Below are 286,926 nucleotides of genomic sequence, written 5' to 3'. Positions count from 1 at the left end.
TGAGTGAATCCATTTGCATGCAGGATGAAAAAATTCACAGTTAACGAGCAGCTGGTTTCATTTTGCATGAACATGTTTATCCTCTAAACCTGCAGTGAGACTTTGCATAACAGATTTCATAAAAATAAACAGCTGTGTCAATGTTTTCGTTATTGGGTGTTTGTGTAACGACAGCAAAGAAACTCATTCTCATGTACTCTGTTATATCTCAGCTCGTCAGATTCAGAGTCAGACGGCCCGGTAACTGCAGGCAAACACACCCACAAACAAAGAGGGCTATTTTTTACTTGTAATGAGTCGCTGCTGATTGTCCCTGCAGCCTCTCTGAGGCCTCTGTCCGTCCATTCAGAGTCACTGAGCTGGAGCAGGAATGTCCAAAAGTGACGAATCATCATACCATCAGGCTGTGGGCTCTCAAAGGCTGATACCAAAGCTGATATTTATGGTTTTCACCTGCCAAGAGCAAGTACTTTGAACCAAATCTCCAAATCAAGCCTGCATTCATTTTAAAATTATTGTTTTGAGATAATGCAGACTTTCAAAATCAGTCAGCTTCATTACCATGCTATATTAACCCTTTGAAACCTGGAGAGACATCATTCTTGTGCTGATTTCAGACGCCTGAATCAAGTATTTAAACCTTTGAAACCTGAGCAATTTGGCTTGATTTATTTCAAAAGCACGTGGAAAATAAAGGCAACAAACAACTTGGTGACGATTGTTCCACATATTGCAAGAAATTAGAAGATTTAGAAAATTATTTTAAAACAGCTAGGGCAAAAAGTCTAGGGAAAATGAGAATAGCTAGGGAAAATATTTTTTTACAATAATCAGAATTAAATATTTAAGATTATGTTATTATTATATTTTCAAGCAATGTTTCCAGGTCATTTCATGGTTGTTGTTTTTCAAACTTTTTAAAAACTATTTTTCACATAATTTTGTACTTTTTACTAACTTGCTAATATTTGAGTGATTCTGTCTTTTGTTGCTCATTGCCTTCTTCCCATGTTTTAGGAGAAAACAAGCCAATTTGCTCAGGTTTCAAAAGGGTTAATGTAACACTAACAAAAACGAATGCACTCCTGGCGTTCACTGTGATCGATAATACAACATAACTTTCAAGACCAGCTCATAAAGGTTGTGACAAGTCCAAGCCTGCTCTCAGTCCCGGGGTGTCACGCGCCCCTTTTACGTGTGACACTGACGCTAAAGGCGTCCTTTAGTGTCTTTATGAGACGCATCAGGCTTTCAGCTAATTGCAACTTAAACTTATCCGCAGCAATACTTGATGCATAACATCTGAGGTAGTTTAAAGAGCCAGAAGGGCGTGGGTGGGACATAATTTTAGGACAGGGGAAGAGACTTTCACACAACACTGACACGACAGTGCAACTGGGAATTCAGACAACGCAGCTTCTGATACTGGTAAAGCCAGTTTTTATGAATATTTGAAAGTCTTTAATAAACAATCATTACAGGATAAAAGCAAAAAGATCCCACATTTTTATACAAACTGTGCCTCCCGGGTCTGAAAAAAACCCCATCAACTTCAGCCACGTCATCAATGAATCTGAAACATCAAGTAAAAGCATCTGACCAATCTTTGGAAATATCTGATTACAAGATTTTGTTGGGTTTTTTTTAAGAAGAAAATTCATTTTTTTGAGACTGTGAACTTTTAAAGTCTAAGTTGTGAAATATGAATATTAACTAGTTTGACTGAACCGACAGGAGATTTTTTAAAACTGTTTGTTTCTGCAACAGTTAATGATGATATGACATGTTAAATGTAGCATTAGGGACACAGCAGGACAAATGACATACTTTTATAAATTACTGTATGTTTGATGCATTTTTTTTGCATCAAAATATAAGTCCTTACACCTTTTTTTGTAGTTCTTGAGATTTGCCATTTCAGAGCTGATGTCTGACCAATGCATTGTTGTCTGTGAAACTGTCAGCCACACTGCCGATGTCCCCAAGTACGGCCCTTAAATAGTCCTCCTCCATGCAGACTCCTGCAGGGCAGACCTCCTCTTGGTCTGGGTGAACTGGTCATGGCCTCTCTCTATCTGGTCTCCTCTGGGAACAAAGGCTTTTACTGTGCGCTGATGGACAATGTTGAGCGCGACGAGGCGTCTGGCTCTGACACAGTCAAGCCGACAGCGACGCGGGCCACACAGGCTTTCGTCCTTTCATCGCAATTATGTTTGGTCCTTCTCCTAATTGCGGAGAGCTGGCTGGAGTGAGGCGAGGAGAGGTCCGGTCTGAGGGGGTGTATTGAACTGAGGGATGCAGGGAGGAAGAGAGGGACAAGGCAGGGTCAGGGAGATGGTCGCTCATTAGGGATTGAACAGCTGCCAAACTCCCAGCTGCCTCTGCTCCACACAGAGCTCACTGAGGAGGCAGGATGTGCAACGCTGTGGTTCACTTTCTCCACCAGCTTCTCCTCATCCTCCCATCTATTCCTCATCCTTCTTGTTTTCTTTATTCTCTCTTTTCTCCCTCGTTGTCTCTCTTGATCTTCCAGCCTTTGATGCCCCCTGTTGTGCTTTTTATCCCTTTTATCAATTAGCATCACCCTCCCTCCTGCGTGTGGGCAAAGAGCAGCCGAGTGCACGTGACTGAGATCAACACCATCTCCTATAACAGTCATCACTGATATCAACACGAGGCCCATCTGCGGCATCACGCCAATTAACCAGGCGGCATCGTTAAAGGGGCATTCAGTGAATTTTCATCTCCCAGTGGCCATCGTTGATTCCCAGCAGGTTTGACAGGGCGTCAGTTCAGGGAAGTACCGGACTTTATCATAGTGTAGGATTAATTTCATGACAAATGAGAGGTTTATTAGCATTTATGTGGCGACTTAATAAAAGCCACAGATCCCCAGAGGACAGGCGATGACAGACAGACAGAAACAGTTGGTCAAGGGTTTTCTTAAGGAGGTTTTGAGACTCTTTGCTACAGTCAAAACAGCTTGGGCCACTTTTCCTGATTTTAGGTTATCAGAATGGAAACTCAGCTCTTTTGTTTTTAACATTTACCCCTCTCCCTGTAACCTGGACCCAATCGCAAAAGACATGGACATGTTAGAAATGTAAATTATTTTGTAGCAGATATGCTGAAACCTGACGTTTCTGAATAACGCTATAGTGAAGGCGTGGCTAGATTAAGGCACAGATACCACCATTATAGTTAGAAAAATAAAATATTTTGGCTTAAAACAGCCAAACTTGGTGGCACAAAAGCTGCTGGAAAAGTTGTGACGGTTCAGTGATATACACCCAACTTCAATGGCTCAAACGCTATCAGGAAACGCCATAAAGTGTGAAAAACACCCAGGTTTGGTGTCACGCACAGCCTTGGGCAACATTACAAAGAGTTGGTTATAAAAAGAAAAACACCCAGGTTGTATGTGTGGCTAAAATGAACCAAGGTTTGGTAAAAAACAGTGATTTAGTGGCCCAAACGGCAAATGGATGCAAATGTGAAACGTGCGTGACTTGGAATTCTTTATTTCTATTTTATTTGGCAATTTATTTGTAACTCCAGTTACTTTGTCTCACTCAATTAAATAAAAATCAAATGTAAACCACCAATCTGAAACACTGTCAGAGTTGGAAAAGTCCCCTTGTTACACAGATAACTGTTACATTTATTAAAATATGTAAATACAGACACAATCGCCCTCATTGTCCACCAGAAGTCACAGCCAGCATATCAAATCTATCTCATAAAAAATATTATTTTAATATTGTACTAACTTGCAACAGATTTTTATATAGTGAAGAAATGTACTGAATTGGGTTTTTTTGCCAAGTTGTAAAGTGTTGATAGAGAACATCTTCAAAATGTGAAATAATAATATATTTCACTTGTTTTTACATGTTATATCCACTTTCACAAAATAATAGCTGCTTGTAAGCAATCTGTTCACAGTATCAGGGACCTACCTAAAGTAAGGTCCCCACAAGGTTAAGTTACTATTAAGTGTCGGGGTGCATCAGTGATGCTTAAGGTCAGGTCTCCGAGTCAGAACAATGACCTCAGAAGTGTGTGTGTGTGTGTGTGTTTTCTGTTGTTACTGGACCAGTTTCTTGTATGTCTGGGACCTGAATGAGGACATTGTTCCTGTGGTGATAAGGTGTAATTCGGGCTTGATTGTGTAGGAGAGTAAGAATCTCCGGAAAGTATATAGTTTGTTCCCTTCATTCAGTTCCCGCCTGTCAGGAGGAAGCTGAAGTTGATTTCACTGCATAACAGCTACAGCTGCAAGTTTTCTGCATGAGGCTGCTTCTGTGTGTAGTTATAGAGAGTGCAGGGGAGTAACCGCTTGTTTTCCACCAGGATTCAGTGTAGGAGTATGAGAATGAGTTGATTACATAATATTTATGAGAGCCGTAGCCAGGAATGACAAACCCCCCCAGGCCCCATAAATAGAATCTAAAAAATGAACCTATTTGTATTTAAAGTTGCATTTTGCATCAAATTTTATTTAGAGTAGATTAAATTGCAAAAACAAGCCTTTTTAACCCCTCAAGATCACGTCAGCCTCCATATTGTGCACCTATTTAACAATATGTGCCATAAAATATGCAAAAAATAAATGTCTTCTTCTTACTATCATTATTATATCAAAATCTTATCACGTTTTCTTCCTATGAAATCAAATACGATGTGTACTTGTGTGAGCTAGTACCAACCAGTTTTAACCAATAATATGCAACTTTTAGCCACACAGAGTTGAGTCTAAGTAAGCAAAGCAGCGACATGTATGCTACGTCAGTGTGTCTTCATTTACCCAAAATACTGTTGTTTCAGGCCATAGGCTAAAATTTGTTCATTTTGAGGAAAAAGGTTTCCGTGACAACTTTAGTTTGCACACAAGGCATTTTACAATGCTGCTTTAGCAACTGTTACATGGAGCATTAGATGGACTTCAGCCCTTTCTTTGCCTGACGAATACCACTATCCCATCTGTGTACAATACTCTGGCCTCACTTAAGTCAAACACAATTCAAGGATCAAATCAAATTCCTTCTAAAGTTATATCTCGCCTGCCTGTCTTGTTTTACTCGTTAAAAACGTCACGATACAGAAGCTAGATAATTTTAAAGTGCCATTTCATCTGGATTTTAAATGGAGCAGTTTTTTCAAGAAGATTAAAATCCACAAAAAGCTAATAAATTCAACAAAACTCAAACTAGTGTGCCTCTGACTCTGTTTTGCCCAAAATTAGTACCAAAACATGAAATGCTGATGAGAGATGAAATAAAACTTGAAAGCAGTTTTCAAAACCTTCAAACTGCCAGGAATAACATTTTGGCGAGAAAATAACTTTATATTTAATTTTGATTCAATTATTTTGTTGGCCAAAAAGTGATCAAATTTCAGTTCATTATGTCTAAAACTTTAAGAATCAGCCTAAAAAGACATTGTTTTTTAACATAAAGAAACATAAAGAGTATCATTATCAAAACTTTGCTCAAAGTGACAAGCTGGGAAAAGTCAACCCTCGTTTATTGTGCCAAAAAAGTGTCAATTTTGAACTGTATGTGAACTTTGAGTGCGTGAGGTTCTTAAATCCCCAAATTCTCAGAAAAAAAAATAAAATAAAATCAGCTAACGTGACCTCAGTGTCAGTAGCTCCAGCTCTGGACCTCCAGTATTTACTACGGCAGTGTGGTTTGTCAAACACCAACCCTGATAACTGATGTCAGGTCAGATGTGTCAGATGTGTCTGGAGCGCTAAGACTCGGCTTAATATCCCTCTCAACACATCATCTGTCTGTCTGTCTCAGGCTGGATGCCACGAATGGCTGCAGTGACAGACATAAAAGGGACCAGAGACCACATGTCAGTCCACAGACACACTGACACTGATCCCCTGTGTTTAACTCACCATACTCCGAATGACTGGTGTCACTGAGCTATACATAAAGGTTTAAATTTGAACTTATATGTGACAACTTCAACATGTCAAGTCGGAGACAGCGAGAACATACTTTTGGCAGTAAAGTCTGTATATTTTTTTTAATTAGGCAAGTTTCTACTCTACTTATTGGTTTTGATATTGTACAAAGGGAAGACTGTAGAAACCATCTGATGCAGGAGAAAACAAAAAAATCACTATATTTTAACATATCTGACTTAAATCTTTCAGGTGAGTTAAGAAGACTACACTACTTTGGCGATACTTGTGTAAAAGGTCCACACTTGATGTTTTGCATGTATTTTAAATTATTGTCAACAAAATGTACTCACTCCAGTGAAGATTCATCTCACAATACGACAAGAAATCCTCAGAAAAGCTACTAAATAAATCTTCATGTGGAACTGAATTGCCAGATTCTTTTTTTCTAATTGAAAGTTAAACTTAAAAAATCAAGTTTTAATCAAATAATGTCTGTGAAGTGCTTAGAAAAATGTAAATTCTACTATTTCCATCTGCTCAGGAAGATCATGTAATATGATTGATAAGAGTCAAAGTATAGTATGTCCAAAAAAGTCAAAGTATAACATGTTGAAAAAGAAATCATAGAATATATAAATATAGTATGTCAAAAAAAAGAAAAAAGGTCATAATAAAGCACGTCAAAAAAGCTACAAAACTGACCTTAAAGTGAAATTACCCATTTTTACACCGCCTGTTCAAAGTGGGAATAACGTGCCGTTATGCCGCCCTGGTATAAAAGAAGATTGCGTAATAATAATGTTAACGCCAGCATAGGAGGTAGTAAAAGTGCTGAAAAAAAGTCTGTACAGAAGAGACAGCTGGCGAGATGTGACCATGGAAAGGACAAGTGTGCTGATTCTACAGTGGGTTATGCATGTGACCCACTGCAGGAGATTTAAAAGCAGTTAACTTAAAAGACAAAAAACAGCAACCAAAAACATCCACAGAGTTGGAGATAGTTGGAGTTGGTCAACAGTTAGTTGAGGGAGCTCCTCACCCTCTGAGCAGAGAACGAGATCAGCTGTCGTATCACAGGGACTGCAATGCCATTATGCCATTGTTATTGTTAACAAAACAATGTTAGGTTATGTCCGATGCTATCGTAGTAAACGTCTGGCCCATCACGCCACTTTTGATTCTGCAATGCCGGCATGCTGTTTAAAATCACACATTGGAGTGGCATGATGCCGTCTTTCTAAAAAGGTCATTTAAGTGTCATCATGAGTTCATTTTTTGTACATTTCTGCTACACTTAAAGGAATAATTCACTTTGGTGTCAAAGTTTCTATCCTAAATTTTGACTTATTTAATGCTCTCAAATGATAATGGGCCCTGTAACCCCCCAAAATAGTCCTATAAAGGACATAAACTGTAAAAATAACTTTTTTGGGTTTTTTTTACCTGGCAGTTATTCAAACATCTCAGTGAAACCTGCTTTGTGAAATGGGTTATTTGTTTACTTTATGCTACTTATCTGCCAGACGGGTGGGACGGGTTGACATGAGCCAATATTTTCAGACTAAACAGAAAGTTATTTGTCCGTTGCCCACTTGCGCTGTGATTACATGCATGTTGTCTTCACGAATCTGAGACTACATGCAGGTCAAAACAAACACAAAGCTTAACTTGCAACAAGTCACAGCAGACTGAACCACGCTGTGTTGACTGACTGGGACAAACCACGCTTTGGCATGTGAGGCGCTGCATGTTTATCCCTTCGACTGTGACACAGGACTGCTTTGTGAAACCTGAGCAGAGACAAGTATGTGCCATCTGTTTGATGTTAATTTGTTTTAGGCCCAAAAAGTAACATTATACTTTTATGAAATATCAGCTGTTGCTGCCAAGTTAGCCTTGCAGAGGAGGAGGGTGTGACACCTCAGACGAGTTGACCTTAGCTCGTTCACACGACCCTCTGTTATAAAAAAAAAAAAAAGGTGAGTGACTGCTCCAGTGGGCTTTTTCAAGAGCATTATTATATTATTTATGTATTTTAACAACCAAGATTTTTTTTATTGATTTCTATGGACATTGTTTCCTATTTTAGCGATGCACGTCACGCTGTTCTAAGTAAGAAAATGTCGGTCAGTTGGTCATCACCACCTCAGTGATCCAGATTAAAATATCACAAAAACTATTGGACAGATTGGCATGAACTTTGTGTGGACATTATTGGTTCTCGGACGATGAATCCTGATGACTTTAGGAAGGGGATGGAAAGTTTAATGCTGAGGGTGCCACAGACAAGAGGAGGAACAACACAATCTGTAAGCAGCCGGCTATTTTAGCATAATTAAAGGGCTATCTGAAAATTTGTTTTACATTTTAAACAGTATATGATAATTTATCTGACGTCATCTTGCAGACAGGCTGAACAGGCTCTTAGAAACAGAATATTTCCGGGACAATTGTTTAAAGCTGATTTTTAGATCCATAAAATTCGGTGGACATGAGGGACTTCCAGTTTTATGGCAGCTAATGATGGAGCAAAGCATGAGCGGATGTGTGTTTTGTCTAAAGGCATATGAGTGGCTTTAGTGAAGAGACAACTGGATGTCCGACATCATCCAAAATGAAATCTAATAAATTTTGGCACATGCAATCCAGGAAGAAATAGTGTCTAAGGCAAGGGAGTGCACATTCTTTGAACAAATGGCTAATAAAACCGCCAATGTAAGTACCTCTGAGCAGAGGTTTTTTTTTGTTGTTTTTTTTTGTAGCTTCTGTAAGCACAAGTACATGCAATCGTACATACACATTTATATTACAGCACCCACCCTTATGGACTTTGGTGATCCCCTGACTTTTTTTCTTTCTTATGCCATCTTCAGGTCAAGTTTCTATTTGTCAAATACAAGCTTAAAATTTCCAGCATATCTAGTGATATCCCCTTTAACTTCAACTGTAATTTGTGTTTAGATGATGAACACGGTAAACAATGTTCCCTCTTAACAGCAGCAAGTTAGCATTGTCAATGTTATTAGTATTTTGTTCATAGCCTAAAAAAATGACTTTCACATCTTATTTTCATTGAATTCCTCACAGGTTGTCGATACTGTATTTGATTAATAGACTATACATAAAGCTGATCATGTCTGCCTACTATTTCTCATACCTTTAATATGCCCTCATTGTTTTCTTTATGACATTGAACCCACCCTGAAAGATCAAAGTCATTTTAGAAATGTTGCATGTGTTTTAGAAAATGTCCAATAACTCCAGCCAAAATTTTATTCAGACATTTTTTTGGGCAATTAAGTGTAAAGTCTGGAACTTGTATTGTTGTAATAATACTGGCACGGTTTACCAGAGCGGCAGCACTTAGCTGTAAACGCGTGAAGGTGGCCGTGCTGCTGTGAGCTTTGGGAGCAGCCGGCTGCTGTGTTTTGGCCACTGGCTACAAGACGTACATGCTGCCGACAGCTGCTGCACATGCATGTGCGAACACACACACACACATACTCACAGAGGTCTTTTACACACACAGCATGCCATTGTTAACAGCTGGCAGGGGTTTAACTGCTGTATTACTGCAGACACGCAAAGGCAGGGAGATAATGTGGCATGGTAACCTTGACTGTCAAAACTGGGATGTGAACGCAACAATGTGACACAAATAGCCGTTTTGTTTGCAACTGATATAAATCTTGTGTAACCATGTAATCTGTGTGTAGCTGTGACGGAGTGGTAGAGTAAGCTCATACCAGGCATGACTGCAGCAGTGTGTAAAGCCCAGAGCATTTATACATTACGTTTGGTTCATTTGGACAAAAGCCAAGAAACCAAGAAATGAAAATGTGGGTCTCTAAAAACAACAACTTTGTCATGTGTCTAAAGACAACAGCACAGCGCAAGGTCAAATAGCTACAGGAACAGTTATGCATAGGTTAAAAAAGCACTGCATAAAAAATGAAGCAAGGCCAAACATAAAGTCAAGATAAGTGGAACAATGTGAGGCGGCAGTAAGGTTAAGTATAACTGTTTCTACATGCCTTTTACCTGGTATGAACACCAAATCGTGAACAGTAAATAACAAGAAAGATCAAACACAATAAATAATGCAACGCAAATGTTACAGGAACTATTATTCTCTTCTAACTGCCAAAAAACGTCTACCCTCCAGAGTGGAAGCTTACCAAAACTCTGTCTAGTAAACAAGAGCCTTAAAAAGCTATTTTTGTCTCAAAAGTGCAAGAACAAACTTTTCCACTGCAGTTTGGAACAAGAAAACTGAACGGTCCCAAAAGGGGGAGAGAGAGGGGGAGACATGTAGCAAAGGGCTGCAGGCTGGAGTCGAACCCACAGGTGCTGCGATGAGGACACAAAGCCTCTGTACATGGGGCGCCCGCTCTACCAGGTGAGATACCTAAAGAGTTTTTTAACCAAATTCCACTTATCAGGCACTTTTGCAGAGCTGTCAATTGCATCTCACAGTCGTCCTCAGTGGATGGAGCAACATGTGGATGTAAATTAAATCAAGCATAAATTAAAGCTGAAAGTCAGCACGTTATCTCAGTCCACTGGGGAAGATTTCAATTTGCGACTGCTAAAGCAAGTTGACCTTGAGTTTAGAATTGAAACTAGTTATTATGCACGTTATTGTTTCACTGGCTGATAACTATTTTCTCGATTAATCATTTAAGTTGTTTATTCTGTCTGATCAACACCATAAAAACCTTAAGTGATTCGATTTACTGTCACAGAGGGCAAAGAAAACCAGCAAATGTTCACATTTTTAGAAACTGGAAGCTGTGAATTCATGGTATTTCAGCTTTAAAAATGGCCAATGACCAAAAGAGTTTCTGCTAAATTTTCTGTCTATAAATTACTGGAGTAGCTCTACATGAGTTAAGAGTTTTTGGCAAACTACAGTGGGACTTGGAGCCTTTTTAACACTTGCGGAGTAAAAGTTATGATTCCTAAACAGTTCATGAGATGAATGGAAACACCTTCAAATTAAAGCTGAAAGTCAGCACTCTTGCTTCTTTCTTCTTTACAGTGGAGTACAGAGCCTGATCAAAACTGATTTAATATTTACTGAACTTCACTTTAATAGGTTTGCATATATATGTGTGTAAGAACATGCATAAAAACATATGAATGTGCACAGATGCGTACATGAAAACACACCTTAGATGCAGACGTCTGTACTGACAACAGCGAGTGGGGATCATCATCATCATCATGAGGTACACACTGCAGACACAGAAAAGAAAAGGAAAGAAAAGACAATGATTAAAAGACAAGACTAAAAAAAGCAACAACAGCAGTGTGACAGTCAGGGAAACGAGTGGGAGAGCTGGAGTCCCAGTCAGGCAGAGAAGGTCCCAGGCCTGTGGAGGAACTGGTAGGAACATGGAGGAGGAGGGGGGTCTGGGTGGAGATGAGAGAAGTTCCCATGCCCTGGAGGCCCCTGGGGAGTTGTGGTGGCAGATGTGACGTCTGGGGCCCCGGCCTCCCTCCCTCCCCTCATCTCTGCTACTTCCCTTCCTCCCTGGTCTGGTGTCGTCCTCTCCGTGTCCTGGCTCGTCTGCTGCCTGTCTACGGACTTCAATCCATCACTCTGCCTTCCTTACTCTAAAAATACAAACACAACAGACCCGACACTGACGCTCATTGGACAAGAGAGACTGCTATTTTCATGACCAATCAGAGCAGATTTTGTCCGCTTGTCTCCGAGGAATTGATCCTTCGAAAGTGTGAAACAGTCCTTTTTCTATTGTTTCACTACAGCATTGAATTTCTTTAATTTACTGATTAACAATACCAAAAGGGATCCCTGTTTTAGCGTGGGTTGAGTTCTCCAGCTTCCTCCCCCAGTCCCAATACGCAGGGCAGGTTAACTGGTGACTCAGAATTGGTCATAGGTATGAATGTGAGTCTGTCTGTGTCAGCCCTGCGATAGTTATATCCCCCTCTCGCCCAGTGTCAGCTGGGGTGGGCTTCAGCCCCCCACAACCCTGAATCAGGATAAGTGGTTACGGATAATAAATGAATTAGTGGATAAATAAATTAATGTTTAAAGAGATAGTCGTGTAACCTTTAAAACCCGAGTTCATTTGTCAGTTAGGGGCTTTTTTTTTTTTTTTTAAATTAAGCTGCTTTAATGGCGTTGGCCTTTTGAGGACCGGATGTACACTTTAATAACAGCTTTAATTCATAATCAAGGAATTTGTCACATATTTAAAGTGAATATGTGGATGACGGGAAATGTCGTGTACCGCTTAAAATCTACTTCATGTTTTAATTAGAGCTTTGGAGACTACGGTTTATCAAGTTTTTTTGTTTCTGAGACTTCTTGTATCCCTAAACAGTATCTTAAATTCATCATTTAGGGATATGCCAAATATAGCAAATTAAAGGATAGGTTAAAAACATGTACAAGTCAGCCATTCCTGCTCACCCTAACACCACAAGAGGAATAAACACCCTGAGAAACTGCTATATCGCGTACATAGGCGGCTGCAGAGCGACGCTGCCCACTTTCAGAGGGAGCGACCACGTAGCCATTCTGCTGAGGTCAAGATATGCAAACAAACTACACTACACGCCCCCAGTGACGCCAGAAACGGAGCTGAGCAGAGTCTGCGGCAGGTTCCTGGACTCTGCCGTCATACATCACAGAAGTCACAGAAATCCCTGCGTTGAGCTACTGTATGTAATAGATAATTTTTGAGTTTCAGTTAATTGTTGTGTGTTGTATTAGTGTTGCAATGTGTTTATGGATGTTACAGATGTGTATTTATGTAATCTAGTAAATGAAATATTGTTAATGAAAATGATGGAGACCCCAGGAAGAGTAGCTACTGTTTAACACAACGGATCTGAATGAACAAACAAGCAAACATCACTGAACTCACTGAGTCTGTGGTGGATTAAAACTGTAAAACGCTGCAACTGCACCCAAAACTACAGTAAAATGATTTCACAATCAGAAACCAAGGATTACCTGAACCATCCGGAAACATGAACAAATATAAAGAAGCAGCCAACAATGTATGCAGATGCAAAAAAGTACTAAATTGTGATGCACAAGTTGAGGGAGCTAATGAGATGGTATTTCACTGGAGTTGTACCTTGTGACTTTCTGTGACTTTATGAAATGACTGACTGATAAACCAATTATAAGAAATAATCATACTGAGGAGAAAAAGGCGAAAAACACTAACTCTGCATGATATCCATCTCAGACTGCTACAGCTTCATATCAACTTCAAATGTATTTTTGCATGAAACAAGGTCAACACATGCAGGATTTTCAGCTGCCATATGAAACACCATAATTTAGGTGAGCGTTTTTGGCATGTTTTAAAGACGTGAGGTTTTTGGTAATTCACGTGCCTGAGAAAAATTGGGAAAAATGACAAGAAGCTTTGCAGTTAAGTGCACGGTGTTTTGAGCCGGCACTGTGAGGAGACCTTATCATAACAATGATAAGAGAGATTTATGTGTAAAAAGAAGGCCGGGCTCAAGGGTTTGAAGGGAAGTGTGAGTCTGCGAAGAAAGAAACCTGTGGAGGAGATACGGCGGCAGAGAAGGGAAGGATCCTCCCAGATCCACCCCGAGCCAGTTTTTCCAAGAGTCTGTCAGCATGAGACAGCTGCGAGGAGAGGCCTTTATCTTACTAATGCACTGTATTACAGCAGGCCTCTTGGAAAAAGCCCTGTCTCTGTGCAGCTGGATGAAAAAGATCCGGATTGTATCCCCCCTCCTCTGAACAGATTAGGACCCTGTGAGCAGTCACACATCTGCAGCCGCCGCGTTGCTCTTTGAAGCCCTGCGAGTGGCTGTCGACACCATCAAACATGGCAACAGGAGCACGGCCCCTGACGCCGCACCGAGGGACCGAATCTCCGGGTTTGAGGACCAGCAGGCGGCTCTCTTTGAGGCCTGTTGCCCGAGCTCCCTGATGATCTGTAAATAAACATGCTCTAAGTGCCTGACTGATAAGTGCTCGCTGTCTTTGTGCCTTGTTTTCTTTGGGAATTAGGAAAAAAAAGGAGAGGAGGTGATGAAGGCATAACAAATTAAGAAAGGACTTCCTGGATTGTTTGAAAACAGCTGCCGGGACATTTGGGATGATAGCAATCGGGAATAACAAACAGGAAGTGACCTCAGATCCTCTGTGAAAAATGCCAAAGGAATTACTGTAAAACGGATGCCTTCAGGTCCTGAGAGGTTTCCTCCTTCTAGGATATGGGTGTATTTTAGGGCATTTTCCCTGCCAACAATGGGACAAATAAAACATCTCAGAGTTTTGGCTGTTTGTTAGTTTATCTGAAAACAAGACTCAGAAACATACAGATGGATTTCCATGATAGAGTTGTCTGGATCCAGACCTTTGAATCTGCCCACTCCACTGAGTCGACTGATTAGTCTGGCATCCAGACGTGAAACTGCATTTTTTTCCTTTAAAAAAAGGAAAAACAAACAACTAAGTGCATATACAGCAAGTTATATCAAAATCTTGAAGTTTGTATGATAGAAAACCTCTTAATTACAAGTTATCTGTAACAAAACAGAGAACAAATATGAAGACATCTGTCTAAAAAAAACTGAGATTTAAAAAAAACAGTAACAGTGTTTTAGTTATCAATCAATCAGTTCATTATTTAATGATTCAGTCCAGATAATAATTGTGAAAAATCTAAATTTCAATAATGCTAACGTGATGCCTTAAAAGTCCTTGCTCTATCCAGCCAATCATTTAAAAAAACCAAAGGTAGTCAATTTGAGATGGTACAAAAAAGAAAAACGCAAACCAACACTTTTGGAGCCGCTAATTTTTGTGATTTTAGTTGATGAACGAACAACCTGAAGAATCTCAAACACTGTCAGTCACGTTATTGCTTCTTTGTTTTGGTCCTCAAACGTTAATCATGTAAAACCTTTAGAGTGGGAACACCGAACAAATATTCTAAAACCTAAACAATAGAAGAGGTTGTTTGCAAAAGGCTCCCAAAACGACATGTATGATCCACTGTGCAACGCTGTCAAACAGCTGCAGTTTGAATAGGTTTAGGCACCAAAACTGGTTGGTTAAGTTTAGGAAAAGATCATGCTTTGGGTTAAAATAAGGATGTTCCACATGTAACTTAAGTTACATAAAGTAAAATAACTCTTTGTCAACACTTTGTGTCACACAGGACACAAACAGCAGTCTCCTGTGTTTGTTTGACCCATCCATCCACCCACCCCTCCTTTCCAAAACTGATTCTGTTACTTTTTATACCATGTCACCTCACCTGCTGTCCTCCTTTTTTCCCGTAATAATTCTACTACTATAATACGTCTACTAGATGTCGCCGCCAAACAATAAACGCATTTATGGGTCGTAATAAACAGCCGATATACAGCCGATTTTCGGGGGGGGTGGTCTGTGTCGACAATGAGTGGATTCCCTTTTTTTTCTTCATAATCAAGAGTTTAATTTACTTTGACATTTTTTGGGCAATTAATTTCCTACTAAATGATGGATCGATCAGTCCATTAATCGTTTCTGCACTATTTTGTAACAACAAATATAGAAAGAAAGTTTGCACAGCGCAGCTGTACCTACTGAGCATCTCTGTTTGCAGCACATCAGGGAGACAATAGGCCTTCAGACAATAAACTATTTTCTGCTGCTGCACCACCTTACTGCACACACTGCATTGTCACGAAGCATCCTCCCTCAGATTTTCTATTCACAGACACGTTAACTGTGAATCACATAGAGAGAGCTCTTCCCTATTGGTCCTTGGGGACACTACGTCCCTGCAGCACCTGTTACACTCTACAGAAAAGGATGTCCTCTCACCCACCAGCCCCCGACCTGCACACAACAATACAGAAAACCTATACTCCTCTGACACAAAGCACAGGGATATACAGTGTTAAATATAGATCTCGGGACACTCGTCCCTGTGGAGCGCCCATCTGATACCTTTGTCCCCGCGTACATTTACACCCACACTCACACAAAGCTGAATCTTGAGTACAAGGTAAGAGACAAGACAAAGGGTAGTATCTGCATCGCTGAGCCTACAGGGCCGGGCTTCCCACTCACTGAAACTATGATACCGAAGCAGAGAGAAAGATCCCAGCGGTGTCTCAGATCTGCCGCAGACAAAGGGTCAGAGTTTGGTCTTCTTTGTCAGGTTTGTTTCAGTTCTTTGGCTTCTGGAAAGAGACTTGGTGAGTTTGCTCTGCAGAACTGGAGAATCCCATTTTTTAGATTAACTGGGATACAGTACGTGAGAGTAACAGCACCACTGCCCCCTTCTGGTGCTTACAGGTATTTAAATGACCAGGCACAAACCTGCTGCCTTCTTTCAGAATCAGCTTTAACCCTTTGAAACCTGAGCAAACCGGCCTAATTCCTGTCAACAACATAAGAAGGCAATGAGTAACTTAACACGAAAATACCCAAAATGTTGGCAAGAAATGAGTCAAAGTGTCAAGAAACCTGAAATTTGTCAGTTAAAATAAAAACAAACAAAGAAATGATCTGAAAGTGCTTTAAATATACTGAAATAGATATTTTTTGTAACATAATATTAAATATATCATCATTATAATTATGCATTTGATCCAGCGTTGGACACAAGAAGTTCAAGTTTTACCTTGAAACTGTCACAAATATAACAGCAAAGGTGCAGATGATAATAAAAATGTGTAAAAAGACTTAGATGTGTGTTGAAAAAAAGCGAGATTACAGCAGTTCATCATCGTACCATATTTAAGTGTGGGTGAATAACACACCACTAGAACAGAAAACAATGAAACCAGATCAAAACATCTCCTTTTCTAGGGAGGATTTCAACGTTTGGGTGCTGGGTAATGAGTGATTTTAGTAACTACAGCTGCCAGATAAATGTCATGGAGTAAAATGTCCAAGGTTTTACTCTGAGATGTAATGAAGTAAAAATAAAGAGTAGCAAAAAAAAGGAAATGAAAGTACAAGAATCTAAAAATTGTACCTATCACTTTTCACCATTGTGGTGTTTAAAAAACTATGATATTCATATCTACAATAAACACTGTAGAAACATCTTATGCCACAAAGAAAGTGTGATAAAACATAATTTATCAACAAAGTTAGAAGTTGTTTTTCAGATCATTTGAACACTGCTCCAGCTCAAACAAAATTTAATGTTTTCCTCATCATAAAGACACTTTCCTTCTCGGGTCAAAGAACATTTCACACACTGGGGTGGAGAAAATCTTTCCAGTCTTTGTGTTTTCATGAAGCTGCTCGGCTGGCAGGCAGCAGTAAGGTGCATCCTGGACACGTTAGTCTACACCCAGTCTGCAGCTGTGTCAACAGCGCGGCCTACGCCACAGCCTCTACAGACACTGATAATCTGACAGTGTATTACTGAGGGCAGAGATAAAGTGGATAACAAGTTTTTAATGGCACAAAAGACACAATTTAAACCTTCCTTCCCACATGATTACTGGGCTACCACTATGAAAGTGACTCTGAAACTTTAGCCAAGCTTCAAAGGATGAACAGACCATATTACACATAAAGTGTGTAATTTGAAATTAAGTTAATAACCCCTTTGATCATCATCATCATCGTCATAAAGTTTGGTATGTTGCAATGATCCAGACGTAGTATAATTAAATTACTCCAAAGTGGCCGCCGTCAGGCTCTCCTTTCTGGATTGCCATATGGAGCTGATCTGTCGGGGTTACATTAAATGGCCTGGGCTAAGAACAGAGGTCAGAGGTCACTGCAGGTCATCACGGCCTCCTCAAGGCCTCCTCACACCACAACCACCCGAGGTCGCATCAGCAGCCTCTGACACAGAGCCTGGCTGTAGATTTATTAGTGAAGGCGGATCTTTTCACATATAAATCAAAAGCCTGAGCACAGTCAAAGGCCTGATGTGTTACTAAAGTGCAACTTAAGTAGTTACTGATACACTTAAAGGGATTATTAAGACACTAAAACACACTTAACTCTTAATTTGGGCTCTCTATAGTGTAAAAGATGCAGTACAAATGGAAAATGAAAAACAATAAACGCCTCTGATAATGGATACAGGTCTTTAACGCAGAGACACTTTATCAATAAGTGAACTCAGCTACCGGTGTCCGGCGTGTTTACCTTCTCAACTTGCTAAGTGGATAATGTGTCAGAGGCGAGAGGTTAATCCAATGAAACACACTCACAGGTCATAAATAGTTCCCTCCACTGCTTCAGAGCCTCATCTGAGCATTGCAGAGTAAACATTAAAGCAAAGGTGATACAGTTCAGTAACAGAGAGACAAAAGACCGAGTGATAATAATTGCAAAAGTTAGTGTCAGAAAATAGTTCATCACAGATGTCATGTTAAGTCTTTGCTACCTTTTTAAATGTTGTGCTATCCAGTTGCTTCGATCAGTATTTTCATATTTAAGGGACAGTTCACCCTAATATCAAACATCCATATTTTTGTCTTACCTACAGTGCTATTTATCAGTCTAGTTGGTTTAGGTGTGAGTTGCAGACTGTTGGAGATATCGACCAAAGAGATATCTGCCTTCTCTCAAAAATAATGGAACTTGCAAAAAACAGCAGTGTCTCTTTCAAGAAATCATGACCCGGTTATTCAGTTAATGCCAACACAGAATAGCCTGCTAACCCTTTGAAAACTGAGCAAATTGGTTTGATTTCTTTTAAAATTGTGGACAAAAATAAATAAATTTGGCATCACATAAAAGGAAGTCTGTAAAAATGAGTTTTAAGAAGTGATTTAAAAATTTCTCCTCATGTTGCAATGAGCAACATGAGGAGAAATGTGCTGCAAATTGCATGGAATTAGTAGATTTAAAAAAAATTATTTTGTGAAAAAGGTTAGGTAGAAATGTCCAGAGAACTATAATCATAATTATCATGATTAAGTATTTAAAATTATTTTATTTTCCAGAATTGTTAGAATTTTAAAGCAGTTTTAAGGACTTTCCTTGTTTTTTCCTTTTTTTGTGCTATTTTGTTATTGTTATTGTTTTACTTTTTATACTTTCCTGTTTTATTTGTTTGTTTTGATTTTTGTTGTTTTGTTTTGTTTTTTTTCCTTTTCTCCTTTTCTTATTTGTTTTTTGTTTTGTTTTGGGGTTTTTTTGTATACTAATTTTTGGATAATTTGTTGCTCTCTGTCGTCTTTCAGTGTTTTTGATAGAAATCAAGCGACTTTGCCCAGGTTTAACAAGAACACAAATTCACCTCAACATCCAAAATCGACAACTCTCCTGAGAAATAACGCACTGCGACATGGACCTACAGAGAGTGATGCAGGAGCCATCCTGCGGCTCAGTATTGATTTTAAAATGATTGTATTGCTTTAACTGAGCGCCTCTGATCAGAACTGCGTCCGAAATAACAGACCGTAAATACATTTAAAACCGGATTTACAGCGGACATTACTCCATTACAGTTAATTGAAGCCACCTGTGTGATGGGAGCACACCTGGCGCTGCAGCTAACTGGCTAATAATGGCCTTAAACGGTCACAACATGCGCTAGCTTTGCACGAGCAGTATCACCTGTTCAGAGGTTGTCATCTCGCTCACCTCAGCAGCGACCTCCTCCTCCTGCTCCTGGCCTTTAATGTTCAGCTGGTATCAGTCAGCTGCTGCCATGTTTCTGTCCGTGTTACTGTCCTCCTCTTCATTTGGTGCAGACTGTTGTTGTCACTGCAGCTAAAACACCTGGCAGCGTTAGTCTCGAGCGCTTTTCTGCTCCGCTTTTTTGTTGTGTTGCTCCTTTATGCATCTAATTTCTGTTTTTATTCCACTTATCCACTCTCTCTGTCTTTACTTATATCCTGCTTGACCTCGAGGACACTAAAAAAGTTTTTAGTTGTATTCTAACTTGACCTTTGACATTACCTGGTGGACCGATCCACTTGCAGGGGCGAGCGGGGGGTGATGACGGCCAGTACCAATGCACCCGTTTCCCCTAGCCACGCACTTATAGGTAATATTAACTGATTTAATTTATGCCCAGTGATTTCTTTTTTTTTTGTTTCAATGAATATAGTGGCAGTAAAGTCAAAGAATATATTATATTGTATTGTAATAATAATAATAATAATAATAATAATAATAATAATAATAACAATAATAATAACTTAATTTGTATAGCACCTTTATACACAGTTGTTTACAAAGCAAAGGCAGGGACTCAGGGAAAAAAAAAAAAACATTAACAAACATGCCAAACAGAGAAAGGTCAATAAAAGTCAAAAGTCATACCAAAAGGCAAGACCTCAATGTGTACACAAAAGGTCAATAAGAGTAAAGCAAATTAATGAAAAAAAGTAATAAAAGCACTAAAGCAAGCATTGCTTGAAAAGCAGTAAAAGTAGCAAACATAAGAATAAATGCAATGAAATATGATAAAAATCAAAAAAGAAATAATATAAGACGACATCACATCCATGGGGATAAAACAAAGATAAGAAGATGAAAACAGATAAATAAGAGATAGATGAACAAATTTGCATAAATTTAAAACATGAAAATATGGTAAAAAAAAAAACAGGACAACATAGGGATAAGGAATAGATAAATAGAGTGAGAGCAGCAAAATTACTGAATAGATGAAGAGAAATAGAATAAATAAATAAATAAATGTGAGATCACAAAAAAGGAAGTCTATGAGTTTTAAAAAGTGACTTAAAAGATGCACTGATTCTGCAACCCTTTTCTCCTCAAGCAGGTCGAACCCATTTTGTCCATGAGAAATCCACCTTTCAAAAAAAAACTGGAATCCTCATTTTGATTGCCAGCAGCTCAGCAGCCTTAAGAGACATTTTCATTATGTTGTAATGGCTGTGTTAGTGCTGATAACCTCACTGGACCTGCCGCTCCATCACAGGGTCAAGGGTCAGAGGTCAGTGTCTGATCCCAACACTGCTGACCACTGAGTGCATGGATGTGTGTGTGTGTTGGGGGACAATGGGACACAAAAGGCCTGTCGCTCTCCCGTCACTGCCACATCCACTCTCCACTTCCTGGGTATCTGGTGTTATGAGCCGACTGAATTCCAGTGTTTGTTTCTCTTTCACAAGGCTTCCAACTGCAACAAACACGGGGAAGAAGCTGGCAAACACACAGAGGGAAAACACACGCAGCGCCAGAAACCACATTCCTCCTACACAGAGCTGAGTTATTATCAGTGATGACTGAGGACGAGTACAGGAAGCAGCAGGAGGGAGAAGACACTTGGTGTTGCAGAGATGAGTTTAAATTAGTGTGATCAGAGTTATCATCTAGTTAGTGCCATCTAGTCTCATTATAGTCGAGAGAAGCAGACATATCTGCTGCTGCATGGATGGATTATTGAACCAGCCACAAAGAAAAACGACTACAGGTAGACACACAATGACTACAAAGTGACACAAAATGATCAAAAAAGATACCAATATACCTCATGGAGACACAATTTTTTCTTTATAAGACATAAATTACTTCAAGGAGACCCAAATGACTATGAAAAGACAGAAGACAACAACTAGGAGACAAAAAGACACAGAAAAAACAAAAATGATGCATAACTACTACAAAGAGTACAAAACAACTGAGGAGACACATAATGACCAATAAAGATACACATTTACGTTTTTTTAGAACACAAAATTACCATAAGAAGACAAAATTGCCTCAATGAGACCCATACAACTACAAGACAACAAAAAGCAACTACAAAGAGACACAAAATGACTACAAAGAGACACAAAACGACCAAACAAGATACAAAATTGCTTCACAGAGACATAAATTTACCTTAATTAGACAAAAAATGACCTCAAAGACACAAATTTACCTTAACGGAACACATAATTACCTCATATAGACCCAAACAACTACAAAAGAAACAAAACAACCACAAGGAGACAAAAAAAAACACAAAATATGCTTCACATCTACAAAAAGACACAAAACAACCACAAAATGATCACATTGCGACACAAAACAAGCAAGAAATTACCTCACAGACACAAACTTACCTTAATAAGACACAAATCTACCTCAGACACCCAAATAATGACAAAAAGACATAAAACAACCACAAAATGACATAAAACACAGTGGAAAAAAGATATAAAATTACTTAACATACGAAATCACCCCAAGAGACCCAAAATGACTGCAATATGCAAAACTAACACAAAGTGCAATGTACATAATTGACCAAAAAGCAAAAATACAATATAAAATCAGGATAGACTGTAAACCTATATGACGAATACGGATCTAAGAAGACGTCAAACAAGTTCGAGGTGCAGACAGACAGATAAAATTTGAACCACACGACCTCCTCTGCAACATTTCACAGACTTAAATAATCTGAGTATGTGATCTCAGATCTGTGTTTGTTTTCATGTGCCTGATGTGGTCACGGCCGGCTGCAGTCACCCATTCTGCTCGACTGCCGGAGGCCTGTAACGTGTGCTCGCTGTCTGTTGGCTGCAGATGCTATCGTGTGATTAGCACCGCTTGTTTGTTGGCACACGCTCTGTCTGATAGCAGTTACTCTCGTCACGGCTGGGAGCTGCCCCGAGGAGAAAACCCCTGCACCTGCCTGTTTCTGCCTAATGTAAACACGTAAAACAAAAAATCTGTGTGTGTGTGTGTGTGTGTGTGTGTGTGTGTGTGTGTGTGTGTGTGTGTGTGTGAGCAGGAGGGAATTGTGGGATGTAAATGGAGTAATTTGCACAGATGAGATCAAGTTGTCAGGGCGTGTTAAGGCCGTCATACCTGAGGAGAGAAATTACACAACCCTTATTAGACGTGTAAGTTCCTCGGGGTCGTGGGGGACGTGACCCAGAGGATCACTGATGCAAATGTGTGTGAAATGAGGCAGGAGATTGTTGTGGATTACAGCCAGCATGCCGGAGCAAAACATCACCTCTGGGGAGGATTCAGCCTGTGTTTTTCACCGTTAACTGTTGGTACGCTACATGTTTGTCCAGTTCAGTGGTTTAAATGAGAATCAGGTCCACAGTATTTCAATTAGACAATGTTTAGAAGAGAACAGTCCTACTAAACACGAAAAAAGTCTTTCTTTTGCTTAAAAAAAAAAGCAATATGATAACACTGTGAAAACGATCCTCGTGTACAGGGAGCCACAAAATCAACTGAAAACGTTGTAGTGCATGCCAGGCAAGTACTTAGCGATGTGACATTGTTATGACACACCATAAAGAAACACCACACACCTGTGCACAAAAGTGTTTTTCTAGAGAGCAGTGAGCATAAACAAACAAGAAGACGATGGCGAACACGCACGAGAAACAACAGCATCAGCAGCACAAACACAGTTCGGTGGTCCGCCATTGTTGTTATTGTCGTCCTCCTACTCTTGTACGGCTATCTGTCTGAAACGCAGTGCTCATGCACATGGATCCGTTTTCACAGGACAACAGAAGGTGTGGCGTTCTCAAAACATTACATTCTGGAGCACGGTTTCAAAAGTTTACATTTGCAGGCCCCCAAAACGCTGCTGTCCCGTGAAACCCTGTAAACAAACCCTACGAGTCCTCAGCTATGTTTGCTTCTCTTTGAGGCCGCACCTCAGCTAAACGCTCACATCAGCATGCTTCATGCTCACAATTATGATTTTAGCATGCTAATGTTTTGCAGTTACGTTAACTGTGTCATTTTGCCATTAAAATTAAACCGTGTTTTGGAACAAAGTATTGCACTGCAGAAAAGTGTGACCGGATGATGGTGCTGGGGGAAAAGCCAGGGGATCACCACAGTCCTTAGGATTCATCCTCTTTGAACAAAGTGTCCAGATTTAGCAGCAATTCATCGAATAGTTGTTGAGACATTTCAGTGCGGACCTAAGTGATTGGGTGATGGACAGACAAAATGTCACTGCAATCCCTGGAGCCATATATTTCTAGTGTGCCAAAGAAACATGGGAAAATAAGGCCTCCTGATACTGAAGTTATCATTGTACATGAAAACAACTTTCCTTCAGGATTTACCAAACTTCTTTTACAAAACTACAAAAGAAGCCCTCTTCTATTTTGCAGCATCAAATATTAACACTCACCCTTCACAACAAGACAATGCCACGGGTGCATCATCGGAGAAATCATTTAAGCTTTTTCATCTCAAGATTTGCTCGTGCTATGTAGAGTGATTTTCTCGGTCTCCACTGGCCGAGATCAGGGAGGGAAAAAAATGGAAACCTGCCAAAAAGGGAGCTCTGATTTTGAGAATCCTGCCTCAGGTTAAAAGACGATGAACCATAGCGGGCTTTGATCTGCGTTCATATCCAGGCAGAATAACGATGGCTCCTTTGACCGCAGCTAATGATGTCTGTGGTGTGTTATCGTGCTGCAGAGGGGGATTTGTAGCCACGCGGGTACCTTTAATGAGTTTTATTTGTTTTGTTTTATCCCCCTCCACCTCCTACTCACCTCAGTACACAGAGTAATGAAGAGGGAGGGGTAGCACGGGTTAAAGAATCAGACTTCTCCGTACCTTCATGGGGCTAATTATCCAACCCTCACGAGGATCATCTCACAGCTAGAGGAAAAGAGATTTCTCCTCTTTTCTCTCTACACATAATTCTATATTAACCTCCTTCGTTAGTATAAATTGGTGTCTGGATGGAGCTAATTTCACTTGGCAACCATTCCCATCCACAGGACCCAATTCTGTATACTGATTTATGAAAGAACACAAGGTATAAGCTCAAAAAATAAAAAAAAAACTTAATGGAAACACCCATTGGCGTCATTAGGCCTCGGTGTGAAAGGCTTTAAATGGTGTATTTTTTTATTTTGGTGATTTTAAAAATCACCCCAAAAAAAGTAAAATAAGAAAAAGCATTTCAAGAGAAAAAGGAAATCACCAAAAGGTTTGAAAGAAATAAAAATCAGCAAAAACTTTTCAAGAAAAAAAAAGACAAGACAAAAAATATTGCCAAAACAGTTTTAAAGCGAAAACAAAAATCTAAAAAGAGTTTTAAAGGAGGAAAAAATCAATAGTTTTTTCAAAATCACTACAAAATATTAAAGGGAAAAAATGCCATAAATCTTTAAAAAAAATGGAGAAAAAACAACTCAGCAGTATGTTGCCACAAAATACAGCCATTTAAAGTTGGATGTCCATTCCATAAGCCAAAATAAAAAACGTAAGTTATTCCCCAGTGCTATACGAAACATTTTTGCACCACCCCCTCCCCTCTTATAAATAATGAACAGTCCCTAATACTGATTAAAAGCCTTGGATCTACTGTAATAACCTGTCATTCCGTCCATACTTGTACTTGACTAAATGCTTTAGTTAGATTATAACATTTTAATGATGGCATTTGTTAAGTTCTCTGTTTCTACTCAGTGTTAATTACAAATAGTTAAAAATAGGTTTCTCGGCTATGTCCTTGCTGTAGCAGACACAGTTTTGATTCTGCCCTCGGCCATTTGCTGCACGTCATCTCTTCTCTCCCCCTTTCAGGCTATATCTGTCCTATCAAATGAAGACAAAAAGCCCCCCGAAAAAGGTCTCTCGGGGTAAATGAGGTGCAGAGTGCAAAGTGCATGTAAAAGCATCAAAATAGAGCTTGTTCATCAAAAAGGAGGGTCCCCAATCTCCTCAAATCCTAAAAAACGCCCCTGCGAACACCAAGGAAATAGGTGCATGACAAGAATTTGGGAGGATATACTGTGTTTACTGTTAGAAAATATACTTAAGTTCACTTTCTTTTGACTTGGGTAAAACTTCCTGAACTTTTGTGTTAATGCTGCACAAAAGCTACAACACGGACTCTTTCCAGGGCTCAGCATTAAACTTTAATCCATCTGTCCCACTTTTATTTTTTAGCAATTTTCACACTCTCAAAAGTCTCTAATCACTGACAGAGACGTCGCTTGGAAAGCGTGCCCTTTCACAGTATCGGTCACAGCACTTCCTCTACACAATACGCTTCCTATCTCTCTCTGTCGGACGGCAGGTCCCAGTCCATCTCCTCCTCATTAAGCATATGTCTCATTTTCCATTTCAGACAGCAGATAGCATAGAAGTGCACACAAAAGCACTATTTTCAGGCCCTTCTGCTCATCTCGTCTAAAAGTCTAATGAGAGTGGATCAAATATAACTGACACTGAGGGGAGACAAAGGGAGACGTAGCCCTGGGTGAAAGATGAGGCGAGGTAGAACAATGGGCCTAAATGTGCCGTCACTGCGGCGGTATGCAGCAGGGCCAGTGAATGCAGATGATTCTGTAATGAGGGATTAAGTGGTGGATTATGGGTCTTTATTAAGATGTTTCTGATCCTCATTAGGCTGAATCTCGTATCAGGGCATCGATTCCCCACTCGCTCGCTGGATTGGACGTTCTCTGGAGGAAGAAGAGAGAGGAAAGAGAAAGAAAGAGAAAGATAGAGAGACATGTGCCTCTATAATCCTCCTTTGAGGAGTGTAACAAAAAACTATATGTACCTATCTTGGTGGAGATAGGAAGTCAATTATAAAGACTATGTACATCTTGTTTTATGCATTTTCTAAGTTTAATAAAGTGCATCTTGAGCTGGAAAACACAACGTACAGTTGAGGTTTGCAGCTACTAAATCATAAACCAAAGCATTGAACATATTCAAATTTTGACAAAATGATGATTCAAGATGAAAAGTTCATGATATAACAAAAGTTATTACAATTATGGGGACATGTGTATAGGTCTACTATATTTCTAAACAATTCATCCAACAGTTGTTAAAATATTTCACAAAGATTTATGGCAAATCATCAGATAAATGTTGTGAGAATGATAACATAATATTTCACTGATCAAGTCACATAAATATTCAGGGGATCAACAACCCAACATCCAGAAAAAAAGTTGGTATTGTAGCTTAATCCGACATATATTGTATTATATATTTCACTCAGAACCATAAAGTCAACATGTCTCAACAGTGCTTTGCTATGTTATGTGTAATATGTTATTTCAGTGACCATACTCTGGTTGTGTAAACACTTTGAAACCAGAGAAAATTGTTTTGATTTATTTAACCCAAAAATTAGCAAAAATAAATAAATAAATAATTAGTACCAAAAAAAACAACCTAAAAATCAGAAAAAAGCCAAAGAATAAGGGAATGGCCTAAAATGGTCCTTAAAAGTAATAATTATTATGTGAGATATTTTTTTAAATATAACTATGATAATTATAAATGCAGTATTTGGGACATTTACCCTGTCTTTTTTAAAAATAATTTTCCTAAGCTACTAATGTCTTGCAAGTTGTGGAACAGTTCTCATCAAGTTGCTCATTAGCTTTTCCCACGTTTTCAAAAGAAAACCCCCAAAACAATTTACTAATATACAGATGGTTTAAATATTTCTGAAGGCATCTCAAAACAGCAAAAGAAAAGTGATGCCAATCCAGGTTTCAAAGGGTTAACCTGTGTCAAAGGGTTAACCTGTGTGATTGCTCGTTTTATTTGTCTTCCTTATTGGACTGAAGGAAACATACAGTTGAGCAGAAACAAACCCAGACGCTCTAAAGACAATATTTACATCTCATAACAACTCTGAGGGGCCGAAGCCAGATTTGAGCGACGTTAATATAATCAGAGAATCTCAGCTTTTCCAGTATTTACGTGACACTGTCCAAGTTTACGATCCAAGACTGTAGACACAACGGTTTGAATTCCACTCAGAATGAGACTAAACTTCCTCCTGCTCAGTGCAGCGACTTCAGCTGACAGAAAACCTGATTTTATAAGAAGACAGCAGCAGGTCAAACAGTACGCATCACTGCTTCTCAGCTGCACGTCAAAAGGCCGAACAGATGGTGAACAGCTGCATCGCACAGAACACACGGAGACACAGATAGAAAACCACCACCTGTCAGCAGGTGAGTGGGCAGCAAGACACGCAGATAACAGGCAGACAAAGAGTTTGGAGCACTTACTGAAGAACACATCAGCACATGGCAACTTTAACAAACCGAGTGAGGAAACGGGCCAATTATTAAGTGCAGGGCGGATGATAAGAGTGAGAGCAGGTGTGTAGGTGGGAGGGCATGCAGGTGACCAACAAGAAAGTCTGAGAGCGTCTAGTGGACGGTTTGAGGACAGCAGGGACAGACAGCCAGGCAGTGATTTAGATTTAGTCTTTAGACAAAAATGCCTCTTAGTTTTGGTCACATTTTCGTCATTTTTATTCTTCATTGTTAGTTTCAGTTGATAGGTAAAAAGGAAAAAAACCTGCACATTGCAGGGCACCAGTTATCACTTTTTGGGGGGCTTTTATTGCCTTTAATGGACAGGACAGTTTGAGCATGAAAAGGGGAGAGAGAGACATGCAGCAAAGGGCCAAGGCCAGAATCGAACCAGTGGCTGCTGCAGCAAGGATACAACCTCTGAATATGGGGCGCCACTCTTTCCACTGAGCCACTAGGCACCGCAGTTATCATGTATTTAATGCACCAAAGTGAGAATCAGACTAGATTTACACTGCGAGACACAATCTTCTATACGTATGTGAACAGTCATGTGACATGACCAAAGTATATGTCAATAAATATCAGTGAATAAATACATAATCACAGTGTGTTTAACCAAATTTAAGAATTAGAAATATAGTTTTCTAGACATTTTTTTCTTTTTTGGATAATATCTAATAATCTCCCTACAGCTAATTTTCAGGTAATTTTCTTGTCACCTTTTACTTTTTTTTCTTTTTTTCCCCAGACATTTCTTGTGAAGGCTCATTGCCTTTTCCTCATGTTTTAAAAAGAAATCACACCAATATTCTCAGGTTCCTTATGGTTTAAATGCTTGTGAAAGGCATCCGATTGCAGCCCAACAAAACTGATGTCAATCCAGGTTCTAAAGGGTTAACACAGGGTACTCTGCCTGCATTTAGAGCCAGCCTCAAGTGGCCATTAGAGGAACTGCAGTTTTTTTTACACCCTCGTTAGCTTCATTTTTCAGCCCCGGAGGTTGCCGCTTGGTTGGAAGCGTGAGCAGCTCTGATGTAAACTGTGAATGTGATGTACGGGGTAGTCAATATAAAAAATAATGTTTTAAACACACGAGCAGTTTAGGTTTTGACAGTTTTATTTAGTGCAAAGAGAGTCTAATAGCAGGAGTCGGTGATGCGCCTCATGCTCATGAACCTCATGCCGCTGCTGCCCATGTTCATGTTCATGAAGTTCCTGTACTCGCCGGGCCTCATGTACATCATCCTGCCTCTGTAGTTGGGCTGCTCGTACATCAGCCAGTGGCCCTCCATCACGTTGCAGGACATGCAGTTGGACATACGGTAACGCTCCATGATGTTCTCACAATCGTCCATCAGCTCAGACATCTGACCGGCGAAGTTCTCCCTCTCGTAGATCTTCATCCTGTAGGATCCCCTGTGCTGTGGTGCAGAGGAGGAGTGGGTTTAACTCAGAGCATTTCATATTTTAAGCATTATTTTCTAAATCTCACTAAAAGATATAACTGTGTGTAAAGCAAAATGTCTTTGACAGGAAATCAAGCCAGGTGTGAGCTCTTACTATGGGGATCATGCGGCAGGATCTGATGCAGTCGCTCATGCCCATCATGCTTGTGTAGTCGGCGTACTCGCCCCTCCTCATGAAGAACTGGTTGCCCATGTAGTTGGTGCGGTCGTACACCATGAAACAGCCTCTCTCCACCCTGCAGGAGTGGCACCTGCTCAGGTAGGAGGACATGTCGGGGCAGTCGCTCATGCACTCATAGGAACGACCCTGGAAGTTCCTGTCCTCGTAGAAGATGATCTGGTGGAGAGGAGGGAAAAGGATTTAATCATGTGAGGTATATGAGAGGTGTGTGTTCAAATTAAAGGGAAAAAATTTCAGTGTGAATTTAGGTTTTATGGATGTTGCGCTGTTAAGGATAAAGCTTACACTTTACTACCAAGTTTACTTTACAGTGCAGCTTTTTACCTGCATACACTGACTTTTCTGTCCACTTGGGGGCAGCACACACAAGCCTTGAACAACAAACAAACATCGAACCTGATGCCTATTTACACATGCAGAAGATACATGGAGCAACATTAGCATCTATTTAAGTTGTGTCTGTCAGCCTGATGAATGTATGTGTCATTTTTTTTCATGCAGCTTTGTTTTTTGGGGGAAATTTTATATATTTGTATCTTTGAAGTCTGTCTGCCCTTAAGTGCTGGGCAGACATTGATGTAAATTTCCTAAATGAAAAAACAAACAAATATGAAAGTAACAGGGGGCTTCAATTTTGACAAAATTAAAGACATAGCCTGTCCCTACACGTTCTCATCCCAACTCATGTAATATTTTAGCTTTGTCAGTAGATCTACACATCTTAATATGACACGCCAGGCACCCCTCTGCATCCGTTCTGGACGCTCGGAGATGGGCTATAAATAAACACTTGTAACGTGTATTTTGTCTTTACAAAGTACACTTCTGTTTTCACAGGAAATGCACAGTTTCTGCTCATTATGCATACAATCTTTTTAAAAATAAACTCAAAGTCTGAGTAACGAGTCTGGTTGTTGCGCATTGCCTCTAAAACTGATACACACAACGCGTATCCTGCGAAAGTTGCTGCTGTGCATCGGTGTCTGACAAGGACATCACTGACAAAGCGGCTGTTTTTGGTGCATAAGATTTACAAGAATGTAGGAAATTAGGTATTTAATGCTGAAAAATTTTCTGACGGGACAACCTCCAAACCCCCTGTTACATATGTGTGGCCCCCAAATGTTAAAACGAAACCTAGACTCTTGTGGATAGTGTTTTTTTAGAGCCTTTCCACTGAAAACAGCTGCCTGCTGCTGCCAAAAATGACACTTTAGGAGTTCTGAGTGAATCAAAACAGTGAAGTTTGCAGTTTATCCTGTTTAGTTTTGGTGACATTATGAAAATGAGGACTATGAGAGAGAGCTTACCCTGCTCTTCATGTTCATCCCAGAGGAAGTCATTCTGCTGCTGATGGACCTGCTGCTGCTCCTGCACCAAACTGTACCCCACCTGGTTTAACCCTTTGCTTTTATACCTGATCAACAGACTGGCGCTTTTGTCTCACCCCACTGAGCCAGCAACAGCGCCATAGAAAAACACAGAATATTGGAGGGATTGTCCACATTTCCAGGGGCTCAGAAATCCTTTCAGCGGCCGTTTCTCGTACACAGGGTCACAGAAAGGGTGAAAGGGTTAACAATCGGAGGTCACACCTTGGCATTGTTTATTCACTGTGACAGACGCTGTTTTGTCAGCAACCACATGCTTCTGTTGTTTTGTTTTTCCTCTTTGTTCCTGACATGAATCACGTGTTATTAGTAAAGTTACTGACTGTAGTTTGTTTTGTTAGTGTATGTGGAAAGTTTCTGTATTTCTGATTTTTTTAAGTTTCATGGTAACGCCCAGTGACAGACCTGCATGTGTAAAAGCATCGAAATAATGGTTTCCTTAAATATCTTTTTCAACCTGGCAAAAAAGATATGACATAATAAACAGCAAAAACTGCACATTAAAAAAAAAAAGTTTTTAAACGCAAAGAATTATTATGTAAGTCTTTTTGAGGTTGATTGCTAAGTCAGTGATGTGTGGGTAACTATAAAATAAGTTAGGTCTGAGGTGATGTGTAAATATATAAAAATACAATAAAAAAATATATCAGTTATATCAAATGGTGTATAAGATGGAAATAAAAGAAAATGTCTTAAAAACATTAGGTTTTTGAAGACACATAACCTTACATTTACATTAGTTAGCAATGACTATTCTTAAATATCATAAATGTTCTTTTTTTCCTCAAATTTCAAAACTTACTTACTTACTTTTTGATTATACTTGCACAAAAATGAATTTTTGCAACATAAAAATGTATGAATTACTAAATATAATATTTAATATGATTTAAGCGTGAGGATGATACATAATTCTAAGTGGCTTTTGTCACATCCTGTTAAATTTGGGGAGAAATAAGTTTGTTGTAAAAAACACGTAAAGTAACCTATATTCTTCCAATATTAGACATTTAAAGAGATAAAAAAAATATTAGGAATAAGTGAGATGAAATATGTTTGCGACTTTTTATTTTGTGGAAATGAACCTTAGATCTAACTTTAGGTCTAAATAGGAAGTTGTATTACAGTTTATATACTACCTTAGTTTCTCAGTTTTTAATATACAATATGTGTGTGAGACCTTTTTCATATGCTTTTTTTTTATACATTATAGACATCTTTTGCTTATTTTAGAATCCACTCAGCATGCTTATCTCTCTTTGTAAAAGGATCTTATCTTCATCTTATATCTAATCTTACTTTAAACTGACATATATTTACCAGCTAAACATGACTATTTCAGTCACATCTATATCAATATTTTCAATGTGAGGTGCTGAAACAGTCTGAAAATATTGTTTCTGTTTACATATTATTATGTGTATTTTTTTTGTATGTATAGTCTATTCCTAGTAAATACATTTAGCTTTACTGTTTATTATTTCCTTTAGTGCTACTTTTATATAGTTTCTTCTGTCTTATTGCTTATTTTCTTATGATTACTATGAATATCCATTTTCTGTAGCGTGAACAACTTCATGTCATTGTGCAACCTGTATTGTGTAATGACAGTAACACATGCTTACGTTTTTACCTGCTGTCCTGTACTTTAAATGCTGCTACTTAAAATTGTTTAGTGCCTTTACACTTGTGTCATTTGTTCTACTGTAAATTTCTAAATTTCTATTTTATATTTCTTTTATATTTGCTACACGTTAGGCATTCTGTGGACAGCAAAGTAAGAATTTCATTGTACAGGGAAACATGTTTCCATACTGTTAGACTGGGCTGTAACTTCAGAATCATGTGACCCTGTAGGCATTTTTGAGGAAAAGTGGGCAACCAGCATTTTTTGAAAGTTCAAGGTGTCCCAAACAAGAATCCACCGGTTGCCCTTCAAATAAGGCCCCTGATTTTCTATATTTCCTCCTCCAAGTTATCCCCCTTCCATGGTAATTTGGATGTTAGACACTGTTGCCTATCCTGGTTTAGGCTCATAGTTAGGGCACTTCCCAATGTTCAATAATGTGATAATGTGCACATGACAATAAACACTTTGAATCTTGAATCTTAAAACCTTACATTGATGCCAAAAAATCTTATGAGATCACATTGTATTTAAAATAAGAGGCAAAAAACTTACATCTAGTAATCCAGATAATAATACTTCATTAGGATGCATGTGCTATTATGTGATGGGTGGGCTCGTGCTGAAACATGCACTAATTTGGGCATCATGTACTTCCCCTCGTCAGCAGAGGAGGGCGCTGTGACCCGCGCGCTGCTCTCTGTCGCGCCTCTCTTGTCTTGGTAACAACATCTGTTGTCAAACGTTGCTAAGGAAGTGATCGAGCTACCCCTAAATTAGCCACTCAGAAACCAAACATCAGTAAACCAGAGGTAACTGCACTTCAACGTTATAACAGTGAAATAAATACACAAGGCTGAACGTACTAACACCACCTATTTATTAATACGATGTTATATAAGTTTGCTGCGGACGTTAGCTCAGCTAGCTTGTAGCTAGCGTTGCTAACTACTGTAGGCTACATGGTTAGCTAAATTAGCAGTGTAGTTTGGATGTAACCGTGACTTGTTAGCTGGATGGTCGATTAGTTAGCTGAAATCACGGCGCTATATAGAGAGATTACATCGAAAAATAACGGCACTTTAGGATCAGTCCTTGATTTTTGCTGAATCAAACCGCTAAGACTAACATTAGCATAATTAGCTCACACAGCTTCATTTAGCTAACTAGCTTTAGTCAGAGCTAGTTGTTAAAGGTCACAAAGCTAACTATTATTTAGCGATTTATAACAACGTCTTCAGTTTCTAAACACCTTATATAACAAAAGTTTCTTATATGGCTAATGTGGTTAAACTAACTCGTTTTAAGACTAATCTTTATTTTCTTCCCTTGGACTTATTTAAAAAATATTAATTTAAAACAAAAAAACAAGGCATAGAGTTTATAACATTATAGACTACTTCTCCATATACAAGGCACATCAGGTAAGAAAGAGATCTTAAATTATATAACAATTAATATTAATAACAGAGCATAGAAAAAGTTAAATAAAACAAAGATAAAATAAATAAAAAAAAAAAAAAAAAAAAATAAAAACATGTTATTTTAAATGAAATATTATTATTTAGTAATAAGTTTTAGTTGCACCAACTACAATTGTAGTTGGTACTTTCCCATAGTTTCTGTAGGAGTCCTCAAATATTTTCAGTTCATCATAATAACTGAGGACAGACTTGCTTTGTCTTAAAGCACTGAGGTGATTGTCCAAGAGGTCCCTTTTAAAGACAAAAAAACGGGTCTTTGATTTCTGCCATTCAGATGTGTGGATGACAAATTTTGCCAGGAGTATTAAGATGTTCAATATCAGGTCACTCTTACTGTCCTTCATATTAATACCAAACACAATATTTTATCTTGTGAAAAGAGCAAATAGTTGAATTTTGGTTGACAACCAGTCCTTCAGATGCTCCCAGCATGCCGCAGAGTATTTACAGTGGAAAACAGATCATCAGTAGTTTCAGTTTCAGTGTCACAAAAGTTATTGCGGTCAACATTACCTCCCAGTCTTAGCAGTTTATTGGATGGATAGATATTATAGAAAATTTTTAAGTTAACTTCTTTGGTTTTGGGCTTCCTGGATTAGTAATATTTAGATTGCCATTTCTTCATGTCTTTCTGTCTTAGGTGTATGTTAGTTAGCAATGAGAAAGCGGCATCCACCTGACCACAGCTGGTCTCAGACATGACGAGACGATGACTAAGAATGGAGAGGAAAGCCCCCTCCATCAGTCCTGTGAAGCTCCTGGTAAAGGAGACTCAGTTTTCAATGACAGCAGGGTGCTCAGGACCTCCTCAGTAGAAGCCAAATCCTGCACGGACCACAATGAAGCCTTCAAACACGCTACTAAAAGCTCACAGGGAGAGACCATACCATACCAGCCTCGGCCTCCCTCACAACCCAGGCTGTCAAAATCCAGCAAAAGTGTCTCACTGGAGGAGACAGCAAGAACCAGGAGGCTAAGAAACAGCCAGGAGAGTCTGAGTGACCCGGTTGGCTCCTCCACGGACTCACTTAAAGAGGACCGAACAGCTCCAGGTGGCTTTGCGCTCAGCGATGCTGCCAACATCAGAACTGACCAGGACTCCAACGTGAGACCCCGCTCTGCTGTTACAAGAGGATCCCCAGTCTTCCGGGACAGAGGGAGCAGTCTCTCTGAGTACGAACGGAGGCCCCCCAGCCAGCAGAGCGACCCCACAGACCACTGGACGAGGTCCACCAAGGTGCGCCTTTCTCCGGTGCAGCCCACAGGGACGCTACCTGCTCTGGAGAAGAGCTTTGCGTCGGCTTCTTTAAGGGCAGCTAATAGGATTGACAGGGATTGTTTGGATTATGCGGTGCTGGCCAGAGAGAAACTCGGGGAGAGACTCCACAGGAACCTGAGCGACAGCCGGCTTCTGGAGAACATGGGGTCCGACAGTGCCTCTGTCAACTCCATGAGGTCCACCTACAGCGTGCTCAGCCCCATCAGACCCCAGGATGTGAGGAACAGGTACAGCAGATGCAGTAGACCATGTAGATGATGTAGTCGTCTTCAGGCGGGGTGTGAAGGCTTACTCTTACTGGTGTCAGAAGGCTATTAGAAGCCGGTCTGTTTCAAGGATACCTAATTTAGATATTGGCCAGAGAGACCATAAAACTAGACCAGTTTAAAACTGTATACGTTTATTTTTATCCATTGCAGCAATAATGCAGCTTATATTGTTTACTTCAGGGGTGTCCAAACTTTTTCGAATGGGGGACAGATTAGACGATGTGAATATACCTGGCGGCCAGCTGCTTCTCGCATCATGTGGGTTATTTAAAAAACAAAAAAAATCCATACAAATGAGAAAAGTGGTGTCACCTTTCAGTGAAAAACACTTTGCTGTTGACTGAACACTTCTTTGATGCAGGGCTCTGTATTGGCAAGAATCTTGCAATACAATACATACCACGACACAGGTCATGATTTAATGTCTGGATAACATACTGCAGTACTGTAAGCAAGGCGATAAATTTTGTTATTTTTTAAAAGCTTATGTGCCTTAAACAGTAGGAGCCCTGATTTATCACAGCCCCTTAAACACGCTAGAAATATGTTGTTAGCTTGAAATGGCATAGTCATATGGCTGACAGTCGAGGGTTTAAACTCTTGATTATTTTAGAGACACTGTATCACAAACCTAAAATCATGATACTCAAGTGTATCGATATTTTCTTACGCCCCAGCTTCGCTGTGGTCATGTCTGTTACCTAGCAGGAAATGTCTGCTATTGGGTTACCGTTTGTGTGCTCGTTTGTTGCCTGCGTAGTTCCTACTTGGTGCATGTCTACAAACGGCATGATAGTCCTGCCATCATGAGGTAACCTGACGAAATGTAAAGTGATCTGGCTTTATCAAACAATCATTTGTGACGCCACATATTGTACATTTTTGACAGGCTGAGGGCCGTTTAAAATTGGTCTGAGTGCCCCAGGGCCGTACTTTGGACATGCGTGATGTAGATCATGTACCTGGAGTCTTCCTCAGGCTGGATGAGAAGGCTTACTCTGACCAGTGTTGGATGGCTATTAGAAGCTGGTCTGTTTTAAGAGTACCTTATATAGATATTGGCCGGAGAGAACATAAACTAGGCAAATTTAGAACCGGATGTGCATAATCTTGTCCATTAATGCACCTCATGTCTTACTTTGTGAATTCTGTATCAGTCTGAGCAGGCTTCAGCTAGCTCATCCTTCCTTATAACAAAAGATAATTGCTGAAACTAAAGTCGCGATGCACAGGCACTGCATGAGAATTAGGTACAATATCTTATATCCACTTCAAGCTTTTTAGTATTGATTTTGCCCTCTGATTGGAGCTGATTAGCAAAGCACATCGAGAAGTGAGCGAGGAAGAAATACCGACAGAATGCTGATTTTCCTGAAAGCAGGGCATCAGACGTTTATACGTTGTGTGTGTGCATTGCTCACATCTTTAAGAGAGAAAGGGGAAGGTGGCAGAGTGGAGGGGGATTAACACGAGATCAGAGGAGATGCTTGTTCAGTACAGTTTCTGACAGCAGGAGCGGCAAAAATGGGTTTTAGCCAGTAGTCCCAATGCCTAGTAGGGAATAGTATTTGTACTTTTTAAAATAATTGATGTAACAGCTGAAACAACAGTGTTGCTCTTTTTTCCTACACTGCATCCTAGAAGGCAAGTTGGCTGCTCTTAGAAGTGCTCATTTTGCTTTCTAACATATTTTCCAGGAGCTTTCTGGAGGGCAGCGTGCTGGGGAGCGGTGCCCTGTTAGGGGCCGAGGAGTTGGACCGCTACTTCCCTGACAGGAGGGTGGGCATCTACATAGCCACGTGGAACATGCAGGGAGAGAAGGTGTGAGCAGCGTCTCACTGACCATTTACACCCTTATTACTGTGGTCACACGTTCAGGCACCGGCTGAGTTGTAACCATGTTTCTATTGTTTCCAGGGACTTCCAGCCAACTTAGATGACCTCCTCCTTCCAACGGACTCTGAATTTGCACAGGACTTTTATATTATTGGAGTCCAGGAGGGCTGTCCTGACAGGTATGTTATGTTTTGTTTTATTTTAATCATTGTCACTAATTAAAAGCGAGTTTTTATGACTCCCGGGGCTGTAAAGTAGGTTTAACTTGTGTATATGACTTTGTGTCGGCATTTGTATGCAGGAGGGAGTGGGAGACCCGTCTTCAGGAGACTCTGGGACCGTATTACGTCATGCTGTACGCAGCATCACATGGTGTTTTGTATCTAACTGTCTTTGTTAGAAGAGACCTCATCTGGTTCTGCTCAGGTAATAAACTCCTATATCACATTCTGCTTAAATATCTCTGCAGTTTCGCAGGTCCTGACTTCCTGCTGCTGTCAGACCCTAAAACTGCACTGCTCCCAATAGACCACACACACCAAATAAAGTATTTGTGCAGTTATTTTCCATGTGCAATTGGTGTATATATATATTTTTTAACTCTTGAGTTTTGCATCTTGTTTTCAGTTTTTCTATTGTTCTTTTTTGCTTTATTTATCTTGTACAGTTTTCTAATATAGTAATACAAATTAGAAAGTAAAGTATTTTTTTTCGCCGGAACTACACCCGGCAACTACATCACTACACAAATGAAAGAGTACATCTACTGCTAGCTCATCTTGCATTAACATTACAGCTCAGCTGAGGAGTATGCCGATACTGTTTACGTCTCATGCTGTCATGAGCACGAACCTCTTGTCCATAAATAGATCCACGCCTCCTTCTGCACTGTGATATAATTGGCGGGAGCAGTTTGGCACATCGAAAATAGTTCTTGCATGAAACTGCTCAAATCAATTTCTGTGGATTATCTTTAGTGACCAGGTCAGGATTCCTGTTGAGTTTTTCAAATGTATTTTTTGACACCTTAAGCACCACAGGCCGAGCGCTATCTAGTTTTATTACATTCAAGAGAAGGCAGATATCTTTAGGGGCAATATCTCCAGCACTCTGCGACTCACACCAAAACAATCTAGACTGATGAACAGCACTACAGCGAAGAAGAAAAATACGTATTTTTGTTTTTGAGGTGAACTGTCCCTTTAAGGCTCTGACACAGTATTTGATTTGTTGACTCACACAGAGGTGGAGCACGCCACAGTCACAACCCGGATCATCTCTCAGATCAAGACCAAAGGAGCTGTGGGAATCGCCTTTACCTTTTTTGGCACTTCCTTCCTCTTCATCACGTCTCATTTCACCTGTGAGTAGGTTTCCTCAGCGTCAGGGAGGCTGCAGGCTGATTTGTTGTAGGAAGAGGTTATGATCAGGATGGCTGTAGGGATGTGGCAACACACCAAAAGAGGAAACAGTGATGTTAATGTTTTTTTCTCCTTCAGCATATTGGCATGTCTGTGCTAAATATTAAACACTGTCCACACGTTCTGTGAGGCGTTTTTTTTAGATATTATACCCACTGTAACTTTTTATAACACCTTTGTGTATAAACTTTGCAGCACTGACAGCTAGGCGGTCTTGTGTGTCTCCAATTTCTGTGTCTGTCCTTCCAGCTGGAGATGCCAAAGTTTACGAGAGAGTACTGGATTACAACAAGATCGTCGAGGCTCTCGCTCTACCAAAAGGCCTCCCAGACACCAACCCATACCGCTCCACACCATGTAAGACCCTTTTAGGTTTTACCAGTGGATGTAAAAATATTCAACATATTTGAGTAATTCTCAAAAGACTTGCAAATGTTCCCACTGTTTTTAAAATAATAAATAAATAGGATTGATTGTAACAGTGAGAACTAGATTACATAATGTTCAGACAAAGCATAGTTTGCAGTTTAAGGTTTTAAAGAAATGTTTGTAGCTGTTCAGATGTTTTTAAATGTTTTAAGGATCCATCTCTGCTTGTCTTTGTCCCAACTTTGATCCTGCTATTGAGCATGGATTAAAATAGATTGTTTTTCATATGTTTAATTCAGATTAAAGCCTTAATGTTGGTAAGAATAATCAAAGATAATCGAAGGATGTCATTTTTACCTGCAGCTGACGTCACTACAAGGTTCGATCAGGTCTTCTGGTTTGGTGATTTTAACTTTCGGCTGAGTAAAGACCGGGTCGATGTGGAGGCCATCATGAGCCGCACAGTAGATGGCGATATGGGCCGTCTGTTGGAGCACGACCAGCTCTCCAAGGAAATGAAGGATGGTTAGTATACTTTCTAAATCTCTGTGAAAACTTTTATTAAGTAGGTTGTTGTGTTTGACGTATTCTCACCATGCGAAGGTGCTTCTTGCTCCCCTTCAGGTTCAATCTTTAAAGGTTTCCAAGAGGCACCGATACACTTCCTCCCCACGTACAAGTTCGACATCGGCTGTGATATCTACGACACCACCTCTAAACAGAGAACACCTTCATACACAGTAAGAAGAAAATAACCAAGCTCCACATGACTGAAGATAAAGAGCTCTGTTAATAAAGACACCAAAATAAACCAAACTTTCCAGCTGCTCTAATTGAAGTCTAAACTGGCCCTGGCAATTTAAATCGGCATCTTGTTTCTCTCCGCGGGGTTAATCCTCTCTGCCTATGTGTTCACAGGACAGGATCTTGTTCAGGAGCAGGCAGGCTGAGGACATAAAAGTGGTAAAGTACACCAGCTGCTCCAGCATCAAGACCTCTGACCATCGGCCCGTCATCAGTGTCTTCCAGGTCAAACTCCGGCCGGGAAGAGACAAGTGAGTCCCACTGCCACTCAGAAACACACCTTAAAATAGTGTTGGTGTCATCATGACAAGGATGCATTCAACAGTGTATGTGGTATTCATATTGTGACTGTATCACTGAATACTGTACATTATATTGTTCTAAACACTTTTGTTGAAAAAGTAATAATCACCAGTAAAGCATTTGTTTAGTTAAACATCTCAACTGCGAATATGTTGTGATTTTCAAATGCTAGTGAAGCAAAAATCTCATGTTCTGCCCCTCCACACTGGACTTTAAGATAAGATAGTAAAAAAAAAAAAAAAACTGGAAAAGGCAAAAAAATCAAACAGCATGAATTTGCTGTCTCCTGCAGCCCTTCACCATGCCCCCTCTGTCCTAAGCCCAGGATTTTCCACACATTTGTGTATTTATGGCAGGCTGCCACATAGAGATTTTTGGAGCTGGTTATTGGGAGTGCTATTGGAATATAAAGCTTTATTTTTTGATAACTTTAATAATCTATATATTTAAATTCAGAATTTGACATTTGTCGTTCATTATCTGTTTTTAAGTATTCCCCTGGGTGCGGGACAGTTTGACCGAGGTCTGTACTTGGAGGGCATCAGGAGGAGGATCACCAGGGAGCTGAAGAGGAGGGAGGCCATGAAGAACCAAAGCAGCAGCACCATCTGCACCATCTCCTAAACCCTCAAAACAAACTCTCAGAGCAAACCGGACTGGATCGAACTGTGCCAGAAACTGTATTTTAAAACCAGACGGGCAGAGAAGGACCAAAAGGAAACCAGAGTTGTCTTAACTTCTCAGAGCCCAGTGCTGGTCATGGTGGTACCTGAGCAGAGTGCGCCCTCTGTTGGCCATCGTTGGGAACTGTCTGCGCGTAGGAACTAGCCGGCTGTACTTGAGGTCAGGGACCTCGGGGTCAAACAGGCAGAGAGAAGTTTGCAGACACAGCAGCAGTCTGGCCTTTATTTATTCAGCCCCCTCTACTCAAACATGACTGAGACAGCGTGGGCGGGCGGGGGGGCTGCCGGCGTGGCTTATTCATCAGTCACATGCTACAGTGTGAACTGACCTTAAAGGCTCTGTGTTACTGCATTTGTTTGTTTTTTGTTTTTTTTTGTAGGTGTTTAAAAAGCATCATGAACCACAATGTTACGTAATTCTGAATGCTCACATCAGTGTTCACATGCCTTGTGATTTTTGTCATCAAATAGGTTAACAAATATTATTGTGTTTTAGTGGCACGTTGAGGTTTTACATGCCATAAAGGAGGCTGCCATTGGTTGGGTTCAACTTGAATTTTGATCTAAGCTGAATGTTTTGTGGGAGAGGTACGACAGACCTGAAGAAGGGAGGTTACGTGTATAATTTAAAGAGCATGACTGATGAAAGCTACGTCAGGAGGTTGTTACTACTGGTTACTGTTGAATTTCAGGGAGATCAAATGTGTTTGACAGCTTATATTTAACTTTTTTTTATTGCAGATCTCACTTCCTATCAGATAGATTTAAACTATTAACGCCTGTCACTACATTGTAGGCCAAGTGATCCTTTGCTACAGGCTGTAACTCAATGCCTTACCTCATCTCACTGCTGTGTAGCCTCATATAAACTGTCCATGTACTGTATCTACCACATTAATGAACTCACATTCCCAGCATGAAGAGCCGTCTGCTCCAAAAAAGTGCCTGTAGGTCTGTCATTTCCTCAAGACCTCTTAACTTTATCTGTGTATTTTTATATGTCACTTATTATGTAACATCCTGTTAATAAACGTGTTCAAACACTGAATTTGTTGAATGAATTTTTAACTTTTCAATGTAACTCAAGACCTTTAATATATATAATTTTATTCACTGAAGTAATTAAAGTAATTACATGTATTTACCAGTTGGTATACAGGTGTTGACAGAGTGTCACACTTTTACTGGGGTAAGAAGCTGCTGAAAGCTTGTAAAACACACGTGGTTGATTTGGTTGTTCAATTTAAGTTTTTTTTAAAGATCACTTTAAAAAAACTTTAATATTTGTCAGTTAGCTAATTATTAGGCTACAGCAGCTGTAAACAGCTTGCGTAACTGTATCCAGCGTTAACAAAATACGAGTAGCAGCACCGCTACAGCTCACTAATGAACACATTATAGCTAATTTGTTAAATCTGTTCCAAAACTTAAGTGTAAAAAAACAACTATTCACCGTTTTATTAGGGGGTTATGAGCCAAACTATATCTTGGTCAGGTCCATTAACTTCATGAGTCCCACCTAGTTTCCTTTCAAATGCTGAAGGCCAGTAAATAGTCTGGCACATAATTAGCTCCAGTTAAAAGGACAATTGTCACGTTTATACTTGAATTTTTGTACAGATCAAACATAAGACACAGCTATTAGTGAGCAGTTTACCCGTTAACTGTTTATGTTAAGCTAAGATGATGTTAACCGGTGACCTGCTGTAGCTTCATTTTAGGAAAAAGTGGTATTGATCTACAGAGACTTAATGCAATTGCTTAAAAAACTCTGACTTTTATTCCTTTTTGGATCTTTTTGGTATTTTATGTTGACCCCACTGTATACTGCTTACATAAAAACATTGTAATTTATCAGATTACCTTCGGTGAGGTATTTCTATAAACCCATTTGGGTCTTCAGCCTCTTCGGCACTTGTTTTTCTGTATTGTTTTTGACCTGTTCTCTGTCACTGTTTTTAATGGTAAAAATAAAAATGAATAATATGAATTTGTACTTTTTTGGCGTGCACTAGGCAAGCAACTCCATGGGAAAGAATAGGCGCCATCTTGGCATCCAGTATCTAGGTCTTATTATAAATCTAGGAGAACCTACCCTCTGGTTTCTCCCCAGGTTAACACTGTTAGCTCCTTCAACACTGTTGCCAGCTCAACCACCTCAATTCTGAGAGCCGAGCGCAGACAATCCTGGCTCGGACTCTGAATCATATATAGAGATCTTTTAAGTCGAATATTCCTTTAATTTATCCCGTTTATATATATATATTTTTTTTTAATTTGCAAGGGCATCGACACAACCACATAAATACAAAAAACAGGTTTCACTTTGGATTTGTCTTCTAACAGCGCACATGAAACATGATGACAGAAACCATGATTTCAGTTGTGAGGACAAATTGGCCTCAGTTGTTGTTATTTATCCAAAATTATACAAGAATTCCTTTAATAATCTGTTTACCATAGCTGTGTGTGGAGTTCACTGAGCCTGTTAAGAGCCAATGAAGTGCTGTTGAATAAAAAGTATGATTTTTTGACTGTTTTCTGATCAATCAACTGTGGAAAAGGCTCGAAGTGGAGCTCGGTGACTTTTGGAGATGGTACGTGTACAAGCTGAGAGAAAAATAACAGTTCAATAGAAAGGAAGTTTAGACACTGTAAGGGTTGTGAGACACAGTGAAGATACGTCAACAGTGTGCCATTCATTCATAAACTTAAAATAACAGGTTAATATTGGGTTTTGAATCAGGAAGTTAACACTAAAATTTTGGCTTTGGGATGAACTGCCCTTAAGACCAAACTTCTGCAAACCCCCCTGTAAATAATGAAATATGGCTTCCAGCCCACAAACAATAAACACAGATATGTAGACTGTATGTAGACTACCGTTACTGTCGAGTAAAATGTAACTTTTCTTTAAAATCCACTCTCAGAGGTTCAGCCGAGAGCCCGGGTATTAGTCCCCTCCCAGAGTGAGCTGTGTCGAGTTCTGTGGTGGGAGGGAACACTAATTGAAGTGAAATCTTCCAGTTTATTTACAGTGATGTTGTGATGCCAGTGAGGTCTACCGGAAGAGGCGATACATGCGGGGCAGACGTCCGTCTTTGCTGGACAGGGCGGCCTGGATGTGTTCGTACGTGGGCATCTCCGTCAGGTCTCCCAGAGCTGCTACTGCCGGCTTACTGCGCAGCATCTTCGTGGTTACTCTCTTGATGTCACTGGCTGTCACGTTGCCTGGAAATTATTAATTGTGAAGACACAAGGACATATATAAGCAAGGAAAATAAAACTATTTCTTCTTTTTAATTTTCTTTTCTTCGTAAAGTTTTTTAAGCTTGCACGCAATGAATCAACCGATTGCGTCGTGCTTGAGGCTCCGTAGTCTGACGCCCACACATTTTCATAGACAAAATTTCAAAACTATTCCATGACATTTTAAGGACCCGGAATATTTTTATACCAGATTCAACATATTCAAACATAATTTCAGCTAGCTGGCATACATGGGGGAGGGGTTCAGGTAGGAAAAGTCAGCTCCACAAAAAAAAAAAAAATGTTACAATTGCATGACACAACAAAATTCCATGACTTTTCCAAAACGTTCAATGAGTTTTACTGATTCCATGACTTTTCCAGACCTGTAAAAAAAATGCGATTGTCCATTATTTTTCCAGGTTTTCCATGACTATGGGAACCCTGTATTACTCCTTTCGACCTTGACAGAGGCCGCTCGAACCAGATCCACTCCTTCCTTTCTTACATTTCACAATTAAAGCCCGAGACATATACACTGCTTAACTTTTTACCAGAAACTCAAATTCTCTTAGGCTTCAAGGACATGCAATAAAGTAGCTTACAGTAACTCCTACGATAACTTACCTATGACAGAGTACTTGCTCTTGGTCAATATGATCCCGGCAGTGTTGTAAATGCACATTGCCGCCAATATGAATAAATCTGAGATTCCAAGGCAAGTATTTCGCATTTATGTCAGGTTACGCTCCTGTGCATATAAGCATTTACACAGGTATTTATGACAACTTCAAGGCCCTTCTCCCGTGAGTTTGGATGAATCACTGAGAAACACAACTGAATTTTGTTCAATACTCACTTATTAGATCACACAGCTCATGCGGCAGCTTTCTCTTTCCTGTGGAAAGAACCTGACGACCAACATCTTCAAAAATAACCGGCCGGGATTCGAGGTTCATCATCAACATGGACTTGAGCTGAGTCTTTGCCCTCTCCAGCTCCATCTGGATAAACAGGAAAAATATGAGGAAAAGCTCTCAGGATGGTTCAACACCTTTGTTTCTTTTATCAATAATGCTAAAGTTGTGGTGGATTGCCTGATAGTGAGATGTAGGCATTACCTCTCCTGCGCTGCCAGCCATCTGAATGAACTCTCTGGTTATGATCTCCACCATTTCCCGCACCTGGAGATCAAAGTATGTAATGATAAGAACTCTGCATGAACATCATTTGGATGTAAAAATACAGAATAAGACATTTGAACCCTGCTGTCCTGAGTCTGTACAAACCTGTCTGGGGTCTGCACTGGCGTGGATACACAGCAGACCGCTGTCCTCATAGCTGTGATGGTAAGAGGTGGCATTGTACATCCAATGATGTCTACATACAACAGACAAGAGTAACCATTAGCGAAACTGAGTGGCGATATATAAGTGAATTCTGATTATCAGAAACAAAGCTGAATGGGAGTTTACGAGACGTTCACCTATTGAGCACGTTCAGGTACAGGCGAGTGAACATGCCTTTCCCAGGTCCTCCCGCAGAAAAGGAGCCCCCTCCGCCCATCATCATGTTGAGCACTGCGAATGGGATGAAGTCTTCCTCCTGTGAAAACAAACAATGTTTTTTTTAGGGGCTTGCAGCTGATGTGTCAGACACCAGATTGGAGACTCTTCGGTAAGGCTGCTTCACAACAGTGAGCTCAAACTCGGTTCACACAGATTAAAATGAACTAGTGCGCATTCATGGCTCTCTATTTGAATTTTGAACTAAGATTTGAATTAAGATCCAGCAAGCACAAATTACATAACAATGTTTTTCCGCCATTGGAATCTGTGCTGATTCATATGAACATCTAATATGCCAGTTGCAAAGTGTGATCCTCCGTCAAATAGTGCCTCCGTCTGTGGTTATGAAAAGGGAGACGCTTGTTTCAGATTTAGGTAGGGGGAAGCATATTGATGGGGAAACAGTCTAAGCCACAACACTGGCACGCCAAGTGTCATAAAACATAGAGCGTGAACTTCATTAACTTTTGCGAGAGTTAACGATGGTCACACCAACTTTCATCAGTTGCAAACTGATATGCTCACTTCTCACTTTACAAAAAATTAAAAAATAAATCCACACCTTCACTGAGTACGCTTCTTATGCCAAACACTGTGTGCTGAAGAATTGTTTAAAGCTTAATTTATAAAGTTGATATTTAAATTCTGAATTAACATTCAAATGCTTTGCACCTTGGCACGTGTAATTATTCAGTTCAAACCCAGTGTTTCTGCAAAACTGCAGATGAAGATTGGGCTTCACTATTATTATAAGTATTTTACCATTCATAGAATTAGATTCAAGTGTTGGCTACATGGGATTGTTATCGACTTGCGTGATCCAAACATTTCCAATACATCCAATAAAAAGATTGATGAAATGATTTCCAATATTCACAACACTTTTTATGTAATGAAATGTTCTGCTTCAATCCATATTGTTGGTGTTTAGTCTTAAAATAAATATTTTCAATGCGCTCAAAAATCAGTTTGCTCTAGCAGCAGTTTAGCAGCACTATAAGTTACATTTAATTATTAAAGTGGATTTCATAAAAAACGACTTAAATCAAAGGACTGTTTTTTCTTTTGGATGATCACGTCATGAAATATGACAGCAGACATTCAAATATTCAATAGAGGCTTTGAATGTAAAAAAAATGAAATTCGGTACAGCCCTAACAGACAGGTAACTGCCAAAACGTACCAAGAAGGAGCAGCTCTCCAGGCCGATCATGATGTGGGTGAGCTCTGGGATCGGGGTGGGGCCAAGGCTGACATCTGACATATCCTTCTCCATCTAAAAGATTAAAAAAAAGGTATTATTATTCTACAACTTGAAGACAACATTTAAGACAAGATCTGGCACAAAACAAAACCAATAACTCACCTTGACGATGCCTCCAGTGTACTGGGCTACAGAGAGGTCCACGTTGGCCACTGTGCTCGTTCCCCACACCGGCTTTGTATCTAGCAGGTATTTCCTGGCACATTCGACCAGCTGCTCGTGCTCGATTCCCACTCCAGCCAGCACCATCCGCTCAGGACAGTAGTAGTTACGCAGGTAGCTGTGAAGAACTTTCTTGTCAATCTTGTCCACGTTGTCTGCAGGACAGAAGCGAGGCAGTCCGACTGTGTTGCCTCGATATGCAGCCTGGAAACAAACAATTAGCAGTCACAGTTATATTGAAGGAAAAAATAGAGCTACAGTAATCAGTAATAATCAGTAATAATGGCTTAGCTTCTTCAAACTGTCACTAAATCATAATTTTAGATCATTTTGATAAAACAATTCATATTTTGAGATACCAAATCATTTATGTGATGATATTTTATTCTTTTTTTTAAAGATACTAAGTAAATATTCTGAGAAAGTCAACTGTTTTAAGATACTAATTCCTTATTTTGAAAGTTTCTAAGTACTTGAGATACTAAGTCTTTGAGTCATAAGTCATTATTTGAAAAAACTTGCTATTATGACTTAACAGGACCTTTTTAATCACACTGGTGATGTTGGGCTTCCATAGTATTAAAAACAGCTGAAATAGGATGCTGTTATGATCATAGGTTTTGATTCGGTAACTGATTAATAATTTTAGTTAATTATTTGGTAAAAAAAAATTACTAAATTTTGCTGAACTTTAAAAATGTCGCATTAAGTTGCCTTTCATGGTTTCATATTATTATGAAATCTGTTCCAGAGAAAAAGGTACCGCAAAAAGCCAGAGATTCTGGGAACTTAAAATTTCCAAAATTAATGATTAAACAACTGAAAAAAACCCCCAAAACAAACGTAGTTATAAATTAACTGAACGACTACGGCTGATTCACTTTCAAAGAGAGCTAATGTTGGAGGGTCTTAACAAATGACGTGACTCACGGCATGAATCATCTCAGTGAGTAAAGGTTCAGGATCGGGCCTCATGTTTAGATCTTCTAACTCAAAGCGTACCGCCATTCTGGTCATCTCGATCTCGTCATCTGCATGTAAACAAACACAGATGATCTCAGACAGGCCGTGGCACAGTTTCCTCTGAGATGTCAGTTAATATAAGAGTGGACTTACCCAGCAGGCGAGGCTGCAGAACAGCATCAGAGAGAAGATTGACCACCGTGTCCAGACCCTTCACCTCAGCAGACACTGCATACATGGTGGTATCTCTGCACGGAAAAGTGAACGATACTTCACATATATATCAAATATTTATATTTTTAACTTGCATACTAGTTTTATACATTGCATTGTGGCAAAAGGCACAGTTTTATATTTTACACACTTCACACACTATCAATATTATAATTTAAATATTCACATATTAGTGCTAATTGTCTTTTTATTTATATTTGAACACACTTACATACTTAACACAATATACATACACTATTTTAAATATTTAAATATGAACATACTGTGCCAATGGTTTACTCTAACTGTATTTCTATTTTATGTTTTATATACTTGTGTTGTTACTTGTTTCTACTTGCGATAATTCTCTATGCTGGCGTCAGGGCGACTGTAGCGAACCAATATTTCCCCCCAGGGATCAATAAAGCATTTCTGATTTTGATAAAAATGTATTCATTCAGTCTCAAACAGGAGAAAGAATTAGATCATGCAGGAATAGTAAGAAATACAGAACATTAGATTTTATAACACAGAGAAGTGCTGAAACACTACATACCTTGATGTTTGGCAGTCACATATCCCTCCGTGTTTTTCCAGCGTGAGGAGAATTTCATCTTTACTCCCGTACTGAGCTGTGGACTGAAGATAAAAACGACAACATCACCTCACAAACCACAACCTCCTCCACCTTTCTTTATGTGTACTTTATTTTACTTACAGAAAAGGCGAGTTTCTCTATAAAGTGTGCTATTCCACTTGGGTACTTTGCTTCATGTCTGGATCCAGAGTTTACTAAAACTAAAAAGAAGAAAGACAAAAGACTCATTTTATTCATGTCAGCCACATCCTGAAGACAGCTGATTGTTATTTGCATAAAACAGCAGCAACTTACTTCCAACTGTGCAGAATTGGCCAAACTTGTTTTGGGAGGCAACTTTGAGGCCATTTTCTAGAGTAGTGATCCTGGTCTCATATTTTTCCTGACCATCCACAGATGCAAACACTGGCTTAGGGATCCCAGGCAGAGGTGCCGAGAGGGAGATATTTGGGTATCCGCCTCCACTGCTGTACTTTCTGTAAGCTGCGATCCCAAACCTTTGAAATAAAGAAAGCTATGATGAACTTCCTCTCAGCACGTAGGCCAGTTGTGAAAACAGTATTTACATCTTTAACATGAGCAAAAGAAGCATGAAATTGTAAGGTTGAAATGGTAGCATTCTTATTATATTGAACCCTTTAAAAACCTGAGGAAACCCCAGAAGATGGCAATAAGAAACATAAGAAATGACCAAAAATTAGCAAAAATGTTAATAGTAAAAGAAAAGTACTTAGTAAATAAAATCAATTAGTAAATATATAATTAAAAAAGCAAATAAAAAGAAGAAGAAAGCTAAAAACAAGAAAATGACCTAGAAAAAGTGCTTTAAAAAATTGAATAATTTTGTAACATTTTAAAGATGTCATTTCAATCATTATAAATATAGTTTTTCTTTAGCTTTTAGCTTTTTTCCCCTAGACATATTCCCGATAGCTTTTTAAAAATGATTTTGTAAATTTAATAATTTCTCGTAATTTGTGAAGCATTACAACCAAGTTGCTCACTGCCTTTTGTCCCATTAAACTGCACTAATTTGCTCATGGGGTTAAAGGGTTAAATTCTTGTGAAAGGTGTCTGAAAGCAGTGCAAGAAAAGTGATGCTGCTCCAGGTTTCAAAGAGTTAAGAAAAAAGTAAAAGTAGCTGCTCTGACATTGGGATGGTATTGATATTGATATCAAGCGGATTCTGACGCACATAGCTGATTTGGTGACATTGGGGCTGATCAAATAAAGTCTGTTTACATCTGATAATGCGTACATATACTATGTCATACTTCAGCACCACGCCAGTGGACCACATGGGTGAAAACTGACAAAAAATATGTCAGGGGTATGGAGGTATTTGTAAAACAAAATATAATACATACATACCAAGGCATAAATTTGCCTTGGTATGTATGTATTATATTTTGTTTTACAAAATTAGGAAAGCAATAAAGAAATGTTTAACCTTGATGATGTTGCACATAAAACAAAATCCCAGTTACTTCCACATAGTGAGGCATACAGCCTGTTAATTAATCAATCAATCAATAAAATTTTATTTATATAATGGAAAATGTGTTTACTATAGAATAAGTAAAAAACATTTTTTATTGTAAGACACCACATAAAAGCCAGACTAAAAAGTCAGGTTTTAAGTTTATGTTTAAAAATATCAGTATTTCCAGCTCCTCTCAGATCCTCCGTCAGGTTGTTTCCAGTATTTTGGAGAGTAACGACTAAAAACAGAATAACTTGCTCTTCAAAATACCCAGCCCTGACCCTCGGCAGCTATAATATCTCTTTCCATTGTTCATCTGATTTACTTCATACAATGAACTTATGCACATCCCGTAACCAACAACAATTTGGACATTTTTGTACAAAACTAATACACCTAACAATGTTCAGCTCCTTCATTTTAAAACAGATATCCTGTACATATTTTTCATAGTATTTTTTTTATTTCTATTGTATTTTTTTTGTTCTACATTTATGTTTCTGGTCTTTTTTTCAAACTATATTTACTGTTATACACCAATACAAAAAAGCAAATTTATTGGCTGTGAAAACGTAGTTGGCAATAAACCTGATTCTGATTTATGATACTAAAATCACAACATACTACTGTATAAATAATAATAACTTTCAAACTATTGGATATAAGATATAGTATGATTTGAAAGATAGTAACGTTATATAACATAACTGATGGTAGGGTGCTTTCTGTATTGAAGCAACATTTCAGCCTCGTAACTTTTATTCTTTATTTTATTATAATACGAGCTTTTGGAAATATTTAACACACTGACCAATCTCAGTCCCTGAAATAATGCACGTGAACACAAATGTCGCTGCATAATAAGAGTGACGCAATACAGCATGATAACATCTCAAACTTCAGTCCAAACATGCAGCGTTTACTAAACATTTAAGCTACCAACAAACGCTCTGCTCAACGTGCCAAAATCTTACAAATTAGTACGCAAATCACCATAAACACACGTCCTTTATTTCTAAAGTTACTGGCTTTGTTCCCTCCTGATGTAACAGTTTCCATCCTGACAGTTAGCATCATGCTAACGGAGAAGCTAATTTTGTGAGATGAGGACGTTCAAAAGTTGTGACGCTGCACGCGTCAGGAAGAGACGTGACACAGGAGATATCGGTTATGTTGTCTGTCGGTGTTTAAAACGAGTCTAGCGTTAATTTAACGACATTTATTTGAAACGTGTACTACCTTTGAACACGACTCCAGCCTCTACACCTCGACATGTGAGTCGCCATCTTGGATCTTCGGTGACCAGAGAGTGACCCGGATGATGATGAAAGTTTCCCTGAAGCACTTCCGCCACCAGCCCCGCCCACTGCACCCTGTAAACAAACAAATAAATAAATAACGGCTTTATTTCTTTACAAACGTTATATTTATTACTCAGCAAAGACTTTTAACTGTATTTTTTCCAAATGTTGCCATTCAGTAAAATTTTATCGTAAAGCACACGGTAGAAGTTTGCAATTTTAACCCAAACTAATATGTTTTTTTAATCTATTCTTAACCAAGAAATCCTTTTCTGTCAAAAAAATCATCTCCTAAAAGCCACGTTAAATATCAGCCATTCATGTTATGCAGCAACATTTCTGTTCCCATTTAGTGCGCTTCATATTTTCTTTAAAATGTGTCAAATATTTATACAAATTACTGTAATGGTTTCCTTAATGACATCGACACATATTGCACATTTAAAATACGTTACATTTTTGAGTTGTGTTCAATTTTACCTTGTACCCAGTGCAAAGTAATCAATTTATATAAGCCATAAAATGATTTAAAAAATACATACAATACAATATTCATCAGTTAAGCTATTTTATAGCCATGTTGACTCTCTCTGATTATATACTTATATTATGTGCAGCTATAGTTGTTATTATTATTATCATTACTATTATTATAAGTCATATTATTTTTTTATTATTAATTTTTGTCATTGTTGTTATGGGATATAACTTTTGAAGTGCTGGCTGTGTGAAGTTTTGTCATTTTTTACCTGATGATGATATTCAGGTATAGTGCTATTGGATGATTTTGGGTTAACAGACTAATAATGTTTATTTTTGGTAAATGTGTCTGAATAATACCATAAGGGATGGGTAATGTTAATGAGCAGATATGAAAATAAAGTACTCATTCATTCATTTGTTCGTATTAATAGGCTACTGTCATTTTTCTAAGTTACCGTGTGTCCCTGAGGTCATTTTTCACTATGTCACTTATTTTCTTGCCTTCAAAAAAAGATTGGTCCAAGTTGGTCCAAAACAGTTGTAAAAGTCTTGCTTATGTGTAGAGCGATGGCTAAGTAATTGGTAGATAAGAATTAAAATTTCTTAATAATATAGCCTTTTTTTTCCCAAGTGGTCACAGAAATGTCACATGAATTTTGCACCTTTTATAGGATTATAACTAGACATAAATAAATACCATCTTTCCATGGTGTCAGGTGGTGGTTGGCATAGTAACAAAACTATATGATAATAAAATAAAAGCTGTATGTTTTAATGATAATCTGCATTAGTGGGCTTTGTGCTTTTCATCCTTTGTGCGATTGTTTGTCATTTATGATTGTCTCATGAGTCCGCAGCGAATACAGTGTTCACTGAAAGCTGCTTACAGGGATGAAGATTTTTCTTAACCTTAAAACAACTCTGCCTGTGCCTCTCAATTTGAGCTCCAAAACAGAACAATTGATCCTTTAGAGTGGTCAATGGGCCAATGGCATTTAGCTCCCCATCACTGAATCAATTCTGACACAGAAACAGTCAAGCTTTTGAATAATGTTTCCACTTTCACCTGAGTTTGAATCATTCTGGAGCTGCACAGCGATTGTGACCAGCAGTGGATTTTACTAACTGAGCAAATGAATTATACTGCAATGTTTTCCATCTTGCAACTCACCACAGGTCTGTGGTTAATTTCTCAGCTTTCACGCTGCAGCTTGGCCTATGAGCTCCACGACACCATCCACACTCTGAAAGAAGAGAACTTCCACCTGCAGCACCGACTGGAGAACCTCACCCGCGCTCTCAGGGATCTGGAGCATCTGCTGACCGAGCACGCCAAAGGTAAGAGCAGAGTCTCCTCATACCTGGAGTATAACATACTTTTCAGAATGACAGTCCTGAATGGCCATTTGTTTCACATTTAACACAGTTTCTGGAGGAGAACATGACGCCGAGTTTCTGCAAGTCTGGAAGGAGTGGTCCCAGCATGGTGAGGTTATTTAGAGACATTCAACTTTATGAAAGTGATCTTGTTTTTGTCCATATCTTCCAACATCGTGTGTTGTGTTTTCCAGGTATTAGTGCGGAGACTCACCAAACGCTGGAGCAGGCTCTCTGCTCGAACGAGCTCCACGGAGCTGCACAGGACATCTTCATCACTCCAGGCTTCCTCCTCCTCTCACCTTTTGTCTCTATGATTCTCCTTAAGCTGTCGTGACTCAGCTCCAAAACATCCTCTTATAAAAACTTCCCCGGGATATCATGGTCTCTGTATTTACAGGATTAAGAAAGTGTTTGTTAATGTCATGACAAAAATGTAAATGCAGGGTTCCCACACACGCACTGTCATGGACAACATTTCCACAACTTTTAAAAGATACATAGCAAAATATAATTGTCCCTCTTTTTCATATAGATTCAAACTCTATTCAAACATGATTTCAGTTAGCTGGCATACATGGAGGAAAAGACGTTAGGCGGGGAAAAAAAAGAAGAAACATATATAATGGTAAACAAGACCTTGTCACACATTGGCACATATTAACGTCGTCAACAGCTGCAGAAAATAAATTTGCTGTTATGTGTTATTTCGTGGGAGGTTATTTACAGAAGATAACATTTTAATTACACACAACAAAATTCCATGACTTTTCAAAAAAGTTCAGAATTTTTCACTAATTCCATGACTTTTCCAGGCCTGGAAATGTTATTGTGAAATTCTATTAATGTGGGAACACTGTAATTATAATGTTTTTAATAATAAGCAGGGGTTCAATTTTATGACTACCAACAAAAAAAAATCTAATTTATTCATTTAATTTTTTAGATGATGTCTTCTGTAAATTTTCTCTCTCACATATGTGCAGTGAAATGCAACGTTACTTAGCACTGAGAAAAGTCAATGGGTCTTTTAATAATTCTCTTTTAATATCTACATTAAACTGTGCTCTCACACAGATTATTTGGGGGAACTGGGATGCTACAGCTCCTTTGGTGGATTTGTGTGTTTGATGTTGTCCTGAATCCAACAATGTTACATTTCGCCTGCTAAATCAGTCTTTGTCTGCTTAATTAAAATGACCCTTCCTGCATAGATTATAAATCGGTGCATTTGTACTTTAATTTCCATTTGATTATGATGAATAGATTGTCAATTTACATTTGCAAGGACTTCATCTGGCCCCAGCAGACATGTGGCAAGACTACGGTGTGTTTGCTGCAGACGTGCATGTCAATAAGTGAGACAGAAGCCGCTGCATGCATCTGGTTTTATGTAGCTTTTCTCCACTTTTATCTAAAAACGAGGACATTTTATGGTTGAATCAAGACTAAAGACACTAAGTGTTGTGCAGCGCTGTACATCTGTACTTTGGTAAAGAAGTGCTTTAAGCTAAATACGAACACCAGCATGCTAACATAGGCTATTTACAATGAGTAAACCTGGAAATTAATATGCGTTTTACCACTCCCTGTTCCCTCGTCCAAACGTCGATGGGTTTTTGAATATGTTTTGGTTAGATGCATTAAATAAGGTCTGAGGTTAACACAAGTATAAGAGACTTTCACGTTTTGTTCTACAACATAAAATACAACAATAAATACCACACTCATGAACTTTGAGGCTTGTGTGTGTCTTTAAAACAGCGATTGCTAACAAGTGGCTGAATAAAACTACAGAACGTCTTCACACCAAATACAGCTTTACAGCCTCGTTACAGTGATGCTGAAGTCATGCAACTGTGGTGTAGTTTGTTTATAGTCTAACATTAGTGTTTTACTTGTGCTGATTGCATTTAGGCTCCAAAATGAGTGTTAATGAAGTATCATACACTTTGATACACAAAATCATATGGAAAAATCCCATAGGGTTTTTGTCAAGGGCAATGATAACTTCTAAGTAGGTCTACAAAAATCATGTTGATGTTTTACAGGTGGTTCAGTGTCTTAGGTTAGTGTGTGAACATTTGCTAATTAGAACAAAAAACATACAGCTAAAGGCTAATGAAAATGTGATTAATTTTCTGGGTATTTCATAAAACAGTGAATAATGTGAATTAAAATTTTGACATAATGATGGCGCTAAATGAAAACTCAGATGATCACTAAAGTTATTAGGCAGGGGGACACAAATGTTTTTTTTATCAGTTTTCATGCAATTATTAAGTTGTTAAGACATTTCAAAAATAACCAAAGTCATGAGAATTTGTCATATAAAACCATTCATGTCTTCTTAGTTTTTTTTTATTTTGTGGTGAACTGTCCCTTTAAAGAAAAACCTTTCTAAATGCTTGTCCTCAAATGCTTTAAATAGATTGATTGCTGAGTTTCAGGACAACAGTCATTATTATCCCCCATTAACCTACATTTAAGAGGAAACAGATCGACTAGCACTTACTCATTAAATAGATAAATCTACTAAGGTGTAGAAGTGATGCTGGAATATTGATCTGTTGCAGCATCAGACTCAAAATTATGCTATTTTAAAACATTTTTTATTTTTTATTTTATTGTTTGTCCTGTTCAGCTTAAGGTCATTCTTACTGTTTCACCACAGAATGATGCTTTATATGTTTTTGACAATTGGCAAATGTCTCCTGATGCTTGAAACCATGTTCATAAAGATACGGTTACGGTTTCCACAGTTAAATTCAGATGAACCTGACTGGCCTGCACAGACCTCAACACCATCCAACATGTTTAGGATAAACTGGAACTTTCACTCGATATTATCGCAAATCCCTTCATCCCTTCAACTAGTTCCCAAGAGGTGGAATTAGTTGTCAACTAATCGGAAGATCTGTGTTTCTTGGGCAACCCCAAATTGCTCCTGATGGCTGTGCATTTGATGTGTGTGTGCGTGTGAATGTTTAGGTGAGCATGCAGCACCTTGTATCAGCCACCATTGTATGAATGTGTGTGTAAATGGATGAATGTAATTTGTAGTCTTAAAGTGTTTTGAGTGGTCCGCTACATTAATGCAAATCCATTTACAATGTGGGTGCAATTTTCATGTGTATACATACTTTTGGCCTTATAGTGTACAGAGATACCTATATTGTGCAAAAAGAGAAAATTGTATCATGAAACAAACGGTATTATGTTATGTATATAAACACTTACATGGACATGTGACATTTTCATTTCTTGTACTGTGAATAATATTGGGTTTTATCATATTTGTTTCTGTTTACTGTCTAAATAATGAGAATAATGTGCTTCATTACAGCTGTTGGCTTTGAATGAGAATGCACAGTGTGTGTGTGTGTGTGTGTGTGTGTGTGTGTGTGTGTGTGTGTGTGTGAGAGAGAGAGAGAGAGAGAAGGGGGGTTGGAGGTTGTCTAGCACATGCGTGCGGCTGTTGCTTGTTGTTCTCTCCCAGCTGGAAGCTCTGCAAATGCATCAGGAGGACAGAGGTTGTGCACAGACAACAGACAGACTTAAACTGACTGAAGACGAATGGGCTGATTGCAAACCAGCACAGAAACCATCCTCGGACACGTGTAGAGTGAGTATCATTACAGTCTATGATCATTCAGTGGAGTAGATAAAAAAAATGTGCTGCAACATGAACATGCTGTAAAAATGTTGTTTTTTTTGTGTTTAGTTTTGCAAATCTGAAGTGCATTTTTTAAAGCTGATCATGCAGTGGAGTATGCTGTGTTTATTTAGCTGTTTAATAATTTTCAATCATATGTAAATGCAGCTCCCATCTTGAATCTGAGGTCACCGCGCAGTATTGTTCTTATACAACACGCTCTAAACCTGCATAGAAACCAGCATTGGGTTCTCTTGTTTATCTGTAGGATGCATGAAAGAAGTTTATAGTGCCTATGTATGAAATTCAGTATTTTAATAACACAGTAGGCCTACAGCTCCTGTGCTAATTAAATATTTTAATAACTATAGGCCTACATGTGAAAAGCCCAACTAGGGTCAAGAGTTGAAAATTAGTAATAAATATAAACTCTCTGTGCAACACATCAGTGTACAAGAGGAACTATGTCATACTGCATCATTGCCACCAAGAGACATAAAGTTGCAGTAGCAGTAGTAGTAGTAATAGTAGTAAAGCATTTAAGGGAGTGACTGCAAACCATCAGAAGCATGTATTGTTTCCAAATAATGTTTCCCAGTAACTTTTGGCAATAAACCTAAACAAAGAAAAATAATTACAGGTAATAAAAGGAAGAGTAATTTCAATTCTATCTAATTCATCTACTATCAAAAAATACAAATAAGAGTATAAATGACCAAAGAACTATAATTTGGAGAACGGTGCCACATTTAAATGCTGATTATTACAATGAAATTCACATTCAATACATTGTTTTTATGTCACTTGACCTCTATACTGAAAGAAAAAATGAATGGAGATCTGCTTTTAAAGCGTTGAAAAAAATCAAGTTATTTCAGCTTTTAAATGCTAATGTGACCTAAATAGAATTTATTCACTGTCCAACAATCATCTCAGTCACTGGGGATGTTGTTCATACTTTAGACACTCAGACATAAATTATATAACTCCAGATTACCGACCACTCTACCTAAAGTGATACAGTCGGCTCATTCACTGGAGCTCCTAAACACTTCCTTATAAGTACCTGCAGGAGATTGTGCCTGAACCAAAGGTGACATTTCATTTCATTGTATAATTTCTGCATCATTTGAGAATACAAGATTCGGAGAGGTGTAACAGTATACTAGGCTTTACATTTTATCACCTGTATCCCACTGGACTGCGTTTAGTGGTGATTCAAACTCAGTTTCTCCACTCATTGTTTTATTAAAATTATGGATTAAGTAAATATAGAGTAATGAATATTATGCCTTTTTTGACAATCCACATTTAAAGAACGAGCATGAGAGTCAGTGTGTGGGCTAAAAACATTGTAATGACATGCTAAACAGTGTAAATGATCTGTTGTGAGTCAAACAAACACACACCCACAGGCTCTCAGCATTATGTGAGTAACTAGCCACTAGCTCTGCTGAGCCAATCAAGCAATTCATTCAAGGGTTTAGTTCAACTGTGATGACTAATGCACTCATAATGAACTAATGAACTAATGTATAAAATCAAGGGTTTTTAGTTTCACTGCTTCCACTGTGTTTTTGTTTTTTCAAGGTTTTGATTTATTTTGTCCTCAGTAAAGAATACCATGCAATGACTGATGTCGGGTGACAATTACAAAATGAAATGTCATGATATTTTCTCAATATGCTGTTTTAGGAAAGATTTCTGGTGATAAACAGTTCTGATCTAATTTAGGGGTTGGTGACATTGTCCGAGAACACATTATAGCCTGTTGTTCCAAAAATTCATAAAACTCGAACATCTACCTGTATTTAAGCATTTAAGCTTTATTATTATTACAGAGTGACAACGCCATTTCCACACAATATGTGTGTTACCATCCACTTGTTTTAATGCCGGAGTTTAAACACCAAAACTCCAAAAAGAAAAGACAACAAGACACAACGTCAGATCTGTGTGGACTGATATGGCCACAGCAACCTCTCTCAAATGAAATCACAAAACAAAAATGGATGCTATAATCATGTTTTCCATAGTCTGGAGCTTGGTTGGCCATGTTGCTGAAACCTCTTCTCCCACACTACACCCTGGTCTCACACCCATGGCATCAAAAACTAACGCTTGGTCCGTGGCCCTTGGTGTTATATTCAAACGTGCAATACACCTTTTTGTGTCTGTATGCTCTCAACCAACTCCAACGTAAACCTGTCCGCGTCAATGTAGTATAAAGAGCTCAAAAGTCCACCTAAAGGCCAATACATGGTACCCGTGTGTCTGTGAGGGTCCGCTTTGGTCCATGTGACATAAATGTTGCCTTCCAACCATGTCCACGAGGGTCCTAAATGGATGTCCGCGTGCAGCCACTTTTTTGCAAACTATAAGCCTAGACAACACTGCATCAAGCCACAGCTGCCTCACACAGTGAAGTTAGTTTTAAGATTTAAGATATTTGACAGACACTCACTCCAGAATCAGCAGTTTTGTTTAGTTTCTCTTTCAAACATTTAACTGCTGCTTTTCCTGCATCAAGAAACACATTACTTCCACATAACTTTACTACAAATGGTACTTTTACCCAAATATTAAAATATATCGATGGGCGTGCAGGGATGAAACCACAATGTGAAATAATTTCATAACAGAAAAAAATGGAGATTTAGCGTCTCCAGCTGTTTGCCTGAATGTGCTCAACTCCCAGTATGGTCATAGGGATAGAGAATAGAAACACACATTAATTTGTATTTTCTCCTTCTGATTTTTTGTAAATATGGTAGAAAAATTTCCACTGCATTTGTCTTAAACCTTACTAGGTCTCCTTTTGATAATAAAGGTTTTGCTAAACATGCAAAACATTTGATACAAACATTATTTATGTTTCTTTCTGGTCTATCAGTAGAGCACTTGCATTCTTGCAAAGCACACCGAACCCTTTAACCTCCATCATTACTCATTCAGTTTTAACCCCTTTAATCATAAATGATCCTCTTGAGATCAAAATACGTCTTTGGTATGTCTCCCTTCGACATCCCCTAATATCTACTTCAAATTCAGCGTCGAATACGCAAAAATTGTGGCACGTTCAAACAATAAAGGTTCAGCCCTTGTATGGTCATATTGAGGATCATGAAAGCCGATGTGATCAGACGCGTAGCTTTCCTTGCAGAGGACCAATAACTGATCTTCACAGTACAAAGCTCCGCAGCCTCTTTTCATGTCACTTTCAATGAGTGGAGGGCCACAGTGCGAGCTCTATAAAGTGGCTGAGCCCATTCAAGGGACTAAAGAGGACAAAGCTGAGCTCGCTGCGGTGCCACAGACTCACAACCAAAATAGGAATGAAGCAAAGAGAGCAGGGAGGGGAAGGCATTAAGAGCGCGCGCGAGAGAGAGTAATGTTAAATTCATCTGCTGAATACATTTGTTAGAAACGGATCAAAAGTGAATCTATGCACACGGCAGCTTCAGTGGTGTTGATACAACGGCCATTGTAAACGATGTGGAAATGCTGCACTAAGTGTTTAGTCGTATCATATCGGTGAGAAATATCTCTGGAATATTTTCACATCTTTTTCCGTCATAATGCACAAAGAAAATCACCGGCTTACTGAGCTAAAAACGAAACATTGTACCAAAGCATTTTACTGCTGCCCTAATTAAAGTAGCAAATGGTTTTAATGAAATCTTCATAGTAGCTGGTGATTTGAAACAACTCATCCTTCAACTCTGATGAGTAGCAGGGTCCAGGATAAATTTTAATTTCATTTTTTAAACTATGTGTAAAAATGTAAATGATAATTGCAAATAATCAATTGCCTGATTATGAGCAGACAGTGCAGAGCTGTCAGACAGAAAAGTCTGCATCAAAGTCGATGACAGCAAACGCCGACATTGGCCTTCTGCCTGTGCACAACTTTCCCAGCTGACACCATGGATGAAGCCGTGTGGTGGTGCACGCCTCATTCCTCCCAGGAAGCTCTGCCATAGGATACGTGTCTGTGTCTCCATCTGGACGCTCCTACAGATGACTTCCCACCTCTGCTTACTCTTCCTGTCCAGCTTGGCAGTTTCACCCAAACTGGGTGAGCCCATGTCACATTTTAGTATAACTAAGTCTAACCATTGAATATTTGCTGGCCCTAAACATCGTGTATGGTGTCAACAGAAGGATTCATCCGACTGCCTCGAATGTTCATTTCCTGTTTATACGTTTGTGTTTAAGGTTTGGAGGATGTTTTCTTCAGTCCCCAGGACCAGACAGTCAGAGAAGGAGAGGGGGTTTTCTTCCAGTGTGTGTCCGGGGAAAGTTCACCTCCTGCAACCATCACCTGGCTTAAGGACGGGACGCTGGTCACAAGAGGTAGACGCATTCAGGTGAGCACCGAATGAATGTCAGCTCCTGCTGCTGTCCGTCTCTTATGAACAATTGGAGGCATCGGACAGTGCAAATGGCATTTGTAGAGCCACCTAAAACATGGCAGATCTACCTCTAAGAGTAGTTCAACACTGAGTGACAGAGAAAACAATATAAACGGCAAATAGATTTCTCCTGCCTGAGGGGAGTCCAAAATTGACTTAGGTATATCCTTAAACAATCTAAATATCCCTGTCATTTATGAGTGAAATAAAATGCAGGACTAGTGACACCACCATCATTTGTTGGGACAATTAGTTTACATGATTACCTTCTTTATGGCCTTTCTTTAATGACAACCTCAATATTCATGGTCCCGCAGATACTGCTTTCCTGCTTATATCTCATCCTCTGTCTCCAGGATAAGGGCATCTTTACTTGATTAATAAGGTGTTTGATTATCCTGAAGTGTTTCACTGAAATGCCCCAATATCTCGCTGTAAAACACCCAGTTTGGGTGCAACAATCATGGGTAGAAAAGTGCTGATGTCTTGCTAAAAATACATTACACAATACTCATTTTGGTACAACAACTGGGCTTGAAATGCCCAGATGTCTCACTAAAAAACACATAGGTTGGTGCCAAAATTGGACTGCAAATGACCCTGTTTTGCTAAAAACAACACCCATTTTTGGTGTCACAATTATGGTTGGAAATGCTCTGCTGTCTCGCTAAAAAACATCTATTTTTGGTGGCAAAATTGGGCTAGAAAAAAAACACCCAGTTTCAGTGTAACAAGTGTGGCTGGAAAAGTGCTGATGTCTTGCTACAAACATACAGTTTCAGTGCCAAGTTCTGTATGTAAATGCCCCAAATTTTCTCCAAAATCACACAGTTTTGATGCCACAATTATAGCTGTAAAGTCCCTGACATCTCGCTAAAAAACATACAAAAAAAAACATGGCTAGAAATGATATTTTTCAAAAAACATCCAGTTTTGGTTCTAAAATTTGGCCTGGAGGACCCCTATGTTTCGCTGAAAACCACCCAGTTTTGGTGTTACAATCATGGCTGGAGATGCTCCTGCCATCGTGTCCAGGTTATTCGCCATCTACCATCACCTCCACCTCCTGACGACAAAATCAGCTCATATGTGAAATCTGTACAACATTGCTGTAGAAATGTTGATATACTACATATAAAACGTACATATTACAGAAACATACAATAGCAACATTTTCTTCTGTCAGCATGATCTTTTTTTTTCAAATCAGGGCAAGATGAAAATTAAAATATTTTGTACCTTTTGATCCAGGTGTATTTTTACTGTATATTTCAAACTGTGTTTTCATGTTCAGGGTGACTATGGAGGTGGTAACAAGAGGAAGACCTCAGGCACTCTGCATCTTTCCAACGTAACATTAGAGGACGAGGGGATTTACGTTTGTGTCACACGCAGTCCTTTACTGAACATCAGCAAGGAGAGCAAACCAGCTAAACTCACTGTGCAGGGTGAGTACATGTGAATGTTTTTGCACCTACCTACCTTTTATGTAGTTTAAACTGTTAGATTATTTTTTTTCAATTTACAAGCATTATACACATCACAATACACAATGTTGTCACTCTACCTTGCAGGGGTCCCTCGAAGGCTGCAGATCATCCAGGGCCCTGACAACATCACCGTTGCTATGGGAACAGAGGTCTCCATGCACTGTGCTGTCCGCGGCTTCCCTGTTCCCATGGTGCACTGGTTCAAAGACGGCTGCCTCCTGTCGAGGTGCTCGGCGTCGTTCAACCTCCAGAACAATGGACAGCTGCTCACATTCAGGTCCAACGCTGCACGGGACGAGAGGAATATTAATTCTTTATTGTGAAATTGTAACAATGATCCAAGAAATATGCACTGTCAAAATTATTACTGTGTTCGAGCACTGAGTTCGTTCACAAATATGTTGTGATCAGTGCTGCTGGAGCTTTGACACACAGACAGAATGTAAAGTCTAATTTCTGTTTGTGTTGCTCAGGAGCGTGAGCAGGGAGGATGAAGGCTCGTATCACTGTGAAGCATCCAACAATGAGGAGTCCATCAAGTCACAGCCGGCCTTCCTGCTTCCAGCTGGTACTGTGTGCTTATGTCCGCAGTAAACTAAATCCTTTAATGTTGCATTTTTAAATCAAAGGAATAATTTTTTTACGTGAAATTCCCTTTTTACACAAAAAGGAAGAATTTAGACCACATTTTACATATTCGTTTTTCTCAGGATAAACATGTTTAGACATTTCCTCTATTAGCTTATGCTTATGACTGAGTAATTAGCAAATTCGTAAGTAGACGAAATGTGAGGCATGACTGTGACAAATTTAAAAATTAAACATTTACCCTAAATTTGCCCTTAAAATATATTTTTTTTAATTTTACCTATGTCTATAGATTTACACATTATATTATTTATTTTCTCATTATTAAGTCCATGTTTTATCAAATTTGACATTTATTTTTTTTATATTAGCTATGAATTTGTGCCTCTTATCAATTCCTCTTGAAGTTTTAGTTTTGTTTTTTCAATTTTGTTAAATATCGAATGACATTTTGTAACATGCCCAAATAGAAAAGAACACAAACAGAATCACATATACTAACTTAATATTATACATACAGATTTGAAGACTTCTGTAATGTTGTGTAATTCAAGAGATGTAGTCCTCTCTAGCGAGTTTTTACTTTTATTCACACAACATGACTCTCAGTGGTTCTGTGGTGAAACCATGAAAAGTACACGTGCAATAAGGAGACTTGTACATTTTAGTGATGCACATGCTGTGTTTTTAGAGATGGACTGGAGTTTCATCCAACAGCCTGTAAACCGGACGGTGAAAAGTGGAGAAAATGTCACAGTGACCTGCAGGCCTCCGTACAGCAGACCAGCAGCTCAGGTGACCTGGTTCAAAAACAACAGACCACTCGCTCCCTCAGCTCGTGAGACCGTGCTGCCCAGTGGAGACCTCTTCTTCCACAGGTATGTTTGTTGTTTACATTCGTGTACTGTAGTTGAGAAAATAACAATATGCAACAATACTGCTAATATTCCTGTGAATTCCTTTGATCGTCACCACATTTCAGACATGTATACATGTCTTTTGACTTCATTGTCTGCAGAGTCCAGGAGAACGACAGTGGGAGTTACTTCTGCAGGGCGTCCAACATCCACCTTCAAAGGTTTCTCACCTCCAGAAGAGCAACGCTGACTGTGCTGGGTACGACATTACTTCAGACCGACCACACTGTGTCACCAGACGCTCAAACTGTTGCTTCTTTTGCTACATATATAATAACAGTCATTCTTCTGTCTTCCTGTCAGCGCCTCCATCAGTGAAAATCAGACCCCAGGTGTCGACGGTGCCTTTGGGTGCTCGGGTGGTGCTGGACTGTCAGGTGTCCGGTCACCCTCCACCCTCCATCAGCTGGGTGAAGCAAGGCCACACCAAACAGACTGGAGGCAAGATTGCTTTAGGGTGCGTTCAGACACTTTTCACAAGCCATTTGACCCTTTGCAAACCAAGTTTATGGTTGTTTGTTTTTTTACGAAAACATGAGGTCCAGTGTGCGGTGGAGGGGGTCCAAGGTTTAGTCACAAGCTTTTTTAAAAATACATTTCATTGGTTGAGAAGCGGTAAAACCCACTGATAGACGTAGAGGGGGACCTTTAAAATGTATTTATGGAAAAATTATGAGAATAGTGAAATGTAGAGATACGAGGTTTGAGCTCGACGACGACGATATTTAATAAGTTCATCATGTGATTGGTATGTAAAATCTAACTACAGCTGTAAAATAAATGCAGTGGAGTAAAAAGTGCAATTATTTCCTTCTGAGACATAGTGAAGTTGGAGTATAAATAAAAGCACTAAATTGGTAAGTACAAGTACCACCAAACTGTACTTAAGTGCAACACTTGGGTAAATGCATTTATGGACTTTCCACCACTGTTGCTTACCAGCAAAACTGCATGAAACCACTGGAAACTTACAGTATATGAACATTTACATCTTTCTCATACAGCCTGAGAAATGCCACTCTCTACATCCGATCAGCTCAGAGCTACGATGAGGGCGTGTATGTGTGCGAGGCCTCCAACGCTCTGGGCCACAGCCGCAACACAGCAATGCTGAGAGTTGCTGGTAAGTTTTACACCGACTTCACTGCGAAGTACTGTGCTTCCTCTCACATTAATTAGTTGAGCTTCAGGTGAAGTCAGGATCATGTTTGACTTTTGTGGCATAAAGGTCGCAAAATGTTCCACCAGAGGTAAGATTCAAATAGATCGTACACTATCACAATTTAAATGCTGACATGAAAACTGAATATTTAATAGTGAAAGCGCAGTTCACTGTAAGGAGCTAATTCTTATTTCATACAGTCTGCTCTAAAAAACTTGGTGCACATGTAGCTATATGCTTCAGTGGGACTGCAGTCCACAGGTGGAGAAGGTGGAAGGTTTTTTGGGGTTGCTTCGCCATACTGATAACAAAAAAATGCTAGAAATCCTAAATACAGGAGTACATTTATTGCCTAAGATTTTCTAAAATGATTAATATCAAAACCTTTGTCGGGCTGTATGTGACCTGTGTGCTTAAATCACTGCATAGACACCAATCCAGGATTTTACTTTCAATAGCCAATATTCTATATATTTCCGGTATTTACGACTATTACTACTTTATTTAAGACTGAGTGAGAACTGGAATTGTGGACATTGTTGTATTTCTTTTGTAATACAATTGTAAAGCAGTATTGTTGGCTTATTTTGATAGTGGAACACTTGTTTTATCGTCTCTGTGGTAGCTAAATAAGTCAGATACATAGTATTTCTCCACATAATACAATATTGGATCACATAAACCTCTCAAAAAGACATTATAATTAAATATATTTTTATGCACAAAACAAGTGGCACAAAATTATATTTCTTTTTTTGCTAAAAATGCTTACCACACATCACAAATGTGTGTTCAATTACAATTCTTTTTCCTCATATGGCAGATAAAAGTGCCATGCAACAGCTCCTTTTTTTTTGCCTAAAATACAGAATATGACACAATTTTCCTCTTACCTCGTCCCAGTGAGTCCCATCATAGTGACCTTTGTAGGTCAGGTGAGCTGCAGGATCGGGGCATCAGTGGTCCTGCCCTGCAGAGCTGTAGGGATCTCCCCCATCACGTATACCTGGACCAGAGGAGACAGAGCAAAGAGACAGACACCCATCAGTCCCACTGAGGACAGACACACTGATGGTGAGTCCAAAGTTTCATTGGAGTCGTTTTGATTCTCAAGATGTTTTCAGCAGCAGCTGTGAACTTAAATCTCCCGATACCTAAACTCGATGATATTTATGGTTTTCTATATGTTAATGGTGTAGAAGACGGAGCTCTGCACATTTCCCGTGTGCAGTTTTCTGATGGAGGAGAATATTACTGCACTGCTGAGAACCGAGCAGGACGCCATCAGAGACGCAGCATCCTCACTGCCACAGGTATGTCAATTTTGACATGTACTTTGAGGTGTTTACGTGTACAGACATACGATAAGATGCTTCCTTGACTCAATATGCACGAGTATGTTTTTATGCTGATTGTGTTTCATGCTGTCCTCTGTCCTAAGCTGAACACCATCCAGCTGACAGAGGCAAGCAGACAAGACGGTTTCTGTCTGCTGTGAGTAATGATGTGAAAATCTCTGCTGTTACTTGTGTGGTGACAAAGTTTGGCTCCCAAATCAGTGTGCAGACTCTATATGAGGTCTTCATGTGAGACCTCCGTACAGAAAACGTCAATTATTCTTGATTGTGTGTTTTTTCTTTGCAACTTAAGATGCTGTAACTTTCTATTGTCAGTGGGGTAACATCTGGTCTGGTTCTGGTCATTGTAGCCTATTATGTGCTTATTATTTGTCTCGTGGCTTAGTTCATTTCTGATTGTGTCAAATGTTGTGCGTCTAAGAGTCTTTTATATTTTTTAGAGTGCTGACACGAACAGCGACCTGCCAGTGTCTCAGTCCAGTGACTCTGTGGCTGAGCAGCATCATCCTCATGTAGAGACACAGCAGAAAGAGGCCACATGTATGTACTGAATGAAAAACTTCTATACGTTCTTTTTAACTTTGTACTCATTAAAGTTATTGCTGAAATCTTGTATGAAAGTCCTGCAGGCTGAAAACTGACAACAAAATATAATTTTTGATAATAAAAATGAAAATTAAATATTACTTTTTTTTTAATTAATACATTTTGACATACTGTTTCCAGTTTAACTCAACTAAAAGAAAATAATAATTATATATATATATATATATATATATATACAGTATAGATGATTGTGTGTGTGAGTGTGTGTAGGGCTGAGGTCATTCATTTTGGATGAGTGAAGACCTTGATCTTCCTAAAAAATCTGTGTACAGGACCTCCTGATTTAGCTTTTAATGACTGTATTTACTATAGTTATGTTGGGGGCGACATTTTATTTGCACTCACAGGAAAACTAATCCAGCAACAGTCAGCTTCTTTACAATCACATTACTAAAATCTAGATATACAGAAATAAACCCCAAGTCCTACTAAAACATTTTTCCTGAAAATTAAATATTTTTCTTGACTATTTCCAGGCTCCTTCTCTAACTGTGGTGCTACAACAATTAGAGCCTCGACATTTCCTACATTTTCAAGGAGAGCTGTGGCTGAGCTAAAGATGCCACCGAGATCACTTTTACATCACCACCTGAATCCGCCAACAACCAGCCCGACCCAGCCGTTAGTCACACAGATGCAGCCGCCGATGTTACCACCTCCTCCACATCCAAACTTCCAGGCATTGGATCTCTACAACCCAGCTGCCACTGACAAGTGATCCTATTTTGATTTCAAACACTGAACCACCAGTAACACACAGACAGACATCGGTAGACACTGGTGATGTTTTGGGTTCAACCCTCCAGTATCTTCTCACTGGAAGTCAGTCACATTTATCATCATCACGCGGACAATTTCAGCATCAAGTCAGTGAGGACTTGTTGACAGAGTCTGATTCTCAGGGCTCTAACATCCAGGCTGTGACTATAGTTGCTCAAATCTCCGAGCCGTTCACCGAGACGTCACCTCTTCCAGACAGTGGATCCTTTCGCTCTCTCAACTTGGATTTGTATTCACCAACTCCAACACAGAGTCCTGTATCTCAAACTAAGATGAGCTACTCTGGTTCAGTTACCCAGTCCTCTGCTTTACGAGCTGATCTGTACCAAACTCAAACTCACAAACTGATTACAAAAAGTCTGTTTCACCAGTCGCACCAAGAGCCAACCTCAACCCAGATTACTCAAACCAAACTTGAGCACTCAGGCCAGCAACTTCAGCATCCTTCACAACGACCTTTCAAATATCTCAATCTGATCCTCAACAATCATTCACTCAAAGTCTTTTTCCAGAGTTTCATCTTGAGCTATCGACATTTCCACATCTTCTGCTAACCACACAACCTCCAACTTCTCCAGTCACAACTCCTCAACTATCCCAAAGTCACAGTCAACCGTCACTCACAAAACAACTTCAACCACGTCTTCTCAATCATCTCTGACAAAACATCCACCGTTCCACACACAAGCTCTCTCAAACACCGACAGAAACGTTTCCACTCCAGCACAGAAACGCTCTGAAAATCAAGCCTTCAGCCTCAACCGTCCATCAGACCTCCGATCCTTCGACGCTGGACCCTGAGGTTCCTGTTGTCCATCCGGTCAACATGTCCGATCAGGTGCAGTTAAACACCAGCCAGCAAGGTGACTCAGTTCAGCCGGTTAAATCGGCCAATGACACGGAGCTCACAGAGTGGCTGAAGAGGAACACCTCACAGTCACCTATGACCAGCAATGATCCCAGGTAAGTCAAAAAAAAAAAGAAAAAAGATGGTGGAGTTTGTGCAGACTGTTGATCTTAAAAAATCAACAAGATTTGATTTTGGATTTGTGTTGTACGCTCCAGAGAAACGCAGCAGGCTCCATCATGGCTGCCTGTGCTGGAGAAACACGACATCCCCATCGTGGTTGGAGTGGGTGTATCTCTGGCCTTCATCTTCATCACTGTTACTTTCTATTCTGTGGTCCAGAAGAACGAAGCTGCACCAACCAGCCGAGCAGGTCAGGGATCGTCAGCTGAATTACATGTTAGCATGCGTAGTTCACATTCTGAGCAAACTTTGGGGACAAAAATCTTATTCTTTAAGGAATAGTTTGACATTTTGGAAAACATGGTAATTCACTTTAAAGCAGAGAGTTGGCTTAGAAAATTGATGCCACTCGTGTTTCTTTTGGAAAGGGGAACCTCAACAAATTTAGACATCAGAAGCTTTTAGGAGGCATTTTTTTCCTATGACAGAGAAGGATAGTTAGGGTTAAAGTAAGAATATCACAGTAAGCCAGGCATCCAGGAAGTGCATTTGACTTTGAAGCCAATTTTCGTAGTGGCTGAACAATAGAACTCCAACTCCCAAGTCCTTCACGTGATGCCATTGGCCCAAACAGACTTTCTCCCGTGCTTAGATTGGGAAAGAGACGTCTCTAAATCAGTGGATAGCATTGAGTAGCCAGCTGAGCTTGCAGAAGTCTTAGGTGTGTTTGATCTATGGGCCCAATGATGCAGAAGCATCAACAAACATTTCTTTAAATGACTCATTCAACTATCAGACTTTGACCCATTTGGACCAATAATGTTTTTTAAGTCTGGAAAACCTGTACGATTAAATAATTTACCGTCATTTAAGTTAGCTGATCACTACACCGTGGCTGGTGAAGTCTCTAGTTATATTGGCCCAATGATAAGAAGATAAGATCAAGGTCATTTTAAACCCAAAAAGTCAAACTGTTTTACTTTTTGCACCCTTGAGCAACTTTTATAGAAATGAACAGGGCTCCGCCTCCCAATGCCGTATCCAGTTCTCTGCATACATCTATGAGGTAGGCTAAACAGGCGCAAGTTAGGCAGAGCAGGTCGCGTCATGCCTCACAATCCTAAAAAAAACAAACTTGCTTTGAGGAATACTCTGTGAAAAAAAGTTGTATAAAGTGTCTTGTTGCTCCAGATAAATCAAAAAGACTACAGACACAGTAGCTTCATAATCAAAAGACAGATATGACAGCGGAGTCAATCTTCACTTCACCAGAAAGTGAATAAAGCATATTTACCAAAATGTTAATCCTGTCCAATAACATGTAAATGTCCTTGACAGCTCAGAGGAATCTAGGTGTCCCTGTACGACACAATGAACGTCGGACCGCAGGACGTACGTACGAAAACAGGTAAAACACTATTTACAGGACGAATTAGGACTTGCAATGATCTTTTTTTGCCTTTTTAGAAATGATACATAGTCCAGATTGTTCTTTTTCTTTCACAGAGCTTTTGAGGATGACGACTGTGTGGCCGTGATCGAGCAGAGTCCCAACACGTCAGACACCAGAGCCCGACCTCCAGCACCGAGCCTGGTCACGGTGCAGATGGAGCCCACGTTTGAGGAACTTCAGGAGGACACACCACCCACAGTGGACAACCACTCCGTCACCGTGGAGACGTATCCTGAACCCATTCTGGACACAAAGGTTTGAAAACACAGAAACACATGAATGTGACACAGGGCCAGGGACCAGGTCTTAACCCTTAACCCTTAATGCTTTTCTTCATTCAAATTGTGAAGAAACTCATCTAATGTCCGTACAAAATGTAACAAGACCTTAAGTCTGCAGCGATGTTGGCAGCTGTTTGAGGCTGCACAGATGATAACATCATCTTAGTGTAGTTTATGCAAAGATTTGATTGTTAGATATTAGATATTACAGATGTAACTGGAAATGGACAAAAAGTCTCTACAGTCGTGCAGTTTTTGTTTGTTTTGTTTTGTAAAGTAATGCACCACAATACACGTATAACCCATGTAAACATGAGAGCTGCGATCACGTGACCAAAGCTGACATAAGCGTTACATAATTTTAAATATGTAATTATGATAATCATACATATTTTCCTCTAGATTTTTTCTTTGCTCCCTAGACATTTAACCTTTTTTTAATCTTCTATCTACTATTTTTTTGTAATTTGTGGAAAATTTCAGACCAAGTTTCTATTTGATTTTTTCCCCATGTGTTTAAAAGAAATTGCACTAATGCGCTCGGGGGTTCAAATGTTTAAATACTTGTGAAAGGCGTCTGAAAGAAGAAACATAATGTCGTTCAAGGTTTCAAAGAGTTCAAGTTATAAAGGAGCACGGTGTTATCATTGAAGTTATCATAATTATCATTGCATTATTTCAGATTGATCCCTCTCTGGAGGAGGAGCGGGGCTGCAGTTTGTCGCAGCCCAGCATCCAGCTGCAGTGTGCTGAGGACTGGACCAGTAACACGGGAGACAACCGCAGCCCCTGCCAGGACGCTTTGCCTCCCCCATCATCTTTACCCTCCCACTCCCCGTCTCCCTCTCTGCCATCCAAACGCGAGGAGGGCCTGCACTCCTCATTAACGCTGCAAAGTGCAGAGGCCTGTGCAGCACCCATCCACCACAGCCTCAGCATCTCCCACGGCAACCCTCCCCTGCTGCTCTCTCACCACGTCTCACTGGGCCTCACTACGGTCGCAGTGGACGTCCATTTTTACCCAGCAGCCACTGCTTCAGTGGCAGTAGACACTACCACTCATATCAATTCAGTCTCTAACTCTACTTCACCGTTAATTAACAGTCAGGAGAACGATCAATCAGCCAGATTTCATCAGTCTAAGTAGCTACAGAATAATAAGGACTCAAGTCCAGAGCAGCCAAATGTTCGACATCAAAGTATCAAAAATATTTAGGAATTTCTCAGCAGGAGAAAAGAAAGAAATCTTCATATAAAAAAAAACATTTTTAAACAAGGAGGATTTTTGAGATATGACATTATTAGTTAAATTATCAATTAATTTGATAAAAATGTATTTTTAATCAGTATAACGACGTCTGTTACCTTATGCGTAGTTTTCCTCTGTTTCGCAGCGGGGCGGCCTCCGACCTCCTGCTCCCCGGCTTCAGCTCTCTACTTGAAAATAGGAAACAAGTGACAGATATTCAGGTGCCATATGTAGCTTTTAAATGCACAGATATGAGGGTGACATAAATTTTGTCATCTTTCTTGAATGTCCGTGTTTCCCAAAATGATGAACTAGTCCTTTAAAAAAAGTAAAACTATGGGGCTAACATTCTGTATATGACATTTTCCAGTAAATGTGTGTTTCATAGCTTTAGCACAGCACTTTCTGTACTACTCTCTGTTGTTACATTAATTACTATTTTTCAGTTTGACTGTAGGAAAACTACTTCTTGATACTGTCTTGCTTTTTCATTTTCATCATTTTACTTTTGAGATATGAAAGAGAAAATGTATGTGTTGTATGAATTTAACTATTTGTTTAATTAATGTTGTGTTATTGTTTATTGGTTCAAGTACAGTAAGACTTGTGCGTTGTACATTATTGACCTCTTTAGTGAAACAGCCAAGGATACACTGTCAATAATACTGCATTTTTTGTGACTGCACACTCTGTGTTTCAGTGACCTCCTCACTCTCTTACATAAAGCTGCTTGACTGTTAACATCTTTTTCGAAACCAAAGGAGGGTAAGAGGGGATGCATCAATAAACATTTAGACAATGTGACTAAAGTCTAAAGTGTTTTTTATTTTATTAACAAACTGATCTGATTCCTTTTAAGAACATAAGAAGAAAGAGTAATTTAACAAGAAATTACCCAAAATATTGGCAAGAAGTTAGTAAAAGTTTCAAGAAAATGACCTGAAAACTATCATCTAGGAAAAAAAGTATATTTTTTGATAATATAATTTTAAATAAATCATTACAATAATTACATGTACCTTTTTCTGGTGTTTTCAAAATAAATCAAAACAATTTGCTCTGGTTTTGGGGTTTAAATGCTTATGCAAGGCATCTGAATGCAACATAAAATAACTGTAAATCTAAGTTTTGAAGGGTTAAGTTACTGCACCTTATTAAGAGCTCTAACTACAAAAACTTAAATGGGAACAAACCGTTATCGAGGAGCACAGAGGGAATCCAACCAGGAGCACAATGCAGGGACCAACGCAGACAGTCTGACAAAAGAAAAGAGGAGCACGGGGGCTAAACACAGGACAGGTGATGACGAGGGGCAGGCGACGGCAGGGTCGATCAGGTGAAGCTAATTAGGGCAAAAAATCACTGAGGTGAGGAAACACATGAAGGCAGGAAGTAAAACTAGATAAGATATGAGGAGCCAAATTACAAAAGAAAACTCAGAAAACAAGATCATGATATGAAATACTAACTCCATCTTTTATGTAAATAAAGCTTATTTTTAAGAAATATTATTCAAATGTATTTTTTAAATGAATATATTATTTAATGTTTTTTACATTTTGTATGTTTTTGCATACTCTCTTGCTTAGTCTTATTATATTTTATCAGTTAATTAATTCATTTATTTGAAAATTATTTATGGAAGAAATTATGCCTCAGAGTTGTTTATTTGAAAGGGAAAAAGCATATTAATAAAAAAATCAATGTAAAATATAAATATATATGGTTGTGATAGCAAGAGTGCTAATTTACATCGATTGTTCCTTGGCAGAGAGCATGCACTATACCGGGACTCTGAAACCAAAGCAGCTAAATGGAATTCAGCCATCATTACTTCCATTATTTACATGTGTATTTCTTATGTCGAAATGTTTTCCTTGGAAAGGCCTAAAACCACAGGCTGAAGATCCTGTTTTTGTTGCCATCTAGTGGCTGAAATGTTCAAATCTGCACAGTGCTGCTACAGTGAGCAAGTGCAGCGATCTCACACACACACACACACACACACAATGCAACAACCTTAAAAATGTGACCCACCGAGGTCAGTGCAGTCATACTGTTCTGCCACCAAAGACACCAGTGTTTCAGTGCATCATACACTAAAAATTGAGAAGTGTCTTTACAAAAATAAAGGGACAGTAGTAAAAGCTTAACTCCTTGTTTAGCTACACTGTAAAAATCTGACAAGGTGATTTCACCTCAGAACCGATTGCCTTAATAAATGTAATCTGAATTTATGTTAACCTTCTAAGTCTAATTCTTCAGTGTACTTTTAATGAATTTATATTTACTCACTTTTGTGAAATTATTACAACCTGCAAATGACAACGTAAATTAAATCAATCTTTATAATGTTTAGCTTCAGTAAACCCAGTATACTGTGCTATAAAGGATCTGTATTCTGTCTGATGCATACCAGTCAGTCATATTTGTATTTTCTTAAACATGTTAAGAAAACCAAACTCGCAGATCAACTAACTTCATTACTGGAAAAATCCTCTTTGACATGATCACTTATCACTTGCAACAACTTCACAAAATTAAGTAAGTACATCTAAATTTCAAGCAAACTTAATAGATATGAAGTAAACACAAACTGTACAGTACATTATGTTCAGCATGAGGAGGGGGGCACCATTACACTGCAGTTTTTGTGTTTCGCTCTACCCAGTGCACATTACTGATAAGTAACAACTAAATTTAGTCACGATGAAACAGAGAAGTAACCCTGTCTGCCCTCTTGACACATCAGTAAAACCGCAGGAGCCTGATGTGAGATCACTTTTCGCACTTATAAAGGGTGATACGCCTCCTTCTGCATCCTGTCAGCCCGTCAGTGTGACAAATCAATCCTTTTAACCCTTTAGTGCTGTGTGTGCGCGCTTTTCTTAATTCAAATTATGAAGAAACTTACGCAACATCTGCACAAAATGTATGAAGATCAGTTTATAGTTGGTAGCCGTGTTGGCAGCTGTGTGAGGCTGTGCAGCTGTTATGTTCATCATTTAGTTTATGCTAAAATTTGATGGTTAGATTTCAAATATAATGCGAATCCATCCAATAGTTTTTGAGATATTTCACAAAAATACATAAATGTCAACCTCATGGACAAAAAGTCTCCACAGTTAGTCTGTTCTTATGCAGTGTTTGCATGCACGCCTACAGAAAATAATTCACCACAATACACATGTAACCCATGTACTTACGATCACGTGACCAATGCACTGATATGAGCAGGAGGGACGTAGAATGACAGACGTTTAACCCTTTGACACCTGAGCAAATTGACTTGATATCTTTCAAAAATATGGCAAGAGAGCAATCAGACAATGAAAAAAGAAAGACCCAAAATAAATAAATAAATAGTGAAAAGCACAAGAAATTAACTGACAATTAGCTCAAGAAAGAAAGGAAGAAAGTTAAAAAGAAACATGGAAATTACCTGGAAAAGGTCCTTAAATGACATTAATTTTGCAACATATGTGTATATATTTATGATCATCATGAGTTTTTCCCCAGCTTCTTCTTTTTTTCCCTGCACATATATCCCCAGCTTTTATAAAATCATTTTCAAAATCTACTGATGTTTTGCAGTTTGTGGAATATTTCTTATGAAGTTGCTCATTGCCTATTTTGCCGGTGTTTTTGACAGAAATCGCACCAATTCCCTCTGGTTTCATGGTTTAAACGCTTGTGAAAGACGTCTGAATGCAGCACAAAAAAAGTGATATCACTAAAGGTGTCGGACGGTTCAAACAGTAATTATTGTGTATTTTGTAATACTATTTTGTGCTGTTATTACATAAACATTAATATATGGTGTGACACAAAGTCAAATCAAATGCTCAAGTGCATTTAAAGGCTTCCATTGTTATATTTTAATAAGAATTTTTATTATGAAAAAAGCAACACACAGGTTTCAGCCATTTCAACCAACACAACCAAGAGTTAGCAGGTGGGAAGCCAGTGCGGGATGCAGTCCACTCTCTGATTCACTATCTTCTTTCAACAAGTAATTTCTATAGAAATGTAAGGTATTTCATATATGTTTGTGTGTGTGTGTGTGTGTTGGTAGTTATGTGAGTCTGTGTGTGTAAATATTTAAGTGTATGTTTATATGTTATTATTATGTTATATGAAGCTATTCATTGAGAATAGATTATCATCCATGTTTGTTATTGCCATTGTGTTTTATTTTTTAGCTTTTTTTGTTTGTTTTACATGTTTGGAAAATCTATCCATCTCTCTATCTCTCTATCTGTCTATCTATCCATCCATCCATCCATCCATAACACAACAAAAAGCAGATCAAGCTATTCATACTAACTGATATCATTAGCAAACTAAAATATACTTGTGAGCTCCAGATGAATTTTCTTGCTCTGTAAATTATGGAATTTGTAAAGTGTATTTGAGGGAGGTAGTCCTGCTTTAATTTCAAGTACGTCCTTCACTGTGAGCTTGATTAAATATTCAGAATTATGAGAAAAGAGAAGATCATTAAAATGACTCTGCTCCTAAAATCTGGTCTTAATGGGATTACGGCAAATCTTTACCACACACTGACATGGGAGTCAGTATTAAAACCGATTAATGAAATCACAGATCACCTGGTGAATATTCATTAAAGTTCGGTAGATGGTTTCCTTGGTTTCGCCTCCTCCTCATTTCGGGGAACATGGAAGTCCACGTATGGACACCACTTGGTGTTGAGGCACACCAGTTTCTTCAAAGTGGACGTTTTGATGATATTGAAACCCGACTCTCCTCCGAAGGTGCTGGGCTTCCAGTACTCGGGGGAGCAGATGGGGTTCCCCATTAGGCCTTTCAGGGAGAACGGAGCGCCCATCTCCACCATGCTCTCACCAAACAGGCGGTTAGGCCGCGTTTTCTCCAGCATGACGCCGGGGTAGAACTCCAGAGCATCAATGTCACCATAGAGCTCCTCTAAACCTCTGGCCATTTCTACGTCATCTGTTTGAAAAAGAGAAACTAGCTGCTATTTACCACAGTATGCTTTTAAACAACTATTTCTTTTATACTGCATGTACTACAGCAAAAAAAAGAAAGTAAGGTACAAGACAGAACATTCATTGCAAGGTTTCATCTTAATAAAACAGCTAAGAAGGGCATCACATTGAGTGTTTTTTAAGGTCTAAAATCAATAATCAGGGAATGAAAATGCTACCTGTACAATTATTGATGATCCAAAAGATTAAAAAAAAGAGAAAGAGCAAATGGAAATTACCATAATAATGTTTTCATTCAGGCATTAAGACAAGAAGACTTCTTTAGCCTTCTCCCCTTATATAAATTTCATTAAATATGGAATATTTACCCTTAATTATAAATGTAAGTTTTTCATGGCAAACGGAGTGTGACAGACCAGGTTTATAAGTTCAGTCTGGTGGGAGATTTACAGGATTTGGCTGTGGTGTGTTTTGCTTAAATAGTCCTTTTCTTATCTGCTTGCTTTATTTACGAAGTAACAAAAAATACAAAGTTTGGGGCATACAATTAACTCTACACCTGTGGCGTGTGACAGGATACCCAAAACCTCTTTGCAAAAGCTTTAATATTTGGGCACTCATTAAAGTAATAAAACAGTGTTCCCTTTTTACCATACTATTACTTTCATTATGTCAGACCACAGACTGAGTATTTGAAATATGTAACAGTTACAACATTAAACTACAAACCGCTCTATCACCAGTTTCCCCCTGAAGTTTGAATGAAGTGGCTGAGTAAAAGTACATCTATGCCACCTTGTCTTGCAGACACTGTGACCTGACAAAAAATGGAAGGAGGGATTACGAAATATGAGAAAAATTAGAAGCAACTTTCCTTTTTGAACTTCTGCAGAAGTTCTCAAGAAATCAGAAGAAAGCTGCGCAGTGACGCTGTGGTAGTTTAAAAGTTTAATTTTGGCTCCACCGGGCAAAGAATCCCAAAATACCACTTGAGCTTTTTGTAATTCAAGTAGATAAAGAAATAGACTTATGCACCTCTGCACAGCTCTGTTTTCAGGCTCCCAATGTTCTGCAATCATACTTTTATTTTTCTTTTGAAGACAGAAAGAAAAATGTGTGCATGTTGTCAAACAAATTGCTAATGCAGGAGCCTTAAAATACCAGATGTGATGTTAATCCATCTTAAATAAACTTGAAATCACAATTGCAAATGCTATAATATCCTTTTAAAATGTGAAAGTAAAAACATGTGAGCCTGCAAGAAAGTTTTAGTTACAACATTATTTCTGCTTACCTGTAAACTCATAAAAAGAGTTGTATGGCTTCAGGTTAAACTTCTTCCTGTATTCATTAAAGGGCTGCACACGAGTTGCTCGAGACTCTCTGATGACCATTTCTGCCACTCTGAGCACAATTTCATGAGAGTTTTGACCTCCACCGATCTGAAACATTGACAGAAGAGTTATTCACATGTTACTTTAATGAACCATTAACATTAATATCGACAAACACTCGGTGATCAACAGTGTGCATCTTAATTCTCAGCAAACAGAGATAATGCTTTGCAGGCACAAGATGCCGTGGATAAGCTCATAAACAAGGTTATCTTGATTTTAGGAAGTGGTTGTGAGGGGAAGTCTGAAGACATGAAGTCTGCTTTCATGTGTATTAATTAGGAAAGTGGTTTAGTGGTTATAAATGCATGTTGTTCTATCATCGCTCCGGTCTGCATGACACAGTTGCTACTGTTGTTTGATTTTTTATATTTTCCTAAGCAGAGGAGTCATGCAAGTGTTTCTCACGAGTGAAGCGCTTTCGCTCAATCTCTCTGTTTATGTCTATAATCTTTGGGACAAGTTAAGCAACTCTGAAATGTCATCATTTTGCATGCAAGTGGAACTTGTTCTGATGTACTTTTAATATTTATTTTCACTTAAAATAAGATAAACCACATTTAAAAACAATGTTTTAACTATTAGAGATAAAATCTTTATGATGCAACCACTTCAGACAAGAGTAAAACAACTTCCTTAACAGCACTTCCTGTCATATATCTATCGATATATCTTCATATATCTATGTGTCTACTATGGCAAATGGCTGATGAGTGTGAAAAAGTAACACTATCATCACTGATTTATCCACCTTTAAGTGTTAAATGTTAATTTTGCAATTTTCTTAATCACACACAAGTCATAAACTTGTAGTGGTGGAAGAAGCATTCAGATGCTTTACTTAAGTCAACAGTTTATATACTGTATACTCCAGTATAATTTAAAATACTACATTAAAAATTATAAAGCATCATCTGCAAAGACTACTTTAACTATTGAAAGTGTTTGATCTGCAGACAAATGGCCCATGACTGACATGTTATTATGAATTACTGTGTTAAATTAAATTGTTAATACTGATGCATCATTGTTGTAACTAGTTTTAAAGACTTTACTTTACAGTTGGAGAATTTAGTCAAGTGGTTTTAAACATAGGAGCTGTGACCCTCCAAAGGGTCAAAAGTAAAAATTTGGGGGGGTCATGCATTTATTAATGGAACAGGCAAGAAGGAGTGTATTGTATATATTTTTTAATTTACTTTTCTCTAACCTTTTTTTTGTTAACTTCAAATCTTTGTGGTCAAACAGTTATTTAAATACAACCATCTGAAAAGTTCAGAGGGAGATCGCTCAATCAACTCAAAGATCTGAACATGAGATGACGGGCCGCAACTGCCTCTCTGTATGCAAACATGTTGGAAACACCTGGTTAAATATTTAACATTTTATAAGAAGAGCACATGTTTTGTATATTCAGTTTTAATTTGAAAAGTACCACGTAACTGTAGCTGGGACATAAATTGATTGGGTAAAAAGTACATTTTTTGCTTTTAAAATGTAGTGAGACAGAACTATAAAGTGACATTTAAAGGACTCCAGTAAAGTAAAAGTATCTAAAAAGTGTACCTAAGTGCAGTAACTGACGACTGTAAACTTCGCATCTAAAAAAGCAGCTTCACAGACGAACTGTAGCCCCACTTTAAACACTAAACCTGCATAACTCAGTTAGCAGACGGTACTTATCCACCTGTCCTGCAGGCTGTCGGGAGAAGGCATCCACCAGTTTCTCCACCCCATAGTGCATAAGGAGGGAGGTGTTGTGCATGAACTGGGAGTACTGGATTTCATCTCCGTCGATGAGGAAGCTGTCGGGCATCAGTGGGTGCCAGTGGTAGAGGTGGCCGAACTCCAGAGCGATGCGGTTGCTGTACTGGAAACGTGCATTAAAGAGCAGGCTGGGATCGAACTTCAGGCTCAGGTGGTAACCACTGAGGTGCTGCACGTACTCCTCGATTATTATGTTGATGATCTCTCCTAGAGGACAAAATTTAAAAAATCTCTTAATATTACGCACTGAGAAAAACTTTATCAATAAACATTTAAAGAAGCGTGAATTTGAAATCTTAATATGTTTAAACAATTAGAGCTGCAACAATTTCAGGGCAGCTAATGTATGTTCATGATAAACAAATTACGTAAATCATTTTTTAAGCAAAAATGCTAAAAAATGATGAATGATTAAATGTCCCAGTAAAGCACAATATAAAACAGATGCACAAATGTTATGTATATATTTCAGTGGCTCTTCTGAAAAAAACAATTAAGTTGCTAGATCATTAATTTGGTGGGTAGGTGGTGTAATATCATAATTATTTTTGTGATTAAGCAGTACTATACTGAATATACTCCAATCACTGCCAAAAGAGATTGATACTTTTACTTTTACTGCTGAGCGGGACTGCTTTTAATCAGGTTTCGTTGTGTGCTGCTATGATGCTCTATGTGCCTGTTTATTGTATTTTTATATTGTTTTGAACCACCAACTGCAGATCTAATTTCTTTTTGAGCTCTGAACTGAACTGAACTGAACTGTTTTAGATAAACTGTAAACTTTCTCCTGAGCTGCTCACCAATGATGATGAGTCTGGTGGTCTGGAAGAGCTGCTCATCGTCCCAGGTGGGATGTTCTGCCTTCAGGACGTCACAGACTCTGTTGTGCTCTCTCAGCCATATGGTGGCGTACATGGTGAGGCCCGGCAGGAGGCCAAACAACTCCTGACCCGTGACCAGACGCCTCTCTGGAGGGACTCTCTCAGGATACACCATGTGAACAGGGACCTCAGATACTGACGGAGGGTACATCTCACCATTTATCAACTGAAAACAAACAAAGACAGTAATCCACACATGAAAAAGTATTTTGAGGATTTGATTCTGAGCTGTTTTAACTTTTGTTTATCCAATTTCTCTATCAGTTTTTGCCAAAGTCAGCTTTGTTGTGCACAGGTCATTGCAGTCTATGAGACGACGTCCTCAAGCAGAGTGGGTTTTGGATAATAGTTTGAGGAAGTTCCTCCTCAAAGCCTGATCACAAGGATGTCAAAGCGACAGTTAAGCGCTGTTTAAGTGAGTGATAGGACCGTCTCTATCTAGCCACTTTATCACTTCATCTCTATCACTGCTACCAGGAAAACACACCATTACATTCTCAGAAGTAACCAAAAAGCTTGACACAGGTTTGGGTGTTAATTTCTTACACAAAAACTGTGACTACGTATGAAGAGCGGGTCATCCACTGATCGCAGTGCCGGCGGTTCAGTTTCCTCCAGTCTGCACAGCAAGATACTGAACCCAAAACTGCTCCCAATGGATATTTGTGTGTGAGTGTGTCTGAATAATTAAATAAAAGCTGTGTTGCAGGTTACACCTTGTGTGATGGTGTCAGACACCAGTGTGTGGATGTGTGTGTGAAGGGGTGAATGTAACTTGTGGTGTGAAAGCACTTTGAGTGGTCAAACAATTAGGAAAGTGCTACACAAGAGCAAATCCATTTAATGTTTGTCAAGAACCTTTTTTCTAAGATTAAGACAAAACCGAGTCGGCACAGGCATCATTAAAAACTAACTGTGACTATTTCAACATGCAGTTTTGTTGACGAAAAATACGTAATTGTGGAAAAATGTGTACATATCACACACAGTGATGAGCCAGTGATCTGTGCCCGTTCATTTTAAAAGGCTGCGATCAAGTGACCAATGCACCAACGGGAGCAAACAAAAGCAGCTACGTGCTGTTTAGTTAGGAGGCAGCGTGGAGCGGTGGACAGATCTCTCCGGACTTTCCCCAGGACGCTACTGTTCAGTACAGTATGACCTTTGAGTCATTTTAAGGTACATTCTCATTTTGTTTCTTTTCCTTAACCTAACATCCATAGCTTTGTGTTCATTTAGCAACTTTATGTCTTTTAATAATATTCGTGGGCTGTGCATTTGTAGGATATCATACAGACTGTTGTATGACGACACCTTGCGTTCTTTTTGACGAGGAGGGACTGAATCCAGTCTAGTGATTAAATGTTCAAACGGCTGCCAATAATTACCTGATATTTCAGTTTTCCATCTTTATGAAGCCGGAGTTGAAGCTGTCGCGCAAGGTTTTCTCCGTAAATATTACCTGCATCTACCTGAGCGAGTAAGAGAAAAATACATACATTTATAAATACATTTTTAAAAAAATCATATTCACAACCAACAGTTTGTGACAGAAATGTACATAATGATTAACCCTATGAAACCTAAGCAAATTGGTTTGATTTCTTTATGAAAGAAAAAAAAACATGGGGGAAAAAGGCAATGACCAATTTGGCAAGAAATGTTCCACATTTTATAAGAAACTAGTAAAAGGTGACAAGAAAATGACCTTAAAATTCTTTAAAATGGTGTTGGGTTATTAGAAATTTATCAGAAAAATAGAGAAAAAAATCCATAACTATATTTTTAATTATAGCAATTAAATATTTAAAATTGTTACAGAATAAGATATATAAACACATATTTTTTAATTGTCTGCACTTTCTTCAGGTCATTTTCTTGTTTTGTTCTGGGTTTTTTTCTAAATCTTATTTTTTCCTTCTTGGGGTCTGTTTATATAGTTATTTATTTATTTTTTATTTTTTTTTCACGTAATATACTTGTCATTTGTTTTTGCTAATCTCTTGCTAACTCCAAACAACAACATCAAACCAATCTGGTCAGGTTTAAAAGGATTAACTCTTTGGTTTTATTATTCAATATTAATTAAATTCTGTGCGTAGCTGATGGATGAAGGGTCAGTGTCTCACCCCGTGTCCTAAAGCCTTGGTGAAGCCCCACTGAACTTCTTGGTTTGTCTTGAAGAACTGGTGGGTGAAGTGTTGAGCCATGAAGGCAAACATCAGATTGGTTCCCTGAGGGTCCGGCCTGAATTTCTTTCTCCTAAAAAACCTCTCAGCCAACACTTTGGGATCAGGAAGAAGCGGTTTACTGCAGAGAAAAAGAAACATTTAAAGATTTGCTCAGGAGCGCGGTCGTCTGTGGACAGTTGTGCTGGTCTCACCTTTAGTCCCCATCGGCAGAGGACAGTCCTCAGGGACAGGAGGGAGGAGACGAGTGTAGTAGGAGATGTTGTAGTAGGACTCCCAGCTGAGGTATCCGTATTTGGTATTGTAGGTCGGAGGGCTTGGAATAAGGTCGCTTCTGACTTCACGAGATGTCGACAATACATAGTTTACAATGACTTTCTTTTTTTTTAAAATATTTTCACTGTTTTCTGGTTAATTGAAACAAATAATTATTACATTATGGACACTAAACCATCATGTCTGGACACTCGACTGATCCCTGTGTATAGCCTTAGGCGGGTGATATATTACATTATTTACATTATTTGTCAACAGGCCATGAAAAGACTAATCATGTATTATCTACAAATACTGATAAAGCTTTTTTTTCTGTTCCTTCATTGTTATTTAAAAACTATCAAAACTAGGACTGTCAGCATTAACGCGGTAATTGCAATATCATTAAGGTTCGTAAATGTAGTGGGTTTTTTTTTCTAAATTTCGTTAATAAACGGCTGACATTTCTGTCTTTAAGCGACTGCAGCAGGCTGAGTTTTGAAGCTACAGTGATGATACTGATGTCATCTGAAACTAGAAGACCTGACAAAGCTGGCGTGACATGATTTCTTCTTTTCCGTCTTTCTTTTTGTTGTTGTTCGAAATAAACAAACAAACAAACACGGTACCGACCATGTCATCTCAGTTAGGGGGCGGAATAAAGTTAAGCTAAAGTTTGGTGATGGAAAAACGGCATAGCCATTTCACAGGGGTCCCTTGACCTCTGACCCCAAAATATCTGAATGAAAATGGGTTTTTGGGTACCCACGAGTCTCCCTTTACATACTTGGTCACTTTATGCTTGTCCCGTGTAATATTTTTGTTGTTATTTGATTCCTAATCAAGACAATGGTAAGAATTGCTTCACCTTGTTAATGTGGATTTCATTACTGTTTTGAAATGTAAAATAACAGACGTATAAACATGCCAATAAAAATGCAATGATACAAAATCAATTATAGAAATTATGCAACTAATCATGATTTTAAAAAGTAATCATTGGACAGCCCTAATTAAAAGATATCCATTAGCCACATCTTTGTATTAACATGAACCTGGAAACTACTGTTTTTTTCTACTAAGTCTACAAACACCATCCTGCAGCTGTGAATACTCGCTACCAAACCAAATCAATCCGCAGCTGAAACAAATAAGATGATATTAAATAACATAAAAAAGAACTACAGCAAAAAGAACTATATAAATATTAAAAAACAAGATGCAACATCAGAAATAGAAATAGGAAATGAGAGCAAGAAAAAAACAAACAATAGAGCAAAAAGAAAAGTGTAAACAAGAAAAAAAAAACAATTTGCAAAACTCAACAGTAAAAAATGTATACAACAATTGCACATGGAAAATACAGTATTTACTCCTGTTAATAATGTCTGATAAAAACAACAGAGCCCAGCTAATTAAAGAAACAATGTAATTTTTTGCAAATAAAACTATATATTTGTGTCCTGTTTTTACAAATAAATTAAATTAAAAGAAGGCCCAAACGGGCTTTAGGGTTAACCACAGAGAGATGGACTAATATGTCTTTACTTTTCATGGGATTTGTTGATAATCAAAAATGCATATAATCACACCACGTTTGACCTTAATCTCTGTCCTTGAGTGATCGAACAGCCCAAAGTTAAGAGATGCAACTCTGAAAATATTAAGCAAAGTAACTTAGTTCCTTTTTTATGGGTTCAAATAAACTTTTGATCTCTATAAACCTCTAGTGCACTCTAAAACTTTTTTTTTTTTTAGATAGATAGCTGCATCCTTTGTGTGGATATCTCACTTCCTTTTTTATGATATCAGCAGTGCATCTCACATTAAGTAATACAGCAATACATTTTAAATTCGCTCTGGTTTCGGCCCGCTATACAGCTTTCACTCAGCACATCAGTTGTGCTACAGTCATAGCAAGTGGGAATTTTGGACGCTTGTCAATGTCTTATGTATTTCAAAATTTCAGTGTGATTTAAGTGGCATATTTGCTGAATTTAGGATTAGTAATTTAAAAACAGCCTTCAGTTTAAGCTTTTCACCTACCTGTCAGCACTAATCTCATGAACGTGTCTCGCAGGAAAGAGCTGTTGACGACGTCCCAAAACCACTGGAAGTGTGTGAGGATGAAGTGAACCATCGTGGGGCTCGGCTTCACCATGAGACGAAGTCTGGTCCAGAGCTCCGCTACAAACAGAGATCAGCAATTATTATTCTTTAAAAAAGCATGACCTGTGAGGGTTGTGACAAAAGTGAATAAATAATTTATTGGAGTGAATTAGAGCTTGTTAATTGTTTTAAATATCTGAGTATTTTGATTGATGACTTCCTTATTTTTAAGCCATATGTACAGTACCTGATAAAAAAAATTAAATATTGTTATATCAAATATTCAATATTATATTCTCTTAAATAAGTTTTTCTTTCTTTTCTTTTTGACTTGTACATATGAGGAAATTCTTGGACTTGCTACCTATTTGACTTTACCACACAGAAAAGAGTCAGACACTGTTCTCAGTTCTTCGTTATGCATTTTGTTCCAAGTACGAAAATTGCCAAAAGGGCATTAATGTATTCTGCACTCTCCGTATGAATCTCAAAGTGTTGAATTCCTTTAAATTCACATTAAAGAATTTGAGATAGATCCCTTAAGATGCTAAAGCTTTTAATTTACCTCCTTACCAAACTAACTATTTCAAACTTCTCTTTTGAGTTTTGAGTTCCTTTTACCTCACTTCCTTTTTATTTTATCTCCTTCTGTGTTTTCTGTTGGTAACCATGTTTTTATTTATTTTGCTGCTTTTTTTTCTTGGGAGGACAGTCTCTTAATGCAAAACTTTTATGTAAGTGCCAGAGAGTGCTTACTTTGGTTTCTTTCTTTAAAACATCTCTGGATTCTGTTACATTAAGATGAAAATGAACTCCAGGAATTAAAACTTGAGAGTTTGAGCTCTTCTGATGATGTTTTCATCACTGTGCACTTACTGTGTAATGATGCCAAAAAAACAGGACCATTAAAGTGCACAAGGTTGATGTTAGTGTGTGGGTTTAGAGTTGACCAGCCCGTCACTGTGTATTTTAAATGAGCCCATACCCACATGCCGACATGCAGATTTATGTCGAAATGCTTAATTTTTTGTACTCACGAACAGTGCAGTTGTCTCCGTAGAAGCCAGTACGAGTACAGTCACATTCATAGCGATCTGCACCGAATCTCACACACACTCCTGAGTTCTGACAAGGGTAGTAACAACAGGGATTCACTGCAAACAAGAAAAAATAATATCATCTTACTTTCTATAAATGAATAATCAATGGACTGTAGCACCTGCTGCACTAAATGGCTGATAGTTCAGATGGTAAAATGAATCAGAATAAAACTGAAACCAAAGACAAACATGGAAAACCTGAAAGTTTTGAATTTATATACGTATAATTGTGTGTTTGTATGTCTTCAAACATACATGTCCCATTAGATCATACACTTCTAAAAACATGACCACTACCCCAAAAATGTAACCAGCAGTGGCCTCAATGCAAAAGCACAGAAACTACCCTGTAGATATAAAAGTAAAAAGGGTTTTGCATTTAGCTTTAACACAGAAACAAAATTAGGGCTCATTGCTTCTGGGGAAAAACCCACCACAACCCCCTCCCCATATCTTTAACACTCTCCGCCGTTGTAATATGACTTCCTGTCCTTCCTGTTGAGTGAGATAAGTGACACTGCAGCGTTTTCTTCCTCATTTAGCTGTGAATGAGAAGACAGACACCGTACACGACTATCAAATCGATTTAGGTTCCTAAAAGGAGAAAGTGTATAAGCGCATGAGCTGTTGATGTGATGATGTTGAGCAGGTTTAAGTCCAACAGCCATTATTATACCTGAAGGAAAAGCAACTCATCTGACAAGATTTAGGAAATATAAAAAAGCTTCAGTATACATGTTATTTCTCTCATTTTCTCTCAGGTCTGTCTCGTTTTGTTTTTTCCCCCCACTCCTGCAGGCCGCTGCGCTGCTGTTCTCCATCCATCCACCAGATGCCCTCAGACTCTTTCACCAGTCTCTCATTTCCACCTGCTCACCTGTTTCCACTTTCCTTCCTCAGCTCTGCTGCACAAAACCAGCATATCTTCATTTGCAGAACTTTTTCACAGCAGATGCTTTGAGATTTCTTTGTAAAAAAAAAAAAAAAAAAAAAAAAGCACAGGTGTATTCAATAACATTGATGACGGCTGCATTCCACTTAGGAAAGGCCCTGGTACTGTGCACGCTGGCTTACTTGGACACTCACTGGAACCGAGCCATCGTTGATGTTGTCAGTTTCATCTGTGTTTTTCCTACTATGACAAGTCAAAATGTCTGCTGTGAAAAAGGTCCATTCCCTGGCTACAGTTACATGCGCACCAATATTCCCCTATTATTGCTAATATGACAATATTCTGAATTTGATCTGGGTCACATAAACAGCATATTCTATTTACATATTCATAATCAAGCCGTTATAAGAATTTAGTATTTTCCGATTAGGACGTGGGATATGCCACTATTATTCCGGTTTTAGGAGCATTATTTGGCCATGTATACAACCAATTTGGAATATGACTCTCAAATTGAGTTGTTTGTTTACAGTCGCCTTTGTCCGTTGTCAATGATACGTTGTACACAAACCAACTCACCAAAATTTTGCAAAGCTGTGGTGCAGAGATGCATGCAAAAGAAAATACCGCATTTCTGGTCAGATGGAGAAACACACCTGTCCCTAAAGATTATGAGAGGAATAAGGGCAAAAGCTGGACTATTTTGTGCATGTAAACTTACTCAGCATTGCTACGTGCCTTGATTTTCCTTAAAACTGAAAGTTTAACCTGCACCTGCCAACCTGCCTGTGAGCAAATATGTCTTCACTTCTTCAATAGATTATTGAACTGTTGTGGTCAGTTTGGTTTTTGCATTTTGGTCTCTTTCCTGCTGCCCTGCACTCACCCATCTGACACCTTCATTAAAGACTGGGTGACACACAAAAAAAGTCAATCAGAGGTCAACAGACACACAGACATGGCGTCAGAAATTGTGACCCTACTAAGCCTGTAAACTTAACGGAGCTGTATGTAACATTCACTTGTGTGACCATTATGGGTTTAAACAGGCCTACTGAGCCCAGGAGCCTAAAGGCTCAGGGGGCCCTGACCCAGAACATCTGCGGAAAGTTGCTGATATTAACTTTGCATTTCTGTTCAATAATGTAGCTCCTCCTAACATTTTTTTCTTCTTTAAAAAGAGAAATTGAAAGAATAGCTTAAACATTCACTTTGAAGATGGCTGTGCTCTGTGCAATATGGACCCTTCAGCTCTGGGGGAAGAAACAATCGCATGCAAGCAGACCTTTAACATGATACATCACATTTAACGAAGGTAACATAAAAAAAAGGTATTAAAACCTTCTGAGCAATTTGGTTTTATTTCTTTTATACACATGACTAAAAAGGCAACGAGCAACTTGGAAAGAGATGTCTCAGAAATTGCAAGAAATTTGGAAACTGACAAGGAAATGAACAGAAAATTACTTCATATAAAATTGAGAAATTAGTAGATGTTAATAATAATAAAAATACAATAGAATAAAAAGTCCAGAAAACTCTATTCGTACAATTATGAACACAATTTTTTGATATTTTTACTTTTTTTTTTTTTAAATTAACATAGCAATTTTTGACTATTTTATCTGTATATTTATTTATTTATTTATTTTTTGCTTAATTACAGGTAATTTTCTTGTAAGTCATGACTAGTAACTTCTTACTTTTTTTTGTTGTTTGATTTTTGTTGATTTTTTTTTACATTTTCTCAGGTATTAAAAGGTTAAGCTTTATAATAAAGAAAGAAAAAACTATGCATTATCATAAGATACCCACCTATTATAGTTACTACAACCTCAGACTTCTCAAACTAACAGAAATGTTGAGATGGGAAAAGAAAAACTGCTAACCAACACTTGAGTCACCAGCACACGATGAGCGCTCCAGCAGCAGCAGGTTGATAAGCACAAAGATGGACAAGCTGCTAAAATCTATAAAAACAACAAAAACAACAAAAAAAAGCAGTTGAATATTAAGTTGGTCAAAACCTCACATTTGAACATCAGGTGTTTAATTCAATAATTTGAGAACTTACCTTTCATGATTGTAATTTGCGGATCTTTCTGTGAGGGCTAAAAATTAACTTAAATTTGTCTAAAAAATGTTAGTTCAGCGTGTTATTCAGTGTGTAGAAAGTAACTTAATACACATAGTTTGGTTACTTTCTCCATGACAACACTCTGCTTGTACGGTTTACCCAGCTTTATAACGTCAACTATAGAGAAGGGGCGGTAACACAGTTTCCTCTACTTCCTTAGTTTAGTTTCGTCTGCAAAAAATTTGAAAGAAAGCCTGCTGCAACAAACAAATAAGCATTTTCACTTGATCATTTTTAACCAGAACTGGCGGCAAATTGTTCTCATGATTGTTTTTGAGCCCATCTAATTTGTAAAAAAAAGTTTTGTCTGCAGTTGTTGAACATTATTGATTTTAATGTGTCATTTTTATCATAACAGTGAAAGGAGACATGGAGGGATGCTTCAGGTAGATTTTTAAAGTTCTCTATCTCCCCCTGCTGGCAAATTAATGTAACATCCAGGTCCAACTTGTTAGAGTGAGCCCTTTCAATTTTGTATTAACCCTTTAAAACCTGAGCACACTGATTTAATTTCTCTCAAAAACATGGAAAGAACTCAATGAGCAACCTAACAAGACATGGCAAAAAAATAGCAAGAAAGAAGAGAGAAAGTAAGAAATTACAAGAAAATAACCTGAAAATAAGCATACAAAAAAGAGGTTAAAAACAGAAACTAACAAGAAACTGACCCTGCAAAAAAGTGCAGAAATCTAAAAAAAAATACATGCAACATAATTTTAAATATATTTTAAGAATGATTCTAATTTTATTTTTTTCCAGACATTTTTCCCTCTGCTTTTACAATTTTTAAGTAATACTCCCACTTAAAAAAAAAAAATCTGGTCATTTTCTCAATCTTCATTTAATACATTTTGTCAATCTGTTGAACATATCTCAACAAGTTGGTCATTGCCTTTTTCCCCCATGTTTTTGAAAGAAATCAGACCAATTTCAAAGAGCTAAGTAGCTTGTTAGAGGTGCTGAACACAGCACAAGAAACCTGATGTAGAGCCAGATTTTAAAGGGTTAAGGTCAGTAAAAACCTAGGGAGCTCTTGACCCTCAAACATGTCTGAACAAAGTATCCCAGTAAGTCTAGACGGTCTTGAGCAAGATCATAAGACTCAAATTAATTATTTTATTTAACTACAGATTGTTTTTGGAGTTGCATCCTGCAAACGTGATCTTGGTTTTGCAGACACAAAACTTCAAAAACAAAAACATATGCATTCACTAATTAAATATTTGTTGATCTAGTGGTTAATTTAATGGAGACCAGCAGCACTTGGCCTGGATACAGTTTTACTAGAGTTAGATTTATCCATGAATAGATAATGAGAGTACGATCATCACCCAGAGGTCCATTTAGTAGATTATTCTGCCACATTGTATGTGTGCAGTCTCAGAAAATGTACTCATTTTTCGCCAAGTCTTCAGTTGTTTGAGGGCAGTATTGAGGAAGCTGCAACCACCTGTCTTTGACATTAACGCAGCACATTTATCTTAACTCTTCCCAGGAACAAACTTTTAAACTTAAAAATTCCTCCATTTTAAATTATTCCTATTTTGGCCCAAAAACGCACCTGCAGTGACCACCAGTCCATCACAGGAATAACAGAGTCCCTGGTATATCTGATTTGTGTTTTGGGAAGTATAACGGGATAAAGACAGGAACAAAGAGGCCGTCTTCTTTTTAATACGAAGCAAACAATGCGGTTCGGTTGCCAGGTTCTGATCTTTAATACCTTCCCACAGAGACACTATCTGAGCCAAACCTATGTGAGATTTTTGCCTGCTGAAGTAATTTCCTGCATACTGTAGCAATTTTAGGACTAGCTTGTCCACATGGAGATAAGTCAAATCTTGACCAAAAACATGCTCTTAAAAAAACTCACCTCGGCTCTCTCTGAAGATGCAGATTACGTTACTGGATATGTTTTGCACAACAAATTTAGAAAAATAGTTTACTTTGATCACATCAGCTAAATCCTATTTCACAAATAGCTCTAATAAGAAACATAACATTGTCATTCCTAATTAAATATCAGCAGATGATCCATCTCGCCAAACTAAAACCCACAACAGCAGTCGTGAGTTTTCTTTTCCACATCGTCTTTGAGGAGGAGACAATATGATGGTTCACATAAAAACTGTGTGAGCTCAGCTTCTTGTCACTTTGAGACCACATTATATTGTTCTCCAAGTTCATTCAGGATGTGTTATAGGGTGTGTGTGCAGCCCCGAAGCTTTAGGACAAAGAGACGAGCCAGCTGGTCCTATAGGTTCCCAAAACTATTTTGTTAGTCTAACCCAAAAGATTCAGATACATTCATTTTTAATTTTTAGAAATCGTAAGTTATTGTACTCTAAAACTATTGTGACTTCATTTTCTAACATGTTTGAGAGAATCATTTTTGATGTAAAATGTTTTACAGTGTGTGTTGGTGTGTAGAGATGGTGGGTAGGTTTTTTTTTTTTTTCAGAGGTCGGCGAAGGGCTGACACACCCCGCTCAAAGTCTGATTGGCGAGTTCTTGTTGCCTTTGTTGGCTGGATTGGTTCGGTTTAGGCAAGAGGAGTGAGACTGATTAGGGTTTGGAAAAGGCTCATAATGCATTTTTTAATCCAGAGGACTTTTTTTGACACTCAGAAGTACCTTTTTCATTTTGTATTTATTCTTTGCATTGTACATTTCATTCTCTTTATGTCTCTCAGTCTACATTTTTAAGCTTTTCATCCTCCGGGAATGATTTTACGTGTTTATTTTATTGTTTTTTGATTGGCTATGATAACACCTGGCTGGGAGACAACAGTCAAAAAATGCCATTTTGGCTAATGCTGGCACATTTACAGCGACTTCTATGTGACGGTTTATATGATCATTACATCCACAGCTCATTTAGCAGCTCAGGGATTAACACTGCAGTTCATATTCAGCCGACCACAAAACCCTGGAAGCAACTTTTTGGGTCCCGTATCCAGAGCTACACTCATGGTACTTTTTTTGATTTTCCCCGTGGTCCCTAATTGGTTGAGACAGCATGGCAAAAATAACTAAATCTGGGGCAGAAAATTTTGCACTCAAGAAATGTTGCCAGATTGGGCGATTTTTGGCCAAATGGGGTGGCTTTCTATTGGTAAAAATTAGCCAAAATTTTGGCCTTATTTGTCATAGTGCTGACGTTTTCTTGTTTGTTTGTTTTTTAATAATGGCATATTTTAACCAACCTAACAGCAATGCAGGAACTAGAGGGCTTCTTGAGCAGGCTGGCTAACCACCTGAGGCCCAGCCACTGGCCTCTCGCAACGTCAGATTACGGGATTGTCCGCAGTGATATTCTACATATTCAGAAAATTGGGAAACATTTTATGAGACTAAAATTAATCGGTTCTTGTCTACCGTCGGTCACCTGCAGGCAGGCAGGTATCAGATCTCTGCAGAGAACAAAAACACTGACACACTAACAATATGGTGACACCCTAAACGCCAAATTCTCTCTGAGTGATTCCTGTGACATGGAAATACTTTCAAAATACTGTTAAAAAATGTAAAAACCCAGACAAAATACACGGAGGCGCCGATGCAGCTGCAGCCCCGCATGGTGGAAAGTGACATGACGCCACCGCTCATGACTGTCAGTGTCTTCTTTCAGTGCTTTTTGTTTTTTCTGGTGTTTAGTCTTAAAGTTTAACAGTGGAAAACCTTGTGGACTGTAGGGCATCCATACATCATCTTCAATGGACGTTCAGCGTACCAACCAACCAACCTCTGCGGCTTTAAACCGCAAACTGTGTTTGAATTTCATTCTGTTTCCAGACATGATTGATATGAAAAAGAATGAGAGGCATCAGGAACTAATTATCAAATCATCATTTCCCGCCTTACAAGTGCCTGAAAAGGACTCGTATCTGCGCGGGGCTCGTAGACGTGCTGCTGGTTGCCATGGTGCTGTTGGCTCAGGCTGCGGGCCGAGGCTCGCTGCTTCCTACAGCACTCCTGGTAATTGAGATCAGATGCTCCTCTGAGTGGAACCTGGACTGGGAGTAACCTGGAAGCATTTATTTTATGGAGAAGATGTTTAGTTAAGCCATGCTCCCGCTCTAAATGAGCCCTCGGTCCGGCTCTGGTGATGAATACGATTGGTGAAAGCACTGAAGGCTGGTTCCTGACTTCTTCCTTCCCCCCGGATCGGGTTACAGATTAGCAGACTTCCTGTCCAGTTGTGGAACAAGTCGACCCAACTGACGGTGAGACGATAGGCGCACAGGCGAGGGCATCACGTGTTGTCTCAGACGGGGTCTCTGACAGAGCCACACAGCGGGGGGTCCTGAATCAGCCGAGCAGGTATCATTTGTTAAACCTGTTAGAAGAACCAGCTAATGTAAAAGAGGGCAGACCTCCTCTGGAGTTGGTTGGTGGTCCTCTTACAGTCAGTGGTGGAAAGTAAAATTTTCTCAAGTACTGTAGCCTTTTTAAAGACAGTTTTGAGATACATGTACCTAAGTATTTGAATTTCCTATTACTCTGTACCTACATACTTTATAATCCATTCAATTCAGAGGGAAATATTATGGTTGTACTGCACTACATTTATGAGATGATTTTAGTTGATAACTTAAGTTGCTTTGCAAATTAATAGAAATAATACAAAAGACAATTAACAAATAAATTATGATGGTTAAATAAAGGACATTATTTTTCACTTGGGGGAATTTACAAGCTACCCAGCCAACCTGTTCTCATTTCAAAGTCGTCAAATACCAACACTTTGCTGCTGATTTCTGCATTTAACACAGACAAAAAAAGCCATCCTTTCCTGGTGGTATGATATAACTGCTCCGCTGCAGGACGGCGTCAGTTGGAAACACTGCTGGACAACAACATCATTTAAGGAGCTTGAAAGTCCCCATTAGGCAGGTGGGAGGGCTGGTGGACGGGTTCAACAAACACTGGACTTTCTGCCGTCTAGAGATGTTTGCGATCTATTCCGACGTAAAGTTAAGCGACTTTTTTATATCCTCGACTTTCCCATCTGTTAAGGCTTTCCTGGAGGCAAAATGATTGTTTGACCCGGGAGCCCGGTGTTTGCCTCTTCCATGAAAGGCAAACCACACTATGCTGTTTTTTTCCTAAGCCAGAGACATCTTTGTATGAGAGGGTGGAGCTGTGGAGGAACGAGGTGTAGATCTGACTCAAACTGTAGCGACGACTCGCTGTGACTCAAACTTTAACCCAGTAACTTTAAGTCCTAATAAAAAAATAAATATATGAGTTATATGAAAATTCATCCCCTGTGCAGTTTTCAAGAGGGGGGAAATTAGTTATATAAACTTTTTTTACCATGCCGTTAACATGTTTTCATCTGCATTGGCTTCATTTCTGCAGGCCCGGAGGTTGCCGCTTGGTTGACGCACATGACAAACATCAAACATCTTCTCCCTACCTTAACCAAGCAGTTTTTTTGCCTGAGCCTAAATGCCTTCTGCATTTAGATACAACACAAAAGGCTGGCTTCTGCCCAAGCATCAAAATACGATTAGGGATAAAATCTGAATCTGCTGAAATGTATAATTTTTGCCTTCAAAATGAAGTTGAAGTAGAAAGTAACATAAAATGAAAATATCCAAATAAAGTAGGAGTTGTAAGGTGAGTAAATACTAATATCTCACCACTGGTTACTGTCTGTTTTGATGTTGGCTGACTTTAATTCAACATGCATAGATTATTATTGGTCACATATTGTACCATGACCTGTGTTCAGGTGTTCATAGTCCTCTAAGTCATGCCTTTTAAGCCTCCAGCAGACCGTGAGATTTTTGCAATCTTATAAATGCTGCACTGTGCGATATGGGTACAACACTAAGTTTGATGTATGCAGACTGTTCTATGACAACACCTACTGAATCACAGGCTACCACCTATGTCCATCGACGTCAAAAAGCAGGAACAACACGCCATCGGCATGCTTTATCCATCTACGCCGCTGTAGTGCTAAGAGCAAAATGTAAACAAACAAATCGAGCCCTTGCTATAGTGGCATTTATGTGTCTCAAAAACGTCAGTAGGAGTAGACGCCAACTTGGCATGCTAATTTTGCAACAAGAGCTCAAAGTAAGTATTAGTATTAGCATCTATTGCGTTATTTCATGCTGCGTTTCTGTTGGTTAGTTAGTAGACGTTGGTTGTAACAGCTGTCTCACAGTGCGATTGTCATCCCTAATTTCTGACACTGTCAGAATTTTATCCCAGGCTGTTTTTGATTGCTAAACCATAAGAACCACCTTGAAACGTCTCTCACTGTAGGACCACTGTTTTAGAGCCAGGACCAATGACATCGCCATGTTTCTGTCATGGTGGTTATCTTTCGTCTGAGACAGCCCAAAATCGCACAGTGTACACCGGGCTTCACACATGCCGCAAATGATCTGAGATCTGTGGGAGGAGCAGGATTTGGACTCATTCATCAGCTGTCAGGGAGCTGGCACAGTTCGCCCTATAAAAACACAGAGTCCACTCACCGAAGTGTGGTCACTCTGCTCACACACCACATCGTGTGTGTTCAAGCTCGTAGCATCCAGCCCTCAAAAGTTAAAGGAGCATGAAACACAAACACGTAGCTGACTATTCATCCACATGCCACTTGACCAGAAGCTCCCATCAACCTTAAAGTTCATAAATTCATCATGTGCCACTATGCACACACTCTGCATTATCACACACACTCCTGCTGCCTGACCCCGGTTACTCATGTGAAAACAAACAGTGAGGGAGTCCTGGTTGTGCTCCAGGTTATAGATCCTTTCCAGCACTCTTTGCTAAAACACCCCTCTGTTTCCTGTCCCGCCTCCCAAACACTTCCCCCGGCCGATCCGAGTGCGAGCGTGCCCGGCACCAGCCACCTCTACTTGACACAGCTCGACTCCGCAGCTTTGCGCCCGGAGCTGCTGGGATCAACAGAGCCGCAGGATATTGTGCTCGGCATCAAAGTAAACACACAAAGCGTCCTGCACAAGTAATCTCCACGCATGAGCCTATTTGATGTGACAGTTTAAACACTTGAACTCAGAGCTTGTCGGGGGGGTGGTGGTGCAGGAGGTTGGGTGGTGCTGTGTGTGCGGTGTGTGTGTGTACACTGACCTAAAGGGTTTTCCGTGATTAGGAGCTCCGTTCACCTCTGATTGCTCCGGGTCACTGCAGGTGAGTGCAAGTGGTCGGAAGGAGGTAATTTTCCTTCTGGAGCTGGTTACCTGATTGGGTAAGTAGCTGATCTTTGACACTGACCCGAGTCCTCAAGCACGTAGAGCCGAAGTAAAGAGCTGGATCCTGATCAGAGGAAAGAGAGCGGAGCTAATTTAAAATCACACAGAGCTATAACAATATCTTCTGCTCATGAAATTGAACCTTGTGTGTATATTCTTGTATTTTTGCTGTTACATTGAGTGCTGTGGATTTACTCTGCCTACAAGAACCTGATTAAACTATATAATACTTACATACTAACTTTCTTTGTCCTCTGTCATTGCTTATTAACAACCAAATACTAAAAAATGACTTTCTTAACTTCCCTCATGCAGTTACATGTGTTTGTCATCTCGTATAAACAAATAATGTGCTGCTCGAAGATTTTATCCTCTGGGAGGTTGAGGGGTCAGATTCGCTTAAGCTTTATAAAACGAGGTTAGAGGTCAGATTCAGAAACAGATCAGAGATCCTGAAGCTGGAGAAAGTTCAACATCTCGCTAAGAAGCTTTTAGTCCTGAACCACCACCCACCAACCACCACCAACACAGACTTTCTGATATAATTTGAAGCTTAAACTAAGATAAACCTGATGCAGGGTTTGCACAGAAAGGGGCGAGTCAAATTCAAGGAATTTCAAGGATTATTTCAAGCACTCATTTTTATTTTAAAAGGATGAATTTGTTTTCTCCACAACCATCTGCTGCAAGAAAAATGTGCACATTGGTAGGTGGAGCAAACATGCTACCAGACCCTAAAACCTATTTATTATTAATTAACTGCTGTTTGCTGCTAAATTACAGCTTAAAACTTGTGCTAAAGGCTGTTACTGCTCCGGTGTGAGTGTTTTGCAGGCTAGCAAAACATCCTGGTGCTGACTATTTACTGGTGTGATTGATTGATGATTGATGCTTGCACGGCACTAGCAAGTAATTATAACCACAGCTGCTCTTAGCTTCCTAGTTGAAAACATTTAGCTAATACATTTAATCAAGAAATTCATCAGTTTGTATTCAGTGACAAGTAAACTGAACTTTATGCGTAAAATCGGCTGCCCCTTTAAAGTTTTCAGAAATGGAAACATGAGCTTGAAAGCAAAGATGGCTAGTAGAAACTGAATTTCTAAATAAAAAGAAAAAACAATAAACGAGTGGAAAAGTAAAAGGAAGCCTTCATTTCTGAGCAGACAACCTGATTGGAGGTTTTGGGCTAGATAGCAAGAGACCAAATGCTCTTCATCACTCTAACAGTTCAGAGACTTTAAAAATCAATGCCAAAGAGGACTGGAGTTGTACTGGCAGCTCATTTTGTTCTTTCTTTTAAAGTGCTTAAAGGTCTAGTAATTATCTTTCCCAGATATTATAAGACAATTACAACAGAATGGAAACAAAATCTGCAAACGTTTAATAGCTATGGTTAAAAGTGTTGTGAATTTTGGACGACAATTCTTGAATGCACCGTGAACACCCCGACAGAAAAGAAAAATCTGAGAATCAGCTGAATCTGCAGCTGCTCTCAGTTTTATGGAGCTTTACACTGCATTTGAGCTCATTGTTAAGCTGTCCTGCATGAACACTGACTGTTCATCCTGGTCCCACTCCAAGGATGTCAACAGACGCTTGTTCAGTGTCCCTCACATCATTATAATGGCAATGAGGACACTTTTTAGTGTCATTGTGAGGTGCATATGGCTTTCCACCAACTCTGATCTAAACGTGCGTGCACATGACAAAAGAGGACGACGTCGTGCTAGAAGATGATGAGAAGTCTGCGTAGGTGTGGATCAATATATGTTTTTTAACATATATGTATCAGGAATGTTTTGTACTGTTTTATGAGAGACAGGAATGGGACATCAAGTCAGTAGTGGACCACATGAGATGTGATTATGGAAGGACTTTACCTGCTGTATTGTTTTTTATTCCAAAGTAAACCATGTTAAAGTTTTTTCCTGCCTTGTGAATACTTGGATTTTACAAACAGAGCTGGAACACGAGTCAAAATCGAGACACCTTGCAGTCGAAGTGGCGTAAGAACAATGGTATGTTGAAATCGCCACTATGTCAATGTTGTGTTCAACACCAGTGCCCCCGAGTGGCCAAAAAATCAGTTTCTGCAGGTTTAAATGCTGAATGTCATGATTACTTGTCAGCTTGTATTGTGTTCTTTGCAAATTCAGTTTTAGCACAAACCAATATCAGTGTGGTTGGGATAATCTTGAGACATCTGTATTTCTGGATGTTGTCCCTTTTGGTGTGGTAAAACAAGATGCAATAGAGGATACACTTAATTTCAGAGTACTCACTGGCCACTTGAGGGGTTTGTACTTTCACCCAGCAGAGGAAAAACATCAGCTCTCTTTCTTCCCTCCGTTAGTGGAATTGATCAGCTGCTTCCTGGCTGTAAATAAAGAGGCATACTGTAATCCACTTGATAAATATCAAGCAGAATACGGCAATCAGCTGAAAGCAATTTGCGTGTCTGTGCTCAAGCCAGCGGCTCGTGATTTTCTCTCCTGTCATCTATCATAGACCACACGCTTGGGCCAAAATACACAATACCCCCAAATTGCTGTCATATGGAGTGCAAGCCTTGAAAAAAACCCTTCATTTTTCCTTGTCTGTACTTCAAATAAACTTGTATTTGTTAAATAACTGGAGAGGGTTTTTTTTCTCTCAAATGCAACTTTTTAGAGAGAGGATGGTGTAATGTGCCATTTCCTTTGTTTGTTGAAAGCTTGGCTGGAGGACTGTAATCTAGATGGGTTTGATCTCAGAGTAGATGCAGCCTGTTGAATGTTGGACGCTGCTGGATGGGGAGTCTTCAAATGTCAAACTGACTCTGCAACAAGCTCCCATAGGCAAACATTCACTGGCTGTGTCCGTTTTCTTGTATTATTCATGTGTGTCTTTGCATCCTCAACAGTTACTCCCTCTGAGAAATCTGAAACTTCGAAGACGGATTTAAACAAACATTTGGTGGATGTTAAGTCCGTTTCAGCAGTGACTCTCAACCTTTTTTGTCTGACCCTCACAGCCCTGTCAGGTGACAGATACCCCCAAATACCCCCTCATCTGTACCATCCATCATCTTCAAACGTTTGTTACTATTATCAAATCCTAAAATGTGTTGCCACAACAATTTTTTTTATACAGTTGAATTTTTAGTGTTTGCCTTGGTCATGTTTGCATGCCTGCATCTTAATCATCAATTTGTTTGTAATTACGTTTAGAACTTTAAATGTTTATACATGTTAAACAGGGTTTGAAATTTTTTGCCCACCTGAAAAGATCACCATTGTTTTTAGGCTGGTGAGTGAAATCTAGCAGCAACTTGCATAGTTTACCTGCACTTGACTGGTGGTTCACCCTGATTTTAACCAATTCAGCATTTAGCTGTTTTACTGCTATTACAGATTTAAAACATTAAACTGTTTACCTATGCTTTTAGCCAACTATTGAACCCATTATCCATCACTTTCAACTAACTATTTCAACTATTATTAATTTGTTTATCTAAACATTTCAGCTGTTTTTCATTACTTTAAATGTCACTTTTCAAATACATGTTTATCCTCTTACCTGCAGTGGTTTTTATCAATCTGCTGTAGACTGTTTTGGTGTGAGTTGCCGAGTGGTGAAGATATCTGCTGTAGAGATTTCTTCCATCAAAAATAACTGATTTTTTGTTTTGTTTTCTTTTCTGAGAGCAATAGGTCAAGTGCGATCTAGGTCCATAATATTTGACAGAAGGCAGACATCTCTACGATCGATATCTCTGACACTCAGCAGCAAACAACAAAACAACACAGATTGATTAAGAAGAAGAAGAAGAAAAAGAAAAGGAAAATATATGTATTTCTGATTTTAAGGTGAACTATATTACGAATGTGTTTCAGCTCACTCAGGTACATGGCAGCTATTATTGCAAATTTACCAAAAAAATTGGTTATATATAATAAGTTGGGATAACCACTTATCCCTTAACAACTGCAGAAGTGGTCCTTATGCCTGACATGGCCCTGGTCATGAGCCGATTGGCAGGTTTGCAAAGCAGGTACACAATTTTCAGAAATAAATAATTTCCAGCCATGTTCTCACACAGGCTGGCCCGAAATCAAACTCTTATCTCAAACATCTAATAATATTCACATAAGCTTCAATGGCAGAAGTTCTACAGAAACAAGATAAGACCTTCGTGTTGCATTTGGGACTCGCTCCACCCTTCTCCAAACATTTTCTTTCAGCCAACATGCCAAGAAGAGCATCAGTCATCCCCGATTGTGTTGGTTCTCCGTGACACGAAGCCATTGAAAGAAAGTGGTATGAATCATGCACATTGCATATTGTCTGCACCTCGCCCAAAAGAATTACAGAAAACTGAAAGTTGGAGAAAGTCATGGACTGCAGGCGATCGACCTCTGCAGAAGAGAAGACATTGTTTGTATTAAACCGTACATCTGTAATCATGGGATTATATTTGTAATCCCATGATTACAGATGTATCTATTTATTTATTCAACAAGGACAACACAGATAAACATTGTTGAAGAGGAAGAAGTAATTCAGTGGATGAACTATAGGACATCGTGCTGAGGCTAATCTGCAGCCTCTGTCTCATGTTAAGCTTTTAAATTGGGGTTAAACAATTAAACAAACAAACAAATGGATAAAAACAACAGAACAGATACAACAGACTGTGTGCACGTGTCTTTGCATGCATCTGTGTGCATGTAAACACTGACATTTAGGAAACTGAGTGAGAATTCAGACATACTGTGCATGTATCTGATCAATATGGACTAATTCACAAATCATTCAATGTTAATATCTTTGCTGCTTTTTAAGTCATTGTTTCATTTGTTGTCATGACTACTTGCAGTTTTGGACACATTACAGTGGAAATTGCCATGCCAGAAAGACAGATTATGTTCAATTTACTGTCATGAATCAACTTTTACTGTATTAAATATATGGCAAAAGTATAAAATGGACTACAATATTACAAACTTCTTTACTGTCGCCTCGTTTATTGTTGTGTAAAACATCTGACTCTCCTCTATTGCCATCTATTGTCTGTATCTATGTCATCATAAAGGACGCATGCAGTATGAGGACAGTGACCTTTACATCATTTGAAACAGACACACAAATGCAGTTGAAATGAACATTAAAAATGATGCAGGTGGGTTTACTTTGAAGTTGTTTGAAAGCCTGGTGCATCTCACACAGACACTAAAGAGGGCCCCGGTGCCATTGCTGTGATGTTAGCAGCAAATTTTAAAAAACCTATTTTCAAATCTATACCTTTGCAACAAGCAAAGTTATAGTTTGAGGGTAAAAAACATTATTATGTATTATATAATAAGAGGTACTCACCGACAAATCTGCATCATTAGGTCATCAGGTAGTCAGTACCTTTAATCATGAGAAAACAGAGTCAGAAAATTCATTTAATGAGACAATTATTGTATGATTTATTGTATGATATTGATTGCTTTGTATGAGAAAGGGGTAAAATTAACATTTGCCACCACAGTAGCTCTCTGATGTTATACGCCATGTACAAAATGCTGCAGCAGAAACTCAGCACATATTTTGATTAAAAGAGTCTTTGTGCACAAACTGATGCTGGAAACATAAAAAACAAAATAAAATTAAAATAAATGCTTTTTTATATTGATTGTATTTCTAGTGAGACGTCAATCTTTAAAAAAAAAGTAAAACTAATGAGAAATAATACTTTAAACTGCTGAAAATGCTTCATAAAAATGAGTCAAAAACCAGTGACAGGAGAAGAAGATGGTTGCTTCTGGCAGTTCAAACCTGAGAAAAAAAATCCTCAAATTATTTAGCTGTCAGATGACGTCTTTTGGCTGCTAAACTTCACAGGATATTCCACATCAATCCACTGAAAATTACTTACAGCGGTTTCTTATATTACACTGTGTAACAACCAAGAATAACTGAGCGAAGACTAGTGTGTTATACAAGCATTGTATTCAGTTATGACAAAAGGACCCCACCTTAATGCGGGTTGTTTTCCAACATTCAGCGCAGTAAATAAAGATTTTGCCCTCATGTGAACCCCTCTGCACCTCCACAGCGAGCGGACGGCGCACGTCACACGTTGTTGACATACCAGCCATCAGGCTGTCCACTGGGGCCCATTGGATGAGTCTAATAGCTTTAGCATGTGGTAGAAGTTTGTTTTTATTGTGGCGGTGTGCTGGTCGCTTATTGTTTGTGTGGATCGCAGACAGCTGTGCGTCAAGGAAGGGCAGGGCTGCACACACACACTCGAACAGTAGCAATGCTGCGACATTCACACATCCACAGAACTGTACAGGATGCAACAGGTGACCCATCCTGACATATTGTTAGGAGGTCACTGATCTGTATTCTGTGAGGGTAAAATACAGGAAACGGTTTAAAAGCCTGTTGCATTATGCACATTTTTTCCAGGCAACCCTTAGAGAGAGTCCTATTTATTTTCCATGCAACATGGATACAAAATAGTGATTTTAATCCATTTAATGAATAAATATATGGGTTTGATATTAACATCTTAACTCACAGTCTATTTACTTGCTTCTTCTGGAGCTTTTGATCACATCACATGTACTTCAGTGAAATTTTGGTATGCTGCTCCACTACATTTTCGAGGCAAATATTGCAAATTTTACTCCACTACATTTATTTGATTATTTCGCAGATTCAGATTATTGTAGTATTGTATTGTATATACTGTAGCCAACAGTATATAAAGTAGCTGAAATCAGGTCCACCTTTAGCAGCTGCAACATTTAAGTGTACATATTAATTCGACAATATCTATAATCTACTTTAATGACTCTGAAATGGGCCATTCTGCATAATAAGTGCTTTTACTTTTACTACTTTCAGTAGCCATTCTGATGCTGATATACACTTTCACATAAAAGGATGCAGAATTCAAAATGAGTTGTCTGCACACTGTTTTCAACACGGAGGTGGCTGAGCCAGTTACTATTAGCTAACTGAGCCAACTCCATAAACAGCGCTAAACAGCTACAGTGCTGACAGAGCAAACGGCAGTGGGGTAGGAAGCGGGTTTGCCGATGTATTCCCGGGATTTTTTGGCTGATAGGTGGGTATATGTTTCTGCAAAGCACAGTTCTGATATCAGCAGTAACTGCTGTATGAGTGCAGTGCAAGTGGCAGAGATTAACTAATGCTGCACTCCAGAAAACTCGGAAGTCGAGATATTTCGACCTCCTACTAGAGAAAGTACAACAGAACGTCACTCAAAGTCGGAGTTCCTACTCACTGAAAATCCATGTACGCCAACTTCACATAACAACGGCTGCATCAATGGAGGCCAGGGAGGCGCACATTGTAAATGGTAAGAAATCAACTAAAAGGCAATGTAAAGTATATTTGCATGTATTCAATTAAAATAATACATCTACTATCATATAGTAAAACCTCTTCTGCATGCAAACTGATGTCAAATTATATCGCTGATGTTATTAGGTAGCTGGTTACAGTAAACAATCTCTGAACCCGAAAGGGGGAGGAGGTGACCCTGCTAACGGTGCAATTGTCTGTGGACTAGCCACAGAAACACCAGTTCTTCACTGTCTATCATGATTTTTTTTACGTTTGGTGTCATGCATCCGGAATGCTTGGAGGTCGAAAGTCCGAAATTTCCAACCTCCAACTTTGAACAGAACGCAGCATGTGTGGTAAATGGTAAATGGACTCGTATAGTACTTCTCTAGTCATTTTAACCACTCAAAGCGCTGTCACAACACAAGTCACATACACCCATTAAAACACACATTCAGACAAGGTGCCACACAATCACACTGAAGGAAAAGCCACCAGGAGCAATTTGGGGTTCAGTATCTTGCCCAAGGATACTTTGACATGTTGACTGGAGGAGCCGGGGACGACCCGCTCTCCCTCTGACAAAGCCACCGTGAGACAACTGCCGGACCAAATTACTACAACAAAAAACAGAGGAGCTCAGATTACAACACACAGAGAGGTAACAAGAGTTTATTCTCTGCTCAGGACACCATCACCCATTAAGTATCAGGAGTTTCCACATTTGAGATTTGTATGCAGCAGTTTGCACATTTTCTGCATCAGTGTACAGTGGAAATATCATGTTGCCTCCTGCTTTAATCGTGCATATTGTGATGCTTGCATTCTAGCAGTTCATTGATATAAAAGTCCTCATTTTTTTCAATTTTTTAGGTTATACATGTTCATGGTGCGCATGTTCTTAATATTGAGGGGGGGCATTTCCCCTGCACTTCATAAAAAATCTACGCCTATGTGCACAACAAATCTGAGGTAAATTTGAAACTATTTGTCATTTTTAGTATGAAAGTGGTCCAAAACAGCTTTGTCTTCCCCTGAATCGTTCCTCTACAGTCACTGTCGCAAAAAAGGCCTCAAAGGTACACTGGTCAAACATGTCATCACTAAAAAGCGATGATAATGAAGGAGAATTAACACTCTTCCCTCCTTAAAGTCCTCCTTTATCTTGACCAGCCCACTTCCAGTTGACCCCGCTCCTGCTGGTAATTACAGTTAATGCACAGAGCCGCTGTTGTGCGTTTAACAATCCAGAAAGTCTGAGACAATGTAATTCTGTCGTTAGAGATCCTTTTTAAATGATCAATAAGAATTGAAGTGCTATTGATTTCATGGAAACCTTTAAGTCATTTTATCCCCCCTCTGTAGGTGCAGGGAGTTAAATGACTGTTATGAGGGAAATTTAAAGCTGCGGCTTCAGTTTAACACCTTCAACACATAGAAAAGAGTCTTTATATTGTCACTCTTAAGTTGACTTAAACACATATAAACATTCGATCTTTTATTAGGATATTTGGTTTCAGGATGTTATTTAATATCCCAAGTCCACATGCACACCAAAAATACAGTTCAGGGTGTGGAGCATCAGATCTGGGACAAGAATTTAACTTATATAAAACATTGCATTGCATACAAAGGACTGTATCTTATTTCTTAAGTTCTACAAATATTCAGAAGAGCCCAACCCGAGACAGCACAGCCCTTAATTCATCTAATGACAATAAAACATAAAAGTGACTTCATGTGTAATCTACCAATCACTCAATAAACAAAGCCTTTCTCCTCATGCCAGGGCAGTTTGAACAAGTTAATAAAGTATTTTTGGAATCTTTCGGGTTATTGCATCCAAAAATTCAGCCTTTGTTTACATCCTTAACTTTCAAGATTCAGGGCTTTTTTTTTTTTTTTTTTCGAATATTTGCATATTTATAGATTTTTATTGAGGCAGAGGAGTAAACTAGATGGTTCCTAACAAACTAATCCTACTGGAAAAATAAATTCATTAAAGTTTATTCCAGAGGTCATAAATCATTGGTCTGAGGACTCCCAGCGGTCCTTGAAGGAGTTCAAGGGGTCTCCAGAAAAATTGTAGTTTATTTTTACTATTTAATTCACTATACGAGAGCCCAGTGTGTGTAAGAATTATAACAGTGATATTCTGATCATATGTTTCACCATCGTTCTCCTCAACTGTCACAACAACAATCTTGAAATGAAATCTTATCAAATGGGGGTTTGTGATCTAATTTGTGTCGATTTAGGGGGTCTTTGAAACAAAAAGAGATCCACTGTTTTATTCCATGCAGGGTATTTTTTACATCCTAAAACATGTCTTAAGAGGACATAGACATGTCAAATACATGAACCCAAAATCTCAGTGCAGCGCATTGGTGAGATGTCTCACTAGTGTTTTGGATGTGAACATCAAGAAACACAAATCATACAATTCTGTCAAAAATGTTTATTTTTTTTAGTAGCCTATTTTTATTCTAAACAAGATTATAAAATAATTAATAAATACTAATAATAAATAATAAAAATAAAAATGTATATAGGAATAGTAATATAAGGAGGAATCTGTGCTGACTGCAGGCCTAACTTGTGCAAACTTGATTTTCCGAACTCTTTTTTATCAAAACATCACAACGTATTTTTACACACAGCAAGGGCTGTTCGTCCCCCTAATGTTACACTGAAATCTCTTTAAGTAGCCAGCCAATTTGCACAGGAGGAACTAAAGAGTGCTCAAACAATGAAAAAAATCTGCTACATTTAAACCCATGCCATAATAATAACAGTGTCCTTAAATACTCTGAATTGAAAAAAAAGTGTCCCAGATTGACTTTTTTCTGCTGATGCGGAAGTTAGCATTGCCCTGGTTCTGTTGTCAAAAAGCCTTTGGGAATTTTCCACCGGATTTTGGATCATTGCAGAAAATAAGCTCTGTGGCAAACAAAAATGTATGATACTTACACATTTTATAGACAATCTTCACAAAAAAACCTTTCAACTTTCAGGATTTTTGAAGCCTAAATGCAATCACCAGAAGTAGTAAGTTAAGGCTATAAACTAACTACACTACGGTTGCATGACTCAGCATCCCCACCACAGCGGGACTGTAAAGCACTCTGCGTGATGACGCTCTGAAGTCTTATATAGCCACTTGTTAGGAGCCGCCTTTTTCAAGACATGAAAAAGCTTCAAAATACACGAGTGGGGTATTAACCCTTTGAAAACTGAGCAATACAATTGACTATACATTACATACACTGATTTCTCTTAAACACAGAAAAAAGGCAATGACCAACACAGCAGGAGACGTCCAACAAATTATGAAAAATTAGTAAGAAGAGATAAGAAAATAACCTGAAAATGTGTTTAAAAAGTGGGGAAAATTTATAAGAAAATAATCCAAAAAAGAGAAAAAGGTCCAGAAAACTATATTTAGACTAATTACAATTATTATCATCGCTGTTCTATGTTCATTTTTATTTATTTATTTTTTGTTTGTTTTTGATTCTTTTCTTCTTTTTTTACTTATTTTCAGGATAATTTCCTATAATTTTTTATTTTTTTAAATTGTATTTATTTATTTATTTTTTTTAACAATTTCTCATTGATTATTGGGCCATGTCTTGCTAAATTTCTCAGTGACTTTGCCCAGTGATTTTAATAGCAACAAAACCAATTTACTCAAGTTTCAAAGGGTTAATTGAAGTATTTTATGCTGTAGAAGAAAACATGACAGACTCTTCAGCTTTTATTCACCAGACCTTATTTCAGGTTTCTAACCAAAAACCCATCCAAAAAACCATTGACTTAAAGACAAGCGAACTGGGAGTGCCAAAATGCTAACTTATTTCCGCGTTTCAGGACTCCTTCCTGAAACACCAGTTACTCTTTCAAAGAGGCCCACATGTGCATTATTGTTTTAAATGAGATTTGAATAAATGTAATCTCCCTTCATGAGCTATCCGAACTCAAAATCATGGAAAAATGCAAAAAGAATAAATCCTTCAAAATGAAATCATAAATGATGGATAATTATCATTATTTTATTTAACACCTCTTGACCTCCATCACTTTGCTATCAGCGGTGATACCATGAAGTGATTTTAAGAGACTAACCTGCAACCATTATTTTCAGAAAAAGAAAGATAATTAGTGGGCGTTTCCAGAAAGATTTTACCATTTTCTATTTTTCTTTTTATTAAATCCATGCCCTAAATATACCCTGGTGAGCCTGCAGACAGGAGGGTAACCCCGCGGGTCTGCCGGTCCAATGGGCAGCATCACATCCTGTCTGACTGAACTGGGTGTAAACTTTGAGTCGAGGCGGAGAGAAGAAGGAACCACAGCGGACACAGCAGCACTGGGACTCTGTGTGGGAGGCACATACTGGTGCCACTGGTTTCCACAAAGTTGATCAATTTGGATTATTTTGAAGACAGAGAGGACATTAAAGAGCGATGTCTCCTGGGATTATTTGGATATTTTTCCTGTGATGTTCTGGAGAAACTTTTGCCGGACGATGTTTTCGCCGCTTTTGGGAGGTTTTCCATGTATGATGTTTTTCTGTCCCCGTATCCTCACTGCCTCCAATATTTATACCGTAGCTGGTAATTAACATAATCTTGCATTCCTGCTAATTTCGACAAAATGAAGGACAACACGGACTCCGGATTGCCACCCAAACGCAGATTTTTTGGCACTTTATGAATGCAGCTGTAATCACCCAGGGGAGCCTCAAGTACTTAAATGGGTCCATCACGAGAACGAGACAATCAAGCTCCTTTATGCCTCGAGATCAGCTGCAGTTTCTGCGCATTGTCTGTTATGAATAGACCGATCTCCAATTGAGCCTCTTCACTTTGGAGATTTTTCGATTTTCGATTATGCAGCTATTGAAATTAGGATGCGCCGCTTTTTTCCCTCTCTCTCTCTCTCTTAGCTTGGTGGCTCGGTTGCCTTTTCCTTGATTGCCAGATGAAATTGACACTCGGGTTGCCACTTATCAAGCAAAGCATTTCAATCCACTGCTAATTGCAGATATAGTGCCATCCTTTCTTTTCACTGCGTTTGATTGCATGGGAATACAGCCTCCTATTGCGCACAAGAGGAATGATCGATTATATATAGTTGTTTTTTTTCTTCTAATTGCATCAAATTTTTCTTTTGTTGCCAGGGTTTAAATGCAGGAGAAACTGTTATTCGTTGTTTTGGACCGGATATAGTGTGGGTTGGGGCAGAGATGCGTAATGCGCAGAGCAAGCTCCATCTTCTCTCCAAATAGGCAGCGTTCAAGACCCGAAAATGGTGAGTCACAAACATCTGGGCGAGTTTGCTTTGCAACCTTTTGATTTCTTTGTTTTTCGGTCTGTGTAAGGTTCTTTGATTCCTTTTATTCCTTAACTTTTTAATATTTTTCTACATGCGGGTTAACCTCCGCAGGACTCTGGATTTGGCAGAGGTTCAGGTTTTATCAGGCTTGACTGTAACTAAAGGCTGAATGCATTTATGAGCAGGGATGCAGCGGAGAGTAAAGCCACCAAAACTTAATTTAGTCACCTTTAATTTGCAGAGTAAAGTTCACATAATGCAATGTTTTTGGACTGAAATATTTCTCTAAATAAATGTAAAATTATCATAGAACATGCGTGAATTTCTTATTTAATTTAACGTGATTTTTTGAGTTAATAGTGAACGTATAAATATATATAGCCCATAGAACAGCCACTGGACAAAAAATAAACGTGTTTGGAAATAAAATCTTTTTTTTAAAAAAAAAAAAGATAGGACCCTAGTGTTTTGTTTTGTTTTGTTTTGTTTTGTTTTTTTCAGCATCTTCATTCCACCATTAAAATATTTCAAGGACTTTTATTTCAGCGACTCTCTTGAAAATACCATAAAAATCAACAAGACTCTATTTACCTGATATTCTCGTCGGTATAAAAGCGCTTTGTTTTCTTGATGCAGTCTAAGTCGGAGGTGAAGAAGGAGTCCGGTGAGTCCAGTCCGTCGGAGGCCGCCTGCCTCTGCTCTCCTCCGGCGGCCAAGAACCAGTGCGCCAGCTGCGGTATGGAGATCCATGACCGATACCTGCTGAAGGTAGAAAATAAAAGTGAAAATGATAAATATTTACACTCTCAGAAAGTATAAAAACGTGTACACGGAGCTTCGAGAGATTTAATCAAAAACATTGTTTCTAATTAGGCTCGTAGCTTCTTTTTTTCTCTTTATTTTTGTGATTTCTCCTCAGACTGATTTCAACAAAATAGACACAAAACAGGCAAATGTGATGCTAATTTTACGCATTGCAATGCATTTTTTCACGCTTCTGTCTTCCTTCTGTTTTTACAAAAAAAATAGGCTATAATTAAAAATAAACTGCGCAGGGTAGATTGAGTTAGTTGAGTTTTTTATTTAAAATAAAATGTAATAAACATTTTGGTAAGAGTCTCAGTGCACTGATTATCGATCAGACACACTCAGTGGTGCATTAAGTGTGATTGTATTATTTTGAATCTCCGCAGGTCAACAACCTGAATTGGCACTTGGGATGTTTGGAGTGTTCAGTCTGCAGAGCGTCTCTGCGCCAACACAACAGCTGCTACGTGAAAAACAAAGAAATCTACTGCAAACTGGATTATTTCAGGTATAAGATCAGTTTTTATTCTCAGCTGTTTACTGGTTTTATAAAGCGAACATTTTTCTAAAAGCTGCAATTTTGAAGGGTTTTTATTTTTAAATCAGAGAAGTTAATTTTATCAAATAAAACATTCAAAATGTCTATAATGTTATTATATAATTATATATCATAGAAATATATCTTAATATAGGCTATAAAATCATTTTAAAGTAAATGTTTATTTTTCTAGTATAGGCCTGAATTAATGATTTGCATTTACTGAACGCTGGTTCAATTCATTTTTTTGGTCGATTACGAAAAATTCAATCAATGACTTCAGCAATTAAAATCGTTTTGAACGTTTGTTATGAAATGTTTAATTTTTTCTTAACTATTATATTTGCCCGGTTGCTTTGTTTCGTTATGTCGATGTATTTTTTTCGTAAAAGAAATTGCAAATTGCGCGTGCTCGCCTATATACAGGCTAGTAAGGTTATACTCAACTGTGGTTCGTGCTTGTGGTTACGAGTGCAATTAATTTAACTGCAGATGTCTTAAAATGAATTTGTTAACTATTTTTAAAACAAAGAAATGAACGAAAGAACGGACAAATGAAAAATATGACCAGAACATTTTAAGGTTCCTAAGCTGCTGAGTAACTGATGATTGGTCTATATTGTCTTTAATCTCCTGCTGATACCCCAAATTCCTGTAAGTGATATATAAACAAATGCGTCTTGCACAATACTTGAAGAGCATCTCCTCTGTTGTTTTCATATTAATGAATAACCATGCAGACAGACCACAATTATAACATCACTGAGTGTTTTTGGAAACCACATTTGTCTGAGCATACAGGAGGATATTTTGATGCTTTGCCACATTATTCTCAATAAAACAGGAGAAAATAAAAGTGTTTTTACTAAAGTTTTAACTTGAAGCTTTAATTTGTGAAACACTTGACCTTTACACCTGAACGAAAATAATGATTTTCCAGTAAATGGGGGAACAATGACTGATGGCTTGAAAATTATTTTCTAAATTACTGGACAATTTGGTTTATTTTTGTTTTTACAACTCATTAATCTTTGCTCTCCACCATCAACTTTGGACTCAAGTATGACAGAATATGGCTTTGTGATTTTCTCAGAGAAAAACAACTTCTGCATGATTATACCAGCTTTTGTTTTTCACGATTTTATATAACAGCAAACCACTAACAAAACAATGATTTCAAAACAGTTCTCAGACTATAAAATGACGAATCCATGAACCCAAAGGGCAATTACCAACCAAGCAAAGTGGGCTCCTGTTCTAAACCCTCCAATGGGGGGTTTCTGTAGTTTGATTGATTGCAAATTGGTTTGAAAAACTGCACCACTAATATAAAACATTAGCTGCATTATCAGCTAATCTCATGGCCCTATCTTGTAGAAGGACCCTGCAACAAAATCTAGTTTGAAGACCTCATGATTTATGTTCAGATTGTGCTCACATGGTGCTTGTTCCTTAAAGGAACATTTCACCCACAAAATGATCAGCCGTGTATCAGTTACTCACCCTGTGTTACGATGCACTCATGAAGAAAACTTTGTTTTTCTTACACGGCTGCAGGGTACATGAAGATTCAAAAATCCCAGATAATTAATGATGGACTGAAGTAAATGGGGTCCATGTAGAAGAACAGTGTAACTATATCAAAACATCCCTTTACAAACTCTCACACAATTCGTGCAGACTCACTTAAATCTCATTTATCCAGCTGTATGCTCAGCACTTCACAAACACATGCATTTTAATAAAACATTACTATGTAAAACATTTCCACATAAAGACTCTCAGGCACAGATGAGTGGCGCACGAGAGAAAGAAAATGCATGTGTTTGGTGAGCATGAAGCATACTTTATCTTCCTGAGTTCAAAGTAACAGAGGGATATTTTATTAATATACAAATCTTTTCGGTGGCCGAGTATTACTGTAATAAAGTAGTCTTTAACCCTTTCAGACCTGAGCAAATTGGCTTGATGTCTTTCAGAAACATTGGGAAAAAGGCAATGAGCAATTAGAAGAAATTACCTCAAAACTGGCAAAATGTATAAAGTACAAGAAAATTACATTAAAAAAGAAAAAACCCAAAGAAAAATACTGAAATACAAAACATCTGTAAAATGCCTTTAACTATTTAATTATGATCATTAGAAATATAGTTTTTGTACAGTTTTCTCTAGCTTTATTATTATTATTTTATTTATTTATTTTTTTGCAATTCGCAGGATAGCTCTTGCCAAGTTTTTCATTGCTTTTTTCCCCCATGTTTTCAGAAGAAAAAATAAGTAAATCAGTTTGCTCTGGTTCAAAGGTGTAAGAGCTTGTGATGGCGTCTGAACGTAGCAGACGAGAAAAGTGGTCCTGGGCACACACAAAACAGCTTCATACACACATATACACACACACACACACACACACACACACACACACACACACTGCAGCTGAACTTTAGTATTTGCTTCACTGTCGTGCTGAAAAGGCGTTCTACTGTCCAAAGCTTCCTGCCACAACAGATGGAAAGAAACATTCCTCTGCACAGATATATCGTACTACAGCGTCCTTACTTCTACGTGAGCTCTGTCACCTGCAGCTGAACCTTCACTCTCCTTCTTCCTCACAGTAGGTTCGGCACTAAGTGCGCCCAGTGTGGCCGGCAGGTGTACGCCAGTGACTGGGTGCGGCGGGCTCGGGGCAGCGTGTACCACCTGGCCTGTTTCGCCTGTTTCTCCTGCAAAAGGCAGCTGTCCACCGGGGAGGAGTTCGGCCTGGTGGAGGGCAGGGTGCTCTGCCGCAGCCACTACGACATCATGCTGGACAACCTCCGCAGGGCTGCAGAAAACGGTAATAAACATGATGAGACACACTAATGATGGTCTCAGTATGGACTACCAGCAAAAAAATTACATTTAATTTTATTTTTGTTTGTTCCGATTCAGTCAAACAACTCTAACACACTTTACATGCCCAAAAAGGAACAGAGAGGTGAAAATATTTTACCTGCCCCGCTCTCAAAACATATATAAACCAAAGAAATAGATGTCCTGTCAGTTAGTTACACATAAACAATAGTAATCGCAAAAAGAAAAAAATACATAGAGAAGAATAAGGAGCCAAAGCAATAAGTCACCTTCAACACAGGGACAGATTCTACCCAGCAGTTTCATATAGTCTAATTTTTTACTTTCTTTATACATTTTCTTAATCTGAAAAAAATTGCAACACTTTCAATCATTCTGTAGAAAATTCCACAGTTTCACGTCAACCACTGAAGTACACATCTGTTTTGATGTAGTCCGTGCAAACTGGTGCTCAAGTGAAATGTCCTTCTATGTTTCTCGTCCTCGGAAATAAAAACAAATAACTTTTGTACATTTTCTGGTAATACTTTGCTTCTTGCCCCCATACATAACTTATTTGTAATTCAACTAAATCTTTAAATATGCAACAATGGAATATGTCAACAAATGGAAGAAAATATTCTGGCAACTCTTGAACTCTCAGGTTTCCAAAGCTCCCTTAAAGTTTCCTCTCAAGTAGCTTTCTTTTCCACGCTGGTTGTAAACATCACTAATATATTATGCAAGAGCTCAATCCAGCTCTTATTGAGTTAAATATTAAAATATAAGGACATATTCATTCTGAATGCATCATTACATCAAACATAAACTTTTCTAGTGCCTTTTTTAACAAGAAATACCAATATTTGACCCTTGCTGACTCCTTGCATTCAGGATAAAGATCTGCCGGCTTGAATAGAGTTTGTCTCTCCAACATGACATTAAATGGTTTGGGTTAACTCAATTTGGATTGATTTGTTCTGACAAAAATAATCACAGAAGACAATAAGCCAGAGGGAGAGGAATGTATTTCAGCCAGTTCATCAGGCTACAGTTAAAAAGGTCTGTTTTGTTCCATATGAATTCTAAAACTTGTTAAATTCTGTGTTTTTCACACTGATAATAACGGCTCTGGTGGAAAACTGCTCTCCGCTGTGGCTTCAGTGAGGAAAACGTAGGCCGAATTGGTATAAATACTCTGGAGTGTGCGGTTGTTGGCAAGAAAACATTTTAATTGTGTTACACTGGTTGTTTGGACAAAGCTGAGCTGCAAAAAGATTGGCGTGTAAAGCTTGTGCTGTGTTGTGTGACTTCAGAGTGTACCGACTGAAATGTAATTTTCGGGTGAAGTGACAGGATGTTGTGTTTGTGCTCTCTTAAAGGCACGGGACTGACTCTGGAGGGGGCGCTGCCCTCTGATCAGGACGGCCAACCAAAACCAGCCAAGAGAGCGCGGACATCGTTCACTGCTGAGCAGCTGCAGGTGTGTGTGTGTGTGTTTCAGTGCAGTGTAATATTACCTGTTGTAGTCTGTGTGTGTGTGTGTGTGTGTGTGTGTGTGTGTGTGTTCATGACTGTGTGTCCTTGCAGGTGATGCAGTCTCAGTTTGCTCAGGACAACAACCCTGACGCTCAGACTCTACAGAAACTGGCAGAAATGACCGGCCTGAGCAGACGAGTCATACAGGTAGGAAATAATAAAATGACACTGTGATACAGAAACCCCATGAAAGAGACAGTTCATCCCAAAATCAAAAATACACATTTTTCCTCTCACCTGTAGTGCTGTTTTTAATCTAGAGTGTTTTGGTGTGAGCTGCAGAGTTTTGGAGATATCGGCCGTAGAGATGTCTGGCTTCTCTTTAAAATATAATGGAGCTAAATGTCGCGGGGTTTGTGGTGTTCAAAACACATTTGAAAAACTGAACAGTTATGTATCTTTGCAGGAATCCCAGATACTCAAGATACTCCACAGACCTTGTTTCATGTAGGAACTATTTTCTTTCTGCCACTACATCTGCCAACTGTATCACCATGCAGAAGGAAGCGTGCATCTACTCATGGACAAGAGGCTCGTGTTTGTGACAGTACGAGATGTAAACATTGATGCCGTCCTCAGCTGAGCTGTAACATCAGGTAGTTCAGTGGTGCTGGGTGAGCCTGCAGTACATGCACGCTTCCTTTTGCACGATGATGTGATTGGCAAGTGTAGTTCAGTAGAAAGAAAATAGTTCCTCTATGAAACTGCTCATAACAAAGCTTGGGGATTATTTTGAGTGAATCCGGTCATGATTTACGGATAAAAGAAATTGCTAATGAGTTTGAGCACCACGAGCCGAGAGCCATCTAGTTTCATTATATTGGAGAGAAGTCAGACATCTCTACAGCCGAAATCTCCAACGCTCTGCAACTCAGACCAAAAAAATCTAGATTGATAAATAGTACTGCAGCTAAAAGGAAAGTTATGTTTATTTTGTTTTAGGTGTGAACTGTCCCTTTAAGTGGTTGAGAGATAAATTGTGGGATAAGAAAAAGGGAAAGCAGCCTATAACAATATAATAATTATTTTGGACTGCAGTCATCTTTTGTTACTATTGGGAAATACCAGATTGATTTACCTCTACAGGACTCTAAAAACGTATATGAAAGCATTTAAAAAAACTGAATAACATTCTTTGTTTTGTAAAATCCTGCAGACGCTGCTTTGTTTTAAAGATGTCTCAAGGCAAAAGCTTGGGAACCACTTATGTACTGAACATTGTTTTCCAGAGAGGGCAGAAACTGATACTCACATAAAGGGTCTTCAGAAGGCAGAATTTTGTGTTGATGTTCACATTGTTGCATTTTTACTCAAATAACCACAGAAATACAAAGAATTTCCTCCAGAGTTCATCGTGGTGGGGTGGAATAACCTCTGGAAAATCATTTAGATGAGTGTTTCCCAAATGTTTTTGCTTGTAACCCCTTAAAATGAAGTGTTGTCCACCTGTGACCTTCTAAAATTGCTGAGTTTAAAGGACCAAAAGAGGTCAAGTAACTAGAATTTCAATAGAAAGGGGCAACATTTTTAATAAAGGTTGTTTTTTTTTTTTATATACTATACTATACTATACTATACTAATACTGATTTGGACCATTTTAAACACTTAATCTCTCCAATAAAACCTCGACCACTTAAATTCATTCAGGAGAACAATTAGCAGTGCCGTGCTTCAGAGAAGGGAGAGGACTCAGATCTTTTACGTATGAAGCTAAAAGTCGCAATATCACAATGTAAAAATATTCAGTTATGAGTAAAAGTCAGCCGGTAAAAGTAATGGGTATTTCAACTACTTTATAAAGTGCCACCATGATCCATAATAACTGATTCATTTATTTATAGTTGCTATTAATAATCTGAGCCTGCAAAGCTACTCACTGATGTTTTCAGATAAATGAAGTAAAATACAATATTTAAAATGGAAAATCTCAAGTATAAGTTCTTCGAAATTGTACTTAAGTACAGTACTTGAGTAAATGTGCTTAGTTACTCTCCACCACTGTGTTTGCACATTTAACAGCATTAAATCCTGTCACACCACACTGGGGTGACTCTCTGACGCGCATAAACAAACAAATAAATCAATGCGGTTTAGTGTGAGAACAGTCGAACTCTGATTTCCAGTGTTTGTTGTAGAGTATAATCGCCCCGACACGCTTCATGGTCACATTACCTGTCGTATTTCACCAGGTTTGGTTTCAAAACTGCCGGGCGCGACACAAAAAGCAGCCGCCGCAGAGTGGCTTCTCTCAGAGCGCTCCGATGTCCAGGATGCCTCCATCGCTGCCAGATGAAATCCACTATTCACCGTTCAGCAGCCCGGACCGACCACATCTGCTGGCTCTGCACGGATACCTGGACAGTGAGTGTACAGGATCTTTATGTCAGCGCCACTTTGTTGAATCATTGTGGAACAAAATACGTAAAAAGGAGAATGACTTACACCACTTAAATCCTTTGATAACAGTATTTAATTATCTATTTTCTAATATTTTACCCCTTTTACCACTTTGTATCTCTATTTCATGCTACTTTATACTTCTACTGCACTACACTGCAGATGGAAATATTGTACTTTTTTAACTCAACCATTGCTAGTTTTTAGGCAGATAAAGACTTTACATAAAACACAATCAGCATCAAGTGCGTAGATTTCATTTCAACATTGAGGGATCCTCCACCAGGCAGCATCGAACGCTTAATTTCCTGTATTCTGGGGAATTTTTATTAACCAATTTGTGCCCTTTCTGAAAAATATCTTTAATTTTGTCAAAATAAAAACGTCTACATCAGTATATAAAACATGATGTAGTTAAAATAAAATAATTAAAATACTGTAAAATGCTGTTACACACCAGTCATAATGTTCAAATAGTATAATACTGGTATGACGCAGTACAATTACAGGTACTTTACTCAAGTACATTCACAGTACTTTGCTTTAATATTGTTTATATCTTTAACATTTTAGGTACTTTAAAAAAAAATGTTTTGTAAATGCAGGACTAGTAATGGAGTAAGTTACACTGATGTAATTTTAATTTTACTTAAGTAAAAAGTCTTGAAAAAAAAAAAATTTCTCCCCCAGTGACAATGTGAGTAGTAAAATTCGGGGTGACATGCTCTTGAGGCTTGTGATGAAACAGCTTGCGTGCAATAAATAATAATAAAAACAGTATAAATAACAATAAAAACATAAACAAAGGAGCAAAATTCAAGCATAAAAACTTGTTTTGTAGTAACAGTATAAAGCTGTATTTTGGCCGGGTGTGTACATGTGCAGTCGGAGGGCTGTGCAAGTTTTTAGTACAAAAAAAAGTAAAATACAGTTTGTCACAGCTCTAAAGCAAATTGTACAGTAAAATTTAATATGCACTCAAGTAAAAATATGCAAATATGAACAGCAGTGCAAAGCATTTTGAGGTTATGTTGCTCTTCCTGAGGTTTCTTCCTTTTTGTTCCCCTTTGAAAAGGTTTTTGGGGGAAGTCTCTCTTCATTCAAATAGAAAGGACAGAGCGTCGTATATAGTAAAGACTGTAAAGCCCTTTGAGGCAGATATTTGAGTTGTGATTCGGGATTATATAAATAATAATGGTTTGACGTGAAAAGATTTCAGGGTAACGTTTTTAAGACCCAAATCTGAAACACAGAATATATCCTTAATTTCTTTCCTCATATTGGACGAAAATCTGTCTCTGTGGCTTCACTCATCATTTCGGGGTTTTTATTCCTCATTAGCAGCATTTTCTTAAACTAAATGACATTAACATGCTCATGTTGCTCCACAAACTCATATTCTCTCTTTTTTCTCTTTCCTGCAGCTCATCCCTTCTCCGTCCTCGCCGCCCCGGGACACTTGACCCACCCGTCCATCTCTTTACCACAGCTTCCCATCAGCCGCTGACCTCCCACGGCTCCTTTTTTTTTTTTTTGCATCGTCACTATTCTGATGTTGTGAAAAAATCCTTCGGGACGTACTGTCAGTAATCTGCTCTGTTTGGGAGGCTAATCCCTGCAGGGCGCGCAGGACCTCGGAGATGTGTTTTCAATCAGTTGGATTCTTCTTCGCTGTGAGACTTCTGAGCTGAACTTGTCTTTGAAAGACATCAGACTGAGGAGAAATGTCCCGCCTTCACGCCAATATGGGAGTTTTTTAATTTTGTTTTTTTTTTTTGTATGCTGCAGAGAAGAAGACCACTTTTATTTTTCCTCAATTTGAGGGGACAAAAACATTGCATCAGGTCAGGATCGTTTTCCTTTTGTTTACTCACTTATACAAGGTATTTTATTGCTGCAAAATGCAATATAAAAAAGGGAGTGTTGTAGCGGTATTACAGTAAAACCTCAGCATTTGTTTTTTTTTTATGTTGGTGATGAGCACATTTGCAGCTTTACTGTTGTTTGTTGTTGTATTGTTGTCCTCTTATTTATTCAGAACAAAACTTCACTTTTAAAAAAAGCACTTTTAAATGTGTCTTGAGATTGAATTATTCAGTGATTGTACATTGTAAATACTGCTACAGTTTAATAAAAATGTATCAGAGCTGTTATGGAAATTGATAATTGAGGATCAGGTTGGTTTGTGCACGCAGAGATCAAAGGAAGCACATGTGTGTGTGTGTGTGTGTGTGTGTGTGTATGTGTGTGAGAGAGAGACTGAAATGTGAACTCTCCTCCACATTATATATAGGGCACTATTTTGACACTGAAATTAAAAAATCCAAAGGTCTCCTGTCAGAGGCCAAGCACCTGCAGTAACCTGCTATTGAGAGCAATATCCTGCAGCCAACCTGCACGTCACCTCCAATTTAAATGCTATTCTTAACAGGAAGCGTGATTGATCTCAGTGTGAAAGCGTGGCAATTGTTCGGGCAGCTTGTCTGCTCTTATGAGGCCTTTTAACACAGATTATCTGCAGTTGTTACACTGATTGATGGCACTTAAGAGGCTGCGGTGTGAAGAATGAATAAGATACTTTTAGTTAAAGGATATCATTAACTTTAAGTTTTTCAAACTGGATCAATTTGCCCATTAAGGTAAATTTGTGAGTGTGCCACAAACATCACTTCCAGTTTCAACATCCTAACAGTAGCCTGAAGCCCGGTATTGATACATGATATTTAAGAATTTAAGACATATAATGATAATTGCGTATCAGCCGGTTTAGAGTTTTTGCGTAAAAACATGACATAGGGTCAACAAACAACAATGGATTCCTTACTTTAGTCTTCTTTTAAGCAATAACGTGACGTTTTGTGAAATATGTGTTTTAGCTTTCTTACAAAGAGTTAGATTTATAGACAAGCAGCTTGTGAAATTAGCTCAGCAGAAATACTAAGACACATCTGCTTCTGTCCCAGCATACAGTGAATAAATCTGCATACCAGAAAATCTAAAGCCCAAAATTTAATAAATTATATTTCATTTGTGGCAAGAAATAGTGCTGCACACCCAGTGATTTTAGCTCCGTAAATGTTTTTCTGTGACTTGCTGTTTTCCCATTTCCAGTCTTTTTTCTAAGCTAAATTATTAGGCTTTAAAGATATTGATATTTACAAAAGAATACTTTATCTTGCAAAATTTACAACGAAACGTCAGTGCATCTTCATCCCAGTGGTTAAAAGTTAAAAAAAATAATAATAATAATTAAAAAACAGCAATAAATAGTAAATGCACTTATTATTATTTAATTGCTCTCTGCTCTATTTTATAATCACAGTCCTAGTTTTTCACTAAAAGTGAATAAGTGTGTTTCCTAAAATGACTTACTATTCCTTTAAAGAGTTGTCACCTAAAGCAGGAGGTTTTGCAATGAAAAAATAAACCCGTCAGTGCTCTCCAGTGTGCAAGTGACGTAAAGGTGCATCAGCTCCACTGTGAATGTCACCTCAAATTTGGCATTTTTGTACACATGCCCAACAGAGTTATACCTATGAATCTAAAATGAGATAAAATTGATTATTTTTTTCATGCTAAAGGCTAATTCTAGGTTAATGCAAGACATAAAAATATTATTTTACTAAATATAATATACTATTTATCTAAAAAAAAGTGTTTTTATTGTGCTTGGCTACAGAGGGATTGGTGTCAAGTGTACAGATGGGTCAAGTGCTTTCAGTGTGGAAACAACACCGCGCATGTCCAGAGCTGACTGAGTTTCTCTCCTGCAGTTTGATTGGCTCGTTGTCATCACTCGCTCGTAGTTGCCAGATTTTATTTCTTTTAAAGAAGATAGTAGATTAACCATGAATTATTTAGATCATGTTCTACAGCAAACAGAAAGTCTGCCTTTTGAAGAAAAGGCTGAAGTGCCGACCAGCCGGGTCGCACCGCTATAAACCCAACCATTGGTAAAAAAAATAAATAAATAAAAATAATCAGACTTTAACATGGATTGGCTCTTTTGGGGGGAAAATGGCTAAAGTTAATTGTTAATGTCAGCTTGTTAGCTCGTTGTTGTTGTTTTAATGCGTCCCATGTGTTGCTTGGATGGGATTGTACCTGGTGAAAAACAGACTTTCAGGCTCTCAGGCATCTTCCTGAGAGGATTACCAAACATGAGACAACAGGACAACGCTGAGGTGAAACTGGGCCAACGCAGAGTTATCGTCAAGTCAAGTCAGTCTTATTTATAAAGCCCATTATCACAAATCACGATTTGCCTCACAGTACTTTATAGCATACAACACCCCTTTGTCTTAGGACAGTCACACTAACAAAGGAAAATCTCCCTAAAAACACTATAACGAGGGGGAAAAATGGTAGAAACCTCAGGAGGAGCGACTGAGGAGGGATCCCTCTTCCAGGACAAACAGACGTGCAATAGATGTCATGAAAAACAATTTAATCAAAGTGTCCATTGTTTATTCTACGGGTCTGGCCGCATATTGAGGTGAACAGGTAAGTGCCCAGCGGATTACTGTGATCACCAGCGTTCAGTGTTGAGGAGTAACTTGTTATATGTAACTAGTTACAGTAATTAAATTGCAAAATAAATGCAATTGTAATCAGTTACAGTTATTGAGAAATAAATGTCTAATTAAATTACAGTTACTAATCAAAATGTTGGTGTTTAAAAGGGGTTGCATATGAAAAAAAATTTTTCAGTAAAACGTTTATATCTTGAATAAAACATAAATTCTGCTGCTTTAGTCAACATCTTTTTGTGGTGCAGGGATGCCTTCTTCTGGCAAATTTTTGGACAACCCCACTCAGCAATGCCACTGAGATAAATTTAGTATGTTTTTAGGTCTTTTCAGCTTCATTGGTCTGCTTAAACCATTTGTTTTGGAAAGTAATAAAATGTAATTACTTTGATTAAGATATTTAAGTAGTCTCACAACTTATTACAATTTTATCAGGGTATCTATTCATTTGTGACTACATTTCAAAAGTAACCTTCCAAACTCCACTTATGTTAAACTGTGTGTATAAACGTGAAACAGCATCAAATTGTGCAATTTTCAGTTGTTGCGTCACTATTTTCCACCTAAAAAACGCCACTGATCTTAATGTTGGGTACATAACGCTGCTGAGGCAGACTGCACACTGTATTAGTGTATTTCACCAACTGAATAAAGGTTTTACAAATGTGAAAGTGTGTTTTAAACAATCTTTAGCTTCTCTGAGATAATCTAGTCCAGATTTGACCTGTCTAGGTGTAGTGGTTTTTGTTTTGGACCTGGTTCAATGTGGTCTAGATGTAAAAGAAAATAATAATAATAATAAATAAATCCTGTTTTTTTTTTTTTTGCATTTTCACAAAAAGAATATAGGTTTCACAGATGTGAAAGTGGGTTTCTAACGTTGAGGCTTTATCTTAAGTTTCAAACATGGTGTCACAACACCAAAAAACCGAGGGTCCCCTCTACTGCTGAATCGGAAGCTACGAATCGGAAGCTAACTTCAGCATCGTGTGTTTGGGTTGTTATGATAATGTTTGTGAAACATTAGTTTATAATGGTTGTACTGCGGCTTTTAAATAAATGGTTGTACTCACTCTTATGTTTTGATGATCCAAGGTGCTTCAGGTGTCCATTAATTTGTAGGATGTATCAAGAGTTGCTGGGTGAAGCTAAACTGATTTTGTTTTTCTGTCGCGTTCAAACGAAATTTAACCGAAACGCCAAACAATTTCTCAAAATAAACAGGTCTTTGCGAAAACAACGTAAGAATTAATGGGAAGGGTGCGACACTAATTTGTGAACAACGATATTAGCGGAAGATTTAATGAAACACACGACGGCACGAAGGCACACCTGCCTATATGAGAGGATCCTAAAAACCAGGTCAGGTGATGCATTCAGGTCTCTCAATAAAATGGGAATTATAGGGGCTTAGTAGAAATGGCTCTTACAGGGTGTAACAACTCCTGTTTTGTAGCCTATAGGTAACACATCTGTCGAAGGACATTTTCCTACATAACTAAGTAGGCCACTCTGTTTAATGAATCAGGGCAGGGATACTTGGCTTGCTTTGCTTAGGGGTCACTTTTGTAAAATTAGAGGTCAGGAGTCAGTCTCATACATGTTTCTAGGATTTCAGGACTTTTCTGGCATTTTAGGACATATATTGGATTTAGCACCTTTGTAAGATTTTAACACATTTTGGGGATTTTAGGATATTTCTCAGACTTTACCAAATTGCTTGGGTTTTAGGGCATTTCTAGTATTTTAGGATGTTTTTTCAGATTTTACAACATCTCTATGATTCTAGGACATTTTTAGGATTTAAGGACATTTCTTGGATTTTAGGACCTTTCTCAGAACTTAGGATGTGTCTAGAATTTTGGGATTTTACAACTTTCTCTGATTATTAGGACGTTGGGTTTTTTTCAGATTTTGGGACATTTCTAAGATTTTAGGATGTTTCTAGGATTTTACATCTCTCTGAATTTGGGAGATTTATCAGATTTTATTACCTTTTTCAGATTTTAGCACGTTTCTTGGATTTTAGGAGGTTTCTAGGATTTCAGGACATTAGTGGCTTAGCTAGGACCTATCAGGGGGTGTGGGGGATCCTCCACTGGCACTTTTTTATTAAAAAAAAAAAAAACTCTATTGTGATGTTGTTTTATACACTCTGACATCGTATGTATACTAAAAGTACAAAAAAATCCTAGTGTGATTTATTTTTATTGTGAATTATAAAATGGTTGGGGGCCCACCCGGCACCTTATTTGGGTCCAGATTTGGCCCGCAGGTCATATGTTGAGTATCTGTGATTTAGGGGGACAATCCCTGATTGTTAAGATTGCTGGTTGAAATTTTGATCAGTTCTGAACAGGTTTCCCTCTGAGGGATTAAAACAAGTGAACACACATCACCATTGCATCAGCATGAGTGCTATCACATCTGCATTAATACAGTTTCAAGTGACAGCAGTGTTTCCCCTGTTGCTTGCAGAAGAGCAGGAATGTCAGAAACACAACAGTTTGACCCAGCAGTGCCTTCACACAGACAGCAGATCACACAATGGTTCCCTTATACCACTCAGAGATTTCATTAAAGATGCCCACACACTGACTGGACCAGGTGTGTGTCTGCATCACTGTTGGACATCTAGGTAGCTACATGTATGTGTGTCTTTGTGTGGGAGTGTACTAGGCTTGGGCAGTATCACAGTATTACTGTATATCTGGGTATTTACAAATCCTGAGGGTATGTTTTTCAATATTGAGGCAAAAGTTTGCACGCACATCCCATCCAAACTTGGAGCAGGTGCTAAAATGAAAGTGAGCATATTTAATAGTTAAAATGCAAAAAAGTGGCTCGCACGCTTCAAGGCTCCAGTTCTCACTTATTTAATGCACCAAAGTAGTTGCAAAGTTTCGAGCAACACAGCTCTTCATCATGTCTGATGTGTTTTGAGAAACACAGCTCTTCATCAGACATCAAAAGAGCTATGTTGCTTGAAATGTCACAACTACTTTGACATGTTTTTTCTAAACACTGTCATAAATACAGGCATTCCTCTTTGTATTAATCTCATTGTATATAGTGTACAGCATGCACCACCAGGGCTCAGTCTCTGGCCTCTACTGGTGACACCTAGTGGTGCAGGGATAAGTTACAGAACTGTAAACAGCTGATGGCCAGCAACTAGAGACTCTGGGGAATAACAGCATGTTTTTTACATCTAACTTTGTGAATTAAGGATTTATTTCGACTAAACCGGAGTTGGTGATTGTTGAACCAGTGGACTTAATAACCTGATCACTAACAAGATTAACTGAGACGGTTTGGGTTTGTTTGATTTTGTTCTTGTAGCGTTTGAATGAATTGTGTTTTATGAGTTAACAAGGCAATTACCAAGACAAAGCTGAATTCCAAAGATGTACAGTTGTATTTCTTCATTTAATACAGAAATAAGTGTGAAAATATTACTTTTCTTAGCATGTTGTGGGTTTCTCTTGTGTATTTATTCGTCTGAAAAGCTGAAAGTAAGTAGAACACTTACCATTGGTGGGGGTTAGCACTGTACACTTATAGCATCATACACCGCCATAAAATTTCAGGAAGGTATGAAATATTACATACAGCCCAAGCCTAGAGTGTACTGTATATTAGCATACATAAAGGAAGACTGATAGAGAACTTAACTTCTTTCCTAAACTTTACCTTTAAACCAAACTTTTTCCCCCCAATCAATCACTTTTAATCAATTCAATCCAGGAGGAAGCCTGTTCAGGAAAACGATCGCCCTTGTGAAATCTTAGAACAAAAGCTGTCTATATGCTGAGCAGAGAGATGATTATCAGGCTGACACAGTTTGGGCCACCTGCCAGCACTACACTGTAAAAACGCACATTTCTTCCCCATTAAAGTCCCTCTCAGATACGAGGGCTCGAGGCAGCGTTTAGGCATGTCTTCTCCCCATGCACAAGCATCCCCGAGCGTCTAAGCCGCCCCGTTTTGTCATCATGTCATGCGTCCGCCTCGGTGATTGGCAGCTTCAAGTGGTTACAGATGAAAGCGGGCCCCCCATGCTAATGAATAGGCCCCTGATTGCAGAGCCGCTCGCTCTCTGAATTACAGCGTCGCCCACCTAATGAGCAGATACACTGCAGTGCCCCTCGTCTCTGCGTATTCACATCTCTCTCCTTCACGCTGATGAGCTCTCCCCGTGCACAACAGTCAACAAAACCTCTGTGGAAGATTGCAACGTGAGCCATCTTCATCAGCACCCTCCTCCTCCTCCTCAAGTTTATTTCAGACGCTGCCATATGCTGGCATGGTCTTCTAATTTTTTTTCCCCGCTTCACTCGAGGATATTATTTGACTGAGCTGATGATGCCATGCAAAGTATCTGAAGGGCTGATGAGCACGATAATGTCTCGGTTTCAACTTTAAAATAACTAAAATTTATAATTCAAATAGAATTTGGATAATACATTTTGAGAATACCTCATGACATTTAAAGATATCTTATTGTATCACCAAACTGATTATGTAGAGGCAAAAATAAGCACAGAAAGCCTTTTTTGTTTTGTATGACAATTTTAGGTGTAAAATAGTCGTCGGAAAACTCAAGTTATCATTTGATAACTTTGATAACCTGATGAAAAAAGCACTTTAGGGACTGAATAAAAAATATTTGAGTGGGGCTTAGCCTTGTGTTTCACTTTGGAACCTGGATCAACACTGCTTTTCTTGCACAAGAATATAAGAAAAAAGCTATGGGAAAGTGTCCTTAAGAACTACATTTATTTCATATTTATCATACTTAAAATTATTCTATAGAACTATTAATTATTTTGATCACTTTTTTTCAGGTCACTTCCTTGGTTTTGTTTGTATTTTGCCTTTTCAAAACTTTTTATTCAGTTTTTTTCTCCCTATTATTATTATTATTATTATTTTTATTTTTTTGCTAAGTTTTGTGTCGTTTTTTTTTCTTAAATTGCTCATTGCCTTTTGCATATGTTTTTTATATAAATCAAGACAGTTTGCCCAGGTTTAAAAGGTTTAATATTTCAGCCACAAAATGCCATTTACAGCTGAAATAAATAGAGCCAATAAATCACTTCCTCCAAGATTTTGTTGGCTTTTTAGGCGGAATTTTGTACCCTAAAATTATGGGATTGTTGCACCCTAAAATTAAACGATTTAACAGTAGCTTTTCTAAAAATTAGTGATGTATGTTACAATGTTGTCATTGCAATTTCTAATGTATTACAAATCCCAGGCTACTTGTTCCAGTGACAGTAAAACCACACAGTTCTGGGTTTGTGAATACTACAGACATTGCCAGTAACCATGAATAATCAATCTAACCCACTTGATTCTTTCATCACTTGCAATAGATCTGGATGCACCAGCCTCTGTCATGGTGATTAGTCTTGTCTGTTGTCAACCAATTTCAGCCGTCCTCTGGGTGTTTTGTGGTAGAAAAGTGTTTGTGTTCCACTTAAATGTTGCATGCGGTACTAAAGCCCTGGCTTACCCCAGCTTTCGTGCAGAACAACAGGGAACAGCCGTGCATGGTCTTTGGCAGAAATTTCTGTTGGTAAATGTGAGATGTTCGTGTCAAAAACATCTGCATTTTTGCAAATGTTTTTAACCCTTTGAAACCGGTAATGACATCAGTTTTCTTGTGGTGTGTTTAGACGCCTTTCACAAGCTATTTGGTCCTTGAAATTGGTTTGATTTCTCTCTAAAACATGTGGAAAAATGCAAAAACTTGGCAAGAAATGTCAAAAAAGGTGACAAGAAAATTACCTAAAAAATAGTTTTAAAAAAGAGTTAAGTATTATTAGAAAAGTATTCAGAAAATATTTAGAAATGTACAGTAATTTTTGGGTAATATCTTGTTTGTTGCCCTCTCCCTATGGTTCTGAAAGAAATCAAACCAATTTGTGCAAGGTTAAAAGGTTTAAATACTTGCAAAGGAAAATGAAGACAGCAAAAGTAAAGTGATATCGCTCAAGGTTTCAAAGGGTTAAACTTTTTTTAACACAAGAAAAATGTATAGTACAAGTCAGCGAATACATATTAAAAGACAGAAGGTAGCAATTAGCAGCAACGGCGGAAATGATGCTACAAAACAATCAAATAGAAAATCAACAATAGAGGTAGAATTATAATGGAAACTTAGAAGAGGAGATTGTGTTTTTCAAACAAATAGGAAACAAAAAAACAAAAAGGAGAAACAATCAACAAATAAGGACCACAAAAAGAGCAAGGTCAGAGACATTAAAAGAGTAATAATCTAGATATAGATTTATACAGTGTTTTGGCTTGCTAATTACTTAGTGACTTAAAGCAATTGGCAAAGTTATTTATGAATACAGTGAAAGAGGGAGAAAATCCTTTACACCTGCATCTTCACAATAAGACACAAGGGAGTGACTTTGGTGTTGTTGTACAGGGGACTGCTGTGATTGGGCAAAATGTCAGGAAACTAAAATGATTGGTCAGATTTGTGAAAATAATGCAGTGATTGGATAAAATTGCAGGTTGTGCAGAATTCTCTGGAACTGGTCAAATTTGCTTTCATTGTTTTGATTGCAACATCTTGGAGGGGCTGATAAACTGATCACTGAAGGTGTTTGTCGACATTTGAATAAAGGACCCACTGTTTCAAATGTATATTTTGGGCATTAAATCTGTCACCTTTTAAGAATAAACTCAGAACATTTAAGGTGATGTTTAGATAGCTTTTAATTAGCTGTAAACTTGACTTTTGCATTAGAGAATTATACTTTTTGTTGTCTTTTCTTTTGTTTTCCAGTTTGTTCTCAACCAAATAAACGTGCTTCATGGTGCATTGTTCAGTTGTTTTCCTCAAACAACAGCTGCTTATTTCTGGAAGCACTTTAATCATCACATCTCAGTGTAATGTCATCCATCAGCTGTTTGGTGACACGGGAGAAAACCAGCAATTTGAGCCCCTTTCAGACTAAAGGGTGTCTAAATTTGTTGTTCAGAACTGGACTGTCTGAGGCTTAAGAGCAGAACCACGTCAACAAACAACAGAGGGAGGGTTAACACTACACAAGTGAACTTTTTTAGGTGAAACGTCCTTTCTTTAGGCAAAGTGGACCACAATGAATTTACTTTGTGGCTCAGGGTGTTTTGTTTAAATGTGGATATTGCGCAGGCCTACCATTTAACCCCGGCTATAAAAGCTCCACACAACTGGATTCAGTATCAAGTTTCCAAACAAAGCCAAAACAAAGCAAAATGAATTTATTTGACTCTGGACTACGGGTCGGTTCATAGTGTGCTACAGAAATTCTGAGAAGTAAACAAAGAAACTTTCTTTCATGTGTAAACTATGACTCTTACAGTAGCACATGAGAGCAGGAAGAGGGCTGACGAAAAGCAAGGAAATAGCTGAAACATATGATTCACTTCACCCAGGCCGACGGCCAACCGTGCACTATGCAAAAATAAACACGGGACTCCATAGCAGGTTCCCAGAATGTGTTTATTTTGGGGGAGATGACAACGGCTTTTGAAATATCGCAGCACTTCAGTTTGATTTATAAGAAGCTGGAGCAGGATCTAAATCAGTCTCCTGAGGCATGTCGGAGGGTAAATGTGTGTCTGCTGCATGTTGGGAACAGATGGTGGCGCTACAACACACTAGAGAGACTGGATATTGTGGAAATTACTCACCAATAGGTTTACATAATGCACATCCAGTACTCTCAAATGATGTAGGACAGTGATACTCAACATACGGCCCGCAGGCCAAATCTGGACACCAAAAGGTTGCCGGGTGGGCCCCCAACCATTTTATAATTCACTATAAAAATAAAGTGATTCACACTCGGAATTGCTTTTGCAATTTAAGTATACATGAGGTGCCAGAATGCACACAAAAGCATCAAAATAGAGCTTGTTTATCAAAAAGAGTGCCAGTGCAGGTTACCCCGCACCTCCTGACAAAGGTCCTAAGTTCTAAGACCTAAGCTAATGATGTCCTAAAATCTGAACGAGTCTGAACTATGATCCTTTGCTGCATGTCATCCCCTCTTTCTCCCCCTTTCACACTTAAAATGTCTTTTTAAATAAAGGCAAAAAGGTTAAAAAAAAAAATCTAAAAGAAATTAATATGGCTCAAACACCACTTATGTCCCACTAAAAGTGTGTGGCAGTGTATTTACTTCCAGAGACTTTGCCTGTAAGTTTCAGTCTTAATTTGCTGTGCAGGAGGTTCCTGGGCAATCAGATGCCAGACAGTAAGCAGCACGCATCCAAAAGGGAAGTTATGAAAGTTGTAGACACAGCGTTAAAAAAATGCCCGCAAATACAGCAAGGCCAAGTGCAAAGCAGATAAAGCAGGGTTGGCTTTCACTATCACTTTCACATGCTGCTAATAATTGTTATAAAGTGTAGTCAACAATTGCTGCTAATACCAAAGTGTCAGTGTCCTACACACACATTTTTACTAATGGCATCAAAATATATATCTACAAGAGGTAGTAAAAAAAAGTGCTTATTATGCAGAGTACCTGTGATGCTGGCTGTCCTGTAGGTGACTTCAGGTAGTTTTCCACTGTGCAGGTACAAGTCACTGGTACCAGTAAAGCCATCATTACCCTCAGACTGGTGGTGATCTGCAATAGAGACAAAAGAGAGAGACAGGACAGCATTTCTTTAGGGTAATATGATAATATTCTGGGGTAACCGCTATATCGATATATTGTGAAGTAAATATCATTTACTCATCTTGTTACAGAGAAATGTTCTGTTGGGAAATCCTGGGCCAGGCATTCATGTGGCTCCCACATGGCATGCCCCGCCCACCCAAACACTGTTACAGACCAAGTACTCCTCCTCATTACGACACTCCTCGATGACAGTGCCCTCCCTGCAGGACAATGCACCAAGTCACACCACAGAAACAGCTCAGAAGTGGCCCAGGGAACGTTACAAAGAGCTGAGGGTGTCAGCCTGTCCTGGCCTCAAAATCTGTTGACAGGTCAGAGCCAAATCTGATCCAAGGAGGCCCCAGTACCTGTACATCCTATGGATGCTCAATTAAATTGGGATCTGAAAAATGTTGAGGTCAGCTCAGTGTCTTGAAATCTTTGTTATGTTCCCTGAGGAGTATTTTGAGGAATGACATGGTGAAATGTCTCGCTGCCATCAGGGAGCGCCGCTGCCACGAGGGGGGTAATTCATCTGCAGCAGTGTTTGGGCGGATGGCGCATGTAAAGTGGCATCCACCTGAATGTCAGGAACCAAGGTTTATCCGCAGAACATTGCATTGCAACAAGATGATCAAAGCTACTTATTTCACCTGCCAGTGGTTTTATGTTTTGGCTGATTGGTGTATAGAATTTAGACATCTGTGTGAATCTTTACATGCAGCATATGTCATAATGCCATAGTGAAAACTGTTTTTTATTCTATTTTAAAACTAAGGATTGTTGCAGCAGTAACAGCATGCAGCACCTATCTGTAAACAATGTGATGTGTTTTTTAATCCACAAGGTGGCAGTACATCCATGCTGTATCATATGCATGCTGCATATGGTGGATTAGTTGAAAAATTAGGGCTACATGTGGCAACAATTACTCACAGATACACACTGGAGAGTCATAATATTAATGTTTTCCCAATGGATATTATTTAAGACGAATGAATAATTAATATATGTGATATGTTTTCTGCAGCATGTATATTCGGTAATATTACTACAAACACCCACTGAATGTAACGCAAAAAAGTCCAGCAATTAACAGGACCTTTTAGAAAACTGGAAATGTAACTTGTCTTTTTTTTCTTGGGACTTTGTTGGACATAATTCAACCTCATTGTGTGCAGCAGATCAATGTTAAGATATTTTATGTTACTGTGTCACAAGCTACAGGTGTTCGCCTCTATAGTCAGATTGCAGCACAAAAGAAGCTTTTCATACTGAACACTCCAGGAATGTAATCACCCTGCTTCCTGCCCTGAAATTACATCTCCTCCTTTATTTGCTGTTAAAGTCTCGATTTGATCATGTGGATGATCTCAACACCTTTGAGATAACTGTAGTCCATTTTTTAGCCTTTTTTTGTGATTGTGAGTGCAGGGCAGGGGGTGGGTGGAGTTGGGTGAGACATGTGAGGCAGTAAACCAGGTCAGTGTCACTGTGTGATCTGATCCTTCGGAGAATAATGCTCACCAGAGGAATTTTACAATAAAGTAACAGGGGATTACATACTGTATAACAGCAAGAGAGGGCGGAGAGACAGTTGACACTCATCAAATGCCCAAAAAGGTGTGTTTCTGTCTGTGTGTGTGAATATAAGCCAGGTTTCCAGTTCAGCCGGACCTACGCCCTGCATTTCTCAGGGGTCTTCACTTTCTTTTCATTCTGTCCCTCTATTGTTTCTGCTTCCTACCGTTTCTCCCCATCCTCCCGCCGGGCTGTCCTCAGGTGGAGCCGGCGTCTCACATCACTCAGTGCATTGTGTCCACACTCAATGGGATCACTGTGGAGACAGCACGGTCCCTGTTTCCTGGCCTGCTAGCAGCACCAGTTTGTCCTCCCAGTTTCACCCTGCAGGTCAGACTAAGACATGTGGAGGTTGATGTCACTGTATGAAGATATGAGGCTAAATATAGCTCTAACAGTTGGTCTCTGTGCTGCATAGGACTGCAGATAATACACGCAAGCTTAAACCATTGTTTTGTTTTTCTTGAAATTATCCTCTTTTCATTATTATTTCTAATTTCCATATCTGAAAAAACACCTCAGTATGTACATACATAAACAATGTTTCCAATTTTTAACAGAATAATAGAATTGCATAATTTCCAAAAATATTTAGGAAGGGTATTTTTATTCTCCTACTTTGGATAATAACATTCAAGCTGAATTAAGACTGAAAGGAGGGCAGATTTAGTTTTACTGTTATAGTAAATAAATCAAGTGTATCAGTTTACAGCTGCTGTTTGCAAACTTGCAACACTGCAGACAATGAGCTGCATTTAAAATTTTGACACCCACCTGTGTAGTTTATTTGCACCATTATTATATTTTTCCCTTCTCCACAGGGTGTCACGTTGCATCCTCCTCCTTGTTGCTGTGGGGTTGGACAAACCAACACTGGCTCCACCCTAACAAAGAGAGTCGTGCCTCTGCAGACAAACCCACCTGTGAAATCTGGTCCTGCAACAAAAAACAGTCACTAACACCATCAGGGTTGAAACCTGACTGAGCAGCACAAGATAAGAGCTACTGAGGAACTGAGCTTGATGTGAGTACTTTTTACCTCTTTCTCCTTTTTCTTCATAAAATCAACACTTAATGTCAATAAATGAGGGATGAAGTTTGAATTTTAGGAGGCAGATTTTAGATTTTTGGGGTGCCAGATTCTCCATATTACTCTGCATACTCTAAGTAACTTACTGAGGAGAAAAAAAACATACTGTTTATTATTTAGCACTTGTCTAGCCACCATCAGTCAAGTTGACTCACCACAGGGTCCTTTTAGTTGTCCTGAGAGATGGATCAATTACTGACAAGTCTACTGAGCCTCTGCTTGCAGCGAGTTAACATCTCTTGTTGGACGTCTGCAAAGAGACACAAAACTACAGAGGGACACAGAAATACTACAAAGACATGCGCAGTTACAGATAGACATATAACTACTACAGGAAGACCGAAAATGACTATAAAGAGAGGCAAAATGACTACAATGAAATACCAAACAACTACAAAGAGACACTACAAAGAAAGAGATGCAAAATTATTAGAGATGCAAAGCAATTAGGAAGAGACACAAAAATGACAAATGAACATCAGAGGCGAAATGAGTATAAACAAATACAAAACAAGTACAAAGGCATAAAATGACACTGAAGTTGAAATAATGTTAATTCTTCTATTCTGTTTCAGAGGTCACAAGTAAACTTTCATTCTTAATCAATCAAAAGCATCCTTAAAGGTCTGCTATTTTGTCTTTCTTATTGACACAAACCTTGTACTTCTGGTCCTTTCTGTGCTTGTAGATAAGTAGATATGAAGCTTCATTAGATCACTGATAAAAGTTGTGAATGTGAATCTCCTGCAGTGGAAACCATGGCCTCCACTGTCTCTGTGCGCAGCTACTCGGTGCGTCAGCCCTCCTTCTCCAGCATGTCTGTGAGGGACAGCGGACGCAGCATTCGCTCCAAGCCTCCTGTCCCCATTAGCACACTGTCTCTGTCCCGCTCCGTGTCAATGGGCAATGGCCTGAACATGCTGGGCTCCAGCCTCTCTATCAACGGCCTCGGTGTCGCCACCAACGAGAAGGAGACCATGCAGGGCCTGAACGACCGCCTGGCAAACTACCTGGACAAGGTGCGAACGCTGGAGAGGTCCAACGCTGAGCTGGAGGTGAAGATCAAGCAGCTCATGCTGGAGAAGGCTCCAAAAGGGCACGACATTGAGGGGTTGATGGCTCAGGCCCATGTCATCGGGCAGGAGGTGAGTGTCTTAAATTGCCAGAGAATTTCTCTCAGGGAGCATTTGATTGTACCACAGTGATTTTTATGTTGACATATTTGATGAAATATGTTGAGATAATACCTACGTTATATCTGATAAAGTCTATATATGAACTGTCTTGGTCACATGTTGAATATTACCTGATGAAGATGAAGCATCGTATAGTAATGGTACTCACTGTATCATCTTCTTAGGAACATCTGTTCAGTACGCGGGCACCTTCGTCCCTCCAGATTGCGTTTGCCTTTTGTACACCTGATGCCCAAACAACAACATGAAGCACCTGAAAGAAAAGTAGATTTCATTTTGTTTGTTACAGCAGAACTGTGACTTTCAAAATTTAGTATGATGGAAACGTATACATCCTCCAAGTCGACATTATCCTTCAAAACAGACCCTCAAAACTCTTTAGGCAGCAAAATGACATTTATTAAAGGGACAGTTCACCCCAAAGCAAATTTGCTTTTCCTAGGATAACAAAGGAATGGCTGCCTTAACCATTCGCACTCCTCTTGCCTAAACTTTACCAAACCAAACAAGGAAGGCAACGAGTAGTAGCCAGTCACAGAGAAAGTAGGGCAGGTAATTCCTGCACCATCCTAAATTATTAAATTTGCTACTCCAAAAAAAAAAAGTTCCTTTCTCCTCTTACCTGTAGTGCCAGTTATCAATCAAGATTGTTTTGGTCGAGTTACCGAGTGTTGAAGATATCTGCAGTAGAGATGTCTGCCTCTCTCCTATAAAATGGATTGAGATAGCACTGGACTTGTGGTGCTCAAAAAGTCCGAAAAAAATTGAAAATCGAACCGAATCACTGCAAAACAAAGCGTGCATCTACTGCAAGCTCAGCTGGCACCATAAGCAAGCTAACATTACAGCTCAGCTGAGGAGGCCGCCATTAATGTTTACGTCTCACACTGTCACAAGTACGATGAGCAGCTGCACGCTTCCTTTTGCACTGTGATTCTCTTGGCAGGTGTAGTTCGATAGAAAGAAAATGGTTCCTACATGAAACTGCTCACAATAAGGTGTGTAGATTATCTTAAGTAACCAGGTCTGGACTTTTGTAAAGAGACATTGCTATTTAGTTTTTCAAATGTATGTTTTTTGGCATGTCATCTAGTTCTACCATATTGGAGAGAAAGCAGACATCTCTAAGACCGATATCTCTAACACTCGGTAACACACACCAAAAAATTGAAGCTGATTAATAGCACTAAAGGTAATGAAAGGGTGAACTGTCCCTTTAAGATAGGGAGCACAGCGCTCCTGCAGCCAGATGGATTTGGATGCTTAGAGTGCTTTTGTATGAGCATGTGTAAATAAACCAAAACAACAACACTGTAAAAAGCACACATCCTCTCTGGTCCTTGATGCCAGATATTTATTAACTTCCCACCATGTTCTCTGCTCAGGTGAGAAAGAAGACGCTGGAGAACGCCCGAATCATGCTGGAGATTGATAATGCCAAGCTGGCGGCCGATGACTTCAGGGTCAAGTGAGTGTCACACAGAGGTTCCTTTCTTTTACTTGCCTGTGAGTGTTCACATGGGAGCGCCAGACTGCAAAGCAATGTGAATAAATGACCTTTATGTCAGGCTGCGAAATAAGAGCCCCATTCCCACGCTGCTCAGGCACCCGCAGGAGACGGCGATTGCCATCCGTGAGCGCGGGATGTGATAGATTGTGCAGGTCAGAGAGACGTCACCAGTTTCTGAAGTCCAAGAGTTGGCAAAGTGGAGCTGAGGGGAAGATGGTGAAGTCAGGATACACTCACCCACTGCTGGTGTTTTTCACAATGTGTTGATGGTATGTTCTGCGACCTGATGGGAAAGAGTGATACATCAATTGGCAGTGATTTATGGTGTTAGCAGCAAAGTGCATGTGTACCTGACATGCAGATATCTGTATGAGTTTTCAAGGTATTTTTCACACGTGTGTGCAGCCGCTGTGGGACGGGTTTCATGCAACCTGCTCTTCTTGGCATGTAGAGCTACAATGATTAACTATTAATTAATCCCTTGCCGACTAATTTGATAATAGATTAATTAGTTTAGAGTAATTATTAGAGTAACTTCTGATGAAAAAGAAAAATCTAAATTCTCTGATTCCTGCGTCTTAAATGTGAATATTTTGGGGTTATTTACTCATCATTTAATCAGAATATTTTTGGATTGTGGACAAAAGTTACATGATGATGTCTTTTTGGGCTTTGGGAAATATTTCTCACCATTGTTTAACATTTTATAGACCAGACAACTAATTACTTGAAAAAATAATCAACAGATATACTGATATAAAATTACCGTTAGTTGTAGTGCTGTTTGCATGTGTTGCATTACCTCCAGTTTGTAAACTTTTAGATACAAAATTACAAAATGCAACATTTATTTAGTTGTTTAAAGCAGCTTTTAATAACAAATCTTTTTCCAGCTGGTGGGCGGTGCTTCATTTTCAATCGATTCTTTTCAACATGGCAGCCGGGTTGCAAACATACTCATTTAACAGCTAAAGATTAAACTAAAATATGTTTCTGAAAACATTTGAGTCGATGCAGTAACAGAATCTTGATTCATATTTGATAAGTGCTGCCTAGTATAACAGTTTGACAGAAGTTGCTGAACACTGATTGACATGTTTGGCAGCGGCGTCAGAGACTCCTCCGCTCTGATTGGTGGATTCTTGCAAATGCCATTAAGAGCAGTATGGAAGAGTAACATGTTTTATTCCTGCTATAGACTATACCTCTGTGTGTATGTAGTGACACAAGTTACCACCTACAACTTCAAGTGAGGAAGCTGAGAACTTGTGCATGTCCGATTATCATTTAACTTAAGTTACAAAGATCAGCCTCTGTTTTTGAGAAATAAATCTCTGTAGATCTTTCCTAAAACTTGCTGCAGGTAGCAGCAGTAAAAGTATATATAACATCCTCACAAACCCTTCTGCACATCTTGATTAAAGAATATTCAGTATTCTGCCCACATAATTGATACAAAAAAAGATCTTAATAAGATTGTAGCTGGAACATCTTAAATGTCCTAATCTTAAATATAAAGTAAGTAGGGGACAATGCCCAACGAGGTGTCCATTATCACAAATTAACGGACACCCTGCAGCCATTATGAATCAAGCATTTACTCCGATCACATGTATGACAAAAAAATTAATATTAACATAGTTTAACAAAAGACTTTTCAAGGGTGCTTAAAATCTGGATTAAATAGCATTTTCTTATGTTTTTTCCATGATCTGCAGGGATTTCTTTGAACTGTGACTGAAATGTAATCATAAAACATGAGAGGCACAAAGTGAAACTCTGATGACTTCCTTTTTTATATCTCCGCTGTGTTTACCTGTGCAGATGGGAGGCAGAAGCCACCTTGTGCCAGTCGGTGGAGAGGGACTGTCAGGCTCTGCGGAGAGCAAAGTCTGACCACGACCAGATCATCGCCACCCTGCGAGGAGACCTGGACAGCCTGAAGGAGGAGCTCTACTTCCTCAAGAAGAATCACGACGAGGTGAGATTCCTGCCAAGGTGAAGGTCACGCCAGACATGATCAATGACAGTTTACTTGTCACGATAATCACTTTACAAGTTGTCAAGTGTACTCTTGTTTAAATGAAAGATGTCTTTGAAGCATGGTGGGTCCTCTGAGCTGCATGAAACCAGTTTGCATTTCAGTACGATTAAAATCCCAAAAATAAAGGGCTGTAACACATTCTTTTTTTTCTATCAGCAACACGGCTGCAGAAGGTTTAACAATGTTCTGACACATGATCATATATGTGAATAAACACACCCTTTTTCTCTGTAGCCACAGTGCTTCAAGACAATACCCGAGTACACAACACACAGGCGTCTCTGAGTCCGTCAGCAGCAGGGATTATGTGAGTTTAGACAGTAAGGTGTGTCCAGGATGTTGATTGTGGGCTTTGAAGACGATTTCTTATTTTAATATTCATCTTGAACGTGCTGAGGTGATCAAAAAAAAGTAATAGAACAAAGACATTTTCATGCCCCTGTTTGTTTTGGCAAAATGATGTTTGCAAGACTATTATATAATATCACATTTTTACTCCTTGTGATATTTTACACATTAATTACAATCCCTAGAATCACTTTCACGTTTTGTTTTTTAGCTTCCTCTTTGATGCATTCTGCTTAAAGTCTGGCTCCCACTATGATTACTGCTGTATGAGTCTGCACATTGGTTTTTGGGAAATCCTGCACTTTTGAGTAGGATCTTAAACACAGAAAATTACTCTATAGTGTGGTATTACTACTTTTCTGAAAGAAAGCCTCCAAAAATACTTCTTTCACCACTGGACAGTAGATCAATTAGACACTGTGGCCTTAGAGTTGATCAGTTTGTGAGGTAGAAAGTAACTCTGCTTTGGTTTCTCCTCTGTAATTCCTCACAGGAGATGAATGCAATGAAGTCCCGTCTGGCCAACGAGCAGGTGAATGTGGAGGTGGATGCGGCTCAGGGTCCTGATCTCGGGGCCATCATGGCTGAGCTGAGGGTCCAGTATGAGGGCATCACTCGCAAGAACAAGGAGGAGGCCGAGGCCTGGTACCTCAAGAAGGTCACTGCATGAATCAGTTCTTATTTTTCTGGTATTAATACTTGTATTTTTTGCTTTTTGTGGTATTATAGACTACATACTGAAGACTACACTTATACTATTTTGATGTGTGTCTACAGTTAGAAGCAGTGCAGTCTGAGGTCAAAGAAAGCAACGAGGCTTTGCGTTGTGCCCAAAGTGAGCTCAGTGAGAGGCGACGCTTCCTGCAGGCTCTGGAGGTGGAACTGGACAGTCTTCGGAAGCAGGTACAGTACTGCATGAACACATGGTGCAGGTCTGAACACGTGAACCTCCGCACATTATCACCAATTCAATGAAGTCTTATGTGAAATACCATTCCTCTACTTCTTTAGAGCTCAAACTCGTCCTCACCTTCTGTTCTGTAAACACATTGGACTCGTTATCTATAGATTACAGCTGCTTTCTCCCTGTCAACGGAAAGCTTTTAGTGGCACAGTGTACACAGCAATTTCACCTTGCACCAATAATCAATCAGTGTGACAAGATGTAGAGCCAAACAAGCCGAGGTTTTGTCTGAATCTCCGCTACATGTGACCACGGGTCAGCATATAGAGCTGCTCAGTGGAGGCAAATATAGCTTGTGGATGTTTGCAGTGAGCACACAGTATTGAATGCAGAGATATTATCATGTTGACAGTCTCTAGTGTCTGTGGTTGAGTGGTGAGGGGGCGTGAGTGGATGAACTCAACAGGTAAACACAGCATAGCGGGTGACAAAAATGAGCATGGTTTGGCAGTGAATGTATGAAACTGTATACCTTTATTTTGTGTTCACAGGTTGGTGTGTTGGAGGGAAACTTGGGAGAAACGGGGCACAAGTACTCCGTGGAGATGGACCGTCTTCAGGCCACGCTGACCCAGCTGGAGGACGAGCTGTCTCAGCTGCGTTTGGACATGCAGCGCAACAAGACTGACTACGAACAACTGCTGCGCATCAAACAGAACCTGGAGATGGAGATCGCCACCTACAGGAGGCTGCTGGAGGGAGAGGAGATGTAAGTGAGCGCTGGGAAACTACAATCAGTGCTCAGAAACACATACAGTTATTTAAACCACCACCTGTTTGAATTTCTGTCTGTGTTTGTGTGTTTATTCTTTGAGTAGTGTCAAAATACCAGTGATTTTAATCCAGACGAGAACTTCTTGTAACTGCAAAGAAAGTATTTTTCACTTTCTGGTATTTATTTTTGCTACGCAGGAGTACATGTAGTTTGAGGTTATCTTGAATATGCATGTATTGCACATGCCAAATTAAAGTAATAATTTAACATTTTGTAATTCACAGCAAACTTACTGACTTTGTTGCAAAGAGATAGATAAAACGATCAGTAAAACGGTCATGACTGTCTGCTTTCAAGGGACAGATTATCACAAAATCAAGGAAAAGTAGGAGAAACACCAGAAATCTCCAAATAAAAAGGCGATTTCTGTCTTATGAGACAAAGAAAAGACTATTGCACGCAGCAAAATGTCCCTTTAGGTGGCAACAGAGGGATACAGCCAACCTGTCCCACACTAACAAAATCCACCCACCAGCACCTCTAAAACTCACTAATTATAACTTTTTTGTTTAACTGGTTTTATCACCTCTGTTTTGTTACTTTGGACAGAGCTAAAGCTAAGCTAATTAGCTGCTGGCTGTAGCTTCATATTTATCAAACATACACGACTGATAGCAATCTCCTTATCGAACTCTCAGCGAGAAAAAGAGTAAGCATATTTTCCAAAACATTAAATTATTTTTTTAAAGTGTCATAATACCGTCAGATTTTAGCTTAGATTTTTTTCTCAAGTTTCCTTTTTTTTTGTCCAACAGGGTTAAAGAAACACCTCCACCTCCTAAAAGTAAGTTCTTTTTTTATTATTTACTATTGAATTGAATGCTAGAAGCTATTTCATTTAAAATATATATACTGTAAATTCCTCTCTCATTACTCATGGTCCAGTGGCAAATGTTTTTGTTATCTTCTGTTTTTTGCTCTTATCAGATCCACTGCAGGTATCCACTGATCACACACAAGGCCAGATTTTCATGTGGGCAAAAGGCGAAATTCTGCAAAAATTAGGAAAGGATCAGATGACCCCAGGCTTCAGGAGCACATACAGAAGCATGTCTTTCCTAATCTTTTGCAGATTCTCCCTATTGCCCGCATGAATCTGGGCCTCGGGTGTGGTCTTTGGATACCTGCACGGGATCTGATAAAAGCAGAAAAAGACAAAACAGCACCAAACATTTGATCTCTTCTGTCTTTCATCCCTTTTGTATTTTTTTTGGCATGAAGTTGGTACACACAAGTAGTTTACTGACATTAGGTAACATTTGACGGCATTGATGGCCAAAGTTATTAAAATATTGCATTTCAGTGCAGCCTTATAACCTCAATATTGCAAATATAACCTTTCAGTGCTGTGCCACTAGACAATGAGAGTTTTTTTTTTTTTTTTTGACTAATCCTGCTTTGATTATGTGTCACAGAGGATCCCGATGTGAGGACCAGGAAGATTGTAAAAGTCGTCACTCAGACGATGATCAACGGGAAGGTGGTGGATGAGTCCAGTGAGGTGGAGCAGATTGAGGAGCACAAAAAATGAGCCAAAGTTTGTGAAGAGAAGAAGCAGTGATGTCGCTTCAAGTGGATCAAATCTATCTCACTATGACCCTATTTGTTTTATGTTTACCTTATATTGTGTTTTAATGCCCTACATCTGCCAAAAAATAGAATGAACTGTATTCAAAACAAGTTCAACCTATCAGCAACACGATATATTTCTAGGGATGGGTATCATTTAAAACATTACAATACTTGCAGCTGTACCAGTGGCTTTAAAGTGATACAGATACTAACAGAGTACTTCATTCGATGCCCATCATGTGGCTCATTCACTTGCACAATATGCCACTGAATACCACACGCGAGTACAACCATACTTTTGAACACTGTAATGACATTTGACCACACTTTTTACAACAGACTGCATGTGTTGTAGCTGCTGCGGTAAAGCGCCAATCACACGTTGCATTAAATTAAACAACGCATGCGGTGATGGTTGCCAGCAAAACCATACAAATAGTATTTTTTTCTAGATCTGGGTACAAAAAAGATCTAATGCAGGTGTTGTTTAAATACTATGATACCCAGCCCTTTATGTTTCAGACATAAGGTCACCTAAATCGAAAAAGAAACTCATGATCATGATATACTTCTCCAAAGATTTATCTGTAGATTTTGCTGGGTTTGAATAAATATAAAACATTATCTTCTTTTGATCTAACAAAGAAATCTTAACTCCACTTACCAGCTTTTTCCAGGGCTTTTAACTGTGTCTCATAGTCTTTGCTCAGTGGTCATTAATATCTGTAACATAGAAAAAAGGTACATGGACCTTTTGCATTAAGATATATTTTTGTGTGAAACTTTTGTTTATGTGCTCTCACTCTCATTTTATGTTAATTTTTGGGAAATGCGGTTATTTGCTTTCATGCCAAGAGCTGGATGTGAAGACTGATCCTGTGTGCTACAGCTAGTAGTTTGTTAGCTTAGTTTAGCATACAGCTTAGACACTCACCAGCACCTCTAAAACTCGTAAACAACATGCTTTATCTGTTTTTTTAAATTCATAAAAAAAACAAAGTGTAAAACATAATTTATGCTAATATACTTCACGCGCACAGACCTGAGTTTTCTCATCTAACTCTCAGCATAAAAGCAAACAAGAGCGTTTCTCAATATGTCAAACTATTTCCTTTAACAGTGACTGAAGTTTTTAGAAAAAGTCTTGATCTTGCAGCATCTACTTCTGTGTCTGTGAACGATAGTTTCACTGTAAAATAGTAACGGGAGTATTGTAATGTGCCTTAGTTTTATGACAGTAATAAACTAATAAACCAAAGCCGCTGTACAGTGTCAATAAAACAGTGTTTAAATAATAAACTTAAGTGTCCCTGTTCATTTTTCAGCTGAAGCAGAAACTTTGACTGATACTGGAGGAACATAATGAGACAAAGAAAGAAAAAATTTGCACCAAGAGGGCAGAAACTACAAAACCTGCATACAGTAGTTTCAGGTGACGGGCTTTTGTGTGTGTGCGTGTTGTGTTTCGCCGTGAGTTTGTAAGCACATGTACATACAGCTCAGAGGAACTTAAACAATGTTGGACCATTAAGTCACTAAATGCCGAAAATGTATTTCAGATGTAGACAAAGTAAGGGAGGACAAAAGGGCCAAAATAAATCCTGCAGTGCTGTGGATAAAACTATTGTGTAGTCATTCTGGGTCACTGTGAAAGAAAAAACACCAGGTCAGGTGTCACGGCAACACGGAGACAATGAGCCCACAGTTAAACAACAAAAGTTCAAAACTGTGTCAAAAGTTTTTGTTATCCACCTGAGATTTGGGGAAAAGACCCTTAGATATCAACTTTAAGAATTCTGGTGATTTTATTGTGATTTTGTTGGGTTTTTTGAAACCACGTCTCATGAAATTTGATCATCAGTTGGGGATTTCAGGTACTTTGAGTTTCGTTGTTGATCACTGAAGTGTTTTGTTGGTGTGAGAAGTTTCACAGATGAGTGTGTGTTTGCAGTGATGGGATTTAACTAAGAGCGTTTACTCGAGTACAAATTTGAAGTACTTGGACTCTATTTAATTTCTTTTCTTTCATGCCACTTCTCATTCCCACTTCAATTTCAGACACAAACAATTAACTTTCACTGCATTTGTTTGGCAGATTTCATTACTAGTTACTGTACATAAAACATATAAAAAGCTTATAATATACAATGTTTTTATTATAAATTAGCCTCCTCATTAGTATATACAAGTACAGCTGAAGCAAATTGTTCTTTAATCAATGGACTGACTATTACATGTAGAAATTTACTGGCAACTATGTTGATAACCGTCTGTCCTTTTTGATGTAATATGCCAAACATGTAGATTCAGCTCTTAAAATGTGATGATTTGCTGTATTTAAATCCTGATTTTAATTCACACTTTGATACTGGTTAAACTGGTCACATTGAATATATTTTTATACCCACCTGAGTAACTTAATAGTGTTTTATGTTGTTTTGGTTTTTTTAATTTTAGTAAAGTATTACTATTAGTTTAGTAAAGTATTACTATTTCCTGAAATTGTTCTACTTCACACTTGCTGTATTTGTTGTGCACCTGCACCACCTACAGAAGAAATAACTTACATGGAAACAGAAGGAAACTTCAGCTTACATTAGCAATCATTTACCTCACTTTCAAGTCGGTGTGAACATTTTAAAGTCTGTCACTCCAGTGTGAAAAGTTTTACAATGATGCCGCAAAAACAGACACATTCCCAGGGTCAGATGTCCCTGATAACGTCTTTTAAAGTACAGCCTCGTCATCAACACTGAACCAGAGTTTTTAACACCTTGATGAGATCTTGTGAAAACCCAAATATAGCTGTTTCTCACCGATTGATACTAAGAGTATGTTAACTTGTAAACGGTCCCATGAGGTCATTCACAAGATTTACAGCCACACAGAGGAGACAAATGTTGTTTTGTGAAACCAAGAAAGAAGAAATGTGACACACCAAAACCTCTTCTTTCTTTCACCTCAATCTTTAAAACAGCAATATGACAACACTTTCTGTCAAAACTGATCTAGTTTGATTGAGTGACTCACCTGCACCTGCACATGGTGTCCACTAACATCCTCTCCATCAGCGTGGTGAACAGCGCCTCCCTGTGGTGAAAAGCATACAATGCCTCCTGCAGAAAAACAAACAAAAAAGCAGTGAAAAGGTTTTCTGAAATTTATCATTTATACCATCATGAGGATTCATATGCTCTCTGTAATGTCTCTTTTGTAAAATCCTACGTATTTTATCCATATGCATCTTGTCAATCTGAGGAAAAAATATCAACATTACTTTATATAGCTAGAAATACATTATAACAAACATATCTTTCAGTTTTAAGAAAGTTAAAGGACTGACATAATATTATATAAAGACAAAAGGAAGTAATATTACAACTAACAATTAAAAACAACTGTATAAATATATGATATATACTTTTTTACTATTTATTATATATTTATATATATATATCATATTTATTTAGATATATTTAAATGTCAATTTACTGATAATTGGCACTTATAGAAAAAGTATTGAAAAATAGAAAAACGTAATTATTTGCTTTTTTTAAAAAAAAAAAAAAAAACAAAAAAAAACAATAACACGTTGGTTTACTTAATTCCACCAATGATGAATGTTTTCCCTGTTTTTGATTCTTATCTTTCTATTTAGTTATTTAGTACAACACAAGGTAAAATGCATGACATTATAATAAAATAAAATTAAATAAATAAACGTCCCAATGCGCATGCGTAGTTCACAATGAGATTCATATTCAATAAACAATATTTAGCCTATTAGCTCCTGAAAACACCAAAATAGAGCTGAGCTAAGCCATTATGTAAGTCTGATGGTAACCGACACTGTCTGATTATTAAAATTTTATGTGTTCAGTTTGTGCTGTTGAAGCTTTAGTTTAATTTAAGAATGTAAATAATTAAATGTCATAGAAAACAAGTTAGCCAAATAACGTCAGAACTTCGTTAGCTTACTTTGAAGAGATTGCTAAGCTAACGTTAGCTAAAAGCTAATGCTAGTGTTTTAATAAATAAATATAGTAGGATTTATTTTTGGAATAGGACAGATTATTTTTTAGGAATTTGGCATACCCTGTTTGTTTAGAAAAATCAGTTTCAATGTTCGTTATGTCGGTGAGATTCATGTTTTAGTCAAAATATGCTTTTTTTTAATGTATTATTTTTCTAATTGTTATTATGTCAACAGGTCTGAAAACGACAGCTGTTTTCCTGCTCAAATTTTCTCTGCCAACAGATTCAAAGCTCTGGATTATGTCTTTGAGGTGAGTCATTTGCTAGTTTTACCTCAAAATATGAGCACTTAACCTCAAAAATATGCTGTCCTGTCTCTTGGCTTTTATGCCAGACTACCACCAGTCTGAAGGTCATGATGAACTTACTGGCACTGCCAACACCTTACTTTACTGGTACCAGTGACCTGTACCCGCACAGTGGGAAACTGCCTGAAGTCACCTACAGGACACCGTGGATCAGAGGTAAACAGGTGGAGAGACGTGGTCTCTAGGTTTGGCATGTTTTATGTATCATAAAGGTAAATAAATAAATGAGGACCCTGTCTGATGAAGGTCCAGTAAGGTTTAGTCATTTTAGTCTAGTGTGCCAGTTTCTCCAAATTGTGCTCTAGCTGAGTAAAATTAAAAGTGAATGCCTGGTGATAATTTCCACCCTACTAATGATTCTTCCTCTGATTTTTGCCTTTAAAAACACCAACAGTTAACCCTTAGTAGATTAAATTAAAATTCAAAATAAAGCATTGCACATTTAACATAGGTTTGTACATATCATCTCTCTAAGGACATCTGATCTAGCACAGTTACATTTTTAAATATATGTATAAGATGGAATGAATATTAGAAAACTCTCACTCCAGGGCGGCCTCAAGCTCATCTGCTAGAGTGTGCGCCCCATATGCTGAGGCCTTTGCAGCAGCCTGGGTTCGATTCCAGCCTGTGGCCCTTTGCTGCGTGTCAGTCCCCCTCTCTCTCCCTCATTTCCTGTCATTCTACAGCTGTCCTATCAGTAAAGGGAAAAATCCCCCCCCAAATTTTAAAAAAAAAAAAAAAAAAGAAAACTCTCACTCCAACTATGGCCAACTCATTTATTTTTATCACTTCTAACACAAAGTTTGTAGTTAACAGGACTGTTTACTTCAGTACATCATTTGAGAGAAGGCACTGGCTTTATTTAAGTGTCCCAAAATTTCTGAACAACAGGTGTAATTTCATGAAAGTGTCATAATATTATTGTGTATCAGTCAATTGTTCTGTGAATGCAAGGCAGCCTGACTTCAACTTTAAAAGTACCATAAATGAAATGCAAAGTGTTTGTTTCTCTTTTAACTTTTATGCACTTATTATAGGGAAAGTGATCTCGACCTGCAAACTCTTTGTCAGCGGTTCTGTGCTTGAAGATCTGGGAGAGAAACGACCAGTAAAATCACCAGAAAGGTTCAAAACTGTGTCACTGCGCATCATCATCAGGCACAACTGTAAAAGTAGTTCAGCATGTGTAGTGTTGGTTATAAGTTTTGTTATATTCCAGATTTACAGTGACACTGAGTGAGGTGAACATGGAGATGATACCCAGCTCTAATCCTGACTCACCGAAGGATTTGGACCAGGATGAGTATGTTTGCCTTTTAAAAGAGTCACAGATCAATAATCCGTGTCAGGAATCATTTCACAAGTGGACAGCGGACCAGATGAAACCTGGAAAACAGAACAAAGGTGACTCCACATCTGTCAGCTATTTAATTTCATCATGTCCTCACACAGTGGATCGGCAGTTTTCACTGATCCTCTTTCATTTGTCAAAGATCTCCTCCTGCCAGAAGAGCTCGTACTTGATTACCTGCCGCACTTCAGGAGACATTTACCCACGCTGAAAGCCAAACTGTCCCGGCTGAGGACGCTTCCTGTGGCTGACCCTCTGCTGAGCTCAACAGGAGACATTATCTCTGAGGACATCATATTCAGGTGTGTGTTCATGTTGAAATTCAACCTAAAATTAATGACAAGAAGGTTACTTTACAGGCTTTATTGTCCCATTTAGTTCCTACGTTGTGTTAGAGATTAACTTTGGTATTTTATAATCTGGACTCTATTTCCACTTGTTTTTGTGTCTAAATGACTAACAGGAACATTAGTTTTTGATTAGCTGAAGCACAGTACTGGACCAATTTAAAAAATCCTTGTTCCTATTTATCAGTTGGACACAGAAAATGGGAGCATGTTGAAAAACACTGAATTCATCCTGTAATGTTTAAACCTGTCAGACTACTTACAGAAATGTAGTGATACCACTGTGCAGAAATACTCTATTACAAATAAAAGTCCTGTATGTAAAAGCACAAAAGTCTTAGCATCAAAATATACTTACAATACCAAAAGTACTCAGTATGCAGAACAGTTTGTACGCATACCACTGTGTATATATACTACAAACTTACTGAGTTAATTACTATATACCTCTAGCTTGGAATTTTTCCATGGGTGTCAAAAATGTTATCTAAATGATAATAATGTTTCATAATTTATTTGTTGAATCTGCAAAGTGACAAAGTATCAAATGAATGTAGTGGATTAAAAGGAATACTATAGTTGAGTAGAAGTATTAAGTAGCTGAAAATATAAATACTCAAGTAGAGCACCTCATTAAATTGAACTTAAAAATGCACATTGTTACTATCCACTACTGATTTTCAGGCACTGTGCGTCTTATGAAATACCTCCTGATGTGTACAACAGTGACATTCAGACGAGTTCAAACATTCAGGACGAGTTTGGTAAAGAGTCACTCATGAAAGACGAGGTAACTACAAAGAAAAATGCCAAATACATGTTATTCTTAAGTGTGTAGTGACTAAAATGGATTTTTTTTCTGTGTAGTCTCTGCTGTTGTCGCCTGTGGTGGACACGCTGAATCTGAGCCGAGAAAACTGCACCGCCTTTTCAAACATCTGCGGTCACCTGGATGTTGCTCCTGAACAGCTGGATGAGCTTCCTCGAGTCCTGGATGAGCTTCATGAAGGTTATTAACAATATATAAGTTTAATAAAATAATACAAATGCACAGTAGCACAGAGAAGTAAACTGATGTGCTGACCTCACATTTCTCTCAGCTTCAGATGTGTCTGTATCACTGGACATTTCCCAGTATGAAGTACCAAAGGAGCCCAGTAAAGAATGCAGCGTGGATGGAGGCCTGATGGAGTCAGAGCGTGCAGGTAACAGTTACACAGAGAAAACACAAAGAGTAATTTGTTAGTTGATCATGTTTTGGTAGAAATTGTTTCTCCGGATACTGATTTACTCAAATGTACCACTTTATACTCACCAGCAATGAAAAAGAAGTATTAAATGATTTTATTTAAAAGGTACAGTTCACTCAAGAATAAAAAATACCTACTGTAACATCTCTACTGCTGATACGGAAAGTCACACCAAAACAGTGATTGATTGATTGATTGATTGATAAATAGCACTAAAGGTAAGAGTAAGAACATGTATTTTTGATACTGGGGTTAACTGTCCCTGTAGGAATCCAGTATGACCACTTAATGATGCATCGTTATTTTTCAAAGTGGCTGAAAAACAAACCAAATACGACTAAATTTGACCTTTTTAGATATTTTGCAGCTGCTGCTATACGACTGTATTTAAACTCAATCTTCCTTTAAGGGCGAACGACACTTCCGACTGAATTAACATTGGACGTGACTTTGACTCCGACTCCCAAGACGATTCGAACCCAAATCTGTGTCTCTACGTGTGAGCTCCAAAAAGAGGAGCTGTCAGTGCTCTGCAGACGGTGAGCGAGAACACCATGTGGTCAAACTGCTCATAACTCCTGATGAGGTCTAATTTATTTCACTGAACTTAAAACTGAAGAGCTAAATATCAAATTAATGAAGAAAACTAACTTAAATCACTCTGATAGTTGAATACAGCTCCAGATTAAACGTCAGTGTCGCCTGTCACACATGCAGAGGATACATCTTTAGATTTTACTGACTGACAGAGAGAAGTATTAGTGTGATATAAAGTAATATAAGTTTCATGTGGAACGGCTCTTGTAACATTACCAATTGTGTTGTAGATCTTTGCTGTCAGCGAGAGTTCAGGCACAGATGGAGACGGCACTTTGGAAGGCGGAGAAGCATCCAGACTTTGTGGTGGGCTTTCTGTTGGCAGGTAAAGGTTCAGTTTTATCGGTTTGTAGTTAAAGGGGCTCTCAGTGTTTTAATGATGTTGATATAAGCTTGTGTCAAATGAAGAATACAACCTGACTGATGGCATCACAAGCTTCAAATGTGGTTTCAGAAAGCACTTCATCCAGTTAGACACTAATGATAACAACAGACAGAAATTCAGACACACTACAATTAAGACAAGCTTATAAAACAGCAATTTGCCATAGAATAATATTCCAAATTATATATTATATAATATGGTATGAGGATAATATAGTATAATATGTAACAAAATATATAAATTTGTCAAAAATACATAATATACAGGGTTTTTGGGTGTGCATTTTATAATTTTTTTACAGTAGTGCTGCACAATGTTTATGTTTACTGCAGCGCTTCAGAGCATATAGAGTATTGTAGGTTTAATACGAGCAGGATTATTTAACTTTTAGTTCACACACATTAGATTGAAACTCCAAAACCAGCTGCATGTTGTGCTATGGTCTCAGTCCTGAAGGGCTGCGATAAGTTTATCAAACCACTAGATGTCATCTTTTTTTCAGCACAAACAAAAGGAATACTGCAAAGCTTCATAAGGCTTCATCTGTCCACAGTTTTATGGATCTTCACGGGAGTAAATGTCAAAACGTCTCTGTTCCTACTGCGGCGATTTCTTTAATGCCACTTTAAGAAGTTAAAAGTTATTGGAAGATAGTGATAGAGATAGTTTACTGGAACATTATTTATTTACAGTGTCAGCAAATTATTATTTCAATTGTTACTTGTGAGCACTTGATTGTGAAATTTTTCTGTTCAGTCACAAAGTTTTGACAAATATGAAGTGCAGTTGTGGAGGGTTTGATGGTAACTGAATCTCTAATCCTGACAGTTTTAAGAGGCCTAACCTACAAATAAATCTATAAGGACGATATTAAAAATCTAATCTGCTGTATTTTCTCACAGAGCCTCAAATACCTGAAACAGCTGTCGACTTCCAGCCGCTGTGTGGAGCCTGGAAAGTCACAAAGTCGGATTATCACAGCTTCGTCTGCGGTGGTGACAAACTGGGGTCACAGGTGGAAACGGGAGCTCTGCAGGTGTATTCATGCAGCAGGCGTGAGTTCACAGAGTGCATAAAGTCTGAGACGCCCCCCACCAACAAAGAAAAGATGGAGGACTTTGACAAACTGTCACTTGAACATGAGGAGAGTGAGTAATTTATCTTTCGATCACATTTGTCAGAAGTGAGTGTGGTAGTTTGATCGAGGGTAAATTCTCTGTATTTTTGTTTTTATTGGAAGTTGAGCTGAAACAGTTAATTTATTACTTCACAAATCAACGAATAAAAACATGAATTGATTCAATTTATAGTCAGTTAATTATTTAGGTAATTTTTAAAATGACAAAAATAATGGCCTCCCAAATGTGAATGTGTGCTGTTTTTTTTAAATTATCTAGAACATTAAACTAAACATACGGGTTTTAGAGAGATGGTCAAACATAACAAAGTAATATTTTTAAGCGATGTAGCTTGGTTTATTGTGATGGACATTTTGCACTACTTTCTTTTTTATGGACTCAGCAATGAGAGGATTATTTTTTTTAGAGAGAGATTTCTGAAATCATCTCATCTCCTCTGGTCTCAGCCGCAGTCAGATCCGTCCTGATGAATCCCACAAACAAAACTCACCTGAAGATATCTGCAACTGCTGCTTTTCATCCTGAAGCTACTGCGAACAAGACCTATCTTCAAAAAGAAACAGCTGCTGATGCGTGTCAGAACGCCTTTCTGATGCCCACTTTAAACACAAACAATAAAGAAATAAAATCTACCTGCAACACCAAAGATGAAGTTTCACACAAGAGGTTTCCAGAAGCTGCAGCCTCGTTTTCTGCTTCTATGAGCGTCATCGGCGCAGGTCAAGACGACTGCAGGATGGAGCAGACAGCTGCGTCCTCCAGAGATGATCCTAGAGGTCTGCTGGTTAAGAAATGTCTTCCAGAGAAGGACATTGACCCTCTGTCCACCTTTATGCTACTGAGATCTCAGCAGACTGCTGCTGCTACTGCAACACCTCAGAGCTCACCTCCAGGTACGCTGCAAAGCTTATTCTGATAAATAAAAGAACAGATGATGCATTTATTAAGTGTTCCTCTTATAAGCCTAAGATGACTTTCATCACCTCCTTTATGGTTTTTAAGCCATACTTTTATACATTTTATCCTTTAATTAAAGTAGAATTATCCACTGAGTACCATTACAGAAGTCGTTATATGTGTAGGGTTTAATTTAGTTTTTAAACTTTGGCTCCATCTGCTGCTCATATCAAGATTGTGTCCACCAGGGTGTTGAATGTGTAAATAGAATTATCTGCATAGTTACCGTTATTATTGATGTATTTTTGTATTTAATGTTTTGTTATTTCTGTACAAAATTATTTATAATACGCTGACCTTAAACAATACCTCAATTTGTCTATTGATAAAGTTGAAATTAATCAAATTACTCTGATAATTGATCATATTACATTTTTTAAGTGAAAATCTCTTCCAGCTTCTCAAATGTTAACATTTAAATTTTTGAGTCACTAGTTAAAATAAATAAGTTTGGGTTTTAGACAGTTTTAGACAGGGATGCCCCAACTTTTTGCCTTTAAGTGCCAAAACTGAAACGTAATTTTGGGCCACTGGCCAAAAGCAAACATCTGTTGAATATAATAAACATGCAAAAAAGTAAATTGATCCTAAATTCTCTTGGTTAAAATGGCTTTTGTCTGTGTACTGCTAACTCTGCCTCTCTATATTTTTCTTACCATACTCAAACTTCCTACACGAAAAAAAACTCTGCCCAGATTTTTCTGCTGAGATTATTTTGGGCCATATTAAACCGTACAGCAGGGCCCCAGCCCTGTGTTAAAACTTTACTTTCATATATGGAAAGTACTTCAGTACTATTTTTTAAGAACTATTTTTTGAATAAATAAAGGAAATAATCTGTAGATAAATAAAAATGCACATAATCGTTAGCCAAAGTGTTGAACAAACTGCCATCCTCTCACATGACTGAATGACGGACTTACTAAATGAAATTCAACAGTCAGACAGGTTGCTCCACAATTTGAACTTTTTTGGGGGTTCAAGTTACCTCATATTGATACCTACCTTACAGTGGTGAAGGTCTAATCACTTGTTCGTGTTACAAACTGTAACCTCATTATTCTCTTAATTTCAGCACCAGACGTGGTACATAAACCGCCTCCATCGGAGCATCATCAGTCTCCTCTGCAGCAGACGCAGAGATCAGATCAGAGGGAGACATTTATGCGTGGTGCTGTGTCAGGAAATGCTACCAGAGAGCAGAGAGCAGCTTTTCAGTCAACGGGTCAACTCATCAGTCGTCCTGTCCATCAGCCCAAGCCTCAGGACAGCACTGTAGTTCAGGTCCAAGCCACTGGTACGATATCAAACATCAAACAAACCGAACGTCGATGTTTTAAACTGTCCTTGTTGGAGAAAAGCACGGCTCAGATGGTTTAGAAGTTTGTTATTTAACCCTCTGTGCTTTTGCTCCCTGCAGACAGCCAGCAGCATGCCCACTGTGAGCTGCTGGCCTTCGCTCAGCCTTGTTTTAGCTCTGCCAGACAGCTGGGGCTCAACTTCCCAGGATGGCGGGACTTCAGCAGCCTGGCCCCGGACCAAACACACTTCCTCCTCAAACAGCAAGAGAAGGCGCTCTGCAGGACACATGCACAGAGCGAAGAGCTGGTCAGAGGTACAAAGTGACATTTCATAATCCAAAAAAACACAGTTATTGTAGCACCGAGACATTAATTTAGTAAATCTGTCAGAAAATGTGTTAAATCCAAATACCTTGTGTTTCATATAGATCAGGAACTGCTTTTCAACCAGGCGGCTCTGATTCATGTGCTGGTGACTTTCAAGGAGCTGCTGTTGAAGTGCGACCTGAGTACTGCATTGGGTCAGTATAACCTGACTTTATCTTGGTTTTTTAGTAGACATTGTGTGTGTCTAATTCTAAATACAGAAAGAAATACAGATTTTAACTCTTAAAGTGATGTAAGAAGGACAGTGTGAGTGAGTTTTCATTAGATTTGATTGACTCGACAATGGTGACAACAAAATCAAACTAATTAAGTTTTGATTAAAGGTCAATTTTTTGCACAAAAATACATTTACCAATTTAGTCACACTCAATTCAAACTATTAAAAAAAAACTATTTTTCACTGACTCTCAACCCTATAAGTCACCATCACTCACAGTAAAAGGCTAGATAAGAATAATGTTTATTTAGGCCCTTTAACATTGAAGGATTTTAGGGTTTAATTTTTGCTTCAGTGTGTTAAAACAGTTTCCCAATCCTGACTGTAACACAGTATATACAATATTGTGATGTTTACGGCCCTGTCCTTCTGCACTCAAGAGTACCTGATGAAGGCAGCTGAGGCATGTGCAGAGCAGAGTCTGGATCAGCTGGTGAAGAGGTTGCTGATCATCCTCCACCTCAGTCACAAGAACAAGGAGTCTAACCTGAAACTGCAGGAGCTGCAGCAGCTGCTGGCTGCATGGCTGCACAGCAGGCCAGAACAGAGCAGCACGGAGAAGGTTAGCTTAACCATCATCCATCATTTCAGTGTTTATTTGAGACACACTCACAGTGATCCTGATTGATATTCTCTTCCTGTAGATTCTTGTCATGATATCAGTCGACTCTGACGACATTAGAGCTTTAATCATCAGCAGTTTGAGCCAAATGACTGGTGAGCAACTCTTGATTTCTTTCACTAATCAGCTCATTAAAAGCAGTAAAATAAAAAAAGTGTTATTGCAAAATACAAACACAGGATAGCTTAATTTATCCAATCAACTAGTTTACAACAAGCCTGTTTACACCTGTAATTAACATGTTTCACATCAGCATTTGTGCGTCTCAAACTGGCCACTTGTCTGATTTTGTTACTGCGTGTGTCATACACGTACGACGGACGGGCACAGAACACTTCCAACTCCTCATAAAGTCATCGAGCGTGAGCGTGCTGTCACCAAAACAATCACCACGTCCTGCACTGATAATGTAGTCCTTGTCAGGGATGCATGAGGACACATTAACGTGAATGGTGCACAGGATCAGTCATTTCCAAGCTTCCCATCCATTGTCTATGTGGTAGCGCGGTGACGTTTCGTGAGATGGGGTTTCCTGTCCTCACTTGCATTAAGTTGAATCTAGGCTGAAAAACTTCTAATTGCTGTCGATCTAAAATGATGACAGATTTTGCATCTGCATGGCTTATTACTCACCTCAAACGTTTTCAGAAACACATTTCACTGCTTTCATATAAGAGAACGTTTCCAAACAAGCTGCCATGGTGCTCAGCTTTGAAGATGTCTCACACCCATCAAGCGTCTTCGTGGTTGTTTACACACGTTTATAGCGCTGTCCACTTATAATCATATCACCCAAGAGGCATGATAATACCAGGTGTAAACAAACACATCATCCTGAGTTTGTCTGTTTTTTGTCCTCTCAGGTGCTGCTGTAACTGCTGTTAGTCCTGAAGACGACAAGAAAAAACTGAATGGTGCCAGTGTGGTCAGCAGGTATAAAACGTACTGATTTTAATCAGTATTTTGTATTCATGGCATCATTTACGGATATATTTATGCACATTTCTTAGAAACACATCCATAACTTGTATTTCTTTTGTATCTTGGAACTAATATTATATAGAGAAAAGAATGAAAGTACTCTTTGTTTCGACTCGTTTCCGCCATACTGTATGAGAAAGTGTGCTTCAGTTTAATGGAGTAAATGGCAGTTGTTTCGCTGTGTTAAAGGAAACATTTCAAACTGCTATATTATGTTGAACAAAGTGTTTCTTTCTCACTCCCATCCTGTTCCACCAGTGTGAGCGACAGTGTGTGTGTAGTAGTGTATGAGCAACACGTAGGCCCTGACTTCCCCTGGGGCTGTTTCTCCCTGGTAGTGGAGTACGACCATCCAGGCCAGTCGCCGTGGGCCGCCGTCTGCAGAGAGAAGAGCATCAGTCACCTCACCTTCAACACAGTCATCTCTCACACTGGTCAGCTGCCACCAAATACAGATTACTTTTGTACAGTGAGGTGTTGTGTGGGTTTATTTGTTTTCTCTAAATGTGTTTGTTTTTCTCAAAAGGGAAGGAAAATACATCGTGGTGCCTGGAGGACAATGTGCCATATGTGTTGTTGGTGACAGAGGGACTTCTTAACTGTCCACTGCTGCTTCAGACACTTGAGTCAGAGTAAGTTTCCCCCATTCACCCAAAGTCGAGTGAAATCACATCCACCTGGTAAAAGTGACACATACTTGTAATTTAGTGACATTTTCATATTCAGAGGTTACTCACAAAGGATGATACCACCGAAAGTCAATATGATGATAAATGTGAAATTATAAAAATTATATATATAAAATGGTTTAATACAATTTTTCTGACACCATGGCAACTACAAACCTGCGCCATGATCTGTATTTTATATAATCTACTGAAAGACTATGCTCTAAACATGACAACTTGTTAAATAACCAGACAAAGAAAGGTAAGATGGTGTAAGTCACCTGTCAGGGAAAATTGGTCAAAATTTTAACCAAACATACTTAAAGAGAAATATTGAATGTAATATCAGTATCCGTAGCATTTCAGTGTATCATCCTGCTCAGATTATCTGAAAACTTGTTTGGTTTTCAGAAAGCCATTTCTTTACACCACTTATCAAAAAAATTTTGCAAATTAATTTTCTGGTGATTGAATCGCTGCTTCATTGCTTCGACGTCAGTGGTTTTTACTTACGTTAATCTCTACCATACCCCAAAATTTAAAAAAATACATCATTCAACAACAAATTTACAATCAGGATTTTAAATGAGGTGTTTCTATCCTACTTGCCAGTGATGATAAGTTATCATTTAAACACCATATTGTGTGTTGTGTTAAAGGTTTAATATAACTGTGCTGGAGAGGAGCCACTCACCGTCTCTGCAGATGCTCGGAGGGACCCATCACTACGCTGTGATCACAGCGGACGAAAGCACTGCTATCGTCATTCAGGTACCAGAAACGGAGATACCTGTTGCATCCTTCAACATTAACACCTACACACACACACACACACACACACACACACACACAAAAATCCCTCATAATTCTTAATTTTTTCCATGTTTTTATCTCCCTCTACTGAGCTTCTTGAGTATCGCAAGGCAGTGCTGAAAAGCAAAAATCTCCTCGCCTTGAAAGCGACAACCAACTGTGGTCTTCAACTGTGTGTGTGTGTGTGTGTGTGTGTGTGTGTGTGTGTGTGTGTGTGTGTGTAGGGGGAGGATGAACTGTGTGAGGAGCGAGCCAGTGAGAGAGTAGTGATGAGGCTGACTGCTCTCTCTCTGCAATACAACAGCTGTTGGCTCATCCTGCACTGCAGAGACAGCCAGGGAGGAGGGTCAGTGAACACACACGTACATACACACGTTAATACAGTACACACACATACACACAAACGTACGCATTTTGTACATAAAGGCTTACCGTCGCTGCTTCTGTCTGTCTGTGTGTTGGCAGATTTTCCAGTGAAGCCTTCAGTAACTTAGTGCAGATTTATTCGTCTCTGGTGCTGTTCGGTATGAAGGCTGAGGATCTAGATGTCAAGGTAAAGAACAAATGTGATTTATTTTTCTCAAAAAATCTCAAAATTAAGAAAACTGCTGGTAAAATTTCACCATATCATGTAGTTACAAATAGTTGTGTGTCTTTAAATAACATTTGACTTGCTCTAACCACCACATCTCTCAACAACTGGATTTGAATTCGTGGTGGTATTAGGTAAAATAGCCATATAAACTACTTAGTCTTCAGCTGTATTTGTCAGGTGCTGATTGTGTCTGAGGTGACAGAAATAACCAAATGGATCAGCCAGATCTGCTTCCACAGCCTGATGGCCAGTGAGAAGAATCCTCTCAACTACCTCGACAGAGACTGGCTGACTGTGATTCCCTCAGAGGTGATTTAAGTTACTTATTAGTCTTTTTTTTGGTTAAGGGGTTTTTCTAATATGAGTTTGTGTGCTGCTGTTGTTTTCTGTCCCTCCAGGAGGAAAACTGTCTGTTGCAGTTCCCGTGTATTAACCCTCTGGTTGGTCAGCTCATGCTGAGGAGAGCGCCGTCCATCCAGTGGCTCCTGGGGGCCTCTCTGTCTACGCTGAAGGAGCTGCTCCCTGAGGTGCCACACAAAGTCCTCAAGGTGACCATAGAGTAATCACTGATCTTAGATACACAAATACTCCGAAAGTTTTTGTCTCTGTGAAACATTTTTTTGTGTTCTTAAATAAGTATATCAATTACTCACCAGGTGTTACATTAAATTCTTGCATCCAAAGTGAATTAGGAAACTAAAAAAGGCAAAACGGGTAAACAGTAAATGGGGACCACATTTAACAGCAAAACCATATGAAAACATCCATTTGCAAACTCTCACATAACTCCTGCAATATAATCTGAGTCTCCTTTATCCCGTCACATGCAGAGTACTTCCCAAGCAAAAGCATTTTTGCTGAAATATTATTTAAAACACATCTAAGGCACATGAGAACACATGAGATGGTTTGTACCAGTGTGTTTTAGTAATGTTTTTTTGCATGTTTGGGAAGAAGTGACTCCTTCAACTCACGAAGAATGTTCACCTTTTTTGCATTCACCATGAAACTGTGGAGGCACAAGACTCATTCACTCTAGTTCAATAAAAGTCATGGCTGCAGAGATAAAATTTAAGGATAAAATAATTACATTCAACATGAAGTATTGTTGGTGATCTGTGATATTTTGGGTGATTTGACAAAAAGTAGGGCTACATCATCATACTGCCATTTAATTTATGTTCCTTTCATCAACAATTAATCTGCCAATTATTTTCTAAATTAATCTTTAAGTCTATGAAATGCTGAAGTAATGAAAAACATCCAACACAACCTCCCAGAGCCCAAATTAACATCTGCGAGTTGCAGAATTTGTCAAAGCAAATGTTTCCAATATTTGCTTGAAACATGACCAAAATGGCTTACCAAAGTAGAGAGCAATTTTTTGTCTTTTGATCACCGAAACAATTAAGTAATCATTGCATATCTGTGAAGAATAGCAGTGCATTTTTACAGTTCCCAAGTTATATCCTATTAGCATGTCAAAATTGTTACCATAAACTTTATATGTTCAAAAATAATATTAAATATTAAGTAATCAAAAAATATATATATAATAAAAATGAGGATAACAGAATCTTTTCAGCGACAGTACAGCACTTAAAAGCCCCTGTTCTCTTGCTGGTTTTAGCTGTTCAGTGACACGACCTCCCTGTACACACCGACCACAGACCAGCCAGCATCTCAGACCGCCATCACTGAGACAAACCAACAAACGAGTCCACCAAACGGCCCCTGGACCACCGCCACTCATCCCAAGCACATGACCCCACATCCAGAACTGCTCATCAGTCCTCATCCAGAACTATTCTGTGGTGATCAAAACACCAGCTTCCTGTTCGGAGCTGACCGCAGCTTCCGTGAACCAGACTCAGACTCGATGATGCAGGAGAGCAACACAGATTTCAGACTCGACCCAAGTTCTTCCTTTGACAGCCCGGAGGTTCTCCTCCAGAGGAGCTGGACCAGCAGTGATCCGTGGAAAGAGGAGGACAGAGGCACAGAGGAGGTGATGTTCACTGGGTGGAGAGGCAGAGCTGGAGCAGCGGGGAGAGTTGTTGGAAGAAACGATGAGTGGATGCAGAGAGCTCCAACAAACATCAACGCAGACACTCCTGGAGTCCCGCTCGACAGTCTTTTCAAGCTGGACTCCACATTCAGCTACAGCCCCGTCCTGCAGCAGCCGGCCAGCAGTCAAACGTCCACGTACTCAACAATCTACAGCGACCTCCAGCCTCCAGACAGCCACCGTACGTCCTACAGCCTGAGCCCCTCTACAGAGGTCACGCTGTGGGGTCGAGGTCAAAGCTCCAACAACTGCCTCACCAAAAGTGGAGAGACGACGATTTCAGCCAACTACGGATCCAAATGCTGGATGGGACAAGAGAGCAAGAGGAGGGGCGAGGCTGCAGGTTTGGTGGGAACAGGTGAGGGAAAGAGGCTTTAAGCGAGTTTCCATCAACCTGATTTTCAGTAAAAGCAAAATGCAACAAATTGCAATAAAAAAGACTTAATGAATAAATCATGACAGTCATGAGGAATGTGACTTAAATGTCCACTGAAGCTTCGGCTCTACTTAAGAGACTAAACATCCTCAAATTTATACGTGAAACAAACATAAATGTCATCTTTGCATCGTGCTGTCTACATGGTTTTCCACCATCTGAGGTTTCAGGGTGCTCATTTTTTATTAATAAGTTTTTTTATTTTCACCCCACCGGTGAATTACTAGTGGATGGAAACGCACATTTTGGTTTAAATTTACACTATTTTTGGAAGTAAATGTGGGTTATGCCTGTGTTTTTATTAAACAGATTTTCTTGTGTTTGTCTTACAGTGTTGACGCCACTGAAGAGGGGGAGGTTATGCTACGAGAAGGTGCCGGGCAGAAGTGACGGACAGACGAGGCTTAAATTATTTTAGGCAGTTTGTTCCTGCACCCTGTTTGTAAAGTCAAGAATGTTTCATTAAATACAAGTTATTTATTGCAATAATTCATATTCACTTCCAAGTTTTATTCGGATTAAATTACATTAAAGTTTTCTGGTTTTGTCTGCAAACATTTTTTGGACAAATTCCTATATTTTTGGTACATATTCTACAGAAGCAACAGTGTTCTTGTCCATTTCTGTTTTCTTAAAAAACAGGTATGGCCAGAAAAATGCAGAAACAGAATTGAAATTGCGGTACAGTGCAGTAATTCTCACAAAATAATTAACATTAATTTTTTTTCAGTCAAATAATCTAACATGTAATAGTCATTTTTATTATTTTGCTAATATTTGTTAACACTATGTTACTGACAGTTTTATTTGTAAATTATAGTATATTATTTATAATGACTTGTTTTAAGATTACATTTTTATTGCACAGCATGAATGTTACGTATTAGTTATTTATTAAATCAAATATTTTTGATATAATTATTGTTATTATTTAAGTGTTCTGCACATTGTTACCCCTGTAAAGCATTAACAACTGGATGTTAATGTTCAAAAAGATAACTAATGCCATTTTGTAATTTTAGGAAATGTCTTTATTGGTGAAATTGTTAAAACTACTTTAGATTAATAATCACTTAAAATCAGCTTACAGCTATGTTATGTGTTAAAAGCAATTTTTGTTTATATACTGCTTTTACAAAATAAATAAGAGGAGGGGGGTGTTAATAATTATTTTTTACAAAATAAGATAAAATATTGAGGTTACAACTGTGTGCACATTTTGCCTTTGTTTTGGTTTTCCTCCACACAGAGCATGCTCAGTGGCAAAAAACAAATTGTGATTTATGGAGTGGGATCGAGGGTCTTTCCCAGCAAAACTGATAAAGCCTCTCATTTTAGCAGCTCCAATGGTGGGGCCATTTCTTTTTTTTTTTTTTTTTTTTGTCATTTAGTGAAGCAATCCCCTTATCATCGTCTCTCAGCATGTGGAGAGAGTGCTTATCTTCACGAGCCAGCAGAGTGAAGCCAGCTCCCTCAGGAATGATCCCCAGACAAAGACAACCCCGAGGGACATCGACTCCAAGCCTCCCTGCCTCCGGACAGCCACATCCAGCACTGGCTGGCCACCATCAATAACCCGCCAGCCTTTTTCTTTTTTTAAAACATCTCTCTCACTCTGTGTGAGTGTCTCTCTGGCCTCTGCCTTCTAACAAGCAAATGGACAAACAAAGAGACAGACTAAATGGTTTGTTTTTTAATGGCACAGGAACAAAAGCTGTGGGGCAGGATGGTCAAAGGAGTCCCCGTACGACCGCTCGGTAAATAGCAGCAGTAATGGTGCAGTAATGGCCCCTGACTCTGCTATAAGCCCGGCCTGAATGGGACAGGGGAGATATTGTGGGAATTAACAGGCTGTTTGAACCAAAGCCATCATTTAGATTTTGATCCTACTATGGCTGCAGCTGTAAAGGTCACACAGCTGTTATCTTTAATCACAGGCAGCAGTTAACTGTGTCACCTGTGTGTTTGCTCTCCTCTGTAAATAAAACCCACAGCCCCAGCAAAGAGGAGGAGGGGGGGTCCCTGACTAAGGTGTACATTTGTTTGCTTAAACCTGAACTGATTTAAGATAGGACAAATGACATATCCCTCCTAATCAATATCAGCAGAAACAACACTGCAACATGTTAATAAGATGAGGTCATGAAGAAAAAAGCACAGTGAATCACTATTGGAAGCAAAAACAGCAATAAATGAATAAAATAGGCAAAAATAAAGTGTTTTATCCTCCTTTTGTAAAAAAAGTCTGAACAGAAATAATGCAGAATCTATAGTGCAGAAAAACACCCCGGTTATCACTGGGACTGCATACCGTGGTTTAATTGTTAGGGGTGTCAAGATTACCATTTGATCGATGATATATTGTTCCTGAAAGAAATGTGATGAACAATATTATTGTCATTTTAAGACCATTTTATGCCACTGATGAGATAATTATAATATAGCATAAAATTGTAGGTAAATGCTGTCAAAGAGCAATGAGCTTTTACTTGTTTGGAATATTCAGACATTGCAATATAAAAAAAATATTAAGATATCCCAAATAAAATAAAAATGAATAAATGTCTGTGTGTTTGGAGGAGCTGAGCAGCGCACCCAGTGAAGCTGACAGGGCACACAAGGGGACAGAGGCAGTGCGACCTGAAAAGGACAGCCAAAAGGGTCTCAGCATTGTTTTTTAATTTTTTTTTAACTTGACTTTGGTGCTTTGAAAACAAAAAACGCTTACTGGCTCAAAGTCTGATAATGGTTTAGAAAACTCCATTTATTCTGGCATCTTGTTTGCTAAAATGTTGCTAACTTTTGTATGTAAACAAATGCACCTATAAACAAAAAGGCAATATTGTATATTATAAGGACCTGACCTTGATTATTTCTGCTGACCTCCATAAGTTGATATGTAATTATCATGACAGTCCTATTCATTGTATTTATTTTATTATTAAAGTCAAGGTTTGTTGTTCTACTGAATGTCTTTACAATTAAATCTGCTGGTAGATTATGTGTTAATTAACTAATTAATTTGCAGGCATTGCCACTGAGGCTTACAACAGAGCAAGTAACTTCAGAGCGATCATTATAGATGCATTAAGACCATGTTATTTCTCTAACAGGGTGCTAACTTTTACTTGTTTAGAGATTAACTATGCTGTTTTCTTCAAAAAAACCCAAAATCTCACGCAGAAGTAATCCCTACCAATCATCACTTATGACCCACTAAAAGTGTGTGCCAGTGTCTTTATCCACAAAGACTCTACCCGCAGCCTGTATTTTCTTATTTTTATTCTTATTTTCTGTGTTTGAAACATTTATAGGCATATAACTTCAAAATGCTCAGGTGAGGTCAGTCTTTTAAAAAAAAGACAGCTAGTAGGTGCCAGACTATAAGCTGCACCATCCAAGAAGCACAGAGCCGAAATAAACACAATAATAGGAAGGCGAAAAGCAAAAAGAGACTCTGGGGTTCAGTTTTGCTGGTGAGTGTGTTTACACACAGTGACCAACAATCCTGCACAGACTGGAGGGTAAGAGAGATACACTAGTATATCAACTAAAGCTAATTAATTTATTTCCATAAAAGTTATCATTTTAATTAATCATTCATTAATTTAAAAAAAACGTAGCGACCAAGTGCCAAACCGTAAGCAGATGACATCAAAGAAGCACTGAGCTGAGAAGTACAAATATAGTGAGGCCAAAGGCCAAATGAGAGTGAATTTGGGGCTGGTTTTAACTTTCACTTTTGCTGGCAAGTGTGTATTTACAGCTGGTAACTGACAGTCCTGCAATCTTTGAGGAAACCTTTGAGGAACAAGCAGTGATACCTGAAGGGAAAACCAGACGTGTTTACTCTTTTCATTCACTATTAACTCAGAAGCAAAAAAGATCAACAACAGCTTGACGACCGACTAATCAAATATTCAACTAACTGTTGCAGCTCCACTCTGAAACTGCAGCACCGATTCTGTGATCAAGGATTATCTACACACATTAGTGTAATAAACACACTGCGTGCACTAAAATAAGACTGCCTTAAGCTCTGTTATTCAAGCTCCTCGCTGCCTGACTTGAACTCATGAGACTGGCTTCATGTGTCATCTCGTTTTTTCTCCCACAGTGCGCCTACATATCAAAATGCTGCACTTAATTCAAGGTAGGGGTCGACAGATTATTGGCCTGGCTGATTATCGGCGCTGATATTTGTCATTTTGCCGATTCTTTAATGAAAAAGTGTGTATATTACACTTAACCAAGTCATTGCAGTCTGCAATATATGCAAGAAAATGTCAGCATGGGAGGAACTTTGTAAAACCTTGGGAAGCTATTTTTATTTCATTTTATTTTAATTTAATTTTTCACTTAACTTTATAAAAAAACAGTTTTGTGTTCAAGTGTTTTATATTTTGAATTCAAAATTCTAACAAATATTTTCATTGTCAATTAAATGCATATCGGTTTCAAATATCGGGTGTTGGTCTCATTTGATACTAATAATCGGTATCAGCCTTAAAAAAAACAATATCGGTCTTCATTCAAGGTAATCAATTCCACAAGTGGCTCCACAGCCTGTCGATCTGCCTTCAGCCCAAACCTCCATGACCGATAAATGACAACAAATCAGGTGTAATCTTCACCTGGCCTCGTAGGTGTGATGAAGGTTACAGAAAAGTGGCCAACGCAGCCTACAGTGAGCGGGGAGGCTGGATGGAAGCTGGATGGAGCCAGAGAGCAGCGACGCCTGGCCTGCAGGTGCAGCCTCTTGGACGTGCAGCAGGGCCCATGAATGGACGATTCAGAAAACGGCCCCCATCGGGCCTGTTCTCCAGACCCGGGGCTAATCCCAGCCCCTAATCGGATTATGTAAATTCCTACTCCACACAGAGACTTTTATGGAAGGCTGCGTCTTTGAAACAACACTTGAAGGGTGTAAAAGGAACAGTGACAATTGGTTAAACTAGACTTGTTTTTTTTATCTGAACGGAGGTTGAAAGTGGGAGGCAGAGAAGGGGGGAGAGAGGAGTGAGGGGTGGTAGAAGAGAGGTGAGTCAGGACGCTGTAATTTATGTGTGGCCCCTTGGAATGGCTCAACAAGATTACCATAGTCATAACAAAACCTGTATTGTTCAACTGTCAATCTGGATATGGTATTTTTACCTTTTGTGGCCCAATCAGGCTGAATTCAATAGCAGACCGGGCAGCGATATCAAGGTCTTTCCCGCAGTGCCGGGGACGGTGGGTTGTCCATGCCTAATGTCAGAGAAACAGAAAGGAACAAGTGTCCACAGCAGTAAGAGAAGGATCAGAGAGATGAACGTCTCAGTTTCCCTTCAATGGGAATGTATTTGTCACCTTTAGTACGAACCTTCAAGGATTAAACGAGCAATGAATCATAAAAGCAGCACAAATAGTCACTTAAAAAGCTGTTGAGGAAAAAAAAGACCCAGAATCCCTTCAAATGTTGCATACAGACACCTCTGAAAATCATTTAAAGTGATGATTTATGGACAATATAGTCATAAAGCCGCCTCCATTGGCTCTAAATAACAGGAGGGGAGGGGGTGTTTTAACAATCACCCCTCAGTTAACACCAACCTCACACACAATGCCACTGAGGCTCCACGACAGCACACGTCACACAATAGGGTTCACCCTGCTATAAAATGTGGGATGCGAGCATGCAGCAGTCTTACCCCATCCCTCCCTCCCTCCCTCATACTCTCTCTTTTACTCTCTCCATCCCTCTCGCTCACAAGGATCTCTCAGCGAGCATGAGAAGACACTGAGAGGACATTCACACCGGACTCCTGGACACCGATGACCTGCATTGGACGACTGTGCAACTGAGATTTCTGCACATTTCAACACACGTACAGGTGAGATGTTTACGGTATACTGAAGGATTTTTTTCTCCCCTTTAGGCCTGTGCTTTACTTTGGTCTTGTAAATAATTAATCAACAAGAGCACTTAATAAAAGAATATGTTGTGTACTCGCTGCTTGAAGCTAAAGGTAAATAATAAATTATGTTCATTTATACCAATCTTGCATTATGATAAATTCTATACTTGCAATGATAATTTTAGAGGGTTTTTATTGTTGTAGAATAGCCTTTTTTAACCAGAAAGTCTTGAAAAACAAATCTGGTAACACTTAAATACCATATTTATTATGAAACACCTTTGCTTTACTTTACTGACATTCATCTTTTATTTATTTATACAAAAGCCTCTTTCTATGGGTGCCCAGAGGAGTTTCAGTTGGCAGATGTCTATTTACAGTTACATCATAGTATGTTTCAAACCATTTGTTAAAAGCTTAAAAACTGTTTATAAATGTGAAATACTGTACGGGGTAGGGTGCACAATTAAAATATTATCTGAATTGCATTGTGGCCAAATGCAACATCCAACTCACAGCAACTGCAATTTTAGATAAAGGTAAAAAGTGTCACGACCTACCGTTATAGAAGAAGCATTGTGGTGCTACAGACCATAATCCAGACGTTGTTTGTTTTGTTCAGACCCCATTAAAAATTGCAATATGATTTATTTTTTTGCATTTCCTGCAGCTCTAGTAAGGGGGGCTTAAGTGTTACAGATATTTATATTTATAAGGGAACAGCTGGTATAAAACAAGCAACCTCTTCATTTAGAGGGCATATAAAAATACATTTTAAAAATAAGTCAAATATTAGAGTTGTGTTTTGCAGAAAAAGTAAACTACAAAATGAATTTGGTAAATGTTTTTGCAGGATTTTATGAATGACTTTTATCAGTATCTGCAAAAAGTATGGTGAAGTTTCCTTCTGACATACATGAATCTACTCTCTCCGTCCCTCAGTCACATCAGCACTGAGATTTTTTTATCATCAGTAAATATGCAGATTATTTTCTTAATGAATTATTCAGTTTGTAAAATGTCACAGAAAAGAGAAAAATGCCCTTTAGTATTTACTACAGCCCAAAGTTGTGACATCAAATGTCCAACCAAGAATCCAAGACCCATATTCACTTTATTATTACATCAAGCATAGATTCATAATTTTTAATAAAACTGAATTTAGACGATTTCTAAAATCAATTATCAGATAGTTGCTGACTACTTTTCTGTCAATCAACTAATCGATAAACCGACTAATCGTTGCAGCTCTGCTCAGCACCATGACCAGGAAGGTGTTCACCAACACGAGGGAGCGCTGGCGCCAGCACAATGTCAATACAGCCTTCGCCGAGCTCCGCAAGCTCATCCCCACCCACCCTCCGGAGAAGAAGCTGAGCAAGAATGAGATCCTGCGTCTGGCCATGCGCTACATCAACTTTCTGGTGCAGCTGCTGGAGAGCCAGAGCGGTCAGCCGGCCAGCCACTCCCCCACCGCGCTGCTCACCTTTCTCAGAGGTAACATGGAGCAGTTGCACTCCCCTCAGCACACCTGGGCCATGACCAGTGACACAGAAGTCCCGTCACCTGGATCCAGCTGCGACAGCTCTGAGGCCTGGTAGAACCACAAAACACAACAAAAAAGAAACTCTTGAGTGGACCTTCTGACCTTTCTCCTGGGTTTAAAAACTGATTCTGTCCATCCTCAAGGCTCCTTTTTCTGTCTGCATTTTTCACCCCGTGTGACTCGTGTTTCAGTGCAGGAGATGCAACATTGTGTGATATTTGTGGACTCCAAACGTGGCTGAAAATGTGGGCACAGCCTCCATGCTGATAAGTGTTGAAATATGATTTTCAAGTGAAAATTAATTTGTATTCTGCATGGATGTGTAAAAACCTGGATGTACAATATTCCCTTCATGTCTTCATGTTAATATTCCTTGTTGCCGGCCCGCCTGGAACTAATTTAGTTTTGCAATGACGGGGTATTTTGCCGATGAGGAAAACGGAGGGGATTAAGGAATTTCTCATTTCAAGCAATAGATCAGCATTTGAATAGATAATGGCTCAGCCAATTCTCCAGACTGCAATCGTCTCAAAATAGCCAAGGGCACTTTTTCTTCCTTTTTCTTTTTTTTTTTTTTAAATCGACATGCTGGGTTTTTTTCGTGAGAAGACAAACTCTGACCTTTATTTTCACTTACCAAGGTTATGTGACTTCAAAAGAATTAATTCTGTGAAACACGTTTACAGATTGTCAACCTTTTACACAACAATGTTCAGTATTTGTTGTTTACAGATTTGTGATATTTAGGACTGGGCTGAGGAATTTGGGCAAAAACTGACAATCCTCTTTCAGTATTTAAATGTGTTTTCAGTTGAGTTTTTGTAAAATACGCATGTCATATAGCCAAAGATTATGAATTGATTGTCTACTGTGAAGAGTGTGCTAATTATCTTCTGATACCTCTTTTGTAAGTTATTTTGGTGTGCTTGTGAATATACAGTATGTTATTTATTTGAACTATTTATTTAATAAATGATTTGTTAATAAACATCTTCTGAATCTTTTTAAACAAAGAGGTCATTTAATTAGTTATATGTTTTGAAACATGTTAGACATAATAAATACTGAAATCTGAGAAGACTCCAAACTATTTACTACTTTTAATAAAGCCTGTTCTGAACTGTAATGTAACTTTAAAAATAATAAAATTATTCTCAAAACAGTCAATACGCATACTAATACAACTAAATTTTGAGTGTTGAAGCACACAAACGTCCCACAATGCACTGCTCAAAGATAACAGATGGGTGACTGGAGGAAAAAGATGTGGCAAAACAAAACAACCCTTAAGAAAAAATAAAAAACTATTAAATTTTCTTTAAAAAAAAAAAAAAAAAGTCAGTTGCTGTGTGATTAAAGTGTGTCTGTGTTAATAGTGCATTTCCCATTAGTATAAAACAGTTTAGTAAATGGTTGTTATTTTTGTCTCATTATAGAGATAAAGTATACTGGGATCATTTCTGCAACTGTAAACAAACAGTATGTAGTGTGATATTAGGACACACTGTTGGACCGTACTGAAATTATTTCACACTTTGTGAGACAAAACTGATCTGAAGTTAAAAGTGGAGCTGCTTCCTCTTTGTCCGTGCTCAATAAGCCCAGAAACATTTGTCCACAAGTCCTGTGCCGTCTGTGTGGACTCAAAGCTGACCTCTGCTCTCTGTCCACTGACCAGAGGTCTGAGAGAAGTGACAGCTTAACTTGTGATCCCAAGGTCAGGGGTCATTCTGGAGTCAAACGCTGTCCAGTTGAGAAACATGCAGATGCTGTTTTCTTAAGGAAATTGTCACTTTGTTGTAGCACACAGTACTTAACAGCACTGAGGTCATAATTATGAAGTATAAAGGCAGAAATTATGTGAAAAAACAGAAATGAAGCCACTAATTAATTCCTGTTAGACTCTAATCGCACATGTAAACCCTAAAATCAAACCTTTCGATGCACAAAATGTTACAATTTTAAGAAACATCGTCAACCTGTCAAAATATGATGACAAGATGGAAAAATACTTAAGTTCCAAATAGAGCTGCAACTAAAGTTTGATTAATCTCTTTTTTTAAATTTAATCTCTTAATGTGAAAGTTTATTAAAAATCCCATTATCATTTGCAAAATGCCAAAGTTACGTCTTCAAATGACTTGTTTTGTCAGACCAACCATCCAAAACAAATGAAATATTCAGTTTATACTTATAGGAAACAGAGAAAAGCAGCCAATCCTCCAACTGGAAAAACTGCTACCAACAAAAAATTGTCATATTTGCTTATTAATTACTTAAGCATTTGATCTATATCAAAATAGTTTCTGTCAATCGACAAACTTATTGTTGGACTATGTGTTTCAGCTCTATTTCCAATATCAGCGGTTTTGTTTGCAGTCGTCTCGTTGTTTGTCATTTAAACAGAGGTCAGACATTTACATGCCTAATCGCCTTTTGTGACTACAGAAAATGTCCCCCGTTTTCAGGCAAAAGGCTGCAACTAACTGAGCTGAAGAGTAAACACTGAGTTGGTTTTGGGCGCTTTCACTGGGGCTGTTAAATTCTGGCTAATGGTGTGTAAACGGAGCAGAGGGCAGCTGGACACACTGACTGGAGGCCTGTGGGAACTGACAGGTGACTCTTTGTAATCCTGCAAAAATACTAAATAAATCATATTGTAGTGGGAGAGTAAAAAACAACAGTACAGCGGCAGCCTTCTTCTCCCACAGCATGAATTTGGGAGGTCTTTACCTCTTGTGCAATTTCACAGTGAATTGAGCAATTTCATGGTAAACTGAAATAACACCAAATAAAGCTGCTGTGGTTATTAATAGCTGGACTTCTTGGTAACAGACATACAATATTAAACAGTGTTTATTTCTCTGTATTCTTTTATTTTTTTTTATTTTAGTGTAATTCGGTCTCCCTAATGTTTTATTATTCAGGCATCATTTGAAACTGGATAGGAAGGCATGTGACAGCTTCTGCACACATGCTGTCAGGCTGAGAAATGCATTTTGCTGATACACCTTATTTACAGAATACGCCCAATCACAGTGTGCGCATTACTCTGACCTCAACTTTCTAGCAGGATTATGAAACCCTGCATTGAAAATAATAACAAATCTGTACGCTTCTCCTTCCCTCCACCAAGTATATTTGCCTGATTGACTATTCTCTCCCAAGTATGAGGGTAATCGTCTATTGAGAGCACATTTCCTTATCAGCGTCTAGCACACTGTCTGAATCTGTTATCACAATGGGCCAGATCAGTGCAGGCAGCCCCTCGCTCTCCCGGCTGAGGCGCCCATGAAAAAGAATTTCTGGAGTTGGGTGCCAACCGATAGGCCCTGAGCTCTTTATCCCCTTAAAGCCAATTCACACTCTGCATGTTTAAATATCTCAGCTCAACCCCTGCCCTTCCACTCCCGTCATGCACTCAAACCCCCCCTCCTCCTTCTTCCCTTTCCTCTCGCTCTCTCTCACCCCTCCACCACTGCAAGTCCAAGCATGGACTGCCGCCGCAGCCGACCTGCAGCCGGGATGGGTGGGTGGGATGCAGGTGCAGGCTGGTCGGAGGGTGAGAGAGGAGGGGAGTCATCCATTGTTGGGCTGGACAGCACCCTCTCTCCTCTGGAGCACCCACTGATGGGGGAGCCCACTGACAATCACGCATCCTAATCTGATTATGCAAATATCTACTTCAAAAAGCAATACGCTGTAACCCTTACCCTGTGGTGGAAAGACAGAGCGAGGAAGGAGGATGGAAGGAGTGGAAGCAGCAGGAATGCAGACCGGGAAGGGGAGATGGTTAAACCCCCCCCCAAAAAAAAATTAAAGGGCAAAATGCAATTCAGACTCATTAATTCTGCAATTGTATGTGACATCCCGATATATCTATCACTAGTTTCGCTCGCACATCCTCAGTACCACCAGGGGAGGTCTGAGGACAAAACAGTATACTCTTACTCACTCTGAATGGCCACTGATTCCCTCAACAGGGCATTGAATTCAATATTCAAATGCTTATTGTTTTTCCAGGCGCTCCTGAATCCAGCGTCAAAAGGAATCTACAATGTTAATGAGGGGGCCAAAGTACCCAGAGTTGAGATTTAGACGCCCAAACAGTCTGAGGTGACATTTCCCAAGAACAACACAGCCTCAAAGCCACTGATTCATAAAGGCATGGTCGACATCTCCCGCCTCCCAAATATTCACACCAAGCTGACCCCTCTGGCCCCAGCCGGATTCTCAAATCAGCTGCCTCATTCTACTGCTCGTTCTCTGAAACAACACTACCGCCATGCTCTGAGCTAAATGCTAACTTCAGCATGCTAACATGCTCACATTTACAATATTAAAGCTAAGGTAGGCAGTTGAGGCTTTTATTCTGAAAAGGAAACATGAAAGGTTGAGTTAAAGTGTATCTATTTCTATTTTTTCATGTCTGAGACAGATATAGACATTGAAATTGCAGTGAAAGGTGGCATGACCATAAAGACACCATTTTCACTGTCTACTTTTGCTGAAAACTACACATGTCATACAGAAAAAAATCAGCGAGACTGACTCTCTAGATGTGCGGCAGCTGAGCAGCGCTGCTCAAAGAAAAAAAACAAACAAAAAAACAATAAGTTTTGCAATGCACATGTGCTGCTCATGCACCAGTGAGGTCCAAGCATCATTCAGTGGCATAAAGTTCTGTAAAGAAAGTTGCTATTCAAGCGCCGGCAGTCCAACCCACAACTTACTCTACAATGTAATAAGAAATTTTAAAAATCAGTGTTTGGAAAACACTGGGTTACTGAATGAAGTGTGCGCGTGCACTAGGTATGTGGAAGAAGGGGGGCTATGGGAAGAGGTTGTATTATCAAAGTCTGATGTTTTTTTCGCCCTTTCCAGATTTCTGCCGACTCCAGATTTAACATGCTGATGATTAGCAGGTTTGATGTTTATGCTCAAAATGTGAGCATGATGAAATTTGCTAATTAGCAAGAAACACAATGATCTGATGACAAGATCACTAAACTTGTAACATTTCATCCTGACAAGAATGTGAAGGTGTGTCCAGACAGTCACAGAGGCAATAACTCATCGATGATCCTAAAATCACAATAATCATGCATTAGCCCTTGCACAGAGACCACCACATGGTTAGTCACACTTTCACTCTACACCTCAGTGGTATGCAGGTAAATTCCCAGACAGGCAACCACAAGCACACACACCTTCCTGAAATTACTCCAGCGTGTCCAAGAGCACTCACCTAAAAACATTATCAGTCAATGTTTTTACACTCCATCTCTAAACAACCGTAATCTATTTGTTCTTATGATTTTCTGACGGTGGATTTCTGGTACATGTTAGAGAATACTTAGGTTTTTTTAATTACTGTGTGTTAACTTTACAGCCCTGACCTTTTCCCTCTTACTGCTTGTTTGGGTTGGGCCTGTTACGTAACATGTCATGCAGCACAAAGAGGAACTAAGACCTAGAGTTCAGCTTTGTTTAGTTAATTATTACTTTTACAGGAGCGGCTTTTGAAAAGGATCTCACCACAGCAAGCTTTCACCCTGGCAAACAGGCATCATGAAGCTGGAGCAGCATCTCTCTGTTTGTGTCCTGCTGCTTCTTTGTGTGACACAAAGTGCAGATGGAGGGAACATTTTGGTGTGGTACACTGAAGGCAGCCACTGGATTAACATGAAGCCTTTGCTGGAGACACTGGTCGACAGGGGACACCAGGTGACGGTTCTGGTCCCGAGCACGTCGTTGTTCATGAACACCAGCGAGCCTTCACGCTTTGGCTACGAACCCTTTAATGTCTCCATTTCAATAGAGACCTTAGAGGAGTTCATGAAAGAATTCTTCCAGTTTACCATGTATGAGATGGATCATATGAGCTACTTGCAAATTTACATCAGATTTATTGATATAATTAAGGTTAACCTGAAGTATTCTTTGAAGTTTTTGGATGGCGTGCTGAAATCAGAGACCATCATGAAGAAGCTGAAGGATGGAAAATATGACCTCCTCCTGTCTGACCCCGTCTACCCTGGCAGTGACTTAGTAGCAGATATTTTGGGGATCCCCCTGGTCTTCTCCCTGCGGTTCTCCATAGCTAATAACTGGGAGAGACATTGTGGTCAGCTACCTGCTCCTCCTTCCTTTGTCCCTGGAGCTATGAGCAAACTGACTGACAAGATGAACTTCTCAGAGAGAGTGTGGAACTTCCTCTTCTACGCTCTGCAGGACGTCGTAGTGGGTCACTGTTTTTGGAAAGAAGTAGATAAATATTACTCTGAAGTCAAAGGTGAGCAACAACTGTGTGTAGCAAGACCTTTTTATTGGCCATATAAAGTCAAATGACCAGATTAATTGCAATGTTTTTTAGGGCTGTATCCGCATCAGAACTTTGGCAGAGGAATCGGTTTTACAGTCTGAACGGGTTCTGCGGGTCACTCAGTGTGACAGTGGTGTCCATGTCATATATAACAAGCTACCAGCACTAACGATTGCAAATGCACATCAAATTTTTTGCTATCGACAAAAGCCAGAGACTGTACCGTATAAAGATGCTGTGAGCTGTAAATTCACCACTTGTTCACATTACGCTGCGGTCTCTCTTTACTCATGCTGTCTGCATGTCTGCAGCCGCAGAGTAGTGTGAAAGTTGAGTCCTTTACTTTCAAGGAGAAGTAAATAAAATATAAAAATAAAACATCTGACGTATTGGTGATACTTTCAAATTGATTGCTGTCACCCATTATTTTTGCACTGTGACAGGAGCACCCATCAGTGCCTGTGAGATGATGGGTAGAGCAGACATGTGGTTGATGAGAACCTACTGGGATTTTGATTTCCCTCGTCCTTTCCTTCCTAACTTCAAATTCGTTGGTGGGATCCACTGCAGACCTGCTAAACCTTTACCAGAGGTAGAGCTGTCTCCACTATCACACACCTATTATCATCTTACTACACCTCCAGTGTTCCCGACTTAAAGGAATACTTTATCCACTGAAATAACCATTTGTATATCAAATACGCACCGTTAAATTTGTGAGGAAATCTTTGTTTTTCTTCTGCATACAAGTAAAACAGCTGAGTAACTACATGCATTAAAACAATTCTTAGTTTTTTTAAATCCTAAAGCTTTAGCAAAAATTGATGTGTTTGGAGAGTACTGAGCATATGACTGGAAAAATGAGAATGTGATTACACTTAGTGTGTTAAAGTTTGTAAAGGGTTTTTAAACACAATCTCCTTTTACGCCAAATCAATAAAAACTGTTTTTTGGATTCTTCATTTGCTGTTGATGCATGTAAAAAAAATAAAGTTTTCTTCACAAATTCAACTTAATCCTTTGAACAATGAAGACAATAAGTCATTAAAATGGGGGGGGGGGGGCAAGAAATGCTGATCGGTTTGCACTGAGATAATGTTACTCTCTCTGTAGGATATGGAGGAGTTTGTGCAGAGCTCTGGAGACGCTGGCATTGTGGTCTTCTCTCTGGGATCACTGATCAAGAATATCACCACAGAGAAGGCAAACATGATAGCCTCAGCCCTCGCTCAGGTGCCACAAAAGGTCAGATTACAATCACTATGTGCAAAGAGGAAATTATGTGAATGACCCATAAATGCAGTTCCAAATGCACAGAGCTACACTACTCTTTGTTCAAACTGGAGTTACCAAACGGTCAACCTAGGGAGTGCTGATCAAATATGAATCAAGATTCTGTTACTGCATTGCATTTTTCATATTTGATCAACGCTGCCTAGTTTGACACTTTGACCACAGTTCAGCAGTAAGAATTGACACGGTTGAAAGCTGTGTTTGATACTCCTCGGCTCTGGTCGGTTGTGTTCAGTAAACCGTGGTAGATTCTAACCAATGCCATAATAAGCTGCAGAAAGAGGAGAAGGGACTTGACTTTTTCCACAAATCTTCTGTCTCATGTACTTCTTTCAGATTAAAGAGACAGTTCTGGTAAATATGACACAAAGTTTTTTTGCAAAAAAAGTTACCAATGGTTGCTTTAATGCATGTGTACACGTCCTGTTTGTGCACATGTTAAGATATTTAACTAACAAAAAGAAGAGGACTATCCAAGCCCCTCAGCACCAGCTGATGCAAGTTTCAAGTCATAAACTAAGTTATCATTCAATGAAAACAACAAGTTTATCAGCTAAGGTAAGAGGTGAGCAGAAACATGTGATTGGCAGTAAATGGTAATAAAGTCATAGTGACATGGCAATTTTTCTGGTTTAATCAATATAGTAGGCCAAGGAGTACCACAAGGAGAAACAATCAAAAGAGTAAACAATACACTAAATACCATTTAAAAAGGCTATGTCCCAGTGACCTTTGCTACATGTCATCCCCCTCCTTCCCCCTTTTACGCTATACTTGTCCTATCAAATAAAGGCAAATAAGATGAAAAAATTATCTTGAAAAAAAAAATTAATTAATTAATGTACACACTTCTCATATTGCAAAAGCGGAATTTTTTCATAATGCTGCACAATCTCACCAAACAGGGTCGGACACACGTGACTCTTGGCTTCCCGTGCACACACACTTCCCTATGCTCCATGATGACATATGAAAGTGAGAGTAGATGAAGAAATCAACTTGTAAAATGCCATGTGCAAGCTTTGGCGCTCGCAGTAGTAGCATGTGGAAAAAGGCCAAGGCCAGGTTCAAATGCAGTTCACATAAGAGCGAGAGAGGAAGAGAGACGGTGGATGTGCTCAGAGCATGTTGATAACAGAAGCTGAAAACAAATCAGCAGTGAAGCTGTCAAGTGGTAGTGAATGTACAGTGTAGGCTTCACTTTGTCCCGGAAAAATGCTGCAGCTCATCAAGACCAAGTAAAGCAATGAGGCTTTGAGTAATCTGAAAATTTTAAAGTGGTAGAGCCGTAGTCAGATTGGTCTTAAGTTCAGAGGATTTCTCACAACACTGTTACTGACAGGAGATCAATCACAATAAAAATATGCATAAAGGAAAGAGATTTTTCTTTTTCTTTTTTTTTTTTTAAAGATAGACCATTTTCAGAATAAAAAGACTTAAGGTTTTCCGTTAAAATATTACTGTTTTTAGAAATTATTTTTACTCGTATTATATACAGTATTCAGTATATCATGACCTAAAATTAGAACTGTGTTAGTCTAACAGTCTAAAAGTTTTTGCTGTTGTTTACAGGTACTGTGGAGATACAGTGGAGAGAAACCAGCGACTCTCGGTGCTAACACCAGAATATATGACTGGATCCCTCAGAATGACCTACTGGGTAAGTACAGTTTTTACAAAAGCCTTATACTGTAATCCTCATGACTTTTACTGTTAAATTAAATGGGTATGAACCATTTTTTCCCTCTATTTAATTTAACCGGGGCATATATTAAAGAGAAAACAGTAAGAATGTCAGTAAAATTTGGCAGGAAGGAGAACGTCAAATCAGAGACAAGGGATTTTTAAATCACGTTATGAGCTGGTATTTAGCCAATTAAAAATTTTGGAAGTGGTTAATTCAGAGCACTAACTATATTCACCATTCAGTTACTTAGAGCTTCATGCTTTCAGAGCACAGAACATACTCTGGGCACAGACGGAGCAACAGAACTCCAGGTGCCAGCAAAACTTGAACATTCATTAACTCTTACAAAATCGTTGAGGTAGGGGCTTGTGTGTCTGTGTTGGTTTCTGCAGTTTGTCGAAAATCTCTATGACAACTGATCGAGCTGGTTTTCACTCACAAGCCTTTGCCATTATTCCTTATATATATTGATAGTGGTGACATCATACAGACGTGAAAAGATGTGCTTCAATAGCCTGTTTTAGATGGAAAGATTATGCATGTTTCATGATTTTTGGTACCCTACCAGGTCACCCCAAGACCAGAGCTTTCATCACCCATGGTGGCACAAATGGGATTTATGAGGCCATCTACCACGGCGTTCCCATGGTGGGCATCCCCATGTTTGGTGATCAGCCAGAAAACATGTTCCATATGAAGGCTAAGGGAGTTGCAGTTATTACTGACTTGAACTTCATGAAGACTGAGGATCTTAGAGATGCTGTCAATACCGTCATCAATGATAAATCGTAAGTTAATTTAATTATCTGCACAGGGTCTGATTTACAGTAATCGCCTCTCTGGAGAACTCAATAATAATAAAAACGTAAGATTGACAAAATGCCATGAAGGAAGCATGGTGTGATGAAGTATGACTGATTTCAATCACCACCACAGAGTTTCATGGTCACAAAGAAATTGCAAAACCACTTTCTCCAGATATCTACTATCTATCTCTTCCCTGTTGGATATTTAAGATCTAAAAAACACTGACCAACCACATTTTTACCTGCTTATTCACATTTACAGGTACAAGGAGAATATCATGGAGCTGTCTCGTATCCACCGCGACAGACCAATGAGTCCTCGGGATGAGGCGGTATTCTGGATCGAGTTTACCATGAGAAATAAAGGGGTCGAGCACCTGAGGGTTCAGGCCCATGAGCTCACCTGGTACCAGTATCACAGCCTGGATGTCCTGGTCTTCCTCCTCGCCATCGTTCTGCTCCTCGTGCTCCTCTTCATCAAGGCCTGCAGTTTCTGCTTCCGGAGGTGCTGCGGCAGAAAGGGACAGATGAAGAGAAAGACTGAGTGACCAAATTGAAAAATAGCTGGTAAAAAGAAAAAAAAAAAGAAGGGTGAAAAAACAGCTCATTGGTTGTCTTGTAGGTCTAAATCATGGAATCTAACCACGATGGCCTGTATTTTAATTTGTGGCTTGGGACCAGTGATGGTGACAACTTTAAAAAAAAAAACTAATTAGGGCAAGAAAATTGGAAATATGTCTCCGCGCACCAGTCAATTTTCACTACAGAAAACGTGGATGCTTCACATACATATTTCCTCTGACAACACTGAAGATTTATACAACCAGCAGAGTTTCAAGGTGGGCAACAAAGGTTAGTGTCACAAATTCAGTACCTGACCAAACGTCTCCCCTTCTGTTCCTGATTTATGACATTGAGTAATAGCCAGAAAAAAATCTTCGTGTTTGCACCTTTGTGATTCACAGGTAATTACTTCAAATGCAAACAGGTGTGCTCTACTTTGCATGACTGCACCTGAGGCCAAGTGGACATGAAATGCAAAATGTTCATTGGCATTATTATGGAAAAACACACAAAAGGGATTTAATGATGTTCATTTCATTCTTTTAACAAGTTTAAATGCATGTTTTTAATTAGTTAGTGTATATACTGTAGAAATAATGTATTTGAATTCTGTCAATGACACAGAGTTAAATGGTCTTTTATGAAAACATAAAACAATAGTTTTATTTTTGTGTTACTCCCTGTTGTTATATCTAATCTTTTTTGTGTATTCCAATAAAACTAGCTGAAGTTTGGGGCTGAACATGAAAAAGGTTTTTAAAAAAGCTGTTCAATATTTCAAAATACAAGGAGTAGACCCCAAGACAGCTCGTAGGTGACAGATGTCTAAGGATGGCCGACACAAACCCATCCATGCTGGAGTAATCATGGACATGCAACGAGTGAAAACAAAAATAAAAAATATTAAAACATCTGAGGTTTTAGGAGGGAATAAACCTATGGAATAATCTCTCACTATGTCTTTTATTACCTGAAACACACGACATCCAGGTGCTCCCCCGACTCCCTCACAGCAACTGCTGCTGGTCTCCTCTCCACCTGCCATTGTTAACAGTTTGAAAATCTATACAATGATCTCATGGTGTAATCTTTACAGAAAATACTTTTAAGTAATTGAGTTGATTTTACAGCTCACAGTAAAACTATTGTGTTCTTACCTTTGTCGTAACGCTGTTCCCATAACAGTAATTACACTTCTTACAGATGTGTTTGCCTGTTAACCAAAAAAAACAGAAAAAGCACATTATAGGAGTGAAATGTACTACGAAAAGAAACCCCGATTACAACAGATGTTAAGTGTGCCCTCTAGTGATGAAATATGAGAATACATCAAATTGGGAGTATGATGTTTTCATGGTCTGAACTGCCCTTCATACATTCATAAAATCAGTACAAGCAGCATTATCCATCTGTAAGCTGTGAAGACATGAAGAGAAATAACTCAACTAGAGTGTGGGGATCAAGTCTCTTTTTACTTTCAATCTTTGGATTTCTGGTAAAGTTTAGAGATTATTCTTATTTTTAATACTGACTGTTAAACTTTGGCAGCCTTACCTTTTTACCTCAGGTGACTTGGAGTGGCCCTGTTATCTAATGTACCAGACAGCACAAAGGCAAACTATGAGCTAGAGTTCAGCTTTGTTAATGATTATTTTTTTTGGAGTACATTTTTAAAGGGTGCAGACCACAGGAAGCTTTCACCCTGATAAACGGGCATCATGAAGCTGGAGCAGCATCTCTCTGTTTGTGTCCTGCTGCTTCTTTGTGTGACACAAAGCACAAATGGAGGAAACATTTTGGTGTGGTACAGTGAAGGCAGCCACTGGATTAACATGAAACCTGTGCTGGAGACACTGGTTGACAGGGGACACCAGGTGACGGTTCTGGTCCCGAGCACATCCATGTTCATGAAGACCAGCGAGCCTTCACGCTTTGGCTACGAACCCTTTGATGTCTCTGTCTCAATTGAGGCCTTAGAGGACTTCATGAAAGAATACCTTCACTTCTCCATGTATGAGATGGATCATATGAGCTACTTGCAGATTTACATCAGATACATGGATCTGATGAGGGTCGATATGCAGTTTGCTCTGAAGTATCTGGACGGCGTGCTGAAATCAGAGACCATCATGAAGAAGCTGAAGGAGGGAAAATATGACCTTCTGCTGGCCGACGCCATCTCCCAGGGTGCTGACTTAGTAGCAGATATTTTGGGGATCCCCCTGGTCTTCTTCCTGCGGTTTTCCCTCGCTCATAACTGGGAGAGGTATTGTGGTCAGCTACCTGCTCCTCCTTCCTTTGTCCCTGGAGCTATGAGCAAACTGACTGACAAGATGAACTTTTCAGAGAGAGTGTGGAACTTCCTCTTCTACGCTCTGCAGGATGTCGTGACCGATTACATTTATTGGCAAGAATTAGATAAATATTACTCCAAAGTCAAAGGTGAGCCATAACTTTGTTTAACAACATATTTTTTATGGACCACATAAAGTCAATAGATGGTTTAGATACTTTTGTTTCATCATAGCACCTTCTTATCAAATTATTTGTTGACAATTTTATATTTCAACCTGAATAGTTGGTGATACTTTGCATCGGGCTGCTGTTACCCATTATTTTTGCACTGTTACAGGAGCACCCATCAGTGCCTGTGAGATGATGGGTAGAGCAGACATGTGGTTGATGAGAACCTACTGGGATTTTGATTTCCCTCGTCCTTTCCTCCCTAACTTCAAATTCGTTGGTGGGATCCACTGCAGACCTGCTAAACCTTTACCAGAGGTAGAGCTGTCTCCACTGTCACACTTCCACAGTATTCCTGTGGAAACAAACAATGAAGAAAGAAAGTGAATAAAATGATGTGGATAGTAAGAGCTGTAGCTTATGTGTGATGACATTACTCTTCTTGCAGGATATGGAGGAGTTTGTGCAGAGTTCTGGAGACGCTGGCATTGTGGTCTTCACTTTAGGATCCCTGATCCAGAATATCACCGCAGAGAAGGCAAACATGATAGCCTCAGCCCTCTCTCAGATCCCACAAAAGGTCAGAGTACAATCACTATGTGCCAAGAGGAAATGATGTGAATGACCCATAAATGCATTTCCAAATGCACAGAGCTACACTACTATCACACGGCAAAAGCTGTGTTGAGTAACGACTATTTTAGAAGCTGTACTTTACTTGTGAATGGGCTATATTTCACAAAGTATAGTGAGTGAATCAAATGCTATTTGTGTGATGACTTCTGTCCTTACATGCAACAAATTGCTTTAAAAGTCGCTGCTTGAAACAGCAGAATCAGGTGATTTAACTAATAAAAATAAAGGCAACAAAGTGTTTCCACTGAAGGATCTCCCAATCTGAAGTAAAATCTAAAGATCCAGTGTTTGGGATTTAATGGCATCTATTGCCTAAATGGTATGTGATATAAGTATGGTTTAATTTATGTACAGCCACCTGAAAATAATCATCAGCGTGTTAATTTCAAAGATTGACCATTTCCCCATTAAACTTATGTACATTTTTTTAAAAATAATAAATTATAATAGAAAGGACTTATAAAGTGCTTTTCTAGTTACTCAAAAACACTTCACAAGAAAAGCAAAAAGAAAATCAAATACAGATGCAAAATAGAGAATACAAACTACTGAAAAAACCCTCCACAAAACAAAAGCATTTTATATTATTATTTTAGCAAGTGTCATCACATGTTCTTCTCTGCAGTATATTATGAAAAAAAATGAGCACTGTGTTGGCCTAAATGACTTTTTACTGTTGCTTAAAGGTGCTGTGGAGATACAGGGGGGAAAAACCAGCGACTCTAGGTGCCAACACCAGAGTATACGACTGGATCCCCCAGAATGACCTACTGGGCAAGTAAAGCTTTTAAAAAAATCTTCGACAGTAATCCTCATGACTTTAACTTTTAAATGAATAAGAATACCCATCGTACTGTGATTTTTCCTCATTATTTATTTTGACTGTACAAAATTCCAAAGGGGCATAAAGGAGAGAAACATTTTAAGAATATTTTGGCAAAGCTTGTTGGCAAGAGGGAAACTGTCAATTCAGAGACAGGGATGTTCAAATGTCCATGGTTTCCTTCCTTGCAATGTATCCAAATGACTTTGGTGATCTCTTCTGACTTTTCCTCCATGACTTCATGGCACTTCAGCACAAACACTGCAGTAGGGCCTTGTTATGAAAGACTGATGTTTCCTGCAGTTTGTCCAAAATCTTCATGGGATCTAATCAAGCCAGCTTTCAAACAAAAGCTTTTGCCAATGTTCGGTTTATACATTAAAGTCGTTACACCGTACAGAAGAAAAAAGATGTGCTTTAAGAGCCTGTTTTGATGGGAAAAATAATGTATATTTCATGATTTTTGGTACCCTATCAGGTCACCCCAAGACCAGAGCTTTCATCACCCATGGTGGCTCAAATGGGATTTATGAGGCCATCTACCACGGTGTTCCCATGGTTGGCATCCCCATGTTCGTTGACCAGCCAGACAACATGGTCCATATGAAGGTTAAAGGAGCTGCAATTATACTTAACTTGAACTTCATGAAGACTGAGGACCTTCGAGATGCAGTCAATGCTGTCATCAATGACAAATCGTAAGTTATTTTACTTATCTGCACTTGGTCTGTTTGAGGGTATTAAAATGGTTTTGAGAAAAAAACTATGTCCCCTCCAAGAATTACCAGATTATCACGTTTGAGGGGTTTGCGTGTCCTTCTGACCCTGGGAGGTGCGATGTCAGCGACCACATCTCCTGGAAAGGTCTCCTAAGTCATATCGCTCCCAGGGGAGGGACCAGACAAGGACCGATTCACAGGAGCTGCAGAGCCACGCCTGGAATAGGGAAACTGATGCGCCCTCATTTTGCCAAACCTGCAAGGGAAGCACCTGGTGACCTTGTTGGTCAGGAACAGCCCAAAACAAGAAGCGGGACCTGCTCCCCTGTGGGCCCACCCCCTGCTGGGATAGGCACTGGGGTATGGTGCATTACCAGCCAGGCAGTAGACAAAGGCAGGGACCTAGGCAAGCTGTCCTACAGCATAGTGGACTGGTTTTAGGGACATGGAATGTCCCCTGTCTGAAATCAGAGCTTTTTTTTTGTTTGTTTATTTGTTTTTGAAGTGGTTCAAATAACAACAAACAACAAAAATGAGTGTTCTCTACCACATGTGTTTTTTCTTTCATTGCATTTTGAAAAGTGTATGATGACAAATGTTCAACTGAAAGTCATAAAAGTCATTGCGGTGTTATGAGGGTCCTCTCAGTGTGGTGGTATAATGAAGGAAGGGTTGCCATATCTGTTTGTTCCTACTTACTTTCCTCGACATCTTATATCTTAATTTCTCCTTGTATTAAATAATAGAGAACTCAGTAAGTCGGATTTCAAAACGGGAGGACATCTCTTTGTTCCAGGCCCTAAAAATAACTCGGAGCAATGACCATTCCATACTGGATCGACAAAGTTTTCCTTTGACTTTGAGTTTCTAGCTGTTACAAACAGCCTAGAATAGCTGTTTCAGGATTAGGAGGAGGATTATGTCCATAAACATCCGAGTAACATAGAAAACTTTTGTCTGGAACCAGGATTTATGTGGTAAGTAGGGTCAAAACAAACTAGAAGGGCAGAAGAGCTGCAACTTCGTTGGTTACCAAAGTAAAAACAGGTATGGTATTAGTTCAGGGAGGCTATGGAGAAGGACTTTTGGGTGGCCTCAAGGATGTTCTGGTAAGCTGTTAGCCAGGAGTGAGAGCTGTGTCTGTTTTCTCCACTGGAAGTCATACATAATTTCAGAGGATGTTGGCCTCTGCCAGGATGGTCCTTTGTCACTGATTTTCCTCTTGATCTTAAAAGATAAGATCTCAGGTGCACTGGGTCGGTTTGCAGTCAAGTGCGCATTTGGGCACTAGTGAGGGACAGTCAGCACCTTCAAGTCTGAGGCCATGATTCTCTGCCAGAAAATGGTTGATTGCTCCCCCTTGGAGTGAGTTGTTGCCAAGTGAAAGAGTATCTTGGCATCTTTTTACAAGTAAGAGTAAAATAATTAGCAGGCAGATTGTTGCAAAATCAGCAAAAATGTAGGCGCTGTACCGGACCATCCTGGTGGAGAAGGAGCTGGGCCCAGAGGCAAAGCTTTCAAATTACCAGTTGGTCCATGTGCCAACCGTCACCTGTCTTCAAAAGCTGTGCATGGTTCCAAAATAATGAGATTGCAGATGCAAATTACCAAAATGAGTTTCTTCCAAAGGGCCAGACTAACCCAATCATCAAAGACCTGGTGATGATGGAGGCTGACTGTTGGGTCATCACATATCGCCTTTGTCTGAGCCAAAAAAATAACTGAAAAGAATCAACCTTTTATTCTTTTCCCCATTTTTGGTTAGCCAAAAAACTAAAGGATAAATATAAAAAATATATACAATACATTAATTCACATGTTCACCCTTGTACGTCCACATTCACAGGTACAAGGAAAATGTCATGCAGCTGTCTCGTATCCACCACGACAGACCAGTGAGTCCTCGGGATGAGGCGGTATTCTGGATCGAGTTCACCATGAAAAATAAAGGGGCCAAGCACCTGAGGGTTCAGGCCCACGAGCTCACCTGGTACCAGTATCACAGCCTGGATGTCCTGGCCTTCCTCCTCGCCATCGTTCTGCTCCTTGTGCTCCTCTTCATCAAGACCTGCAGTTTCTGCTTCCGGAGATGCTGCGGCAGAAAGGGACAGATGAAGAGAAAAGCTGAGTAACTGTAATTGAAATATAGCTGGTAAAACTGAAAAAGAACAGTTCTCTGATTGTCCTGTTGGTCTAAAAAATGCAATGTAACCACAATGACTTGGATCTGAATTTGTGGCTTGCAAACAGTAGCTATCATAACTTTGAAACAACTATTTAGGGCAACAAAACTGGAAATACATTCAAAAATCACTTTACACTACTCAGAATTACTTTAAATCAAAAACAATGTAGCCTGTGTTGTTCTATTTGTTCATCCATAAGCCCATGTTCAGTCAGCCTGGATACTGGAGTAAAAATATTAAAATACTCTACATTGATACACAACACAATGTGTTTGCTTTCAGTTATATGGGGTCACTCTTCTTGTTTCTTCTTCCCTGTCTTCTTGTACCCTGCAGACAGGGTATCAGTATCGGCTATAAGCCAAATTGTTATTTTAAAGTTTTTTTTTTATCAGCCCAGAATTTTACAGTTGCTGCATCCCTAATATTTTGTAATATTTCAATAAAATAAATATTTGGGGAGTTCAATTGGGGTTTGGAGTTCAACATTAAGACCCCGGGATGTACTAGTATTCTCACCTTTCTTCATAACTTCTTCTCATAATGTTGATTACACTCCTTATGGATGTGTTTACCCATTTGGTTCACAGAGTCTGAAGCTCCCCATTGACAGCAGATCCTCTTGATAGCTGTCACTAACAAAACAAAAGGCACATAATTAGAGTCGACTGTGCTAAGAAAAGAACCCCCATTACAAGTACACTACATGTTAAGTGTGCCCTCTAGTGATACAATATGAGAATACATCTAATTCTCTTTTCGGAAGACGTGTTCTTACTTTCAGTCTGTGCTGCCTTTCTTATCATCAGCAAAAACAGCAAAAGCAGCATTACCCATCTCTTAGCTTTAGAGAAAAAGGGTGAAATAACAACTAGAATCTGAAATCTTTTCCTTACTTTTCATGTGGATTTATTTTTTTAATACTGACTGTTGACTTGACAGCCTTGACTTTTCACCTCTGGTCACGTGCTTAAACTGGGACACTTATCTAAATAGCCATGCAGCACAACAATGAACTATGAGCCAGAGTTCAGCTTTGTTTGTTAATAATTACATTTCTAGGATTCTTTTTATAGTGAATCTTGCCACAGGAAGCTTTCACCCTGACAAACAGGCACCATGAAGCTGGAGCAGCATCTCTCCGTTTGTGTCCTGCTGCTTCTTTATGGGACACAAAGCACAAATGGAGGAAACATTTTGGTGTGGTACACTGAAGGCAGCCACTGGATTAACATGAAACCTGTGCTGGAGACACTGGTCGACAGGGGACACCAGGTGACGGTTCTGGTCCCGAGCACATCCATGTTCATGAACTCCAGCGAGCCTTCACGCTTTGGCTACGAACCCTTTAATGTCTCTTTTTCAATGGAGACCATAGAGGAGTTTTTTGAGGAGTACCTTCACTTCTCCATGTATGAGATGGATCATATGAACTACTTGCAGATTTACATCAGATACATGGATCTGATGAAGGTCGATATACAGTTTACTTTGAAGTATCTGGACGGCGTGCTGAAATCAGAGACCATCATGAAGAAGCTGAAAGAGGGAAAATATGACCTTCTCCTGTCTGACCCCGTCTACCCAGGTAGTGACTTGGTAGCAGATATTTTGGGGATCCCCCTGGTCTTCTCCTTCCGCTTTTCCCTCGCTCATAACTGGGAGAGGTATTGTGGTCAGCTACCTGCTCCTCCTTCCTTTGTCCCTGGAGCTATGAGCAAACTGACTGACAAGATGAACTTTTCAGAGAGAGTGTGGAACTTCCTCTTCTACGCTTTACAGGATGTCGTGACCGATTACATTTATTGGCAAGAATTAGATAAATATTACTCCGAAGTCAAAGGTGAGAAACAACTTTGTGTAAGAAGACATTTTTTATAGAGCTCACAAAGTCAAATAATTGTTTAGTTATGTTCATTGCAATGCTTTTATATTACATTAAACATTACTATTTATATTTTAAGTAAATAAAGTATGAAAATAAGATATCTAAAGTATTGGTGATACTTTGCAATAGGCCGCTATCTTCCATTACTTTTGCACTGTGACAGGAGCACCCATCAGTGCCTGTGAGATGATGGGTAGAGCAGACATGTGGTTGATGAGAACCTACTGGGATTTTGATTTCCCTCGTCCTTTCCTCCCTAACTTCAAATTCGTTGGTGGGATCCACTGCAGACCTGCTAAACCTTTACCAGAGGTAGAGCTGTCTGCACTGTCACACACCTATCGTTACACTGTTTACAAGAATTCCTGACTTAAACAATTAGTTTATTTTACTGAGATCATAACTGTGATTTAATTTCACAAATAAATAAAATTGAACTGAATTGTGAACAACAAGCCCTTAAAATGCTGAGGAAAGAAATAAGATACTGGTTGGTTTGCACTGAGATAATGTTACTTTTCTTGCAGGATATGGAGGAGTTTGTGCAGAGTTCTGGAGACGCTGGCATTGTGGTCTTCACTTTGGGATCATTCATCAAGAACATCACCGCAGAGAAAGGAAACATGATAGCCTCAGCTCTCGCTCAGATCCCACAAAAGGTCAGAGGACAATCTCTTACCCTTTTTCCATTATGACTTTTGGCCCTGCCAAGTAAAATTACGCCGCACCGATTTGTCTTTCCATTATCAGTTTAAACACGCCGAGTTGCCCCTGAGATTGACCATCTCTGGAGTAGGGCCAAAAATGCAGCCCACTCCTGCAAACAGGTAATGGTGACATCTTGCCCGCTGCAGCCAGTCCCCGAAGACCCCCTTGTAACAAGTGTATTGCAAAACTCTGTTCGCGTCTGTCTGTGTGGGAGACCACTGCGAAAGGCATTTTTTAAAGTGGTTCAGCTCTCAATACTTACGTATTCTCTCTCTGTGTTTTCAAGTTTAGTTTCTCTCCCGCGTCCCTGTTTGTACTTTAGATTTTACTGTGTCATGTTCGCTTTCAGCAGTGTAGGAGTCATATTACTGCAAGGTACTGCGAATGAACAACATTCCCTTATTTTGCTGCTTCAAGATGAAAGCCTTTATAAAACAAAATGACGGAGGATATTTACTGTGAAGAATTTTATGGGAATGAAATGTGTTGCCACAGAATGAGCAGAAATTTCTTGGCAGCTGTTCTTTAATAAAAAAAGTCTACTGATAGTGTAGGGAGGAAAGTCCAAGCAGAAACAGCCACAGTGAGGTGTTAGAAGAAAAGCTGCAGACAGCAGAATCTCACTGCAGCTCTGCAAACAGCTCACCTCCAACGGGTGAACTTATTTTTCTTGCCATGCTGTATGATGTAAAAACACCCAATAAAGTAAGGGGGACTTTAGCCAGGGATCATCGTGCTGCTGTGAAACGTCATCACTCAAGACAAGCCGTTACCAGTTTGAGACACGTCTTCAAGCAGGTAGCCCTTTGTAATGGAGACGCAAATAGCCCCTGCGAGTGCCGAGTAAAACCATGTCAGGCCAAGCCAGCACACGTGTGTGGAGAAAGAGTTTCTATGTGAAAATCGGAATCGACTTGACTGAGTCCTTAATGCAGTTCAAATTGGTAAAGTGCTGAACTGGCCATTAAAAAAATTGGAAATGTAAAATATATATATATTGCCACAAAGATTTGATGGGAATTATGGAGAAGTGATATTCAAAAATAAATTATAACAAATTACCTGCATCTAAAAACCACAAGTTATTTACTTAAGATAGACCATTTTCCAAAGAAAGACTTAAGTTTTTCCAATAAAATATTAGTTTTTTCAAATGATTTTTGCACATATTATAGAATGTGCAGTATGCAGTATATTATGACATAACATTTTCAATGTGTTGGTGTGTTGGTCAACGTTGTTTTTTTTTTTTTATTTACTGTGGTTTATAGGTGCTGTGGAGATACGGTGGAGAAAAACCAGCGACTCTCGGTGCCAACACCAGAATATATGACTGGATTCCTCAAAACGATCTACTGGGTCAGTAAAGCTTTTGAAAACACCTTTGACAGTAATCGTCATGACTTTCACTTTTAAATGAAATAGGATATCGCCGAAATTAGGTTTTTGTCTTATTTAGTTTGACAGTACAAAATTCTAAAGGGGCAAATAGTAGGAGAGAAAACATAGCAAGAATATTTAAAGTTTGTTATTTGATAAGAGGAAGAATGTTAATTTGGAGACAGGGATTTTCCCAACCACTACACATTCATAAAATGCATTATTACACGCTGGTATCTGCGTTCAAGCTATTCCTAAATGTTGTTATTTATTGATTTAGTTTTTACAAAACAAAATATAAAACAAAAAACCCTCCCTTTCTTTTTGGCCGTTTAGCTGTCTTGAGGTTAATTCTCTTTCCGATTAAGGGAGTATCCTCCAGCCCTGATACCAATCTTTGAGATCAGATCGGGACATCCCTAGTTTCTATACAAAATATCCAAATAGCGTTGATTCCCCTGACCCCACTGGCAGTAGGGCCTTGCGATGTCACATTGTCATTTTCTGCAGTTTGTCCAAAATCTCTATGGGATCTGATTTGGCAAGCTTTCACATACAAGCCTTTGCCAATGTTTAGTTAATACATTTATGGTAGTGATATCATGCAGAAGTGAAGAGATGTGCTTTAACAACCCATTTTGATTGAAAAAAATATATACATTTCATGATTTTTGTACCCTATCAGGTCACCCCAAGACCAGAGCTTTCATCACCCATGGTGGCACAAATGGGATTTATGAGGCCATTTATCACGGCGTTCCCATGGTGGGCCTCCCCATGTTTGCTGACCAGCCAGATAATATGGTCCATATGAAGGCTAAGGGAGCTGCAGTTATTGCAGACTTGAACTTCATGAAGACTGAGGACCTTAGAGATGCATTCAATGCTGTCATCAATGACAAATCGTAAGTAATTTTACTTGTCTGCACTTGGTCTGTTTTATGCTGAAAACACACTGAGCAGCAGGTAAGTGCAGCCTGCAGCGAGCTGCTGCAGTGGCAGGTCTGAGCTCTGCAATCTGCATCCTATGGCAAAATGCGACCAAACTACAAGTTGGTGATAGTTAAAATTTTGGGGGGGAATTGTGCCAAGAGAAAACCCAAACCAATCAGTATGCAAGTCCTATGACTCCTGTGACAAACTGACTTACATTACAAATAAGTTATTTCCTCCTGAACACATGTATACACCTCCCGGCCACAGAAAAAAATAATTATTGCAAGCTGACTGGCTGTTGAAACAGCTCACTTGACTTATGTTCTAAAACTAGCCACTGGGGACTTAACAAGCTGAGTTGCAGGTAACACCATCAGCTGGCTTAAGTCAAACTTAAACCGTCCAGTTCACACACTCGCAACTTTTCAATAAAATCTTCTAAAACTGTTTTGACCCCTTAACAGTCTTTGGTCTGAACTGGGCTTCAGACATGCACTGTTCCAATACCTATACTACAATACTATAAAGTATGCTGGAAAAAGATTTACACAGTATGTCAAATGTAGTATGCCAAAAACACCAGGGTGTTCTTCTGCTACGTTTGGTTGGACTTTGCATTATGCAAGTCAGCATGTTTTTCTGGCTATTCTGAACCATAATCCTCTGGGCAGCAGCAGATATGTCACATCAACTGAGTCGCAAACAGATGACAGCTCTGACAGCTGATTGACAGCTGACAGAAGCCGCAAAGACGAATGACAGCGCATTTAAGTGACTGATGACTAGCTGAATGGTAATATTAGGAATATTATTGTTTAAGTGAAGAAAATAATCCTAGAGATTACGAATAAAATAAAAAAATTAACAAAACAATTTTAGAGAAATGTTTATGTAGGCTAATATTATGTATTTAGTCTTGAATTCATAATGTATGCAGTTATAACTTCAGGGTTAAACTACATCAGGTGCCAAGTAACAACAGCAGAGCTTTTCCAGCTGATCTCCGTCCATGCCGAGCTCAGCGAATGTTATCTTTGATCTCCATGGTAACGGCTACATAAGCAAGAAGGTCAAAGTTCAGTGCGCAGTGTTATTAAGAAGTAGTTTGTCCCATTGTGCACATACTGCATGCAACAGTACATACTTCTTAAGGGCAGCTGCAGTACCCACCGAAAGTAAAAATAGTTGGTATGAGATTTGGAACGCATCCGCAGGAGAAGCTCAGAGTAGTTGCTGCATCAAAAAAGTGGTTCATCTGATCAGGACGCCTCGTGGGAGCCTTCCTTTCCAAAGCTAAAAAACCTCCAAAAGAGGGTTTTGCTGGGAAGAGGGACGTCTGGACTACCTTGCTCTGCCTGCTGCCCTACTTCGACCCAGCCCCAGATAAGTGGGAGAAAATGGAAGAATAAATTCATGAAAATTCATTTTCTTTCCACTTTGCCTTTTTGGGGGGCTCCCATTAATAATACAGAAGCAAGATTGATGACATGCCATAGAGCCATGGTCTACTGTAGTATGTCAGTTCAATTAACACCACAGAGTTTCAAGGTCACAGAGAAATTATAAAACCACTGAATGGCCTTTTCTTTTCATATATTGCATTCCTTTTGCAGACTTCTAGCTTTAAACTACACTACACACAAAAAAAATTAAAATTTTTGTGCTTTATAGCCATTTTTGGTAGGGCAAAAAAGATAAAGTAAAAAATACATGCAACGTATATGTTCACCCCTGTGTGTCCACATTCACAGGTACAAGGAGAATGTCATGCAGCTGTCCCGTATCTTCCATGACAGACCAGTGAGTCCTCGGGATGAGGCGGTATTCTGGATCGAGTTTACCATGAGAAATAAAGGGGCAGAGCACCTGAGGGTTCAGGCCCATGAGCTCACCTGGTACCAGTATCACAACCTGGATGTCCTAGCCTTCCTCCTCACCATTGTGCTGCTTCTTGTGTTCCTCTTCATCAAGACCTGCAGTTTCTGCTTCCGGAGGTGCTGCGGCAGAAAGGGACAGATGAAGAGAAAAGCTGAGTGATTGACTGAGTGAAATGTAACTGACAATAAAGTGATGACTGAAAAAAAAAACAAGTTTGGTGGTTGTCCGGTCAGTTGAAATCATAAATACAGCTGCAATGCTCTGGACTGGAATTTAAAGCTTGGATCAGCATTTTTCACAGCTTTAAAACCCCTAATTCATGCAACAAAACTGGAGATATATATGTATATATAAAAAAAAAATTAAAAAACTTTACAATGTCCAGTAATCCTGTAAACCCTAAATGATGGACCCCGTGTTGTACTATTTGTTTCACTTGTTTTGTCACCATAAACTCAGGTTCAGTCGGCCTTTAAACCGAAGTAAAAACATTGTAAGATCCCTTCATGTATTACAAGTAATTACTTAAACTGCAGACAGGTTTGCTTTAATTTGCATAGATGCACCTGAGGCCTATTGCATTAAACACAATGCATGTCCACGTAATTTTGGAAAGAACACAAACAGATTTTACTATGTTTGTTTAATTCTTCTAACTAGTTACAATAATGGTCTTAATAAGTGTACAAAATTTAAACAATTTAAACACTTGTTGTTGGTCCTGCTTTTCAAGACTTCAAATCAAATATCTAGGGAGTTTCCTATGAAAAATATTAAAATACTTTTTTGGTCACAAATTTACTAAAACAAGTGTTATTGACGCTCCTTTTCCAAGGTGATCCATCCGCCTGACAGGTGTGGCATTAAGATGCTGAATAAACTGCACCGTTTTTACACAGGTGTGCCTTGGGATGGTCACAGTAAAAGGCCACTCCAAAATGCAGTTATATCTGGTAAAATAAGATTATTGGGATTATACATGACTAACATTACAGAAATGCATTCTTTTTGGTCACGGACACTTATTTCCACCACGACAGACCAGTGAGTCCTCGGGATGAGGCGGTATTCTGGATTGAGTTCACCATGAGAAATAAAGGGGACAAGTACCTCAGGGTTCAGGTCCATGAGCTCACCTGGTACCAGTATCACAGCCTGGATGTCCTGGTCTTCCTCCTCGCCATCGTTCTGCTTCTTATGCTCCTCTTCATCAAGACCTGCAGTTTCTGCCTCTGGAGGTGCTGCGGCAAAAAGGGACAGATAAAGAGAAAGACTGAGTAACTGAATTGAAAATGTAGCTGGTAAAAAACTGAAGCGTGAAATAACATTTCGCTGATTTGATTCTAGTCATGTAATTTAATCACGATACCCTTGATCTGAATGTGTAGCTTTAGACCAAAATTGTCACAACTAAATTTGGTGAGAAATCAGTCTTTAAAAAAAAAAAAAGGCACTTTACAGTTTACAGTATTCTTGTTAAACTCCACCAACAATGTAACGTGTTATTTGTTTCACTTGTTCAGGCACCATAAACTGAAGTTCAGTCAGCATGTAAACTAAAGTAAAAACACTGTGAGACATAGACAAGTACCATTTATTTGTATTCCAGCATATGTGGACATTCTTGTTTGCTCCCTCGTGTATCACAAGTAATCAGTTCAGTTGCAGACAGGTGTGCTCTTATTTGCATACGTGCACCTGGGACCAAATGGACATTACATGCTGAATGTTCATTGGCTTTGTAACTTATAAAAAAAAAAAAAACACATACACAAAGTGATTTTATTATGTGCCTTTACTTGGATACTATTCACATCCATCCCTTCAGGTTTCCACAAATATTTATAATGGCATGGACATGTTCACTGCAAAGCAAAAGTTAACATACAGAAAATACTTTAACACAAAGCAAAATATGTAATCAAACTCAAAAATACACAGCCTTTTCATGTCATCAGAACACAAATATATGTGGAATTCAGATTTGCATTAAGTTTATATGTATGAACAGTGTGGGAGTTATGCTTTATTTTCATAATTTCTTCAATTTTCCATCTTCTTTGACCTTCCATAACATAAGCTCCATGCAGGCAGCAGCGTCTTCGGCTGTGTCGTGGCCACAAACTGGGAGAAATATTAACACAGTGTATTTGAACAAACCATTGACAAAAAAATATATCAGCATCAGATAAGTCACAGTGTTGCAAATACATACATTTTGGCAGACTTCCCTTTTATTCTGTAGTCTGATTATGATCCATTTCTTTATTTGAATGCAGAATTTGTTTCAGATGTAAGTTGGAGTTTGAACTCAATGGAGATTTAAATAAAACACTGACTTGTATGGTGTTTGTAGTTATACGTGATGACCCACCACTCTCTTGGATGATCCTCCTGAGGTATTCAGCAGTGAGCTTGTTAAGGGTCAGCTTATGAGGGGGGCCCAGACGGTGGGGGAAGACCACTGATGTGTCCACCACTGTCCCATGAAGCAACTAAAGTAAAGAGGAAGATAGCTGAAGTTCTTATGACTGGGAGTATCCTCTTTGGAAAAGTTAAAATCAGCTATATGAAATAGGGACAGTTGGAAAAAACATGCAAGCAAGACCAAATGACCTAAAGCATCACACCCTGGTTTTGTCTAAAATGTGTGGCTTTCTAGTGCCACTCTTCATTCACTTAAAAGACTTTGACTCAAAGTCAACCCAGCTGTGTAATGATTGAGACACATAAAATACCTGTTGGAAAAATTACTCTAGACATCCAAACCTTTGACCAAAATGGATGATAGTTTTTTTTAAAGCTAACTTGCATTTGTTAATCCCTCGTGTTGATTAAACATGCAGCCACAATTCCTTTGGTCAGAATACAAGCTGCCAAAACTCCTTCAACAGCCATAAAAGGTTGGCGCTTGTCCTTCAACCTTCTATGACCTCACGTTTTAGCAGTGTTTGGAATAACGATTGTTTAATTTTTTTAGTATCTTGTGAGATGTTTACATTAGTTTGTGAACACTCTGTACATACATCCACGTTATGAATCAATATTATAAAAAAAAGCACACCTCACTAATCAGCCATCTGGAAAACAGCAATATTACTAGACGATAACATGGACTAACAAATAAAGTTTTAAAATCAAAATAAAACATCAGGTATGCACAGGGATACTCATACAACAAGATTTAGCAGGTGGCCCTTTTGTTTGTAACAAAAGTATTTCATGCAAACATGCTCACAGCTTGGATTTTAAAAATATCTGCTTATTTAAAATCACAAGTTAGCCAGGACTAGAACTGACATTGTGAAAGTATGACGTTAAAGAAAACTAATAGTAGTCACCTTCAGGGCACAGAGGTCTGTCTCCAGGCCGTGTCCAATCAGAATGGTGTCGGCGTTGATGAAGCTCAGTAAAGTCGTCTGCACCTCTCTGAGGGAGGTGCGGTTACCCTTCACATCTTCCTCACTGATGCCTGAAAATCTTGACAAGTGAAGTGTCACACACGCTATCGATAAAGACACTGTTAAATACTGTAGTTGCATCAACTCCTTTATTTCATCACCCTGTATTAGCGCCTACATTAACTGTGTATTGCCATATTTCCTCTCTAAATTCTAATTTAAAATATAGTACAAGTGCTTTAATATACATTTTTAGGTTCTTGATGTTTTTCATATAAATTTTAAGTTATTAAAAAAAGTATTTCACCTATATAAAGGGGGTCCCAACAAAAAACTAGGCCGTCTATGCATCAGAAAGACGCAAAACAAAAAAGAAGACAAAATAGACTGTGGCATTCGCTTTGGTTCAAGAGGCAGAAAACCAACAACTACCAAACTCCACTGCAGTATATAAAACAAATAAAAGCTCCCACTGCTGGGTGATGCAGTATGAACTTTGTGTGTGTGTGTGTGTGTGTGTGTGTGTGTGTGTGTGTGTGTGTGTGAGAGAGCTGAGGTTTTACTCAGGGGGGGAGATGGTTAAGCACTGGCACTTAAGTTTACCACAGTTCATCTCCACTGGTATCCCTCTCACATAGTGGGGATTGAGCTTGTTTGGTTTTGTCAAAAGAGAGGAAAAACACTGTAAAGTATGTAATGTCATTACCTGGTGTTATAGTCGATGACCTCGTTATCTGGTCTGACGAAGGTGTCATAGACAACTTGAAGGCTAGAGCTGACCACCGTCACTCTGGATAGCTCCAGACCATGAATGGTGTAACACTATGAGGACAAAGATTAATACAATATACATTGTTTTCGCTGCATACTCAAGGCCAGCTTAATATCAACAATCAAAAATCTAATTTTATCCACAAACACTAATTTTTGTTTTTTCTTTGACATCAGAGCACATGAGCGCATCAAAGTGCTTACATAATAACAAGCTGCTATTAATGGTCTTAATTATTTAGTTTTGTAATATATTGGGGAAATCTGAAAAGCTATAGGGTATTTCTTTTGGAACAGTTATATTGCTTTCTTTACATACCATGTTACCTGAACTGTGTTACTTAAAGGTATACTATTTAGGAACTGTCAGTTACTGTTCATACACAGTATCGCGAAGTGAAAGCCAACCCCAGATTAGCATTTTTCTGGCACTTCATCCGCAATTTTCTTAGCTTCCTCTTAAATATGAGCTGCTTACAGGCAACTGGTTGCTTCCATTCAACAAAGTCCCGACTCCACCTGCACGCTGCAGCCAGGAACATCCCAACCACAGCAAAATAAGAAAATACAGGCAAAGGGCAGTATCTTGGCAGAAAACACACCGCAAAAAAGGGGAGGGATTGAGAAGGATTACTTTTGTCTGAGTCTATACATTGTATTTTTAGGAAAATCCAGCAGAGTATATCTGCACAGGATCTGTGGTCTTATTACCAGTTTTCATTGTGGATTCTAATGAAACTTCCACAAAAAAATGGAGTTTAGTTAAGGGTTTGATACAGTAGGTTTTAAAAAAGCTGTTCACCATTTCACAATCCAAGGAGTAGACTCCAGGACAGCTAATATCTGACGGACGTCTGGAGAAGGTCGACACAAAGCCATCCAGGCTGAGCGAGTCATGGACATGCAACTGGTCAAGAAAAAATATAAAACCAAATCATTACGTGATGCACGTGCTGGTAAATGTGAGAAGGTTTTAGTATCAAGTTACAGAAAAATCTCTCACAATGTCTTTTCCTACCTGAAACACTTGACATCCAGGTGCTCCCATGACTCCCTCACAGCAACTGTAGCGAGTCTCCACTCCACCTGGCACTGTTGAACGTTTAAAAATGTATACAATGATCTCATAATATAAGTCCTTATGCAAATACTTGGGATGTTTTTAAAGCATAAAACTATGGTATACTCGCCTCTTTTTGTAACTCCTTTACCATAGTGGTAATTACACTCCTCCTTGCGGATGTGTTTGCCCGTTTGGTTCACAGAGTACGTGGCTCCACATCGACAGCAGATCCTTTTGAGGGCTTCAACCAAAAATATAGAAGAAGCTCATCAAAGAAACCCTCACTGCAAGTGCAACACAGGCTGAGTGTGCCCTCTAGTGATATAACATGAAAAGACATCAAATTGTCCTTTCAGGAAGAATGAGTTTTTGACTTACGGTCTGCACTACTTTTCTTGTTGTCAGTAAAAAGTACAGCACAGCCAGGTCTTTCTGGGTGATGGACGGGATAGTTGCTCTCAACAAGTCTCTCTTCAGTCAAAATATAGTCCTTTAAACTCTCATACAATGCCGTATCATCTGCTGGGAAAATAAAGTCACTGAGAAGCTGCCAAACTATTTGAATGAAACGATGAATGCATTTGAAGGAAACCAAATCTTTTCACCATTTTCTTTACACTTCTTCAGATCAAAGGGAATGTTGCCTTTGGATCTTTGGCTGTTGACTTCATTTTCATCTGCACCATAAAAATATACATAGATTAAATAAAACCAAATTATGTCTTATCACATTTCACGAAGGACAGCATGTCAAATTCAAATAAAAAAATCTTACTTTTGATAGCAATAGCACTTTGGTTCTTCAGCTTCTTCAGCGCATTCACTGCAACACTCAGATATTTGAGTTTGTTTACACTTCGATTGTACACAGTCTTCTCTTCAGCAAGTGCCTATAAATGATCACAAGGACAGATATGAATACCGAGGTTCTAGTTTGTCAGTGAGGATGACATTAGGGGTCACAAGCTCACCTTTTCAAAGGCATCATTAACATTGGCTGTTGTCTTGAGGAACTCCTCTGTAAACATGTTGACATAGCGCTGTCGGATGTCACGGGGAACTTTGTCTTTGGTAGCCTCACACTGCTGCTTCAATTTACGCTTAGTGGGGACTGGCTAAAACAATAAATTTAGTATTAGTTTTCAACAGATGAAACCATCTAACTTACACCAGGCAAAGCTTAGTTCAAATCTTTGAAAATAGCTCTAACAAAGGCTGCTTTTCACCTTAACAGGAGTATAGACAGGAGCTTGAGGAGCAGTGGAAACAGCTGAAGTTGAATGTGCTGCAGCAGAGGCGGCAGGCAGTGAAGGTTTACGTGCCAGCGCAGGAATGAGAAAAGGTGCCATTGTGCGGTATCTTTGCACGGTGGTAACTGCAGGTGGATGGTACATTTGTCTCGCAGCCCCAGTGCTTGTTTGCATGTGACTGATTGGAGTTAGCACAGAAGTAACTTGGCTGGAAGTGGAAGTGACGGGCAGAGGGAAGGTGCCCTCTGGGAGGATGAGGTGCAAGTTGCTGCCCACCTCAATCACGGCAGTTCCCAAAGATACACAGTTCATGTGAGCTGTGGAATAACAGAAAAACATGCAACACGTAGATGTCATGCATTCGGGCAAAGCTACGAAAATACACCACAAAAGTAAATTCTATTTAAAGTTTTGCATACAAAACATATGAAATGGTGCTGTCTTCACAACCATGTAAACAGTGCAGGTCTCAAGACATCTTACTGGCAAAACTTGAACCTCAAACATGACAAGACATGAGAGCATAAAATTAAGCATAAAACATTTCAATTCAATAAAAGCATCAACCTTGGAATTAGACAATGAAGTGTACCGTTTGTGAAGTATCTGATGTTTACATTTTAATGGCAACTTTTTTAAAAAATTACTTAAAATATATCTAATCCCCCACAGCTAATGGTGCTTACCATTTTGCACAGGAGCAGCCTGCAGGTTTTCAGGGGCTTGAGTCAAAGGAAAATGTGCACTCTGGGTCTCTGGCGTCATCTGACAGGAAGAGGAAACAAAAGCCTGACCACCTTTAAGTGAAGCAGAGAGCATGGAGGCTCTCTGCTGGACCTGCTGGATCTGGGAGGAGATGGAGGGCTGGGGGGTAAATCCTGACACCGCAGGTCCACGTAGGGGAACCAGCACTTGGGGTTGAGGTCTGCTCTTAGTCACTGGCTGCTGAACAGAGACCGTAAATCAAAAAAAATGTACCTAAAACTTGAATTTATGTTTGAAATTGGTGAATCTCACGAGAGTAACGCCCGAGAGCAAAAGGCCATTCTGAAATATTTCTTGGATTTATATCTATGCATCTATGGTTAATTATATTTTACCATATTATCAAACGCATGCAGTTATACTACATGTGTATATGAAAGATTTATCCCATCAATTTAATACATTTTTTATTACCTTTAAATGCTAAGGATCAAAAAGATCTGCACACTGTATTAAAAGCTCAAAGTAAATTTTAATGAAATTAATTTTAATGAAAATTTGAAACATTTCAAACTAACTGACGAAGATCTCTATTGGAAACATTTTTATTATTCGAAACATGTAGATCTTTTGTTTGATTCTTGCCTTAGTTTGATTTTTGATCCAGCACCTTTAAAAGTCCTTCGGATGTGCGTTTTGCTTGATCCTGTCACCTTTACATGTAATAGTATTAGGTAATTTTCATAAATGTTTTTGTGAACTATATTTTTTGGTTTAATATGAAAAAAACTTAAAGTAAACTAAAGTTTTTACCGTACTTGTTTAAGATTTGAAAAAGACTGCATTGAAAAAAAGTAATATTTAGTGTTTTTTTGTCTTATTGTATCAGCTTAGTTTATTTCTATCTTTTCCTGTTTAGAGCCTCCCCTGACATAAGCCATGTCATGTGTACGTAGCATGTACCTCTGTATGTTTGGCTTCATGAGCGACCCGCTTCTTTCCTGCCAGTGCTTGAAGTTTGACATCTAACTCTGGTTTCTCCACATCCATTGCTCCAACCTAAAAATGACAAGGTGAGGGAAAAGATCTACATACTGTTGGAGATATGTCTTCATTTAAGATCACAAGAGTCTACAGCAAACTTACAGAGACATCTGGCTGCTCGACGCACCTTTTGTCCTCGTTGTTGGCCTCCATGAAGATCCTGTAGCATTCCTCCATTGGGTCACTGTCGGACATGTCCATTTCTAAATAGTTGAGCTCATCATCATCAGAGCTGGAACTAATCGTTATGACGTCATCATTATCTTCTTTCACCAAAGGCTGTTTAGTTGATGCAGATGGTGACTTAGCTCCGTCTGTCAAACTTGATGCTGAAGAATCAGTCTTAGCCTGACCATGGGTGCTGTCTGAAGCTCGCTCTGCTGAATTCAGGCGACTTCCAGCAGCAGCAGCTTCATCATGCATCCGTCCTTGCATTGTGCTTGATGTTTTCTGACTGTGTGGCAGCACTGATGATGCACTTTTTGAGGAAGACCACTGACTACTAACCCTGTTCTGAGCTGGCTGCTCTGCTGTCTGGGCTTGCTTGGTGTGCTGCTCACTTTGAGAGTCTGAGCTAACAGCTGGAGCTTTATAAAAAAGCGAATTTTTTGATTGAAAATGATGTGGCTGCAGTGGATTCATTTTCTCAACACTATGGGACAGCTCACACTGAGGCAGGTCAGTCTTAAAGGTTTTTTCTTCCTTTTCCAACACCTGATCGTTCCACTTTTGATCTTGCAGGCCGGTAGTGGCAGGGTGACTTGAAGATTCAGGACTTTTCTTCACTACTGTTTCAGTAAAGTGAGTTATTTTCTCGGTTTGCTGTTCTTTTAAACAGCCAGTTAACTTAACTACACTCCCATCGATGGGTACATTTTCACATCCTTTATTCTTATTAAGATTTAACAAACCTTGATTGTAGTCAGTACTGCAATTACTATAAACTTTATTTTCTTCTATTGTTGATGCAGGTGGAGATGTCACCTTACAAGCCTCAGCATTTAGAAATAAATTAGGGGCTGCTTTGACCTCCTCCAATTCCTCTACTTTATCTTGAAGGGATTTTTCAGCAACAGAATCAACAGGTTTCTGAGCTCTCACTTTCTTTTTGTCTGGCGAGGAAGGAATGTCAATAATCAGGACATCATCTTCATGAGAGTCATCGAGTGGCTCTAGAGATGGAGATTGGGAAAGCTGAGACTGACATGTAGCTGGTTTCTTTTGGTCACAGGGTTCAGCATGTCTTGCCCTTTTCAACCCTAGTCTGTTTTTACCTTTTTGCTCATTACCTGAAGAGCTGTAAGACATTAAGCCAGCAGAAAAGTTGGATAGGGGATCATACTCTAAATCAGTCCTTGGTTTTGAGTTGTCAACCACGTACTTCCTTGCTTGGGTGTACGTTTTCGTAGAGTCTGTGCATGAGGAGGATATTCCATTATAACCTTTGACTACATATTTACCTGCAGTCTCAGACTTGGAAACAGAGAATTCAGCCACAGTGTTTTTGCTGTTTGCCTGTTTGTTCTGGTAGTGTGAAAGTCGCCTTCGCTCCTGTTCCACTTCGTGCCTTACAGTTTCAATCTCCTTGTTGATCCGCTCCAGCTCCTGAAGGCAGTCATCTCTGGACTCGTCATTCACTGGACAGCCATTTTGCACTCCTGTACAAAAGGAATATGAAATAGGACTTAGTACACATGATATGGTGGAGAAACAATAAAGAGAGAGACTGGATTTAACATAACTGAACTACAGGGAGTGTTGGTGTGTGCAGAGCAAACATCTTTACACCAGTGGTTCTCAACCCTTTAATGTCAAGAACCCCTAAATTGAAGCACATCAGGTCCAGAAATCCCATTTGATAAGATTTCACTTCATGGACCTCCCTCTGAAAAGATTTTGGTTGTTAGATATGATGAAGATCTGAATTCTGTGCTTGATAACTACAGTTGAGGAGATAGCTGTTGAGGAAGTGGAACCTAAGATCAGAAAAGTCCCTCTCAATGACTCTTACTCACGTTATTTTTTCTTCTCTGCACAACTGTAGAATGAAACACTGGTATACTTTTCTTTATAAAAGGCCATTTTACATGAGATGCCTCTTTATTTATGTTCTCTACTGATTCCTAAAATTGTCAGTAGCTGCAACCTTTGGTCACATGGACAACATTTCATTCCCCACACCCGTACCATCTTTGGTGAAAGTGATTTTAAAGTTTTTGTCTTGGTGTCAGCTGCAGAGTCACCTTAAACTAGATTCTATATAAGCATCAGATTTTTAAAAACAGGATTGACCCTTTGAATCCTGGAGCGACATCACTTTCTTATGCTACTTTCAGATGTGTATCACATGTATTTAAATCTTTGAAACCTCAGTAAATTGGTGCAGTTTTTCAAAAACATTGGAAAAAGGCATCAAGAGACTTGGTAAAAAATGTTCCAAAAATTTCAAGACCTTAGATTTAGGAAAATTATTTTCAAAAACATTTTAAGTGCTAGGGAAAATGTCTAATTATCATTATTACATCATTAAAATTATGATAAAATTCTAATCGTTTTTAGGCACTTTCTCCACTACATTTCCTTTTACTATATTACTATTTCCTTTTTTTTTCCTTTTATATTTTACTTTCTTTTCATTGGGTTTTTTCACAAATTTCTTGCTCATTTTGGGGTCATTTCCTCTTTAGTTGCTCATTGCCTTCGCGTTTTTGAACTAAATCAAGCCAATTTGCTCAGGTTTCAAAAGGGGTTAAGGACCTTTTGTACCTAACTACACATGCCGGGTTTCTGAACACTGCTAATTCAATTGCCTGTCGTAAATTGGTTGGCTGCTTGTGAGTGAATTTTTATGCTGTTTGTTAAAACTTTTGTTTTGGTGTTTTTGGTCTGTTTTTTCTTTTGCGTGAAACAAGTCATGGTGCTCTTAGCCAGGACTCCCTTCAAAAGGAGATTTTGAATCTCAGTGGGACTATTCCTGGTTCTATAGAGGTTAAATAAAGAATCTAATTGTAAAAATAAACCACCCAGTTTTCTTGGTACACTCTGGATCTTGCTCAAGGACTCCTGGTTAAGACCCACTACCTTACACTATTATAATTTGTGTTTTTAATACACAAATGTTAAGCATATAAAACGTGTGCTTTTGTGTTTGAAAAGCAGCCAGGCTGACAACAGACCCACGTCTGTGCTTAATTTTCAAATTATGGGGATGAGTGAGTAAGGTTAGCTAAAGAAAGTGATGCCATTTAGCTTGTTACATTTTCAACCCTAAATTGAAGTAAAAAAAAAAAAAAAAAAAAACATAGGAGGTAGTCGAGAATTTAAGTACAAAGGTGAGTCACTTCATCTTTAAGCTAGTTCTGTCAAAGTTTAAAACTTATTAATCCGACTTTATTCTTAAATTACTTTGGACATGCATTGAATAGACTTTAAACAGTCAACAAGCTAACGCACACATGCGGCTAATTGTTGTTAGGTAGGATACCTCAATCAACTTACCTGCAAAGTCAACTATCGATGATTTATAGGAGGCACCAAACATCTCCTGCATTTCCGTGGCGTGTTTGTACAAACAGTTAGGCCGCTCACAAGGCCCATAGTTTGAGAAAGGACAATTTATATCAGCAAAAAGTCCAGATGAGGGAAACATTAGCAAAAAAGACACTTCCGACGACGCTAGATGACCACTTTGGTTTGGCTAATTAACCGTTGGGAAACAGGTGCAGGCACCAATTCAAACTCTCGTGACGTCAGGCTCGCTTATAAAGGGTCTGCTCAGGTCGCGAGACAACCGTTAGAAAAGTTTTTTTTTTAATACTAAATAATAAATTAAATAGGGGTTTATGACCCTCTATGTGTACATTGTCGAGAAAGTAAAATATAAAACATTTTCAACCACAAGAGGAATTTTATTTTTTTTATTTTTTCAGATTGATTGTATTTCCTTGTGTCGCTGTAATCCCTCCAGGCCGCCAGATGGCGCTACCGCACAAAACTGAAGTGGGAGCTACATCGAAAAAGTGTTTTCACTGTTTGGTACACTTTCGCCACTGCAGTCACCATAACTACAGGCGTGTCTGGTGTAAAATCTGTAAAATAATCTGATCTAATCGTAATCTGATTAAAATGGATACCAGCGAGGATGAGATGGAAGACGATGAAACCGAGTGGAAGAACAGTTTCGTGGATTTAGCCCCACTCAGCCCCGCTGCTGCTGCTTCCTCTGGTAAAGTATGAGGACTGGGAGGCTTGTTGTGCTGAATAAACAACTTATTTTTGTCTTTTATCCGGCTTTTGACATGCAGTAAGAAACACTACTCTGTCTATCAGCTATCTGTACGTGTCAGATCGTAATTATTGTATGTATAATCACCTGTTTCAGGTCCAAGCTTTAATAAAACATCAGGATCAGCACCTGCAGACAGAGTCATTCTGCATTTTGACCTGGATTGCTTCTATGCTCAGGTGGAAATGATCAGAAACCCAGCGTTGAGAGAAGTCCCTTTAGGTAAACTGAGCTGCTACTAAAGATCATTTGTGGTGGAGGAATAAAATCCCAGATTGTGGTTCAATAATGTCTCTGTCATCATCAGGTATTCAGCAGAAATACATCATAGTCACCTGTAACTATGTGGCAAGAGATCAGGGTGTCACCAAGCTGATGTCTGTGACTGATGCAAAGGAGAAATGTCCTCAGCTGGTGCTGGTGAAAGGAGAAGACCTGACACACTACAGGGAAATGTCCTATAAAGTAACAGGTAGGCAGGATGCAGAAAGTGTTAATTTTTTTTATTATTTAGAGTAAAATCCATCCCAAAACCTGTAAATAAACAGATGTTGCAAATAAATCTCACCTACAAAGCTTATTTCTCATCTGTGGGTCCACTTGCTATTATATGGTAGCAGGAATGAATTGAGCAATCTGAATACACCAACACAAGACAACTCAGTGACAGGTTTTGGTGCTTTTTGTCAGAAATAAAGAGCCATAAATTCTTTCTTAGACACTTATTCTAAAAGCTGCAGTGTTAATGCAGAAACCAAGACCATGTGTATTTGAGTAAGCAGCACGAGTATCTTAAACTATTGCCACTGCCTTCACTTCCCTCATTTACACTCACATTATTACCCACAGATTAGCGCTTCAAGCTCACACTGTTCTCTGTTTGCTATTCCTTTAGCTAAGATGTATATTTTATATTTCTTTACTCTGTTTTCTGTACCTTTTCTTGTCTTGATCCAGAGCTGCTCATGTCCTACTGTCCACTGGTCGAGAGGCTTGGATTTGATGAAAACTTCATGGACATCACAAAGATGGTAGAACAAAGGCTCGCACAGACACCAGACTCTTACAACTTCTCATTCAAAGGACACGTCTACAACCATTTCAGTGAGTCACACTTATGTGTAGCTACGTATCTACACACATCTGGCTCATGGAAACCAAGAAATGAGTTGTGAAACAAGCCAAGAAGCTAAAACTTGTAAAATATTTGCATGGCACTCTCAGTTCTCATCACATTTACTTTTTGAAGAGTGTTTACAACCACAGATACACAGATACATTTCTGTTTTTCTTTTCCTGCTCAGGTGCAGATGTCGAAGCCAGCGATCATCCGAGGCTGGCTTTGGGTTCACACTTTGCAGCAGAGCTGAGAGAAGCCGTCTACAGCAAACTGGGTCTGACCGGCTGCGCTGGCATCGCCACAAACAAACTACTGGCTAAACTGGTGTCAGGCAGCTTCAAACCCAATCAGCAAACCACTCTGCTGCCAGAGAATGTCAGCGACATCTTGGGCCGCCTGAGCAGTCTCCGCAAAGTACCCGGTATAGATGATGACTCATAAGTCACTAATCAATAGCTCTTTTCATAAAAAGGTGAACAGAAAAAAAAAATGTTTTTTAAAGGTATATATTGAAACTAAAATTATACTTTGAAAAATCATAGGGACAATATCCAAAACATACACACACACAAAAACAAACAAACAGAGAACGAAACACGAAAATACCCAAGATAGATAGATATGAGGTCATGGGATGATTGAAAAGTCAAGGGAAATGTTCCTAATTTAAATCACAAACGGTGCATACAATAACTATGAGAGATCTGTCTCTTCAGCCTAATAAAAAAATCATTTTTAACCACCATTTTCACATAATTTTTAAGTTGGACTTTTTAAGCTGTTTAATGATATAAATCCCCCTTAGATACCAAAAATCTGTAAGTGTCACATTCTCTGGTTCACTATTTTATCATTTTATTTTGTTGTCTTTAACACTAGTGTGCAGCATTTAAAGCCCTTTGATGTGTTTTTTTGACCACATCACTCAAATCCCTGACGATGAATTTGTGGTCCTGTCATGTGTTTTTAGGGGTGGGTCACCAAACAGCGAAGAGACTTCAGGCCCTGGGACTGGTCAGCGTGAAAGACCTACAGCTCTTCCCATTGAATGACTTGGTGAGAGAGTTCGGAGGTCCCAGCGCTCAGCGTTTGAAGAATCTTGCGCTCGGAGTTGACGACTCACCTGTCGCCCCCACTGGAGCCCCTCAGGTAGGCTTAAGTGTCCCTCACATTACCTGTATCTTCCCACCTCAGAGCTGTTGTAACAGTCAGAAAAATGGAGTCTGAACATTAATGTTAACGTTATTTTGAGTAATCGGAGTTTGAGTAATCAAATGTTACCATATGTTTTCTTCAATTTGTTTCTGTGTTTCAGTCTCTCAGTGACGAAGACTCCTTCAAGAAGATGTCCTCAACTAAAGAGGTTTTGGAAAAGATTCAGGAGCTCCTGAGCAGTCTGGTGGAGAGGTGAGATACTTTGTTAGTGTGGTATTTTGTTTTTGAGGCCGCTGAATGTAACCTTTCATCATCTGTCTGAAAACTAGGATGCACAAAGATGGCAGGCAGCCGCAGACCTTCCGGCTTACCATCCGCAGATACTCAGCGACCAACAAGTGGTTCAGTCGGGAAAGCCGGCAGTGTCCAATCCCGAACCACATAGGACAGAAGATCACCTCAGGTAAGCTCCCGCACCAGGAAAGACACTCAGATACTCAGCTCTCACAGCTAAGTATGGTATATGAATGAATGAATTCTTTTATTTTAGTGTCATGCCACCTAGTCGCCCGTTCCCCATGGGATCATATGACACCTTTTCACAAAGAGAACAATAATCCGCAGTACATATTTCATCACATGAACATAGCTTCTGGTATTGCTGGTCATACATCATAATTGCAGGTGAACAAAACAATATATTCAAAAAATAAATGGGTAAATAAAAATACCTAAATACACATTGTACACCTAGTGGAACAATGCTCCCGCTCTCATGTCCCAAGTCTGCCTCAGTCTTTGTTTTACTAAACAATTCCTCAGGAATCTTCCAATAAAAAGGTCAATACAGAACAAAGTGATGCTCATTTTCTGTTTCTTTAAGGTGACACACTGAGTAAATTCGGCTTTTTTCTTCCAGCCCTCCATGCCTCCCTGTGTCAGTATACCTGCTCTAATCTGAGCACAAAGCGACCTTTTTTTTCTTTGTTAAATCATACATGGCATAATCTTCGCTGGAATATTCACTTTTAATTTCACAGTAGGTGTATAGCTTTGGTTTTCTCCAAATCTCATCTGCCCAATTATGTTTAACCTCATGAAACACTTTCTCCTTTAATGTTACAATATCAATTTATATACATAGACACCTCATCAGGGTTTTCACTCACTATAAGATATTAAAAGTTGATTTAGCCCTTAGCATTGATGGTCATGAATATATACTCGATATTTTGTCAGTATAATATTGCCCCCAAATATGCCCCAAATATGCCTCAGCACCATGGAGATCTCTGCGTCCTGAAAGCATATTTTAACAATAGTAGGCAATAAATTCAACATGATTTGTTGGTGTGGTGGTGGGTTTTTCTGTTTTGTTTTGTTTTGTTTTGCATTGTATTATTTTTAATAAGGATTTAAGCATTACTTTTCATTAATGTTTCCATAGACAGCAGTGATGATGCTGTGGTCCAGCTGGTCCCGTTGGCCATGAAGCTCTTCCACAAGATGGTGGACAGCAACGCCGTCTTCCACCTCACCCTCATTAACGTTTGCTTCAGTAACCTGCAGACCAGGGGCGCTGCCGTCAGCGGAAAAGGCTCCATAACATCTTTCTTCACAAACAGCACGTCTCCCAGGAAAACACAAATCTCCTCATCACAAAACCAGGTAGCACAGTGAAGGACTGCAGAATAACCTCTCCTCTTCTGACTGATCAGATATTTTCATCAGAATATCTGCATGAAAATTGAAACATTTTAAGAAGCATTGAATTCTGTTCCTTATTTACTTTTTGTCTTGGCTGATGAAGGCAGTAATGTCAGTTAATTGTGTTCATCATTTGTTAATCTGTAGATTTTGCTGCTTCTCCGTGTCCAGGGTGCATTAATTTAATTATTTCAACTGGAATTATTGTTACTGCTGGGAATAACTGATATAAAATTTCCATGACGTTCTGTCCATCCTGGTTTTCCATCACACTTTTATATGGTGTTATCACGATGCAAATATTAAATTATACTCCATGTGGTATGAAAAAGGTCTTTAAAAGTCTTACTTTTAATTTGAAACCTGCAGACACTTCATACTTTTTACATAATGCCACCAGAATTTTCCCCTCTTATAAATAGTGCTTTAGTTCTCTGGATTTCCCTGAAATAACTTGTGCTCCTCCTCTTTTATTCTCCGACAGGATGCTTCCTCTCAGAGTGGAAACGGTCACTGCACAGATCATCAGTTCAGCACACACAGTGTGATTACACAACATACCTCACAAAAGACGGTAACTACTAAAAAGCCTTGTAGCTCGGAGGCGTTTTTTGAAAGAAAACATGTTGCTGTAGAGGAGCCTCTGCTTCAGAGAGTCTCCTGCAGCACACAGAGGTTAGACCCAGAAGAAACTAATATCTTGGGGACACATCGTTTGCCCCCGAATGTTGACCCCGAAGTGTTCAGGCTTCTCCCTGAAGAAATCCAGAAGGAGCTGTTGTCTCCTGCTTACACAAACTCTTTCCCCGCCACTTCAGCGAGCTCATCTGCCGTCAGTGATGTCCCACACAAAAACAAGTCTCCTCAGTCATTTACAGACCCACATTATATTAAAGACACAAAAGAGGCTGTAGACAAATTGGATTCATCTGACAGTCTGATCACCGTGACCCACCAGAGGCCTGAGGGCGCAAGAGCTTTACCAGACGAAGGCGTCATGGAAGAAGAGAGATCGTTATTCCCCTGGTCTTCTGACTGCGAGTTTCCGGGAAATGTGGACCCGAAGGTGTTCTCCGAGCTTCCGCCGGACGTTCAGAAGGAATTGATGTCTGAATGGAAGCAACAAAAGCCCGTCCTGAAGACGCCCTCATCCAGGAAACCAGGGAGAAGCTTGATGAGCAAAGACAGAAAAGCTGCAGGAAAAGTCAGTCAGGCAAACAACTTGTTAAAGTATTTCAAACCAAGTTAGAGAAGGACTTCTGCTAAAGATCCTTTATAACAGGACGAACTCATATGTCATTTCTCTAAGAGACAATCTCTGCTGTCTTTAGTTTGAGTCGTTCTCATGTGACATACAGGGAGTAAACAAAACCAAAGACACGCTTCACAGTATTCTGCAGTATCCCTTTGGCAAGAAACAATTTAGTGAGGCTTTTTGATTATACGACTGAAAATTAAAAAAGGCAGCTACGCTGATTGGGAGGGACACAGTCAGAAAAGTTATTTCTGATTCTCACAAATAAACAAATCGTAGAATATTTGTATTTAACAGCCGAATCTGATGCCACTGGCATAATACTGGGTCAGTAAGCTGGAGTTCCTCAGGCAGGTCGCTCCACAGCCGAGGAGCCCAAACGGCAAACACTCGGCCCCCTTTAGTCCTAACTGATGATCATTTTACAAGTTTTTTCAGCTTTGCAGTGGTCAGATGCTTTAGGAGAAACTAGTAGGTTAACCTTAAAATTAAGATGTTGTTTAGTTTGTGTAAATAATAACTCTAAAGTCAAGAGTTAGTGTTTCTGTTTTATTGTCCACCCCCTGTATATAAGTTACCTTTTTGGAAATGAGAATATATTGTTCATAAAACAAACTTTTTGAATTTTCTGCCCCTTGACGTGTGAAACTTCCTTTGACCTAAAGGGACCTTATTATGTAACCATTTGTAAACAGGGATCAAATTAAATTGCAAAATCTTAAAAACACCTAAATTAAGTCTTCAGGTTCATTGTTTTCATATTGTTTTCACATTGTTTAGAGAAGCAGGATTATTCCTCTAAGCTTCTAGAAGTGGGGCCTCGCTCCCTGGTTGGACGATTTCCACTGAAATCCCTAGAGGCTCACATTATTTGTCCGTATCCAGCCTATTTTTTTCTCCCCTCATGAGAAATACCAGAAAACACAAGGTCTGTGAGCACAGACCTGCTTGGTTCTTGCTGGTGTGAAACTCCTCCCTGGATCACATGTGAGAAGGGGGGAAAGGTTCAGGATGTGTCATCGCATCTTTATAGTGACTATTTTATTCAATCAAACGAGCTAAGCGACATCTGAATGGGCGTTGGCACTTCCTGCAGATAGACTGGTAAGGTATTTTACTTTTTTTTTGGTCATTTTAAGGAAGCTATGAAACTGTTTCTGTCGATGGGAATTAGAGGAAATCACCCAAATACAGTTTGATATTGTTTTGTCAGATAAGAGACTGCTGCTTATTAGAGGCTTGATCACTCAGCTGATTGCAAAGAATACCGTTAGTCGTGTACTTAGAGCAAATTTCATGTGAGTATCCCGTGTCTTATCACTGCTATGGTGCTGGACTGACCATGAAAAGGTCCTGAATGTACTCATACAGTTTAAAATTTTCAACATACTGAGGAAAAAAAACTTTATTCTTCAGCTTGTTTGTGCCAAATGATGTCTGACATAACCAAATCTGATTTTCCACGCTGCCTTTAACTGAAGCATTGCAGTGACTTTGGTGGCGTCATACAGCGTTGAACTGTCCTTTAAGGAAATAAGAGGAGTTTTGTCCGTCAAACAGGCTGTGTTTTTCTCTCTGTGAAGTGTGAGAAAACTCAGGCGAGACATTTGACTGCTCATGTGGAAGCCAGCTCCAGTCATGTGCTAGTCCTTCTCTGATCAGAGCCTAATGAGCGGGGAGTTATGACGTCCTGCTAAGCCTGTGTGATGTTCCTGCACCCTCAGACTAAAAACTGCAGCCTAGCTGGAACTGTTCCACTTTTCTTTTCCAGTTTACTCACCCTGTAAGCTTTTCTTTAAACTCTTATGGTTTCTGATCCTTAAAACCAGCGCAGCATTGTACTGTGAGTTGAACTCTGTGGCAGGTTGAGCACTCAGCTGCACAATGGCTGACTGGGACTATGACTATCTGATCAAGCTGCTGGCACTCGGGGACTCGGGGGTGGGAAAGACCACCTTCCTCTACAGGTACACCGACAACAAGTTCAACCGCAAGTTCACAACCACAGTGGGCATCGACTTCAGGGAAAAGAGAGTGGTGAGTGATGCCTGGTGCCTTTTGGAGAGGGGGCTTCTTGCACTTAAAATGTATGCTGCTCACATCAGAAGTAGATGGATGATCATGCTTTGTGTTTTTGTTCAGATGTACACAGGGAAAGGTGCTGATGGCATGACTGACAGGAACTTCAAAATCCACCTTCAACTTTGGGACACAGCAGGACAGGAGAGGTAAATCCAACCCAGATTTTTACTGTATATTTTATATATATATGACTCCTGTTATTACTCACTATTACCAACAAATTCACACCTGGCAACACTGAGAATGAAAGGGATGTTATCAAGTAACCTACTAACCACATTGACACATTATTCTAAAATAATACCACCATAAGAATTTCAAAATGCCATAATCACAAAAGCAAGACAAAGAGTCTGCAGCTATTCTTTTAGCTCTGTGAGGCTGGACTTTAATAGGAATGTCATTAATTTTGGTGGTATTGGTCATAAACTAAATATAGACCAAATGAAAAATTCAATCTGATGAGGATACAAGAGGAAAAGTAAATGGGTAATTTCTGTATTTTCCAACCTGGAACGTATTTGCCCATGTTTTTGTGTTTAAGTGACATGTGGGAACAACAATTTTTACAATATTAAACAGTCAAGTATTGAGCGATGGCATGTTCACATCATCAAATTATGTCCTCTAAAAGTACTTGTTTTTGCCACCTACAGGCTCAGATAGTTATTTGTGTCTGACAACATTATGCCAGGGATACCGACAGAGGGAAACCTTTTTTAAAGAGTAAGATCTATTTTTTTAACCAGAAAAAGCCCCAAAATCATCATGGCCAAACCCACCAGACTTCATTAAAATAATCAGCTAATTTTAGTGTGTATAGAGTCAGCATATTTTCACATCTAACTTGGTGAATTCAGGGTTTATTTCAACCAGACCAGAGCTGGTGATTGTTATAACTTAGATAAACAAACCAAGGAACTGTTGTGAGTGTAATTTTGTTTCTGGTGACTTGTAATGAAATGTGTTTTATGATGAAAATATTGCTGTTTAATTAAATTGAGTCTGGTGGATCTTACCATTTAACAAAAAGGTCTATCTCTATGGATCCTTTTCATAATGCATAACCTAGAAAAACAATCTGCAGTGGCAAAAACAAGCACTTTTAGTGGACATACATTGATGGTGACAAATGTCCTGAGTGGTTGCATTGCAGTCTGTAGCAGTCTGCTTCATACTGGACCAATTGATAAAACTGTTGTTCCTATTATTCACTTAGACACACAGAAATTAAAAATATTGTCCAAGTTAAAAAATACAGAAGGTACCCTCCAATAGATAACCAAAGTTTAGTTTATCCTGGGGGAAATATGAATATTTGAACCAAATTTCATGGCAATCTATCCAACAGTTGCTGAAACATTTTACCCAAAGCCACAAATCTCAACCGTACTAGGGTGCGAAAAGAAAAGTCAAGGGGTTGCCAAAGTCAGTTGGGTTCACCCTCTGGGAGCCATGAATGTCTGTAAAAAAATGTTTTGCCAGTCTCTGCAACCGATGCTGAGATATTTCATTCTGGTCCAAATTGTGGACCATTTTGGCAGCTTTATACAGTACAACAAATCTGTTTTCAGGTTTCGCAGCCTCACAACGGCTTTCTTCAGAGACGCCATGGGCTTCCTGCTGATGTTCGACTTGACTAATCAGCAAAGTTTCCTCAACGTCAGGAACTGGATGAGTATGTGTCATCTCAGCAGCAGCACTGCTCTGCTTCAGATCAATACTCTTTTGTTTTGCTCTCTTGTTGCCACTAATAATGAAAGTTAAGAGAGGTTAGAAACTTTTCTCATGCATTTCATTATTTTTATAACATTGATTTAAATGACTTCCTCTGTGTTGGTTCAGGTCAGCTCCAGGCCAACGCGTACTGTGATAGTCCAGACATCGTGCTGGTTGGTACCAAAGCAGACCTGCGGGATGCGAGGGATGTTCACGCAAGACAGGCCAGAGATCTGGCAGACAGATACGGGTGAGGCTTTGGCATAAAGTGCTATTGTTTGTTACAACACAGCATGTTAAAGGCAGTGTGTGTGAGGCTGTGTGAAGTAAAGTGGAGATCAATATCAGTCAAGTTTCTCCTGACGGAGGATACTACAGCTTCTTCATTTCCTGCCATCAAATTCTGTATGACTTTTTTCACTTTTTTTTTGAAAAGGTACATCCACACTCATTATGTAGCAGTTTGAGTTACTCATGAAAAATTTGGTTTCTCAACTGAATCAAAATTGAAAATAGTCCAGTTTCAAAGATTGGATCAGTATTGTTTACAAATGCTGTTACCTATATAGTGATTTATACCTTTAACAGTTTCAGACATTTTAATAATTCCAATTTTGATGGAGTTTAATGTCTTATAATGATATATTGCAAAAGCTATTGCCGTGGCTTGGGTACTCTCTCTTGCATTGTGTGATTAAGCGGGCACAGACCTTCTCTCTTTGGCTTCATTAGCCGTTTATTCACGGGCAGCACTTTAACGACACAATGCTTTATGAACAAAAAAATAAATGTACCTGATGACACAGAATTGCATTAGATCTCAGCATCCTCTGTCATCATAAAAGCTCCCATTAACGCTAAAATACAGAAAGAAATCATTCAGCTAACAGTTGGTTACCATGGTTACATCGAAGCTTTCCTCTGAGGCTAACGTTACATCTAAGCTAGCAAAGTCACAGCGTGGTGAAACAACAAAACACCCGACATCAACGTTGTTACATGAAAAACATTTATATTTTACAGCAACAAAACAATATGTTTTAAGCAGTTACAGAGAGCTCATTAGACAGACGACTTAACATGGGGACCGCATACAGCAGACTGGCAACAATAATTGGGGTGCACCGCCCAAGTTTGCAGGGGCTGAGCTGAGGGGCCACACCCTAACAGTCTGCAGGGGCCCGACTACGGGCGCACATTGATACTTTCACACCAGTCCCAGTGGAAAAATAAAATGGTATTGAAATAAAATAATTCAAATTATATAATTACTGATAATGCCAACCATAGGCAAGTAATGGCAAGTGGGTTCATTCACGCTGCTAAGCTATTAAATTTCAGGATCAGAATCAGAAATACTTTATTGATTCCCGGGGGGAAATTGTGGTTCGTTACAGTCGCTCTGATGCCAGCATAGAGAATTGTGCAAGTAGAAATAAGTACCAGCACAAGTATATAAAAATAGAAATGTAAAGCACAATATGTACAAATTCAAATATTTTAAAAGATAAAATATGTATAATAATATGCTGAGAATGCATGTGTGTAAAATTATAACTGTAAGAAATACAGTAAAAGACAATTAGCACTAGTGTGTGAAAGTGTGTAAAATGGGGAAATTTGTAAAATAATGTGTACATGCTAACATGTATGATTATGTGTGTTTCTGGCATTTTTTTGGACCAAATGAGTAATCCATTAATTAGTCAAAATCAAATCATGTTTATTTATGATATATCAAAAAAGTCAAAATAATCATCAGTTGCAGCCTTTTGTGTGTATGTGAGATCACAGTTTTCAGTCTTATGCTTATGTTGTTTAGATATTATATTTACATATGTGTACATATGTAAATATTTCTTCTGAAATGTTAAACAATTTACCGTAAACATTTTCAGATGTGTTACTTTGTAATTTTACTCGAGAATTTCATAGTCTGATTTCATAAAGAGTTCACATTTTTATCATCAAGCTGATATACAGTAGGTTTGCTAAGATGCTTCCCTCACCAGTCCAGCACAGGATGGTGCTAGTGAGCCGTTTTCAGCCCTCAACTGATCACCTCCCTCCACCTTCCTTTTTGACTCAGCACAGCAGTTTCCAAACTGTGGGTCAGGGTCCTACCAAGGGGTCAAAAGATAAATGTTGTGGGTCAGAGATTAAGCGAATAAGTAAAAGACTTAATATGTTGCTGTTTTCTTCTCCAAGCCTAAAACTGAATTGTTGCACCTCTTTGGGCTACAAATAAAAAAAACCTTTTTGAGTGAACTACGCAGGACTAATATTCATTTGCAAACTGTGATGAGGTTTACAAGTATGTTCTACTCTTTTAAGGGTCCAAAAGAACCATCAATTTATCAGAAACACAAACAATATAGTCATTAAATATAACTAAACTCCTCTCTCTGTCCTCGCCAGCATCCCCTACTTTGAGACGAGCGCAGTGACGGGCGTCGATGTGGACCAGGCGGTGGTCACCCTGCTGGAACTGGTGATGAAGAGGATGGAGCGGAGCACTCATTTAGGCCAGAGCGCTGAACTCAACGGCAGCCCCGTCTCCAGCAGTGAGGTGGAGGAGGCTCCCGTCAGGAGGCGGTGTGCCTGTTGATTTAACTAGCAGCCACTCTGCTCATGTTTCCTCCCAATAACACCATGTTTTTAAAATCCTGCGCCAAAAGATGATGTTGGCAATGTACGTTTCTGCAAACCATTTGTAGTTTTTATACATATCATATCAGTGCTTACAAAGTGACGTTTATGTGCTGACTTTGTCATCGGGAGGCCAGTCTGCGGGCTATTGTTCCAGACCAAAACCAAACAAAAAATTTTTTATAAAGACATTGCACTGTTTCTTGCAGCTTTTCTTGCTTGCATAGTGCTACATAAAATGATTGTTTTTACAGGAACACTGCTATATTTCTTGCTGGGATAGTGCCACCAAAACTGAAACTTAAAGTTTTAACTTACCTGCTACATAATAAAGTACAATGTATTGTGTTCATGGTTTGCAAAAATGAACAATACCAACATTTTTTCTGCAGTTGGGCTGGTTTTCTGGAGTGCCTGCTGGGTGATATTAATACAGTGTGAATTCCTCTCTTATTCATATGCTGTCTGTTATGATATTTATTCACACCCTGTGCATTTTACCAAGTGAGAAAGAGGAGATGGGGGAGTACAAGACTTTAAAACTGTATATAGTAAGTAAATATACAGTAGGTAATGATATAAAAAAAATGGGATGTTTTAAAGACACCAAGTGGTTGTGATTCAGCAAAAAACAGTCAATCATCGTCTTCAATGGTTCATATCAGAGAAAAATACTGTTTTTATTTGACACATTGAGGCATTGATGGAAGGAGTATGCAGGCACATAACGTATATTTATCATGGAGTATAATCAAAAAACATTTAAGACATGGTTACATTTCTTATATGGATGATCGTTTTGTTAGAACAACCAAGATAGCAAAGTCACTTAACATGATTTATGACTTTTATACGACATGTACATAAGCAGCCAAGCTTTTCTATGCATTATGGAACAAAGTTGCCATGCAGATTGAACACAAGTACAAGAATGTTAAAGGGCTGTTGGAACGAATCCTATACAGTGCTGTGTTTGGAATAAAAGACATTTTATGTTTAGGTAATGTATATGCCACTGTCTGGTCATTTAAATGTAATGCATGAAAAGCTGTACTGTTATTCTGATCAGAATCACAATCGTCACATACTTTGTTAGCATCATTATTGTTTATACACATTCTACATATTGATTTTGATTAAAAGGGTAACATTGATATTTTTTAGCCTGGATCCTATTTTCCCATGTTTTTGTTGCAAAATGAAAAATGGGAACAACAATTTTAGGAATTTATCACTTAAGTAAATTATATACCACTAATGTATGTCCACTACAAGTGTTTGATTTTGCCACTGACAGGTTATTCTAAGTATCTGAAAACATTATGGAAAGAATCCCTACAAATACAGACCTAAGATCCTTTTATTTAACCAGAAACAGCCCCAAAATCGCCATAACCAAACTCACCAGACTCCATTTAAATAAACAGGGATGCTTCTATAGAGCCAGCATATTTCCACATCTACCTGGGTGAATTAAGGGTTTGTTTCAACCAAACCAGAGTTGGTGATTGTTGGTACAGCGGCGAGCTGAAGCAAGAAGGCTTTCGTAAGTTTTATTTTGTTTCTGTCGACTTTGAATGAAGTGTGTTTTACGATGATAAAATTGCTATTTAGTCTGATTGGTTTGGTGATATTTATTTCGAGGTTGTTTCTGATATCTTACTCTTTAACAAAAAGGCATTTCCATATTGTTGTCAAATACATAAAATAACAAGCTGAGCTTGTCAGAGGATAAAACAAGCACTTTTAGTGGATGTAAATGGATGGTGCACATATGCAGGCTAACTACAGGTATCAGACACTTTAATGCTTTTTGTAAGACCTTTTCAAAATAAGATTTGACCAAATTTAAGACTGATTTTTGGACAAATCAATTTTTTTAAAGCACTGAAAGTGAGATAAGTGTTGTGTGTAATATATAAATGATCCTGGGTAGCGGCAGGTTTTACTTAGAAATATTGTTATTAGAGTGAGTTTGGTTACTCTACATTTTTGCCAAGTATAAAATAAAAAGACAGTTTTGGGTTTGGTAGTAGTTTAAAGTTTAAAGTTTAAAGATTTGTAACAGAAATGTGGACTTTCACACAAAAGAGCTTGACTCATTTTGACAAAAATAAATTAAAAGATGGATAAATTAATTGGATAAAATGTCTGTGGCAGTTAAGAATAAAAAAAATTCCAGTTTAAGACAATTTAATCATTCTGTTCATAAAATTAAATTTAAGACATTTTAGGACTTTTTAATGACCTGCAGACACCCTGAAATGCAGCGTGTGTTTACATGTCAGCCTGTTTAGCAGCTGCCAATTTCAAAAACTGTTGTTCCCATTAGTCACTTAGACATAATACAATTGAAAAAATGGGACCTAGATGGAAAAATAAATCAAAATAAGTTACCCTTTAAAAGAAAATCTTAAAAAAAAGTCCTGCATTCATGTCAGTGGATTTTTCAAACAAACTGATCTACACATGAACATTCATGGAGTCACAAGTAAATTCCACCACACTGGCTGAAACCAAAAGCAAAACAAAACTTTTAAATGATTTTTCTGCCACAAAAGTGATATTCAACATCAATTTCAACACCAAAAAAGAGATACTCAATTTCTTATGCAATAAAACTTAGTTAGTTAAGTCATGTAGCTTCTAAAAACAATCTGTATCAAGCTAAGATTTCTACTCTGAACACATGGTCTTTGGTGTACCAACAAAACATTCCTAATGGAGGGACGACAGAAATTATCCTTAAATGTACACATCTATGACATCAATTAAATGGCATAAAATTGCTGAATTCAAACGTTTCCATCAGATATGTGTTGTCATGGTGGTGACTGCACTGTGATTTGGAGACGGGACACAAAAAAATGTTCATCTTGCCTAAAGGAGACGAGACAAAAAACGTTTTGTGTTGGACTCTGTGGCGATAAAATGCCTACCACGCCAAATCTGAATGAGCACAAAAGCACATACCACTATCCAGTATGTGTGAATGGCTGCATTGCTTTGTGTATTAAACCTCAGCCTAAGCCAGAGTTTGCAACAAGGAGCACATGTTGCAGAGTCATGAGGCGAGTCATGTGGCCAGCTCTCAACCCACCATATCCCCCAGTCTGCGTCAGTCTGGCAAGACACGGTGCACTGTTTTTAAGAACCCAAGATTATCTACAGTTACAAAAAATAAAGCTTGTTCACTTTTTAAGTTGATCTGTAGAGGTTTGGTCCCATGTGGAATATATTAGGTTCTTTTTTTCAAGCCTTCAAACGTCTCTCATACAAAGACACTGGTGATATTCTTAAGGAAAACACCATCAGGAGTACAAACAATAGCAAAAAACTAAATTTTTACCCTCAAAACAATCTTCAAAAAGGTTGTATAAAACTAGCCTAAAAGATTTGTTAGTGCCTCACATGCAATGTCATTTAAATGGATCATGCTCTTTCTACGAGATGCATAGAACATTCATTCATTTCTCTATTTTATGTCAAAAATATCGGAATTGATATGGTTACATGACGACTAAATAACTTCCCCCTAGTCAAAAGCTCTATAATAAATAGTGTTTTTTCTTCTTAAGTATGCGTTTTATCATTGAAATTGTGGTAAACCTCAGAATTAGCTCTTGGTATTGAAGAAACTGTCCAAAATGTTGTATTTCCTGATGTTTTTCGCCACGCTAGCGCCACGATTTAAGGTCATAAGATAGTCTGGTACCCTCTGGTTTTATTAGTTGAGATGTCTCTTTGTTCATCATCAGTTTTGATTTCTGGAGCCGGTTCATTCAGAACCTAATGTAGGCTGACACCACTTTCTAAAATTCAGCACTTTAGTGCCAACACACTATAATCTGTCCGTGAATTTATGGCTTATTGTTGGAATGTCAATTATTATTCCAAAAATTTGAAGAATCTCAACAAAATTTGAAGTGGACAGTCACACTGTCTACAGAGGATAAAAGACACACAAGTACAGTCTTGTAAACAAATACCGTCTTCCAGAGCAGTGCAGATTGTCTGACACCTCACGGGGGAAAAAAAGGCCTGAAAACAGGAACTGCACCTCTCTTGAGGCATTGAATCTGATTACAAAAAACACTGATCTAACTCCTTCCCTGAGATTAGGCAGTGATTTCAGTGTACAGAATCAGTATACTGTTGCAAAAGGCGATTAATCAATCAGCACTGTGTTCAGCAGAACTGGAAGATTTGACTACTTGTGTTGAAATCCCTCTGCGGACTCCAGTTAGCTGTTCGAGCTGTTTAGCCACGGCCAGCAGCCATGCAAAGGAGAGTAATGGAAGCAACTGAGCAGCGTAAAAAGTCCTACCAGTGTAGTGCTGAAGACGACAATATACCAAATAAATGAGTAACAACGCTGTGAAAAGTCTGTGACATCTTCATGTGGAATTACAGCGTGATGTGAGTGTGTGTTTGTCGAATGAGGGTGTCGGAAATTGACTTAACACTTATCATGCAGTGTGGATCACAACAGAAGTTTGAGCTGAGCGGATGTTTCCGTGTCTCTGGAGTCACCTCTTAAAATCCGTCCATCGAGTTTCTAAGAGCAGTGCGTCAGGCTGAGTTTGATCACGCCCTCCCTGTGCAGCTTGTAGAGCAGCTTGAACTCGCTGGGCAGCTGGTGGGTCTCCTGCCACTTGGTGGTGAATTTGGTCCCTTTCTTGTCGTAGTAGTGGTAAGGCAGATCCTTGCCCGTGTTGGGGTCCCAGCCGAAGGGCCAGAAGCCGTAGAGGTGGATCTCGTCGCACATGGCGGAAGCCAGCGTGTACATGAGGATCCCAGTGCTGAGACGTTTGGGGGAGAGGTTTTTAGTCTTCCAGTATCTGTGAGAGAGAAAAGACGAGTCAGCAGGGGGTAATGTAACAAAATGATAATACTATGTTACAGTACTTAAGCATTTTTTGGGAGTTCTTTGCTTGAGTTTTCATATTTCTATCAACTCTTACTTTTACTCCACTATATTTTCTAAATAAAATGTATACTTTGACTCCAGTATATTTCCTTTATGCATTTATTTACTTTCTCTATAATGGGGAAGGAAGTGAGAAAGGGAAGAGGGGAAGGACGGATGAATGAAGGAATGGGAGGGAAGGAAAAACTGGATTTATTTATTGTTTATAAAACCTTCAAGTTGTAAAAAAAAAAAAAAAAAAGACTTTATTTTTCTTCAAGTGTATTATAGGCTCATTTTTTAAGTTGGCATATGTTGTGAATAAATAAACTTCCTAATTCTTAAAATTCTGACCACTTGCTTTTTCAATGATAGTTTTTACTTTACATTTACTCTCTATTCTTAAGTACATTTAATATGAAATTACTTTTGATACTAAAGTACAGTAAATATCAGATACTTTAAGACTTTTACTCAAGTTATATTCTAATAGGTATTTTTGAGTTCTGCCAAAGTTATTTTCTGGAAAGATATCTGTACTTTTACAGAGTATGGCTTTCAGGTAATTCATCCATCACTGCGAGTCAGTCATCCATAATCAGGAATTAAATTCAAATACCTCTCAGAGCAGAATACTAGCATTAATCCTTTATCATCCTAGCTCACCATAATCTCACTTCCCCTATGGCTGTATGCAGAAGTGAAATGTAATTACAGGTCCAGTGTGTAGGATTTAAGGGGATATACCAGCAGAAATGGAAAATAATATAATAGATGTCACAGTCTGCTCTGCCTCTCTCCTGCTGCTGTGGGATTTTGTCCATTTACTCCACCCGGCCACTCCCCCTCATCAGCCTCATCAGCTCCACCTGGTGCTCCCATCTCCAGTCAAGCCAGTTTTTAAGCAGCTTCACTCCATTCACTGTTTTCTTGGTTTTGACACGGCTCACCTCTGAACACCTCTCCTCATCTCTGCCCCGGTAAACCTAACAGCCTTCTGAGCGCTCCACGTTCACAATTTCCCCACCTGAACTTTGAACTATCACCTGAGAACGTGAGCTCATCCCAGTCTCTCTATGAACTCTGCTCCACCCCAGAACTGATAACTTACCTGCAACCTGATTGTACTCACCTTTGTTCCATTCAACCTGCCAAAAGATTAAATAAAGGTCATTACCAGCTACAGTACTCACCTGTTCTGTTGTGCTGCAATTGGCTCCTACCATACCTCGCTACAATAATAGGTATATTTTCTTTTATGAAAAATCACCTGTAAATGAGAACTGTCATATTTTTGATACCACAGAATTAGCTTTTTATATCTACATATGTAGCAGGTTCTCATCCGTGGAGTCCACTATGCTGAACTGTCATGTTTCTAAAATAGCAGACAATGGACAGTCACTAACTCTAGGTAGGACCATGTGCATTTTGCGACGGCCACTTCAGTTCAGCCTCCCTGCAATGAGCATTGGAAAAACACTTTTTTTTAACGTGAGGATGCTTTATTTAGTATTTTTACCTGTTTAAGTCACCAGGTCTTCGGCAGATAATTCAGCTCCTGGCAAAAACCTCCTGAACACTGTTGGAAGCAATTCTACCTGAGAAGTTTCAGCTGGTGGCAAGCTGGAGTCCTCACAGCTGGCTCAATTTCCACTACATCTCACACATTGCTGTTTCAAGTAGCCATTTACTCAAGTACTGCATTAAAGTGCAAATCTGAGGTACTTCTACCACACTTTAGAATTTCCATTTTATGCATCTTATTTTATTCCATTTTATTTAAAGACAATTTTTAATTAAGAACATAATAAATTTACCTTGTACCTTGTACCTGCCCTGTACCTTAGTTAGTATACGTGAAATAAAGATCTAAAACCAAAACCAATCTTGTTGGCCTTGGCCTGAAGATGTAAGTGGGTTAAATTCACCGTGTGTGTTCGTTTTAAAAGTTGAATGTTAACACCCATGTTACAGAATCACCACTTTCCAGTAAACTTCTTATCACATGACAAAATGTGAACCACCGATCTCCAGACTTACTTGTTGACATCGTGCATGATGTTTCCCGGCCAGGCCAGTTCGACCTTCAGCTGTCCCTTGTGCTCCACAAAGAAGTCCACCAGGGTCCTGGTTACTGTGGCTGAGGTATGAAGGAAGAAGGCCGGGATCCACAGGATGGCTCCCTCCAGTTTCTTCAGGTTGAGGAAGAAGTTATTCCTGTCTTGGATGGTCAGCAGGTTATTGTAGTACCTCTCCAGGATGCTGGGGTTGAAGGTGGTCAGGTTGGTCTTCTTGCCTACGTCCTTGGAGTAGACCTCCGTGGGGGCAAAGTTGCAGCGGAAGACAAAGTCGGCCTGGTCGATCTCTGGGCCGCAGTGGCTTCCTGTCAAGATGCCGCTGTTGCCCACCACGGCGCACATGCTGTAATGCTTGTTGTGGATGGGAGAGGTGTCGGGAAGCAGGGATTTTAAGTTGTTGCTGATGGAGAAGACGTACTTGTGGCTGGAGTAATCAAAGTGCATCAGCTGGCCAACACGCACGCTGTTCTTTGTGAGGGAGAAGTTGGTGGGAATGTCTATGTAGCTGAAGATATCTTTCCTGAAAAGAGAAACAAAAACACCTTGACAGGCAGCACTTAAAGAAATACTAGATCTTTTATTCAAGTAAATGTAGGAATTGGGCACCATTGTTATAGAAGATGTTTATTGTGGATTAATCTGCTAATTCTCCATTAACCGATTGCTTGGTTTGAAAAAGTACTGAAAATAGTTACCCAAAGTAACACCTTTTTTTGTCCAATAAATTGCACAAACATCAAGATTATTGACAAACTGTAGCCTAGTTATTAATATCAACGCTAGGGTAGGCAGTTCAATGCTGGTGTCTCTGGGCAAAATATCCATAATAACCTTTAAGCATATTGTAATTCTAGTGGTGTGAGCAAAGACTAAACTTCTGTACCTCCTCATAAGTCTGTTCTCGTGCACGTCTCTTCGGTGGATCCCTGATTTAATGATGGTGGACCCTGCAGAGAAAGTTGCTGCTCCAGCTTTGACAATAACTGCCTACACTGCAAAGTAACCCAAATAAAAGTAATCCCCAAAAAAGGAGTCTGAAAAAGCCCTTATCCCTTAGGACAACAGCTATCCAAAAGGAGGGAGAAATCTATAAGTATAAAATAGCTGATTAAAAACTCTCACCTCTGCTGATAAAATGCCGTCTTGTTGAACTTCCATTTGGACGGTTTTCCTTGGAGCTCCTCGTTCAGGGCATTTGTTAAGGGGATGAAGGACGGGTCCAGGAAGTTCATGGCAAACTGAGACCTGTAAATAACAATCATAACAAAAATATGAGACAACACTGTGAAAAACTTCATTATTTGCTTTTGTTTGTCTTGTCTTAAAGGGGATTCAATGTATTTAAACAAGACATCCACACAAATCTGTCCTGGTTCTGAGAGTGAGTTTTTCATGAAGTTTCCAAGAAGCATTGATGTTTGGCATGTTCACATACTCTGGAGATCATCAAATTAGGATTCTTTGTGTTTTAAAAAATAGTTACATTAAATACTTTTTAACCTTTCAAATGCAACAGCTGTTTAACTCTGGAACACAGTTTTAGAGTAAACCTGAACCCATTTTAATAATCTGAACCAATTAATTCAACTCTAATTCATTAGTCTGACATTTTGGTTGCCAGGCTGTCTGAAATTCTTCTGACTGTCCAGACCATTTGGACCTCTTATAACATCCGGAAAGGAGCTGCACTGGATTTGCTCCAAAATCCATTTATTGACTATTTACTGACATTTACAACAGCAGATTAGATGGATTAAAAACTCTTTGTTTATGGGTGATGAATTACCAACATTTATAGCTGCAGTATAGAAAGAATTAACATTGGCCAATTCATAAACTATTTATCAAAATTAATAAAGCCAAAATCTACAACTCAGCCAACCTTTGCTTCAGAGAGTGAAGCCCATTATTTATTCTAATACATTTGTAGGTGGGGAATTCATGTTCACAAGGTTATATAGACGTTAGGGTATAGTTTTGTCTATAAATGCATAATATTATATAAGCTGACAGTGGTGGAAGAATTATTCTTATCTTTCACTTAAGTTTAAGTGTAAATACCACAGTAAAAATACACCATTTCAAAAAATAATGCATTTAAAATGTTACGTAGGCTAATAAATGTAAATACATATCATTAGCTAACGTTAGCCAGAATACATAAAATATCTAAAATATAACAACCTATAATACAGAATGGTTCCTTTGATATTTTTATATTATTAAAGAATAAATTATTCTGTTTCTATCACTAATTAATAATGTAAGAGTATTTTAATGGTATAGTTTGTCATTGTGGAGCAAATTTTAGATGCTTTGTAACGTTAGCTAGGCTACTAGATTAGCAGGCTAGCACTGCGTCATATGTTTTTTCAAAAGCTCAGTGTGTATAATTAGACAGAAATTGTGTATAATATTCATAACTATATTTTCATCAGTTTATAATCACCTGAAACGTTGTGTTGTTGTGTTTTCGTTACCCTGGAATGAGCCGTTTAGATTTATGAATTTAGCGGCTGGGAGAGGGAGAAGGTCCAGAGTCCGCCATGTTTTTTCTACAGTAACCCAGAATGGACAAACCTAAGTGGCTCTAGGCGGTTCGCTTTTTCTATGTCTTCGTGTCGGCCACCGTAGTTCAAACCGTCCTCAAAATCTGCAACCTCACCACTAGATACCATTACATCCTACACATGAGATTACTTCATCCCCTGTTTAAAAAGGGTTTTTTTGCATATACATTTTAAGTACTGTCTGCTTGTTTTGATCTTGTTGTTTTTTAAAATTTCAGTATTAATCATAATATTACTAAACTTTTTATAGCATATTTCAAACACAGGTTTACAGAGTGCTTTACAGACATTAAAACAAAAGTGAAATTAAGATTAGAATTAATGCAATGCAGCTAAAATTGGAAACAAGAAAAGAGACAATGAATACAAAAGACAAAAAATATTTCCTTTATCTTCAATTTTAGTCTGTCACTTGTGCTTGTTTAAAAAAATATGTGGAATCTAAGATGTCTGATTTTGTACAGTTTATTTTTTAACATATATATAATTATAACATTTCTAAATATAGTTTTCTGGAATCTTTTTATGTGCAATTGCAGTGACTTTTATTGCCATTTCATTTCATTTTCCCTATTTTACAAAAGGAAACAAACCAATTCTCAGGTTTGAATGCGAAACGCATCCAAAGAAAACTGATGTCATCCAGTACAGTAGGCGTAAATGTACTCATACTGCCTAGCTATTTTCAACTACTGTAAGCAAACAATATATTTTATATGTGTAAAATATTAATATTTAAACTAACTATAACTGGCAGATTACCCTGAAATGTAGGGAGGAAGTACTTCAAAACTGTACATAACTGCAGTACTTGAGTAAATGTACTTTTGAACCACACACAAAAAAGGGACGTGATGTTGCTGATAAATGATGCAAACGTTTACAGTACAAGTACTTCTCTGTACTATAAGTCACGTCATGCATCGTCCCAGGCAGCAACATCAGCACCTCGGACAGCTCACTGTTTGGCTGACAGGAAGCATTTGGCCCAAATTGAGGGAAAGGGGCTCGCGCATCACATCCAGGTTGAATCGCGCGCACACACACGCGCGCGCGCGCGCGCGCGCACGCACACACACACACAAGGCCTGACTCCTCTCTGTTTACATTTATAATAACCTGCATCACATATTAATTACAATTATCACTCACCGAAATCCCGCGTGGAACATAATCCTCGGGCCCCCCATGTAATATTTAGAGGAGGAGAAGAGGCTGTCTTTTCTCAGGGACACATAGCTGATGAGCGACAGGATGAGCACAGCGACGCACAGAATAACCAAACCCAGGGCCTTGGCGATGCGGACCATCTTGGGAGTGTTTTCATTCCCTGTATGAAGCTGCAGCGAGGCGTTGGCCTATGTTGTCATCGCCGGATCTGCACACTGCCAGTCTGCAAGACACAGACAAACTGGCGCTCATGGGCTCATATAATGGTGTAAAATGGACGGCTGCTGGTGGTAGTCGGCTGCATGTTGAAGATGCGTCGGCTCGGTTTGCTCTCATTCCCCCAAACTGCCTCTGCCCCTTCTTCTTCTTCTTCTTCTTCTTCTTCTTCTTCTTCTTCTTCTACTGCTGTTTCACGCGCCGCTGCGACTCCTCTCCAGGCTGCCGGTTTAATCATGGAGATGGAGCAGAGATGCGTGTCAACACATCCAGCCAGCTAAAAGACAAGCCCCGTCCTCCTCCTCCACCAGCAGCAGCAGCATCGCCACCTCCCTCCCCCACCCCCTCACACACACTCGCACACACACACACGCACGCACACGCACACACACACAATGAACCAGGCTTCTCCGCAGCTCTCAGCATAAAGTAATGAATTGAATGAAACAAGAGAGATAGGGAGGGGAAAGATCAGAGCAGTCAAATCCTCTGATTTTCGCCTTTCTCTGAGCATTACTTGAGTATATTTGAGGTATTTGTACTTTACTTACTTTATACTTCCACTACATGTCAGGGGTAAATATTGCACATTAACTACAATACTGCAGATGTGGTTTGTGGTTTGTGTTTGTCACACAAAATTTGAAATTTCATAAAGTCAGATAATGTTAAAGTTGTTAAGTTTACGACTCTTTAACACACAAATGGAATAAGTCAGTGTTTCAGGTTGGTCACGATGGGTAAACGTGCAGTATCGATGATACTACCTCTCTTTTCCTCTGCTTATTGCCGATCAGACAATATTCAGTTTAAATACGAGTGTGAACACTAAAAGAACTGAAAAAAAGTGGCAGATTTAAACAGAAAAAAACATCTAAATGATAGAAATCACTTCTTTTTTTATTTGGAGGGATTATTTCTGACCCTTCCAACATATTCCACATTATATCCAAACACAGCACACATTATGTAGCATTCACAACACAATACATTTTTTTCCTCCTTTTTTTTTACAAGTTATATACATTTTTTTTAAAGATTTTCTTTACAGTAAGCTTATTTTGGTAAACGTCCATTCATAATCACATATTTCCATGTATCCATGCATAATACAGTCGGATATTTCCACACTACAAGGTCCTATAAGTCACATTAGGATTGTGAACATATACTGTATACTGTATCTATGGAAATGGTCTTGAGTATAAAAACAGGTTTTAAAAAAAGATTGAGGATGTGCTAGTGTTAGCTGGTATTCAACAGTAAGAGTACCTCATGACCGACATACACAAGTTGTCCGTTGTGCTTCACTGCTTTTCCTGGAATGTCCCGAGCTCGGACAAAAACGAACACACACAGAACATCTTGGAAAAAGACATTCAGATGCATTACTATTGAGCTGCCAAGATACTGCAATTTTACATTTGCATTTATACGATATGTTTTTTTAACATTAAAGTAAGAGACAGTAAACTGAATTAACACAGGCACTTAATGACAGAAACCGGACTCCTGTCGTACCGACGCTGGCATGACAAAGTGAAAGTTTGCTCTGAAACATGGCGACCACCTTAAATCAGAAACAGCTCAGAGATAAAATACACATCTGTCGCTACCGTACAATAAGGACTTGTTACTTTTTGCGGTTGAGAAAGGTGGAGGGAAAGAAGGACCCTTCGCCGTCACTTCCTGGCGAGCCGAATGGGCTGTCTTCTCCACAGCTCATGTCCTCACAGGAGTCCTCACTACGAGATGAGAGGAGGAGATTAATACTCAGAGGAGCTTCAGAGGAGAGCTCAAACAACGAGCAAATCAATGAGCGAACAGATGGAAAACGTTGTGTCAGGGTTCCTTCAGCTTAAGGAAAATTTAATTTAAAACTTTTTAAGACTTCTTTTAATGCTGCTCAAGTTTAATTTAAGACTTCTTTTACAAAAAACAAAAACTGGAAGGAAAAAAACAAAACAAACAAAATTTAAAAAACAAAACCTGAACAATGAATCAACACACAGTTAAGAGTAAGAGTTTACTGTAACATAAAACATTACATTTTTGGTCCAGTGAAAAAGTTAGATCTAGTTAGATTTGGGAAAGACCTCGCATTTATTGGTGAGTTTTATTAGTCATTTTGTGTTTCTCACTCTGTATGTGGGATTCCACAGCTTTAATTCCCTCTATGAAGAGCTCAAGAAGAGGGATTCGGTAAAAAGACAAAAGCGATATTAACTAAGGTACTAATAAGGTCAGAGTGATTCACTAAATTGTTGCAAATTGAGGCTGAGGTTGGCGAGACTGTTACCATTCATGGTTCTCGTTCAACTCTAAAATGTAACCAGTTTAGTGAATTACTTTTAGGAAGGTGTGACCTTTCTCAGTCATGAATTTGAGGACTTAAAAATTAGTCTGTTTGCATTCAGGAATGCCTTTTTTGTAAATATCTCACCATCACAGCATAGTTTGAAATAAACGTGAGGGAAGTTTAAAAAAAAACTTGGATTATTAACCTCTCACTCTCGTCCCAGCTCCCCTCAGGAATAGTTGGCAGGTCGGGCACACTGAAGTGATTGGCCTGAAGATTCTGCGCTGTTCTCCTGGAAACGATCCAAACGAGCTTTTTGTTATCTGGTTTGTTACATTCGCTCGAGCGGTATTCAGTCATGCATTTGGCCACAAGTTCCTTCCAGTGGAGGAGCTCGCTGTCACTGATCTGTGAATAAAGACAAACAGGAAACATCTGAGAGGCTGCAGACAAAAATAAAATTTGCTGTCATCAACACGTGTTTTTCCACATACGTGCCATAACTGCACGTGATCAGGCACTGACACCGTCGTGCCACATTGCACAATTGAAGCACGAGTCAAGAGATGCAAGAAATTATGGAACTGAAAAAGTACGCAAACACAACCTCAGCATGATAGCCACATTAGGGACATAAATGCTGCTCAATACATCTTAAAACACAGCGTGGTGCTAAAATAGTAACACTAAAGATACATTTTAGAATCTCACCAGTCCAGAGAATCATAAAAGTCTTGATGATTATCTATTGACAACATAAATTTAACATCACCATGAGGAGCCATATGGAAGTATTATATTAGAGCTGCTACAATAACTCGATTAGTCACTAAATATAACATTTATTTGCTACAATTTGATATTATAGTAATAGATTTTTTTTGCAATGCATCCACCTTTCGTAGTGTCTGGTGTGATTTATAGTGTGTGTAATATGCATTTGTTGTTTGGTTAAATGTTGTTTTATATTTTTGCATTTATGTATTTTTATTTTTATGTGTGTTTATTTGATCAGTTTACCTACTGGAAAGGCAAAACAAATTTAGAATTTTATTTAAAAACAGAGAAATCTTATTCTTAAATTTACAGTTTAAGTAGGTTTGTAAGCATAATTGGGACAAAAAAATACAAAATTGTCAAGATTTTTTTCTTTTTTTAATTATTATTTTATCATAATCTTCTAGGACAGCAAACTGCATGTCCAAGAAAATAAGACATTTGAGGACTAACAACTCGTGATGGTTGTTTTCACTATATGTAGACACTTAATGGAGCAAAAATATTGACAAATTGAGAAAATAGTTGGTTGCTGCTGGCCTACTATTATACCTTTAGGTGTCTTTGGAATTGCTGTACAATCTTCAACAAGGTGATGGACTGGAGGCCTTCAAACTCCTGAGCAATGAGGGACAGCGCCAGCACTGATGGCTGTAAAGGAGGGGAAAAAACATATTAATAAACCCCACAAGTCAAAGTGAATGCTGCTATGCTGTGAAATTGTCACCTGAGAGCAATGCTTACTTTCGCTTTAGAGAAAACAAGCCGGCATAAGCAGGCTTTTAGCTGGGCTTCCAGTCTCCCAATGCTTGGGATCTCCTCCCTTAAAATATAGAGGGAATCCTAATGTGATCCGCCAGTACAAAGCTCATGAAGCAGAATCTGTTTGACCAACTCCATGCAAACTGAAGCAACGCATCAGAACTAACAAGAGTGAGCGAGAAAAAGAGAAATGAAATGTTTACCTTGCAGCAGACAGGGAAGTGAAGGCGGAGTAGTAGAGGTGTAGAAAGGTTAAGGCTGTCACTGCTTCGGGCTGCACGCTGAGCTTCTCTGAGATGATCTTCTCCATACGGCAGAGGTCTGACACAGTGAACTTGCTTTGGCTGATGCGAATGAGTTCATGGGTGGGTGAGACATTGTTCTCTTCCTCGACCATTTTGGCTGCGATGTGAAGACAGCCGACTCCGATACAGGGCAAGTGTTTGGGCTGCACCTGACGCAGGGACACAACAGTGTGAAGTCTGAGTCAACACCCCATGATTCAAGGTCAAACAGGGTCATTGTGGTGGTCCTGCTTTCTTCATACTGGTGATGGAACGTGATATCAAACTTGAAACAACATATGACACTTGGATGCTTTGCTAAATTCCTACCTTCATAATGGTGAGGAATCTATCAAGCAGACTGACGGCTTGAACAAACGTCTGAGTGCTGTAGCCAAAGAAACTGGTCAGGCCCCACAGTTCCTCCACTCTGGTGTCTCTGCATTTCGCAGACACTCCACTGTGATTCTGAAAACAACAATAATAAACTGTATTTTCAGAGCACTTTTATCACAAGGGATGCAGTTTTAAAGTGCTTCACACAAAAAGTGCAACACAAAAGCAAAAAAACAACAAGATTATACAATGAAAAGACAGTCTGTGTTTAACAAAATACAAAACTTAAGGTCAAAAGTACAGGGACTACTCAGAATAGTAACAAGTAATAACTACAAGAATTACACAGATTAAAAGCCAGACTAAATAAATAGGTTTTCAGCTGTTGTTTGACCGAGGCTGTTTCTCTAGCTTCTGGAAGGGTGGTCCATAATTTTGGAGCATACTTAACAAAAGCTGTGCTGCCTCTTTTCTTGTGCATATAAGATTTATAAGAAGATTTGAGAGCTCTTGAAGGATTACAGAACGACAGAGAGTCTGCAGTGTAGGCTGCTCCCAAACCATTAAGAGCTTTAACCCTGTGTGTATTTTTGGATATAACTTTTTCTCAAATAATTTTAAATATTATATTTATATTATAATTAGAGTTTCCAGGAAATTTTCCCTGTTTCTTTTGCATATTTTTTAAAATAATTCTCCCCTCTTTTTTAAAACTATTTTTAAGCAATTGATTTTCTTGTCACCTTTTACTAATTTCTTGAAATTTGTGGTATTCCTTGCCAAGTTAGTCATTGCCTATTTACCCATGTTTTCTACAATAATCCAACCAGTTTGCTCAGTTTTCAAAGGGTCAGTTACTTGTGAAGGGTGTCTAAATGCAACACAAAAAACTGATGACAATCCAGATTTCAATGGGTTAAAAACAAATAAAGAACCTTTAAATCCATTCTAAAACATACTAGCAGCGAGTGGAGTGTAGCTAATATGTAGGTTATATGCTGCCACTTTCTTGTTGTGGTTATAACTGTAATGTCAAAGTTTTTCAATTGACCGTTTCAGAAGGGGAAAAAAGACAAAAAAAAAGATGGATATGTTTCTCAGCATCTTTATAGGATAAGAACTACCGTAACTTAACAATGTTTCTTAAGTGGAAAAAAAAGCTTTTTTGATCACCTTCTTTATGTGTGAAATAAAACTTATATCTGAATCCAGAATAGTGCCAAGGCAGTCACTTATGATTTAATGTCAGGAGCCAGATGCACGAGCTTGCAATACATTAGATCTATTTTTAGCCTAGGGACCAACTAAGAGTATCTCAGTTTTATTTTCATTCAGTTTCAAAAAGTCATTGCTCATCCAATTTTCAAATGCTGCCATTTCAGTGGTCAAGGAGCAAAGGGCATTGTCATCATAAACCACTGTATGTTAGATAGACATTGCTCGGAATAGAAGATAGTTTTAGGAGGCACATAAGCGTGCACAGACAGCCAAAAATATGAAAGTGGGTCAGTGGGTTACCTCCGTGGAAGCCAACTCCATCAGCTTCAGGCCGGCCTCTCTGGGAAGAAAGTTGTGCTCTTTTGCACAACATGACTTCAACTCTTTCAGGAGCAAGCTGTCAATAGCTTGAAGATCCCTCATCCTGGAAAACAACATAATTCAGTGGTTCTGCATTGTGATGCAAAAGAAAATCCACAACAACTGTTCCCCTTTTTAGAGCGAGGACAGGAGGGCTTATAAATGTTGTCTCCTAAACCACACCTACTGGGTGTCCGGTATCACTGGAGGGTCTCTCCACAGCCCAAAGCTACAAATTCCTGATCGTATTTGATTATGCTCAGTGGAGGAATGTAACTAAGTACATGTACTTATGTACAAATTTTCAGTACTTCTACTTTTATTTACAGGCCTCTTTTCATGCGACTCTATAGTTTTACCCTACTACATTTCAGAGGGAATTATTGTACTTCTTGCTGCACTACTTTATCTGAACACTTAGTATGGTTACTTTATAATTTTTGATTTTTTGCATAAAAACATTACAAGAGTTTACAAAATATGATGATTAGTTATATAGTAAGTTACCAATTATTCAAGTACAGCTGCAAAGCTTAGTTGATTAATCAATCAGTCATCACAGGAAATAAATTACCAACTGTTTGGATATTAAGGTATTTTTATTTTATTTTATTAAATTTCAGTTTGGGGGTATTCATTATTTTCTTTAATAATTTTGAGATTTTCGGTAATGTTTTTTCTATTTTTTTCCCTATTTTTTATTTTGTTGTTTTTTCTTTTGTAATATGTTAGAGTTTATTTGTGTTTTTAAAAACATAACTTTGAGGGATTTGGGGTGTTTTTCAATTTTTCTTTTCATAATAATTTTGAAATTGTTTTTTCTTTCTTAAATAATTCTGATTTTTTTTATTCATAAATAATTCTGAATTGTTTTTTTTTTTAAATTCTATTTTATTGTATTTTTTTTCCAACAATCTTAAGATTTTGGCGTGCTTTATTTGTTTGTATGATATTTTTCTGCATTGGGTACTTTTACTTTTAATACTTCAAATATATGTTCCCGTTTATACTTCAGAACTTTACTTGAAAAAAAGTATTTGCACAGGGTGGTATTAGTACTTTTACTTAGGTTAAGGATCTGAATACTTCGTCTACCACTGACTATAAAACAGTTGCTACAATAGTATAAGATGTACTCAAGCACAGACAATAAAACCTCAATCAAAGCTGACATACTTTGGACTAAATGTAAATGTCTGCTGAAGAAACCGGGTCACCCAGTTAGTCTTGACGGGGTTAGTGTTACACATTTCAGATGAAGTTGAATTAATGGATATAGACTGTTTACTATATTCGCCTCTTGAAATACTTTCTTCGGGCAAAAAAGCAATATCCACAAATGCCAGAAAACGTAAGGGGTCACAAACACAAATATCGATCAAATATTAGCTAACCTAGCTAGCCTGCTAGCGCAAATCAACAAACCGTCGTCTTACCTTGCCCAGGAGCCGCCGACGTGCAGGATAATGACAGCGCTGCAACTTAATTACACCTCTCAGATCTCCATGTTTCCATTTTGATTATCGATGATGGGCGGAAAATGTTAAAAACAAAATCCTCGGTCCCTGCAGAAAAGAGAGGGTCCGCCCTGAATAAACAAACAACCGTTGACCTGATAGAAAACGACAATGACCATCATGCACCGGTGTAAACGCATTCACGTTGCGTGGTTGCGTCATAAAAAGTTGGGGTGGAGGGGGGGGCAAACAGCGGATGTTGACGGCTTATTTCAAAGTGTCGGCGCTAACGATACTTTAGCTACCATTTCGATTTAAGTTTTACTTAATCAAATATCCAACTAACGTAAACAGTTAAAAAATGTTAACTAGGTTAAGAATTAAGCGCCAAAATACAACAAATTATCGACAGCATAACGCTAGCGAGGAATTAGCCGCGAATACCGTTTCCATGGTAATGGAACTTTACGTTTAACGGCAACTTTCTAGCTAGTTGTTAGCTTTAGCTGTTTAATAATTAACGGCCTAGTTATTAATGTGAACAGAGATGTCATTATCGGAGTTTTTGAGCAATAATTGCGCCGACGTTTTACAGTTTGAATCTCCACCGACATTAAAAGGTGAGTTACAGTTAGCTAAACTACTGGAAATCTCTGTTAGCTGACATGTTAAACGGACAGTTTTGTTTACATACTGTTTTTGAATCGTTCGGTAAAACTATTTGAGCCACTGTCTTTACAGAGACCAACGACGCCTCTCCTCGGCTGAGATTTAACAGTCTGACGCTGGATGAGTTAAGGTAGCTAAAACTCAAGACTCTTCTCATTTAATAACGAAAAGATACCTGTTTTGCTTATTTGATATTCCAGCTCAACTCATAAGCGGACACATCTTTAGCTCAGTATTTATTTTGTTGATCCAAAAATGGATCTGCTGAGCAAACCACCTATGGTACAACATAACAAGGTCCCAAGTTGTTACAAGACAGACGCAAAACATGTTACATAAACTAAACAATAAAACCAAACTACATCAGTCCAAACTAACGAAGTAGTCCACATCAAAATGCCTACTTTACCTAAGGCAAAAAAGTCCCTCTTGTTTTTCTATGTGACATTTAAATAATAATAAATTTAAATAAATTCATTTATATAGCATTTTCAAAACAGATGTTACAAAGTGCTGCACAAGACAATAGAAGCAGATAAATGAAGCAAGAGTAAAAACAGGTAACTGTAAAATAATAAAGTGATAAAACAAATATATAAGCGTGAATGAATGTACACATGTATGTATGCTCTGTACACTGCCCACATGCAAATAAACACACAGACACATAAAATTATGACCTTAAAAATGCCTTCCTAAAAATTTGTTGTACATAAATGTGTTTAAATAAAGGATGTTTCAGAGTTTTATGGCTTCATGATGAATAATACTACCCATACTATCCTGGATTTGATTTTTTTTTACAGTGAGGAGCTTGATAGACGGACCAAGGAAACCCAGAGGCTTCAGGAAGAGGTTGAAAATGCAACCAAGATAACCTTGGAGAGGTTTGCCTGCACATATGGCGTCCACCGCTCACCTGGAGACAGCTCCCACAACCACAGGTTTAATGTCGGTGAGTACAAGTATTGTCATGCAACATTTTATTTATGTAGCAACAGCCAGACAGATAGAAAAATAATGTATTAAGTAAGGGATTATATGATGTTAAACGTTTCTGTTTTAATTAATTATTTGCTAAAAGCATTTAAACAAAATTTTGATTTGGAGTTTCTCATATTCCAAATTTTAAATATTGACAGAAAGATTTTTTAATTTTCATTGTAAATGCATATCGGTTCCAAATATCACTTATCGGTCTCATTAAGTGCTAATAATCCTTATCAGTCCTGAAAAACCAATATCGGTTGACTACTGTTTTAAAATGATTTCCTCTCTTGACAGATGACTCAGCTGGGGACTCTAATATTCTCTCAACCCACCAGCAGGCTGTGACTCAGCCTCTGCTCTGTGATCTGGATAGTTTAAACCAAGGAGTAGCCCAAAGGGATATCAGCTCTCCTGGAGATGAGGTGTCTGAAAATGCAATGGATGACTGTCTTCAACAGCTGTCTGACCTTCAGCTTAATAAGGTCCATACTTTTATTTCAGTCAAGAATCATTCATTTCATGCTGTTCAATTCTTTTTCTATATAATTCATCATATTATTTTCAAACACAGACACATGATCAACCTGAACAAGAGATATTCTGTTTTGATAAAGCCATCATGAACCTGCAGACTAAACTACATAAAGTGCAGAAGGAGAAGGATGTCCTGTCTGACCTCAGGTGAAGACACTGATCAGATTTTACTTTTCTAAATAAGTGTTTTTAATAACTTTGACCCACAGATCTGTTTATTTGTAGATTGAAGGATTCAAGGACACACGTTGGTCAGATGGAAAAGATGCTGTTCATGTTGGAGGAGCTCCAAAAGATCAAAGGGGCCAATGAGGGCCAGAAGCTGCAGGAGACAGAGGCTGAGACATTGGCACTCAACAGGAAAGTAGAGACACTGGAACAAAATGTAAAGGAGATGTGCTTACTGTTATCTCATGAGACACAACATGTAAGCAATGCCATCAGCAGTCCTGATGTCAGCACCAGTTTAAAACTGCTGCCCCTCGGTGCCAAATTAACAGAGGATGAGACAGAAGAGCTACAGGAGAGACTTTGTTTGGTAAGTACTGGAAGTCAATTGCAGATCATATAAAGTATAGTTTACACCTATACATCATTTCTTTTTTTTTTAATATCTGATAGATTTTTTTACATCTGTTTTCAGCAGAAAATTAAACATCTGGAGGGTGAAGAAAGCTGTGGCGCAAATAAGCAAAGAGAAAGGTAATTGAGAGCTGCAGCGATAAGTCGATCAATCATTCAGTCAGTGAGCATAAATTAAAACAATCAGAAAATAAATTAGTAACTATTTTGATTATTGATAATTTTGTTATGTTATTTTTCTTGGGTTCCCAGTTCTTAAAGGGACAGTTCACCCCCAAATCAAAATGACTTATTTTTCCTCTTACCTGTAGTGCTATTTAGCATATTGTTTTGGTGTGAGTTGCAGAGATGTCCGCCTTTTCTCTAATACACCATAAAAAATATGCTTAAACAACTCAACAGCAATGTCTCTTTCCAGAAATTTGACCCGTTTACCCAAGATAATCCACAGGCCTTGAAGTGAGCAGTTTAATGTTGGAGCTATTTCTTTTTCACTGAGCTACATCAACCATTGTATAACCATGCAGACTGAAGCGTGGAAATACTTAAAGCTCACCTAGTACCACTGAGCTTGCTAACATGGGTTATGATTTCTGGGAAGAGACATTGCTGTTGAGTTTTAAAGCACCACAAGTTGTGTGCTGTCTAGTTCCATTATATTGGAGAGAACGCAGACATCTCTGCAGCCAATATCTCCATCACTTGACAACTAACACTAAAACAACTTAGACTGATAAATAGCACTACAGGTAAGAGAGAAAATATTTACTTTTGATTTTTGGGTGTCTCTTTAAATGTGACAATTTTCATAATCATATATGATAGAATTACAGAAATTTGGGGGTTAATTTGTAGTCATTAAACACTGTGTAGGTTGTCCAACTGCCAGAAGGCCACTACAGCTGCAGCTACTTACCTGCTCCATATCAAGTTATGGTCTTTTTTTTTCATATCACTTCATCCCTTCCAACTTTTGTATGTTATCTGCTGTGCTTCATTGTATATCATAAGTATAGTATATCGACAATAGCAGTGTTCACTCTTCACAATGTTGTGTCCTAGAATGGAAGACCTGATTACAAGTCTTGGCCAGGAGGTGGCACTGTTGACTGACAAACTGAGTTCATCAAAACAAGACAGTGTCAGCTTGACTGTCAAGTTGGAGAAGCTGCAGTAAGTGTTGTTCCCAAATCATTTCTTGCCTGTTATCAGTGAGTGTTTGCAGTCTAAGGCCACTTAATTAAATATCAAAAAATGTTGAATTTCTGAATTAATGAGTATGTGCCAAAAATAGATATATATCATTATTTATTCCCAGGAAACTTGCAGAAACACAGACATCATTGCACCAGAGTCAAGTCAGTCAACTCGAGTCAACCCTCTGCAACCATAAAGAGAAGGTAAAGGAGGATGAACAATTTACAGATGCTTCTAAACATTAATATAACCCAGCCATATTTATCCACAACACTAGATGTATAGATCAGTAAGGCCGAAGTGTTTTGAAGATCAGACACAACTGATGGAATACCTTTCTTGTTAAAAAAAAAAAAAAAGAAAAGATAAGTCCACAGTGCCAAAATGATAACACAAATGATATTTTACTTGTTTTTTGACATTGTAGGTCTTTTGTCTGGAGCAGCAGCTCATTCAGGCTCAGTCCCAGCTGGCGGACGCCCAAAGAGAGAGAGAGCGATCTATAAAACGGGCAGAGGCGCTTCAGTCCCAGCTCGACCAGTTTGAGGTGCTGCAGTAAATTATTAATGAAAAGATCTATTTTTTTTCCTGTTGTTTTCATACCAAAAGACCTTATATAGATGCATATTTACATTAAAGAACACCTTTTAAAGTGTGATTTGAAGAGTCAGGTAATTCAAATGATACTTCTTGTTAAGTGTATCTTAATAAGAATTGAGCGTAAAGAGCTGAAGGTGTGTAATCTGCTGGTAAAACAGCTTAAGACACTGGTGGGGTCAAAGAGGATTGCCAGGCTCAGATGGAGGCTCTGATAGGAAGTGGGCTTTTGAGGCTGACTGGGGCTGTGCTGCCTGTCCTTATAATGCACAATTTACATTTATTTTCAGTAAGAACATTTGTATCATGAGGCAACAATTTTGACCCTGTACATTTAGCCTACAAGGCTTTTCTTTAATGCCACAGCAGAAGGCAAAGGGTTAGGAGCAGGATCTAGATGTGGCTGCAGTAAAGGATAATTTCTGTATTTTCCAAACTGGACCCTATTTTCCCATAGTTTGTGTTTAAGTGACCAATGGGAACAACTATTTAAATTGATCCAGTATTGAGAGGCTTTCAGATGAAACAGGCTGAAATGTTAGTACTTGGACCATGTTCCACCAACAATTTGTGTCCACCAAAAAGGCTAGTTTTTGCAACTGACAGGCTCGGGTTGTTATTAAGTCTTAGTGTCTGATAACTTATGGAAAGGATTCCTCCAGAGAAAGACCTTTTTTTTTTTGTTAGAAGCGCAATATCCTTTTTGCTTGTATAGAGACAGCATATTTAAACATCTAACTGGCTGAATTAAGGCTTCATTTAAACCAAACCAGAGTTGGTGCCAAAAATAGATATAGATGGTACAATGGAGAGACGATCCAAGGCAGTTTTTGTGAGTTTCATTTTGTTTCTGCCAAAGGTGTGTTTTATTGCAATAACATGACTGTTTATTTAAATGAAGTCTTGTGGGTTTGGTAAAGCAAATTTGGTCAGTTTTTTTTCTGGTTAAACATAAAGGATCTCACTCTTTCACAAAAAGATCTATCTCTGCAGGGATCTTTCCTATTTATTATCAGACACTTATAATAATAATCTTAGCATGTAAATTACAAAAATATACAATTTTAGTGGATGTAAATTGATGTTAAAACATGCACAGAGATGTTATTTTGCAACCTGTTTTGGTACTGCTGTCTACAGTGATCTTGCTCCATACTGGACCAATTTAAAAAAAACAGTAAAAATGTGTAACTTAGACACAGAAACATGAGAATATAGGATCCAAAAAATACCAAACTTACCGTTGAAAGGTGTGGTTCATCCTTTTTGTGAGGCCATACAAATGTGACAACAACAAAAAACAATAAAGTGGTGTATGTGCACTATCATTTAACAAAAATGATAAGGTGATTTCAACAGTTACAGTGGTTAAGTAACTAGTGAGTTGGTTCGTGCAGTTACAGGCTATCATTGCAATTAATGATGCAGCACAAATTGGTGCACAAATGATCCATTCGTCCACAGATGTCAATTCTTTATAGATTAAGCCTATTGCCAGTGGGCAGTTTATATCCCTGAACCCTGATGTGCACCATACGCATTAGGGTTGAGCAATGTCAAACTTTTTTCTCCTCTTATAATTACTGAAAGGCTGAAAATGTACCTTTTTGGTACTGAGGGGAAATGGGGGTTTATACAAAAACCCATCAGAGTCCACAACTAGCTGTAGTTACCTGTTGATCCCTTAAGTCATGTGTGTTTTAAGTGGTTCATACCCTTGTTTCAAAGTTTAAGGCACCAATTCATTCATTTTGGTTGCATTTTTTTTACCATGTGAATTCCCACACTGTAGAAGCAACCTGGCATACCTGTTGAGAAGAGTTTTCTTAAACGCAGAGCATGTTTGGTCAGTCAACCATCCAAAGATAACACAAGTTGAAATGTTGAGCCAGATCCTATTTCTTCACACTTTCAAAAGATTATTTTTTTTCCTGTTTGAATACATTCAGCTCACTGTGCCCCCTGCTTTATCCTCTAGAGGTGCGGTAAGCAGCAGCAATGTGAGCTCCAGGAGGAGATAAAGGCCCTGAGAGGACAGCTGGAGGCAGCCAGGGAGAAGGAAACCTGCTTACAGGCCCTGCTGGAGCAGAGGGCCCAGGAGGGGCGTAAATACCAGGAACTCCTGGAGGAGAAAAACAAGGAACTGCAGCTTAGCCAGCAAGAAGTTCAGCATGTAATGTTCTGCAGGAATCATTGCACTTTTTAATATTAACCATTTAGATTTTATATAAACCAAGATTTGGTAATTAGTTATGTGTTTATTTCGAAGGCTTATTAAACTGAAGCCAAACTTTTTAGCATCTTGCCAGGTTGGACGAGGCCCAGAACCGATGCCAGGCGCTGCACGCAGAGGGAGAGGCTCTAAGGCTAAAGCTGGATGAACGAGATAAGATGATGGGTATTCTGAGGTTGCAGATGGAGAACGGCATCCAGATGACTGTGCAGCACAGCCGTACCATCGACGACCTTCAGCAGGAGAACACCCTCCTCAGCAACCAGTTAAACCAGCACAAGCTGGAAATTCAGCAGCTCAGGGTCAGGAGCAATGCAATTAACTTTTTAATCAACAATTTTTTTTCCAAAACGTTTCATCAGACAATTAAGTAAAACGTTCATACCGTGCCACCAACTTTCCCCTCTTTGTCTCTCTTCCTTCCTCTTGTGCCATGATGCTGGTTAGGCCGAGCTAAACCAACACAAGTCAGACCTGGCTGCCGCAGAGCACGAGAGGCAGCAGCTACAGGCCTCTGTGGCTGAACAAAGTCAGCGTGTCCAGGAGGAAACTCTGGAGAAACAGCAGCTCACCATTCAGCTGGACATCCAGCGCATGCAGTTACTCACCCTCACCAGTGAGTTGAGCTTTGCTGAATGTGTGTCACCACCACACAGGAGACCAATATGATGTGAACACACCTATGGTGGTGAAAACCAACTAAACTGCATTTTCTTTTGTGGATTATTCAGACTAATGAACATCAACAAAACAGACCTTCTAATATGGGAAGTATGTATACCCACCAGCATCTAACAGCCAAAACATATGGTGTGTCAGGAGGTGTCTAAAAATCAGATGAAAATATGTACACAGCCTCACATAAATACATACTTAAACTTCGTAAAAATATAAACAAACATGACTCAAGTGCAACAAAACCTACATTTATGCAACAGTTCATTAGCATTGTGAGTCCGTTTCAGCAGGGTTCAACAACTTCAGTGTTTTTTTTTTCTTGCTCAGTCAGGCAAGTGGGTCAGAAATCTGCTTGCCAAGGCAATGTTTACTTGCCCCTATACAATATGTTTTATGTATTAGCTGTTATCAAATAACAAGTTAATTGTCATGTTTAATCTGAAAGCAAATTAATCAGAACAAAGATACAATGTGTCATAGATACTTCAGCAACTACAATGATATCTTTTATTCTTTTTAGCTGTGGATGAATAATATATTGTCTGTATTCCACATAAAATTTGAGGCTTTTGTTGATTTCAGGTAATTTTTTTCCACCTATTTCATGCTTTGGAAATCTATTCAGAAAATATTGTCCAAAGTGGTATTATATTAAAGCTCCATCCTTAATTCTCAACAAAACTAACTTGAAGTTTTCTAAACCTAATTCATTTTAATATATAGCAGTGCAGAATAAATTTAATAAGTTTCCTAACTTCTAAAGATCACAATATTTTTTGGTAGTCCTTCTGGGTAAAATGAAATCACACTCATGATTTTATTAATTACCACACATCGTAGTATTCCTTTACCTCTGGACAGCTGACCAGTGTATCCGGAACGTTTTCATTCACCAGGAATTTCCGTGCTGTTTCTAGAAAGAGTTCAGCTCTCATGGTTTTCTGCCAAATCAAATGATCCTCTTGTCCTGCTGTGTCAAAAAAACAAAGAACAAGTTTGGTATGTTTTCACTGTCAACCAAGCCCTTCGATCACTGTGTGTGTTAAAGTGTGTTTCTCTCTGTGGATGTGATTCATGTGTTTGTGCTGACACTGTTTCAGAGGAGCACAAGGAGCTGCAACGGCTCCACAGCTGCAGGAAAGAGGAGCACGAGGGTGCGGTGCTGGAGCTTCACAGTCAGCTAAGGAGCGCCCATGATGAGCTGGCCCAGGTCAGGAGCACCCTGAGGACCCTGGAAGGAGCCGACGGACACGGTGAGATCCATTACATGATTTAAACTCAGACTTAATTAAAAGGTCTCATGTTCAAAGAAACATCCTCTGATTTACACTCATTTTGCTATCAAGTGGACAGATAACAGTGATTTACTTTGGATCATAATGAAATTTAGCAATGCCAAATCTTTAGTATAGTTCAGTGAAAGTGCACATAATAATATATTCCAGTCTGTGAGATATAATCTGATGTGTAACCATGAACGTGTGTTCTTGACATGTACAAACCCTGTCTAAGATTAAAGCTCAGTGAGTTACAGTGTTCTTTTGATATGTTATGATGTTCTTTCTTGCTTGATCACCTCTCTGCCCTTTTTCTGATTCTTTATTGCTTTTTCTGTTGGGTTTGTCTCTCCCTTTAGGCCTCCAGGTAGCCGTGGACATGCAGAAGGAGGTCACTGCCAGGAGAGAGCAGGTCGACTCCTTGCAGGGCAAAATCCAACATTTAGAGGAGATCATGGACAAACTGTACCAGGTATAAAACTTAATGTACCAGCTTTTTTGTAGATCATTCCCCGGCAAATTGATGTTATTCCATTTTGTCTCATTATTGTCAATGTCTGAGCAGCATCCTGGCATCTCATCATGCTGACAAGTAAGCCATTCAGCTCATGGAGATCCAAATGTCAACAATCAATAACAAAAACAATAACTTTTTCCAGTTAAACAAAAATTAGCTTATTTTTTAACAAAAAGGTCTATCTCCATAATGTTGTCAGACACCTATAATGATAATTAGAGTCTGTCAGAGTCAAAAACAAGCACCTTCAGTGAATGAAAATCAGCAATGCGCTATTGCTTTCAGTGGTTACTTTGCAGCACTCTCTCAATACTGGACCAATTAAAAATAAAGTGTGCCCATTATTCACTTCGACATAAAAACACGGGGAAGTGGGGTCCAGGTTTGAAAAATACCGTATTGACCCTTTTAAGTTTTGGGTCATCTTGTCTGTGAAGCTACACATACAGGTAAAAACCAACAAAGCAGTGTATGTGATCTATAATTATGCAATAGAATGATGATGTTATTATCGATAACAAAAATAAAAACTGCTAATTTCCAGATACACATCAGGTTTTGCTTCAGGTGAAACCGTGAGCAGTAAACACTTAACAGTGATTTAACTTAAGCCTGTTCAGGTGCTCCTAAAGCAGAGTAGCTATTGTATGTAAATCAAGTCTTTTTAGAGCATTTGTTAAGAGTTCTGGTTTTATTTCTGGACATCAAATTGCTCTATTACTGAGACAACTTTGCCCAGTCTGAGATAAATGATGAACTCAAATGCATTTTTCCATGTCCCATCCAGGAGAAGCGCCTCCAGACCCTGAAGAACCAGCGTCAGCTCCAGCAGCTTACCTTCGTCAGGGAGGAGAAGAGACAACTTGGCGACGAGCTGGAGGCCCTTCGCTCTAAAGATAAACAGTTGAGGGAGCACATCAGCCAGCTGGAGGCAATCCTTCACAAGGTGAAGCTCCTTTACTCTTCATTTTAATCATTTTAATGCCGCCACATGATATCTAGCACTAAGAGGGAGATAAGATGGTGACACACTAAATTACATATAAAGTTTCAAGTCAAAACAGTTTCAAGTCAAAACAGAAAACAGCAATTTAAATCTTTTAAAAAATCTTTAAAAAAATCTGAATGTACAGTATATTCAAATAAAAAATGAAACTCATCTTCTCTATTCTGTCTCTGTTTGTGTCCATCACTGTGTTACGGTTTCATATTCTTCTGAATCTTTCCAAAGATGTCGGAGAGCTTTGCAGACTGTCAAGATTTCATCCAGCTGCAGGAGCAGGACTTTTTCCGTCTGAAACTCCGACACGCCTTGGACTTGAAGGTAAAGCCCATTGCAGACTGTCTTTTTTCAAGAGCGAAGAGGGTTTATCCGCTCCTTACACATTTGTAGATGTTTGTGAAAATATTACCATATGTGTTGTTGATGCTTTATACTAAGCTTCTCTGCTGTTTTCTTTTTATTTTGCATTTTTGACAGTAAGTCTTAATCTAGTCAGTTTTACTTATATTTTACTTTCATGTTTAAAGGGAGCTGAGCAACTAATCTGGAATTATAAAACAACTTTATCTTTTCGTTAGGAGCTCCAAGGTCAAAACTTGCGCACAGCTCTGAATGTACCTCCACCTGACCTGAGCTCCCCGTCCCCATCGGCACTCACTGCTCCACCCTCCTCCCAGCACGCCTCCAACACCCAGATCATGGTACAGTCAGGAACTCCTTATATCTCCTACGGTTCCAGCGCATCGAGTGCATGTGTGAATGATTGTTTATTTGGCTGCGCAGACACAAGCTCAGCACATCTGCTCTGCCTTTAAATCAAAAACATACACGGCATTACATTCCTGTTCCAAGGAGAGAAACCTGACTGTAAATCATTTCAGTGAAATACTCCTTGATGTTCATGTCACAGATTTTTTTTTAAATAATCCTGTGTTCCCTGTTTTCTCAGTTTAAATACAAGCCAATAAAAACAGCTGTTTATAATATCGACATCACCACAGCGGAGCACTGACATTGTCTCTCTCGCCTCCAGCAGGAGAGCCCCGCCCGGAAGCTCAGGTCTCTCGTCAGAGAGCTGCGAGGAGTGATTTCGGAGAACCACAGACCACACACAGATGACAGGAGAAGGTCTGCACCGGAGAGAGTGCACAGAACCACATTGTACGTCTGGCTCCGTTCCCACACACTGCAAGGATTAGCTTCGTTCTTAAGCTAGTTTAGGTCACGTCTGAAAATCATGTGATGCTTCTAAGTAAGCAGGAAGTCATTTGGAGTGGGGGGGGGGGTCCATACACAACTGGTTTTAAGTGACCACACTGTGTTTCAATACCTTTTGTTGTAATGTACCATGAGAAGAATGAGCTGTTGGCCTTTTAATGTTTAAAAACGTACTGGTGTCACAAGTTCTCTGTTATGGACTCACTTTACACTTTAATGTGTCCCTGCACTCACAGCAGCACTGAAGAGGCAGAAGAAGTAAAAGCTCGCTCCAGAATGAGAAGTAAAACCTGCGGCAGGTAGGGTGCAAACTAACCAACTCAGTGTCTTTTTTGTTTGAAAATGTGAAAATGTTCGAAGCATGACTTGTCTGGAGGCGACAAGGCGCTCACACCATCTACCCACGTGACCTTTTACCCCTCGTGCAACATACTCGCCGCTGCTAAGTGCTACAGGCTGTGTATTGTGATGTAATGTATGCGTCTGTGTGTGCGTACACTGTACAGCGAGCCGCATTTCCTGAGGGCAGCTGAACTCAACAGGAAATTAATCAACAAATCCTCCAGTGAAAGTGAGTCTTCTTAACTGCTTTTTTAATTTTTGTGTAATCAAAAATGCATTTTCTGAAATGAGAGATCTGGATTGTTGGGTGCGTTATCTTGGCATTTTGTTTTTTACTATTTTCTTCAAAAAAGTGTGTAGTTGTGTTGTTGTCATATTAGATAACTCCATATTAGATAACTCCATATTAGATAACTCCCATTAGAAGATAAATTAACAGTAGATAAATGTAGCCTGTGACACCAACAATAACACGGGATAAAAAAGGGTAATTAGAAAAGTAATTAGAAAAGCCACAGATACTGGAAGTCCAAGGTACTAAAAAAATGTTTGAATTAATATAAAAGTAGTTGAAAGTATACGTTTTATAGACTAAATAATGAGTTGAATAATTGATAAGGAGTTAAATAATGTATATTGAAAATAATTATAATGCATAAGCTTGACTAACTAAATACAGCAAATTGTGGATTTTGTTTTTCCAACATCAATTTTCATTTCTCTAACATAGACTTTACATTCTGACCTTCCAGGCCGTGTCATTTTCAGTCCAGCGACTGCTGCGAGGTACACTTCCTCCCCACAGATACTCCTGCTGGGCCGCAGGTCGCCCGTCCACTCTCTCCTGACCTCTGACCCAAACAGCTGACAGTGAGACACAACAGACCTGAGGCTGACCCCTCTTATCAGTAAGCTGCACATATTGTTTATTACATTTACCGTAAAGATAGAATGAGTAGAAAGGGCGTTGAACTTTATGCTGTCGTCATTTGACTTGTACAAAAGAAAATGGCGATTATTTTATGTTTTAGTACTCTAAAGATGTAAATCCAGGAATCCTTAATTCGTCTCTAGCAGCAAGGAAACAGAACTAGTGAACAATAGATGAGGGCTAAGCCACCGTCATTTGCTCCTTACTGCAAAACCTCAACTTAGTGAGTTTGCGACTTGCCGCATGTCAGTTTGTTTATATGGATTTTAGTTGGATACAACAGTTGGCACAACAGCAATGGCAAACATAAAAATGGCCACCACTCCTGCCATCCTGTTATGTTGATTTGAATGGGAATGTCAGTTCTATGCTCATCCTGTTTCTATGATACATACATAGACCGAGTCATTTGTGGGGTTTTCCTCTAGATACTGTATATTTTTATGTCATAGTGCATATTGAATTAGAGGGGAATTTGAATAACACTCCAAAAAGTTAAATAGTTTTATACAATTCATCAGTAACTGAGTAATTTTCTCATATTTACTATTTCATCATCTGTGGCACAGCAAGAAACGTCACAGCATAAGTCTGAGGTGTCAGGACGTAATGAGGTAATAAATGATTATTCAGCAAGTCAGCTAAGTTCCCTGTTAGACGTGTCCTTCAGCAGCTCACAGACAGAACTGTTGTCATAACAATTGTGTAAATGTTATTGACTCAGTCATCCCTCCTAATTCCTCATAACAATTACTTCTCTTTCTTTATCTTTCAGGAAGCTGCTTTTTTATTTAAAAAAAATAAACTCCTTAGATGAAGTTGTCTAAAGATCGCTTTATAAAAATGCATATGTAGTTTTGTAATTTATTGTTGATATAAAGGTTTTTAATAAATGTATGTGCTTGAGTTGTTTTTTCATACAAGGAATCGACCAGATAAAAAAAATGCATAGTGTAGGTTTATTGTTTATTTGTATATGGCTGCATACAGTAAAACAAGCTTGATATACTGTACAGAGGGAATAGTTAAAAATAATGCAGCGTCTTTATTAGCTGTTCGGGTTCATTTCAGGCACCCGTTACACACAGTGCCTAATTGTCTATATTTAATTGTACCCAAAACAAATCCACTCCTCTACTGAGTTTCTGGTTCTTCTTGAGAAATAGATTATTCAAAAACTGCAGTGAGAAAAAGGACATATTTCAGACACACGTCTCCTTTTGCTTGTCTTCTGACAGTGTGGTTTGGAAGAGCATTTCCTGTATACAAATGCTGTGAATACTTCACACACCCTCTGTGAACCTATAGTCTTGTCTCTTAGCCTTGGCAGTCAGAGTCCAATTGTGGATTACATAACACCTCGCAGCTAAGGTTTCATACATCTGTCTCAGCTCCTCACTCTGTCAACAAACCAACTGTCTCACATACATAGTCCTCATCTTATCTGTGGACCCAGTGAAAGCTCTTTAAACACGTTGAGCAGGTCTTGACTGATCAGCAGCCATCCAAAATTCATTTTTCTCTTATTTTTAGGCCTAAGATTTTACATATTTTACTCTTTTTGTACTTTATTTGACTCAGTCTTTTGAAACGTACCAGCTCTGCCTGTTTTGACAGGATTTCATTCTTGATCTGAGACACTGTTGGCATTCTCCACTTGAAAGGCAAAAGTTGGTGATGAAGAGTCTTGAAAGTCACTGTCCAAACTGCCCAGTATTGCAGATTCAGTAACGTTTGTCCTGCAAGAGTCAAACGTCAGGCCCTTCTATAATAATTTTAACATTGTATTAGTTCTTGTGTCTCAAACTTACCGGAGAGGCGTAGCATCTGCTGAAAAGTTTGGCGGCTGACTTCATGTCGTTGTTGCTCAGTTGATTTACCTTGCTTGTCCGTCCTTGCTTGATACCAGTTTCATTCATTTGTAGATTATACGAGTTTCTGGGACTTGGGTTTTGGACATCAGGGCTGCTGTAAAATGATTGAGAGGCAGACAGATGGAATTGCGTTTTAGATAAATCAAATTCAAGGTAATTTAGATACTATCACAAATCAAATTGCCAGTATACTTGCATTTCATTGGCAGAAGTTCCCTTTTTTGCTCTGCACATGTCCACCTCTCTTGACTCTGTACCGTTTTTATCATCTTCATATTCCTCTGCACACTCTTCTGTAGGCGTAGGAAGTGCAGAGGCACTGTTTACGCTCATGTCTGGGTCCAAAACAGATACCACCTTATCAAATAACTGTAGAGAAATGACGACAACTCTTAACTGAAACTCTTAACTTTTACTAGCGGCCTCATCGATCTGGCACATAGGTGATCCTGCTGTCATCACCACTTACCTCTGGAGTCATGTGATCCTTGTAGTGCGAGTACATAGCCAGAGGATGCTGTTTGAGTTTCTCCTCCACAGCAGCCACATATTCTCTGCCGATCTGCTTTTGGATCATCTGCTTTGAGAAGCAGGCATGTTCTTTAGAAATGCACTTTTTAGGCTTCTGACTGGAGTTGCGGTTTGGGGAGTCACGGAAAATAACCGGTGAAACACCTCTCCTGGATAAGAGTGACGAGCAATCGCTGAAGTCATCCAGGCTCACGTTTACAAAACTACCAACTGAGAGAATTTTGTTTGCTGGGCCTTTAAGATACTTGGTCTGCAACCTCTCCTTGTACCTGAGGATTGATAAAAAAAAAATATGAATCCTATAAAGCAGTTTCATATACTTAAATATCGGTTAAAAACAATATGGATACAAGTTAGAGACAATGGTAAACAAGCATACTTTACGAGCAAACTGCAGTATCAGCTATGTATCCTGTGGAAGCTTCACCTCAGGAAAAACTATGGCAGACGGTATATTAAGGTCACTGTATCGTTGTTCCTGTTTCTATAGAAATAATATAGGCTGTGTTCCACAATATGCAATATGTATGAACAATTATTTCAGTTTGACAGAAGATCCTTTTAAAGAATAACATACTATATCTGACTGCAAACAGGCTATTTCTCCTTTAATGATTTTAAAATAAATTACTGTTTTTGTAAACTTTATATTTCAGTATAAGCAGACTCACTGTACCAGCTCATTTTCCCATATCTGAGTATGAAGTGCATGTCTATTTCAACCACATGCACATTGCTCTCCTAGTTGTCTTTTTATATCCTCCTTTATGTTTTGCCAGTTGGACCCTCAGCTGGTACTTGACTGATGATCAGTCACGGTGTCGTATCTCTGACGGAAAAGGAACAGATAAAACCATATATTCTCTATCGAGGGCCTGATGGGACTTCAGCTTATTTTGATATGTTGTCTTTTTGTGTTGTCTATAATAATTGGGTTAGGATCCCATATGAATAGAACCTTGTGAAAACTGAGTCTTATCTTATCTCTACTTGAATAGAGAAGCCTCCTTTACTTCTTTCTGATAATACTTAATATTTTGCAGCATCAAAGTGCAGTTTGAAACTGGGTCAAGTGTCATTTCATCCTGAGAGGAACTAAAGCAGTCGTCTGCACTTTCCATTTCACCTGTTTCCACCAGTTTAAGTAACAATCTGCAATCAAACACTGTGTTTGTAGTTGAACTTTTAAGGCTTCACAAAGGTAGTAGTCATTGCTGGTCTACTGTATTGGTTGCAAACCATATCCAAGTTTTGTTACTTTTTAAAAAAAAAAAAATAATGCAAATGTTTTCAGAAGTTATGGATGGTTAGGTTTCAGACAACCGCTGTTATTTTTAAGATTGTGGCTGATTGCACAAAGTATACATATATATAGCTTGATATAAAAATTTGTCAACCATTAGATATTTTATTGTGCAGTTTATCTCAAACTATATAATACTATGATGGCAGCATTGGACTTTTAAATGTATTTATTTATTGGCATTAATGCAAAAAAGTTGTACAACATGACAGATGATAATATTTTGATATAAAGTTATAGTTCAGTCGTCTCAATTGTTGATAATGCCACTGGCTTTACAGCACTTCATTCTGTCTCAAATTTCTCATGCAATACATGTTTATGTTTTCCTGCAATTTGTTTGAGGAGCTCAAAATAACAGTGTATTTTTGGTTATTCTAGCCTTTCACATAGCAGCAGACTGATACTGTAAATACACAGAAAGAAATACATCATCCTGCTACCCGTTAACATGAGCATACACATACCTTCGGGGCTAAATGAAGCAGCTCAGGAACCGTTTTAAATAGCACATGCCTTCAGTGATATACAGTACTGAAACATATTTGTCTTATCTATTTCTGCCTCTCCCTTTTCCAGCTCATTTGAATTCTAAGTATTTCTCACCTCCCCTCATCGCCATCTAGTTCTCTGTCCTTAAGACTGGCTCAGTTCAGGTGAGCAAATAGAGAAGCAATAAAGGGTTGGAAGTGATTATACATCATATTTACATATTAATACTCTAAATCCTCAAGTAAAAGACACAGAGACACTCCTGTGTTTGAATTACAGCTTGTATGGCAGGCAGTGTCACATCAGGAGTGAAGAGTAACAAGGCACAATCACTCAAGTGCTGGACTAAAGTCATTTTTTTACTTCTCCTGCATTGTATTTTAAAGGGAAACTGTATACTTTTTACTGCACTACATTGATGTGACGGCTGTAGATGGTGACTTTGCAGATTAATTTAACATACAATATATATATAATCATCAGTTTATAAACCAGAAGTACACAAAGTAGTTGAAATGTGCTAAAATGAATGCTTACATTAACCCTTTAATACCTGAGCAAATTAGCGTGATGTCTTTCAAAAACATATGAGGGCGACAAGCAGCTTAACTTGATGTGGCCCAAAAACTGGCAAGAAATTAGTAAAATGTTACAAGAAATAAAATAAGCAAAAACAGAAAAGAGAAAGAAAAAAAAGAAAAGTAAAAAACACAAAAACTGACAAACAAAGCAATACAAAAATTACCTTTAAAAAAGTGCTAAAAAAATCTTTTTTCTACTGCAACATAATTTTAATTATATAATTGAGAGAATCATAAATCTAGTTTTCTTGACAATTTCCCTCTGTTTTTGTCACGTCTATACATTTTCAGATACTCTGTTGCAATCAAAAATAAAATATTCAATACTTCTACATATCAATGGTGGAAGAAATTGGCACTCAGATTTTAATTAAATAAAAGTAACAATAAATGAGAAAGTCAGGGCTAACTTTAATTGGGCCTTAATAATACATCATGACCTTTTCTGTTTATATTTTTTATTATTAATTTGAATCTGCAAAGTAACTAAAACTATTAAATAAATTCAGTAAATGCAGTAAAAAGTCAAATATTTGCCTCCAAAATAAAGTAGAGTAAAAGTAGAAAGTAACATAGGTTAGTGTAGAAATACTTAAGTGAAGTTCAAGTAGACTACCTCAAACTTATACTCAAGTAAAGTAGGCTGCTCGAGTAAATGTACTTAACCTTGAAAAACATTTACTAGCAGTTATTTGGCAACAAAGAAACAATCGCTAAACTAGATTAATAATAAACTGGTGTCACAGACGACTAAGTATCACGTAAAGACAGACGTTAAATGTTACTTACCAGGGGAAAATGGGTCGCGTATTATTTGTCTTCATATCAGGTGGCCTATTATTTATTTAATAAGTTTTATCCTTGTAGATAAAAAGCTACAAAACAAACAAACAAATGTAACGTTCTTTTATCGTTACTTTTCTGGTTAACGTTCTAAATGGCTCGCGAGCTGCAGTTTGTTACGTGGTAACTATGGCAACAGCTGAAGATCAGGTGGGTGGGGGGTTAAGTTTTCTGAGAAACAAAGAGGAATCGTTTTACAGCAAATTAAATACATAAACAGTCTTTACTGTCAGGTAGAGTTGGCGAAGCCAGTTAAAGGAATATACATTTACGTAAAATAAAATTCACGTCCACGCTAGTTCTCGGTTATATCAAAGCTAGGTAGCCTATGTATGACCTTGTATGAGTAACGTTGTAGGCGTTAGTAGATAGCTAAGTTGGCCTATATTGGTGGGGACATTTGATAACTAATAGGCGCATTTTTAGAGTGTTTAACCTGCAGCTATTGTTTCGCTTGAGTGACAGATATTACATTTAAATTGTAGGTATTGCAGTTTTAGGAAAGGTTATCTGTTTTTCTCATCTTACAGTATGAATGCACAAGCCAAGAGCACATTTTTTAGGAGTTATAATCCTGAAAAATGACTCAAAATTCCTCTATTGGGACCCGACTGTGTGATTATTTGGGCACTAGGGGGCTCCCCTTGGTAGAAAATTTGTATAGTTTATGTCACCCTGAACAGAGCCCATGCAACCATCTGTATCACTGTTATTTAAAAAAAATAGCTGCTGGAGGAAGATGTATTAAAGGCCTTTGCTTGAGTACAAGTAGCAGCTCTAATACCAGCATGTAGATATACTGCAGGTAAATGTCCTGCTCTAACTAACTAAAAGTTGGCTTTCATATGCACTCGTGTGTCGTTTTCATGTGTAATTAACATCAGTCTTGGGAGTAACTAGGTAGACCACATGTAAGCCTAATTAGGGTTTTTTATGATAATGTAATTGCAGTCACTTACAGTTACTGAGAAACAATCTGAAATGAAATTACAGTTACTAATCAAAATATTGGTAGTTACAAGGGTTACAACTGAATATATTATTTTGGTTCAAAGTTAAGATGTACAATATAACATCCGCTCAGTTGTTTTGCATGTTTACAAGGGGCAGGTATGCTTTCTTTTGGCAAAAAACTGTTTCCACAATTTTCAGCTTTAATAAAACATTTTCTGGAAAAGTAGTGCAATGTAATTAGTTATCTTACTTTGATGAAGTACTTAAAGTAATTGCATAACTTTTTACATTTTTAACTTTTTACATTTTTAACAGGATTACCAGTAATCTCATGGCGGTCCTGTTATATTTCAAAAGTAACCTCCCCAACATTGTATATAATTGCTGTATATGCCTAATTTTAATGTAGTAACTGGTCAAAGTGGAGCTTCTTTTAACAGCTTTTTTTTTCTTCTTTTTTTTCTTTTGCTTTTCTGTTTCTTACTTTATAGACGTTTACTTCTGACAGAGCTGCAGGTTTCCTGCTGTTGTTGTGTGCCACTGCTGAGATTCTGGAGAAATTCATAACAACATCTCTTGCCCAGATAAGTGATTGTTGTTGACCGTATTCAGTCACATGCTATTCCCTTCAGGGCCGATGAATTAGCTAATTAGTCCGAGTTTAAGTCCCCCAACTCTCCTGCTGTTCAAACATCAGGGAAAACACTGCTGGGACAGAGAGGCTACTGTTTCCTCTCTTTCAACACTGATGAACCCTATTTATAGCAACAAACTAACTTAGTAAACAGTTTGAAAGCAGTCAGTGAACTGTCTAATGCGCTGTTTCAGCTTGTTTGTTTGCCAGCGACACAGCCAGCTTGAGTGCAGCCATTTAACAGTGACTTTTGAATGCAAGTTTGAGATCTGACGTCTTCATTTCACTGCTTATCCAGTGTTACATTTGCATAATTATACTCCTATTTTGAGGGAGTAGTTAATGCAGATTGAAAACTGTGTTGAAAGCATTAATGAGAGTTTTTATGTCATGGAAAAGTCATAAAAAAGAAACCATCAGCTGATGGAAAAGGCAGACAACTGTATGTCATATACAGTAGCTTGTGTATGATCTTCTGTAGACTGTGAATGGGTTTTTTGATTACTCTAGGCGTCCTGGGTCTCTTGCTCTCGCCTATAGATTCCTCGTGCTGTCACAGGACCGCTCTGAGCTGGTGACATGATGCGGCAGTAGCACAAACCCATAGTATGAACAGATTATGTACTGTAGCCCTGACAATATCACGTCAGAGTTGTGCCATGTCTGAAGAATTTTCACTCGTGACTCCCAGGAGAGTGTTGCACAGCTCTTTCCCACATACTTGAGTCAGACCGGGTGACATACAGCGACCTGCAAAGGTCAACTGTCCGGTCATACATTGTGCTTCTCCTTTCTGGTCTGTTGATGACTTGAATTTTCTGTCTTTGAAACGTCAGCATGCGTCAAAGCTAGTACCCATAGAAATGAACTGTACATGCTTACATTTGAACTTTGCTCTTTGTGTGCATCCTTGCTGTGAAACTACCAGCTTGGGCCTGACATTCCCACATATGTACTTAAATTAAGGTTTTTATTAGTGATGATCAGCAAACCAAACTGCAGACATGGGCAGGAATGGATTAATGGACGCGTTTACTGGTCAACTTGTCCTGTGATATGTCCCTCAAATTAACACGTGCCTATCAGGAAGAGACACAGAGAAGCAAAAACAACTTCAAAAAGACACAAAAAACAACAAAGAGATGCGAAACAGCTGCAAAGAGACACAGAGACTCACAACAACTAAGAAAAAGGGCAAAAAAAAAACTACCCCTAAAACACAGAGACACAGAATGACCACATTAAATGCAAAGCAACTACAATGCGATTCAAAATGACCACAACGAAACATAAATTGACTACAAAAGGAGACAAAACAACCACGAAGAGACACAAAATGACCATGAGATTCAAAGCAACTAAAGAGATTCAAAATGACCACAAAGTAGCATAAAACAACTACAAAGAGACACAAAATGACAAAATACAGATGACTACAAAAAGATACAAAATTACCACAAAGAGATGTAAAATTAATACAAAAAGGGCAAACAACCACAGACCCCAAAAACTGTACAAAATGATTACAGAGAACCAAAACCACAGAGATATAATATACCCATGGTCATGGGAAAAAATCACCGTGTTATTTTCATGTTCAAGTTACCTGGCCTTCTAAGGAATGGGAAAAATCTGCCATCCTTAGGCCAATAAAGCTGATTTATTCCTGCCTGGATAAACTCAAACGTACATGGTTGTTAAGCTATTTAAGAGCTGTCTTTTCACTCATGAAAAGTTTACATTTTTACATGCATTTTTTTTTAATCCAGCAGCAGTTATATGGCCTGTGTGCCCAAAATAAGCTCTATCAGTTTATAGACACCAGTTTTGTTTTTTTGCCATTGTCTTATCTATCTAACTTGACTGAAGGGTGGAAACGCCTGTAACTTTGTGTACTTCAAGTTTTTACTTACCGCACCTTTCTTTCCTTGTGAGGAGGATTTCCTTCTCATGCATCCTGATTTCTAGATATTGAAATATGACACCTGTGTAATCTTTCATTGTCTACAAACAGCTCCCTAAATGGTTGCACGAAGATGGCCTGACTTGAGAAAGCTCAGCCCCTTTGGAAAAAAAAAATCCAGTAGATAGTGGGATGTGGAAACTGTATAGTTTACACATGCAACCTGCTGATATGCTTAACGAGATCAGAGCAGACGGATTGAATTAGTACAATTTTAAAGCAAAGTCCCTTATTATGAATTGATCCATAAACAAATCCAAAATGTTAGTTTAATAGATTCATTATTTCAACACTTCATTTGCATTTACCTTATTCAGAAAGTAAAGGCTAGTTTTGTTTATTTGTTTTATGACGTTTGTTCATTGTTTTTATTTATTTATTCCACACATGCACAATAAGATATAAAAACAAAGCAATGGGACCACATTAATTTTCCTCCAGAGACTTTCTACTTCTCTTCGGCAACATTAGCACAATTGGGGGAAACTTGTGTTATACACAGGAAATGTTTTTGTTTATGGTAAAATCAGAGGGTTTGGCAGCACGCTGGCTTCCAGTGAAAAGAACTTTATTGCCATTTTTAACAGCCTTTCACAGCCTTTAGGATGTTGAGCAACTGTAGAAAACAATACACCAGAGAGGATGTGCAAACACGCTATCTGTACAGGATACCGCACAGGTGTGGCCGTCAGGTTTCCCACTTCTTCAGTTTGCTATGGGCAAGGTCCTGTCAACTCTGGATGAAATCAGATTTATTTGCTTGACCTTTATTCATAGTTAGAGACACAGCAAAGTGCACATACCGCATTTATTAAAAGATCGAATGGGTAATGACTTCATCAAGTTTTACAGGACAATCTGACACAGGAAAACTCGAGAACCCCACTTATCAAGGTTATTTTTGTACAAATGCCACTATTAGAAATGAAGGGTAAGTACATTAATAACACTTTAATAAATGATAATAATTGTGTAAACGGGCACAATAACAATCTGTTTAATTATTGATTAATGTAAGAATTATTCTTTCGATTGACACATTTTTATTAGTCAATAGAACTGTTTTTTCTGTACCACCAGCTGCCCCAAAGCCAGAGATACTCAGTTTACAATAATAACAAATTGAGAAAAAAATCTCATAATTTTATAAGTTAAAACCAGAGAATGTCTTTTGCTTGATAAATAGCATAAACAATTAATCAGTTATTAGAATTGTTGCCATTTATTATTCTAACAATAAAATGTACATTAATAAACTGCAGCCAAATAATATGACATATGACTCTAAGACTTCCATGTGGGCCTCCATTACATATTTAATTATAAAAAGCTTTTTATCATCCCTAGTTGACTTTATTCATAATTTACTGCCATTGTTTATTGTAATCTAGCTTCCAGCCACAGTGCATTTTGCAACCTCACTTTTCAGTTCACATTTAAATGAGTGAAGCGAGTTTGTGGGCTGGCGTTGTCAGACTATGCTCCATTCAACAATGCATACATTGTTGCATAAGTCTCCTCTCGAGCCCGGGGACAGCAGGGCTAAGCAGGGTCACTGTGAAAAAAAAAACTGAAATCGTGATGAGCGCTGTTTCAGAATATGCTGTCATGGAGATCAACAGCATTATTTTTCCGCCTTTGTAATGTGGTGTGATGGCAGTACCTCCTCAACTTCTTAAATTAACACTTTGTTGCTCCATGCAGGAACAAAGAGTCGCTGTCTCCTGTTACAAAACAGATTATTTGAATGGTGGGAAATGAACCACACCTACACAGACAAAGGAATTCTATGGTCAGTCCATCTCTTGACCGCTGTTGAGTAAATAAACTAGAAAGTCGCGCCATGAGAAAGCATATACAACGCATACAATGACAAAGAAACACCTTGATTGTTCTGTAGAGTATGTGATGTTTATATCAGTGGTGGAAGTAAATACTTGGATCATGTACGTAAGCAATAATACCAATACAACAATGTAAAATTATTCCATTACAACTTATAGTACTGTCTGCAGAAAAATGATGATGAAATTTTGTTCCTAATTTTCAAAAAGATAAATCTGTGATATCTTGAGAGAATTAATGGGGCACAAAAGAAGCAAAGTTCTGCTTCCAAAATTTGTTTTCATTTTCCAGACTGTTTTCCAGTCATTGCTTTTTTTTATGAATAATTGGGGTTTAGTTGTTCAGTAGAGTGAAAGTGTCCGTGGACGTTTTACTGGGCAGTTCACCCCAACATCAGAAACATATTTTCCCCCTTACCTGTGGTGAAATTTGTCAGTCTGGGTTGTTTTGTTGTGAGATGTTGAGTGTTGGAGATATCAGCCGTAGAGATGTCTGCCTTCTCTCCAATATAAAGAAACTAGATGGCACTCGGCTTGTGATGCTCACGGCATCAAAAAGATACTTAAAAAACGGGAATGTTTTTTTTCAAAAACTCATGATTTTCAAGCAGGAACTATTTTCACTCTACCTAACTTAACCCGAAAATCATAAACCGTATCACTGCACAGATGGAAATGTGCATCTACTCGTGGACAAAAGGCTTGTGCTCATGACAGTGTGAAATGTTCCCTAAGTTAATTTCCATTGCACTTTCTTGCATTTTGGCTTTATTGAAGAAAAAAAAAACAGCATAGTCAAGCTTAAAATGTTAATTTTTCATCTATTTTTTATTTTTTTTTGAATATCTGATGTTTAAAGTGGTATTTTTATGTGCAAATTGAAAAGCCACATAATAAGAGGTGGAAGAAAGGTAATTTACCCAAAGATTCAGAATCATAAGGTTATTCTTTAACATATTTTATAAGATTATGATTTGCTTGTTATATTTTTAATCTTGATCTGAAAAGCTACTATGCTAATGAAGGGGAAAGTCTAATATTTCACTCTGATATTAATGGAATAAAGTAGCAAAAAATGCCTCAAAACTGTATTCAAGCACAGTGCTTGAGTATGTGTATTTAGTTACTTTCCACCACTGTAGTATGATTAAAGCATAGGGCATCAGATCCTGCTTTTCTCATTACCCAACATTTCTTTTGTCTGCTACAACACAGCAAGTTCTTTCGGTCACTGTGATCCTCTCCAAGGAGAGCAAGGAACTGTTTAACCCAGAGATAAATTCAGAGCAGTGTACACTTCCCATAGCTCTTAATGGCTCAGTTTGCATTAATCACCTTCAGTGAAAAGGTCTGCCACTCCTCGCAAGTCTCCACTCCCACAACTATGCCTCTATATCAGTCTGTGGCCTTACAAAGACTGTCTCAGCCTTCAGACTTAATGTCCAGTACCAGGCTCCACCGCGGTTCAGCCTGCAGGGGTGGAGGACCGAGCTTACCGAGTCAAGCCGTATTTACAGAAAGAGTTAATGTTGTTTCTGTAGTGTTGATATAAGGAGTGAGCTGCAGATAGGGAGGACAGATGATGGAATGTGACTGGTGGATGATGTGGTTGGTTAACACATTTTTACTTCATCTAACAGACAGGAGGTTGTTGCTGTCAATAAAAATACCACTCCTCCAAAATGTCATGTGTCAGAAAAGCTGCCTTGATTTGAGCATGATTACTGAGCAGTTTTGAGATGGCTTAAACAGAGTTAGAGGGCTTTCTATAACAAAACTGGTGGAATTTTCAACCTGACATTAAAACTTTAACATTTATAACTGATACAGATCCTAGTGTTGTAAGGTAAACTGCAGTTTTTGGAGTGTTGTTTTCAACATTTATCAATTTTATAATTCTTCACCCCAGTTGTCACAAAAAATGTCGGCATTATATATTTCTGCAAACCCGGATACATTACATTTGCATGTTTTAATGTAGCAGATACATTGAAACTTCACATTTCACAACTGCTGTGGCTAATGTGTGGTTAGGTGTTAGGCACAAAAAACACTTATAGGGATTTTGGGGTCACAATCACCACCGGTAAAGCGCCAATGTCTCAGTAAAAAACTGTCACTTTTCACACCCATGTTTGGAACCTGAAAAGCCATTGGAAAAAAATGTACAGTTGCTACAAAACCCACGTTTGTAACTTAAAATGCCTCTGGAGAAACACTTGATGATGTCACTACAAAATACCTATAAATAGCCTATAAAGCTGATAGAACCACACACCAAAGGGTTACACATGGAAAAAACACAGACAGGTCACTACAAAACACCCACGTTTGGAGCCTGAAACAGTGATGGAAACACTTTTATGATGCGCTAAAACACAACCAGTTCTGCTGTTTGTTCATCTCGGACAGTGGTCTGCATTTCTGATTACAGAGTCCACTTACAGTATATAATGTCACTTTAGAAATGCTGATAAGATACATATGAAATGTGGAAATTACATATATTTGTGGTTTGCAAAAACGTATATTGCCAACATTTTCTTATGTTGTCTGTGCTGAAATCATAGATTTTACAAAAAATTCCTAACTCTAGGTACACTTATAGCTTTTGTACTCCTTTGCCATGATGGCATTTGGCCATAGTGATGGTGATGTATGTCGCTTGTTCGGTTTACCACTTTGGTCCAGACTGACATATTAAGAAAACTTTTGGTTGGATTACTAAACGATTTTGGACAGACATTCATGGTGCCAACAGAATGAATGCCACACACTTCTAGTGGGTCAAGTGATGATTTAGAGGGATTACTTCTGTTTGAGTGTATACATTGTTTTTTTAGGAAAAATTCTGCATAGTGAACTTTTAAACCTGCTGAACAGCATGTTAGCATCTTCATTGTGAGCATGTTTATACTGGTGTTAACATTTAACTGGTAGATCCTCACAGAGCTGTTTGCATGACTGTAGACTTATAGTCTTCATATTAGTAATTGTCTCAATTCAAACACACCTGTATTATCCTCATTGCCTTGCAGACACACATCATGACCTCAGAAAGCTTTGTGAGGAGGGGCGTTGGTCCTATTTGTTCAGTGCTGCAGATGAATACAGTCTGAAAAATTGTAATTTGAAGGACATGTTTGCATACTGTGTGTGATATTTGCTATCTATCTTATTTATCAGGTTAGAGGTGTTTACATTTGGCTTTTGCAAAGTTTAAAGTCAAACCACCCATCAACCTCAAATAAGTTTTGCTGTTGAGTTATGACCATGACTGCAGTCAAACTGCTCTTAACAAGATAACAACTTTCTGCTCACTCTCGACTGAACTCTTATTATAATTATTGGGCGTGCGAGGATGGTGACTTGAAATTACTCCTAAACACAATGTGAAGCCCACATGACCAAGCACGTAACCCATTTTGCAGTATTATCACTCCAGAAAGCTGACTGCGCAGAATGCACGAAACATTCAGAGAATACTTTCTTTCCCAAACTCATGAATGGACATTTGTGTCCAAATAAATGTGCTTGCTGTTGAGCCACATTTGCACTCAATCCATGTCTTCAAAGTGCGAACCCAAAGCTATTGGTGCATTTTCTTTTATTAGTGGGGGTCAAAATGTGTCGAACACAATGAATGATTTGTACAGAAAACAAACACTAGTTGGAAGTAGTCGTCAAAAATTATTTACCCTCTGTATAAAAGTCTCCTTGTTGTGGTATGCATGAATGCTCGCCTTATTCTCACTATGAACCCCTTTCCTGATGCTGTACATGGAGATATTCACATAAAAGACATGGTCATCAAATAGCTTTGTGTGGGCCTTCAAAGCCGGGTGTCTTCAGCTTCCAACAAGTCCAACAACAAAAAAACAGAAAAAAAAATCAGTGTCGCTCTGCTGACCAAACATAAAAAGAAACCATTACAAAGGTTGAACTGTTTTACCCCTCTTTCACCCTCCCGCCCTTTCTTTTGGCAGAAACAATGTTGCTGCATTACTTGACTGTTATCCTTCCCCCCTGATGATTTTCTTTAGCATTTTTTACTTCTCTTGTTTGAACAGATGCTGCCCCCCTCCTGGCGCCCCCATCCTCTGGGACTGCTATAAGGCTGAGCACAATGAGGTAACACTCAATTACATTAACGCTGAGAGTCCAGCCCAGGCAGTTCCTTCCAGTAAGCAACATCAAACAATATGATGTATATCGCTTCCTGAGGCAAATTTGTAGGCCTTTGTCCTGCTTTATTTATGAATGGATTATGAAAGCGGTAGCTGCATGACCTTGCTTACCTTTCAGTCCCACCATTTTTGCTTAATAATTTATGTCAGGATGTATCCTAACCTGTTGGCCACCAACCAAACCCTGAATGACCCCAGTCACTGAGAAAGGCCAATCTATGAATGGTTGAAATGGGGAGTAAAGACAGATTTATCCTGCCTTCTTTCCTTCGTCTTATCTGAGCCAGCATCGCGTCGGCTAGCATTCTGGGTAAAAGCTCTTGAGATAAGCAGCTGTTGTTGTCTGTAAATAAGGATGGTGGTGGCTCACAATTCCCAGTGTCCTGTTTCAGCTTCACACTGGTGCCATGCCAAAGAATCCAAAGGGCACCAAAGAATCCCAGAAAAATGTCACCTTTGACCTTCGGTGACACTTAAAATGTGATCGTATTTCGACCAAATTCTGGTAGCACATTCACAAGTCTTCACAAGACTGAGAACTGAGGTGCGGCCCTTCTTTAACCCCTTGGAACCTGGGAAAATTTGCTTGATTTCTCTCAAAAACCTAGGAAGAAGGCACTGAGAGACTTAAGAACAAATGACCCAAAGATTAGCAAAAAATGCATGGAAAAATTTCCTGAAAATGAGCACACAAAAACAAAAAAAAGTAAAACAGCAATAACCAGAAATTAAAAAAAGCTAAAAAAAAAAATTAAAAAAATTTTTTAAATATAATAATTATGTGATATAGTTTTAATATATATATATATATATATATATATATATATATATATATATATATATATATATATATATATATATATATATATATATATATATATATATATATATATATATATATATATATATATAAAATAGTTCCCTGGACATTTTCCCCTAATGTTTTAGAAATAAGTTTCTAAATTACATAGTTCTTTCAGATTGCAGGATATTTCTTACCAACTAGCTTGATTTCTCTCAAAAACATAAGAAGAAGGCAATGAGAAACTTAGGAAGAGATGATCCATAAAGTTAGTCAAATGCACAAGAAAAGTGCCCGAAAGTTAGCACAAAAATAAAAACAAAAAAAGTAAAAAAAAAAACAAACAAAAAACAAAAAAACTAATGTAAAAATAAATGCTTAAAATGATAATAATTATGTAAAATAATTTCAAATATTTTATTGTTCTAATTATAAAAATAGTTTCCTGACATTTTCACCCTAACTTTTTTGAAACAATTTTCTAAATCTACTTATTTCTAGCAATTTGCCAGAAATTTCTTACCATGTTGCTCATTACCATTTTTTCCATGTTTTTGAAAGAAATCAAAATTATTTGCTCAGGACTCAAAGGTTTAAATACTTGTGAAAGGCGTCTGAATGCAGCATACGAAGAGTGATGTTGATGTAGGTTTCAAAGGGTTAATTTCAACATGCTTTAGATTGCATTTAAGTGATTTTTCCAAAATGATTTTTTAAAGTGGCTTCAGCAGCTACAGACCCACTGGCGCAGCACTACATTCTGACATTATCATGCTTACATTTTCCCATTCAAAGAAATCTAAATGGCATTTCATACTTTTTACATAACCAGCGTGAACAAAGTATCACTCCTCTAGTGCTCCCACTTCTACTTGAACCAAATCATTGTGAAAAATGAGCACAGAAAAATGTGCTTTGATCACAAATCAATATCAAAGCTCTGAGAAAATTGTCCAACCAGCAGCTGCGTTGCACAGATCCGTGTTTGCTGTGCTGAAACGAGGATTTTTTTTTCAAGTGTGGCTGCAAAGTTATGTCATTGCTGTTTTCTTCTTCTGCACTTTACATTGAGAATTTACACCATCACTCACTTGAAGCATTGAACTTACAGATGAGAACACATTTGGCAATAAGGAACTGCTTTCGTAAAAGCAGAACAACATGTGCCCAGTCATGTATGAGCGTTATTGTGAAACCTACTACATCCACATTTGCATCTTACATGACTGCTGCAAACGGACATATTATTAGACTGTGTGTCTGGGAACAGAGCAAGCCCCCAAGAACGGCGTCAGGCTTTGATGACAATTTGACACAGTGGCCATACCATGGAATTATGACTCCCGGGTCCATCACCTGATGCCATGTTGCTCAAAAACATTTTTTCCATAGACTTACATTTTGAAAGGGACATCATACAACTTCTCACTACAAACCCTTAACCCTTTGAAGCCTGGATCAACATCAGTTTTCTTGTGCTGTGTTCAGTCTCTTTGAAACACTAATTACACTAATTTTCAGGCAATTTTCTTGTGAGGCTTTTACTAATTTTTTTGCTAAATTTTGGGCCATGTCTTGTGTTGCTTGTTGCCAACTCCCAATGTTTTTTTAAATAAATCAGACTTGCTCAGGTTTCAGAGGGTGAACTAGCCCTTATATAGCCATAATTATAGCCAAATCACCACTCACAGTATTACCAATTTGACATAGTGGCCAAACCATTCAACTAAAACTTCTGGCTATGTCAGGTGATGCCATAGGGCCAAAAAATAGACTTTTTTCCCCAAAATACTTACACTGTGGAGGAGATGTCCTCAGTGGATATATCAATAAATCCACACGATGGAATGATGTGTCACGTGGTTGTTTTTAGGCAACAACAGTACATGCAACAACAGCACAGATGGTTAGGGTTAGGTGACAAAGTCACAGGCGACAGGTTACATCTGGACGCATTTTCAAGCGATGCTGCCCGTGTGTGTATCATGTGGATGCAGCAGGTGTCGTCCGACCATCCACCGGCGACTAACAACACCGTGCCCAGTTCTGTTTCGCCACGCTCTCATCTGCTGTTGTCCCATGCACATGTGAAAAGTGCCTTTTGGCTTTGCACACTCACTCCAAAAGCACAGACAGAGCGGCACTATGTGTCGAGTTCAGAACAGGCTGGCTATTTAGGACTTTTACATTGCTTTATTACGCTACCATATTTTAAATATGAAGTGGTGCAGAGAAATGACTCGACATCACCTTTTTCCAGTGCTTTTCCACCAAAGCAGTGAGGGGAGGTCAGATGAAACACAACACAGTAAAATCTCACTTTCAAAATAACTAAAGTATTGGCTGTTATCACTCAGAGGAAGAAACTGGCTGAGAAAATGCCCACTAATGTAGGCCTAATATTACTGCATCCCTGTGCTGTCAAGACGTAATGAAAGGGGGGGGGGGGGGGGATTTCATTTGGATAGAACATATTTTTTACTTTCCAACAAGCGATGTCATGTCATACCAAATAAGGTGGTGCAACATCCTGTGCATGCAGATCTGCAGTTACACATCCTCTGACTTTTTTTTCTTAAACTGAAGACATAATTTCATGTGACATCCTCTTGAAAGGTAAATAGTAAGTGTATTTGTTATGGTCTGTTAACACCTTGTCTCAAGGTAAAATCCAGTTTAACTGTCAACATCTCTGTTGACAGATACACTGTCCTGCTGACTTTTTTCTCTCCATGTAGAGGACTTTCGATGCTCCTGTGTACATGTGATTTATGCTTGTCAATATTACGCGGTCGTCCGCCTCGTGATGACCATATTGCAGGCCATTAATCAGCCACATTTTTCTGTTTCCCCCCCACAACATCATGTGTGGTTAGAGTGGGCTCCGCTGCACATCCCCTCTGCCGGCGGACAGCATCACGCCGCCGGTTCCCCCTTTAAAAGAGCCCCGCCCCGAAATCAGTCGATCAAATTCAGCATCGCACTCACCAGCGTCTGACCAATCAGCGCGCCGAGGGGGTGGTCTCGAGACGGTGGTCCGGGAGGGCAGCAGCCAATGAGAGCTCGAGCTGCTCGGACAAAGGGCTCGCGTCAACGATCGTTGGTTCCCTGAATGGCACATTATTCATGTTCACGCTGCGCTTATTTAAGGAGACGCGATGAGGTGAGACAGCGGAGCTCTTATAAAAGGTGAAGGATCTGCCCAGACTTCACTTTTTCCCCTCAGTTTTAGTGAATAATACAGCATGATGGGATGTTATTAAATTTAAGTGTCATTTTAAATAACTTTAACTAAGCACGTGCGCAAACACACTCCATGTAACCTCATTAAAGAGTCGCCAGGTGAAATATGTTAAAGAGCATGCTCATTCATAATCCTCTTGCTTGCTCATACATGCCAGTAAAACATGAGCAGACCAGTGAAGCATCAGTGTAAAAAAAGCGCCCTAGAGTCATTTAAAGCCAAAGAAGCAGACTTATAATAATAATAATAATAATAATAATGATAATAATAATAATAATAATCAAACAGCGTACAAAAAACAGACAAAAAATGGAAAAAAAGAAAAGGAAAATAAAAGATGTTTTTGTCACGTCTTTTGAGTTATTTACAGCCAAATAAAAACAAAAAAACAGACAGAAATAAAGAAACAAGGAAATTAATTCAAATAAAGACAACAAAAAACAATGGGAATAAAAATGAAATATTTTTTAGTTGATTAGCCATGACCCTGGAGTTATTATAGCTACATAAAAACAAAAAAAACATACAAAAAAGACCTAAAATAAGAATAAGTCAAAAACCGAAAAATGAAAGATGATTTTTTAAAAGTTGATTTACAATGTTTTTTAAAGGTGACATCAGCCATGTAAGCAAAGCCCCATCACTGCCCTTTATTTCTGTTTTACACACACCCACCGCCCATGCAGCCTCCCCAAAACGACGCTTTTCGCCTGACCGAGTTCATTAATGCGTAGAGGAAGGGGAGGAGGTGGTCAGCTCTTCTTCTACGATGTGCTGAGAGCTGCTGTTTCATTTCACCACCGCCTCCGAGCAGCGCACTCCTTCATCTATCTCTCTTTTCTTTATTATCTCGGATTTTGATGAAAAGTGCCAACATTTTTGATATTTTTTGTACCCGCAGCCTCGCCGGGAAGACTCCACGGGGCGGTGAAGAGAGAAGTTTGAAGCCCAGCTGCTGCTGTTCAGGAGACGGTGTGTCCGAGCTCTCACGACGTCGCTACCTTTAGTTTATTTTTTTTTATTGGGAAGTTATCACCGACTTCAGTGAAGTTTTTTTTATATATCTGACCTGAGAGGACTGCACATCCGCCCCGGCATCATGACTCGGAGATCCTGTGCCATTTACGCCACCGGGATCGTGTGCGCTCACCTCCTGATAGTGGGGATCGCCCTGGTCGTGGCTCAAGTCTTCCAAACAATGATCCACAGCCGGTTAAAAAAGGTAAGCTGTGCTTTCTTATTGTAAAAAGAAATCAATTGCTTTTAATGTTTAACTTCCTTTCGCGCTTCTTCCATGTGTCACACTTGAGGGGATTTAAATGTGATCGCATCTGCAGTGGTCAATCATGCGCATTGAGCACCTCACTTCAGGTACATGCACGGTCACAGGATCACCTGGTGTGTCAATTGTCTCAATTTACTGAATGTGTATTTGCTGCAGTGTGCATGCAGCGCGATGAGACTTCATGAATCCGCATGATCCGAGGTTGTGCAGCGTGCAAGTCCCATCACATGCAGCCTCGAGCTTGCATTGATGATTAATCAGCATGTAAACGTAAAAAAAAAGTAAAAATAAACCCGTTCGCTCCAGGTAGAAATCCCCTTTAACTCCCATAAGGGGCATTATAACTGTGTGACTCTCAGAGGTGATTTTATCATGACCTTACCCCCTTTTTATGGTATTTCCCATCTCCTATCACATTCCTTGATGATCATAGGAGTCATGACAGGATTCAATTTCTTTTTTTATTGAATGAAATGGAGTATAGAGAAATCAGAAAAAGGCACAGTGTGTTCTCTGCTGCCTGATACTGTAGCTCTTAGATAAATCTGCCCGGCACTGTGACCCGGTGAAACATTTCTGTTGATACAGGCTTGATATACTGACTTCATGAGGGTTGACTATGCTGGGGAGGGTTACCGGTAGTAGTAGTAGTAGTGGTAGTAGTTGTGGAAATCTCAGCCAGCAGGGACATGGTGGGCTGGTAGGGGGGAGGGAGTCTGGAGAAATGGGGGAAGGGAGCTTGGGTGAGTGGACAGGGAAGTCAGGGACTTCCAGTGCTGTATCTGTGGTTAGTTTACATGATGTGCTGAGAGGAGGATGAGTGGCAGACGTCCAGCTCTCTCACAGTGAAACGTGCAACCTGTATAATCCAGACAAATCTGCATTAAATTATTATAAAACAATAAGCATACAAAATGTGATATAAAAGCTATCTTAAGCGCAAAACCAGTGACAATACAACATGTGTGTCCTTTTAAATGCATCAGAAATCCCCGTAACCCTGCAGATTCTTGTAAAATTCCTTCACTGGATCCCTGTCCCTGTCCGGGACCTCTGCCAGGGGCCCATAGGGTCCTCTTTTGGCTGTTTTTTAAATAACAAAGTTGAATTTTAATGCTTTTTTTGTGAACTCTTGCACTTGATTTACTTAAAGTGTAAAAGGAATACTACTATGAATCAATTTATTTTTATTATGAATTAGAAAATATTTTAGTGCCCATCTGGCACCTTGTTATGGGCTAAAAGTTTTTTTTACAGAATGAACACTAAACAATAAAGAGCCTAAATCAGAAAATTATGTGCAGATTAATGGATAATGGAATTAGTCATAAATTGCAGTCCTTAACACGTCAATTAATTATTGTTATGAGTGCAGATGGTATCAGGGCTAAGTATATAATTCATAATCATGTAACTGTGTGTTTCGTGTGACTGTAGCTTGTATGAATCCCCGAAAAAAAGGTCTTAATTCATTAATGTGTCCTTGTAAGTCTAAAATCCAAATAAATGCTGTTTCAAGGGCAAAATTATTGAGAAAATTACGAGTGTCCTTCAAATGCATTAGAAAAAAATTGCAACTCTGGATTGCAACTCTTGAGTTAATTATGTGTAAGTCAGTAAACCAACACATTTTAGCAAGCAAGTTGACCTTTGGAATCAGGCTAAACATTTTTTTTCTGATTTAAATTAACATGGAAAAGTAGTTTGCAGTGACGTGTCTACATTTCTAGGGACTGGTGCCCTAGTTTGGTTAGGGCATGTCGGGGTGAGGGGCGGGGGCAACTGACACCCTATCCCACCCTGCAGACCTCACATTCCTCTTACTGACCCAAAGCCCTGGGATGGATGCTCTGCCCAACTTTAAAATGCCTTTTTTCAAAGTGTACCTTTAGAAAAAAGCTCAGCAAAAAAACCCTCGACGCACTATTTGTCCAAGTTTGGGACTCACAAACAGCTTCCTCCCTGACACGGTTTTCCCCTCCTGCGGTTAGATTTAGGTCGGGGGCTCATTTGTGTCTCATTCTGAGACACGGCACCGTCCCAGGGGACCCAAATTAAAAAGAGTTGGTCAAAGTTCATCAACGGGGGACACAGTTCTGATTTGGCCGGTGATTACATGAAATGACAGCATAGCTAATCCTCTTTAGCCGCAGTCTGGCCCCGGATATACTGAACTGACTCCAGAAATCTACCTAATCTGATGAATGTGGCTCTCTCTGCAATAATGATGCAGCTGAGTTGTGTGGGACGAGCTACCTCCGGGATACAGACTCTGCATGTCTGCCGAGCTGGGTGTGGAGGGAGGCAGCGTTAAAGCCATGCGAGGAATTTGACAGACTTCTTGGCCTCGGGGGCAAGATTTCTGCCTGCGAGCGCGCAACCTCGTTGTTGTTGTTTCAGTCTCAGCCTATCCCAAGTTGTTCTGCGCTGACAAGAAACTAAAAAAGAAACACCCACTCATGCCACTCCTCCCAGCTCAGTTTGAGACTCCTCAAGGTAGTGTGACTCTCAAGTGTTAGTGAACAAGGTCATGCCAGTAAAACACAGCATGTTTAAGCTCACAGTGACGCACTGCTATTTATGTTTACAATTATGTGCTCTTCCTTTTAACTTTTTGCCTCGTGCTGCTCAAAGCAGGATCTTGTCACACCACTCACGAGCTGTGCCTGGAGCTGTTTGGCTAAGGACCAGTTCACCTTGTTGAGTTTGAGTCCTTCTGTCTCATTCAGCGTTTCCACTAGCGAATGAATAACAGTATTTTCATCACACTGACAACCCTCTCCACTCTGTCCCTCGCTTGTTTTTCTGTTAGTGACAGATCAAGATTTGTTTCTGGGAGATAAATGATGTCCATATAACTCAGATGAAGGTCTTTTAGAAGACCTTTGTTCAAGGTGGGCAAACACAGGGATTCATGCAGGCTACAGTCACACATTACGCTGCAGGGGAAGAGCCAAACGAGGCAGAAGCCTGTTTCAAAAGTGACAGTTTGCAGTTTGTTTTTTAAAAGGGAACAAATTAGGTACTTTCCGCTGGGTTGGCATGACGTTTAATGCACGTCCTGAAGCTGCTCATTCACTTCTGTTGAATCACCTGGTTTCACTCCAGCTCTTAATTAAGAGGCACAGTAAATGATCCTGAAGACTCAGGAGAATCCCACTTCTTAAATACACCAAGGTCCATTTTTTTGGAAGTAGATACGCAGCGATGACATTAACCCAACTGATAATTCAGTCCTTAAATTCGACGGGGATGGTTTCTTGGGTTGAATCTGTGATTGTGCAATGCAACATCTGTAATTCTTTATTTTTAGTAATGAAGAAAACAGACATACAAAGAACACTATAGGCTTATAAATGTGCTAAACATGATAGCAACCCCCTCTCGGACTGCACCGAACAGTCAGTTAATTCATTCATTATGATTTGTGTCATTGTAAAGGGAACGTGGTTGGGTTTTGGACTGTGGGTGTGGTGAAATAAGACAATAAGATGTGCAATTTTCATTATTTTACAGCAGGGATATTTAACTAACCTTGTGCAGGGGACATTTCTGCAACATGACAAAATGCATAGGGCCATTAATGATCAAAAATTAATAATAAATATATAAATAATTTGCTCCCACCACTGTTGGGTTCCAGGGAATCCTCTCTGTGACTTTTTTAAAATAAAACAAAGTTCAATTTTGATGCTTTTTTTGTGCACTCTGGCATTTACACTTTTAGTACCAAAAAAATCCCGTTTGGAATAAAGTTTTTTTTTTTGGGGGGGGGGTAATTGGTCGGCAATCTGGCACCCTGTCATGGGTTGAAAGTTGAGTATTACTGTTTCACGAACTGAACAATGAAGGGCTTAGGTGGCACATTTATTGATAAGGTAATTAGTCAAAAGTTTCCGCCCAGGTCAAATAATTTTTGTTGTATGTCCAAAGTGCATCAGGATCGACTATAGATCATAATCACACATTTGTATGCTATGACCGACTGTAGCCTGCATAAATTCATGGAAAAAGGGCTAATTTGGCTGACTTTGTATTCCTAAATAAGCCAAATTAGCCCTTTTTCCATGCCTTTTTTGGCTCAGCTACAGTGTGTTTGAATCTTCCATTTCCCCTCAGTTGAACCTTCTCACCTTTTTTTCATTCACGCTATCAAAGTGGATATTTTGGTTAGAGCCCTCTGAGATCTAACATGAGTTTTTACAAAGTAACAAAGGAGAGATGATGCAACACAACAAGGTAAACAATTCTATATACAGCAAAACATGTTTGAACATTGGAATTTGAAACCCAAACAGGAAGTACCGGCCACACCTTAACTACATTTTCTCAACGGCGACTGACTGCAGGAAACAATGTATAGCTTCTCTCAAGTGCTCCTCGCTGCACTCAGGGGACAGAGGGTTTTCAGGAACTCGGTATGAAAAAGACACGAGAGGAAGTGGGTCACTTATCCTTTCCCAGGTTTAAAAATACACCTTGAAGATGGAAAAGCTTGCTTATTTCCCCCGATAACAAACACCTTCAGTCAACATGCTGTGAGCTGTGTGTTCTTGGAGGTTGTGCTGTTTTCCTCCACAGCTGAATGATGGTTTTTGGTGCTCATGTTCAGACATGTGGCGGCCCGGCTTTTTGTCACAAAAGGTTAACTGCTGCAACTTTCAAGCTTGTTTTTCTCCACACAATGACAGTGAAAAACATCTGTAGAGTGATACCATCCTCTACTTTTTTTGTGGTTGCGTAATTTGAAAAAGTCACCTGACATGTAGTTTGATGGCTAATGCTGCAGAGAAGCTGTTGTGGTATTATTGGAACACGTAGCTGTGTTGTGTGGGCTGAGTATTACCCCACTGTCACTCTTGCCCAGGCTTGCTGAGGTCAGAGACTGGATGCAGTCTTTGCTGAAAAGATTCTGCCGCTCCTGACTATTTTTTTTTTTTTTTGCGGCTATGAAGGACTTTTCTCTGCTTCCCTCTGGGTTTCTTGGTTTTTGGCCCGGCACCAGCTCCTTGCAGAAAAGCGCCATGTGTGCTCTCAGATGGCACTCATTCAGATCAGTAAAGGGCCTTGAAAGTGGCCAAATGTGAATAAAACATTAGTCTACCAAAAGTGTAAAATCTGAGTGCCAAAAGTCTCCAGACTCATTAAGATTCCCTGCTGCTGTTTTTTTTAATATAATGTGTTTTTTTTGTATTCCTTGTTTTTAGGAAATCACTTTGACAGAGAAGAGCCAAGTGTTTGAATCGTGGAAGAATCCGCCTCCACCTGTTTACATGGAGTATTACTTCTTCAATGTGACCAATGCAGAGGAGTTCTTGGCGGGCGGGAAGGCAGCTGTTAAACAGATCGGACCTTATACTTACAGGTAGGTTAGAGCTTGGAGCTTTGAACCCGTTTTAGCCTGACCTAATCGTTCAGGTTCGGTCCAGAGCAAGCTATAATTTCTCATCCTTCCCTCAGGCTTGAATCGTGTGGGTTTTCACCAATTTTCCCGTTGTTAGAGCGAACTGAATGGCACACTCAGCACCATGAATGTTCACCAGCTAGCTGAAATTCTTTGTGGGGCAAGAAAAAAATCCTTTTAGTATACATACTTAAAAAGTCATGGAAAAGTCTGGAAATTTTGCCCATAAAAATGTGTGGATACCCTGGAGTGCACCCTGTTGCTCAGAGACGCTATTTACAAACACACCTCATGTCATAAGTGTATGTTACCGCACTGAAAAGGCTCAAATTTCTAACAATGTTTTACACTTTATTTATTTATTTTGTAGTGGACATTTGGGTTTAATCGACTCAGGCCTAAAACCGCTGTCGTGGTTCAGGATGGGTTTGTTTAGAAAATATGCAGGTTCATGGATGGTTGGGCCCCATCAAGCTGTAAATGTGAATAATATATTGTAATGAAAAAGCAACGTGGTTATCATTTTAGCCCTGTCTAATGAATGACATATTACATCGGGTTCTTGTGGGATCTTTTTGTTACTGCTGTGTGAAACAAAACAAAAGACATCTGGACTGACTGTCCTTTCCACACCAGGGAATACAGGCCGCGGGAGAACATAACTTTCCTGGAGAACGGCACCAAGCTTTACGCCCTCAACCCCAAAACTTTTGTGTTTGTGCCGGAGAAGTCAGCCGGTAACCCCGAGGTCGACCTCGTCAGGACCGTCAACATCCCGTTTGTGGTAAGACATTGTGTCTGGACAGGATAATGTTTGTTATTATGACCCGCTGCAGCCTGTAATCTCGTCCTTTACATTTGTGTTTGAGTCATGTGATAGGCATGTGTTTTTTACGATTCCCTTGACACCCTCAATCCCATTGTCCTCAAAGTTTTATTGTGACATCTTGAACATACAAACTACAGTCATGTCAGGCCAAGGCGAACAGGCTGGGAGAACTAATAGGGAGCAATGAGATTTTCCAAGTATTGCAAAAAGAAACTGAGCCAGTATTTTTATTCTCTAACTTTTCCTTTTTTGTTTTCTTCATCAGGCGATCATGAACGAGCTGAACTCCTACTCCTTCCTCCTGCGAACTTTCGTTTCCATGTACGTAAACTCACTGGGCGTTGAAATGTTCATGACGCGCACCGTCCACGAAGTCCTGTGGGGCTTTAAAGACCCTCTCCTGACAAAGGTCCACACCATGAAGCCCGAGGTGGACGAATATTTTGGGCTGATGTGGAAGGTAAGCAGAAAAGTTTTGCTCGCTTTCCTGATGATATTTTTAGAAGCAAGCTTGGCGTTAATGTCGTGCAAAAACCTTACGAGGGCTTTGTTGCGTGTTTGTTGTCAGGGGTTACTGAAACAACAGACACATCCTATGGCAAGAGAAGTGAGATCAGCCACATGCTGATGGAAGACGCTTGTACTTCCTGTTTATAGAGCAACGTCTGCAACTTGGCACAGGCCGTGACAGCAGTAGCCTTGTGATCCTGAGAGCAGCATTTTTGTTCAAATAGAGCTATTAGTCAATTCATTGATCAGCAGCAAATAAACTAATTATTTAAGTCATTTTTCAAGCAAAGATCCAGCCTCTCAAATGTGAGAGTTGGATGCTTTTCTCTGTCATATATAATAAAAAAAAAAAGTATATTTGTGTGATTCGGACTGTTGGTCGGACAAAACACGCAATTTAGACATTAAAAAAGACATTAAATTGTGGAAAGTTGAAGCAGAAAAAAGGATTGTTTTTCAATTTGATCACATTTTATAGACAAAACGATTAATTGATTTTTCTTGATGATAATTGGCAGTTTACTTGACAATGAAATAATGTAGTTGCAGCCTCAAACATCAAGAAAACCACTAATTTCTTGTTTTTGTGTTCCTCAGTCAGTGACTAATGGCTCACTGTGTGAGAGTCTGCTGAGAGAAAACACTAAGGGGCATGCTAATGACTAACACAAAGCAGTATTTCTTTCACAATTCCCATCATCCTTTGTCAACACACGTAAACACTGTTTCAGCTGTATCCTTAACAGTTTTCTGTCACAGCAGCTTTCTCTCAACCATGTCTTGTTTTCACAGAAAAATGGCACCCATGAAGGAGAGTTTGTGTTCCACACCGGCGAGGAAAACTACTTGGATTATGGCAAGATAGACACGTGGAACGGCCTGAGGTAAAGAATCATATCAGACAGATTTTTTTCCCCTTTTCCTGCTTTTCTCAATGGTGCACGTGGCTTCTACTTCCGCCCAATCATGATATTCACATTCACCCACAGCTGTTACAAAACCTGCCGCGAAAAGTCCAAGCAGAAAGCCTTTGCCCCCTTCTTTATATAGAACATGATTGCAGAATGAATGTTTGGATACCCGAAGTGACTTTGTACTTTGAGTGAAATCAGCTGGTGGAGGTCGATTCCAGTTGTGGAGGAAGTATTCAGAGCCTTCACTTTTGTTAAAAAACTAATGCAGCAGTTTAAAAGATATCCTATTACAAGTAAAAGTCTTGTATTTATTTAAAAATATTTTATTATTGGCAGAGAAATGTACTTAAAGGTAAAATCCACCTTTTTCCACGTTTATTTGGATGTCTAAATGTAGTCAATTGAAGCAGTAATTCCTCTGTGCGTGCTTTACACAGAGAAAGGTAAGTTTGCAACTGCAAACTTACCTTTCCTGCATCCAGTGCTGTCATTTGACGTGACGGTGGCATAATTGAATAGAGGATGAACTACAGGCTGGATTTCGCCTCCTGGTAGCCAGGCGGCGTGCTCTATATGCCATTGAGGAACAGAGCTTTCTTTTTTTTTTCGATTGTACCGCAGCTAAAAATATGAGTGCAGAGGATGTTATGGATGAGAAGGATACATTTTAAAACTGTCTTGGCTGACTGGGATCTTCAACCATGTTTAATTGAGCCAAAGTATACACCCAAAAGAATGCAGCAGAGAGAAGCCAAGGCTTGCACGAAACACGATCGGGTACATATTGGCACAAAGGTCCAGCTTTCTCGGTCAGGAGTCATTTTTTGCTTCAACTGACTCCATTTAACATAAACATTGATTGGATATAAAAAAGTGGCAAAGTTTCCATGTAAAGAATCAAAAGTAAATGCACTCATACTGCAGGAAAGTGGCCTCTGTGAGTGATGTGATATTCCAAAGAGTCAGAAGATGAATCTGAGATGTTATAATGTTTCAGTATTTTACTGATAAATGGATTAAATTGATCAAATAGTCAACAATGAAAATGATAATTCATTGCAGCCTAACTAGATGCTCATTTTTTGGTTAAATTGTTATTGATACAGTTTATTTTATGAGCTGATCACATGTTTATACAATATAAAATACATGTAGTGGAGTAGAAATTACAGATGCCTCTGATTTGTAGAGGTGTAGGAGTATGAAAGAGCATGAAATAAAAACAGTAGAGGTACCTTGAAAATATACTTTAGTGCAGCACTTGAGTAAATGTCCTTTGTAACACTAATGTCGCCTGTTTTCTTCCTAACCAATAGGGAGATGTCGTGGTGGTCCTCCAATCAGAGCAACATGATCAACGGTACAGACGGCGCGGTCTTCCACCCTCTGATTAACAGGAACGAGCTCCTCTACATCTTTGCTGCTGATCTCTGCAGGTATGCACGTGTTGTTTATGTGGTTGTACATTCGTTTACAGGCAAAGCCTCCCGGCAGGGCGTGGACCAGAACTCCCATTGACATTTAAGTTAGGAAATTGCAGCTGAGTCATTTGCAATGTGCTGATAAGGTTCTGAGTTGTGGTTATTACAACTTGTGATAAGGCTGTCGATAAACTCAAACACACGTGGGGAGAGTCAGGAGCATGTCGGACTTACTTGGGAGGTTTTAAAGAATGATTATACAGGAAATGATAGTGTTGTGCATGACACTTTTTTGCTTTTATAGTCCTAACTGCCACAAGATTTAAGAATAACTGTGTTCACAAGAATCAGGGAGACGATAAACAGAAAACTGGATATCGTTTTAAAGGATGAGCGCAGGACATTAAAATTAGGAGAGATCAGCAGAGACTACAAGTAACGGTGGACGGCATTGTTGTTCAAAGTTAAAATATTTGAACTTTTTGCCATCCACTGCGACAAAATTTGGATCCAGATGTTGCATGGCCTCTTCACACAAGCAAAAAACAAGGGCATTACTTGAATAATTGTAATTTTATAATTATAATTTTATTTAATGTATTTCATTGAATTTTTGTAAATAATTTGGCGTAACCATTGCAACTTATCTTCATCTATGATTTGATTTTGTCTTTCTGTTGGATTATTTGTTTGTTTTTCTGTATTGTATTGTCCTCAAGATTTTTTAGTAAATGTTGTGCCATCGGTAAGCGTCTGTTGCAGTAGTTTTTGTGGTGCTCTGCACTGTTGATGTTGAACTGTAACTTTTTGAGCAGGAGACTCAGATACGCTGTGCACCTCAGAAACCATCTGTAAAAGTGCAGAGGGGTAATGCACCTAGTTATGCTACAACTGCTGCTAACCTAGCAGCTACAGGAACATGCAAATGAGAGACGACAGGAAAATATTCAGAGAATTATCTCAAAGGAACTATATATATTTATACAATATATATAGTTGGGGGTCCCTACTCTGATCTGTTCTAGCTAAGGGGCCCTTGGCCTGAAAAATGTTGAAGACCCCTGATTTAAACTTCTTGATGGAAAAAAATTATGCAGTGTTCCCTAAAGTAGTCCCTGTTTCCTTTCCTCAGGTCTATCCATCTAGCCTACGTGGAAGATGTTGAGGTGAAAGGCATCCAGGCATACCGCTTTGCACCCCCTAATGACGTCCTCATGAGCCCTAAAGACAACCCCACGAACGCGGGCTTCTGTGTGCCAGCTGGAGACTGTCTCGGCACCGGGGTGCTCAAAGTCAGCGTTTGTCGAGAAGGTAATGGACTGCCCTGGTTTCCTTCCACTCTCTCTGCCAGCGAGTCTGACCCAGTTACCCAGTTCCCCCCTCCTGTTTCTAACCCCAAAAAATGTCCTTTCAGTCAGCAGCCTCGTCCCCCTGCCTGGTATCTGACATTCCCAACTGTTTGAGCACGCCAGATTTTTACTCAATACACGGTTCAATGATTAACTGTGCTGTCTCTGTGTGGAGGCTATTGAAGTATTTTATGGTGGTCATTGAGTGGAGTGTGATTGCTCTGATAAGGCTTGACACATGAGGACAGTGTAGTATCACTACAGATATGCTACTGTAACTCCAGGACGCAGCTGTTCGTTGAATTCACAGGCAGATAATTTAAGATTAGTAATTCTTTTCCAACATATACAGTCATAGTGGAAGAAAAACACACCTAAATATATGTGATGATGTGTGTGCTGAAACCTGATTGGCTGTCTACATCTGCTTCTCTGATTCATATAAAGTGAACGCGCCTGATTGGAGGGATTTTTGTGGTGCTTTTATGGGAGCCAATCACGACGGAGCCCTATGTTGTGTCATGTGCATAGTGGTTTCTTTCTGAAACTGCCGTGTGGTTAAAAAATCAAATGAGCTGGGTGTGTTTCCTCTATGATCGGTCATAGTTTGTACATAAATGGAAAGAAAAATGTTGAAAAACATCCACTGTGGCAGTTTAGTGCCAAAAAATGATATTGCTTGTGACCCAGTTTTTTAAAAATAGTTTCTTTTTTGGCACCAGATTCAATTTGTTTAAATTTGGCTGCTTTTAGGTCACAACATAATTAAACAGTTAAATCAGTTCACAAAATATGAAAAATCCAAATAGTTAAAAGAAAAGGTAAAACAAGGGTTTTACTGCTGCAGGAACCCTCATGTTTGTACTGTCAGCTAATCATTATCTGATAATCCTTTATCTATTCTTAACTTTATCTCACTAGCTGCTGGATTATATCAGTTACAGATATACAGACAGATGACGAATTAAAGGAAAAAAAAAAAACAAAGTGTCAGTAAGGTGTTGGGCCACCATGTGTTGCCAGAACAACTTCATTGTGTCTTGACATCGATGCTACAAGTCTGAACTCTACTGGATGGATAAACACCGTTCTTCCAAAAGATATTCCCTCAGTTGGTGCTTTGATGATGGTGATGGAGAGCGCTGTCTAACACATCGGTCTAAAACTTCCTATTCCTTCCTTAAGTTGGATTAATTCTTCACTTGCATGTCTTGCGTGCTCATATTTAGGGGTAGGGTGTCCTGATTCTTGTTGGGAAAAAAGGTTAGTGTTTCAGACGCACACTTAAAACCGAGTGAGAAGTCATTGGTAAGATGGCTGCGCAAGCAACAGAAGAAACCCATAATTGTGTTTTTTTTTTTTTTTTTTTTTTGCTCATTAATTAAAAAATTTAAAATGAAAATAGCCATTGTATTATCTTTAATTAATGCTGTGTCAGTGTATCATGGTCCCTTTCTTTATAACAAGCATAATTATTTATATTATATATTTTGTATACATGTTACTATGTCGCCATGCCAACAATAAAGCCACCCTACAGCAAAACAGAGCTGCCGGCATCGACGCTGTAGGAATTGAGCTGTCAGACTTTTCCTTTAATTTGTCACCCATCTGTGCCTGTACATCTGTATCTCTACAAAATACCATCTTTAATCTTATCTCAGGTTTCTTTCATCTTTTAACAACCCTTGTTGTTTAGAGTCACCTCAGAATACAAACACTCATGTTTATCTCACTTGTTTCCTCCTAGGTGCTCCCATCGTGGTTTCTTTCCCCCACTTTTACCAAGCCGACCCCAAGTACATTAACGCTGTTGAGGGACTCAGCCCCAACAAGGAGGAACACGAGACGTACCTCGACCTGCAGCCGGTATGACTGATAATTAATATCCTGACAGATGAGAGTCATGTAGAGGAATGTGTGTCGAACCTTGATCTTTAGCTTTACGATCATCTTTATCTAAATTACAAAAGGTGTTTTTGGTTCGTATTGATAGCTCTGTTTGTTTTTGTTTGAACTGAAGGTTCTTGTGTTTTAGTTTTGATCGTACATTTATACAGAGAATTTGCTTTAAAGATATATTTGTTAACTTTTTTAATGCTTAACTCAAATGTAGTTAGAGTGCAAACATAAGCTTGCTGACACATGATGATATTTATAGTTTGAGCATTCTTGTAATATTTTTATAGTTTACCATAAAGGGGAAATATCTGCCTCCTTGAGCTATAAATATATTTATTTCCCACTGGTTAATTCTTTTTTCCTCCAAACTTTATTTATTGCAGTTCTAAACAGATAATAAAAAACAAATGACATGTGGAGCTTTAATTCAGGTTTTAAACAACATAAAAATAAACAGATACAAGAGGAATAAAAGAAGAGGAAAAGCTGGAAAAGAAAACATGCTTTAAAAGGCGTTTTGGTCACCAAGAATGTTATTTTAGAAGTTTTATAGTTACATGCCAAACTTAATATAATCAGTATATCAATATGTGATTGTACATTCACATTCTATACAAATATAGTTGTATTTAATTAGTTTAGTTTAGTTTACATTGGTTTTTCTTTCATTATGTAAGAAATATAGAATTAAAAAGTAAAAAGCTGTAAAAAATAATGTATTTTAATCTCTGTGCTTCAGACCACAGGGGTTCCTATTCGTGCCTGCAAGAGAGCTCAGCTCAATATCATCCTGAAAAGAGTCCCAGGCTTCCCGTAAGTCAAACTTTGGCGAACTCTGACACACTTCCCTGTTGCCACACTCGTGTCCTCATTTCGGCCACATATTGAGTCAGATGTCCTCCCTGACCTCCATGTCTCTCTCGCTCTGCTCTTCCAGCAAAACCAAGTTCATCAACGAGACCATTTTCCCCATCATGTTCGTCAATGAGGTGAGGATATTAAGCCGTACAATCTGAGACGCACCTTTTCTCATGACTATGAGTGAATCACAAATCAATAATGAACTCTTAACTTTAGACGGCGACTATTGACGATGATTCTGCATCCCAAATGAGGACGCTGCTCCTCATTGTGACTCTTGTGTCAAACTTCCCGTTGCTCATCGTTGGCATGGGCATCATCCTGCTGCTGGTGCTCGTCGTTTTGTTCTGCCGAAACCGCCAAAAGAAGGTAGGACTCCTCCCCCCTCTGTGTTGCGGTGGACTGAACAGTACTATTAATCCACACAGTGTGAAACGTGTGTGCTACCAGCTGACATTAGCTCACAGTGTAAACGTTAATAGATAGTGGTAATATGTGTCATAGTAAATGCTGCAGTTTTTCAAGTGGGTTTTTGCATGGCTAACAGTTTCCACATTGAGCTGCTGCAGGCCTAACCCAAAGCTACGAGCATCTTAACTAACACGTTGCATGATTGCTGCACGGCGAAGACGGCATGGGCAGTTTTTCCGACAATTCTGGATCAAATGGTGTTTTTTTTTTTCATGCTAACAGTCAATGCATCTTTGTATTCTGGACCTTTGAGTCTGTTTACACCTGGTATTAACATGAGTTTTCTGTGATCCAAAGTGGACAGCAGACACATCACCATTCTAACCTTTGTCCATCACCAGTTGACCACTTGTGTTTAGCCTACGTCACTTACACTACAATTATTCCTGTGCCAGAAATTTGCTCCCAAAGCACATGGCGATACCTGCGATGCGGGCCAAGCTGACGTGCAACGAAAGGGCTTGACAATGTGAAAAATTCAAACGGGCCTCACATAAAGATAGCCAATAAAGTTGCAGCACAAACAACCGACAGGAGAGGGCGAAACATTTTATGCAGATTGATTGCGTATAGTGAGGCTGCAATGTTACTACGTCCACACTCTTAGCCCTTTTTTTCATGGAAACGTGCAAGAAGGCCTCAAAAGCTGCTTTTTAAATCTCCTGACAGTTGGTTTCACACAAATCACGTCGTCAAAACGTCACATCTGTCCTGCTGCTGTTCTTTTTACCCATACGTCAATTTGGTCGTTCTGCTATCACGCTGCTGGCATAAAGGCGAGGCAACTCTGTCCCCCCCCGTTCTGCGATCGTACCCAGAATCGCGTGGTGGAAAATTAGCGTAACATTCCCGCATTCAACAGGCAGTGTAAAAGAAGCTAATGCATCTTGGTGACTGTTTACACTTTTATTGAGCGCTGTCCACTTGTGATCAGATCACTCATGTTAATAAACAGGCTCTTGGTTCCATTGTGGTCAGTGCAGCTATGAGCCAGCGTAGTGCTAATGAGCAGCAAAGTGCATCGTACCAGAGTAACCCTGAGAAAAATGTACAGCACATGTTCACCTCTCTTATCTTTAGCAGTACAGGATGTTGATCTGAACTTTGACCGTCACCGCCCTTACATGATTGTAGTTGAGGTTGTTAAATGTTCAGACAGTCACCTGCATCAGGTCAAGGGGAATAATTTGATATTTAGGAAAATATTTGCCTTTGTGCTGAGAATTAGATGAGAAGATTGATATCACTCTTATGTCTGTTAGCTGAAGTCAGAATAGGGTTAGCTTAGCTTAAAGACAGTAAACGGGGAAACAGCTAGTGTGGCTCTGACCTGAAAATTTGTTGTTTTCACTGTTTGTTTTTGTACATTTTGAACAAACAAGATAAAGCATGCTTGTTAGTGTGCTTTAGAGGTGCTAGTATTTGGATATTGTTACCTTTTGGACAGAGTCAGGCTAGCTGTTTCCCTGTTTCCAGTCTTTAAACTAAGCTAACCAGCTGCTAGCTGTAGCTTTATATTTAGCATACAGACATGAGGCATCGCTCTCGTTAAGAAAGTGAATATTTACCAAAAACTATTCCTCTGACGTGCACACATGCATCAAAGTTTAGGCTGTTAGCTTAGTGCTGAGAAAATGTTGAAACATGCTTAATTGCAATGTGAAAAGTGTTGTATTAACCATGTTCTAATTTTAATTTTCTGTAACCCCCCTTTTTTCCTTTTCTGTTTTAGAATGAAGTAAAACGTATTGATTTTACTGAAGCTTTTCATTCTTTTACTGTAAGTCTTCATTTTTGCCTTGTTTGCTGTTCTCCTTTTTTAATTTGTTATCCATCACCTCTGATTATTATCATTTTTAATTAACTTTATGGGACATGATATTCCTTTATGAGTTCTCGCCTCACTGTATTAATTCTTTATTTTTGAAGTTAAATGTTTTCTGTGGTGGTTTGTTGATATTTAGATTGACGTGGTTTACTGTGAACATTTCACTTAAAGCATTTATTCACATTTTAATGTCGGTATAAAATATTATTCGGACGCGGTGCCACTTCGATGGTTTTACTAACGCTTTTACTTTTCGGTGCAGACGGTGAAAGACGACACGGCCTACACTCAGGTCAGCGACAAACCCGACGAGCCGTCAGAAACGCAAGCCAACCAGCCGATGAGGAACGGCTCCTACATCGCCATGTCTCCAGTGGAGGCCCAGAAGTGTTGATCGAGGATCCCCTCCCCAAGCGTGGAGCTCAGGAAGGGGGCTGAGGGAGCAGCACAGGGGTGTTACATTACCACGGGCGGGGGTTTGCACACACAGCGGGCTCTTTTTCACTTATTCCCGGGGGTGGTGGGTATGGAAAGGCCCAGTAAACGTTTAGTTGACTAAGACATTGCTCCTCTCACTGAGCCCTCTTATGACTGTCTGTCCTCCTCTACTCTACCTGCTGAGCATGGCCCTCACTGCCTGCCGTACTGCAACACAACAAACTCCCACACTCTGATTCCTCCGTCCTGGTCGTCCTTTGAAGACGAAGGGACTCTGGGCGGCTCGGCCAGGACAAGCCTTTCTTTCTCCGTAATTCTTCTGAGGGAACACGGTAGCATAGCTGTCGCACAAGGATGCATGAGCAGACTGTTCAAAGAGTGTTAGTATTCCCCTGAACAACAGTGGGTGTTGTTACCATCGTATTCTCTCTCCATCAGATGAAACTTCACACCGACAGATTAAAAAAAGCCCCCCTGAATAGGACGAAACTCTGAGCTCCTGCACTCAAGAGGATAAAATGGTTTTGCTAACAAAACTGAACTTAGCATATCCTTTTTGTAAAAAGAAACACTGAGCCAAACTTTTGCCTTTTTTTTTTTCCTAATATGAATTAGTGCACCCACACACTCGCACACACACGGACACAGCACTTCCAGTATCAGATAACAAGTGTGCGTGCACCTTTACATTTCAGTGTCCTGCTTTGATGGACAGCTGTTTTTCTTGATGCAGGCACAGTGTATCCCCTCATCCTCCTCTTTTCCAGAACACTAACATCCAGCTACATTTCCACATCATCACTGTTGAAAGGTGATGACCAGTTAGCTGTGAAATTATTACAGTAGTTTGAAAAACCTCTTTTAGGCTTCATCACAAAACAAAAAGGAGAAAAAAAACAAAACACCCACAGAACTTACAAGGGAGACTTGAACCTGCTTTCTGCCTTACGACGGTTCAGCGTGTTCTTCGTGTTCATACATCGTTCAGATAAGCTGGAAATCTCTTCTGTTGTTATTGTACATCATGTTAAAAGGGGAAATGTTGAGATACCTCTGACCAAAATCCAGCAAGCAGTCCTGCTAGGTGTGCTGAAAGACACTAAACTTTGCTCTGGTGTCGACCGCTCCTGCACGTCTAAACTGTTACTTATTAGAGAAAGCACAATTTGGATTGCTAAAACCAGTCCTCACACAAAGACTACCAGGTTTTTGTCCTATTATTATTATTATTATTATATATATATAAATACAGCTGATCTGTCAAAGACACTGTCAAAGTGCCGTGACTATTTGAAAAAAAAAAAAAAAAAAGAAAAAAGTGGAATCATTGGGGTTTTTTGAGGGAGCCCTGCGCACCACTTGCCGCTGTGCAGTCATTCAGTTTGCCAAGGAGCTGTAGGCATTCAGGCAAAAACCGCAGCACACAGCACTTGAATCACTGTTTGTCTTATGTTTCATGTCATTTTTGTGTCCGCCACATTTGTCTCATGTCAATGGGAAGTGAATTTAAGGCCATAATACTGTCAGTGTGGAAAAAATTCCCTGCACTTTGTCTGGAAATTGTGCCCTTTGTATTTCTTTTTTTTTTTTTTTTTTGTTTTTGTCCTGTTCATTTCAATGCAGGTGGTCCATTCGTTCAATACATTTCAATGGTTTGTCCTCGCTAGTATTGGTTGTAAAGGATGTTGTAATTGCACATCCATGCCTCTGTGTTACTCGCTTTTCAGCACATGGAGTGTCTTCTTTTGATATACTTTTGTATTTGTTATTGCTGCTAAAATGAAAAAAAAAAAAAACAAACAAAAAAACGCCATAACCTATGGACTTGTACAAAACGTGCTCTGCTTCAGGTTGATCCGCAGAGGCTTTTTCTGAAAGGTCTTTCTGTGGCGCCAACCTCCTTTGACACCTGAGCACAAGATGCAAAGCCCAAAGCTTGCTGCCATTTATTGGAATTAGCAGTTACAGTTATCACTATCAACACTTTTTGTAAAGTAATCACACTTAACACACTCGTATTAGCAGATCTTGACCATATTGCGTGTATCGTTGGGGTTTTATTATTGGACAGTTGGAGGTGAGAGCCACTTCATATGTCAGATTCTGGGATTAATAACACTGTGGTGGAGAGGTTGAAAGTATTAAATCAACTCACTGAAGGCCTTTTTTATTCCACCTACATGCAAGAAACCACCGCCTTGTGCAAACTCCATCCAACTTTTTAAAAAAAACTTGA

The 286,926-nt window shown here is 38.9% G+C and overlaps 18 protein-coding genes and 1 long non-coding RNA gene across 27 annotated transcripts; 11 read left to right on the top strand and 8 right to left on the bottom strand.

The window, feature by feature from the left end:
• Positions 1–29,043: 29,043 nt before the first annotated feature.
• LOC121944309 (gamma-crystallin M2-like) lies at positions 29,044–30,897 on the bottom strand. The gene is made up of 3 exons (XM_042488053.1): positions 30,865–30,897; positions 29,468–29,710; positions 29,044–29,328 (listed from the first exon to the last, which is right to left on the bottom strand). Exons 1-3 carry the CDS (start codon positions 30,895–30,897, stop codon positions 29,044–29,046), a joined length of 561 nt encoding a protein of 186 aa, XP_042343987.1.
• Positions 30,898–33,330: 2,433 nt separating this feature from the next.
• Positions 33,331–42,056, top strand: inpp5e (inositol polyphosphate-5-phosphatase E). Its single transcript, XM_042488287.1, has 11 exons — positions 33,331–33,384; positions 34,697–35,562; positions 37,302–37,425; positions 37,522–37,619; positions 37,742–37,866; positions 38,684–38,803; positions 39,111–39,218; positions 39,594–39,755; positions 39,855–39,970; positions 40,149–40,285; positions 40,829–42,056. The coding sequence occupies exons 2-11, from the start codon at positions 34,766–34,768 to the stop codon at positions 40,959–40,961; spliced, it is 1,920 nt and encodes a 639-aa protein (XP_042344221.1). The 5' UTR covers positions 33,331–33,384; positions 34,697–34,765; the 3' UTR covers positions 40,962–42,056.
• A 1,183-nt stretch (positions 42,057–43,239) lies between these two features.
• On the bottom strand, positions 43,240–51,834 carry pmpca (peptidase, mitochondrial processing subunit alpha). Its single transcript, XM_042488028.1, has 13 exons — positions 51,760–51,834; positions 49,332–49,534; positions 49,158–49,237; positions 48,996–49,078; positions 48,380–48,474; positions 48,194–48,294; positions 47,204–47,467; positions 47,021–47,113; positions 45,756–45,874; positions 45,559–45,649; positions 45,391–45,453; positions 45,129–45,273; positions 43,240–44,251 (listed from the first exon to the last, which is right to left on the bottom strand). The coding sequence occupies exons 1-13, from the start codon at positions 51,804–51,806 to the stop codon at positions 44,082–44,084; spliced, it is 1,554 nt and encodes a 517-aa protein (XP_042343962.1). The 5' UTR covers positions 51,807–51,834; the 3' UTR covers positions 43,240–44,081.
• Positions 51,835–76,459: 24,625 nt separating this feature from the next.
• On the bottom strand, positions 76,460–90,433 carry ptgs1 (prostaglandin-endoperoxide synthase 1). Its single transcript, XM_042488709.1, is given in 10 exon segments — positions 76,460–77,579; positions 78,870–79,017; positions 80,657–80,943; positions 81,540–81,786; positions 83,009–83,092; positions 83,750–84,147; positions 86,111–86,251; positions 87,211–87,327; positions 90,055–90,135; positions 90,240–90,433. Coding segments are annotated over 10 exon segments (1,860 nt in total). The 5' UTR covers positions 90,247–90,433; the 3' UTR covers positions 76,460–77,229.
• A 19,712-nt stretch (positions 90,434–110,145) lies between these two features.
• Positions 110,146–119,846, top strand: lhx6b (LIM homeobox 6b). The gene is made up of 8 exons (XM_042488704.1): positions 110,146–110,202; positions 110,863–110,994; positions 111,420–111,541; positions 114,184–114,404; positions 115,783–115,883; positions 115,991–116,086; positions 118,130–118,301; positions 119,762–119,846. The coding sequence occupies exons 1-8, from the start codon at positions 110,200–110,202 to the stop codon at positions 119,842–119,844; spliced, it is 930 nt and encodes a 309-aa protein (XP_042344638.1). The 5' UTR covers positions 110,146–110,199; the 3' UTR covers positions 119,845–119,846.
• Positions 119,847–134,066: 14,220 nt separating this feature from the next.
• On the top strand, positions 134,067–142,979 carry krt1-c5 (keratin, type 1, gene c5). The gene is made up of 9 exons (XM_042488339.1): positions 134,067–134,143; positions 134,960–135,354; positions 136,791–136,873; positions 138,740–138,896; positions 139,801–139,965; positions 140,085–140,210; positions 140,763–140,980; positions 141,802–141,830; positions 142,462–142,979. Exons 2-9 carry the CDS (start codon positions 134,968–134,970, stop codon positions 142,575–142,577), a joined length of 1,281 nt encoding a protein of 426 aa, XP_042344273.1. The 5' UTR covers positions 134,067–134,143; positions 134,960–134,967; the 3' UTR covers positions 142,578–142,979.
• Positions 142,980–145,660: 2,681 nt separating this feature from the next.
• On the top strand, positions 145,661–161,496 carry LOC121944706 (protein shortage in chiasmata 1 ortholog). Its single transcript, XM_042488595.1, has 28 exons — positions 145,661–145,713; positions 146,829–146,904; positions 146,988–147,117; positions 148,002–148,089; positions 148,184–148,368; positions 148,458–148,617; positions 149,347–149,452; positions 149,530–149,671; positions 149,763–149,867; positions 150,322–150,451; positions 150,740–150,834; positions 151,797–152,042; positions 152,480–152,926; positions 154,066–154,287; positions 154,411–154,605; positions 154,720–154,812; positions 155,276–155,457; positions 155,540–155,612; positions 156,381–156,450; positions 156,757–156,932; positions 157,025–157,130; positions 157,826–157,937; positions 158,204–158,325; positions 158,445–158,532; positions 158,752–158,883; positions 158,973–159,122; positions 160,205–161,000; positions 161,411–161,496. The coding sequence occupies exons 1-28, from the start codon at positions 145,661–145,663 to the stop codon at positions 161,494–161,496; spliced, it is 4,566 nt and encodes a 1,521-aa protein (XP_042344529.1).
• Positions 161,497–166,811: 5,315 nt separating this feature from the next.
• Positions 166,812–168,576, top strand: tal2 (T-cell acute lymphocytic leukemia 2). Its single transcript, XM_042488223.1, has 2 exons — positions 166,812–166,951; positions 168,224–168,576. Exon 2 carries the CDS (start codon positions 168,238–168,240, stop codon positions 168,574–168,576), a length of 339 nt encoding a protein of 112 aa, XP_042344157.1. The 5' UTR covers positions 166,812–166,951; positions 168,224–168,237.
• A 5,433-nt stretch (positions 168,577–174,009) lies between these two features.
• LOC121944434 (UDP-glucuronosyltransferase 2A2-like) lies at positions 174,010–185,969 on the top strand. 2 transcript variants are annotated; one of them, XM_042488220.1, is made up of 8 exons: positions 174,010–174,809; positions 176,854–176,858; positions 181,007–181,638; positions 181,829–181,977; positions 182,108–182,239; positions 182,982–183,069; positions 183,597–183,816; positions 185,684–185,969. In XM_042488220.1, the coding sequence occupies exons 1-8, from the start codon at positions 174,093–174,095 to the stop codon at positions 185,967–185,969; spliced, it is 2,229 nt and encodes a 742-aa protein (XP_042344154.1). In that variant the 5' UTR covers positions 174,010–174,092. The 2 variants fall into 2 exon arrangements, with proteins under 2 accessions (XP_042344154.1, XP_042344153.1); XM_042488219.1 differs by lacking the exons at positions 176,854–176,858; positions 181,007–181,638; positions 181,829–181,977; ... (2 more) ...; positions 183,597–183,816; positions 185,684–185,969 and adding exons at positions 175,290–175,438; positions 175,960–176,091; positions 177,712–177,799; positions 178,395–178,614; positions 178,895–179,206 and having other exon boundaries at positions 174,010–174,816.
• Positions 179,098–180,414, bottom strand: LOC121944437. The gene is made up of 3 exons (XR_006105906.1): positions 180,354–180,414; positions 180,167–180,234; positions 179,098–179,140 (listed from the first exon to the last, which is right to left on the bottom strand). It is a non-coding gene; the product is annotated as an uncharacterized LOC121944437 (long non-coding RNA).
• A 1,146-nt stretch (positions 185,970–187,115) lies between the features above and the next one.
• Positions 187,116–193,022, top strand: LOC121944435 (UDP-glucuronosyltransferase 2A1-like). Its single transcript, XM_042488221.1, has 6 exons — positions 187,116–187,866; positions 188,075–188,223; positions 188,439–188,570; positions 189,891–189,978; positions 190,685–190,904; positions 192,687–193,022. The coding sequence occupies exons 1-6, from the start codon at positions 187,143–187,145 to the stop codon at positions 192,970–192,972; spliced, it is 1,599 nt and encodes a 532-aa protein (XP_042344155.1). The 5' UTR covers positions 187,116–187,142; the 3' UTR covers positions 192,973–193,022.
• Positions 193,023–194,590: 1,568 nt separating this feature from the next.
• On the bottom strand, positions 194,591–204,754 carry zgc:152968 (uncharacterized protein LOC564848 homolog). The gene is made up of 16 exons (XM_042487723.1): positions 204,546–204,754; positions 201,150–202,705; positions 200,967–201,062; positions 199,985–200,243; positions 199,275–199,615; positions 199,020–199,163; positions 198,824–198,938; positions 198,654–198,725; positions 198,427–198,567; positions 198,176–198,289; positions 198,004–198,077; positions 197,788–197,892; positions 196,921–197,036; positions 196,155–196,293; positions 195,188–195,308; positions 194,591–194,937 (listed from the first exon to the last, which is right to left on the bottom strand). Exons 1-16 carry the CDS (start codon positions 204,694–204,696, stop codon positions 194,846–194,848), a joined length of 3,636 nt encoding a protein of 1,211 aa, XP_042343657.1. The 5' UTR covers positions 204,697–204,754; the 3' UTR covers positions 194,591–194,845.
• A 251-nt stretch (positions 204,755–205,005) lies between these two features.
• Positions 205,006–212,571, top strand: poli (polymerase (DNA directed) iota). The gene is made up of 11 exons (XM_042487721.1): positions 205,006–205,272; positions 205,429–205,554; positions 205,640–205,804; positions 206,290–206,436; positions 206,637–206,873; positions 207,423–207,601; positions 207,768–207,859; positions 207,937–208,070; positions 209,055–209,275; positions 209,799–211,673; positions 212,487–212,571. The coding sequence occupies exons 1-10, from the start codon at positions 205,173–205,175 to the stop codon at positions 210,561–210,563; spliced, it is 2,166 nt and encodes a 721-aa protein (XP_042343655.1). The 5' UTR covers positions 205,006–205,172; the 3' UTR covers positions 210,564–211,673; positions 212,487–212,571.
• On the top strand, positions 211,688–218,027 carry LOC121944052 (ras-related protein Rab-27B-like). Its single transcript, XM_042487722.1, has 6 exons — positions 211,688–212,352; positions 212,434–212,606; positions 212,712–212,797; positions 214,226–214,329; positions 214,497–214,620; positions 216,789–218,027. The coding sequence occupies exons 2-6, from the start codon at positions 212,454–212,456 to the stop codon at positions 216,976–216,978; spliced, it is 657 nt and encodes a 218-aa protein (XP_042343656.1). The 5' UTR covers positions 211,688–212,352; positions 212,434–212,453; the 3' UTR covers positions 216,979–218,027.
• A 1,386-nt stretch (positions 218,028–219,413) lies between these two features.
• Positions 219,414–228,262, bottom strand: LOC121943918 (sia-alpha-2,3-Gal-beta-1,4-GlcNAc-R:alpha 2,8-sialyltransferase-like). Its single transcript, XM_042487527.1, has 4 exons — positions 227,732–228,262; positions 225,132–225,254; positions 223,972–224,529; positions 219,414–221,860 (listed from the first exon to the last, which is right to left on the bottom strand). The coding sequence occupies exons 1-4, from the start codon at positions 227,887–227,889 to the stop codon at positions 221,578–221,580; spliced, it is 1,122 nt and encodes a 373-aa protein (XP_042343461.1). The 5' UTR covers positions 227,890–228,262; the 3' UTR covers positions 219,414–221,577.
• Positions 228,263–228,847: 585 nt separating this feature from the next.
• Positions 228,848–235,607, bottom strand: LOC121944341 (cyclin-G2-like). Of its 2 annotated transcripts, XM_042488099.1 has the most exons (8): positions 235,438–235,607; positions 233,942–234,065; positions 232,418–232,555; positions 232,007–232,257; positions 231,786–231,864; positions 231,594–231,692; positions 230,470–230,672; positions 228,848–229,710 (listed from the first exon to the last, which is right to left on the bottom strand). In XM_042488099.1, the coding sequence occupies exons 2-8, from the start codon at positions 234,062–234,064 to the stop codon at positions 229,599–229,601; spliced, it is 1,005 nt and encodes a 334-aa protein (XP_042344033.1). In that variant the 5' UTR covers position 234,065; positions 235,438–235,607; the 3' UTR covers positions 228,848–229,598. The 2 variants fall into 2 exon arrangements, with proteins under 2 accessions (XP_042344033.1, XP_042344031.1); XM_042488097.1 differs by lacking the exon at positions 235,438–235,607 and having other exon boundaries at positions 233,942–234,140.
• A 119-nt stretch (positions 235,608–235,726) lies between these two features.
• On the top strand, positions 235,727–255,666 carry LOC121944952 (coiled-coil domain-containing protein 158-like). Of its 5 annotated transcripts, none has more exons than XM_042488923.1 (23): positions 235,727–236,078; positions 236,200–236,257; positions 236,934–237,082; positions 237,412–237,599; positions 237,689–237,798; positions 237,877–238,189; positions 238,295–238,353; positions 239,296–239,406; positions 239,552–239,633; positions 239,858–239,977; positions 242,006–242,200; positions 242,326–242,562; positions 242,708–242,876; positions 244,039–244,191; positions 244,575–244,687; positions 245,520–245,678; positions 245,964–246,056; positions 246,314–246,436; positions 246,769–246,896; positions 247,190–247,252; positions 247,460–247,524; positions 248,048–248,203; positions 255,296–255,666. In XM_042488923.1, exons 1-22 carry the CDS (start codon positions 236,006–236,008, stop codon positions 248,161–248,163), a joined length of 2,877 nt encoding a protein of 958 aa, XP_042344857.1. In that variant the 5' UTR covers positions 235,727–236,005; the 3' UTR covers positions 248,164–248,203; positions 255,296–255,666. The 5 variants fall into 5 exon arrangements, with proteins under 5 accessions (XP_042344857.1, XP_042344856.1, XP_042344858.1 ...); XM_042488922.1 differs by lacking the exon at positions 255,296–255,666 and adding an exon at positions 249,002–249,123; XM_042488924.1 differs by lacking the exon at positions 255,296–255,666 and having other exon boundaries at positions 238,298–238,353; positions 248,048–249,123.
• Positions 249,763–250,731, bottom strand: zgc:158260 (uncharacterized protein LOC571389 homolog; the record flags this gene model as incomplete). Its single annotated transcript, XM_042488594.1, has 4 exons — positions 249,763–249,965; positions 250,038–250,194; positions 250,297–250,469; positions 250,570–250,731. Coding segments are annotated over 4 exons (507 nt in total), but the record flags the coding sequence as incomplete, so codon positions are not given.
• A 6,875-nt stretch (positions 255,667–262,541) lies between the features above and the next one.
• Positions 262,542–285,150, top strand: scarb2a (scavenger receptor class B, member 2a). 3 transcript variants are annotated; one of them, XM_042487701.1, is made up of 14 exons: positions 262,542–263,376; positions 268,380–268,700; positions 273,971–274,128; positions 274,804–274,951; positions 275,262–275,456; positions 276,299–276,390; positions 277,737–277,856; positions 278,974–279,152; positions 280,941–281,059; positions 281,832–281,905; positions 282,030–282,081; positions 282,170–282,322; positions 284,157–284,204; positions 284,515–285,150. In XM_042487701.1, the coding sequence occupies exons 2-14, from the start codon at positions 268,578–268,580 to the stop codon at positions 284,644–284,646; spliced, it is 1,593 nt and encodes a 530-aa protein (XP_042343635.1). In that variant the 5' UTR covers positions 262,542–263,376; positions 268,380–268,577; the 3' UTR covers positions 284,647–285,150. The 3 variants fall into 3 exon arrangements, with proteins under 3 accessions (XP_042343635.1, XP_042343634.1, XP_042343636.1); XM_042487700.1 differs by lacking the exon at positions 262,542–263,376 and having other exon boundaries at positions 268,200–268,700; XM_042487702.1 differs by lacking the exons at positions 262,542–263,376; positions 284,157–284,204 and having other exon boundaries at positions 268,200–268,700.
• Positions 285,151–286,926: the final 1,776 nt, after the last annotated feature.

Source organism: Plectropomus leopardus, chromosome 6, assembly GCF_008729295.1.
Source record: "Plectropomus leopardus isolate mb chromosome 6, YSFRI_Pleo_2.0, whole genome shotgun sequence".
Lineage (NCBI taxonomy): Eukaryota > Metazoa > Chordata > Actinopteri > Perciformes > Serranidae > Plectropomus > Plectropomus leopardus.
The sequence above is the reverse complement of the archived record's forward strand: the minus strand, read 5'-3'. Positions and strand labels throughout refer to the sequence as shown.

Bases quoted from the DNA above. Each gene is read 5' to 3' on its own strand.
- LOC121944706 (XM_042488595.1), top strand. From the start codon at position 145,661: ATGGTGTCCACTAACATCCTCTCCATCAGCGTGGTGAACAGCGCCTCC. The intron at 148,618-149,346 runs GTGTGTGTTCAT...ACTGATTTTCAG, and splicing joins TCTGAGGACATCATATTCAG to GCACTGTGCGTCTTATGAAA. The intron at 158,884-158,972 runs GTGATTTAAGTT...CTGTCCCTCCAG, and splicing joins TGACTGTGATTCCCTCAGAG to GAGGAAAACTGTCTGTTGCA.
- tal2 (XM_042488223.1), top strand. From the start codon at position 168,238: ATGACCAGGAAGGTGTTCACCAACACGAGGGAGCGCTGGCGCCAGCAC.
- poli (XM_042487721.1), top strand. From the start codon at position 205,173: ATGGATACCAGCGAGGATGAGATGGAAGACGATGAAACCGAGTGGAAG. The intron at 207,602-207,767 runs GTAGGCTTAAGT...TCTGTGTTTCAG, and splicing joins CCCCCACTGGAGCCCCTCAG to TCTCTCAGTGACGAAGACTC. The intron at 209,276-209,798 runs GTAGCACAGTGA...ATTCTCCGACAG, and splicing joins TCTCCTCATCACAAAACCAG to GATGCTTCCTCTCAGAGTGG.
- LOC121944435 (XM_042488221.1), top strand. From the start codon at position 187,143: ATGAAGCTGGAGCAGCATCTCTCCGTTTGTGTCCTGCTGCTTCTTTAT. The intron at 188,224-188,438 runs GTAGAGCTGTCT...CTTTTCTTGCAG, and splicing joins CTGCTAAACCTTTACCAGAG to GATATGGAGGAGTTTGTGCA. The intron at 189,979-190,684 runs GTCAGTAAAGCT...GTACCCTATCAG, and splicing joins TCCTCAAAACGATCTACTGG to GTCACCCCAAGACCAGAGCT.
- LOC121943918 (XM_042487527.1), bottom strand. From the start codon at position 227,889: ATGGTCCGCATCGCCAAGGCCCTGGGTTTGGTTATTCTGTGCGTCGCT. The intron at 225,255-227,731 runs GTGAGTGATAAT...TGTTATTTACAG, and splicing joins ATGTTCCACGCGGGATTTCG to GTCTCAGTTTGCCATGAACT. The intron at 221,861-223,971 runs GTAAGTCTGGAG...TCTCTCTCACAG, and splicing joins ATCATGCACGATGTCAACAA to ATACTGGAAGACTAAAAACC.
- LOC121944952 (XM_042488923.1), top strand. From the start codon at position 236,006: ATGTCATTATCGGAGTTTTTGAGCAATAATTGCGCCGACGTTTTACAG. The intron at 239,407-239,551 runs GTAAGTGTTGTT...ATTTATTCCCAG, and splicing joins GTCAAGTTGGAGAAGCTGCA to GAAACTTGCAGAAACACAGA. The intron at 242,877-244,038 runs GTGAGTTGAGCT...ACACTGTTTCAG, and splicing joins GCAGTTACTCACCCTCACCA to AGGAGCACAAGGAGCTGCAA.
- LOC121944309 (XM_042488053.1), bottom strand. From the start codon at position 30,897: ATGACTTCCTCTGGGATGAACATGAAGAGCAGG. The intron at 29,711-30,864 runs GTAAGCTCTCTC...CCTCTCCACCAG, and splicing joins GGATGAACATGAAGAGCAGG to ATCATCTTCTACGAGGACAG. The intron at 29,329-29,467 runs GTAAGAGCTCAC...TCTGCACCACAG, and splicing joins CCTGCCGCATGATCCCCATA to CACAGGGGATCCTACAGGAT.
- pmpca (XM_042488028.1), bottom strand. From the start codon at position 51,806: ATGGCGACTCACATGTCGAGGTGTAGAGGCTGGAGTCGTGTTCAAAG. The intron at 48,475-48,995 runs GTATGTAGTGTT...TTTTCCGTGCAG, and splicing joins TGTGACTGCCAAACATCAAG to AGATACCACCATGTATGCAG. The intron at 45,650-45,755 runs GTGAACGTCTCG...TGTTGTATGTAG, and splicing joins TACCTGAACGTGCTCAATAG to ACATCATTGGATGTACAATG.
- LOC121944434 (XM_042488220.1), top strand. From the start codon at position 174,093: ATGAAGCTGGAGCAGCATCTCTCTGTTTGTGTCCTGCTGCTTCTTTGT. The intron at 182,240-182,981 runs GTCAGAGTACAA...TGTTGCTTAAAG, and splicing joins TCTCTCAGATCCCACAAAAG to GTGCTGTGGAGATACAGGGG. The intron at 183,817-185,683 runs GTAAGTTATTTT...CCACATTCACAG, and splicing joins GCTGTCATCAATGACAAATC to GTACAAGGAAAATGTCATGC.
- LOC121944052 (XM_042487722.1), top strand. From the start codon at position 212,454: ATGGCTGACTGGGACTATGACTATCTGATCAAGCTGCTGGCACTCGGG. The intron at 212,607-212,711 runs GTGAGTGATGCC...GTTTTTGTTCAG, and splicing joins ACTTCAGGGAAAAGAGAGTG to ATGTACACAGGGAAAGGTGC. The intron at 214,330-214,496 runs GTATGTGTCATC...GTGTTGGTTCAG, and splicing joins CAACGTCAGGAACTGGATGA to GTCAGCTCCAGGCCAACGCG.
- scarb2a (XM_042487701.1), top strand. From the start codon at position 268,578: ATGACTCGGAGATCCTGTGCCATTTACGCCACCGGGATCGTGTGCGCT. The intron at 276,391-277,736 runs GTAAAGAATCAT...CCTAACCAATAG, and splicing joins GACACGTGGAACGGCCTGAG to GGAGATGTCGTGGTGGTCCT. The intron at 284,205-284,514 runs GTAAGTCTTCAT...TTTTCGGTGCAG, and splicing joins AAGCTTTTCATTCTTTTACT to ACGGTGAAAGACGACACGGC.
- zgc:152968 (XM_042487723.1), bottom strand. From the start codon at position 204,696: ATGTTTCCCTCATCTGGACTTTTTGCTGATATAAATTGTCCTTTCTCA. The intron at 198,568-198,653 runs GTGAAAAGATTT...TTTTCCCAGCAG, and splicing joins GAAGAAGTGTAAAGAAAATG to ATGATACGGCATTGTATGAG. The intron at 197,893-198,003 runs GTAGGAAAAGAC...TTTCTTGACCAG, and splicing joins CTGGATGTCAAGTGTTTCAG to TTGCATGTCCATGACTCGCT.
- inpp5e (XM_042488287.1), top strand. From the start codon at position 34,766: ATGACTAAGAATGGAGAGGAAAGCCCCCTCCATCAGTCCTGTGAAGCT. The intron at 39,219-39,593 runs GTAAGACCCTTT...TTTTACCTGCAG, and splicing joins CCCATACCGCTCCACACCAT to CTGACGTCACTACAAGGTTC. The intron at 39,756-39,854 runs GTTAGTATACTT...GCTCCCCTTCAG, and splicing joins CTCCAAGGAAATGAAGGATG to GTTCAATCTTTAAAGGTTTC.
- LOC121944341 (XM_042488097.1), bottom strand. From the start codon at position 234,079: ATGTTGTTTTCCAGGATGAGGGATCTTCAAGCTATTGACAGCTTGCTC. The intron at 232,258-232,417 runs GTAGGAATTTAG...TCCCTGCGTCAG, and splicing joins GATTCCTCACCATTATGAAG to GTGCAGCCCAAACACTTGCC. The intron at 230,673-231,593 runs GTATAATAGTAG...CTTTATTCACAG, and splicing joins AATTCCAAAGACACCTAAAG to ATCAGTGACAGCGAGCTCCT.
- krt1-c5 (XM_042488339.1), top strand. From the start codon at position 134,968: ATGGCCTCCACTGTCTCTGTGCGCAGCTACTCGGTGCGTCAGCCCTCC. The intron at 139,966-140,084 runs GTCACTGCATGA...GTGTGTCTACAG, and splicing joins AGGCCTGGTACCTCAAGAAG to TTAGAAGCAGTGCAGTCTGA. The intron at 141,831-142,461 runs GTAAGTTCTTTT...TATGTGTCACAG, and splicing joins AACACCTCCACCTCCTAAAA to AGGATCCCGATGTGAGGACC.
- lhx6b (XM_042488704.1), top strand. The intron at 110,995-111,419 runs GTAGAAAATAAA...GAATCTCCGCAG, and splicing joins ATGACCGATACCTGCTGAAG to GTCAACAACCTGAATTGGCA. The intron at 118,302-119,761 runs GTGAGTGTACAG...TCTTTCCTGCAG, and splicing joins TCTGCACGGATACCTGGACA to CTCATCCCTTCTCCGTCCTC.